Source organism: Saccopteryx leptura, chromosome 5, assembly GCF_036850995.1.
Source record: "Saccopteryx leptura isolate mSacLep1 chromosome 5, mSacLep1_pri_phased_curated, whole genome shotgun sequence".
Lineage (NCBI taxonomy): Eukaryota > Metazoa > Chordata > Mammalia > Chiroptera > Emballonuridae > Saccopteryx > Saccopteryx leptura.
In genome coordinates, this window is record NC_089507.1 from 174419300 (window position 1) to 174706077 (window position 286778).

The window sequence follows — 286778 nt, forward strand, 5'->3', positions numbered from 1 at the left end:
TTTTACACTAGTGGGTACAGAATGGTTAATCATTAACATTTACAGCACACAGAGATGGTATTTGCATGGACAAGATAAAAACGAGGGACCCTGTGGTCTAAATGCTCTGGTGCAGCAGTTGTGCTTTGAGGGATGTGGAAAAGCAAACAACTCTGGCATTTCAAAGAAAAGAGAGGCGACAGATAGGCTCACTTAAAGTAAAAGTTTACCTTTGTCAAGAATAGAGGCCTGCCTGACCCGCGGTGGTGCAGTAGATGAAGTGTTGACCTGGAATGTTGAGGTCGCTGGTTCAAAACCCCAGGGCTTGCCTGGTCAAGGCACATATGAAAAGCTTCTATGGGTTGATGCTTCCCCTCCTTCCCCACTGCCTTTCTTTAAATAAAATAAAAAATACATCCATACATGTATGCATGCATACATACATACATACATGCATATATACCTAAATCTTTAAAGACAGCTATAGGCCTAGAGTGTGACTACCTGCCATGATCCACTTTTAGTCTGGGATTCTTATGTTCAGACATCCCATGTGGTTACTTTCGGTCTCTGAGTTTGTAGGTCCTGCTACGCTGCCCTCCTCTTAACATGTCAGGTTTAGTATGTGGCCCTGTTTTCATCCACACCAGCAAAGGGTGAAAGAGTTCTTTCTAAAGTCAGCTCTCCCAACTTTGGTCTATAATGTCTGGTTAAGGGTGGAAGGAAAAGCTTTTTATGTTGTCCTTTCCTTTTGAAATTTAGGCTTTTGTGAATTTGGTTTAGATGGTGCTCATTAGTTATTGATTCTTTTCTTTCTCAGAGACTTTGTTTGTCTTGTTTTGTGTCTGATAGTCTGATTGTCACTCTAATTTGGTACAGTGTTTTTTGTTTTTGTTTTTGTTTGTTTAAGTGAGAGGAGGAAAGATAGTGGGACAGACTCCCGTATGTGCCCTGACTGGGATTCACGCGGCAATCCCTGTCTAAGACTGATGCTTGAATCAACCGAGATATTTTTAGCACCTGAGGCCAACACTGGGACCAACCAAGCTATCTTCAGTGCCCAGGGCCAATGCTCAAACTAATCAACACACTGGCTGTGGGAAGGGAAAAGGGAGAGAAGGGGGAAAGGGAAGGGAAGAGAAGCAGATGGGATGATTGCTTTTCTTGTGTGCCCTGATCGGGAATTGAACCCAGGACATCCGTACACAGGCTGACACTCTATCCACTGAGCCAATTGGCCAGGGAAAAATGGTGTTTTTTAAATCATTTTTTTATTTTTCAATTACAGCTGACATACATTATTATATTAGTTTCAGCTGCACAGCCCAGTGATTACACATTTCATAACTTGACACTATGCATAGTCATTAAAATATTATTAACTTTATTTCCTATGCTATACTTTATATCCCCATGACTATCCTGTAGCTACCAATTTGTAGTTTTTAATTCTTTCACTTTATTCATCTACCCCCAAGCCCTCTTCCCATCTGGCAAGTGTCAAAATGCTTTCTGCATCTATGTCTGCTTCTGACTTCTTGTTTATTTATCTTATATTTTAGATTCAATTGTTGATAGATATGTATATTGCCATTTTATTGTTCATATTTTTGATCTTCCTTTTCTTCTTCAAGTAAGCCCATTAAAATTTCATGTAATACTTATTTGGTGGTGATGAACTCCTTTAGCTTTCTTTTTGTCTAGGAAGCTCTTTATCTGTCTTTTGATTCTAAAAGATAGCTTAGCTTCATAGAGTAATCTTGGTTGTAGGTCCTTACTTTTCATGACTTCAAATATTTCCTGCCAGTCCATTCTGGCCTGCAAAGTTTCTGTTGAAAAGTCAGCTGACAGTCTCATGGGAGCTTCCTTGTAGGTAACTGCTTTTAAGATTCTCTCTTGGTCATTAATCTGACATTTTAATTATGATGTGTTTTGGTGTGGGCCTCTTTGGGTTCATCTTGTCTGGAACTCTGCACTTCATGAACTTTTATATCTATTTCCATCACCAAGTTAGAGATATTTTCTATTATTATTTTTTAAAATAGGTTTTCAATTTCTTGTTTTCTCCCTTCCTCATCTGGCACCCCCTGATGCAAATGTCGGTACACTTGAAATTGTCCCAGAGCTTTCTTACTTTTTTTTTTTTTTTTTTTTTGTATTCTCTTTTTTCTTGCAGTTTTGATTGGGTAGTTTTACTTCCTTGTATTCCAAATTGCTGATTTGATTCTTGGCTTCATCTACTCCAATGTAGATTCCCTGTATGTTATATTTCCTTTCAGTTAGTGTAGCCTTCATTTCTGACTAGTCTTTTTTTCTGCTCTTGAAGTTCTTCCTAAGTTCCTTGAGCATCCTTGTAACTAGTGTTTTGAATTCTACATCTAATAAATTGGTTGTCTCCATTTTATTTAGTTCTTTTTCTGGAGTGGCGTTCTTTTCTTTCATTTGGGATATGTTTCTTTGTCTCCTCATTTTGGCAGCCTCCCTGTATTTGTTTGTATGTATTAGGTGGAACTGCTCTATCTCCCAGGCTTGGTAGAGTGGCCTAAGGTAATAGGTGTTCTGTAGGGTCCAGAGGCACAGCCTGCCCAATCACCCAGGTTGGGCATTCGTGGTGCACTCCCTGTGTGGGCTGTGTACACCCTCTTTTTGTAGTTGAGCCTTGACTGTTATTGGCACGTCAGTGGGAGGGATTGAGCCCTAGGCCAATCAGCTGAAAGAACTGCTGCAATCACTGACCACCATGGAGGCTCAGCTCTGCAGAAGCCCACTCCACAGAGCAGGACTTATTTCAATGGGGCTTTGGTGCTCACTGAGTCTTCCCCGTGAGCATGTCACTTTTGGAAGTGGCTGGGTGGTAGTTCTTTGATGTGGTCTGAAGCTGTCAACTAGTTGCTCTGGCTCCGGGGAGATACAGGCCAAGGTCAGCCACCAGTATTCTGCCAGAAGCCAGCCAGCATAAGCTACAAAGTGATCTGCAGATGGCTACTAATTGCTCTGGGCTTGGAGATGTTAAGGCAAGGCAAGGTCAGATGCTGCTGGTGCCAGTCCTGGGGCCACTTAGCAAGTGGTATGGGGCCTGCTGAGGTCAGAGGCTGCTCATTTGAGACATTTTAGGAAAATCTAAAGCCTGAGCCAAGACAGGCCATTCCTATGGAAAAGCCACTGGAAATAGTTTGAGTGGGCCAGAAAGTTGGGTAGGTAGGGCAGGTCTCAGGGAATCACGAGGGTGGAGCCAACAGTATTAGCCAGGCTGATGGAGACTCATATATGACACATACTTGCTGACTCTGTGGGGGGAGGACTCAGAAAAGGAACAATAACCTCTGCCAGCACTTCTGTCTGGCCAGAGAGCTGCCACCGCCAGCACTCATCCTGATGCTGGTAATTCAGGTCTTCTCCATGTGTCCCTGGTTCCTTTCAAGCTGCTTCCCCAGTGCTGGAGCTCAGAGAGTGAGTCAGGGTAAGGCCATGTGCAGGCTTTTTATAGGAACTGTCTAGGGTTCTAGCAGCCCTCTGTCTCCATCAGCCTCCATCCCCACTGGTTTTTATAGTCAGAAGTTATGGGGACTTCTCTTCCTGGCACTGGAACCCTGGGCTGAGGGCTTGGTGTGGGGTTGGGATCCCTCGCTCCTCAGACTTCTACAGCTGAGATATCCCTCCTTATTTTTATCTACCACATGTGGCTGTGAAACCAACCTGTTCTGTGTTTCTGCCCCTACCGATCTCAATGTGGCTTCTTCTTTAATCTCCTAGTTGTAGTACTGCCATTCAGCCAGATTTCAGGTGGTTCTGAATAATGGTTGTTTTGTAGTTTCATAGTATTTTCAATGTGATTACAGGAGAATTCAAGTTATGTATTTATATAAGCCACAATCTTGACCAAAAGTCCCTCAATATAGTGTTTTTAAAACAACAATCCTAAATTGTGATTCTTGAACCAACAGAAGCAACACCAGCAACCAGGAATTTTTTAAAAGTGCGCATTTCCAGGCCTTACCTCAGCCTTGCTAAATCAGAAACTCTGGGGTAGGGCCCCATAATCGGTATGTTAGTAAGCTGTGGCAGGCAACCTCCTGAATGGTCTCTATGGCCTCCATCTCCTGGTTCTACACTAATGCCTTTGTGTAATTCTCACCCTCTGAGTCTTGTCTGGACTTCATGACTAATTTATAATGAAAAGGCTACCATAGAAGGCATAAGATGTCTCTGCCAAAGTAGTCTATAAAGACTGTGGCTTCCATTTTGGTCACTCTCTGGCTCTCCGACATCAGCAGCAGCTGTTATATAAGGTCACTCAGGTGGCCTGGGGAGAGGCTCACACAAGCTGTCAGCAACCACATGAAGGAGTGTAGATATAAACTTGGTCCTCCCACAACCAACCGCAGCCAGCCCTTCATTGAGACTGACGCTCTGGCCAACAACTGGCAGAGACCTTGACCTAGAGGCACCTGATTAAGCTGTACTTGGGTTCCTGACCAACACAAATGTGTGAGATATTAAATATTTATTTTTTAATTGTTATTTATTGATTTTAGTGAGAGAAGAAGGGGGAGAGAGAGAGAGACAGAAACATCAATCTGTTCCTGTATGTGCTCTGGCTGAGGATCAAACCCACAATCTCTGTGCCCCAGGATGATGCTCTAACCATCCAAGCTATCTGGCCAAAGCAACATTTATTATTAAACTGTTAAATTTTGCAATAGTCTGTTACATAGTAATGGGACTGATTCAAGTTGATTCTGATGAGGCTCAAGTTTGAGAACCACTGCTTTCATCTCAGGAACAGTCGGTCAGTCACAATTAAATCAGAATTTCTCATTCTTCCACTTGTCCTTCAGTAAGGGTCAAGTTAGTTGTTCATGTCACTTGCCTCTTAAGTTAGAGCCTAACTTTTCCTCATTCTAATACAGAATATATTACTTGCCAGACTGAGTCTCTCCCTTCTTTACTTTTGCTTTTCCCTTCTTTTCAAGACTAATTCATTTTCTGTTCTTATATAGTCCATTATATTTTACCCTGGAGATATTCTATGAAAATATATAAATCAATAACTCTAGTCTACCAAATTAATCTACTGTTGAAACAAGTCTTCTTTATTCTTTCTTCCTGAGATTGATAACTTCCATCTAAGAAGACATTTCTCTTCAAAATGTCCACAATCCAAGCTGCCTTTGATAAATGTCTAGTAAGTCTTACTTCTGCTACACCTTTCCTTAGTTTCTTTAGTTTATCAAGCATATTCCTTTGGAGCCAAAGCAAACTTGTATCTCCATCTATACAGCCTGCATGACCTAAAAATCCCATAGTAGAACTTTGATAAGTTTAGGTTGATAAAATTGATTGGCAAATCTGACCTAGCTGCCAAGGCTGTGGTTTTCAGCCCTGGCTACACATTGAAATCACCCTACCTAGACTGCTGAAGCCATACTTAAGTGATTCTAAGAGTTTTATGGGAAATACATCAGCTGTTCTTACTGGGGGTACTCTTTTCACAACACCTTCATGGTAGTTTCATGAATCTTATCCCACCACTAGGGATAGATATCACCTACCATCTGAGACCTCTCTTCTCTTCATCAGTGAGGTGCGTTTGGATCCAGTCACTGTTTCTAAGTCAGTAGTTGTTTATGTCTCTCTCACCTTTTTATCTCCCCTTCAAGAGCAGTTGGATGAGCATTGATCCCCTTCTCCCTACCTTCAGATTCACCTTATACTTCATATCAGCCTCACTGTTCCAGTTCCTTAAATTCCTAAGAAAGTTTACCTTCTCTTTTAGCTGAATTGGTCACTGTATCAGTCAGAGTTCTCCAGAGAAACAGTCAATAAAATATGTGTATATATATTAAGATATATATTCTAAAAAATTGGCTCATGTGATTACTAATAGGGGCTAGAAAATCCAGAATTTGTCAGGTTTGCAAATTCATTTTTGCTTGTAAGGCCCTAAACTGTTTGAGGTTTACCCAAAATTACCAAAGGCAATCTCTTTTATTTAAAGTCATATGATTGCACATGTTGATCATATCTACAATACACCTTCATAGAAACATCTGCACTGTTTGACAAAACAACTGGGCACCTTAGCCTAATGAGAATGACATAAAATTTATCCATAACAGTTGATTTTTCTTCTTTAAATCTTCCTCTGTTCCTGTTTTGAAAGCTAATCTGAAAAATATGTTCCAAAACATTCTTGTTTCTAAATTTCCCAAAGAAATCTGATTCCAGGACAGAATGTTCCAAACACAATCTCCTTCAGCAGTACTTCTGACCTTTAGCATTGCAGTGATGCTACTGAGAAGAAAATTCTTTTCATAATTAGAACAAGGGTTAGAATGACATCAGCAAGATGCCTCTCTTTAGTGCCATTCCATCTGTTAGAAATGCCTGTGGGTACTCATTTGAGCTCAGTTTCCTCTCTTGGAAGCAATGTGGCTGGACTGGTCCTTGTGATTATTATGATTATAAGATGTCCTCAATAATAACTATCAGGAAGCTTTGGGAGAGACCATGCTTATTGTCTATAGGTCCTAGAGGGTTCAGGACATGCCTGGAGCCACTCAGTGAGGTCAGAAAGAGAGAGTGAGAGATCTAGTGACCCTGCGGTTCTACTCTTATTGGGGGACAAGGGCAGTGGTGCGATTCAACTGGTTCGCACCAGCTTGGCAGAACCGATACCTAAATTTTTGTTGAATTTGGCAAACTGGTTGTTAAAATGGCACTTGTCATCAGGGTTCTCTCTAAGGTGGGTGCTTGGGCAGCTGTCCAAAGTGGAAATCACAAATTTACATTCCTTACTATTTTTTAACGTTCATCTACACAGCGGCGTATTTTAAGCCCCCGTAGTAATGTTCATTCTGTTCATAGGTGAAAAAAAAATTGCATATGAGGACACCAATCAAGAAGCAATATGGAAATATCTTAACAGTTTTATTATTTTTTGTCAGGATTATTTAATATTTTTTCATTAATATTTTAAAACTCTTTCTTATAACAATCTAGTTTCTGTGTACTTCTTATATTGTTTCATTTAAATATTAAGTGCATGAAATAATAAACTACCTTTCAGTATATCTTGTTTTTATACTTAAATTTTTCATTAGGACGGAGATTCGGTTGTTAAATTGTTTGAATCCCACCCCTGGTCAAGGGCGGTGCCTAAAGTTTTGAGGGTTCACTTTTTATTAGTTAATTTAAAACATAAGAGCAGGAATTAAAATGTGAGAAGAAAAACTTTTCTTAAAAGAACCAAACTGCCAGCTATCTAAATAAACCAAAGATTTCTCAAACAGAGCAGCTAGAGGGAGGGGACAGCCTGGCTCTTTATCTTGCCCTGTAGCTGGCAGTGTGTCTTTGGGGTGAATGGCTTGGCAATCAAAACTTACCAGGCGTTACAGAAAAGAAAAACCAATGGTCAGGGATTACCTACTATCTACCCTGTGATGCCTAGACATCAAAGTTAACTGTAAAAATTTTAATAGCCTGAGTTGCAGAAAAGACAAAGGTCAGGCTTAGCCCTGGCTAGTTTAGTTCAGCTGGTTAAAGCATCATCCCAAAACACCAAGGTTGCAGGTTTGATCCCCCGTCAGGGCACAGATGGGAAGCAACCAATGAATGCACAACTAAGTAGAACAACAAATGAATGTTTCTCTCTCTCCCTCTCTCTGCCTGTCTCTCTAAAATAAATTTAAGAAATAAAATAAAAAGCTAGGGGTAAACCACATTGTAGCCAAGAAATTACACATCTAAATAGGATTATATTAGCAAATCCTTTAATAATTCTGAAATTCATTGCATAGCCACTGACTAAACTTAAAGAGTCCATCCATGAAAATTAGTCTCTGATCTTTGAGGCCCTGAAAATCTGTTCAAATATTTGGATAATATTGTAGACTATTTTAGCATCTTAGGCCACCTAGCATGATTAGGTTTGAACCTGTCCTGAGTTGGTAGATTGCTCCATAGCTCATTGAGTCAGTCTCTTAGTCCTAATAATAGATCAGATGACTTAAAGAGTTGTGTCTCATCCCAGGAGACATTAATGCAGATGGCCTCTGAAGTTAGACATACATGGAGCAAGTGTTTGTATCAGGGACTGCATAAGAGCCAAGCATATAAAACAAAAGGAAACAATAGTTAGTGAGTAGAGCTGATGATAAACCCAGTCTGATTGCTGAGGGTGGCCAGCTGAAAAGATTTCTAGAGGTTAGGCTCAAGTCATCTCCAGGTGGAGTGAGAGCAGGCAGTGGCCACTTGATAGATTGTTCTGGTTTACAATTTGAATGTCCCTGGTGATTTTTCTGAGTGGCCAACACAACCACAGGCATAAAAAGTGGATACTTTATAAATTTTATCCAGTTTGGTGGTGTAATCTGAAAGTTATTAGAAATCTGTATTTGTTAGAGTTCTTTTCATGAGTCTTCATGAATAGAAAACATTTTTGCAGAAACATGTTTGCAAAAGATTTAGAATAAAACAATAATTGTAAATGACAAAATAACTTAAAAAGTGTCATAGTTAAAAATATCATGAGTTTATTATAAGCAATTGACAAGGAAATTAAGTGTATTTTGTGCCAAACAACATTTTAAAATAACTGAAATTATGACTGATAGGATTACATATCAGATTTTTAGAAATTTTATATAATTTCTGTTTTTTAATATAATAAATTAAAAAGTTATTAATAACCTATACCCATGCAAACACAATATATAGAAAGTTTAGCAATTTAACAATGCTTTCTATATAATTAATATAATATTTAAGCCTATATAATGTATCAAAGAGTGAGAATAAATTCTTTCAGATGATTTAGGGGTCCTCTGAAAATCCCAGAATGAGTTTGAGGGGAATTTGATATTTTGGAAGTTTTTAATAAACATTAAAAGGTTTTAAATTTTTACCTATTGATTGATTTTAAGGGAGGGGGAGAGAGTCATCAATTTGTTATTCCACTTATTTATGCATATATTTGTTGACTTGCAACCTTGGCGTATCAAGATGATACTCTAACTAACTGAGTTACTGGCCAGGGTTCTAAAGGTTTTAAAACACTAAATTAAAGAAGATAATAACACATTGTGAAAAAATATTTATTTAGCCAAAGTAACAAAAAACTTCAGACTACATAAAGCCAGTGGTGGAGTTCAAAAAATTTAACAACCGGTTCTCTGCCCTAATGACTATTTTAAGTATAAAAAAATGATATACCAAAAGGTAGTTTATTTTTTCATGCATTTAATACTTAAATAAGAACAATGAAAGAGGTACACAAAACTAGATTATGTTATAAGAAAGAGTTTTAAAATATTAATGAAAAATATTAAATAATACCTGACAAAACAATAAAACTGTTATTTAAGGTATTTCCATATTCCTTCTTGATTGGTGTCCTCACTTGCAATTCTTTTCACCTGTGGATGGAATGAGCATTACTACAGGCACTTAGAAGAGCTGTTGCACAGATGAATATTAAAAAAGGGTAAGGAATGTAAATTTGTGATTTCCACATTGGGCGGCTGCCTAGGCACCCACCTTAGAGAAAACCCTGATGACAAGTGCCATTTTAACAACTTGTTTGCCAAACTCAACAAAAATTTAGGTATTAGTTCTGCTGACCTGGTGTGAACCAGCTGAGTCTCACCTGCATGAAGCCCAGGAAATTATAATATTAATTTTTTTTAAGCAAGAGAGAGTCAAACAGGAAGGGAGAAGATGAGAAGCATCAACTTATAGTTGCAGCACCTTAGTTGTTCATTGATTGCTTCTCATACATGCCTTGACTGGGGGTTCCTGCTGAGCCCGCAGTTCCTTACTCAAGCCAGCAACCCTGTGCCAAGCTGGTGAGCTTGTTTAAGCCAGCAACCTCAGGTTTCAAATTTGGGTCCTAGGCATCCCAGATCAATGCTCTATCCACTGCGACATGACCTGGTCAGGCAGATCAGTTTTCTGTTTGGTTGGGGTTTTTTTTTTTGTTTTATTTAATTTATTTATTCATTTTAGAGAGGAGAGAGAGAGAGAGAAAGAAAGGGGGAAGGAGCAGGAAGCATCAATTCCCATATGTGCCTTGACCAGGCAAGTCCAAGGTTTTGAACCGGGAACCTCAGCATTCCAGGTCGACACTTTACCCACTGCACCACCACAGGTCAGGCTGTTTGCTTGTTTTTAAAGATTTGTTTATTGAATTTTTAGAGAGAGAGAGAAGGGAAAGGAGGGAAGCATCAATTCAATAGTTGCTTCTCATATGTGCCTTGACTGAGCAAGCCTAGGGTTTTGAACTGGCAATTTCAGCATTCCAGGTTGACACTTTATCCATGACACCACCACCCAGGAAATTATTTAATAAAGCACAGAATCTTTGCTTTCTAAGCAGTTTGCTTAAAAGGTAAAGAAAATCTTTTACAGTTTATTGAGCAGACTAATAATCTAAGAAAACTGTCCTTTCAATGAAAGGAAATACAATTTTAGTTTTATCTATGTACACTATTTATTAAAGCTTATTTTTAATTGTTTTTGTTTTTCAATTATAGTTGACATTTAGTGTCATAATACTTTCAGGTGTACAGGCATAATGGTTAGACATTTATATGACCTATGAAGTGGTCCCCCAGGTCTTATACCCACTTGACACCATACTTAACTATTCAGTGTTATCAGCTATTTTCTCTAAGCTGTACTTTTACATCGCCATGACTACTGTGTAACAAACAATTTATACTTTTTTTTTTTTTTTTTTTACAGAGACAGAGAGAGAGTCAGAGAGAGGGATAGATAGGGACAGACAGACAGGAATGGAGAGAGATGAGAAGCATCAATCATTAGTTTTTTCATTGCGACACCTTAGTTGTTCATTGATTGCTTTCTCATATGTACCTTGACCGTGGGCCTTCAGCAAACTGAGTAACCCCTTGCTTGAGCCAGCGACCTTGGGTCCAAGCTGGTGAGCTTTGCTCAAACCAGATGAGCCTGTGCTCAAGCTAGTGACCTCGGGGTCTTGAACCTGGGTCCTCCGCATCCCAGTCCGATGCTCTATCCACTGCGCCACCGCCTGGTCAGGCCAATTTGTACTTTTTAATTGTCACATTTTTCACCAATTCTTCTGAACAGCTGGCAATCATCAGGGTTTTTTAAAAAATATTTTATTTATTAATTTTTATCAGGGTGGGGAGAGCAACAAGTATCAACTCATAGTTGCTTCACTTTAGTTGTTCATTGCTTGCTTGTTGCTTCTCATATGTGCCTTGACTGGGCAAGCCCAGGGTTTTGACCTGGAGACTTTAGCGTTCTATGTTGATACTCTATCCACTGTGCCACCACAGGCCAGGCCATCAGTTTTTTCTCTGTATCTATGAGTTTGTTTCTGTTCTGTTTATTTATTTTGTTTTTGAGATTTCACATATAAATGAAATTATATGGCCTTTGTAATCCTCTGTCTGTATTTTTTCACACAGCATGATACTCTCTAGATCCTATCCATGTTGACACGAATGGTACAACTTCATTCTTTTTTATGCCCATGTATACCATTGAGTATACATATACAAGTATACCACTTTTTCTTTATCCATTCATCTTTGGATCAGAGTATTTAATTCACTTACATTTAAAGTAAATATTGATAAATATGTAGTTACTATCATTTCATTGTTTTCTGATTGTTTTTGTAGTTCTTCCCTGTTTCTTATTCTCTTGCTCTCTTCCCTTGTATGTTGATGGCTTCTGTCATGTTGTTTTTGGTTTTCTTTCTTTTTATTTTCTTGCATCTCTCTTGTAGATTTTTGGTTTATGGTTATTATGTGCTTTATATATGCTGAGCTATGTTTATCGCAGTCTATTCTGTTGATGGATGCTTTTATGTAGTTTACATATGCGTTTGTGTGTTTCTCAATTTACTGTTGTAATTACACATGCTCTTCCTACTTTTTTGCCTTTTAATTGAATTTATTGATTTTTATTTGAGAGAAAAAGTGACCTCAATTTGTTGTTCCACTTATTTATGCATTCACTGGCTGATTCTCATATGCCTTGACTGGGAATCAAACCTGCAATGATGGTATATTGGGAACAATGCTCTAACCAACTGAGCTACCTGGCCAGGGCACTGTCTTTTACTCTTTGTACTAGTTTAGTGTTGGTTAATTTACTGTTCTTATTATGTGTTTGCCTTACTCAGTGAAATTTTTATTTCTTTGCAGTATTTTCTTATCCTTAGTTTTTTTATTTATTCTTCTTAAAGAATCCTCTTTAACATTTCTTGTAATACTGGTTTGGTGGTAACGAACTTCTTCAGTTATTTCTTTTCTTGAAAGCTCTTTAACTGTCCTTTAATTCTAAATGATAGCCTTGCTGGGTAGCATAATCTTAGATGTAGGTACTTGCTGTTCATCATTTTGAATATTTGGTGCCAATCCCTTCTGGCCTGCATAGTTTCTGCTGAGGAATCACCTGATAGTCTTATTGAAGTTCCCTTGTATACAACTACTTTTCTCTTGCTAATTTTAAGATTCTCTCTTTGTCTTTAAATTTTGCCATTTTAATTATGATGTTTCTTGTTATGGGCCTCTTTGGGTTCACTTGTTTGAGACTCTCTGTGTTTTCTGGACTTGTATGTCTATCTCCTTAGGAAAGTTTTGTAACTTTTTCAAATAGATTTTCAATTTCTTACTCTCTCTCTCTCTCTCTCTTGTCTCCTTCTAGTATTGCTATGATACAAATATTGTTACAGCTGATGGTCTCAGAATTTCCTTAAATGCTCCTTATTTTTAAAATCATCTTTTTTTTCTTTTTGCTGTTCCAATTCAATGTTTTCTGCTATCTTGTCTTCAGAATCATTAATTTATTCCTCTGCTTCATCTAATTTGCTGTTGATTCTTTCTAATTCATTCTTCATTTCAGTTATTGTGTTCTTTTCTGTGTTCTTTTTCATGGATTCTATGCCCTTTTTTATGTTTCTTATCACTTTGTAGAAATTGTCACAGAGTTCGTCTATTCTTCCCCTAAGTCCATTGAGCACCCTTATAACCATTTTTTTGAACTCTATGTCTGGTAGATTGCTTGCCTTTATTTGTTTATTTATTTATTTATTTATTTTATTATTTTTTCTGGAGTTTTGTCTTGTTCCTTCATTTAGAACATGTTCCTTTGTCTTGTCATATTAGCCACTTCCCTGGGTTTGTTTCTTATGTATTGGCTAGATCTGTTATGTTTCCCAGTCTTGTTCGAGTGGCCTTATGTAAGTAAGTGTCCCATGGGGCCCAGTGATGCAGTGCTACTGTTTATCTGTTCTATGTGTTCCAGGGATGTCCCTTATGTGGTTCATGTGTGCTCTCCTGTCAGAGTTGAGCCTTGATTGCTGTTGGCACATCAGTGGTTGAGATGGACCCTCAGGCTAACTTTCTTGAGAACTGGCTGTGACTTCAGCAGACAAGCAGTTGTGTGGGACTAATCCCACAGAGCAGGAATCACTTTTGAATATTCTGGTGCTTGTCTAGGCTACCCTTTGGGTGTGTAGTTTGTGGCTTTAATTGTGTGGTGCTCTGGGGTGATCTGAAGCTAGTCACCAAGGGTGTTAGTTTGGGGGCCTTTTGGGAAGGGCTTGGGTGCAGGCCAACTTCAGTTTATATTTGGCCTAGATCCACCTGGTAGAAACTATAAAGTGAGCTACAGCTGGTAGCTGCTTCTGCTGGGCTTGGAGGAATCTGAGAGTTGTTATGCTCTAAGATAAGTATGGGTGACAGTGGGGCAAGATTTGGTGCTGCTTAGCAAGTGGTACAGGGCATGCTGAGGACAGCCACTGCTTATGTAGGGTTTCTGGACCTTTGAGAGTTTTTAAGACAGCTCCCAGCATGGGCCTAGGCTGGCCACTTGTGTGACTTAACCTCCAAAAGAGGTTCAGCAGGGCATGAAAATTAGGTGGGCAGAGTTTCAAAGAATCATCAGGGTGGCATGAGAGGGGTGTCATTCAGGTAGATGGAAAATCAGACTTGGAGCCCACCTGTGCCCGCAGGTTGTGTGTGGCCAGAGCTCAACAAAGGAACAATGGTGCCTCTTAGCACTTTGGCCTCTTCCATGTCTCACTCTGAAGCTAGGTAATTCAGTTGCTCCCAGATATGTTCCAGGCCCAGAAAAGTAGCAAAACTAGGTGGGTAACACCAGGACCAGCTACAATGACTAATGACTCCCTATCCTGGGGCTGACCAATCAGTAGAGACCAGGACCCTGAGAGGGCACACTTGGAAATGCTAATAAATATTCTCTTGATATTTCTCTTAACCCCTCCCCTAAACTTCCAACCTTAAAAACCCTCAAAACATAGGATCCAGCCTGTGCTCTCCCTCCCAGGAACATGCCCACCCCTTTCCTTTTCCATTTTCCTCCCCCACGGGTACGCATCTCCTAAACTCTAAGGGTTCCCATGAGACTTGCAACTAGGGGAGCAATAGGCAGCAGCAGCTTGTCTCAGGCTAATCCCACAGACCTGTCTCTAAGACCCCTTTTTCTTTGCTGATTTCTTTCCCATAAGGATTCTAGAGAGCCCCGCAGCCCCGTGTAGGCTCTCTTTTGCTGCTTCTTCTATTCTAGGCCCTTCCTTGTTTCACTGTCCCCAGCTTTGATAAAAATACTCTCAACATCACCTGAACTCGTGCTGTGAAATCTTTTCTGCACAAGTCAAGAACCCACACACTACAGGCCAGCCCTAGGAAGACCTGAAGTGTCAGGTCCCCTTTCCAGTAGCAGGGCAGATCTCAATGGTTGTTGCTGTATAATCTAGAAATAATTTTGATGTGGTCATAGCAAGAGGCAAGCATAGTGCCTCTGTCATCTTGACAGGAAGTACTATTAAAGCTTATTTTTTCCCTTTTCTTTTCAAGTGAGGGGAGGGGAGATGAGATAGAGAGACAGACTCCTGCATGTGCCATGACAGGGATTCACCTGGCAATCCCTGTCTGTGGCAGATGCTCTGCCCAGCTGGGACCATACTCACAACCAAGCTATTTTTAGTGCCTGAGGCAAAAGCTCCACAGAGCCATTCTCAGCACCTGGGGCCAATGAGCTAGAACCAATTTTGGCTGCAGAAGAAGAAGAGAGAGAGAGAGAGGAGGGTGGGAAGGGATAGAGAAACAGATGGTCACTCCTTCTGTGTGCCTTGACTGAGAATCAAACTTGGCACATCACACACCAGGAATGCTCTACCACTGAGCCAACTGACCAGGGACAAAATTTATTTTTAAAAACCCTTATAATGAATTTTTTCTATTTTTAGCCAGCTTGACTACACATGATAAAATTATCTTTCTCTCTCTCTCTCTTCCCAACTTTCTGTATTTATTTATATTGTCCTTTATTTTCCTCTTTTCATTTTGAAATAGCCAGTTTTACCTTAGGATAAAATTACACTTATTTCCTTTTACAAAAATACATCTTCAAACCTCCTACCTTTTCTTAACTCAAACACATCCTATTTTTCTTGCATCAAGATGTTTTTCTTATTATTTCTAGCAATTTTAATTACATATGTTAATTAGAATTCTTAACTCTTAGAAATTTTAACTTTTAGTGAAAACTAAGATGTAATTATAAACTGTTACACCAGTATTTTGCATATTGGCAAATCCATGAATACATTTATAATTTCTAGAAGAATGATTCTCATAGTACAAATTTTTAATGTTCACAAGACACATTTACTGACAGATCCAAATATCTTTAGTTTCTCTGTAATAAGAAGCTAAAGGTGAATAAACTTATGTTCAATAATTAATATTTCAATATTTTATTTTATTTGGAAATAATCTAGATATTCAGTGAATTTTCATCATTTAACTTAACTTAGCAAAATTCTAGGTTTGCAAGTCACCAAAAAAAAAATTGGGGTAACTATTTAAGTAGACCCTACCATAAAACATAATTATTGTTGAGAAATTTACTTAAAAACTTCTATCCCACTTACATTCTCTTAATTCATGTGTTCTTAACAATCATATTTAGATTGCTCATAAAAATTTCATGAGGCATTAAAACAACTAGCCATCACATTATTTTTCTTGCTGACAAATTTTCTAACAGAGAGAGCATTTGACTAATAACCAGGTAGAATAAAAGTTTTATTTCAGCATTATCTTAAATGCTGATAACTCTAAAGGTATATTTATTTTAATTAAATCAACAAACTAACTTTTATTTATCAAAGATTATTTCAGATCATATGAAACTAAAAAACATTTAGGTTAGTTTCTATTATATTTCTGAGGGTTTAAAAATATTTTATTTAATAAATGCTTATTGTTTTCTTTAAGTAAATTAAATAGAGCTTTTTAATAAACCTTTTATAAATTTTTGGATATAAAAAAAACAAATCACATATATATAATATACATTCATAAATATACATAAACACACAGACAAATGTAAGCAGAGACCCTATAGCTACTGTTCCAAAATTTCAGCTATGAATCAGGTACAATAATATAAATTCACTGATTTATAAATAACAGTTGAAACCAAATTGTGTCTCTCAGGCAGATGAACAAATTAAGGTGACTCACTTATATGGCTATAGCTTTTTACTAATATTTGTGAAGAGTTTTAAAGATTTGTATTTGTGTTTAATAAGTAATATTATTTTGTTTGTTTTAACTGAGAGAGGAAGGGAGATAGAGAGATAGAGCCACAAGCTGCTACCACAGCAGAGGGAGAGAAGGGAAAGGAATCAGACTTTGACCAGGAACCGGACTGGGACTTCCTCATGCTGGGCTGAGCTCTATCCACTGAGTCAACTGATCAGGGCCTTTAATAAGTAATCTTATGGAGGCTATGAACCAGATATTTGGCCAGAAAGCTTTCTTAGAAGTATGTGTTTTATTCTTCAGTCTGGTGATTGTATGCCATCTTGCCTGCTGGACATGGTGAGTTACATCTTCAAGGGACAGAGAAAGAATGTAAGTTTTTTCTCCTAGGAGTTTTGGGGTATGTTTGTTTATTATCAGAAGTGTAGGGTAATTACTACTTAAATTTTTTTCTGTATTTTCTTGTTTCCTACGTCCTGATATTTTACAATGTTTGCCAGCATTTCGAGATAAATGGGGGTTTTAAGGGTTGGTAAGGTTAAGTGGACTTTGACTTGTTTTTAGAACCACATTTCTGGTTCTAAAACTTTTGGTAAAGACTCAATTTATAAGATAAAAACAGTTGCTTTAATTCATTAAAAATTGAATTGTAGCCGAAATGCTGTCAAGTGACTAATCTACCCATCTGACTACATTTTCTTCCATTTGTTTTTTATTATCAGGAAGAATCCTTCCAACCTCCTTTAGAAACCAAAAGAGTCTTATGTTCTAGAGCTTCAGAGTTTCAAATAAAGAGGGGTCATTTGGTACACTATGGTCACTGAAATAACAGACCAATGGGACCAGACCAATTTTGCACAGTAGGAGGCAGGCCTCATCTGATATTTTCACTGTTAGCCTTAGCAGTGGCCACTGTGGTGAATAGACTTGGCACCAGGCAACAAATATCCAAGTGACGGAAAAGCCTTGGTACATATATTGGTGGCTCAGGTGGCCTTTGCCTTCCCTTCTCCTTCCTCCTCACCAGAAGTCTCAGTAACCCTGTCACCTTTTCCCCTGGTGGCAGGAAGACCTTATGAGGCATAATTTCTTGGTTCTGCCTGTATAGGTAAAGTCGAGGGGCTCAGGGTCTGTGGAGGAACAAGCACAGAAAACAAACAGATGACCCAGAGGAATCTTCAAGAAGTTAGAAAGCTTAGGGTCTTTAAAGATATTGGCCGATTGACACATTTCAGCCATCATGACTAACAATTCAGAGCTTATTCCAAAAAAACCACAGAGCTAATTAGTTCCCCTATCTTCTACCTGCTGCACAACATATTTTTTAAAAGTTTAAATTTCAGTTAAGGTATAGTTTCTGATCTCAGTTTCTACTTTTTTTTTTTTTTTTTTGTATTTTTCGGAAGTTGGAAACAGGGAGGCAGTCAGACAGTCTCCCGCATGCGCCTGACTGGGATCCACACGGCATGCCCACCAAGGGGCAATGCTCTGCCCATCTGGGGCATTGCTCTGTTGCAACCAGAGCCATTCTAGCACCTGAGGCAGAGGCCATAGAGCCATCCTCAGCACCCGGGCCAACTTTGCTCCAATGGAGCCTTGGCTGCGGGAGGGGAAGAGAGTGACAGAGAAGAAGGAGAGGGGGAGGGGTGGAGAAGCAGATGGGCGCTTCTCCTGTGTGCCCTGGCCAAGAATCGAACCCGGGACTCCTGCATGCCAGGCCGATGCTCTACCACTGAGCCAACCGGCCAGGGCTCAGTTTCTACTTTTTGATTTCCTCTTTTTACCTTAATCTTCTATGTTGTTACAGGAGAATTTTGAACATCACTGTGAGCCCTCTTTATAGGTGGCCACTTTTCTCTCCAGGGTGTCCCAACCTCTATGGAAGTGGGATCTGCCTCCACTAGTGTGATACACACAGGGTCTTTGGGGAAGGCCATTAGGCCTCTGGAGCATAATGGAGGCCCTGTGCGAAAGCACACAGTAATGCAAGAAACCCTCAGCAAGAAGCATCCCTCTCTCAGATGATGTTGCCCACCTGAGTTTGGTTATTAGTAGGCCAGCTGCTCCTAAAGAACAGCCCCTTGTGTTAATTGACAGAATAATCATGCTATTTGGTCCACTATGTCAATTGTTTCATACCAGTCTCAGACTATTGGTAGTAATGCTACTGATTGGAAAAAACTGGGGGTTCTCACCTGGGCTCAGATTCCTTTTTAGAATGAATGTGTGGTTCTTATTATAACTGTAAGGTGCCCTTAGCCATATCCATCCAGGAACTTTGAAAACAAAAAAGTTTGTTACTTACAGATCTTGGAAGGTACACAGGATACCTGAGGTCACACATCAAGGTCATGGGGAGAGAAAGAGAGGATACATGGCCCTGAGGTTCTGCCTTTATTGGGGCTGGAGGTGGAGTGCCTAAGGTTTTACAGGTTCAATATTTACTGATAAATTTAAAATATAAGAGCCAGAATGAAAGCCCAGGAAGAAAATAAAAATCAAGTGGACATATGGTAAGTTACCTAAATCAACCAAAGTTCTCTAAAACAAAGGACTTTGGAGAGGAAAATACCTGGGGTCTTTATCTAATCCTATAGCTGGCAGTGTGTTTATTCAAAATGGCCTTTTTCAAAGCAGAGTCCTCTGCCCTTAAGCAAAGAACTTGCTTTACAAAAAAGAAAAAAACACACAAAAAAAACACAGTTAGCAGGACTTATGCTACTATAGCAGAATAGATCTCTAGATATAGTCACCTTACATAAATCTTGAATTAACAAGTATCCACAAAGGAGAATATCTTTGTGAGAATTCTGGAACCAAGGGGTGATAATGTAGAGTACAATTATTCAATAAAAACTGAATTTAAAAGGATAAGAGAAATAGTTTGACTGTCCACATTACACCTCCTGAAAGCTGTAATAGTGTTGTGTCAAAAAGAATCTGCTTGGCCTGTTATTTCTCCAGCAGGAAAAAGAGAGACCAAGGAGTACCTCTCATTTCCCCAGCACTTCAAGGCACTACCCGAGAGGCCCATTTCTGCTCACTTCATGCAGAACACAGGTAAAGGGGCATGGCTAGACCACCTGGGGATAGCTGCCAACAAAGAACCAATATGGGGGCTCTCAGCAAACAGCATGTCTATCTCAGCCATAAACTGGCACTTCTGCCAGTGGTTTCATTGGACCAGAGTACACACCAGCAGCCTTTACTTAACTCATCAGTCCTCACTCAGCCCTACTCAACTGTGGAGGCCAGACAATGGCTTCACCCAACCAGGGTGCCCAACCAGTGTCCGTGCCCCACCAGGGAGCCTGGCAGCAGCACTGCCCAACAGATCCCCCAGCAATTTGCCCAGCCTTCAGATAGGCACTACCATCTGGCCCACCCAGAACCCCAGGCTGGGCTGATTGGTTAGGTCTTTCCTTGAGGAAGCCAGCCTGAAAAGACAGCAGAGATGAATGTGTCCTCAGAGGGACAGACACCAACATCATGATATAGGATTATGAAGAGTCCGGCAAATATGACACCACTGAAGGAAATGAACAAAGTCCCAACACCTGAACCTGAATAAACAAAGAGATATAAACTGCCTGACAAAAAATTCAAACTGATCATGTTAAAGAAGCTCAGGAAACTACAAGCAATACAGATAGACAACCAAACAAAGTAAAGAAACGGTATCTGAACAAAATCAGAAATTTTACAAAGAAATAAAAACTTTTTAAAAACTCAACAGAAATCCTAAAACTGAAGAATACAACAACTGAAATAAGAGCTCCAATATCAGAGTTGATCAAGCAAGAGAAAGAACTAGTGAAATTGAAAACAGGTACAGGGGGTCCTCAGGTTACAACACAGTTCCTTTCCTACGACAGTGACCTAACCCGAATTTTGGTATAAATTGAAGCATACCCTAGCCTAAGTCATTTACCTATGCTAACACAATTGTAAAATCATAATTTAGTGCATAAAAACACAACTAAGCCACAGAAAAAGGAAAAGGACATAAATATACTGTACTGTACCCTGTACTGTGAATTCTTCTGCCATGTTCACCCACGTAGTCTGTAAGTACAGCGCTTACAGTGTAAGCCAAAACACTCATGTCTCAATTTTTTTTTTTTTTTAGTTTTTATGGGAGTGAGTGTCACAAACTAGAAAAGTCATATGTTAAGACGTTTGTAACCAGAGGACCCCTGTAATTTGAAATTATCAATGAGAAAACCAAAAAGAAAATAGAATGTAAAAGAGTAAAGGAAATTTATGGGACTTATGGAATATCACCAAGGGAAACAATTTATACATGATGAAGTCCCAGAAGCAGAAGACAAACAGAGAGAGAGAGGAGAGAGAGAGAGGAGAGAGAGAGAGAGAGAGAGAGAGAAGGGATTTAAAAGTTATTTAATCAAATAATAGCTGAAAACTTCCCAGATTTAGGGAGGAGAATGGACATCCTCCAAGATCCCCCAAAAGGTTAACTCTGAAGATTCTGGTAGGAAGACACATTGTACTTAAATTGTCAAAAGTCAAAGATGGAGAATTTTGAGAGTTGAAGATCTCTCACTTTCTGATTTCAAAACTGACTACAAACCTACAGTAATAATAACAGTGGGACCTTGGCATAAAGACAGACATATAAACCCAATGAACAGAACAGAGAGCCCAGAAATAAATTCCTGCATATATGGCCAAATGATTTTTGACAAGGGTGATATGCAGAGGCAGATTAAGGTCGGTTGAGGCCCCGGGCACAGAAGAAAATATTGGGCCCCTTAAAAAGAAGACACAGGAAAAATAAAAATACATGTTAACCATATTTTAAAATAAATAAAAAATATTATGTACTATTAATGTTAAAATTGCACATATGAAATCAAACTTAGCGTCATTAGAAAAATGTATAAAGTTGGGATTTTGTGGGGACCCTTCAGAAGTCGGGGCCCAGGGTGCACAACTGGTGTGCCCGCCATTAAATCTGCCTCTGGTGATAAGACCATTTAATTGGGAAAGGACAGTCTTTGAACAAATGGTGTTGATAAAATTGGACCCTTATTTTACACCATATGTAAAAGTAAGACCTAACATAAAAGCTAAAACTATAAAATTCTTAGAAGAAAATATAGAGAAAAGCTCCATGACATTAAATTTAGCAATTATTTCTTGATACAGCATCAAAACCGCAGGGGAAAATAGATAAATTGGACATTTTTGTGCATCAAAGGGTTCTATCAAGTAAAAAGGCAACTTATGGAATGAGAAAAAATATTTGCAAATCATATATTTGAAAGGGGTTGCTATTCAGAAAGTATGAAGAACTACAACAGTATGAGTACAACAGTATGAGTACTACAACATGTGGGTTTCAATGAACAAAATAAACTAACAAACAAAATAGAAACAGACTCACAGATACAGAGAACAGTCTGACAGCTGTCAGAGGGAAGAGGATTTGGGGGCTGAGTAAAAGCAGTGAAGAGATTAAGCAAAGGAAATAAAACCTCATAGACACAGAGAAGAGTATGGCGATTACCGGAGGGAAAGGGGGGTGGAGGGCAGTAGAGCAGGTATTGGGAAAATAATGGTGATAGAAGAAGACTCGACCTGAGGTGGTGAATATAATACAATATAAAAGTGATATATTATAAAATTGTACACCTGAAACCCATATAATTTTATTAACAATTGTCACCCCAATAAGTTTAATACAATTTTTAAAAAATAACTACAACTCAACATCAACAAAAAAAATCCTATTTAAAAAATGGACAAGCCTGACCAGGTGGTGGCACAGTGGATAGAGCATCAGACTGGGATGCAGAGGACCCAGGTTTGAAACCCCAAGTTGGTGGCTTGAGCTTGGGCTCACCAGCTTGAGCGCAGGGTCGCTGGCTTGAGCGTGGGATCATAGACATGACCCCATGGTTGCTGGCTTGAGCCCAAGGTCGCTGGCTTGAGCAAAGGGTCACTCACTCTGCTGGAGCCCCCCAGTCAAGGCACATATGAGAAAGCAATCGAACAACTAAGATGCCTCAAAAAAGTATTGATGTTTCTCATCTCTTTCCCTTCCTGTCTGTCTGACCCTATCTGTCCCTCTCTCAGACTCTCTCCCTGGCTCAAAATAAATAAATAAATAAATAAATAAATACTAGATAAATAAATAAATAAAATTTGCATAGGCATTTCTGCAAAGAAAATATGCAAGTGGTCAATTATCACATAAATAGAAGCTCAATATCACTAATCATGAGACAAACAAAAGTCAAATTCACGGTGAGATAGAGTGTCACACTTCTTAGTAGCTACTATTTTAAAAAATTAAAGAAAAACATCCTGGGCATGATAGCTCTGTTGGTTCCGTTAGAGCATCATCCGAGATGCAAAGGTTTCAGGTTTGATCCCCAACCAGGGTATGTACAGGAACAGATTCATGTTTCTGTCTCTCTCTCCCTTCCTCTCTCTGAAATCAATCAATACATTTTTTAGAAAAAACAAAACAAAACAGAAAATAGTTGGTGCCGGTGAGGATGTAAAGAAATCGGAATGTACATGCACTGGTGGTGGAAGTGTAAAATGTTGCAGCCGCTCTGGAGAACGATTCCACTGCATTCAGTGCAGACTCAGAGGAACATCTATACACCTTGTTATAGCCACATTGTCCGCAATAGCCAACTGCCCACTGACAGATGAACGGATAAGCAAAATGTGCTCTATAAATACAGTGGAATTTTACTCAACCTTTAAAAAAAGAGGAAATTCTGGCCCTGGCCAGTTGGCTCAGTGGTAGAGTGTTGGCCTGGCATGCAGGAGTCCTGGGTTCAATTCCCGGCCAGGGCACACAGGAGAAGCACCCATCTGCTTCTCCACCCCTCCCCCTCTCCTTCCTCTCTGTCTCTCTCTTCCCCTCCTGCAGCCAAGGCTCCATTGGAGCAGAGTTTGCCCGGGCGCTGAGGATGGCTCTGTGGCCTCTGCCTCAGGCGCTAGAATGGCTCTGGTCCCAACAGAGCGTTGCCCCAGATGGGCAGAGCATTGCCCCCTGGTGGGCATGCCGGGTGGATCCCGGTTGGGTGCATGCGGGAGTCTGTCTGAATGCCTCCCCGTTTCCAACTTCAGAAAAATACAAAAATAAATAAATAAACAAATAAATAAATAAATAAAAATTAAAAAGAGGAAATTCTGACACATGCTACTACATGGATGAACCTTGAGCCAGACACAAAAAGATAAATCTTGTGTAACTGCACTTATGTGAGATACCTAGGTTAAACTCAGAGAGGGGACGGTGGCTTAGGGGCTGGGCGGGAGGGATGGGGAGTTAGTGTTTAATGGGAACAGATGGGAAGATGAAAAAATTCTGGAGATGGATGGCGGTGATGGTTTCACAATAATGTGAATGTACCTAATGCCACAGAACTGGACCCTTAAAAATGGTTACAATGATACATTTTACGTATATTTTACCACAATTTAAAAAATAAGAAATTCTCCAATTTCAACTAAATATTTTTTTCTCAGAGTGTTTCTTGCATTTTTAGCAGTAGTTGCAGACACTGAATTCTCAGCTTATGCCAGAAACGATTCCTACAGGGCACGGTCATTACTAGCCTGTGAGATCGGGATGGGCAGAGCAGGGCCTGGCACACATATTTCTGAGGGCCTTCTCACCTCCCACAGCAAGCCCTGCTCGCTTCCTGCCAGCTGTTGCTGGGCTGGGATCCTACATGCTCACTGTGAGAGCAGGGCCAGTCTGGCCTTCTGTCCTTTTTTTTTTCCATTCAGTGAGAGGAAGGGAGGCAGAGACAGACTCCAGCATTTGCCCAACTGGGATCCACCCAGCAAGCCTACTAGCGGGCAATGCTCTGCCCACCTGGTGCCTTTGTTTCGTTGCAACCAGAGCCATTTTTCAGCACCTGAGGTGGAGGCCATGGAGCCATCCTCAGTGCCTGGGACCAACTCGCTCCAATTGAGAAAGAGAGAGAGAAAGAGAGAGAGAGAGAGAGAGAAGAAAGAGGAGGGTGGGGTGAGGAAGCAGATAAACGCTTCTCCTGTGTGCCTTGACCCGGAATCAAACCTGGGACATCCACACGCCAGGCCTATGCTCTACCACTGAGCCAACCAGCTAGGGCCAGTCTGTCTTTTTCAGTGACAGCTCCTTTCAGGTCTCAAAGGCAACCATGCCTCGTGAGAGGAAGAACGTGAGCAGTATATGACTTGTGGATGGGTGTGTGTGTGCAGCAAGTGACCTGCTCTGAGCTATGGCCACCCTGGAAAGCCCTTCAGGTGCTCTTCCTAGTGGGGCACCCCCTAGGAATGCATTCATTAGCCAAAGCATCACGGAACAAGATCCACAGGGGACCCTTGACACCTTTTCTCCAGTGGTTTTCAAAGGATGGCACCCTCCCTTCAAAGGTGCTTCAGCATCACCTGAAAATTTTGTTAAACATCGGGTTCCAGGGTCCACTGCCAGAGATTCTGTGTCTACTAGACAGGCCTCAGAATCGAAGCACATGTTTGCACTCCCCGGGTGCTTCTGACGGACAGTCACCTCTGAGAACTGCTGACAGTGCTGAAGAAGGTGAGCAGAGTTCAGTGAAAGTAACTTGCAATTGAAGCCGGAGGATGTGGATTTGACGCCTGTGGGGCGCCAGGGTCTCTCTGCCATGCAGAATATATTGGACTAAATAGTCCCTGGCCGTCCCTCCAGGACCCAAACAGATGCTGAGATCCGTCTTCTCCAGGACTCTGTACCCATCTAAGCACTAGAAAAACAGGGAAGGCTCTGGGGCTGGAGCATACCTATCCCAGAGCAGAGTTCACTGCTTTGAGCTCTCCTTAAGGAGTCCTTTGGTTGCTTGAGTTTGTTTGTTTGGGGTTTTTTTTAGCCAGCATGAGTAAGCATTGCTGCAAGTTTAGCTTTCCAAAGAAATCTTGCAATCTCGTGAAACGGGGTAGTATGCAAGCTCTAAGAAAGAATGCCTGAAGATAGAGGTGCACAGAGATGAGGCGTGGAGGCCAAAGTCTACAACCTTTGAATCTGACTGTGAAGACTCAGGACATGACCTCATTTTTCTTTTTTTTTTTAAGAGCAAGAAACATTGACTTGTTGTTCCACTTATTTATACATTCATAGGTTGATTCCTATCTGTGCCCTGACTGGAAATCGAACCCATGCCAGGATAATGCTCTGATCAACTGAGCTACTGAGCTAGGGTAGGCCTTAAGCTCTTGAAACATGTGGTAGTATAGGAAGTATTCCCATGGTTGTCTTAGACTCAGACCATTTCACTGGAAAATCTAAGACAAGTGCCACAGATCACTCTGCAAATGACTCAGTGGGTTTTCCATGAGCTGTCTTTTCCTTCCATCCTGCTCTAAATTTAAGCACCCCATGATGGGCCCCCTGTGGAGGAGGGCCTCCCTCACCCTGTTCAATTCTCATGACCCGACCCCATCCCCCAACTGACAATACGCTGTTGGGTCTGACAGCTTCTCTTTGAATTCAGAGGAGTGCAAAAAGGTTGAGAACTATTATTTTATTTTTGTGAAAATAATGTCTGCACACAATGAGAAATACAGATGAGCTAAGATGAAAGGCATCAGTCACCCGTTGTTCCAAGTCACTGTCCTCATCCTCAGGAGCGTGTTGCCATGTTCCAATTCTTCCAGTGTCTTCTCTTATGACTCACTGGGTCATAGGCTTGCACCACTATAACTGTATTTGTCCATATTAAGCAATATCTGTCTGATCATTGATATGAAAGGTGATTCCGACCCACACAGGCAGAACCTCACCTCTTGTATCTGATATTTATATTTTAATACTGCTATATGTTACTTTTTAACTTGAATCACTGTGTATGGACATTGGAGAAATAGATTCTAGATCTAATTTCTTAGCCTGAGTTCACCCGGATTGTAGGGAGGCTTTAAAAAAAAACGTTAGCTTAGCCAAGAACAGCTGATATGAATGGAAAAGTAAAGAAGCTGGAAAATGGGCTGAGTCAGTATTTTTTTCCCTCAACAGGAGTGTTATCTCTGCAATGAGTTTACTCTTTGATGTCACCAAAATAAGTGTCAGTGTTGGACACTTGTGGTTGATCTCCAAGGAACACTAAATGAGGAAGTAGAAATTTGGGTAAGTCAACAGAAAGTTCTGTGGGAGACCCAAAAAGAACTCTGAATGGACTGATGTGTACTTAACAAAGTCTGTATCTTATCTCTAATATTAGAGTTGGGCTAAAGCAGGAAACATATGACTAATAAAAATCCTCAGGCAACTGGACAGCCTATTTCATAAGTGAGAATGTTTTCTAACCAGACATTCTTTTCTTTCAAAAGCTGTTATTAGGACTCTATCATTCCCCAGTTGTTTATCCATCAAATCTATTACATGATGAAACAGCATTTTAAATAGTACTATAAACACCCACATATAAGGGTGGGTGTTTTACTTCTGATAAGAAAATTTTTAAATGCAAACGCTGTTTAACCATGCTGGATCGTTTCCACACAGAGAAAAGGAAAAACGGGGAATGACTGTTTCCAAGTCGCTCACCATGTAATGCCCGGTGTGGCTCTTCATTCTCAGCTTCATCTCGCTCATTCTTGGAAAAGGAAGAAGGAGGCAGCCTTTGTACATGCCTGGATAACTGTTAAGGAAGGCGAAAAGGACACGTTTGTCAAATTGGCCAAGTTTAAAGAGAGTCTTTTATAAGGAGCATTGGCAAGTATTGCCAAACTTGTCAAAAATAAAAAGTAGAACACCATGCATGGCATGAATAAAATGTCTAAGACAGGACAACCCCAAATCCCCTGCCCAGAAAGGTTCCTGTGGCAAAGGGCCAGTGTGGGATGAAAAGGACTGGCTGGCTGGCTGGCCTGAACGTTTGGCAGTCATCAGTGGACTGCATCTACCACTGTGCCTTATTTTATTATGCAACAAACTGGCTCCCAGAGGAGGACAACAGAACCCAAGGCTGTGTTGACCTCAGCATTGGGGAAGGATAGTGGTATTCTATCAGCAGTCACACGGTACTGTGAGCGGCCACACCGCGTCGCTGCACAGTCCTCTTCATGCGGGCTTCACATAAGACCATGCCGTCAAAGAGGAAGAGGCGTGTGGGAAGGTGAGTATGGTGCCCAGGTTTCACAGCTGCAAGGTCAGAATGCAAGGACTTGAACTCAAGCTTCTCAATACTTTGAATTTGAAGCTTAGGAGATTCACTTTGGTTTTCAGTGTCTTTCAAATAACCATCATCGCTCATCCTCAAGAAGAGTTTTCTCGAGTTCTGATCCCAATATAAATTAAACCAGACGTCTAAACCCAAAGCCAAACAATGACACCCAATTCTGTGCCCGTGTGGACACCATGCCAGGGAACCTGGAAGATGGTGATAGAGCCATGGAAACTCCGCTGCTCTGTCATCTCCGCACACCCTGAGCTCCAACAGCTCAGGATAAGCAGCCCTCATTTGTCACTGGTCTGGTGATGAGGATTGTTAGAACCAAGCTTGACTCCCAAGGAGTGCTTCTCTAGTAGTCCTGGAGAAGAGTAATCACCACAGACATCATTATTGAGTGCCCGGTTCTGCCAGCATCTGTGAATACCTTCCATAAACGGTCTTATTTATTTCATAACAACCCCTTGAGGGAGACACCAAATAATTCTCATTCTATTTTTGTGGACAGAGAAGCTCACAGAAAGTACAAATGTGCCCCAGGTACTGCAAGCAGTAAGAAGGATAAGTGAGATTTGAACTCAGATACGTTCAACTGCAAGGAACTCCTCATGTGATGCTTAGCCTTCTACCATGATTTCTATCAACTACCACATATTGGCCATAAAAATATATAAAAAGTCAAGCCTCTAAAATGGCTATCATGATGACATAGTTCTTTTATAATCGACTTTGATTTCCAGTTCTGCACTCCCCCAGCCTTCTCTGTGACGGGTATCCCCAGTTCTTCCTCCTACTCTTCTGAAAAAAAAAAAAATGTTTATCTGCATCCAGGAAAACACACTCCTTGAAGAATAAAACCAAAAAAGTTCAGGAAAGGATAAAAGAAGAAATCTCATGTTTCTAAATAATAATGCAATGAGATATAGCTTGCAAGGTTGGATGCTTGAGATACTGACAAGAGCATCCACAATAAGGGACCAGAGAGGGATTTCTAAAACCAGAGGAAACTAAAACCACCTTCCCTGAAGCCAGGCTCTGAGCGAAGATCACAGTGAGCCATAGCCTAGTAACCAAAAAGTGTGACCCAGAGATGGTCACAAGCAGGAAGCAGCCCCATGTAATTGACTAGGTCTGGTGGGTCACATGTCCAGGCCTAGAATGTGCCCTAGTGTTTTACTCCCTTTTCTGCCCAATGTCAAATGATCACCTTCTTATCACAAGCCAGTGCCTCTTTCACCCTCCAGTACAATAGGAGAGGGACTCAAAAGCAAATAACATGTTTTGAAAATCATCCCTAAGACAAACATGCTGTTAGAATTGGATAGTAAAGAATAGATTGCTCATAAACAGTGCTGGAAGGCCAGCTGTGCCTCTGGAGTGAGGGACTCACGCCTTAGATCCCTACCTCACAACATACACACACTCAAACTCCAGCTGAATTACACTTCTCAATGTGAAAAGCAAGAAGTAATAGGATTAGAAGAAAATATAAGAGAATCTAGGAAAAACGGTTCAAGTTAAACATAAAAACCACAAATTCTCAACTCTTGTTAGTATTCAGGGTCTCATGAAGAAGAGCCAGAAAGGAATGAGGCAGCAACACTACTGCAAGTGGAGGACCCCAATCTCCCCAGGACTGAGGTGCCTTAGAGAGATCAGTTATCCAATTTATTAAGCAGAAACATGATATCATGTGTAAGAAACTAACAAACAGAATACAGTGTACAATTTTATTATTTAGTTTTGCAAAACTGATTAGATTTCTCTTGCCCTTTCTGAGACATAACACCACACCATCTGCTGTCTGATTCCTGACCTGCAGAAAGCTCCAGCAGGGCCAAGCATCATGTCCTTGAGCCTTCCCTGGACGCGCAACCACCTTCAGTCTTGTATGCTTGGTCTCGACTTCACTTTCTCGGGATGGGAACAGAAAGTCACTCGATGCTTTGGCTTTTCTCCAATACTCATCCAAAATATAGATACATTAAACTATCTCCAACTTAATCTGAATACTGAAAGACATCATGGGCATGATAATCCCTAATAAAGGTGAAGGAGGGGCTACCCCATACCCTAGCAATGCTCCTTCCGGAACCACCTGGGAGAAGCTCTCAAACACATGCACACAGACACCAAGGTGAGGTGCTACTGAAGGCCTGATCTTAGCAGTCAGTAAAGAATGGTGTCATTAACTATGGCCTATTAGCAAAAGGATCTAACAAATAAAGCAAAAGCAGTGACAATGGGAAGAATAAATCCACAAGTGCCAACATGAATGACATAGATATGATTTGAGGTGAAGCATCAAGTTGCAAGAAATAAGTGTGATCTTATTTATGCAAAATGCTAAAAGGATGTAATTTAATACTGTATATCATTTTGGCTGATGCCCTCTGTGGTCTTAAATGAGTCAATGCAGCCTAACCTGTGGTGGCGCAGTGGATAAAGCGTCGACCTAGAAATGCTGAGGTCGCCGGTTCGAAACCCTGGGCTTGCCTGGTCAAGGCACATATGGGAGTTGATGCTTCCAGCTCCTCCCCCCCTTCTCTCTCTCTGTCTCTCCTTTCTCTCTCTCTCTCTCTCTCTATCTCTCCCTCTCCTCTCTAAAATGAATAAATAAAAAATTTTTTTAAAAATGAGTCAATACATGTAGAGGGCCTATGATAGTGCCTTGGCCCAAAAGTGAACCATATTATATTTATATTATATATATTATATATATTTATTATATTATATTATATTATATTATATTATATTATATTATATTATATTATATTATATTATATTATATTATATTATATTATATTATATTATATTATATTATATCTACTGTCAGTATTATTAGGTTTGGGTCCAGGGCCCCTTACCAAAAGCCTCAACTAGCCGGGGGAACTTAAGGAGACTCTCCACCTGAGCAATCTTAATTAATATCTTACCTCCTTGGACCCTGGGGCATCCTGACAGTAATCCCCCATCACTTATCTGAACATTCTTTACTTCACCAGTGCCACCCTCTCTCTCCCACTGTTTACCCCAGGTAACAGAAGTGTTCCCCTGCAGCAAGAAATATAGCCAAACTCAGTCCCATCAAGATGAAGCTTTTCACCCTTTCGCTGCTGACACCTCTAGGGTCTCAGCCCGTGTGTTCGCAGATGCATAAATAAACTTCTTATAAAACCCATCAGGCCTTGTGCGTCCCTCCTTTGGTGACCCAACAAGTATCATGAGATACAACAAATAAACCACTTGCTTGTTTGAGCCAATGTTATGTGGAGTTTCTCGTATACTGAGCCAAATCTATATTTACCTAGTAAAAGTGTTGTTGTAACACTTAATACTATTTCTATTTATTTAGAATATTTTAAAGTTAAAAAAAAAACCCTAAAGTACATGGTAAAGAAAATGAGGGTGGGGCTAGGGGAAGTGAGTTTCAGGGACTGGAGAGAGAGAGAGAGAGAGAGAGAGAGAGAGAGGAGTGCAGCCTTGAGTCAGGCAAAGGGAGAGAGCTGGGCCTTTTGAACAGAAGGGGAAGACATTTTAATGGAAGAGATTTCAGTAACAACAGACACATTTATAACAGGATCGACCGTTTTCCTTGTTCTTATTTCAATCCTCAAATCCTCTTTGCCTACATATAACCCAAAGTTCAAGAAAAGCCTTTGTTTTCCTGTAAATAAACAAAGGAGAGGGAAAGCCAGCTTTGGTCACGGTCACAGGAAAGGAAAAGGTGAAGACTGGTTTTGAGAAGTGAGCCATAACGGGCTGGTGGCACAGCGCTTCCGCTCCCCGCAGGTCCCTCTCTGATCCCCGCTGGCACAGTGCTGCCCGGGGATGAGCGGGCAGGTGGGCACCAGTCCCGGTGGGCTCGGAAGGCCCCCCAGCACACAGCACTTGCACAACGGGAGGAGAATTATGCCCTGTCACTAGACATGCGTGTGTGGCCAGCCAGTCCTGACCGAGGCTGCCATATTTTGTGGTCATGTTTACAGTTTTGCTTTTCCTTTTGTCATTTTTAAATTCTATTGTAACTCTTCTTTTTCAGTTCAAATTTTCTGGAGGTTAAATGATCAAAACTCAAAGTCTCCAGGAGACTGAGCGAAGGGGAGGGACAGTGGGACTGGGGTGGACAGCAGTTTCCCCGACACTCTGCAGTTGGTTCCTTTGACCCAGCTGTTATCTCTCTGTCCCGTCCCAGGCCTGGGCTCTCTCTGCCTGGTTAATTCTTCTGACCATGTGGACTCTGGGCACAGTCTTGTTTCCCAGGACATGAAAACCCTGAGGAATCTCAGGTTATTTGGGGGCAGGCCCCTATGGGAGCTCAAGCAGGAGGTGCCGCGCCCTTAGGAAGGGGGCCGGGAGTCAAGAAGGTGAGGAACACCATGTGTCCTGGACACGAAGATGGCTTCTGCCCACCACTCCCTACCTTCAACTGCACAGAGAAGGGCTGCTGGTTTAATCCTGGCCACTGCTGTCACTCTCTGATTGTTGAAAGGAACGCTTCCAGAAGCACAGGCTGTTGTCCCTGGGGAACCACTTCAGTGAGCAGTTGCTGAGACCTTCCTGTGTGCCCATATGGGTCACTCTCTGCCAGCAGCACAGAAGGGGGCAGATGGAGCCTCCTTCCCTCAGGACAGACAGGTCAACAAGTGCCCGCGGCTCAGCTTCAGGAGCGAGTTTCTCCACAGGGAGTCGGGACAGCTTCAGGCACAGTTAACACTGCCTGGGCACTGAAAGGTGAGCAGGCCCTTGGAGAAGAGGCACCCCGATCCTAGATGGACGATGGCCAGGCAGAGGGCTGTGGCAGGTGGCTTCAGCGCTGCACAGCACTCCACACCTTCTGGGTTGACCTGGGCTCCGCAGTGCCTGTGCTCTGGTCCCCAGTGTTGTGACAGGCTAGGCCCTCAACCCCTCTTCTTTGCTTCGCTCCTCCTGATGTGCCAGTAGCTCTCAGTCTGCGAAGGGAGACCATCCCAGATGACCAGGGACCTGGCAAGAGGATAAACGCACGTGTAGGGGCCAGCTGTGTCCACGCAGCCATAGCCATGTCTGGGTGTGGCCGGCCCTGTCCTCGCCTTGGCAGCACAGTGAGGACATATGCAGTGCACAGAGGTCTAGGCCAAATCTCCTGTCAGAGCCACCCTCGGAACGCATGTGACTCTCAGGGCAGACCCATGTGGCTCAGACCCTTCAGGTGGCAAGGCGGAAGCGGCCTCTGTGTTCATTTTTTAGACACTGTTGAGGGACTTGCAACCTATCCAGGTGTGTCAGGACTGTACTTCATGCAGGTCTCCACAGCCTGTCCCCCCCAAACACCCATGATGATGTTCCTAAGACGACTGACACCCAACCCAGTCCCAAACAAGCATAATCCTTGTCGGGCTCAAAACCGCATGACTATGTTTAGGTTACAGTTTTACTGAATGTTAGCCACCGGGGAGAAGGTGCAACCCCTTTTTGTTTGCTTTGGTTAAACAACGTTATTGAAGAGTGATTGATGTCAGGTAAACAAGTGTGTTACGAGTGTGTTAGGCTTGCTCACTTGTACTTTGCCTGTTGGTGCACGAGCACGGGGCAGCACCTCGTGTGTATAGTCTGAGTAAGGCTGCAGGTGCTTGCCCTCAGGGTGGCAGATTATAGATTGTGCATTGCCTGCCTGCTTGGAAGGGGCCACTATTTGCTATGGTTTGCTGGAGAAGGGGTCCTCCCCCCCCCTCCCCCTGCCTGTTGGGCTGAAAGTCTGGAGAGAGAGAGAGGGAAGCAGTTTTCCCTGCTTGCTTGCTTGTCTGCAGTTGCAAGGCTCCAATAAATGGAATGGCTAATCATTTTATGGCTCTGCAGTTCCTTTACTGTCTGCCCGAATCCAGTGTGAACCCGCAGGGCCGCAGCCACCAGCCTTACAATATCCAAAAACTGCTGCAACCTCCAATGTCCACAGTGGAAACTGTTTGGAGGGTAGTACTCACCACGAAACCATCACCACAATCAAGGTCGTACTCATCACCTGCAAAAGTGTCCTCTGACGTCCATTACTTTGGTTAACTTACTTTTTTTCTTTCTGTCGTAAGAGCACTAGCTATCCTCTTGGCACATAGTTAAGTGCACAATCCAGGATTTTTAGCTGTAGAACCCATGTTGTACAGTAGATCTCCGAAAATTATTCATCCAGCATAACTTTATGTCCTTTGATCAACATCTTTCCATTCCGCTTCCCCCAGCCCTGGTAGCCACCACTCTCAACTTTCTTTCCCTGTGAACTTAACTATTTTGGACTCCTCAGAAGAGTGGGATCACGCAGTATCTGTCTTTTGTCTGGCTTATGTTATTTACCATAATGTCCTCCTCATCCATCTGCATGGGGGCAAATTTTGGTCTTTCTTTAAGGTTTAATAATTCTGCATAAGATACAATCTGTTTGGGCGGAGTTCTGTTGCACATCTGGCTGTTTCTCACATGTGATCATCGTAAAGAAGCCAGGAAATTTCTTGAGCAAGTAAAAGGGGGACTAAAACAAGATAATTAAACAAGGCCAAACAATATAACCAATTTACGGGCAGCTAGTGAATCATAAGACCTTATCTCCCCTAAGCGAGGACACTTGAGAACAAGTGGTTTACACCTCTCCTCTCTGACCAGAGATTAAACAGCTTAAACCACCCTGGTCAGGGAGATGGAGGACAGAGAGCCAATTAATGCCATTCGTGCAGCCAAACCCAGGGACGGATGAAGTCAGGGGAACAAATAACAAAAACCTGATTAGAGCCAGACAGACCCAAGGTAAAAAAGTAAACCAGTGAAGCTGACCAGAGAATAATCCCAGACTCCCCTTCATGCTCATTTTGATGAGTCGACATGTTGAAGGGCACACAGGGAAAGATGGTGAATGTCCTGCTGAAACCCTCCCCTGAGACTCGCCTGCAGAAATAAAGATAAGAACCCTCCAAACAAAGGCCAGCACAGGCTCTCTCTGGAGCACCCCCCTGCCCCTTCTCAGGCAGGAACTCTTTGCTTCCTTTCTCCTAAACTCTAGGGTCCCCGGGAGACTTGCAGCCAGGGAGCAGTGGGCAGCAGCTCATCCCAGGCTCACCCCTGAACCTGTCTCCAAGGCCCTCTTTTCTCTGACGTCCCAGTGAGCCAGCAGCCACCCTTGGCTCACTGCTGTCACTGTGACCTTTGCTTCCCAGTGAACCGACAGCACCTGCTTAGGCTCAATTCTGTCCTATAAGGTTTCTAGGAAGCCAAAGCAGAGCCCTGCCTAGGCTCTTTCCCATTGCTTCTTATACCCTACGTCCTGCCTTTGTGTCACTGTCCCCAGCTTTAATAAACTTGCTCTCAAAATCACCTGGACTCATGCCGTGAAATGTTTCCCGCATGAAATCAAGAACCCACACACTGCCTGAGGCAGACTCACTCCAGGACTGGTCCCCATCCTGTAACAATATCAAGTTAATAATCTGTTACAAAAAACATATCCCAACCCGATGCAGGGCTGAGTTGTTGCCTGGTGAGAGACAATGGAACTGTGAACCTCAAACCTCCTTTGAAAAGGAAATCACAGACATTTGGAGGGGAGTCAGGTGTGCTCGCCTGGTCCGTGCTGGAAGAGAGGTCTCTAGAAAGAGTGCTAGCTGGGAGCTTGCAGCAGGCACTATGAATGTGGGCAGCCAACCCATGGAAAAGGAGGACTGGGGCAGGTTCAAGAGCTCCCTCTGCTGGGCGAGAGCATCAGCTCTGAACACTTCTCTTTCATAAGCACCATCTGGTCACTGCTGCCTGGGGTCTGGAAATTCTTTTCCTTTATCACCAGGCATGAAGTTTTGACCCCTTCCCTGGTCCAGTGTGGCCCAGAAACCCTTGTCAAGCACACACCCCAATGCTCCTACAGTGGAGTGGCTTCTCCTTGTGATTGGCTGCATCCAAGCCAAGGAACTCACCCTAACTGTGCAACTTAAAGTGTGGTCCAGAAACCAGGAATGTCACCACCTCTTGGTTGATAGTTTAGAAGCAAAGTCTCCAGACCTGCCCACGTCTATGGAGTCAGAATTCTGGGAGAGGGACGTGGGTATCCACAGGCTTTCCGGAGATGATGGTCCCCTTTGAGGTCACAATAACTGCACACAGGTGCCAGAGGCCTGTTTCATGGCACAGAGCTGAGCTTGTTTGCAAAGAGTGGTTATTTAGGCCTCCCAGACCCGCTTTTGCCTTTCCAGATGGAGGCTGTGGATGTGCCTTCTCTAGAAACTGACCACACTCAGGAAATTGTGCCCGCTGGATATGCTGACTGTGGCCACAAGAGGGCACCAATGATTACCTAAAAGACCCCTCTGGGGTTCCCTGGAGCTCATTTGGTTCACTCCTCCCTCTTTCTCTTTCTCTTTCTCTTTCTCTTTCACTCCACTCCGTCTCCAGGAATAAATTCCTATAGAGACAACTATAGGGGCAGCATCAGTGAGTGGCCATTGCTCCTGTAAACACTTTTGGAAAAAGGACGTGCCTCATCCAGCCAAGCCCTCACCTTAGCTCCTGGAAGCACACTTCTAAGCTAAGCTGTGCAGAGTGACCAGTGGGCTCAGCATGAACCTCCAACATTCCCAGGGGCTCTGCCCCTCCTTGTCTTGCTAGCCTCCACCCCGCTGCTGGGTGTGGGGGTCACCTTCCATTTCTACCTCTTGCACTTGTGTCCTCATCGCAGCATCTGATTCTCGGGGACCCAGAAAAGTCTTCTGTCCGCACCGAGGCACTGAGGGAGCTCAGTGGCTGGATGCACCTGCAGAACACCCTCCTTCCATCGCTAGTCCTCCCCAACCTGCCACGTCTGGACCTTGTTCTTCTGTCCTGGACAGAGGGCAATTTTCCCAGCTTTGCATGGAGGAGGCAGGGTCACGTGTGGGAAGGGACAGGGTGTAATAGCAGAGAGGAAGGCCAGAGGAAGAATGTGTCCTGGAGCGGATAAGCTGGACAGCTGCCCAGGTAGACTCGGGTGGGACTCTGCACCGGAAGGGCCGAGGGTGGCTGGTGGCCGGCAGCCATGCTGTGCCACCATGGACCCGGGTTCTGCCCGGGGCTGCGCTCCTGCTCCTCGTGGCTTCCCAGCTCCAGCAGACTCGTGGCTGGAAGGGAAGGGGGAATGACGGGCCAACTCCCAGAGACACTTATTTCCTTGCCACTGTGGAGTATGCCTTACACGTATTCAACCTGAAGAGCGAGGACAGGAACGCCTACAGGCTGCTGCGCATCCTGAATTCCTGGAAGGAGGAGGTAGGTGACCATGTCCTCCTGTCTCGCTGGGCTTAAGCAAGGGGACATATCAGAGGTCTGATGTTCATAAAATAAAAAATACTACCTATTCAATGTCAGATTTTATAAATATTATTACATAGAAATTTTTAAAAATTAGATCATCGTCTACTCACATACATTTTTTTAATCTTTATAGCATTGTTTAATGAAGAATGGCTTCAAATATAGCGTATGAGGCTATTAAGATATCCAGTAAGAATGGGATGGAGACAGAAAATGTTTGAAAACATAGTTCAAAGAAATATTTAAAGGATATTGTCTGTGTGTTGTCTTGTGTGCATGTGCCTGTGTGTATGTGTGTCTGTGTGCATGTGTGTGTGCGTGTGCCTGTGTATGTGTGTGCCTGTATGTGCTTGTGCCTGTGTGTGAATGTGTGTATGCGTGTGCCTGTGTGTGCATGTGTGTGTGCCTGTGTGTGCATGTGCCTGTGAGTGCATGTGCCGGTGTGTGGTGGCAGGAACAACACTCTATCACCCTCTGGACCCCAGAACCAAGAACCACCATGAAGAGCAGAGGATCTTCACCCTCTGCTGATTGTAACCCTCTGTGGACAGTGGTGTGAAATGTCCCCTTGGGTTCAGACCCCTGGGCCCTGAGGCTGGACCTCAGGTCAGCTGTTCTACATCTGGAGTCATGGGCGGAGTTTAGGTGTCGGGAATGATGGACAGGCTGCAGTGGGAGGCTATGGAGCAGAACGAGTGGAATAGATGCAGAGGAGTTCAGAACACATCACAGTGCATTCTGTAATACAAGGTGTTTCTTGAAGCCATCATCTCAGTTGTGTGTGTGTGTGTGTGTGTGTATGTGTGTGTGAGTGGGTGGGTGTGCTTCACTACCATTGTATGCCATTTTTCTGGGGTTGGGCAGGTGAAGGGTATGACAATGGGGCTGTAGAGGAGTCTCCCACCCGAGATGGCGATTATCAAGCATACTCTTGCTCTTGTAGAGCCAACACCCTGCCAGGTGCTTGCCACCCATCCCTGAGAATGCTGTAGAAGCTGGATGCATGCTGGAAGGGAACGGGGTCTCAGGAGGCATTTGAAAATGAGAGGCTCCACGGTGTGACATAATAGTGTGTGCTCAGCCCGCTCCTAGCACAGGCTCCCACCAAGCCCCCTCCGGGCGTCCACCAGAATCATGTGCCCCTTTGCCCAGAATGCCCCAAGCATGGCTTTCTCCTGAGGGAGCTGTCCCAGACCCAGAGGGAAGCCCCAAACACAGTGGTGTTTGGGCCTGTCCCTACACGCCATGTGTCAATGCTAGCAACTACTCAGTGGACCACAGGAGCTTTCAATGTCTGCACACACCACAGGTAATGAGCACAATGGCTTACTCCATGAAGCTGGAGCTTCGCAGAACCAGATGTGGAAAATTCGATGACGACATTGACAACTGCCCTTTTCAAGAAAGCCCAGAGCTGAACAATGTAAGACGCATGTGAGCTTCCTTTGGGTCCCACAGCCGTGGGCCTGCATCAGGGTGCGGTGGGCAGAGGACATACCATACCTAGGGACGCAGAAGAGTGACAGAGCTGCTGGACATGCTATAGCCACTGCTTGTGCTGAAGGCAGAGCCCAGTCCGGCAGGCAAGCCCCCGTCCACCTGCAGGCCCCTGGCCAGCCTGAGATCCCGACTGTTCACTCACCCTGTTCAGCTGTCTACACCTTCAGTCACACTGGTGACAGAGTGTCCTGCGCCTAGAGTCCAGAGCTCCCGGTCCTGGCCACAGAGTCTCTTTTTCTGCTCTTAGCCCCTTCCCTTTCCTGCCTTCAGGAGGAGGAACCTGTCAGGGCAGCCAGAATCACCTTGGGCAGAGGGGACAGCTCTCAGTCCCGCTGGCACTCAGCACAGTCTGATGGCAGTTCTCTGAGTGGAGCCCACTGCCCTGTGTCCCATGCTCTGCCCTGTGCCCGCCACGCTCTGCTTCTTGCTTGGGGGACAAGGGGCAGTATCACTGGCTCTCGGACAAGCTCACCTGGGTCAGGACTCCTGAGATCAGGCCTTCTGGGAAGAGCATGCGTTGCTATACTGAGGGCCGGTCACACCGGACAGCCTGGGGGTTCCCTGAGACCACAGGCCCTGGGAGAGCAGGTGATGCAGGAGACCCTGGGCTCAGGACACAGCCAGATCAGGAACATCTGAGCCTTAGGCCGGGCTGTGCTGAGGGCAGAGCCTGCATCCCAGCTGCTCACCGTGCCAGCGCGGGTTTGGGATGGTTGCCGTCCTTAGCGCGGGAGCCACAGCTCCGCGGGGCTTCCCCACCACACTTTGTCCCTGTGCTTACTCCCTCAGACCTTCACCTGCTTCTTCACCGTCAGCACCGAGCCCTGGAGAACAGTGTTCCAACTCCTAAACAAGACCTGCCTGGAGGGTTCCACTGAGTGACGTCACACCTCTCCAACCCCCTTGGACACCAGCCACTCCCTGTAGGGGCCTTGCAGTGGCTGAGCAGCTCTGACCTCTGTTCTGTGCCCGGAAGACATTGGGATCTCACACAGGGGCATCTGGAGAGCCCTTCTCCACTATTTCATGTAGAATAGACCATTAAACCTCAGCCTTTCAGGGAGCTCTGTGTGGCATGGGTCCTAATTGTGGGTGAGGAACAGGTGGTGTTTATAAATTTTCAACACAATTTCATGGTTATCAGAACATTATTTTAAAATCTATATATTATGTTAAGTAGAGGTTTACAGAATAGCGTTGAATTAAATAATTCACTGCATCCTCTCACTCAGCTATATTGTTTATAATGTTTACACTGTTTGATATCAGCCCTGAGAAATGCGTGAGACTCTCCCAGTGTGACTGTGGAATTACCGGTTTGTGCTGTAACAGCACCAATTATTGTGTTGGCCACTCCAGCTCCACCTGTCGTTTGGATGCAGGTTCATGGACATTAGAGGTTCTTGTTGATTTATTTCTCTTATTGTCGCATTACTTGCAGCTCCATTTGTATAGATGCTTTCAGTCTTCGATGCAACCACACTCCCATTGCTACAGGAACATTCTTTTAATTTCCATTTCACTAGAAGTATATTGGCAATAATTAGCCCACAATAAAGGGATTTTATTGCAAACTCTAGATTTTTACACAAGACAGTGACATCTGCAAAGGAGATTTACCCTGCTTTGTCTTAACGTGAGAGACACCCCGGCTGGAATGTCCCACACCTCTCTAGTTCAGGAAGACCATGGTCTCCACCTCAGCACCGGGGGACCACACACTCGGTGCTGCATGTGGCTGTTACGTGTGCCAGGTGCTGAGGAGAGAGCATCGGTGACTCAGGTGGGCAGGCTGGGCAGAGCAGGGACCGAGTCGCTCAGTTCTGGAGCTGGGCCTGTGTCCAGGCACCCTCTGGCCAGAAGCTCATCCTGGGATGACAGCAGTGCTCCTACCTTCTCTCTACATTTACTATCCTGGCAACAACTCAGGGTCATTTGATTATCACCGTAATGCAAACAACTATTACGATGTGCACTTTGTTGTCATCTCAGCGGCAACACCAAGTACCACCTTAACTATTGTCCCCAAGGCTCAGGCTAAGAATGACCAATATACAGGGTTCAGATAGACTCAGAGCGAACATAATGGGAGGAGCAAGTTGTGCAGAATAACTCTCATCTAAGAGAACTTTGCAGTCAACACAGAACTTTTACTGCCTAACTGAATTTTTTCCCAAACAGCGCGCACCCCTTGGGGGAAGGCATGGTGAAGTTATCTCCTTGGCGGTGCAGCCGGCTTGGGCCGGGCACAGACTGCAGCTGGGCATGTGGCAGACCTGGCTGGCCCTCTGGTGTCCAAGGCCAGCGTGCCGGCCACTTCCCGGTGGCTCCCTGGAGAACTCAATTAAATTCATCACAGTCGTCAGCTGCTCTAAGGGATCTAGGGACCTCAGTGGCCACTCTCCAGGAAATGGGATAGGTCAAGCACCTCCCAGGGCAGTCACAGCCAGAGAGCGGGGCCCGTGCTGCAGGCAGCCACACTGAGACCTGGCTCCTCTCTTCTGGGCTGTGGCTCAGAATCCCACCTGTCCTCTCCCTCTGTCCTTCCCGGGAAATGTGGAAAAAAGGTTGTTACAAGACATCTGTGACCCCCTGAGCGGGGCCTGGGCCAGAATGGAGATTGCTTCCCCCACCCCCCTCAGAAACTGTGTGTGATCGACCATCATTCCGACCTAAACCAACACTCCTTCCTGCCTCCTGCTAAATGCTGGCTCTTGGAACAGGCTGCTGTCCCGACCCAGTAAAGCATGTAAGGCTTCTAGCTGCACACAGGACAGGTCATTTTCCAGCATGCATGAGTGACCATCCTGCCTGATCTAGATAACTCTCTGGAGCCCACTAAGGGGTCAGTCTGGGTGGCTGCCTCTTTCTTTGGCCCTTTCCTGCCCTCCAGTACAGAGGCAGATTTTCAGCCCGGGGGCCTTTCCTTGTTCTGTGCTCTAACAGTAAGGAAGGGTGCGCACCAGGCACGGGGTGGCGTGAGCCTGACGGGCTTCCGTGCTGACCACCCTCCTCGATGGACCATGGCCCCCAAGGCTCCAGCCATCTAGGCTCTCCCTGCCAGACTGCTTATCAAAGCAGACGGCACCAGATTCAAGGCAGGATGAGAAAGCTGAAGTTGAGGAGAAGCCCACATGGCCCAAGAAAGCCAAAGGGTTACTCTTCATGCCTTTACGGAAACAATTCGTCAAATGCTTTTCTAGGTGATTTGGACAGGGTCTCAAAGCATGTGGCACAGCAGTGCCTGTCATTGTTCATTGCCCACGCGTTCCGTGGGAGTTTGTGAAATGCAGCTTCCCCATCCAAAGGCACAGGCTCTGTAAATGTGCTTTTTTAATGGTCCTTGGAGATATGGCCTCCCCAGAGGCCGCTGCTGGTGGCCTCACTTACCCCTTGAGTGGAGGCGAGAATCTCCTCCTACATTGTCCTAGCTGACATAGACCAGGGAGTGTGTGAGCAAGTCCCCCAGCACAGAGGCCACATGTGTGCTGAGGGACAGGAGACACTGTCTGCGTCCATCCTGCAGACACGGGTTCTCTAACTTGGTCACAGTCATTGCACTGTTGGGGACAAGGGTTATCCCTCATAAGCCCTGAGCCAGCGATTCAGGGGCACCTTAATTGTGCCACCTTGAGCAGGCTTAGGAGGTGCAGAAAGGAGAGGACCCATGTCCTTGGGCCACCAGGCTGCCTTGCTGGGGTGAATCTAGCACCTGCCCCTCACCTCAGTCAAGATGAATGCCACACAGAGCTTCCTGAAAGGCTGAAGTTTAATGGTCTATTCTACATGAAATAGTGGAGAAGGGCTCTCCAGATGCCCCTGTGTGAGATCCCAATGTCTTCCAGACACAGAACAGAGGTCAGAGCTGCTCAGCCACTGCAAGACCCCTACAGGGAGTGGCTGGTGTCCAAGGGGGTTGGAGAGGTGTGATGTCACTCAGTGGAACCCTCCAGGCAGGTCTTGTTTAGGAGTTGGAACACTGTTCTCCAGGGCTCGGTGCTGACGGTGAAGAAGCAGGTGAAGGTCTGAGGGAGTAAGCACAGGGACAAAGTGTGGGTGGAAAAGCCCCGCGGAGCTGTGGCTCCCGCGCTAAGGACGGCAACCATCCCAAACCCGCGCTGGCACGGTGAGCAGCTGGGATGCAGGCTCTGCCCTCAGCACAGCCCGGCCTAAGGCTCAGATGTTCCTGATCTGGCTGTGTCCTGAGCCCAGGGTCTCCTGCATCACCTGCTCTCCCAGGGCCTGTGGTCTCAGGGAACCCCCAGGCTGTCCGGTGTGACCGGCCCTCAGTATGGAAACGCATGCTCCTCCCAGAAGGCCTGATCTCAGGAGTCCTGACCCAGGTGGGCTTGTCCGAGAGCCAGTGATACTGCCCCTTGTCCCCCAAGCAGGAAGCAGAGCGTGGCGGGCACAGGGCAGAGCATGGGACACAGGGCAGTGGGCTCCACTCAGAGAACTGCCATCAGACTGTGCTGAGTGCCAGCGGGACTGAGAGCTGTCCCCTCTGCCCAAGGTGATTCTGGCTGCCCTGACCGGTTCCTCCTTCTGAAGGCAGGAAAGGGAAGGGGCTAAAGAGCAGAAAAAGAGACTCTGTGGCCAGGACCGGGAGCTCTGGACCCTAGGCGCAGGACACTCTGTCACCAGTGTGACTGAAGGTGTGGACAGCTGAACAGGGTGAGTGAACAGTCGGGATCTCAGGCTGGCCAGGGGCCTGCAGGTGGACGGGGGCTTGCCTGCCGGACTGGGCTCTGCCTTCAGCACAAGCAGTGGCTATAGCATGTCCAGCAGCTCTGTCACTCTTCTGCGTCCCTAGGTATGGTATGTCCTCTGCCCACCGCACCCTGATGCAGGCCCACGGCTGTGGGACCCAAAGGAAGCTCACGTGTGTCTTACATTGTTCAGCTCTGGGCTTTCTTGAAAAGGGCAGTTGTCAATGTCGTCATCGAATTTTCCACATCTGGTTCTGCGAAGCTCCAGCTTCATGGAGTAAGCCATTGTGCTCGTTACCTGTGGTGTGTGCAGACATTGAAAGCTCCCCCGTGGTCCACTGAGTAGTTGCTAGCATTGACACATGGCGTGTAGGGACAGGCCCAAACACCACTGCGTTTGGGGCTTCCCTCTGGGTCTGGGACAGCTCCCTCAGGAGAAAGCCATGCTTGGGACATTCTGGGCCAAGGGGCACATGATTCTTGTGGGCGCCCGTAGGGGGCTTGGTTGGAGCCTGTGCTAGGAGCGGGCTGAGCACACACTATTATGTCACACCGTGGAGCCTCTCATTTTCAAATGCCTCCTGAGACCCCACTCCCTTCCAGCATGCATCCAGCTTCTACAGCATTCTCAGGGATGGGTGACAAGTACTTGGCAGGGTGTTGGCTGTACAAGAGCAAGAGTATGCTTGATAATCTCCAACTCGGGTGGGAGACTCCTCTACAGCCCCATTGTCATACCCTTCACCTGCCCAACCCCAGAAAAATGGCATACAATGGTAGTGAAGCACACCCACCCACTCATACACACACACACACACACACACAACTGAGATGATGGCTTCAAGAAACACCTTGTATTACAGAATGCACTGTGATGTGTTCTGAACTCCTCTGCATCTATTCTCCTCGTTCTGTTCCATAGCCTCCCACTGCAGCCTGTCCATGATTCCTGACACCCAAACTCTGCCCGTGACTCCAGATGTAGAACAGCTGACCTGAGGTCCAGCCTCAGGGCCCAGGGGTCTGAGCCCAAGGGGACACTTCACACCAGTGTTCACAGAGGATTACGATCAGCAGAGGGTGAAGACCCTCTGCTCTTCATGGTGGTTCTTGGTTCAGGGGTCCAGAGGGTGATAGAGTGTTTTTCCTGCCACCACACACAGGCACACCCACACACAAAGGGACATAGGCACACACAGGCACATGCACACACAGAGGGACATACACAGAGACACACGCACACACAGGCATACATGCACACACAGGCACACGCACACACAGAGGCACATGCACACACAGGCACAGGCACACACAGGCACATGCACACACAGAGGCACATGCACACACAGGCACACGCACACACAGAGGCACAGGCACACACAGGCACACGCACACACAGAGGCACATGCACACACAGGCACAGGCACACACAGGCACATGCACACACAGAGGCACATGCACACACAGGCACACGCACACACAGAGGCACATGCACACACAGGCACACGCACACACAGAGGCACAGGCACACACAGGCACAGGCACACACAGAGGCACACACACAGAGACACATGCACACACAGGCATACATGCACACACAGAGGCACACACACAGAGACACACACACACAGGCACAGGCACACACAGGCACACACACACACAGAGGCACACGCACACACAGGCACAGGCACACACAGGCACACGCACACACAGAGGCACACGCACACACAGAGGCACACACACAGAGACACACACACAGGCATACATGCACACACAGAGGGACATACACAGAGACATACGCACACACAGGCATACATGCACACACAGAGGCACACACACAGAGACACATGCACACACAGGCACAGGCACACACAGGCACACGCACACACAGAGGCACACACACAGAGACACACGCACACACAGAGACACACGCACACACAGAGGCACAGGCACACGCACACACAGAGGCACACACACAGAGACACATGCACACACAGGCATACATGCACACACAGGCATACATGCACACACAGGCACATGCACACACAGACACTCATTCACACAGGCACATGCACACAAGACAACACACAGACAATATCCTTTAAATATTTCTTTAAACTGTCTATTCAAACATTTTCTGTCTCCATCCCATTCTTACTGGATAACTTAATCGCCTCATATGCTATATTTGAAGCTATTCTTCATAAACAATATTGTAAAGATTGAAAAAATATAAGTGAGTAGACCATAATCTAATTTTAAATTTTTCTATGTAATAATGTTTCTAAAATCTGACAATGAATAGGTAGTATTTTTTTATTTTATGAACATTAGATGCTATATAAGACCTCTGATGTGTCCCCTGGCTTTTGCTCTCGCTTAAGCCCAGCGAGGCAGGAGAACGTGGTCACCTACCTCCTCCTTCCAGGAGTTCCGGATGCGCAGCAGCCTGTAGGCATTCCTGTCCTCGCTCTTCAGGTTGAATACGTGTAAGGCATACTCCACAGTGGCAAGGAAATAAGTGTCTCTGGGAGTTGGCCCGTCATTCCTCCTTCCCTTCCAGCCGTGAGTCTGCTGGAGCTGGGAAGCCACGAGGAGCAGGAGCGCAGCCCCGGGCAGAGCCCGTGTCCATGGCAGGCACAGCATGGCTGCAGGCTACCAGCCACCTTCGGCCCTTTCGGTGCAGAATCCCACACGAGCCTGCCTGGTCAGCTGTCCAGCTTATCTGCTCCAGGATACATTCTTCCTCTGGCCTTCCTCTCTGCTATTACACCCTGTCCCTTCCCACATGTGACCCTGCCTCCTCCATGCAAAACTGAAAAAACTGACCCCCATCCAGGACAGAAGAACAAGGCCCAGGCGTGGCAGGTTGAGGAGAACTAGCGATGGAAGGAGGGTGTCCTGCAGGTGCATCCAGCCACTGAGCTCCCTCAGTGCCTCTGTGCAGACAGAAGAGTCTTCTGGGTGCCCAAGAATCAGATGCTGCGATGAGGACACAAGCGCAAGAGGTAGAAATGGAAGGTGACCCCCACACCCAGCATCGGGGTGGAGGCCAGCAAGACAAGGAGGGGCGGAGCCAAAGGATGGGCTTCCCAGAGCCATCTTTGTGGGTGATAGAAGCAACCTGTATTGAGGTGCTCTGAAAAGACCCAAAACGTCTACCTGAGAGTTAGCAGCCTGTGTTGTGATGCCCCGAGGACCTTGGATAAAGGCTGGACTCTGCTGCTTTTCCTTTCACTTGGGGTCTCATGCACTGGCAGAATGGCCTCCTGCCCAATAGACGTGAAGAGTCAGTTGAATTTCCCAGCAGTGCTAGAGAGTGGGTCACCCACAGTGCCTGACATGGACAGGATGTATAAGCTGGGCAGCGACAGGTGGCTCTCAGAATTCTAAATGCCAAGGAGAAAGAGACATTCAGGGCTAATGGACAAGAACAAAGCCATGTCGGGGCTAATGGACAGGAACAAACCATGTATTCTGTACAAAGTACTCCCTGCTAAACACTCTGGTCTCAGTCTCTGCCTGTGACAGGGCTCTGGAAGTTGGGATGAAAAGTATTGTGTGTTCAACCACATATGCTCTCATGGCACTCTCATATGCTTTGCAACAAAGTATCGATTTCAGGAGTTATCTGATAGGGAATGACCTGAGTTGTTGCCAGGACAGGAAATATATAGAGAGAGAAAGCAGGAGCACTGGTCTCATTCCAAATTGAGCTCTGGCCAGAGGGTGCCTTGGAACCCTGGACACAGGCCCAGCTGCAGAACTGAGATACTCAATCCCTGCTCTGTTCAGCCTGTCCACCTGAGTCATCCAGATGTGATCTCTTCATCACCTGGAACATTTGGTAGCCACTTAACAAGGTTTCACTGTCCAATGTAGAAATCTACAGCTTGCATTAAAAAGCCCTTATTGTGGACTTTTTTTTCCCTATATACTTCTAGTCAAATGAAAAATAAAAGAATGTTCCTGTAGCAATGGGAAGGTGGCTGCATTGAAGGCTGAAAGCATCTATACCAATTGAGGTGCAAGTAATGTGACGATAAGGGAAATAATCCAACAAGAACCTCTAATGTCCATGAACCCGCATCCAAATGACACGTGGAGCTGGAGTAGCCAACAGAATAATTGGTGCTGTTACAGCGCAAACTGGTAATTCAAGTCACATTGGGAGAGTCTCACACGTCTCTCAGGACTGATATCAAGAAGCATAAACATTATAAACAATATAGTTGTGCCTGACCTGTGGTGGCGCAGTGGATAAAGTGTCAACTGGAAACGCTGAGGTTGCCGGTTCAAAACCCTGGGCTTGCCTGGTCAAGGCACATATGGGAGTTGATGCTTTCTGCTCCTCCCCCCTTCTCTCTCTCTCTCTCTCTCTTCCCTCTCTATAATGAATAAATAAAATCTTTAAATATATATATATATATATATATATATATATATATATATATAGCTGAGTTGAAAGATGCAGTAAACTTTTCTACTTAAACAGTTTTCTGTAAATCTCTCTTCTCATATGGGCATGGATTTTTAAATATGACTTGATATTCATAAAATGACAGTATTAAAAACATTACATGTTTTTGTGTCTTCTTTATTATATTTTAATAAAGTTTTGTAGCTTTTAGTGTGTTATGTCTTTCATATCCTCTGATAAGTTTTGTTCATGGATTGAAAGGATCAACATAGTTAAAATGACCATATTACCCAAAGAAATATACAGATTTAATGCAATCCCCATAAAATTATTAAGGTTAGTTTTTTAAAGAAAATAGAACCCCAAAATCAAAAATATCATGAGACTTGTATGGACCACAAAAGACCCTAAATAGCCAAAATAATTCTGAGAATAAAAGAACAAAGATTGAGTTACCACACTTCCTGACTTCAAATTGTACTACAAAGTGACAATAATTAAAAGAACATGGTATTGCCTGACCAGGCGGTGGCGCAGTGGATAGAGCGTCAGACTGGGATGCAGAGGACCCGGGTTCGAGACTCCGAGGTCGCCAGCTTGGGCGTGGGCTCATCTGGTTTGAGGAAAAGCCCACCAGCTTGAACCCAGGGTCGCTGGCTCCAGCAGGGGGTTGCTTGGTCTGCTGAAGGCCTGCGGTCAAGGCACGTATGGGAGAGCAATCAATGAACAAATAAGGTGTTGCAATGCGCAATGAAAAACTAATGATTGATGCTTCTCATCTCTCTCCGTTCCTGTCTGTCTGTCCCTGTCTATCACTCTCTCTGTCTCTGTAAAATAAATAAATAAATAAATAAATAAATAAATAAATAAATATAAAAATTTTAAAAAAAAAAGAACATGGTATTGGCATAATAGCAGATGCACAGACCATTGGAAGAAATTTGATAGCCCAGAAATACATCCATATACATATAGGCAAATAATTTTTGACAAAGGAACCAAAAACATACAATGGAGAAAAGCAAGCCTCTTTAATAAGTAGTGCTGGGAAAATTGGAATGCAACATGCAAAAGAATAAAACTAAGGTGTTGTCTGCTACCATATACAAAAACTATCTCAAAATCAAGCAGACCTAAATATGAGACCTGAGACAATAAATTACATAAAAGAAAACATAAGTGCTAAAATTTGGGACCTTAGTCTCAGAGAAGATTTTATAAATTTGACCTCAAAGCAAGGGAAATCAAAACAAAAATAAACAAATGGGACTATATCAAACTAAAAAGCTCCTGCACAGCAAAAGAAACCATCAACAAAACCAAAAGGCAACCAACAAAATGGGAGGAAATATTTGCAAACAACAGCTCCAGTAAGGGGTTAATATCCAAAAATATGGTGGCGCAGTTCATAAAGCTTCAACCTGAATACGAAGTTGCTACTTCGAATCCTTGCATTTACCTGGTCAAGGCACATAGGAGAAGGAACTACTAAAAGTTGATGCTTCTTATTTCTCCCTCCTCTTTCTCTCTCTTTTTCTCTCTAAAAATAAATTTAAAAATTGTAAGTGGTCATATTAAAAAAAAAACAAGAACTCATACAACTCAACAACACTGACAAAAAACAATTAAAGAACGGGCAGAAAACCCGAACAGACACTTCTCCTAAGAAGACATACAAATTGTCAACAGATATATATAAAAAGATGACCAACTTCACTAGCTATTAGGAAAACAGAAATCAAAACTACAATAAGATACCACCAAACCCCTGTTAGAATGGCTGTTATCCATGAGACAAGTAATCATAAATGATGGAAAGGTAGTATAGAAAAAGGAACCCTCATTCACGGCTGATGGGAATGTAAGGAACAGCCACTATGGAAAACAGTAGGGTGGTTCCTCAAAAAATTAAGACTAGATTTGCTATATGACCCAACAACTTCTCTTCTGGGTTCCTACCAGAAAAAAAATTGAAAACATTTATTCGCAAAAATATATGCACCCCTATGGTGATTGCAACATTATTCACAGTGGCCAAGACACGGAAACAATCGAAGTATCCCTCAATAGAAGACTGGATAAAGAGGATGTGGTACATCTATACAATGGAATACTACTCAGCCACAAAAAAAGATAAAATACTGTCATTTATGAAAACAGAAATGGATCTTGAGAATATCATGTTAAGGAAAATAAGTCAGATAGTAAATGTCAAAAATCATATGATTTCATTCAAATGTAGGATATAAAAGTAAAAGCAACAAATGAGCAAACAAGAAAAATAAAACCTCAAAGACACAGACAACAGATTATTATCAAAGGGAAAGGAGGGGTAGTAAGTGGGGTCAAATATATGGTGACAATAGGAGATTTGATCTTGGGTGGTAAGCACACAATACAATATACAGATGATGTATTATAGAATTGTACACTTGAAACCTATGTAATTTTATTAACCAATGTCACACAATAAAATTAAAAAAGAAAAAAATGTTACAATCATACTTGGCAATTCAACAATAAAACTATAGCTGAAAAGTTTTGAATTAATACATTTCCTGATAAAATATAATTAAATTAGTAGTAAAAATATATTGGTAAAATATCATTAAATTGATATTAATTGAATTAATTTTATAATTGAAAATTAGTTTACTGTCAAGGAAGTAGTAAAATAAATTGATCATTAATTTGTTTTGTAAGTCAATTATAAATTCAATGAGTAATAAAAACCCCAAAATAGTAAAAACATAACTAAAACATATTGTATGTAAGTTAACACCTTACCCTCAAATGCTCATCTGTTAATCATTTGTAAGCAACAGGTATAGTACACTTTAAAACTTGTCAGTAGAAACTAATGTAGTGTTGCAGGAAATTTATGCATGCCCAGCAGCCCGTGCAACATTTATACTCATAAATGCATTTATCTAAAAACCACTTCTATTAATAAATGCATTTATAAATAGAAAAAATATATATATTTAGCAAAGTAGAAAAGTGAGATTAACAATACAACAAGATTCTAAAATAAATAAAATGTGAGATAACAAACTAAGCCAAATTTTGGGTAAAAAAATGAAGTAGTCAAACATATAGCAAGAACTATCAGGAAAACAAAGAGGGAAAGAGAGAGAATGTAAAATATTTTTAATAAAAAAAGGGCAGACCAGGAAAGACACAAGATAAATATTAATGTGCGTATAAAAACCTATAAAAAGGTAAAGAGTTTTTTAGACCTGATAGCAAAGTATGATGCACAAAAAAGAAAAGCTGATAAGTTAGTGGTCATCAAAATTTAAAACTTCGGTTCTCTCAAAAAGTTAAAAGTGGAACTGTCTTATAACCCAGCAGTTCCTCCTCTGGGAATACATCCTAAGAATCCTGAAACACTAATTTAAAAGAATATATGCACCCCTGTGTTCCTTGCAGTGCTATTTACAATAGCCAAGAGCAGGAAACAGCCCATGTGTCCATCAGTAGATGAGTGGATAAAAAAGTTGTAGTACATTTACACAGTAGAGTACTACACCACCATAAAAAAAAGAAGAAAATCTTACTCTTTGTGATGGCACGGATGGCCCTGGAGATCACTATGCTCAGTGAAATAAGCCAGTCAGAGCAAGACAAGTATCATATGTGGAATCTAATGAACAAAGTGAATGAACAAGCAAAATAAAGACAGACTCATAGGTGAAAAGCAGCCCGACGTCTGTCAGAGGGGAGGCGGCTAGGGGCTGGATGAAAAGGGTAAAAGGGATAAACAAAGAAAAATGCTCATAGACACAGACAACAGTATGGTGTCTATTTTATATATATATAAAGAAAAGAACCCTTTTGCTCAGTAAAATCTCATGTGAAGAGAATTAAAAGCCAAGCTAAATGGAAAAAATATTTGCAAACCACACATCCAACACACAACTACTCTCTAGAAAATAGAAAGGACTTTGAAAACTTAACAGTAAAAAATAAATAAATAAATTCAATTAGAAAATGAACAAAGGCCACAAACATACTTCTCACCTAAGAGAATATGTAGATGACAAGTAAGGCTATAAAAATATGTTCAACATCACTAGCCAACAAGAAAACGTAAATATCTTTTTTCAGAGTACATTTTTTAAGGCTGGGGACAGTGAAACAAAGAAGGGTTCAGGATAGAAGAAGCAACAGGAAAGAGCCTAGGCAGGGCGGCTTTGGCTCCCTAGAAATGTTATACAAAACAAATGAGCCTAGATGGACTGCTTTGGCTCATCGAGACGTCAGAGAAAAGGGGACCTTGGAGACAGGTCCAGGGTTAGCCTGGGACAAGCTGATTCTCCCCATTGTTTCCTTGGTTGCAAGTCTCGTGGAGACCCTTAGAGTTTAGAAGATGGATGTGCACACCTGTGGGGGAACAAGAAGAGGGAACGGAAGGTGTGGGTGTGGGTGTGTTCCTGGGAGAGAGAACATGCCAGAAAATGCCAAGTAAAACACACAATGAGATATCACTAGACACTCATTAGAGTTACTGAGATTTAAAAAAAAAATGACAATACCAAATGTTGGCAAGAATGCAGAGAAACTGGACCACTCATACATTGTTGATGGAATGTAAAATGATATAGCTGTTTTGAAAAATAATTTGACGGTTTCTCCTAGAACTCAACATGTAGTTGCATTCTGGGGCATAGATGCCACTGAAATGAGAACAAAAGCTATATAAAAATGTTCATAGCAGCTTTATTTGTAATAGGCCCAAACAGGAATCAGCCCAGATACCCCTTAACAGGTAAATGTTTAAACACATTTTAATATACACAAACCATGGGATACCACTCAGGACTGTAAGGAAGCACACTATTGATACACACAACAACTTGGACAAATTTCCAGGGAAATACACTGAGTGAATAAGTTACATACTATATAATTCTATTTCTATTTTGGAATATGAATTCCACTGTCATTTTGGAATGACAAAATTATAGAAATCCAGGACAAATTAGTGCTTTCCAGGGGGTAAGGATGGGGAATGGAGAATGGGGGAGGGGAACAAAGGAGGTTGGTGTGGTTATAAAAAGACAAACCAAGAAATAGTTGTAATGTTGAAATCGGTAGATACATGAACCTACAAAGGCGATGTAATTGTGCAAACACAACACACACACTCATCAGTACAAATACAACTGGGAAAATCTAAATAAGACAGGTTGATGTATCAGTGTCAATATCCTGGATGTCTCATGGTTTTATAAAATTGGAGGAAAACTGGGAAAGTATACACAGGATCTTTCTGTATTATTACTTATAACCGTATGTGAATCTACAGACACTGTAGGTTTAAGCTGCTACATTTGAAATCTGTGGCAGAGGTCATCTCTGTGCCCACCACACATTGCCTTTTCCCGGGAACACTGGACCGCCATCTGCCAGACTTCTTTGTAGTTAGATTGGGACAATGTGACTGAGTTCCCACCAATGACTTGGTGAGTGGAAGTTCCACTCGTCGAGGTGGTTAAGTACAAGAGTAAGTGTACACATTCTCCCTTTTGCCTGCCTATGGAAATGGAAAGAAGGGATTTCAGGACAGGAATGGTCAGAGGGAGTCACGCTGAGATGTCCAAGGAAGTAGCATTGGGAACAAAATGCCAAGGGGAGCTGCCTGACCTGTGTTGGATTGACTTGGGTCAGAGTCAAACCTTTGTTGTGTTAACTGAGGTCTGGGGCTTATTGCTTACTGCAATATCATCTATACTACCCTAATAAAAAATCTTACCTGAATTAGAAAAATTGTCAACATTTTCAGAAAAGGAAAGTCCTAACATACACTCATGAAAAATAGAGAACCTAAATATTCTAACACCTATCAGTTGAATCAACTGTCCATGATTCTGCCTGCCTTTCCCTGAAATAACATAAAAGTACCCAAACAATGGTCCTAGCATCTTTCACCTAACCTTCAAGGAACAAATAATTTCAACCTTTAAGTGAGAGGAGAGGAGATGGAGAGACAGACTCCCGCATGCGCCCCGCCAGGGATCCACCCAGCAACCTCTGTCTGGGGCCAATGCCCAGAGCAGTAGAGCCATTGGTTGTGGGAGGAGAAGAGGGAGAGAAAGGGGAGAGGGAGGGAGAGAGAAGCAGGTGGTTGCTTCTCCTTTGCGCCCTGACTGGGAATCGAACCTATAGTTAAACTATGATTAGTTACTGACTAAGTTTTGCCCTTTTAATCTCTATCTTTTGGGTTTTTTTTTCTCTTCAGAAAGGAGGGGTAAAGGGGCCTGACTCTTCCTTTTAAAATACTAATGTTAACAATTTTTGCAATTCTTTGGCATCTTATCACATTCCTCCCAAAGTAGCCTGCTGTCCTTGCGCCTCCCATGCCCCATCCCCCACCCCCAGCAGCTGAGAAAAGACCGGGGGACATCTTGACTCTCATCCTCCCCATTCTCATTCCACCCAGGAAGAGGGTCTCCTTTGTTCGGAAGAAAAACTGACATTGGTTCTTTTCTTGTTTCTAGCACAGCAACAATCACATTCTTTATGTGCTAAGGGGGAAAAATGATGAAAAATGACACTTGTTATCAACCATTTTATAATATAATGGATCATAAGTCTAGAGGGGAGACAGCAAGAAAGAGCGAAGCCCTGTCCTGAAGCCTCCACCCTTGTCGGGCACAGGCGAGCCTCGGTTGCCTTGTGAGCCTTTTCAACCTGGGTTCGACCTGAGCAGCCACAGTCCCCCCACAGCACACACATATCTCCCCAGTCTGTGGACAACCACTCGAGCCCACAGTTTAAATTACTACTCTGGGGTTGTATATGTTTCCGACACAATAATGAGATGGGGGACTGGCCTCCTTCTGTGCCTTTGATCCTTTCTGTCACAACCTAGCATCCTAGGCAGGTGTTCTAGAATGAAATATATATTTACCGAAACCAATCAGTGTATCGATTACTTTTAAATAAATTTTCTAGAAATCGCTAATCTAAAAAAGGGAATAAACATGTTTAATTGGCATGAGAGTGAACCATGGACATCTAGCAGGACAAGTGGAATATGCAACAGTGAGAGCATTGAGCCTAAAAAGAACGACAGGCCCGCACTCAGTAAAAACAGCCTGGGATGCGGCAGAGACTCTCAGGGGAGCTTACTGCTGCTGCGGAAATGAATGAGGGAGACCGCCAGCGGGGAGAGCTGGCCCCACTGCTTGGGAGGTAGCGCTCAGGAGGAACAGTGCCTGAAAGCAGTCCTCTGAACGAAAAGCTGTTGGAGATGGTACATCTCCCATGGAAGTCAGGGCTCAAGCCTTCTGCAGCAGGGGTTTTTCTAGATCCTGGCATTTGTGTGGCTCCAAGGCCCTGTGCCCATTGGACCCAAGCTTCCCACTCAGGGAGGTTGGAACCTGCCCTGAGGCTCCCGAAGGCCCAGCAATTGGCCCGATGACACCCAGAACTCTGGGCATCCTGTGAGGCAGATATGCTCAGCACATGCACCCCTGAAACCAAGAGAGAGTCAGTAGGGTTGCCCCTCCTTTCTCTGGAACTACCTCACAGCCAAGAATTTCTGGCAAATATTCCCAGGAATGAATTCCCAGGCCCGCAGTGAGGATCAAGTGGGGGAGCAGAGGACAACAGCTGCTTGTGCAGTTATCAAATGCTCTGCATTCATATCTCGTGTTCTGCTCTGGGCCACTTACCCCTCTGCCAGGGAACATTTGGACATTTTCCTCAGCTTCCCCAGGGTGTCAAGGTCAGGGCACAGCCCTGGGGCTCAATAAACATGGGACTGAACACAAAGCAACAAGGAGGAAGAGAGCTCCAGGAGGCCTCTGCAAGCTCCTGCCACTCCCATGGGGACACAGGAAGGGGCGGGGACTGGATCCAGGGGTAGTGCTCTCAGAAGATGTACACAGAGAGGGACCCAACCATCAGGGTTCCCTGTCCTGCATGATCCTCAGCACAGCTTCACACATTACAAATTTTCAGGTTGGTTCTTGGTGTCCCCACCCCGTGAGGTCTTGGGACAGCCCTGGGATGGGAACTCTGGTCTATCCCACCCTGTGTGCCTGTCCGGTTTGGAAGAGGAACACACTCTGCTTGGAAGATTGTTTGTGACTTTTTCTCTATCTTCCTCCTCCAATTTTTTCATGATCTAAGAGGAAAAAAGAACATGATGGCAGCCCTGGCTGGATAGAGCCTCGTCCTAAAGCACATCCCCGGTCAGGGCACATACAGGGGAAGGCCGATGCTCCTTCCTCTCTCTCTAAAATGAACGGAAAGGAAAGGAAGGGAAAGGAAGGGAAGGGAAGGGAAGGGAAGGGAAGGGAAGGGAAGGGAAGGGAAGGGAAGGGAAGGGAAGGAAAGGGAAGGGAAGGGAAGGATGGCAAATTCAAACTTCTGTCATCCATGTGTCATCCATGTATCATCCAAGAAGCACCATCCTCATGGAAAAGGGTTGGAAGCCCAAATTTTCATGGGTTGCTGGTCCCTTGGGTGGCCAAAGCCACAGGTTTTAATGAGTCTTCTAACCTTGGGAGAATGAGCCAATACCGAGTAGTCTCAGAGCTTGAACGTCTACACATTCTAATTTCCTCCATCTCACATAAAACATCAGCAACCATGAGCAAATGAAGAATCAAAAATCTCATTAGTCAACTGAGCTGTCTTGGTTCTGATTCTTCATCCTGACTCAACACGTGGGACGGGTCCAGAAGGTTTGGAAGAGTTAAGCCCAAAGCAGAGCACTGCTGCCCTTGGATGTGGATAATGTCTGGCTGGCTCCAGAGCTTGCAAGAAGTATTATTGGTAAGATGCAAAAAAAAAAAACAACAAAAAAAAGAAGACCAGCCCAGAACATGTGAAAGACTCTCTCCAAGTGTGCAGCCACACTGTCAGGGCTCAGGGGAGAAAGCCTTCTGAGAGGCTGCTCACGACCAGGTGGGGCCAGCCAGCTCTGGTTACAGACCCAAGAGCAAGGGTTCTTCTAGCAGCCCAGGCTGCATACCCACCGTGGTGGGGGCTTAAGAGCAGCGGTGGGTGGAGCGGAGTGGGCTGCTGGTGCTGCATTTGCAGCATAGAGATCCCTGTCCGGAGGTGGGGAGGAGTAATATGACAAGAACCCCTTCCTCGGTGTCCAGAGCTCTGTGAACACACCGGAGAGTAGGAAGGCCGGGCCATGCCTTCCCCACTGGCTGAGGTGAGGCCTGTGCAGACTAAGTGTGTCCTGCCACCTGACCTCACCCAGGCAAGCCCCCCGGGTGTGTCCTGCCACCTGACCTCACCCAGGCAAGCCCCCTGGGTGTGTCCGGCCACCTGACCTCCCCCAGGCAAGCCCCCTGGGTGTGTCCTGCCACCTGACCTCACCCAGGCAAGCCCCCTGGGTGTGTCCGGCCACCTGACCTCCCCCAGGCAAGCCCCCTGGGTGTCCCTGGGCTCCACTATGAGGCTGTCTCCTCCAGAAACTGACACTGAGACAAAAATTCAGATGTGAGTGGTTTATTTAAAGGTGATTCCGAACACACCAGAAGGACAGTGGGGAAGGAGAAGGGGAAGCAGCATGGCACAGAGAGCAGGATCATGTGTGGGCAGCAAGGGCTCAGCCTGCTGGGCACCTCTCAAGATGGGTGCAACAAATCTCAGAGTCACCTCCTGGGAGTCAGAGGCTAGGGTACAGCCACAGGCTGAGGGCTCTCCCAGGCACTGCCTCCCCAGTACTCCAGCCTGCCCCTCACAGGTGGAGAGGAAACCCTTAGACAGAGGGTCGGTACCCTATCAGTCCTGCCAGAAAAGGAGTTTTGGGGAACGTTTAGCTGTCAGCCAAGTGGCCTCTGAGCTTTGCCATCTCTCCCATGTCTAAGTTAGAACTTGTTCCTGCATTATTGTGGACATTTCCCTGCTGACATTCTAGTGCTGTAGTTTCCACATCCAAGTTTCAAAAAGTACCTCTTTCTGGTCATGTTAACTTCCTTCATCATGTCAGCCCACCCTACACACACACACACACACACACACACACACACACACACACTGTGGTAGCTAGCCACCAAGGTGGCCTTCACTGATCCTCATCTCCCTGTATACATGCCCTTGTAGAGTTCCCTCCCACATGGGACCAGGGTTAATCTGGGTGACCAATAACACAAAAAAGAGGTGATAGAGTATGACGTCTGAAGCCAGGTCACTGGAGGCACCATGGTTTCCATCCTGGTCTCTCAGAAAACTCTCTCTGAGGGAAGTGGCCACCATGCCACGTGCACAACAGCCCCTGGGAGAGGCCCGTGTGGAGGAGAACGTATCTCTGGTCAGCAGCCAACATGAGTCTGCAGCCGTGAGAGTGAGCCACCTGGGAAGTGGGTTCTCCGCCAAATTAACCTAGTGAAAGCAGTGCAGTAAATGTCTGAGTGTAACTTCATGAGTGGTGGCACCTAGAACCACCCAGTCAGGCCACCCTCAGTACCTGACCCACAGACACCATGACAGACATGAGCGAATTGCTGAAGCCACTGAAGGCAGGTTATTAACCGATACAGTAGCCATGCAGCATTGGATAATGCACCCCACTGCGTGCACATACACACAAGGGTGGCCACTCTCCATGCACCATGACTTTTGCATTCTTTTCTGCCTCATTTCAAAACCAAAAGTAAAACACAAGCCTGACCAGGCAGTGGCTCAGTGGATAGAGCATTGGACTGGGACGCGGAGGACCCAGGTTCAAAACCCCGAAGTTGCCAGCTTGAGCGTGGGTTCATCTGGTTTGAGCAAGGCTTACAGCTTGAATCCAAGGTCTCTGGCTTATTATACAAGGGGTCACTCACTCTGCTGTAGCCCCCAGTCAAGGCACATATGAAAAAGCAATCAGTGAACAACTAAGGTGCCACGACAAAGAATTAATGCTTCTCATCTCTCTCCCTTCCAATCTGTCTGTCCCTCTCTCTGTCTTTCTCTCTGTCTCTGTCACACACATACAAAAAAAAGTAAAACACAAATATCCAAATGACCCAATTATCTCCCAGGTTGATCTGGGGTTTAAAACTGTGTCTAAGCCTAACAGCTGCGTCTTCCCAGGAGTCCTAGGCCCGAAGATCTCTGTGGAAATGCATGGGTGAATCTATGGTTGGATGCTCTCAAGGCAACCAGACCCTCAGAACCTTGCAGAAAATACCCACCAGCTTGAACCAATTGAGGGCTGGATCCTCCTTTTAGTTCTTCAGAAGGCTGTCAGTGAAAAGTAACTTGTGCTCAGACTGTGGAAATATGGAAACAAGTTCACACACTCCTGCATTCTCAGAAGAAGATTGTGGCTGCCAGGGGATGCATTAGCCCACTAACGGGGCTGCCCAACACTCTAAAAAGGCACCCCATTCTCAGCACCAGCCCCTTAAGAAAACACAAGAGAAAAAAGGCCACAAAACAAAGTCAGTGGGGCAGCTGTATTATTTAAATGTTTGTGTTTGCTTCTTTAAAATGGAAGTGAGAGTGATAGAATGTACTAGAAGATAATTAGACAGCTTTGCATTGTTTCTTCAGCACAGTGACTTCAAATTTCCAGGGTTTGGATGCAACAATAAAGATGCAAAGATACATCTAAAAGAGACAAAAAAATAATCACCTTTAAGAAAGAAATCTGAAAAAAAAAATTTAATTTCTATTTTAAGGAGTGAGGATTTGGCTTCAGGGATGCGAAGAGGTGATCCGAGCCAGCTATGCTGTAGGCCTCAGAGCCAGCCTACCCACCAGGATGGGCTCCTTCCTGAGAGTTCACTTTCCTGGATCTGAAGCCATCACGGACATGTCTCTGTGTGCTCCAGGATAACCTGGGAGCTGGCGATATCCAGAAATCCTCACTTCCAGGTCTGGTCCTCATTTAGTGAAGCCAACTTCCCTGTAGTTCACAAAGACCCCATGCTGCATGGAGGGCCCAGTTCGCTCTTCCCAAGGGAAGCAACACAGGAACAGTACAGAGTCCTGCATGCCTAGAGGAGGGGGTGGGGCCACATCTAGGACAGAGACTACCAAGAGAGCTTGCAGTGGGGAGCTGGAAGGAGACACCAGCACCCTCCCAGGGCCTGCAGAATGAGGGGGCTCACAGTGCGGAATGGATTGACTTGTTTCCCTCCTCTCTCTCCTAAAAATGTTATTCAGTTAGAATAAAAACGAAGGAGGCATACCTCCATTACATCAATGGAAATGTGAATGGCAACATCAAGTAGAACTGAAGTCGCATAAAATACAAAGACTGAGGAGAACTGAAGTCGCATAAAATACAAAGACTGAGAGATCAGTTTGAGGGAGAAGATAGGACCAACCTACCAGCAACCCAGGCAGTCCACTGAAGGACTAAGGCCAGGCTGGAGGCGTGTCCAGGCCAGATGGGCTTTCAGGATGGGCTGAGCTGGCTCACGGCAGTGGTGGGGAGGAGAGAGAATGGGCTTCCCAGAGAGTTAACTAACTGCTTAACTTCTAGATTAGTCAAGGTAGACAGGAAACAATCATGAAACAGAAGAATTAAAAACTTAATTGTCAAGATCAATCATAGAGAACATTTTAACAAAATATATTAAAAACCTTTAAAAGGTAAAAAATATTGAATGAGTAAATCAATTTGTGGGGACTTTGCCTATAAAGAAACAATAATCAGATTTACATACAAATAGAAATAAAAAAAGAAAATTCATTAAAACAATGTTCATAATATCTAAAAATTAGAAAAATTTAATCAGTTCTCAGGGATTGGCTAAATGCTATGTGAAAACATTAAATTAAATCATTTCACTATATAATGCTTTTGAATAATTACACAGTTTTAGAAATCCTTAGTTTATAATTAAATAAAACTCTAAGTTATGGGACAGTGTACAGTATAATTCCCAACTATATAAAAATACAAATATAATATAAAATATAGAAAAAACTAAGATACTAACAATACATTGAGAGTGGTAAACTTTACATAAGAATACTTATAGTTAGTTTTCAGCTATGATACTTTTGAAAACTTCCAAATTTTCTACATTAAATGAATCAAGTTAACCAATAACTACCTAAAATAATATAAAATTTTATTATAAATTAAAAAATCATATGATAAATATAAAATAACATAAATTTATTTTTCAAGGTGCCTACATATTTACTCTTTCCACCTTTCTAAACCCCAATAAATAAAAAAACAGACACACTCACATCTCTTGCAGTTTGATGAAACTGGAAAGGACCCCTTGTAAAAGCAAAGACAAGGGAGAGTCTCACATGATGAGTGAATGTGAGCAAGGGAATGGATGGCAGTCTATTGAATGATGAGCACTTGATATGCAGAATGAGAGTATAAGAGAGAATCAAGCAGGTGAACTACCTCTAACCCCTACAAACTTAGTCATCTTTGACTTTCTTCTTTCTCCATGGCCAATCCTTCAACAAATTCTGGCCAACCTTTTCACAGATATTCAGAACCGAGAACCTTCACCACCTTAATCCACATCATCTCTCATCTGATCTATTCCAATAGACTCACAGTAATTTTGCTGTCTCCACCCTTGCTAGGTTTTCTCCATTTGTCCCTCTAGGTCTATCTACACTTTCGTCCCTACCCAGCATGTCTTAAAAGACAAACAACCTTCACAGGCTGTGCCAGTGGGCATGCTCACCCCCTACCCTTTATAGACCATGTTAATGGGCATTCTGTGGTTTCCAGTTGAGTCTGGCCAAGGAAGACAGTGGCGAGAAAGTGCGAAGCATGAGGAGAATGAGCTAACGAGTTTAGTGTAGGTTGAGTATATTCCTCAAACTAAGGCCATGGCTTTTGACTGAGCCTTTTGATTGCTCCAGAGAAAAGGATATCAGAAAGCCAGTCCCAGTGTGGCCTGGGGTGACTCAGTGGATAGAGCATCAACCTGGAATGCTGAGGTCACTGATTCAAAACCCTAGGCTTTCTTGGTCAAGGCATATATGAGACCCTTATTCCTGCCTTTCCTTTCTCTCCTCTCTTTAAAATCAGTAAATAAAATCTTTAATATATATATATTTATATAAAAATATTAAAAATATATATGATATATATATGCGCTCCAGGCCCTGGTCAGTGGCTCAGTGGAGAGAGTGTCAGCCTGGCATATGGACGCCCTGGGTTTGATTTCCTGTCAGAGCACACAGGAGAAGCAACCATCTCTCCCTCTCCCCTTCTCTCTCTTTCCCTCCCACAACCAGTGGCTGTGAGGCTTGATTGATTAGAGCATGGCCCCAAGTGCTGAGGATAGCTCCATTGGAGTGCATCAGCCTCAGATACTAAAAATAGCTTGGTACTAGAGCACTGGCCCCAGATGGGGTTGCTGGGTGGATTCCTCTCGGGGCATATGTGGCAGTCTGTCTCACTATCTCTCCTCCTCTCACCTGGAAAAAAAAGCCAACCCCAGAATTGAAAACCTGGATAATTATAAGGACTATTAAAGTATCTAAAAGTTTGTAGAAATTAAGTGATGCAAAGTGAAATGAGGAGATATTTTGCATACAACAGACTGAAAAAATTTAAGACTCAAAACACCAAGTTTTGGCAATGCTGAGGAGAAATGATTACAATACTTGTACACACCACTGGTGGAAAACATGCTGGTTCAACCACTTAAGAGAGTAGACTGAAACCATGCTTGTGTGGCCTGACACATAAAAGTTGAAGTTTCATGTGCTCCACAATGTGTAGTCCCACTCCCAGTGGTGTTGCTGGAGAGTCGGAACACACTGGCTTTCACGGCTGCATTGTTGTTAAGTGAAAATTTTAAAACAGCCGAAAGTCAGAGAAAGACAAGTACCATATGATTCCACTTATATGTGGAATCTAATGAACAAAATAAACTAACAAACAAAATAGAAACAGACTCATAGATGTAGAGAACAGTCTGACAGCTGTCAGAGGGGAGAGGAGTTGAGGGACTGGGTAAAAAAAAGTGAAAGGATTTGGCAAAATATAAAAAAAAACAAAAAAAAACAAACCACAGACCACAATATGATGATTTCCAGAAGGAAGGAGAAGTAGGGGGAGGCAGAAGAGGGCAACGGGGGATAGATGGTGGTGAGAAAGAGAGACTTGACTTCAGGTGGTGAGCATTTATGTATACTAAAATTTAAATGCAGTGTGCAGACAATGTGTTATAGAGTTGTGCACTTGAAACCTGTATCGTTTATTAGCCAATGTCACCCAATAAATTCAATTAAAAAGAGATAGAAAAAATAAAATGAAACAACCAAAAGTCTCCAAAGTAGGAAAACAGGTAAATACAATGTAATATACTCATTAAAGAGCTCAAAATACACTAACAAAAACAATTTCTAGCCAATCTCTAAATGCATCAACTGGTCCAAGAAGTCATTTGTCATAAATAAATAATAGCAGATTGTACTAACACAAGTAAGTCTCAAAACATATTGTTGAGTGGGGGAAAAAAAATGAGAAAGTTCCAGAATTTATATAAATTTTTAAATCACACAAAATTAAATAAATAAATAAATTTTAATGAATGGAAACACCACTTACTAATTTTAGGAGAGTGGTTATCTTTGAGATAGGGAACAGGATGGACATGTAACATTTTACTTGTTAAAATAAATATTTAAAATTCATGTAATAAAATGATAACATAAAATTTTATGAAATATGTGTGGCAGGCACATAGGTATTTGATACATTATTCTTAGTATCTACCACAATTTTTGAAATGTTATTTAATTGAAAATAATTTTTAATAACTTATAACAAATATCCATTCTCTGAATATAGCTATCCACTTGCATTTTGGTGTCCTATTATGGTGTCTACTATATTAGAATAGAAAGATATTTTTTATTTGAGCATATCTGGGAAATTTTTATCAATCATTAATCTGACATCATTTATGCTTACTCATATCTCATGCCAGCTTTGGGCGCATATTTGTTAGGTGAAATATATACAAGGCACAGAAAGATATATGACAGATAGATAGATAGATAGATAGATAGATAGATAGATAGATAGATAGGTAGATAGACTGCAACTTTATTTATGAAAGGAAAAAATTGAAAATAACATCTATAAAACTATCACCAAGACAAATTTGAAAAGGTGAAAAATAAGTTACATCAAAATACACATAGAACACCAGAAGTTGTTTAAAAAGAGAGAGAGAGAAGGAAGACTATATTTATTTATACAAATCTGTAGTAAGGTTATTTTATAGATAGCCACACAAATGATCCTGACGGTATTCCTTGGGAAGGAACAGAATTAGGAGGCCCTCAGGGTACTCAGAAGAGTATGCCATCACCTTTATTACATATATTTTATGACTATACATTTTTAGAAAATATTTATGTATACTTAAAAAGATTAAATTTAAATCCAAAATGTCCCTGTTAATCCAATATGATGAAGGTAAGAAAATATCTTACTGAGGCTGAGAGTTGAACTGACCCATTTGTGACAGTGTGCATCTGATAATGAGGCCTGGCAATACCAGCCCCAGCTGGGATTGTTCCTCATTTGTGACATGAAGAAGCAGCAGACTGAACATGTAAGACTATAGTGGGCATGTGGGACCATTGGGCTAGGAGTCTCAGAACTGTCCCAAAACTTCCAGGCCTTCCATACAGCAGCTGGATTACTGGAACCAGCCAGGAAAAGTTCCTTCTAGCATTACCAGCTGTGAAGCAATCACTAGTCTGTGAAGGTGGTCAGGCCATGCTTTCTATTAGGTATGCACACTCTGGCAGGTGGTACACCAAGATGCTCGCCATCAATTCCTTTCCTGCCAGTATGCGCATGATGCTCTAACCATGGAGAGGGCAATCTTCACTCTCCTCTTGAATCTGGGCTGACTTTGTGACTTAATTTGACCAAAACAATTCAGTGAAAGGAACATTCTGGGACTTCCAAGCCAAGGCCTGAGGACTGGTGGCCGGCTCTGCTTCCTCCTCCTAGAAGTGCACTTACTTGGGATCACCATGTTGTGAGGAAGCCCAAATGTAGGATGATCAATTCATCCCAGTTTTCCCAGCTTTTCATTGGGTTTAACACTGAAAGTCTCACATCCTAGGGAACTTCTTCGTTCTGGCAAACCAGGGTAAGTGGTCACCCTGCAAATGTGCCCCTTGGAAAGTCTTTGAGTAGAGTGAGAAAGTTGGCAACCAGCCTCCAACTGTTTCAGTTGTCCCAGCTGAGACACCAGACATGTAAGTAGAGCAGTCATCTGGAACATTCCTGCACCAACACACAACACACAACAGAACAGAACCCAGACTAGATTGCAGAAGAATGAGAAACAATGACTTGCTGTTGTTTTAAGCCAGAGAGAGAGAGAGAGAGAGAGAGAGAGAGAGAGTGTTGGCAGGGGTGAAAGAAAGGTGGTAAACACAAAATATAATAAAAACAGTGCTCTGTGTCCAGCCCCTAGCCATCCTCAGTTCTGAATATGATCAGAACATGGATTAAAAAGGAAACTTGAAAATCAAAGCAGGGGCGGTTCTATCCGTTTTATCTGTCTGAGACACAAACCTATATCCATGGCCATCACGTCCCCCGTCTCAGCCACATACCTTTTGCATTTGTGGATCCTGTTGTAATAAGCAGTTTTCATTTTCTCCTGAAATTTTCTTGCACATTGTTCGGGCAATTTTGACTTCAAGAAGGTAGTCCAAGCTATCTGTGACCTGTCAATGAGTAATTTAAAAATTAGATATTATTTAAGAATGCATAATATTAATAGTCATCTCTGATAAATAAACATATCTAGTTATGGTCAATATACCCTGTAGCTTAGTTTCTTTGCCAAAAGTTTTAGAATGATTGAGGAGAAAAAGTTCTTACTTTGATATCTCTCAGTGTCTCTATTTCTCTATCTTTCTGTCTCTCTCTCTCTCATTATGGTATTTAATTTTAAAGTAATAACAACTATCCCCAGATAGCAAGAAAACTATTTTTTATAGAACTTTATTGGAGCATGGGAAGTCAACAGCAGAGGTTATAACATCTTTATGCCTAGTCAATAGAAAAGACATCCCAGAAAGGAAATATATTTAGAATGTGTTGCTTCTTCCATGCTTTGGCAATTTTAGCAATACCCACTTTATTATTCTATGTGCTACACCCTCCAAAATTCTGACTTCCAGAGAATCTTCCTCCTCTGTGGAGAGTCAACCATTGCCCTGTGGGGACATGGAACTGCACAATGGCAAATGTGGACTTTTATTAGTAAAAAAATAAACAAGAAGAAAACAAGTTTTACAAGACTTAAGGGAGAGAACATATGAAAAAAAATGGCCAAGTTAAACATAATAACTGACCCCAGAAGAATAAGAAATAATTCAGAAAATGGAGCAAACATTTAAGAAATTCTAGGTAAATTGCCTGGACATTGAACAAAATGGGTGTGTTAGGCAGAATTCTAAGTATTATTTCATGACTACCTTTACATTTTCAGTATGAATGGCTCAATAAACCTCCTGTCCCGACCACCTTAGAAAAGAAGAAACGACGAAAGTGTGTAGAATATATCTGGAAGGACAGAGCAAACTGCCTTTGATGGTGCCCTCAGGAATGATGAGTCAGATTGGAAATAGAAGAAATGGAGTGCTTACTTTCACTTTTTAACGCAACAACTTCCAAATATATGTACTTCTAGAGCTCTATTGTGACTGCATATCAAGTTTCTCAACCTCAACACCACTGACACCTGGGGCTGGATCACTCTCTGGGGCAGTGTGCGGAGCTTCCTGCGCAGTGGAGTGCTCAGCTACATCCCTGGCCTCCACCACCAGATGTGAATGGCCGGCCCTCCAGTTGTGATAACCAAGAGTATTTCCAGGTATTGCCAGACTCTCCTACCAAGCAAGACACATGCCCAGCTGAAAACCACTGTTTTATATTTGAGGATTTGAGGTACATTTCCAAATGATAAAAACAGACTAATTTAAATCCTACTCAGCAGCTACCAGTGGGCCAGCAGCACTGTCTGCGGCCCTCCTACATAACCACAGTACAGCCATCTTTCTTGGCAAATACTACATTGGTTCAGTGCTCTCTTCTTCTATGATATAGTCTATGTTCAAATTCTTTTAATTGCTCTAATAACATTATTTATAATATTTTTAATCCAAGAGATAAAACAGACTATACAATACACTTATTGTCATGTTTCTTAAGTCTCTTTTAATCGAGAATAGGTGTTCCTGTCTGACATGACATTGATATTTTTAAGTGATTTTATGGAATGCCCTATAATATGGATTTGCTGAATTGTTGTCCATGACCCATGACTACTTTCAGGGTATGCTTTCTGTCCAAGAATAGCATAAACAGGTGATGCTGTGTCCTTTCAGTGACATCATTTCAGGAGCACATGATGTCAATTTGTCCCAGTATTTATTGAGTGAGTCTTTCACCAGAATTCCACTATAATTAATTAAGCAATCCCCGCAGACATTTGTTCCCCAGTGCCCTCCCAACAACGGTTATAGGATTTATTGATGACATTTGATTGAATTAGTTATATCCATGGTGGTTGCAAAAGGTGATTTTCTAGTTACATCTTCTTTACATCTGTAAGCAGATGTCCCCTGTACAGGAAAGCCTTCCCTTCTCCTCCCTGGGTCTCCGCATCAGGGACCCTGCCGGTTCCCTGCGTGTTCACCGTATAATAATCACCCCTGTCATCACTCATTTTGATAATATTAGCCCAAATTTCCCCAAACTTGGCTTCCTTAAGAGCCTTTCTGGGCTCTTACTTATGCTTTATGATGTGACTACAATCAGCTTTAAGTTATTTTAATGAATATTTTCTATTTCATCCCTTAATAATAAAAAAAATAAAGTACAATTAATTTTCTTCCAAAAAAAAACAACCCTGTAAAATAAAACTAACATATTTGGATAAAGGCCTCTCTGAGCTGCTTTCTACTCTCTGGTCTCAGGGGCCAACTATGGATAATGGCCTCCCCACAACCACTGACATCAGAGACCTAAGAAGCAAAGCCCACCAACCTGCTCCTGGGACTTCAGAACCTTCACCACCTTGAAGGTGTATGGGTCTTTGCTGGCCCGGTTGTACTCTTTCATGGCGAACCACAGTGCATGCTGCACGTAGACGTAGGTTTCTGGGATGTCTTGGAATTTCCTCACCACATGCGCCGAGCCCCAGGCATGGACACCTCTGGACATAAGGACCGTAGTGGCCACCAGGAACAGTAGGCTTGGGCAGAGTCCGGCCATGGCTCCTCAGCACAGGGAGCACAGGCTGAGCCCCTCCCCCCTTCCGGGGCTGGGCTGGCCCTGGAGCCTCACTCCCAGATCCTGTGGGCCCCGCTGTGTGTGGAAAGGAGAGAGTATCTGTGAACAGTCTTTCCTGGGTTTTCTCTCTCCTTCCCCAAAGAGAAGCCAAGTGAAAAATCTGCAGTAACAATTCAGGCAATTTTCCCATCTTAGCTGTTTTCTTTCTGGAAGGATGCACACCTCTATGCACTCACACACAGGGCCCTGTGCACGCGCGCGCGCGCACACACACACACACACACACACACACACACACCCTTTCTTCCTGGCTAGACGGCCGCTGTGGCCTTGCCTGCCCCTGTATGCCCAGGGCAGGTGCCTGTCCAGACCAGTCTGTGTACCCAGGTGGCTCGAGGCCTGCAGTAGAGGCGCTGCCCCTGGGAGAGCAGGGTCTCAAAACTCATCTGTCTCCGTTTCAGGAGCACCTGTGAACATCTGTGCAGGCCTCAGACCTGTGCCCACAGCGCCCCCTCTAGTCCAGCTCGTTAAGTGATCGCCTGGGACCTATTTATTGAGTATCAGTGAGTCTCGCCATCTCTGTAGTAAGGACTGTACCTGTCTGAGTTCGTTTCACCATTGCCACTCCCCATGGGGCCTTCTACATGGAGGAAAATGCGACTCACGAAGAGTCAAGCCAACACCTCTCCTCAGCCACTGGACAGGCAGTGAGCTTGGCTTCGCTGCTTCTTTCTCTGACGTGAACCTGCAGACCCACGCTCCCCCCCCTCCACACACACACGTGTGTGTACTGGTCACAGCTTGCAATGTGCGTTTGTTTTTAAGGAGAATCTGTAGTTCTACTCTGTAGGAAAAATCAGGATGTAGTTTGTGGGACAAATAGCTAAGATGTGCTAGGTGTAGACCATGACTATGCTGCCTAACAGGCAGACTCCACTCATGCTCATTACAAGAGTGGTAAGCATGGCACGCCGACCCCGATATTCACAGGTACCGAGCGCACATGAGATGCAAGCAGTGCACAAACTCAGAAGTCTTCACTTGGCTGCACACTGGTGACTCCTTTCTCCCCAATTCTGAGCTGTGCAGGGGACCACACCACATGCCCAGCTGTCCAGGAGTTCGCAGACTCTCCTGTGTGTGTGACGGGCCTGGTGGGCCACTTGACTCCCACCTCCGCTGTGGGCCTCCTAGCCCCTAGCAGCAGGAGGCTGATGAAGCAGAGAACATGGCCAGCCCGGGGCCACCTCTGCCCTGCTTGCCTCCTATCTTCAGCATGCTAACCTGCTCTTTCTCATCGCCTTGCTTCTTGCTCAGTGGTTCACACTGATTCAATAGACATGTGATTTGAGTAGCAAATGTTGGCCTATGAGCCATTCTGCCCTGTGAGCTCTGAAATACGTGGCCTGGGGCACACTTGAAGACCACCCTGACATGACTGTCATCTCCCAATCAGCACAGCTATGTCCCGGACCCACCTCAAAACCAAGCTCTTCACCGTTTCCTGCTGGCTAACCCTTGAGCTGGTTGTCCTGCCCACAGGTGGTGTCTTTCCCTGGGACTGGAGTTCTGGCAAGCTTCTACTTCATGGGCCACTCGGGGTCACCAGCACACTCAGTTCATGCCTGTTTCTGGTCAGGATGTCAATGGGACCTGAGCTCAGGGCTGCCTCTTGTCCTCTGACTATACTCCTCAGCAGGTGGTCACATCTATGGCCCCTTTGTGAGGTAAGCTCAGTCCCTCTGATGCTGTTAAAGTGAGCAAAGTCTCTGACAGGGGTCCCTCGTCCCCTCAGTTCACAGACTCATCCAGAGCCACCAGCCTCTTCCCTAGTACATGTACTAAGGTCCTCACTCATGTTCCATGCCTCCTCTAAATTTTCGTGCTTTAGACTAAACCAGTTGGAACAAAAAGGACTTCCACAGCCATTTTTCTTAGGGTCCTATTATGTGGTTTAATGATCTTAGAGACAGAAAGAGGAACCAAACAGCCAGGCACAGAAAATCCAGGACTGAGGGGCCCTGAGGAGAAGAGGTCCTCAGTGGTGCCTGGGCCAAGGAGCTGGGGACCTACAGCTGGCAGAAGCTGTCACCAGAAATACCAATTAGAAGGCATCAGTTGGCATCAACCAGGATGGCATGTTTTCAGGGTTCATTTTTTGAAGCACATGTTGTTACTTAAGTTCCTTTTATTGCCAAACAATATTCCATTGTATATATAAGGTATTTCATTTATCCATTCATCAATTGGTGGACATTTGGGTTGATTCCACTTTTTGGCTATTATGAATAATATTGTTATGAACATTCATGTTCAAGCTTTTGTGTGGACATATGTTTGTGTTTCTCTTGAATATATACCTATAGTGGGATTTTTTACTTAAATGGTAACTCTATGTATAAATTTCTGAGGAACTACTAGATGGTGTTCCAAAGTGGCTGTACCATTTCACATTTGCATCAAGCAATGCATGTGGGCTCTAATTTCCCTACCTCCTTGACAACAGTGGTTATTACCCATATTTTTGATAGCCATCCTAGTGAGTGTGAAATGATACAAGTGGTAAGAATTTGACAAATATGACAGAAAAAATTAATTTCCATGATATCAAAGAGCAATTACAAGTAATTTTTTAATAAAAGACAAAAATCTAATAAGAAACTCAGATAAAAATCACAGATACATAAATCACAGAAAAAATATATATAAATGTCTCTAATACACATGTAAACATGTGTTTAACTTCCTTAACAATAAAGAAATTGAAATTAACCCTACAGTGAAATGTCTCTATTCTCCTACACATTGAGGGAGAAAAATAAACACAAAAAAATGCCTTCTAGATAAGGCTGTTCCATCAATATTAGCAGAATAGAAATCCAACAGTCTTTGTTCACAAGGACTTAACAATCTCTGTTAAACATTTAAAAGTTACGTATTCCTTAACAGGATGTTCTGCATCTATCATTGTATCCCACAGTAATGTGCCTACTTGCACAACTGACTGAAGAAATATTTACTACAACAAAACTTCTAATAGTAAAAAAAAAAAATAGCCCAACTATGTATCAAAGTAGGCTATTAAATGAGATATGTATCTGCTTGTCCCTGCTCCAGTAAGCCATGGGTGGCCCTGTAGCCCCCCTCTCTCCTGAGTCCGAGAACTGTGGGTTTGCCATGCGGTTCAAGTCTTTACTTGTTGTTAAGATGCAGTGGTGACTCCCAAGTTACCAGGATATTTTTAACTTTTTAAATTGAACTTTGTATTTTGAGATTACTAAGTTTATATGCAGTTTTAATTAAGATATAATACTTAGATTCTGTGTGTGCTCCATCCAGTTTCCTCCACTGGTAACATCTTCAAAACTACAGTTCAATATCAAAACCGGGATGTCCTGCCTGAGCTCATAGTCAATTCCCAATCTGGCTGGATCTTACTGAGGTGGGTCCTCATCCCACAAACCTGCCCTTGGCTTGTGGCAGGCTCACCTGCGTGCCTTCCCCTTCTACCTTCCTGGTTAGGTAGCATGTGTTCTCATGCACTGTAACAAGTGCCTGCAAGGATGCTCAGTCAGTGGGGATGCATCATGCCATCTGGTGTTTGTTTCTGTTCACTTTTGCTCTATTTTAATATATATATAACTTGGGGTGCATTTGGGTTCAGAATCATTACATTGCCAAAATGAATCATGCCTTATGACATTAAGTAGTGGCTTTATTTAGGTTTCAAAAGATATTTTGTGAGTCCTACTGTGTGGCCAACAGTGCTCTAAATATGGGAATCAGGCTGGGCTCTACAGCATGGAAGGTGGTAAGCATACCTGCTCAGGTAAGTCGTGTGGGTCCAGTGACTAAGTGTGCTTTTTACCATGCTCTCTTGGATTCTCCAGGTGAATATCATGGAGAAAAAATTTGCTTTTCTCCTCTTTTATAGAGTATATACCAGTTATTTCATTTCATTAACTCATTGCATTTTACAATATGTTCCTGACCAGCATTCTTTCTAGTTCCTGAGACCTATTTTCATCTATCTAGTCACATATTTCTTGCTCATTTGTTTTGCAGTTGTAAACATTACATTGCTAGGTGTAGGGTCCTTAACGATATGAAATCACCTGTCACTGAGTGAGAGAATTTAACCCACTCACATTTTTCTGATCACTGATCCACACACTTTTAAGGCATAACAGCAAATTAATTTTCTTTGCTTTTTATCATAAATTTAATTAGTTCCTCATTATAGTTATTTTTATTAGCTTTTTATATCATTAATACATAACTTATAAGGAACTTGAAATGGGAGACTGCTCTGGATTATTCCAGCATGTCCAGAGTGAACACAGGGTTCTTCTGCGGGAAAGAGGGAGGCAAGAGAACAAGAGAAGACGTGGCAGAAGACAGTGGTGAGAGAGGCTGGTCTGAGGATGCTGTGCTGCCGGACTTGCGGACTGCAGAGAGGACCTCAGTAGCAGGCAGGTGGCCTTGAACACATAGAAAAGATGCATGGGTCTTCCTTTGGAGTCCCCAGGAGCAGCAAAGCCAGCCAATCCAGTTAAGATCATGAATACAGGTTCTTTTAAACCAAAAGAAAGAAAGAAATATAACTTAGCATATGCTTTTTGTTTTACCACTATTTTAATCTATAAGTCTAGCCTTTATTCAAAACAACAAAAGTTTAGAAAGGCTTTTCTTATTCTGCTCACCCTCATTGTAACCAAATCTAACAGTTTTTGTGGAAATCATTATTACTTTTTATAAGTAATTTAAATGTTTGACACATCAGTGATGATTGTATTAATTTAAATACAGTTGATGCTGGCCACTTTGACAGGAACTGAGCATTTTCTTGTATATCCAGGAGATTTATATATACTCTTCACTGACTTTGTCTTTTAAACTTTTCTTTCTCAGCAGGTGAAACTCTTTCTAGCTGGAAGGTTTCCTCTCAGTGCTGAGTGAGAGTGTGGAGCTGAGAAGCAGGGGGTGGGGTGATTCAAGGAGCTGGGGTGGGGTGGGGTGGGCTGAGGGAGGCGGGCAGTGAATTGGGCTCCTTTTCGTGTGGTTACTGTCTGGTTTATTGTTCGATGTGCTGCTGAAGTTTCCTAAGTGGTGTCTGAGCTCTCCCAGAGTTGTTTTTGTTATGGATAGCTGTCTTACCATTGATCTTTGCAGGAGGATGGATTCCGGGGTCTCCTGTACTGCTTGCTATCTTGGAGACATCATGCTATAATTCTTTCTTGATAGCTAGACTTACTTAATGAACTGCAGTAAATAAGCCTTCAGTGATGGGTGGGTGCAGTTTGGGGGAAAGGAAATGTTCTGTGGTTCTATGACAGGGTTTCAATCTTTCACCAAGTCTGTGCCTCTGGACTGTGAACTTCACAAGTGTTCCAGGTTTTTGTCCTGCCCCTTAGGTAGGATGAGGTGGCTAGAGACAGAGCCCAGAGCTCCCTTCTCAGGTCAGTTCTGCTCTGACAATATGCCAGCAGGGTTGGCTCTGATCAAGAACAGAGTGCTCTGTGCATTTCAGAATGTTCCTTTGCCCTCCTCCTACCACAAGAAGCAGGAAGGGGACTTTCTGTGGTATTTACTGTGGGAATCCAGTTGAAACTTCACAATATTGTGTTAACCCCATGATTATTAAGTCCCTTGGAGTTTTTAGCTCTCAGAGTCATCTGTATTGAGATGACTCCACATTGTCTGCAACTAATCTAATTGATAAATTTCCTACCCGGCTCTGGTTCCCACAATGGTTTCTGCTTGTCCCTGCTCCAGTAAGCCATGGGTGGCCCTGTAGCCCCCCTCTCTCCTGAGTCCAAGAACTATGGGTTTGCCATGCGGTTCAAGTCTTTATTTGTTGTTAAGATGCAGTGGTGACTCCCAAGTTACTAGGATATTTTTAACTTTTTAAATTAAACATTTTTATTTTGAGATAACTAAGTTTATATGCAGTTTTAATTAAGATGTAATACTTAGATCCTGTGTGTGCTCCATCCAGTTTCCTCCACTGGTAACATCTTCAAAACTATAGTTCAATATCAAAACTGGGATGTCAACAGTAATGCAGTTAACACACAGAACCTTCCCACGAGCCCGGGTTCCTACTGCCGCTCTCAGCCACGCCACCGTGCAAGCTGCCACCCCCTCTTCCGTCCCCAGAAACCATGGCTCTGTTCTCCATTTCTATAATTTGTCATTCTAAGAGTGTTATATAAGTGGAAATACACATTATATAACCTTTTGATATAGGCTTTTTTCACTCACCAGAATTCTCTGGAGAATCCCCCATATGGTTGCCTGTATCGAGAGTTCATTTCTTTTTATTGTTCAATAGTATTACTGGTATGGATGTACCACTCCTTGAAAAACATCTGAATTTTTTTCCAGTTTTTGGCTATTATGAGTGAAGCTTCCATAACCATTTATCTTCAAGTCTTTTTGTGGATAAAGTCTTTATTTCCTGGGATTAATGCCAGGAGAGAAATGATTGAGTCATGTGGTAAATGCATATCTACTTTTTTTTGTTAATTCCAAACTGTTTTCCCAAGTGGCTCTACAATTTCACTTTCCTACAAGTGATGTCCGAATGACATAGTGTTTAGCCTCCTTACCAGCATTTGGTGGCCACTATTCTATTTTCAGCTATTCCAATAGGTATGTAGTGATATTTCATTGTGGCTTTAATTAAAATTTTCCTAATGGCTAATAATGTTGCATATCTCTGCATGTCCTTATTTGCCAACTATACATATATCCTTTTTGGTGGAATGTCTCTTCATTACTTAATCCATTTTCTAATTAGATTGTTTATTAATTATTCAGTTTGAGAGTCCTTTATATATTCTAGATATAAGTCCTTTCAGATATGGGGTACACAAATATTTTCTCACTCTATAGCTTGTTATTTTTGTCCTCTTATAACAAAATCTTTCAGAATAACAGTTTTTAAAATTTTTATTGAAATTAATAGGATGACACCAGTTAACATAATCATACAGGTTTCAGGTACATAAGCCTACAACACATCACCTGTACAGTGTATTGTGTGTTCACCCTTGAAGTCAAGTCTTCATCCATCACCATTTATGCCTTTATACTCTCCTCCACCTTCCTCCTTCCTCCTTCCAGCAATCATCTCACTGTTGTCTGTGACCATGAGTTGTTGTTTTTATTTTTGTCCCTTTTTGCTTTACCCCTCCACCTCCTTTGCCCAGCCCCCTCCCCCGGACCATAGCCTGATCTCGATGTATGAGTCTGTCTCTATTTTGCTTGTTTGTTCCTTTTGTTCATTAGATTATACCTATGAGTGGAATCACCTGGTTCTTATATTTCTCTGACTAAATTATTTCACTTAGCATGATAATCTCCATGCTGGTCTATCTATGCTGTTGCAAAAGATACAATTTCCTTCATTTTTATGGTCATGTAGCATTCCACTGTGTAAATGTACCACAGTGTTTTTATCCACTTATGGGCACTTGGGCTGTTTCCAGATCTTGGCTATTATAAATAATGCTTCAGTGAACACAAGGGTGTATATATTATTTGGAATTAGTGTTTCAGGCTTCTTAGGATATATTCTCAGAAGTGGGATCACAGGGTCAAAGTCAGTTTTGTTTTAAATTTTTTGAGATAACTCCATACTGTTTTCCATAATGGCTGCACCAGTCTACATTCCCACCAAGAGTGCATGAGGGTTCTCTTTTCTCACACCTTTGCCAGCACTTTTTGTTTGTTGATTTATTGATGATAACCATTCTGACATGTGAGGTGATACCTCACTATGCTTTTAATTTACATTTCTATGATGATTAGTGACATTGAACATGTTTTCATATGGCTATCTGTATGTCATCTTTAGAAAAGTGTCTATTCAGGTCCTTTGCCCATTCTCATAATTGGATTGTTTAGTGTTTTTAGTATTGAGCTTTATAACTTCTTTTATAATTGTTTTTGTCATATATGAATTGATCACATGGTATAAGTATATTTTGAGACTCTTTATTCTGTTCCATTTATCTATGTGCTTATTTTTATACCAGTGTCATGCTTTTTTGATTATTATAGTCTTATTGTATAGTTCAACATTAGAAATCATAATACCTCTGACTTGATTCTTCTTTCTCAAAATTTCTTTGGCTATTCAGGGTCTTTTGTGGTTCCACATAAATCTTTAGAGTATTGGTTCAAGTACCATGAAAACACTATGGGTAAGACTTTAACAAGAATTGCATTGAATCTATAGATTAGCTCGCTTTAGCAGCACATATACTACAATTGGAACAATACAGAGAAGATTAGCATCTGCACAAGGATGACACACAAATTCAACCTCTGAAAAAACCACCACAGAAGCACATGGCTTGAAAAAAGAAGTAACAGAGAAAAGAAGTCTGGATTACAACCAAACAAAAACAAATGATAGAAAAACAAAAGAAAAGAATCAAACAAGATACAAAACTATCAGAAAGCAATATATAAAATGACAATAGGAAACCCTCAAGTGTCAATAATTACACTAAATGTAAATGGATTGAACTCACCAATAAAAAGACACAGAGTAGCAGAATGGATTAAAAAAGAAAATCCAACTGTATGCTGCCTACAAGAAACACATCTAAGCTACAAGGATAAAAACAAATTCAAAGTGAAAGGTTAGAAAACAATACTCCAAGCAAATAACATCCAAAAAAAGCAGATGTAGCAATACTCATATCTAACAATGCTGACTACAAGACAGCAAAGGTAATCAGAGACAAAAAATGGTCATTTCATAATGATAAATGGGACATTGAATCAAAAATACATAACACTTCTTAATACATATGCACCAAACCAAGGAGAACCAAAACATATAAGACAGCTACTGACTGACCTAAAAATGCAATCATACTTGGAGACCTCAATACAACACTGATGGCTCTAGATTGTTCATCCAAACAGAAAATCAATAAAGATACATTGGTCTTAAACAAAACACTAGAACAATTGGATATGATAGACAGCTACAGGACATTTTATCCCAAAGTGCCAGAGTATACATTTTTCTCTAGTGTACATGGAACATTCTCAAGAATTGACCATATGTTGGGCCACAAAAATAACATCAACAAATTCAGAAATATTGAATTATATATGATCAGCATATTCTCTGATCATAAAGCCTTAAAACTAGAATTCAATGGCAAAAAAGAGGTAAACAAACCCACATAAATGTAGAAACTAAAAAACATACTTTTAAAAAATGAGTAGGTCAAAGAAGAAATAAAAGCAGAGATCAAAAGTTACATACAGACAAACGAAAATAACAATACAATATATCAGAATCTCTGGGATGCAGCAAAAGCAGTAATAAGAGGGAAGTTCATATCACTACAGGCTTATATGAACAAACAAGAGAGAGCCCAAGTAAACCACTTAAATTCACATCTTAAAGAACTAGAAAAAGAAGAACAAAGGCAACCCAAAACCAGCAGAAGAAAGGAAATAATAAAAATCAGAGCAGAAATAAACAAAATAGAGAACAGAAATGAAATTTCTGTCTGACTCATGAATGTTGCTGCATGGGTCAACAGTTCATTCCTCTTTATTTCAGGAGTAGTATTCCATTTCCATGGATGTGTCACAATGTATTGATTCATCTTCTACTTGATGGCAATTTGGGTTGTTCCTAGCATGGGCCACTATGAATATTTCAGTACACGTCTTTTTTTTTTTTAATTAAATGTGATGGGGTGGCATTGGTCAATAAGAGTACATAGGTTTCAGGTGAACATCTCTATAGCATCTAAACTGTTCATTGCATTGTTTGCCCATCACCCAAAGTCAAATCATTTTCTGACACCATATATGTGTCCCTCTTACTACCCTCCCCACTATCCCCTACCCACCATCCCCTCCCCCTGGCAACCACTTCAATGTTTTTATGTCCTTGAGTCTCAGTTTTATATCCTCCCTATGTGGGATATACATATATTTAGGACACCTTGGCTCTTGTTGTAGTTTAAGAAGTTTGCCTGACCTCACTGGCATTCAGCTATCTCTATGGTGTATATAGTCTTTCATGACTTGTAATTCCAACTAAAATAGTCTTATTGATTCTTATTATAGTAATGTCTTAAAGACTTGCTCCAAAGTGGGCAAAATTAGAAAATATCCTGCTAAAATAGCCTTCATTTTATTACAAATTATTGTGAGGAGGAAGAGTGGGGGGTTGAACCCCAGGACTTTTAACCAATTCTCTGATCTGTAGCCTAGCTCAAGGCCTTTCCTGGTAGGTAAACTTGCTGTAACACTCAGCAACTTGAAGCTAGTTTTACCACAAGTCAAGTTTCCAGTGTTGGCAATGGACACAGTCTCATTGTCCTGTTCTTTCCCTATGAGCAAGATGAGGTATAGTGACTGATTGCAGAAGAGGTTTCCAATGAGCTTTCTTGTGCACTGAAGGGCCAAGTGTAGACACTAAATTCCTGGAAGGGAGAGACAGACAATTTTCTAGAAGCAGAGCAAGCTCATCACTTGCACATGTGCACATACTTGGGTGGGCTCTCTGTGTTGGACAGCTTCAGAGGCCTGTCTGTAGTGTCTAAGGTGGAGGGCTGTTGGGGCAGGGTCCATGGTCATTACCCTCTTGCAATCTGACAATGGCCTGCAAATTCACATTCCTGTTCACATGGATGGGAGATTGCACGCTGCAGATGTGTCCTTGTCTTTAGAAAAAAGCTGGAGAGCTGCCAAAATCAAGCCCTCCATATCATCCAGTCCAAGAACCTTCTGCTCTTTGGGCAAGAGTATCACAATTTGTACTGTCCCTAACCTACTTTAAAGTTACAACAATTAAACTATGTGTCGACTCAGAAATAAAAATGACCTTACAACTAACAGTTTTAAACTTTGGTGGGACAATGTCCTTCCTGAGAAGAAAAGTTATTAACTGGGACTGGTCACCAGACAGTCAGGCACTGCCTGCCTGATTATAAACATTATGGGGAGAGGGCCTTTCTCCACTTACCCTCCACCTCCCACCCCTGAGTCTGGCCCTACAACCAAGGGTGACAACCCAGATCATATAGCTCCTGTGTTCATTTCTCATTGCCTCGCTTCCTTCTGTCCTCTGTTTTCTGTGGCTTTCTGGTAATCCTGTCCTTCCGCAGCCCAGGCTGGGCCCCCAGGTATGTGGTTGCAGTGTCAGGAGGCTGCCAGTCACTGGGCAGTGACCCTGACTAAGGGCGGAGACAATGGCATGTGTTCTAAGTTTCTGCCAAGGGGTATGGACCTTAGATGGAGATGTTTTCTGTGTAACTGGGACATGGTGTGGAGCAAAGGATGGCTCTGGCAATGAGATCACAGAAAGCACTGCACCATTTTGAATGTGCCATGTTTAGTTGTCTGTACCAGACCAAGTTCTACCAGGAAACTGGGGACACAGACCGACATGGGAGGACAAAGACCCACAGTCAGCTGATGTTTTCACCTCTCACCCAGAAGAGTATCCCTCATGCTGTCTCAGCAATCCTGCTGGGCATTCCTCCTGGGCTCAGTCCTGGGCTTCTTACTCCATCCAACCTCCTCTCCTGCTGATTTTACCATCTTGTGGAACAAAGCCAAATCTTCAATTGTAGGTACTTCAGAAACAAAATGGATTCATTATTTTATTCACCTCACCTAGTTCCTTAATATTTTATTTCCCACTGGACCTGTCAACTTCTGACAGAGATTCTTCATTCTCCCACTCTATTGTGATATTGTCATTTCCACTGTATTTGAATTATGTGCCATTTAATTTAATTTGGGGGAGTATCTTAGAATTGGCTTTCGGGGACAGAATTCTTCACCCCCATCTAAGGCTCTTTGTCTAAATTGTATTACGCTCAAAATTAATATCTCTCCTTTCTTTAATTAGCAGTTGTTTGGTATATCTTTGTCCATCAACAAATATTCATCATATCAGTATTTGTTTGTGGTAGATGTGTCTCTTACAAACATCCTATGGGTTTGATAATCTTATAAATTCCAAATGTCTCCATTTTATCAGTTTATAACATCCAACTACATTTTTGCTATCTTAATTTGTTGTTTTAATTTATTTCCTGGTTTGGGTATGGGTGACTTGTTGTTCCTTTGGATTTCCCGCTTATAGTTTGTCAGTGCTATCAATTTTTCTATTCTACTTACACTTACTGCTGAAGTTTATAAACCATGTATTTACTATGATCTTTTTTTAGTACATTAATCAGTATCTGTTCAATGAGATAAGCCTTTTAGCCAATTTGACACCTAATATAGAAAATGAGTTTTTTTCTTCCTCCATGATTGATCCTTTTTTCCCCCCTCAAATGTTAATTAATCTTTTTTTTTTCTTTTTAAGAAAACAATTTGTTATTTTTAGTAGGAGTCTAAATGTGGTTTGGTAAATTCTCTGTTATAAAAAAAACTGTAATGGTATCTATTAATTTACTAGTATTGTACATACCTCCAGCACCCATTCTCTTTAATTTTGTTTTTAAAATAGCAATGACATGTGTAAATGCTATTCTCAATAAATTTACTCTAGTTGAGTCTCCATCCTGGACCGATTTCTTAGACACATTCTGCAGCAAATGTGGTCTTTCGGGCAGTTTATGCAGATATATCAATAGTGTTAGTTTTACTCAAATCCAAAATCAAGGCTAATTTCACCATCAGACATGGCGTTTACAGAATACCTGTGGTTTTGTCCCTTACTTCTGAGACAGGGTCTGGTCCTTGAGTGTTGAGCATCACATTTGGAGTTTTATCAGCTTCACCTGGTTGGTACACCTCCAGCCAGGGTGCAGGTGACAAAATTCTTAGGAATCCGGTTATCAAGACAAATACTGGCTTGTCTGGGCCAGTGGGAGATCCTATCAGTGTGTAAACTGCTCCCTCAAAATATTTATGTAATTGGGATAAGATTTGTATGATTTAAAAGAAGGACCTCTGAAGAGTTTGAAAATAGAACACAAGAAAATTGATTACTCCAAGGATGGGTTCTTATTTTAGTGTCGTCAGGCATTGTAAGTTCACAACCAGAGCCCCACCTGGCGACAGGTAGCAGGCATCAGCTGAGCATTCACTCTCCCCAGGGCAAGGGTAAAAATGACACTCATTTTTTGTTGTTGTTTTTAATTTTTCCATTGATTTGAGAGAGAGACGGAGAGAGAGAGAGAGGGAGAGAGAGAGAGTAAGAGAAGCATTACCTTGTTATTTCACTTAGTTGTTCTATGCAGTTGTGTACTCATTGATAGCTTCTTGTGTGGGCCCTGACCAGGGGTTGAACCCATGACCTCTGGCATGCTGGGTCGACACTATATCCACTGAGCCACTTGTCCAGAGCCAAAGATGACATTTTTTAAAAGATTTTATTTATTGATTTTAGAAAAAAGAGAAAGAAAAAAAGGCAAGGTGTAGGGGGGAGGGAAGAACAGGAAACAACAATTCACAGTTGCTTCTCATATGTGCCTTGACCCAGCAAGCCCGGGGTCTAGAACCAACAACCCCAGTATTCCAAGTCAACATTTTATCCACTGTGCCACCACAGGTCAGGCCAAAGATGACATTCTTGATGCAACTTTTTCTGCACTCTCAGTGAACTCAAAGGCATTTCTGGTACCTTCCACACCCTTAAAAAAGGGGCAATGTTTATATGCGTCAAAGACAATTCTTGTCCAGCTGATATTTTTGTGTTTATCACTCATACTATTGATCCTTCTCTATTGCATACAGTGACAGGCCTATGAGGAGGCACATCCCAGAGTTTCAAGTTAACCTGGTGGGAGATGGGCACAGTGAGGGAGGGAAGCAGGTCCTAAATCTCACAGAATGCACCTGATGTCCTGGAGTATGGAGAACTTTGGGGGTTCATGTGGAAACTGTCAAATGGTAATTGTTATAAAATTACAAACCTGATCCATTTACAAATATAGGATAAACATCTGGTTTATTCAACTCCATAAAAAGAGAACCAAAAGTATTGCCTCTAGCTTAAAGGAGAATTAAAGAATAGCATTACTGGGCATGGAGAAAAAATATCAAGAGGAAAGTCCTAAGTTATGAATTTGGTTTCTATCTTAGCAATAAAACCATAGCATCTGGAATAATTTTTCTGCTAGACACAAGTCATTTGCACATTGTGTGAACAAAAAGATCCACAAGTTAACATGTAAAGGTCAGCCTTTAATCAATTATAAAGAGCACATCAGAAAAAGTATGTTCCCTCGATTATTCAATAATTATTTTTAGGTCTGTTAAGCAATGTCTAAAATGGCAGGAAAAGCTCATGTTGACTTCTCTTGGCCTTTTTCCACAGAAGAACACAGAGTAAAGAACATGGCACTGGGGAAGTGGTCAATGAAGCAGACCTGGTCACTGAACCCCAGGTCCATTTCCAGAGCTTGCCCACTATTGCCCACCACGGCCCAGCCCCACTGCACAGGGCGGAGATGGATCGGTGACCACTCCACACACTTCTGGCACTCTTGTGGCCACCATCTACCCCAGGTCTTGACTTTCTGTCCCTGATCCCTTTGGAGACATCAGAAATGCCTCTACTGAGTCTAAATGTAGTGACCACCTAGCAGGGGAAATCTCTCCTCTTAGGTGTACACAGGAAATGCCTCTGCACATCCACCCCCGCAGGCCCCAGAGAGCCATGCAGTCCTGACACTTTACCAGGTTATAGTGAGTAGAACAGGGGCAGGTTCAATGGAGAGGTGCCACGAGTAGAGACTGGAAGAACAGGGATAGGACGCATGTCTTCATAGACCAGCATCGGGCAGCACTCTCTGCACAGCCCATCTGGCTCTTTGGCAAGTCCAAACCCCTGAGCTCCCTGCTGCTGCCCATGTGGACCCCACAGTGCTCACTTTTGATCTTGGCAATCCCCCACCTCTGACCTCATTTGCCACTAGCCTGAAAGGTCTCCACCACCCAGGTCAAGACCTAAATGTATTCTTTTTTTGTATTTTTCTGAAGCTAGAAACGGGGAGAGACAGTCAGACAGACTCCCGCATGCGCCCGACCGGGATCCACCCGGCACGCCTACCAGGGGTGACACTCTGCCCACCAGGGGGCAATGCTCTGCCCCTCCAGGGCATCACTCTGCCGTGACCAGAGCCACTCTAGTGCCTGGGGCAGAGGCCAAGGAGCCCTCCCCAGCGCCCGGGCCATCTTTGCTCCAATGGAGCCTCGGCTGCGGGAGGGGAAGAGAGAGACAGAGAGGAAGGAGAGGGGGAGGGGTGGAGAAGCAGATGGGCGCTTCTCCTGTGTGCCCTGGCCAGGAATCGAACCCGGGACTTCTGCATGCCAGGCCGACGCTCTACCACTGAGCCAACCGGCCAGGGCCCTAAACAGATTCTTTATTCTTATATACAACATAGTCATGGGTGGCAGCAGCTGGAAAGACCACATTTTCCTGAAAGAATAAGATCAAGACAGAGGGCCAGGATGTGCACCTTGTTCCCATACTAGTCTTGAGCCTGAGCCTGGGTAACATTAGAGGCCACATAGCTTGTTTGTCCTGCCCCATTTCCTTGACCTTTGTGGCTTCCCATGTCCCCAGTTTTCATTCTAGATCAAGACAGGCAGTTCTTGAGGCTCAGGGCCCACGGGTAGGGTTTCAGGAGACCCTAGAACAGGCTGAAGGTCCTATATTGGAGGGTTCTCTTCCCTTCTCTTCTGCAGGGCAAGTGAGTCAGTATGTGTCTGTGATTGTGTGTGTGTGCGCATGCGCAAGCTCATGTGTGCGCATCAGAGAGAGAAAGAATAAGCACTCCTGAAACTCAGCAAAATAGACATGAAATCCTGCAAGGGGAAAGTGAGGCCTGCCTTGCATTTTACTTCATGTTTAGACAAAGAAAACTAAAGAGATTTGGAGAGACGTGTTGTAAAGAGATGAGAGTAAATAAAAATAAATCTTAACATAAGTTAAAATATACTGAAAAATAGACCCCTACCTATAAACACGTCCACAGCACGTCTCTGGGCCCATGCAGGAAGCAAGCGTGTACTGAGCACAAGCAGACAGCGCCCCCTGCACCTGCATGTCCAGGCCATGCCCAGACTGTGATGTCTGCCTGCGTTAGGATCTGATTCCTGTGGTTCCCACCCAACTATCCACAAGGAAGGACAGTTCCACGATATTGATCCAAGAACATGATCTTTTCTAAGGCATTTCCTGTTTCCTATCCCACAAACAGAAAAGTCCCACAGAGCTGTAAGTTGACCCTGGTTCTGTGAGCACCTCAAAGACTGGGTTGTGAGTCTGCTGCTCTCACATGAGGTACTCTTCATGTGTCTAAGGGACAATTTTTTATGAAGTCCACCTGGCCCACAGAAAAGAAAAAAATCTATTATTTTATTTTTTTTAATTTTATTATTATTTTAATATATTTTGTTTTTCATTTACAGTTGACATACAATATTATATTAGTTTCAGGTGTACACATAGTGTCTACATGTGTGTACCCATCTGACACTATCACCACACATAGTTATTAGAATATTATTGACTATATTCCCTACGCTGTACTTTACATCTCTATGACTACTCTGTAACAACCAATTTGTACTTCTTACTCCCATCACTTTTTTCACCCGTCCCCCCAACCCCTCCCATCTGGCAACTGTCAAAACATTTTCTACATCTATGAGTCTGTTTCTGTTCTGCTTATTTGTTTTATTTTTTATATTCAATTGTCGATAGATATATATTTATTGCCACTTTATTGTTCATATTTTTTTATCTTTTTTTCTTCTTTTTCTTAAAGAAGACCCTTTAATATTTCCTGTAATATTGGTTTGGTGGTGATGAACTCCTTTAGCTTTTCCTTGTCTGGGAAGCTCTTTATCTGTTCCTCGATTCTAAATGATAGCTTTGATGGGTAGCATAATCTTGATTGTAGGTCCTTGGTTTTCCTCACTTTGAATATTTTTTGCCACTCCCTCTGGCCTATAAAATTTTTGTTAAGAAATCAACTGACAGTCTTATGGGAGCTCCCTTGTAAGCAACTAACTGCTTTTCTCTTGATTCTTTTAAAATTCTCTCTTTGTCTTTAACCTTTTGTATTTTGATTATAATGTGTGTTGGTGTGGTCCTCTTTGGGTTCATCTTGTTTGGGACTCTCTGAACTTCCTGAACTTGTATGTATATTTCCTTCATCAGGTTAGGAAAGTTTTCTGCCATTATTTTTTCTTCTTATAGAAAATTAAATTTAACAGCGTGACATTGATCAATAAGATTACATAGGTTTAAAGTAAATGTTTCTATAGAATTTGAACTGTTGATTATGTTGTACATCCATCACCCAAAGTCAAATTATTTTCTGTTACTGTACATTTATTCCTCTTTACACCTTCCTTCCCCCATCCTCACCCTAATGCCTCCCCATAACCACTTTACTTTTATCTGTGTCTGTGAATCTCAGTTTTATACCCACCTATGTGAGAAATCATACAGTTCTTAGCTTTTTCTGATTTACTTATTTCACTCAGTATAATGTTCTCAGGTCCTTCCATGTTGTTATAAGTGGCACTATGTCATCATTTCTTATGTCTAAGTAGTATTCCATTGTATATATGTACCATATCTTCTTTATCTAATCCTCTATTGAGTGGCACTTCAGTTATTTCCATGTCTTGGCCACTGCGAATAATGCTGCAATGAACATAGGGGTGCATATGTCTTTACTTACCAATGTTTTTGAGTTTAAGGGGAAGGTATCCAGAAAAGGAATTGCTAGGTCATATGGTAGTTCTATTCTTAATTTTTTGAGGAACCACCATACTTTCTTCCATAATGGTTTTACTAACTTGCATTCCTACCAGCAGTGAATGAGGGTTCTTTTTATTCCACATCCTCTCTAACACTTGTTATTACCTGTCTTGTTGATAATAGCCAATCTAGCAGGTGTGAGGTGATATCTCATTGTAGTTTTGATTTGCATTTCTAGTGAAGATGAGCATCGTTTTATATATCTGGTGACCATTTGTATGTACTCTTGGGAGAACTGTCTATTGAGGTCCACACCCCATCTTTTTAATTGGATTGCTTGCTTGTTTTTTGCTGAGCTTTGTGAGTTCTTTATATATTCTGAATATTAACCTCTTATCAGAGCTGTTGTTTGCAAATATCATCTCCCATTTAATTAGCTGCCTATTTGTTTTGTTGTCAGTTTCTTTTATGTGCAGAAGCTTTTTAGTTTGGTATAGTCCCATTCATTTATTTTTACCTTTACTTTCCTTGCCTTGAGAGTCCATTTCTTTTACAATTGTAACAACAAACAATACCCACGAATAAACATAAAAAAGGATGTGAAGGACCAATATACTGAAAACTACAAAACATTATTGAAAGAAATTAAAAGACACACTTAAATGGAAAAATATTCTATGTTTATGGATTAGAAGAATCAACATAATTAAAATGGCCATATTACCCAAAGCATTATCCAAATTTAAGACAATCCTCATCAAAATCCCAATGTCATTTTTCAAAGAAATAGAACAAAAAATCACCAGGTTTGTATGGAAACAGAAAAAAACAACAACAAATAACCAAAGCAATCCTGAGGAAAAAAAATGAAGCTAGAAGTATCACACTACCTAACTTCAAATTAAACTACAGAGCCACAATAATCAAATAAGCATGCTAGTAGCAGAAAAAGACATACAGACCAATGGATCATAACTGAGAGTCGAGAAATAAAATCACATATATATAAACAAATAATCTTTGATATTGGGGCCACACAATGGAGAAAAGAAAGCCTCTTCAATAAATGGTGTTGAGAAATTGGAAAGCCACAAGCAAAAGTATAAAATTTGACTATCCCTTATCCCCCTGCACAAAAGTTAATTTGGAATGGATCAAAGACCTAAATATAAGATCTGAAACAATAAATTACATAGAAGAAAACATAGGTACTAAACTCATAGGCCTTGGCCATAGAAAGCCATTATTGTTTCAAATAGGTTTTCAAATTCTTACTCTCTTTCTTCTCCTTTTGGCACCCCATAATACATACGTTGTTGCGCCAGAGGCTCCTTACATTATCTTCACTTTTTTGGATTCTTTTTCTTTTTGTTGTTCTGATTGGGTGCTTTTTGCTTCCTTATTTTCCAAATCGCTGATGTAATTCTTAGCTTCATTTATGTTACTGCTGATGCCCTGTAAATTATTCTGCATTTTAGTTAGTGTATCCTTCACTTCCAACTGGTTCTTTTTTATGGTTTCTTTGTCCTCACTAAGTTCCTTGAGCAACCTTATAACCATTGTTTTTAACTCTTTCTGGTAGTTTGCTTGCCTCCGTATTATTTAGTTCTTTTTCTGGAAATTTCTCCTGCTCTTTCATTTGGGATATGTTTCCTTGTCTCCTCATTTTGACTGCTTCCTTATGGTTGTTTCCATGTAATATTAGGTAGAGCTGTTATGTCTCCCAGACTTTGTAGGCTGGCCTTGTATAGTAGGTGTCCTGTAGGACCCAGTGGCACTGCCTCCCCAGTCACTTGAGTTGTGTACTCGAAGTGCGCCACTGTGTGGTCTGGGTACACTGTCCCGTTGTAAGTCAGCTGAGATTCCTATTAGTGTCACTGGGAGGGATTGACCCCCAGGCCAATCAGCTTTGAGGACTGGCTGCAACTACAATAGAAGAACTGCTGTGCAGGAGTTGACCCTATGAAGCAGAAGTTTCTTCGGTGGGGCTTTGGTGGTCACCAAGACCACTTCTTGAGTGTATTGCTCATGGAGGTAGTAGGGTTGTAATCTGGTGTGGGCTGAACCTGTCCACCAGGTATACTGGCTCTGGAGCTTCCCAGGAGGTACAATGTCAGCCATCATCTGGGTCCTGCTTGGGGCCATTTGGCATGAGCTACAGAGATATGTATGAATGGCTGTTACTTGTGCTGGGTATGGAAGTACCCAGGAGAGGTCAAGCTATAAACTAAGGGTGGTTGCCACTAGTGCCAGGCCTGGGGCCACTTAGCAAGAGGTTCAGGGCATTCACTGCTTGTTTGAGAGTTTTTAGTAAAGTCTGAAGCATGAGGCAACAGAGGCCATTTTATGGAAAAGCCACTGGAAACTGCTTGGGTGGGTCCACAATTTGGGTGGGACTGAACAGTGTGAGCCAGGTTAATGGAGACTCAGATATGGTACCTACCTGCTGGCTCTGTGGAGGGGGAGGGTTCCCAGAAAAAGAACTATGGCTTCTGTTAATACTTTTATCTGGCAGAAAACTGCACCATCCCCAACACTTGCCCTAATGTCAGGTAGTTCAGTTCTTCAGCATATGCCCTGGTTCATTGCAAGCTGCTGGCCCAGTGCTGGAGCTCCTTGGGAGTGAGTCTCAGTAAGCCCATGCACAGGCCTTGTAAGAGGAATGCCTGGGACTCCAGCAGCTCCATCTCACTTAGTCTTAAATCCCCACTGGTTTCTACAGCCAGGAATTATGGGACTTCTCTTCCTGATACTGGAACCTTGGGCTGGGACCCTCACTCCTCAGAAAGAACCTCCCCAGCCAAGATATCCCTCCCAATTTTTATCCACCACAGGTGGGTGTGGGAGCAGTTTGTTTCATATTTCCACCCTCCTATGTGTCTCGAAGTGGCTCTTTCTTTATATCCCTAGTTATAGGACCTCCACTCAGCTAGATTTCAGGCAATTCTGAATGACGGTTTGTAAGGCAGTGGCTGTAGCCATCATGGACATGCAGGTTCCCATTGGATTCAGGCAGATGATGGTAAAGCAACAGTGGAGCTGAAGGATGGTTGGGGCAATTTGTTTATTACAGTCTCCTGACAGGGACGACAAACAGGCCCCTCAGCATTCCGGACTCCGCCAGACTCATAGGCCCCCACCAGTCTCAGTACTCCCCAGCCAAACAGGCCAGGTGGAAATCAAGACTCTCAAACCCCACCTCAGTCTCCGGTTCCACACCCTGGACTCATTCTCAGGCAGGGCTCCCAAGCCTCTCAGCTCTCCTTTCTCCCTCTGCAACAAAACAGGCTAAGGGGGAAAAAACCCTTCATCAGTAAACAATCGTCCTTCCCCATAGTGGCAGGCAGTCCGCAATTTGTAATCTGCCGCCCTGAGGGCAAGCACCCACAGCCTTCCATGGACTACACTCACATGGCCCTGCCCTGATACAAGAAAGCAAAACTAAAAAACATTAGTTTACCCAACATGGCTGTTCCCTAGCAGTTGCAATTTTGATGTGGTTGTGGGAGGACTCAAGTGCCGTGACCTACGCCACTATCTTGATGGAGATCTCGTTCCCATTATTTTAGTGTTTCTCTCTCTGGGCTCCCAGGGTCTAGCCCCAACAGGGTTCAGGGAGACCAGGCAGGTGGGAAGCAGGCCCTCCATTCCCCCCACTCTCTGTCCCCAGGACCTCACTCACAGAAACAATGACTATGCTTTTTTTTTTTTTGTATTTTTCTGAAGCTAGAAATGGGGAGAGACAGTCAGACAGACTCCCGCATGCGCCCGACCGGGATCTACCCGGCACACCCACCAGGGGGCGACGCTCTGCCCACCAGGGGGCGATGCTCTGCCCCTCCGGGGCGTCGCTGTGTTGCGACCAGAGCCACTCTAGCGCCTGGGGCAGAGGCCAAGGAGCCATCCCCAGCGCCCGGGCCATCTTTGCTCCAATGGAGCCTCGGCTGCGGGAGGGGAAGAGAGAGACAGAGAGGAAGGAGGGGGGGAGGGGGGGAGAAGCAGATGGGCGCCTCTCCTGTGTGCCCTGGCCGGGAATCGAACCCAGGACTTCTGCACGCCAGGCCGACGCTCTACCACTGAGCCAACCAGCCAGGGCCGACTATGCTTTTCAAGACAGAGCACAAGTGCTCTGCCAAGCTCAGGACCCTGGTGGCTGCACTGGCCACACTGCCAGACACCAGCCCTGCCCAGGTCCACTCAAGGCCCAGGCCCTGCTGCCCACAGGCACAGGTGCTGCCTTCTCCGCTCTTCCCTCCCCAGACCACACCTGCATGGCCTTGTCAGAGACTCTGCCACATGCCTACACCAAGGCCATGGGCAATGGGGCGCGATGAGGCTGGGGGTGGGGGTGGGCTTGGGGCTGCAGCCAGGCCCCAAGTTCAGCTGTGACCCATGCCACTGAGCTAGGCAGGCACCCGGAGAGTCAGAAAGAAGATTTTTAAATCAGGATCAGTGTATTAAGTCCACATAATGTAAAAATCTGTTTCAGATCCAAATCCTGGTCCCTTGAGAGGGGATCTGGAGGAGGAGAAGAAGGATGCGGGGCTGATGAAGGAGAGCAGACACAACTGGAGGAAAAGCAAAGCTTTGCAGGGTGAATGCCACTTGACCCCTGCCACCCCAAATGGTGTGGTGTCCCCAACCAAAGGCAGATTAAGGTCGGTTGAGGCCCTAAGCATAGAAGAAAATATTGGGCCCCTTAAAAAAGAGAGAGAGACAGGGAAAATAAAAATACATGTTAACCATATTTTTAAATAAATAAAAAATATTATGTACCATTAATGTTAAAATTGCACATATGAAACCAAACTTAGTGTCATTAGAATAAAATCTAAAGTTGGAGTTTTGCAGGACCCTTCAGAAGTCAGGGCCCAGGGAATGTGCCAGGTGCACCCGCCTTTAAATCTGCCTCTGTCCCAACTATGAAACATCAGTTGGCTAAATCAGAGGAACCAGAGACGAAATGAATGGCCTTTGAGCTTCTGGCTCATCTGTCTGGGGCAGAACTGGTGACACCGCACCGGCCATCAGGCCGTCTGGAGGAGCCGGGATCCTGCACGCTGAAGCGCAGGAGGCTCTGGACTCCTAGCCACACCACGTTTAAAACAAGACATATCTATTTTTTTAATAACTGTAATAAATGCATATAAAATTTACCTTCTTAACTATTTTTAAATGTACAATTCAGTAGTATTAAGTATATTCACTTTGTTGGGCAATTAATCTTCAGGACTATTTTATTTTGCAAATCTGAGACTTTATCCAACCAATACTTCCCCACTAGATGCACCGATTTTTAATGATTCTTTTCTTTTTTTTCTTTTTTTTGTGACAGAGACAAAGTCAGAGAGAGGGACAGATAGGGACAGAGAGACAGGAAGGGAGAGAGATGAGAAACATAAATTCTTCATTGCAGCACCTTAGTTGTTCATTGATTGCTTTTTTTATGTGCCTTGATTGGGGGGGGGGGGCTATAGCAGACTGAGTGACCCTTTGCTCAAGCCAGCAACCCTGGGCTCAAGCTGGTGAGCCTTGCTCAAACTAGATGAGACCGCACTCGAGCTGGCGACCATGGGGTTTTGAACCTGGGTCCTCCGAGTCCCAGTACAACGCTCTATCCACTGCACTACTGCCTGGTCAGGCTTAATGATTATTTTCTTAAAGATAATTTTATCTCCTGCCGCCATGCTTGTTTGCCTGCTTCCTTCTTCCCAGTACCCTCTCCACATAGACACATGTAAACACTTACCACAGACACACGTGAACAATGAAACTTACTCTTAAGACTTTACTGCCTTCACCTCTCTCTATAACCATTGTTAACATTTACATAAGAAAAAACACAAGTTCCCACAATTCACAGATACTCCACAGGGGAGGACTGCTTCTGCCAGGTGATCTATTCACTCAGGATCTTGGCGGAGGTGGGGGAAGAACCCCAGGCCAAAATAGGCTTCCAAAAGGAACGTTTTGAGTTAGCACCCACTGGATTCACATTTCTGTAAGGGGTTGTTGCCCAATCAAAAAGTGATTCCTGCCTGACCAGGTGGTAGTGCAGTGGATAGAGCGTTGGACTGGGACACGGAGGACCCCAGTTTGAAACCCTGAGGTTGCCAGCTCAAGTGCGGGCTCATCTGGTTTGAGCAAGGCTCACCAGCTTGAGTCCAAGGTCGCTGGTTTAAGCAAGGTGTCACTCGGTCTGCTGTAGCCCCACCCCCCATCCCCCCACCCTGTCAAGGCACATATGAGAAAGCAATCAGTGAACAACTATCCAGTCAAGGTGCCCCAACAAGAAATCAATGCTTCTTATCTCTCTCCCTTCTTGTCTGTCTGTCCCTATCTATCCTTCTCTCTCTCTGTCTCTTTCTGTCTCTGTCACACACACAAAAAAGTGATCCTCTTCAGACTTGCAGCGGGGTACAGAATGAGACCTCATCCCATTCTTCGTACTCGGTGACAAACTTATTCATGGGGGCGGGCTGGCTAAAGGCGAGGGACCCCACTGAAGCCAGGAAGAACATGCCCTTCTTTCATTACCACCTGGTATGAAATTAGAAAACAGAAAGGCAAGCAGAGAGGCGTGCGTGAGAAAAGCATGTTGCTAACAGCTCTTTTCACAGAGGAAGGCAGAGACAGTGGGGCGTGCTCCAGAGTGCCCTAAGTATCTGCACACTGCATCTTCATCACGGTGAAATCGCCATTCCAGGGGAGTGCTCCGACCAAAAAGCTGCACGTTACTTTCTGGAAAAGACCACCACCATAAAAAAAATCAGTCGTGTGGCAAAAGAAAAAAAAAGCTGTCCTGTTTCTAGGTATCAGCTTAGGAATATGCTGGAAGATGGTCCTCACCCATCGAGAAATGCCCCCAGGAATCTGCTAGCTGGATGCTGCAGATCTTTAGAGCAATCATCAATAGCTGATGACCCGGAGGAGTCTCTGTTTTCAGACCAACTACTGATAGACAGCAAACAATAACCATCATTGTATCTTGATGGGAGGTCAGATGTAAATTTCATTGTATTTTTAATTCTTTTAAATGTTTTCTACAAGTTAAGTAAAGCAATACTATGTCAGATATAAACTAATGTTTGTTATATTAATAATTAAATAGTGTGTTTTGTTCTAATAACAAATAAGTCCAGAATAAGAGTAACTTAGAAGATTCTAGGGCCTAACATAACTTTTATTTCAAAGAGCCTTTCTCTCCCTTTCAAAATACTGTTGAAATAAAATATACTATCTATGTGTGATAGATGGATGAATGGGCAGACAAAAGGGTGGGTAGGTAGATGAATGGACATATGAGTCAAGAGACACATGAATGGGTAAACAAATGAATGAATACATGGGTACATATAGATAGATGACCAGATAGATGATAGATAGATAGATATATAGATAGATAGATAGATAGATAGATAGATAGATAGATAGATAGATAGATGATAGATAGATAATAGATAAAATAGACGGAGACAGGAAGATGGCAGTCCTGGAAAAACAGCCAAGGACATCTTCAATAATTGACTGGAAACATGGAGATACATCCAGGAGCCATGAGGCAAACGCAGTCAGAGAGAAGGAAGGTTGGTCTCTGCTGAGATTAGACATATACAAAGTAAGACAATGGAGGCCTCCTTCCCCTACAGGCCTACAAAAAATACCAAACCAAGGTGGCTTTATATGCAACTTACATCAAATCTTGGGAACCAAAATCTCCCTTAGTTCTTAAATTGATCCAAGACACAGAAAAAAAGTGGAAAGCCCCCATTCTTTTTGTAACAGACTAGAAAAACCCTGAAACCAAAGCTGTCAGTCAGGCCACTGGTCCCAAGGCAGGCAGCATCAGGATCACCAGGCAACTTCAAGAATGCCGTTAGATAGCCTTACTGCTTAAATGTTTGACATCGTAATAGAACAAAAATCCTTTTAAAAGATACTAGCACGCTCCAGACAGTTGCATATTTGACTGGTCATGTCCAGCTCTGGTCATGTCCAGCTCTGACGCTGTGCTTCCCAGGCTTTCTCAGTGATAGGAAGTGTATGGGGGCAGCTAGCTGCAGCTGGAAATTTGGCTTCAGTAGGTGTGGGATGAGGTGACACAACTGGCAGGCATATGTGCGTGTGCATGTGGGGTGTTGTCCTCCTCCTCCTGTGATTCTTAACGTTAGGGAAGCTTGAGAGTACTTAATATATTTTAAAGGAAAAGTCCTAAATAAAGAAGTTGTGTGCTGACTCCCATTGCATTCTAACAGACGAGTGCAGACACCATCCATCACACTCATTCTTTCCAGACTGGGGCCGGCAGAAGGGCTGCAACAAAGAAGATAGGAAGGAGGGGCTGCCTGCTGTTGATGTGGTGGTTGCAAGGAATACAACATCATGTTCACAAGCACCTCTGTGGAGTGGCCTTCAAGGACAGGCACACCCTCCCCACCCCAGCACTCAGAGAGAGCCAGAGATTCACGATGAAAGAACTAGGAATGCCAGGTGTGCCCTTCAACACCACGCTCAGCAAAGCTGTCAGAGGAATAAAAATGTTTCATGCCATATCTCTGTGTGGTTATCCAGAAAATGTAAGAACGTGAAGAGCCACCCAATAAGCTTATACATGGGTTAACCATGTGCCTGTCACCATTTTCAAAAACCTACATTCAGCCAATGAGGATAAGAACTAACAAAGTTATAAAACCACAGAAATAAGGCAGGTACACCATAGTCCAGACATAAAATAATGACCCAATACTAAGCAATATTTAGTTTACTACACTAATGGGTCAAAAAAGAAAAATTATTTGATATACTTGGTAGAGGCTGAAAGAATAATTGATAAAAGAAAATATTCTTAATTTAAAAAACAAAACTTCATAAAGAGGGAATTGGAGGAACTTCAGAAATCAGCATTTGATATAATATTTAATAACCGAATAGAAATACCGAAAACATTCTCATTAAAGTGGGAATTAAAACAACTACTTGCTATTATTACTCTTCAGTATTATTGCAAATACTTAGAGAGATTTCAGTGTTGATAAGTGTGTGCTTAAAAACATGCACCTTAAAACCTTAGATATAATAAGTGGGTTTCCTGAAGAAAATTCTCTTTAATTCTCAATATTTTCTACAAACAGGTAAAAAGCAACAACTTACAATATATTTCCTATGAGCCCAGTAGAAAACATAAATTTAAACCAACCACACTTCTACTAATAGTAAAAGATTAAAAAAACATTAAAGATCAGGTAGCATTAAGACATGCTTGCTGCTTAAATGTTTGTCTTGATGGGTATCTACTATCAACTGGAAATGATCAAACTTGTTCAGTCTGCGCACCCAGAGGCAGCTCTACACATGATGTGAATGAATTTTGTTAATGGGCCCTTGCAATCTCCTGTACTGAAGGGCAGAGCAATCATCTGGGAACTTGTCAAGAATGCAAATTCTTGGATCCCATTCCAGACCAAGGAATCAGAAAGTCTACAGGTGGGATGCAGCCAACTGAGTTTATCAAGGCTTTTAGGTAATTCTAATGCCCACTGTAGTGAACCACTGGTATAAAGAAAGGGCAAAGACACACCTCTTGGACAAAACCACAGAAAGCCTGGGGCCTTCAACAGTCTCAGACTACACTCAGGGCTTTCCCCCATCTAAAATCAAAAACACAGGCTTGAGGCCAAAGGCCCCCGGGCCAAGTCAGCCCTTTCGTGGGTGTCTTTAGACCTTCATGGAAACTATGGCTGAGCCTGGCAAGAATCAACTATAAACTTGGGTTGGGGACACTGTGTGGCCTAGTCACTGCTTGATCTCTAGCACGGGGAATAGCACCTGGTGCAGGTTAGCTTTGATGAGCAGATAAATGAACAAAAGGATTTCCTTTTGTGTCTTTACAAGGATGAGCAACTGCTGAGCCAGAAACAGCTGAGTCGTGCACCCAGGCCCGGAAAGGCAGGCTCTCAGTGAATACACATTTCCTGAACCAACCATCTGCAGTGGGTGGAGCCCGTGCAAACAAGAGTGACCTTGACAGCATGCCTCCCCTAGGATGGGGGGGGAGAGACTCAGAGAAGTCCACCACATTCTGCTGCCCTACGTGCTCTAGTCTGAGAGCCACAGGGCTGACCACCTCGGAGGTTAAACATTGGTAGTGATCCAGGCCTCAAAGAGAGAGTCTGGGCACCCCAAGTTCCCTGTAAGAGTAGCCAAGACCATCACAGACCCTTGGTTTGCTACTTACCTTTTCCAGTTTGGAGTTTTCTTGAACGACACAGTTTTCATGACTACTTGCAAACTTCCTGCAGTTGCTTCGGGCAATTTCAACATCAATGAAGTATTCCAGACGGTCCGTAACCTGCCAGTCAGCAATTGAAGCAGTTATTCAATTTCATTCAAAAAGTTATATTTTACTTTTAAAATGTTTTGCCAACACTAAAAAAAAAATGCTCTCCCTTCCATCCTGTCTCCCTGTTACAAAGCCTTTCTCCCTTGAAGCCCACTGCTGGTCCTCAGGGGAAAGGCTCCATTCTCATATGGAGCCTCCTGGAAGGTAAGGCCTTTAAATTTTCTTTTCTATCCCAAAGTCCAAGGCATGCTGCATGTTCGGTGAAGGGTTGGGGGAGAAAACTGAAGTCACCAGAACATCAGCTCCTCTAGGCCCAAGAATTTACACATTCACATGGGCCAGATGGGAGGACAGCCCCTCAGCCACATTGGACCCCCTCACCCGCCCCCAATTCTCTTCCCGTGTGCACACAGCTCTCAGATTCTGTTATCTGGTTCAATCTCCTGTCCCTTGAGGCTTTCCCACTCAAGGCCCCACCCACCACCTCAGCAAACAGTCCTTAAGGCACCATGCCAAAGGAGTTTGGCTTTCTGGTCTCTGTTGAGTGTCTAGCAAGGAGAGCAGCAGTGTTTGTAGCAAGACATCAGTGTTTACCAAATTCATCAATGACTGAGTTTGGTGAAGGTGAAAGCTATTCATGGCGTTCGCACAGCTGTGCTTTCATTGGTTTTAAAACCTCACAGAGGGAGCTGGAAAGGGCACCTGCTTCTTGGCCCCAGCTTCCCTTGGACTCCCCTTTTGCTCACATTTCCTCATTGCCATCTCTAAGCCTTGATAAAGTTTATTAAATTGTGGCTGTGTTCCAAAGAATTAACACGGGGAAACTGGCCTGTGGGGAAGATGCTGGTTAGAGGACGTCAAGAAGTGAGCAGCAGAGCGGCCCCTTGGGTTTGGAAATTAAGTTTGTATTTAGAGGACCTCAAAAATACCATGGAGGTGAATCGATGCCCAGTAGGACCTCCTGCTGGTTGTGACACCTGCTGACCCTCACCAGTGCTCACTCTCTGTCATGCAGTGTCCCCGGGGCTTTGCACACATGGCTGCTAACCCACACACCAAACCTCTGGCGTAAGGCTTCACTCCCATTTGTTTCAGGGAAGAAAACTGAGGCACAGAGGAACTAAATAACTATCTATTAGCCATCAGCCAACCTTGGCTCAAACAAGGTGTCCTGGCACAAGAACGCGCAGCCCTGACCACCATGTTCTCTCCTCTCTTGTTTCTGCCCACTCAGCTCGTCCAGTCAGAGGAAGGCAGAGGACTGCTGTGTGGTGATTCCTGGGAAATGTAACCTGAACTGTGGGACAGCTGGGGCCATCTGGTGACGTGAACACCTTGGTTGAACCTACATAACCTCATTCTAAATATGTCAACAATAATAACAGTTTTAAAACTCAAAACTAATAACATGGTTCCTGAGAATTCACTGACTTCATGTTTTTCTGGCTTTCCAGTGCTCATAAAATAAAGTAGAAGTCTTGCCCGTGGCCTATAAGGACAGTACAGTGGTCCCTGTTTACTTCCTTGCCAGTCAGATTGCCATCTGAGCTGCCAAATGAACTGTGCCCTCTCCCATCCCCATGTACCCCAAATCTTCCCTGCTCCCCTCCCGTAGCAGATGCTGTGAGTAGTGCCCCATGTTCCATGCTGTTCCCATGTACTACTACTTTCTGGGGCTCCCTGCTAAGGGCTTCCTGCCACCAACAGGAGCCAGGGTCTCCCAGAGCAGCTCTTGGCCAAAGTCAGATAAGACGTGGTGGGTAAATAACTCAGCACCTCACCTGCAGGATGGCCCAACTTCGAAGTGGTCTCTGCACCCTCTCCCCAAGGAGTCCCCAAGGAGATGAGCCCCACTGCCCAAGGTGGTAACCTGCTCAATAATTCACCTGCACTGGCTGCCTCCCTGCCCCTCACATTTCCCTCTCTGACCTCCGGGCGCTTCCTGAGATGGCCTCCCAAGTCACAGCACTTGAATTCTAGGACTAGAGTCTGCTTCTGGGAAATCAATCTAAAACCCTTCCCACCAACCTCCTTCACCTGTTTCACTGATAATTGTCCTCTGGCTACACCCCCTAGAGAAGTGATACTCAGCCATGTCTCCATGTGGGGATCACCTGGAGGGTTTTAACACCTACTGAGACCTGAGTCCCCCCTGGAGACCCTCATTTAATTGATGAGGGTGCAGTAGGATATCCACAAACTCCTTAGGTGAGAAACGCTTGCCTGAAGAAGCCTTCCCCTGACACCCAGACCCTGTCTGTGTTCCATGCCCCGGAACAAATATCACAAATCTCATTCCTGGTTTAGTTGTTTTGTTTTGTTTTTTCTATCTGGACTGCTGGTTCCCTAAGGGCTATTATGATTTCGGTCTGTCTCTCTGCCCTATCAATAGTGGCTAGCATAGAAGTGGTTTCCAAGAAACCTGATAAAAAGTGTTTGCTACTTGGATACCAAAGGAAAACACAAACTATAAAGAGGGCTTGGGAAGTTCAAGACTTTGGATCTATTGTCCTGTCTCACATGAGTGGACTGTTGTGTCCCTATCAATAAAATGCACTGCACCATCAGTATAGGACTGCAGATGTGGTCCTCCTGGCTCTCGTGTTCCCAAGAGATGGGATCATAAGTACCAACATGTAACGTGGCCCGGCTGCTGCCAACAGAGACAGACTGGAGAGAGTGTAAAAACTGAAGAGAAGAAGCTCTGCCAACAGTGACCTATTTGCTGGTTCTCTTTATAACTCATTCTTATAAGTTTCATGGTGCAATGAGAAGTCACACCACCAACCAACCCCTGAGGCTGAACTTCAACACCAAGAGCCTTTTCTCAATATGGCAGCCAAGGTCACACTAGACTCCAAGTCAGCAATACCTCCTAGTGTTGGACAACTTGTGGTTCTGTGAGGACAGACACATTTCTATAAACAGAATAACATAATGTTTCTGTTTCCATTAAATAAATGTTAGATTAAAAGCACTACAAAATAGGGAAGGAGGCACATTATTAGCTTATACATGAGACATTGTGCCATGCATCTCTCTAGACTATTCCACATCATGTGGATGGATTGAAATGGTGCTCATAACATCATTATTACAAAATTTTCATGGTGCTCAATTTGTTTCCCAGTAACCTTAGCAAATACAAAGCAAGAACATTTGATTTGCAGTTTGGGTTTAAATGAATATATATAAAGTACTCAGAATGACAGTCCAAGCATATACAGAAAACGCACTGTTAGAGAAACACGGAAGTGTGCATGTGCTTGAGAACTCACACATTTAGGATTTTTATATATCAATGTATTTCTCACATGTCCAACCTTTAAGACAGACTTCAGTCTGTACCACCTTATGCAAATATGCATATTGAGAGGAAGCAGCTTTACCTGCAACTGGACTTGCACTATCTTGACCACCTGGAAGATGTACTTATCCTCACTCTTTTTGTTGTACTCTTGCATGGCAAACCACAGACACTGCTTCACGTTGGCATTGGAGGCATTGATAACTTTTAATTCCCTTAACACCTTGACCTTATTCTTGTCTGGGTCTGTGCTGGCTACCAGGGCCACCAGAAGGGTGAGCAGTATCTGGCAGGACCCCCAGAGTCTTGTCATGGTCCCTCCTTCCAGGGGCACAGGTGAGTCTCTCTCCTCTCAGGGCCGGAGCTGCAGGTGAGATGGGGTGGTTGCTTCTGCTGCTATAGATCCAAAGAGCTTTCCACAATAGCATCAACCCAGCTAGATTTAAGACAGAGCCATTAGGGTTACTTGTAAGGTTTCCTGTTCTCCAAGGAAAACCACCTGAAGAAGCCATGAGGAGTCTCTGCTCCCAGGCATCCACCCTCCTTATCCTGGGTGCGGTCTGGGGTTCCAGGGAGAGCGCTTAGCTCAGATGTGTGGACAACCTACCCCGTGCACTTCACCTCCCACTCCCGTTTCTGTGTCTGACCTACAAGATGTGACTGTTAAAATGTTGCTGCCCTAAGGGTTCCTGGCTCTGGCCCTCTGCCCTCGGTGGGCTTTCCAACCTGTCCCACTGCAGGCTGCCGCTTCCTCCTTGTGGAGGCAGGCTCTGACCCAGACGTCAGCCGATGGCTTTCCTGAGTCTCTGGCAGTGTCAGCTCACCTCCTCCCTCCTGATCTCTGGTCTCTCTCCACCTTCAAGTCCTTGCCCTGGCAGGGAGGTCACACTTTGTGATGTAATCGAGCACCTGTGACCCTGCCTCAGGGAGGGTTCCTCTAACCTGCTGGCCACTGATGAGCAGGCAAGCCCCTCAAAGGTTTCCTGATCACCTGTGCAGTGACTCTGGCTTCCTATATGCTTGGTCTCTGGACTCCCTCTGGCCCAATAGCACCTCTCTCCTCTGTCCTGCCTGGGAGCTCACACAGCCCACCCTGGGCTCTCAGAAATTCTGTTTCTCTATGAAAATCCCAAATCCGTGTCCAGCAAATTACTTGGGAGGTTGGGTGCCAAGATGAGTGGGCTCCTGACCACGAGGACGGGCAGTGTGCAGAAAATGATAGCGAGTAATCTGCGCGGGCAGAAGAGCACTGCGCACTGCACACTCACCATGCTGTGCTCGCCCCTCTGCCTCTGGGGGGCGCTTACTCGTTCTCATACTCAGCTGTTACACACAGTGCTGCAGTGGACAAAACTTCCCAAATAGTTTTGCAACTTACACAGGTATTTCTTTACAAGAAAAGACTAGATGGAGGACTGATGCCAAAACTTGACACAAATTTGAATTTAGTATTCAGTGCCAAATTGATAGCTACTTACTAGCAGTGTATTCATTATTTTCAACTCTTGCTGTAAGTTAAAAGCATGTGAGAGCTTTAAGAAGTAAGTGCATTCCCACTAATACAAACACCATCTCTGGAAGAGGGTCCAAAAGTCAGCATTTTTTGAAGTTAGCTGGGGTTCCAAGGCACAGCCACGTTTGAGAACCTGTGTACTGTGTCTGTGTTTCGTGGATGTTAGTGTACACTTGAACCACCTGGAATCTTTTGAAAATACAGATTCTGATTCATTGGGTCGGGTCTGCGGTGGGCATGAGATTCTGCATTTCTTTTTTCTTTTTAATAATTAAAATCATTGAAAGTTATTTTAATTGGGGTATTCCTTTTATAACCTATAGTTTAAAATAAAAATTTACTTTAAAATTGATTTATAATTTACAAAAAAGTTGCAAAGATACTATTTCAACTTCCTTTACTGTTAACATCTTACATAGAACTATGAAACTTTTCCTTATTGTTTTCTTATTTTAAACAGAACTATTCACTTACAGACTTTACTTAATTTCACTCTTCTTTACTCACGTCCTTCTTTTTTCTTTCTTTTTTTTTGGGGGGGGGGCTCAGATGGCTTAATTTTATTCAAATTCCTGTGGGCTCCAAATTATCATCTTGATTTATGGTTCTCAGCTGTGGAGCCAGCCTCCCTTCACATTGGCCAGTTTTTTTCTTTACTTTTTTTTTTTTTAATAAATAAATTTTTATTTTAATGGGGTGACATCAATAAATCAGGGTACATATATTCAAAGAAAACATGTCCAGGTTATCTTGTCATTCAGTTCTGTTGCATACCCATCACCCAAAGAGAGATTGTCCTCCGTCACCTTCTATCTAGTTTTCTTTGTACCTCTCCCCCTCCCCCTCTCCCTCCTTCCCTCCCCCCGCCCCCGGTAACTACCACACTCTTGTCCATGTCTCTTAGTCTCATTTTTATGTCCCACCAATGTATGGAATCCTGCAGTTCTTGTTTTTTTCTGATTTACTTATTTCACTCCGTATAATGTTATCAAGATCCCACCATTCTGCTGTAAGTGATCCGATGTCATCATTTCTTCTGGCTGAATAGTATACCATGGTATATATGTGCCACATCTTCTTTATCTAGTCTTCTATTTTTTTTTACAGTGATTAAAGCCTTTAAGCAAACTCTTGGCCAATACAGCAAGAATCCATAAAAGAGTAGTGTCCTTAACATGTTCACCAAGGATTTGGCATGGTGTTGGGGCCAACTTGGACTTGGTGAACATGTTAAGGATTCACGTCCTTCTTTTATTCTAGGATCCAATCTGGAATACCACTACATGGCATTTAGCAACTTTTAAAAAATTTTTATTTGGAAAATTAAATTTAAGGGAGTGACATTGATTAATAAGAGTACATGGGATTCAGGTAAATACTTCTATAGAATTTAAACTGATTGTGCTGAGTACCCATCAATCAAAGTCAAATCATTTTCCATCAGTGTATATTTGTCTCTCATTACTCTCCTCCCCCACCCCTCCCCCCACACCTCCCCTAGTAACCACTTAACTTTTATCTAAGAACATGAGTCTCATTTCTTTTATTAATTTTAATTTATTGTGTTAACATGAATTCAAGTGTCCCACTCAATATAACACCCTCACCTCCACCCCCTCATCCCCATTGCCCCCTGCTCCCCACTTCCCTTTGGGATTTGCTGTCCTGTTATCTGTATCTATGTGTTATGTATATATAATTTCACCAATCCCTTCACCTTCTCTGATCTCATACCCTCATCCTCTTTCCCTCTGACAGCTGTCCCTCTGCTCCCATGACCCTGCCTCTGCCTCTATTCCATTCCTTAGTTCACTTTGTTCTTTAGATTCCACATATAAGTGAGATCATATGATATTTGTCTTTCTCTGCCTGGCTTATTTCACTTAGCATAATAATCTCCAAATCCATCCATGCCATCGTAAAAAGTAAGATTTCTTCTTTTTCACAGCCATGTACTATTCCATTGTGTATATGTACCACTGCTTTTTAATCCACTCGTCCACTGACGGATACTTGGGCTGTTTCCAGATCTTTGTTATTGTGAACAATACTGCCATATAAACATGAGGGTGCATTTCTTTTTTTCAAACAGTGCTATGGTGTTCTTGGGGTATATTCCTAACAGTGGTATAGCTGGGTCAAAAGGCAGTTTCATTTTTAATTTTTTTTAGGAATCTCCATACTGTTTTCCACAGTGGCTGCGCCAGTCTGCATTCCCGCCAGTAGTGCAGGAGGGTTCCCTTTTCTCCACACCCTCGCCAGCACTTATTTTGTGTTGATTTGTTAGTGAGCGCTACTCTGACAGGTGTGAGGTGATATCTCATTGTGGTTTTTATTTGTATTTCTCTAATGATTACTGATGTTGAACCTTTTTTCATATGCCTATTGGTCATCTGTATGTCCTCTTTGGAGAAGTGTCTATTCAGTTCTTTTGCCCATTTTTTAATTGGCTGGTTTACCTTTCTGGTATTGAGTTTTAGAAATTCTTTATAAATTTTTGTTATTAACCCCTTATCAGATGTATAGGTGAATATGTTCTCTCATTGTATGGTTTGTTTTTTAATTTTGTTTATGGTGATTTTTGCTGTGCAAAAGGTTTTCAGTTTGTTATAGTCCCATTTGTTTATTTTGTCCTTTATTTCACTTGACCATGGAAGTAAATTGGCAAAAATATTGCTACGAGAGATATCAAAGAGTTTACTGCCTATGTTTTCTTCTAAGATCTCTATAGTTTCACAACTTACATTTAAGTCTTTTATCCATTTTGGGTTTATTTTTGTAATGGTGTAAGTGGGTGTTCTAGTTTCATTTTTTGCATGTATCTGTGCAATTTTCCCAGCACCATTTAGTAAAAAGACTGTCTTTACTCCACTGTGTGATCTTACCTCCTTTGTCAAATATCAATTGACCATAATAGTGTGCGTTTATTTCTGGAGACTTGTTCTGTTCCATTATCTGTATGCATGTTCTTATGTCAGTACCAAGCTGTTTTGATTACTATGGCCTTGTAGTACAACTTGATATCAGGAAGTGTGATACCTCCCACTTTATTCTATGTTTTCAAGATTGCTGAGGCTATTCATATTCTTTTTTTGGTTTCATATAAATATTTAGAATATTTTTTCTATATCTTTGAAGTGTGCCATTGGTAATTTAATAGGAATTGCATTGAATCTATAAATTATTTTGGGTAATATAGACATTTTAATGATGTTTATTCTTCCTATCCATGAACACAGTATATGCTTCCACTTGTTTGTATCTTTCTTGAATTTTCTTTTTCAGTGTCTTATAATTTTCTGAGTACAAGTCTTTTACCTCCTGGTTAAATTTACTCCTGGGTAATTTTGTTGTTGTTGTTGCAATAGTGAAGGGGATTGTTTTCTTAATTTCATTTTCAGATAGTTTATTGTTGGTGTATAAAAATGCCACTTATTTCTGAATACTAATTTAATATCCTGCTACCTTGCTGAATTCATTTATTATGTCTAGTAGTTTTTTGACTGAGACTTTAGGGTTTTCTATGTACAATATTATATCATCAGCAAATAATGATAGTTTTACTTCTTCTTTTCCAATTTGTATGCCTTTTGTTTCTTCTTCTTGTCTGATTGCTGTGGCTAGGACTTCCAGAACTATATTGAATAAGAGTGGTGAAAGGGGGCACCCCTGCCTTGTTCCTGATCTCAAGGGGATTGCTTTTAATTTTTGCCAATTGAATATGATGTTAGTTGTGGGTTTGTCATAGATGGCCTTTATCATGTTGAGGTATGTCCCTGTATTCCCACTTTGCTGAGAGTTCTGATCATAAATGGGTGCTGGATTTTATCAAGTGCTTTTTCTGCATCTATTCATATAATCATGGGATTTTTCTCCTTCCTTTTGTTTATGTGATGAATCACATTGATTGATTTGCAAATATTGTACCAGCCTTGCCTCCCTGGAATAAATCCCACTTGATCATGATGTATGACTTTTTTAATGTACTGCTGGATCCAGTTTGTGAATATTTTGTTGAAAATTTTAGCATCTGTGTTTATCAGGGATATAGGTCTGTAGTTTTCTTTCTTTGTAGTGTCTTTGCCTGGTTTTGGAATGAGGACCATGCTTGCTTCATAAAAGGAGCTTGGAAGTCTTCCCTCCTCTTGAATTTTTTGATAGCTTGAGAAGGCTAGATGTTAGTTCTTCTTTGGATATTTGGTAAAATTTGCCTGTGAAGCCATCGTTCAAGGACTTTTATTTGCTGAGAATTTTTTGATAACTGTTTCTATTTCATTTGTTGTAATCGGTCTGTTTAGGTGTTCTGATTCTTCTAGATTGAGTCTTAGAAGGTTGTATGTTTCTAGGATTTCATCCATTTCATCTAGGTTGTCCAATATTTTTTGACATATAGATCTTCATAGTATTTTCTTACAATCCTTTGTATTTCTGCGATGTCAGTTGTTACTTCTCCCTTTTAACTTCTAATTTTATTTATTTGAGTCCTCTCTCTTTTTTCTTTTTTTTTTCTCTCTTTTTTCTCTCCCTTTTTTTCTTGATCATTCTAGGTAAAGATTCATCAATCATGTTTACCTTTTCAAAGAACCAGCGGTTGGTTTCACTGATTTTCTATATATTTTTTTTTAGCCTCTATGTCATTTGTTTCTACTCTGATCTTTATTATTTCCTTCCTTCTACTTCCTTTGGACTTTATTTGTTGTTCTTTTTTCTAGTTCTTTTAGATGCAGGGTTAAGTTGTTTATTTGAGCTTTTTCTTGCTTCTTAAGGTATGCCTGTAATGCTATGAACTTCTCTCTCAAGACTACTTTTTCTGTGTTCCATAAATTTTGAGTTGTTGTATGTTAATTTTCACTTGTTTCAAGAAAATTTTTTATTCTTCCTTGATCTCATTGTTAACCCATGTGTTATTTAATAACATGCTATTTAGTATCCAAGTATTTGAAAGTTTTTCAGTTTTTCTATTGTAGTTGATTTCTATTGTAGTTTCATGCCATTGGGATCAAAGAAGATGCTTGATTTGATATTAATCTTCTTAAATTTATTGAGATTTCTTTTGTGTCCTAACATGTGATCTATTCTAAAGAATATATTATGAGCACTTGAAAAGAATGTATATTCTTCTGCTTTGGGGTGAAAAGTTCTGAAGATGTCTATTAAATCCAGTTGGTCAAGTGCAGGCATGGCCAACAGTTTTTGCTCCCGGGGCCAGATTAGAAAGAAAACTTTTTTTATGGGCTGGACAAAATATTAAAAATAAAAAATGTTAAATACAAAAACGATTTATTTAAGTAAACAAAGTTTTATTATGTAATTTGTTTATGAATAATGTAAATAATTTAGTACAACAAATTAACAAAAAAACCAATGCGACATGTTGAGGCGCTTTGCATCGCCTATTATTTTTTTAATATCTGGCTCTATACTTGTAATAGCTATTCTTAACACAGCCTCCAAATGTAAATCATTCAATCTTGGTCTGTTGTACTTTTATTTAGATTCATTAAAGAAAAAGTTTGTTCACAAATACAAGTTGAGCTGAAGATTACTGAAGATATTGTAGTTTATGTATAACAAGTTAAAAGTACCACTTATTTCATTTCCACAGTGCGTCATGTGGAGAATATTAAAAATTTAATTGTGGGCTGCATAAATCATTATGCAGGCTGTATCTGGCCCATGGTCTGTATGTTGGCCATGCCTGGTTTAGTGTGTCATTTAAGGCCGCTGTTTCTTTGTTGATTTTCTGTCTGGAGGATCTCTCCATTGATGTTAGTGGGGTATTAAAATTCCCTACTATTATACTATTGCTGTTGATCTCACCCTATGTCCATCAAAATCTACTTTATAGATTTAGGTGCTCCTATATTAAGTGCCTAAATATTTACAATAGTTATATTGTAACTATCCTGTTGGATTGCTCCCTTTATCATTATGTAGTGACCTTCTTTATCCCTTATATAGCCTTTGTTTTAAACTCTATTTTGTCAGATATATAAGCATTGCTACCCCAGCTTTCTTTTCATTTCCATTTGCATGAAATACTTTTTTCCATCCCTTCACTTTCAGTCTATGTGTATCTTTTGTTCTGAGGAGGGTCTCTTGTAGACAACATATATAAGGGTCCTGTTTTCTTATCCATGCAGCTACCCTCTGTCTTTTGATTGGAGCATTTAAGCCATTTACATTTAATGTTATTATTGACATGTACTTATTATTGCCATCTTATTCTTTAAATCTACAATCCTCTTTTTCCAGATTTTTTTCCCCTTTGCACTTTTTACAGCAGGCCCCTTAACATTTCTTGCAGTACTGGTTTGGTTGTAATGAATTCCTTGAGGTTTTTTCTTTTTTGTCTTGGAAGCTTTTTATTTCTCCTTCAATTTTAAATGATAGCCTTGCTGGATAAAGAAGTCTTGGTTTGAGGTTCTTTTTTAGCATCACTTTGAATATATCTTGCTAGTCCCTTCTGGCCTCAAGTGTTTCTGTTGAGAAGTCAGATATCATCCTTATGGGGGCTCCTCTGAGGGTAATTAACTACTTTTCTCTTGCAGGTTTTAGTATTTTTTTCTTCGTCTCTTAACTTTAGGACTTTAATTATAATATGTCTTGGGTTCCTCTTTAATGGGACTGTCTATGCTTCTTGAACTTGTGTGACTTTTTCCTTCATCAATTTAGGGAAGTTTTCAGTTACGACTTCTTCAAACAGGTTCTCTATCCCTTGTTCATTCTCTTCTCCATCAGGAACCCCTATGATGTGGATGTTGTATCTCTTCATGTCACAGAGCTCTCTTAGAGTTTCTTCATTCCTTTGAGCCTCTTTTCTTTTTGCTGCTCTGCTTCCATGCTTTTGTTTATCTTGTCTTCTAAATCACTGATTCAATCTTCTGCTTCATCCAACCTGCTGTGAATTTCTTCTAGTGCAGTTTTCATTTCTGATATTGTGTTTGTCATTTCTGACTGGTTATTTTTTATGATTTCAATGTTCTTTTTGATGCTTGCTATCTCTTTATTTAGGTGCTTATAATGTCCACCCATTGTTGCTCTAAGCTCTTTGAGCATCCTAAAAATCATTATTTCAAACTCTGCATCAGGTAGTAAGGTTACTTCCATCTCATTCAGTTCTTTTTCTGGGGGTTTCTCTTGTTGATTTATTTGGGTCACATTTTTCTGTCTGCCAATTTTGTCTGTGTATTAGGTAGTGCTGTCTGACTTTGAAAATTTTGTGGTGTCTTTATGAAGAAAATGGGCTCAGTGGTACTGACCTCCAGGTCACCTGTTTTTCTTGTTCTAGGAATGCTTCTTGAGGGTACTATTTTCCCTCTATTGTATGTGAGTATTAAATGCAGTTGGTCCTTTCATGGGTACTGTAATCCCTTCAGGCTAGCTGGCTCTAAGGATCAATCTTGACCATATGTATTACACACTGTGCCATGTTTGTCCTATTGGGCATATTTATTCTCCACGGTGTCTGGTGCCTGCTAGACTCCACCTTTGAGCATGCTGCTTGTATAGGTAGCTGAGTCTAGGGTTGGTGCTGCCTGCCACCCACCACCACTTGTGTTGGCTCTAGATCTTCTTGGGTTGGTGTCAGTTGTTGTTTGTAACCTGCTGTGGGCTACCTGTCAGCAGCTACTGCACTTTTTGCTGTTTGTGTCTTCATTTTCTGTGCCTGGGTAGTATGGGAGGGGCCTACCTTTGTATATCGATCAGCTTATTCCTGCTTAGAGATGACAGCAGCTCCATAAAAGCCCCAAGTTCTGTAAGATTTATCTTCTCTTTTCAGCTGCTCCTCCTTCTCTTGCAGCTTCCTGGTCTTCCCACAAAGTCTTCTGTAGGAAGACTGTAGTGTGGGCTCAGACTGTCCTTACCCAACCAACCCCTGTACAAGTTGCACATTGATCTTTTCATACTTTCCATCCAGCACCATCTCCCTGTCCTGCCCCCTGTTGTGTAATACTCCCTTCAGCTGTTTCCAATCTGAGGTTAACCGGCCTATCTCGTAATTCATTTCAGTTATTGTATTTTTCAGTCCTAGAACTATTTTTTTTTCTTTTTGATAGCTTCAACTTTTTCGCCAATATTATTCATCTTTGAATTCATTGAACCTATTCATCTTGGTGTGTTAAAGTCCATCTCTGATAACCACACACCTAGATAGATTTTCAGGTTTGTTTCTATCATTTATCTTCATTCTGCATCATCATGCCTTGCCTTTTCCCCAATTATTTTTGACTGTGTGCTGGAATTCTGTATTTTAAAAATATAGAACTAATTTGAGGTTTTGCATGATTTGGATAATATTTTAGATTTACTTAACAGCTATACACAGAATGTAAGCCACAGGATAGGTCTATGTAAAATATAAGCAATCTCAGAGATAATAGGTGTCATCATTTAAAGAGCACAGATTCTGAAAATGGGGTGCAGTGAGGAGATTGGAATTGAAAGAAGAGGAAACGGTAGAGTCTGGAGAGCTGGGAATAGATGGGGCATATACTGAGGGGTAGCATGTGAGTGCAGGCAGTTGGAGACAAGGAGGAGGATCTTATACTGACTGAAGTGATGGTTTAAGACATTGATTTGTTGACTTTGACCCACTTATGGTATTCCTTGGCTGACAATGTGACCTCACAAGCGATGACAGGTGTTGGGCAAACAAGTTTATAACAGGTTTGCTCACTTATATTTTGCCTAATTGTTACATTGGCGGCAGTGCCGTGTGTGTGTGTGTGTGTGTGTGTGTGTGTGTGTGTGTGTTCCCAAGAGAAGGGGTTATTTTTCCTTCAGCCTATTTTGCTGGAGAGGGCAGAGGGGGTGGGGGAAGAGTGCTGAGGGGCTTGGGAGCTCTGAGATTTTCTCGGGCCTGGTTAGCTGGGGACTGCTGAGGCTGGTGGGGGGCTGTGAGTCCAGGTGAGTCCAGAGTGAGAAAGGGAAGTGATCTTCCCTGCCTGTTTTCCCATCCGCCTTTAGGAGACTTTAATAAACAAAATAGTCCACCATTTTCTGGCTCCACTGTTCCTTTACCATCTGTCCAAATCCAATGGAACCTGCATAGCCGTGGCGGTGGCCACCGGCCCTACAACAGGGAACCAGATAAACAGCAACAGTTTCTCTGGCAGGTGGTTTTTCTCTGAGAATAGTATTTGGAAAGCATTACAAAAAGGAAGTAACAAGTAGTTAGTTTCAAGTGTTTCTGGGCCTTTTTTCTTTGCTAAAACAATGAATCTTTATGTTCAGAAACCAAAGAGTTAAAAGGGAAATTGATATGATGGGGACTGGACTTAGTTGGCCTTGAGCTCAATTTCAGAAAACCACAGTAAGGAAACAGGAGACTTGTTGCTGTCCTTATCAGGTGTCCCGATAAGGAAATGGAAAACGGGGCTGGTGGTGAGGATACATAGGGATAATCTCAAAATGTGCCACATCCAACCTACAGGGAGCATGTTCTTCCATTTCTCCTCCACCTCTTTCTCTCTGCCTTTGAATTTTCCCCCAAACACCCCAGTGCTGAGATTTGGGGTAAGCCCCAATTTCTGGAGGGGAGGTGTTTAGGCGAATGTATTCCAATATTTCAAACCAGTTAATTCCATAAAATAGTCTGGGTTTTGTGAAAATCAAGAATTTCTAAAATAAGCATCAATTTTTACATTGTGTACTTGTTCTGTAACTTTCAAATATATTTTTACTCCCTACTGATTGGGAGCTACTAGTGACTGGGCTTACTCCAGAGAGGTCTGGAGTAAGGACACAATGACATTTAGGACACAATGACACTGGTTATGACAGACCTTAGTGAGTGGTGCATCATTCAAAACTTGCTAATGTGGGTTCAATGAGAGTGGTATCAGGAGCAAAATGTCCCAATCCTACCAAAAACCCATGGGCATTAACTCAGTGCCAGGGGCCATTTTTTTAACACCAAATTCTGTGACAGCAGAAATATAAGGAAAGACATAGGCCATGAACAAAATATACTAACTGCAACTTACACAGTTTCTCAATATTAGAGTTCCTTAGAGAATCATTACACAGACGTGGCCACAAGTGCCAGTCACCTGGGGCTTTATATATGTCTTCTGTCAGGTCACAAAGGTTCTTTTATAGTAGAAACGGAGATGTGGTCTGTTGTCTAGGAAATTTGTAAAATAAAACCAGTGGGGTTTGCATATGAATCAAAGTAGGAAACAACTGAAATGTAGCAAACAAGAGCAGGACACTGGGCTTTTCTGATGTAAAATGGATGTCAGACAGGAAGGTGACTCTACCTGTGAGAAATGCGGACTTAGCACTCAGGAAGTCAGGATATCCTTGACCCATGAACAACGGCTCAACTTCTAGAAACCTGAGTGCTATCATAGGTAAGGGTGGGCAGTATGCTGGCTTTGCCGACCACACAACTGCCCTTGTAAGTTCATAGAGGCCCCTATCAAAGTATGGGCAGATGTTAGAAACTCTACACACAGATGGGTCAAAAAGCCAAAGTTCACCCACACGATCTTTGTGCTGTCTGCAGGGAAAGCATCACCTGCTGTCTCGGGAAATCCTGCACCATCAGCCCTTGTGACCACTTCATGGGAAAGGATGTCCAGGAAGGAGCAGGATTTTCAGTTAGGGACCAATTAAATCAGTGTCCAGAACCCAGGAGGGATGAGGAAAGTTCCATCAGCCCTTCCATTCTGAAGTGTTCCTTCAGATGGCATTGCTACCATGTCTCTGTCCCCAGCATGCCCCACATCCTCCCATGCCCTCTAGCTCTCTCTCTCCAGGGCTACTCCCCATATGGACTCAGGAGGACAGAGTTGCTCATGAGAAGAAGTGTCAGCAGCCACAGTGCCTATCCCAGGGGAAGTGACTAGTGTTGATTTGATACACTGGGCCCAGATGAAGAAAAACAGGTATCAAGAAAAATGTGGGGATGTAGTGACTGGAGCGGCTACATTATGAGCTTTTTCAAAGAACATGAGAAGATATCCTTGTCAATTAAGCAGCTCCCTGAGTAAATGCAATAATGAGTGTTCATGGAGGACAGAGACTGCAGTCAACATCAGTCACCCACCTCCCATCCCTGTGCTTGGGTGTGACTCATGACAAAGGGCCACCGCAATGTGGAGACTGGCCAGGGATGGGAAAACTGTCTGCATTCCTACAAGTGAAATGGAAGAGGGCACGGAGAGACTGAAGAATAAATAGATGGATGGATGGATGGATGGATGGATGGATGGATGGACAAATGGACAAGTGAATAGATGAAGAAAGATACAAACAAATCAGTGGGGCTCTACAAGAACCAGTAAGGGCAGACACACAAGAACTGGGGTGTTTCATTTACCCAAAACTTTGCACCTGCAGCCAGAGTAAGAGCAATAACAATAAATTCTCTACCATGTGTCCCTGGCAGAGTATTCCTGAAAAATAAACAATACAGAAGAATGCAAAACTGGCAGGGACCCCGAAGTGCTCTGAGATGCCTTTATTCCCCTGGTGCTTCACAGGCCTAACTATAGACTAGGTGTCACTCTCTGGAGAAAAGAGATCTTCTGCTGTGAGAAGCCAGGAACTCCGGCTTCGCCTACTCCTGCACGCAGGTGCTGTTCAGGACGGTGAACTCAGAAAGCCATGGCTGGACATCCACAACAAAAGTGCAGTCCACCTGAAAAACGTAATTGCAAAACATAAAATCAGCACAATGTAACACATGAGAGCACTTAATAGGAGCTCAATAAGAAGCATTTAAAATGACAGGCATGGCATAGTGGATAGAGCATCGGCCTGGGACGCAGAGGACCCAGGTTCAAAACCCCAAGGTCACCAGCTTGAGCGAGGGGTCACTGGCTTGATCCCCATGGCCGCTGACTTGAAATTCAAGGTTGCTGGCTTGAGCAAGGGGTCACCAACTTGGCTGAAGCTCTGGGCAAGGCACATATGAGAAAGCACTCAGTGAACAACTAAGGTGCCTCAACAAAAAATTGATGCTTCTCATCTCTCCCCCTTACCTGTCTGTTTGTCCCTCTCTCTGTCTCTCTCTCTCTTATCTGTCACTAAATAAAATAAAATGACACAAGGGAAGAAAAACAGAAACAGTGGCCTGGGTAGGACTTAGGAAGCTCAAGACTCTACCAGGATGATAGGCAGGCGTTACCTGAGCCCGCCTACCTGAGCCCAGGGCCTCCTGAGAGGGTTCCTGGTGGGCCAGCACTTGACTCTTAGGGGTCCCCCAGGACACATGATGCTGCATGAATGGCCTGTGCTCCTTAAGTTCTAGGGATCCAGCACACTGCCCAGATCATAGTTCAGGTGGATGCTTACCCACTCAGCAGAAGCTGCTAACCCACCCAAGGGCACGCTGCCCCCAAGGCCGGGGTAGTTGGGGGAGACCAGCCCCACTGACAGCATCACCCTGACTGAGGTTCATCCCCAAGAGCCAAGTCCCAGGAATCAGATGTCATCTCACAGGATCGTGAACGAGAGTTTGGGCTGATGGAGCATGTCCTGAAGCCCAGGAGACCGGAGGGAGAGGTGGGATGACAAGACTAACTGAACAGTCCTGGGTCTGGGAGAATAGCAGCAAAGAATGAGGGAGGCCCACACGGAGAACAGCATTTGCCTGAACCCCAAGGTCTCAGGAAACTTCAAGGCTAGGACATGAGTGGAGGGTTCCATCGAGGGAGGAAGGTCAGGTGAGGGGCATCAGGTTGTCTGGTGAATCATCCAGGCTGGGGGCACAGGACTCAGCTCACTGCTGTGCTGAGAGCAGCTCTGTCTGTTTAGAATGATCGCCTCCCTCCTCCATGGGGGATCCCTAGGATCTGGTGGGAGAGGGGCTAGGACACTCATTCTGCCCCAGGAGTGTGCCTAAGACCTGGTGGGAGAGGCTGCCCCAGGAGACTTTCCTAAGCCTCCTCTCATAGGCCTTCCTCTGTATTATCTTTCATTCCCAGAAGGTCTCGATTCTTTGGGTTGTTTTTATTCTCAAACCTTTTTCTTGCCCAGGCCTTCTTGCAAGGGGCAGTTGTCAATGTCTTCATCGTGTTTTTTGCAAACTGTGCGGCCCATCTTCACGTCCATTAAGTAAATCCAGGTAAACCGCTGTCAAGAAGAAATTGTAGAGACTGCTATGAAATACTTTAAGTAATGAGTAAAATACAGACAACCAGCTAGAAAAGTGGGCAAAAGATGTGAATGTGCAGATGCATGAGTATACACAGAGGTGTGCTTTCTCATATTTTTCAAATTTATTTATTATATCATCTGTTCCTTGATAGTCTCCATTTCTCTCACAAAAGGACATGCATATGTGCACCCAAAGCATGTACTAGATTTTCCCCTGCTACACTCCTCCTGACGGCCACTGCTGGGACATCGCTTTAGCATGCCATGAACATGGGGGAGGGGCACATTCCCAGGGTGCAAAGGCCCACAGTAACGAGCCTGCACATGCTGCAGCCACAGCTAACACATGACCTGGAATTGTTCAGAAAGTTGATTCTTTTGGGGCTCAGGAATTCCTGCAGCTGACATGACACCCACTCATGCCTGGACAGACACCAACAACACACTCAGACATACCGACCCTCATGCCTGCCCAAGACCCCTGAACAGTCATCATACCCTGAACTAAGTCTGCGTTCAGGGTCTGGGGCAGGGGTAGTAGTGTTGGTGTCCAAGGGGCTTGTGTGGCCTCTCCAGGTACAGGGCTGAGGTGCAGCAAAATGATGAGGCAGACATCAGGAAATTGGAAAGACTGGGGAAGCCGCTGCCTGTGCAGTGAGGTCCACCCTACTGCCCGTCTGTTACAGAGTGTGGTCTATGGTGGGATCCTGCACTTCACCTGCCAGCATGGCAGCTGACTCAGGGCTGTTCGTGGGGAACCAGAATCTGGGTACGGACAGAATGATTCAAGGACAACACTTTATTCAATTCAAGGGAAGCAGGAAATCGTGAGAATAAATATCAATGGGAAGGTTTGCATAAACAGATGCTAATGACACCTACATTTATTTGAGTCTCAACCTCTTCCTTGACCTCCCGTAGCTGGTTCAGGAATACTAAATGTCATAGGTTCTGCCTAGATTGTTCCATGTCTCCCCCTCCACCGTATTTCATTGTCTTTTTGGTGATAGAGTCACTGCCCACCCACAAGCTCAAAGGCAAATACCTTGGGTCTGCCCTTGACCCCACTGTTTCTCACACACCCCACATCAGCACCCCATGCCCACCTTTAAGCAGACCCAGAACCAGCACTTCTGCCTCCTGGTGACAAGGACACCATCCCTGCCTTATGGGCCCAGCTTGCCCACAGGCTGTAGAGACCACTGAACCCACAGCATCCAGAGAGATGTTGCTAAAGCTTCTGAGTGACTTTCTCCCATGAGTCCCCATACCCTGAGAATAATATTCTAACTCCGCACTTGTCTCTGAATACATCCCAGCTGCCCTACCCCACACACACACCATTTCTTCTCTGTGACACAGGTCCAAAGACTATTAGGCTGTTTTCCAAGACACCCGTGGCTTTCCGCCCTTCTTGTCCCCCAACCTCCACCATGTGACTGGGTCCTTCCAGGAGTGCCCATCAGAGAGGCCCTCTCTGGCCCCCCACACACCTGGTCTTCACACAGCCCTGGGTCCCTGCACTGACCACTCTTGTCCCGACCTTCCGTTCTTTCACTCGTAAACCTGAGGCCTGTTTGTCTCTGGTCACCAGCATAGCAGTCCCATAGGACACGCTTCTGTCTGTCTTCTCTGCCACCTCCCACCCAGGCCTGGACCCATGGTGGTTGCGAGGTCAAGGCCCACTGGCTACAAGCCGGAAACATCTCGGCACCTTGCCTGCTGATTGGCACAGTGAGACTCCCAGGAGCCGGCAGAGACCTGCCATTGGGCGCCTGCATGGTGCCTCTCCTTCCTGGGCTTTTGGGCCTGGCTGTCACACCCTCGATCTTTCCCACTGCCAGCTCTGCTGTGCTTCTTCCACAGCCTTTCTCCTGCTCATCCTGCAGCTGAGTCTCTGACAGCAGCACTTCCCTTTCTGCTTTCTCCCTTCTCTGCCCTGCTTTTCAAGGCCTCAGCCATCAAGGAAACAAAGCAGAACTTGAAGCACTTGTAATGATACCTTGCATTTTTAAAAATACAGAAAACAAAACAAAATATCCTTTCCTCTCTTTTTCAGACCAACACTCGCCCCTCCCAGGCCTGGTTTCAGCGCCAACGTGAAGTCTCGGGGAGCCGGACACGCCACTTACCTTGCGCTGGCTTCTCCCCACCCACAGCAGCTTGTAAGCGTACTCGTCCTCCTGGACTTCATTGAATTGAAATACGGCGAACTCCACACATATGGCAAAGGCATTGGTGCTCTTACTGACGTCCACAAATTCAAAAATGCAGACAAGAGGCCCCAGTGCAATGAGCCCCAGAAGCAGAGGCACCTTCGGGAGCATGCTGTCTGGTGTCGGCCCCGAACCAGCAGCACACGAGGGCTGGGCGGCAGCGGCCCTGGGCCCACCTCCAGAGTGCCGCGGCCCACACAGCCCTGCCCCCGGAAACTGAGCTGCTGACCAGCGACCTATCCAGCTCCTCCTCTCCACTCCCAGCCTTCTCACCACCAAGCAGAAAGCAGAACATTTTTTCAAACACTTGTCACATTAGCCTTGAACCCAGGGACATGCACGCCACATGATCTGTCCCCTCTGCAGTTCCAGGGTGTCTTCCCCTGCCCCAGCGCAGGCCGGCTAGGGCCTGGGGCGAGGGGGTGGGGTCTGAAGCCCACCTTGCTCACCCTCAGAGTACTGCAGCCAGCAATGGCAGAGTCGAGTCGCAGGAGCTTTTAGGAATAGTGATGGGCCCTGAGTCCTGAGGATTTTCTCTAAAATTAGGTCATCCTTTGACCTTGGCTGCATCCCACAACCTCAGGGAGCATCAGAGAGTCAATGAGGAGTCAGTATCAGGGTTGGGACACAACCTTCTACACAACCTCTGGCACCTGCTGACCTAATTGCCATGAGGGCCGGCCATGCTTGGCAGTGCAAAGAGGGACTTCTATCATCCTGGGGTGGTTTTATACCCTGGAAGGGCCACCCTACTGTGAGCATGGTCACAGATATGAAACAGAGGTATCACAGTAGGCCATGTCCTGGAAAAACTGTCTGCATTCCTATGAGTGAAATAGAAGAGGCATGTAATGCTGGTGGCCAAGGCCAGGCAGGGCCACACTGGATTCGGGAAGATAGTAGAAGAACTGCAGAGCCGGAAAGCGGCGGGCCATTCTCATTTATTAGATTCTCGCAATGGCAGACGAGCAAACAGGCAGGTGAAAACAACTTCTCACGGCAGCAGGAGAATGAACAGCAGAATAGCCCCTCACTGTGGTGGGCAAGCAGTCCGCCCTGAGGGAAAGCACCTGTAGCCTTATGTAGGCTACACACATGTGGCTCTACCATGTGCTCACACAATAATCATGCAAAGTGCGAGCGAGTAATCCTAGCACAGCTGTTTGCTCAACAACCCACCCTTTTAGGGTTGCTCACCTCACAATCTATGTGACAGGTATCTTCTGCAATGGTCCCTGTGTAAGGATTGAGGTACGTTACATAGACAGAAACAGCACAGACTAGAGCAACCGAGTTACAAAGGCACAAACAATACCAAAAATGACAATAATTACAAAGGTTCCTTTCACAATGACCTCTCCCAAAGCACCCAAGGAATAATACACTTCCACCCTAGGCAGCAAGGCCCTGGTTGCCCAGGGAGTTAACAGGAGGCCCACATGTAGACTCCTACCCCATGGTGCCAACAAGCCCATTCCTCGTAGGTGGGGTTCCTGTACAGTCCAGGGCCATGTCCACTGAAGAACAGTGTTCTCAGTGCATCTTCGCAACTGGATGGGAGCAGCTGCACAGTGCAGGAGGGCCTCCACAGGCACCAGGGCCCCATCAGGGTCTCTCATACTGTCCACAAGCAGCATTTTCATCCAGCAAGGGTGCCAGACCACCCCTCTTGTCGAAGTTTTTGCTTCAAGAGTCCATTATACTGCTCAATGATCTGTCCGTGATAGCACAGCTGTCTGTACAAATCATCCAGGGTGAAGGTCCATTACAGGCAACTAGCCATACAGCTCTTTACTAACGGACCTCAGCACCTTTCCATAAGCACTCTGTCTATTGCCACAAGCTCCATCCAAACCCCTCAGCACACTCACAGGGCCTGGTGGGGTCAAACATATTCAAGTCCTGTGCCACATTGACAGTTCTCTTAGCTTCTGCAAAAACACATATTATCTTCTAAGGACAAAACCTGGTGCATATTAGAAGGGGATCAGTGGATTGTCAGTTTCACATGGGCCTCTGGTCCTCACCTGTCCCCATTAGATAGGTCCCTAGGCCATCCCCCTATTCAAACTGAAACAATGAGTCTTGGGGATTCTCCTCTTCCTCAGCTGTTTCCATCATATAATCTTGCAACCATGCAACCTGAACACCAGCTATTTTCATGGCAGCTGCCAGGGCTGCCTGCTTCCCCTGCTTTCTCAGCAGCTGGAACCTCTGTTCTGTTTTAAGCTGCTGTCAGAGCTCTAACAGGACTCTATTAGACCTCCCATCTAATTTATCTTTATTTTCCCCAACTATAATCAAATCTACCCTCATTGATATTTGGGTAACCTTTATAGGCCCATTTCTCTAGTTTGTCTGGGGAGGGGAGGGACAAAATGGGCAGCAGCCTTCACAGCTTTATGGTTCTGTGCTACCTTCACCTCCCCCAAATCTGCCACCATCTGTGTAACAATATTGATGTCCACCCCTCATAGGAGCTCAAGATATTCACTAGTGACCTGTTGGGAAAACAGCTGTGTTTTGCTCACTTGTTTTCCGGCTGCAAGCACTTTGCATGATTAGTGCATGAGCACATGGCAGAAAGCCATGTGTGTGTCTCTACAAAAAGCTATGGGTGCTTTCCCTTGGTGGCAATTCTCCCAGATCACTCTCCCACACCACCATGACATGCAGTTCCCAGATTCCCTCAGCCACCGCTGTGAGGAGTGATGTTTCTGATCCCTTACCCTCTACTGTGAAAAGCAGTTTTCCTTTCTTTATTCACTCATCTCTCTCTGAAAGCCTCCAATAAATGGGTAATGGCCTGATGTTTTCTGGCTTCACAGTTCCTCTGCTGTCAGCCCAAATTCAATGTGAACCTGCCTGGCCTCGGCCACTGGCATTACATCAGGTGCTGTGAGAAGATTTGGATCAGATGAGTATGGAGCCATCAACACCCTCAAAGAGTGGGATAGCGGACTAGCCATTGTCCTCCAGCATATGGTATCCTGTGGCGATCCTGTTTGGGGCTGTGAACTGGGTATTTTTTACAGCCCAGAGAGAAGAAACTGAAAGCTCTGTGTGAGAGTTTTTGCAAGGTCAAAAGCTCCAAGATGAGCTGCAGACAGAGTGCCAACAACAGCATGAGTTGGAATGGTTGCTGGAGAAAGAATTGAAAATTCAAGAACTCCAGTTCTATGATGACAGCTTGAACTAGAACTATTACTGGAGAAAGAGGCTAACTGCTTTTGAGAGCTTTAGTTTGAAATGCAAGCCAAACACCAACAGTCCCTGGAATTGGAGCAGTCGCTTGAGAAGAAATTGCAGATTCGAGAGCTGCAGTTTGCCCTAGAAGCCAAACACTGCAGTGGCAGTTGTTAAAGAAACAACTACGGGTTCAAGAGCTTAATTTTCAGCTTCAGGCCAAGAGCTGGCAGCCAGAGGAGCTGAAGCAGTCACTAAAGAAGGAGCTGCATTTGTGTTGGTGGAATGGTTCTGAGCCAGTAGTAGCAAGTGTTTCCAATTCTTCCTCCTCCTCTGAGGAGGAGGATTGGGTTGAAACTGCCATCTAGGACTCAGAGCCCAGACAGTGGTCACCCAGAAAGCAAAAATCCAGCAGCCTCAGGCTCAGGCACAACTCCCTCCACAAGTAGTTGAGCATTCTATGGTCTGGCCCTATGCCCAGACAGAATTGATGGAATTAGAAGAGAAATTTAGGCAGAAACCCACTGCATCCCTGGCAGCTTGGTTCCTGTGGTTGTGGAACATGTGAGGAGATGGCATCGTGCTCTCCAGAACAGAGATGGAGAAATTATCTGCCGATAGTACACACTCCTCTTTGAGGTAGCATCTTCAGAACTGCTATGACAACTCAGGAAACCATAACCCATTAGAATGGGTGATGGCTGCCATTCATACAGTCTGGCAGAATGCTGGAGACATGCCAGGAGCAGAGAGTCAGTGACAATCATATACTGAGCTGAAGGACATCCTCCGGAAACTAGGTATAAAGAATGCTGCTTTCAACCTGAGGTCCCATGGGCCAGATGAGGAAGTATTTACTGCAAGGACGAGGGACCTTATTCTCTTTTTGAGTCACCAGTGGCTATCTTGAGCCCCTAAGTGGGGCAGCCCATCAATACTGTTAGAGACTCGGGGCGGGGGGGATGGAGGCAGCATGGAAACATAAGGCTGTGTGGGCTATTTCCCATGCTGCTCTGCGCCCCCCTCCCCCCACCAACTAACAAGAGAAACAGGCCTGTAAATGTTACCCAAACACAGATGTGGGTAGATTTGATTTTGGCCGGGGCAGATAAAGATAAATTAGCTGGCAGGTCTAATAGAGCCCTGTTAGAGTTTTGGCAGCAGCCTAAGTGAAAGAAGCTAGATACATAATAGCACATAACACATAGTTTTACTTGTATAAAGTTCAAAACAGCAAAAAAAATTACCTCTTATTAGAAATGAAGATAATTTACCTTTAAGGTGGTTTTAATTGGCAGGGAACATGAGGGGGCTTCTGGATATTAATGATGTTCTGAACCTTGGTCTGGGAACTGGTTACACGTGTGTATTCAGTCAACTTATAAAAAATCTGTACACTTATGATTTATGTATTTTCTGTCCATATTTACATACTTTTATATATATTGCATTAAAACATTTATAAAGCATTAAAAATAGGATAGGTTTGTCAAACAAGGGTGTTGGCACCCATTTAATGCCAATAGGAATCCCCAATTTTGAGTGTAGTAAAGAAGTACTTTTTATTCAGTACAAAACAGCTCAATTGAGACACAGCACAGCTGTGAGGCAGCCCACAGGCCAGGCCCCTCTCTGGTTAGTGTTTCAGCTCAGAAAGGGAAACAGACTCTCTAGTCTTGGGTGGGAAGGAAAAGTGGGGAGCTTTCCAGAGAAGGGGTGGCTTGTATAGACAGAAGTCCCTGACCCAGGTTTCTGATTGGTCTGTCCTCATGGAAAGGACAACTCCAAATTCTTGAGGTTTGCTTGGTCCAAAGGGCTCTTTAACTGATTGGTCAGAATGGAACTGTTCTGATTGGTTGGTGAAGATGTGATGACAATATGGCTGCACAACTCTGACTCCATGGGGAAAACCTCAGTCCCACTGGTTGAAATAAGACTCCAGAAACTCCTCTCCAAAGGCTGGCTCAGATGGCAGGGACACAGTGCAGGCAGGAAGTCCAGTGCAGAGGCAGGTAGCTCAGTGCAGGCTTCTCCCTGAAGTGCAGTTTGTATGGGACTCCCCTTTGTAGAAATGGCCGCTAGGCCCTGGTTTTTCAATTTGAGCCCCGTTAGCCACCAGCAGCCTTTTTTTTAACAGTTATCTTCTTTCTTGGGGTCCACAGGTTATATCATTTGTTTTCTATTGCTGCTGTAATACACTTCCACAAATTTAGTGGCTTAAAACAACTCAAAGTTATTATCTGGAGGTTAAAAGTCCAAAATAACTTTCACTGGTAAAATCAAGGTGTCCACAGTGCTACATCCCTTCTGTGGGCGCTAGAAGTCACTCAACTTCTTTGCCTTTTCAGTTTTTCTAGAGACCACCTGTGTTCCTTAGCTTGTGGCCCTTGCCTTCATCAATGCCAATGGTGCACTGTTCTTCAGATCGCTTTGTGCTTCTGTTATCTCATCATCTTCCACTGCCTTCTGTCCCTGCCTCCTTCTTATAAGGACCTTTTGATTACATTGTCCCACCCAGATTATCCGAGAAAATTTTCTCATCCCAAGATGCTTAACTTAATCATAGCTGCAAAGACCCTTTGCCATAGACGGTAACACATTTACAGGTTCTGGGGAATAGGACATGGATATCTTATGAAAGCCATTATTTATGAGTTCTCAGAACACCACAAAGACTTGTGGACCAAGGAAAAATTCAAAACATATTTAGATGAACTAGGAAACAATATGATGACTGCTAAGAACCAAATTAGTGGTCTTGTCTGACTGAGAAGAAGAAAAGAAATAACATCTCACTGATTTGATACGTAAGAAAAAGGAATTTCAAACAACCTGCATTTGGTGAAGCTTAGGCTTTTGCAGTAAGATTTATTCAGGGTTGAAGTAGAAGGTTGCTCACAGGTGTCCCATGTCTCATTTCCCTCTGTCTCACCAAGAAAAAGGTCCAGCCTTGTCTTCATGAAGCCTAGTTTAAAGGCCAAAGTCCAGATGCTCTGAACCATGGTTTAACCCATGCCAAAGCTCAGTCCAGCCCAGGTGCTGCTCAAAGACTTTTTGGGAAATCATCCAGCTGCCAACCCACACAGCATGGCTGCGGATGGAGCTGGTGCATTTCTCTCAGAAAGAACACGAAGAGAAAGGCAAAAAGGGTCAGATTTCTGTAAGCCTGTGTTTATATTTTTGGACTGGGAAGGGAAAGAAAACTTGGGCCTGTATATTGGTTTTTCAAGTCTTATGCCAGGTTAATGAAGAAGACACACATCTGGACCTATTGCAATGGGATCTGGAATTTCAAGAGAAAGTTGAAAATCATACATGCTTCCAGAAGAAAAGTATGAGTTTTTTAACAAAGGGAACAGAGCCAAATAATATCAATTTTTGTCCCAGTAGACCCCGAGCTCTACATCGATCTGGCGTCCCCAATTTGACTTCCCTGTGCAATGGGACACTCCTGCTTAGCAGCAGGGCTGGGGGTTTCTCTGAGACTACTCTTGAGGCAACTGTGAGGAATTCTACTTATTGGTACTGAGACCAATTGCCACTGGAGGAAAGATGCAACTGACACACAAGTTGGTTGCAAGAATCACACAGGCAGGTTATTACTCACAATTCCAATGGCGTGCTTGGCTATAGCTTAATGGGGCCCCGTAAGCATGCTCCTCTCAGCTTTCCTTGGTCAGAGCGGCTTGGAGACAGTCCACGTTCAACATTAGAGTTCAACATTGGCTTAAGTACCCTTTTCTGGCATACGGCTTCTAACAGGTGTTAATCTACGGGATTATCACATCAAGCCACTTTTAGGGAGTTCCTGGTGGGGAGCTCTTTTTATCTATGTGTACAGTAATTTCACACACACACTGACTGGGCCCTGACACAGGGTATGGCCTTGCTTATTACATCCCTACACACTAGATTAGTTCTCACCCAGAGGGTGTAGCCTTATTCACTTGCCTTCTTGGCTTTTAATATTATATCCTAACATTTCTACATATCTTCTATATTATTCTATATTCCTATATATTTAATTACTATAACATTATATTACTGTAACAATTTTCATCAGCATCAATTCAAAAAGCAAGATATTGATGAAATGAGCACATGTTGATAGGATTGCAGCCAAGCAGCTTCTAACAGGCATGATACAACCCATGGTTTTAGAAAAAGAAAGGCATGCAGATAACCAAGATTCCAAAAAACACCACCCACACCCTGGTTCAGAGGGAAACACTCCAAAATTTTTCTGAGCTAAAGCACAATCAGACCGAAACAGCCATTTTCAGAAGAGAGAAATCAAAGGGGAGACAGTGTTGAGCAATAAGTTTTAAAAAATGTATTAAATCTAGTTGAGATATTTTAATGTATTAAGAACTCTTGAAAAAAATAAATATTCTAAAAATGAAAACTAAGCAAAAGTTTGGAATCAAAATTTTCAACCATTTTATCACAATTCTGGTTTTACAGGGAGTACATTAGAGTGAAAGGAAAAATAAAATCATCTCGCAATGCCCTTCCCACCCTAAAGAGTATACCTTCTGGGAGAGAAGGAGTGAACAAATTATAGTCTTGTTCAGCCGCAGATGTGATTATCACTTTCTTTTATTTTAATAATAGAAAAATATAGTTTTATTGGGGGAGTAATACTCTGTGCTAGATTGGTGAAAATGGTTGCAGTTCTTTAATCTTACCTATATCCACGCTCTTAACATAGGTGACTGCAATCCCTCCCATAGAGAGAGGAAATTTATTTCCCCACAAAAGGAATGTGGCACTGTCTGTGGGCCAATTTGTGATTTCCACATTGGACAGCTGCCCAGGCGCCCACCTTAGAGAGAACCCTGATTACAAGTGCCATTTTAACAACCAGTTTGGCAAAAAATTGGATATTGGATATTGGTTCTGCCAAACCAGTGTGAACCAGCTGAATCCCACCACTGATTTTGGGACTGTGTATCAGTGATGTTATCTTATAAGCAAAAAACAAACAAACAAACAAAAAACAGAGCTATACAGCCCATGACCTCAGTTACTCTTTAAATTAGGAAAAACAGAGCTATACACCTTATACTTACCAGGCTACATTCTTCTACTCTCTTAAGCAAAGTATATAGTACTTCTATATTCTTTTCTAGAACTTGTTTTACAGGCAGGCCTGCTATAAACATTCTTCCTTAATCTTTATAGGTTGCTTTGTGACAGTCAGCCAGTGAAGTTATAGATCTTAAAAGGCTAATTTTATAATTTTAACTAAAAGCTAAATTCTAGCATATCTCATCTTTTATGATTTGGTATTGGTTTCAAGGGAAAAGTGGGGATGTTATGTAGTTGCAATAAAGGCTTCAGCTGGTCCCCAGAGCTCTGCAATGGGATGGCCTCGCAAAGATGTCACCCTCAGGACGGTGGCTGGGTTTTTGTTCCCCCTGAATCAATCTTTACGGGATTCAGCAAAGTAAAGACAACCAAGAACAGATGCTCCTGTCTGAAATTTCTTTCTGCAGTTGTTCACAGACAGCTTGCAGTTCTCAGTAGTGATCAAGATTGCCCAATAACAGCACCCAGAACCTTAACATGAGGAAGAGCAAAGAACAGCCCTTTAGAGGGCCAAAATGCCCCTTAAGTGCTTATTGCACATTTAATAATTTTTCTCTGAGGTGAGAAAGGGGAAAGTGAAAAACAAATTGTGATTAGCTATTGTTTCAGGTTACACCAAGATCTGAGCACTCTGTTCTCCAAATGATAAATTTTATGTAATTGCAATAAATGGGAATTTCAGTGCAAAACCTATGCAAGCTAGCTGCTGAGTGCTGCTAATAAGAACAGAAGACTTGACTGGCTCGCCCACCCCATGTGAGGTGATAGGCACACGTGATTCACCCATGCAGCTGTGGCCCTCAGAGAGGCTCTGAAGGATACACCCAGAGCTTGGGAGCTTCCCCCAGTTCTGCTCTCTGCTGGGTTTACGTTCTCCCCCAGATGCAACCAGGTCCAGGTCACATGGAACCTGGGGCTGCTGCATTGAGGAATCTCATAGATTCTGGAACTGGGTCTGCGGAACATCACCTGCCCAGAGCCAGTGGGGCATCACACATGCAGCACAGGAAGTCACAAGTAAAAGAGCACGTCTTTTTAGCAGAGAGCGGTAATCTCTAAAGGAATATACTGATGGGTAGAAGATTATGCCACCCCAAAATGTGCCCTTTGACATAAGAATTATTTTGAAATGAAGACAATATAAAAGAAGTAACTACAAAAAAAGTTCTCTGCCTTCCTTCTCTTTGCCTAAAATCAGAGCATAAATTTGTCAGAGTGTCCCCACTCCCCTCTCTATCAAGAAGGACAGAAGACACCTCTAAACACTAGTCAGCCCAGAGACACCACCAGAAGAATCTACAGCCTTAAAACTAGTCCTTATCTTTCATTAGTTTCTCCCTATATTTGCCTCTCACAATTTGCCACCCCAGAAGCTCAAAGTCGTTTTCATTTGTCTTGTCACTTCTCTACAAATACACCATTCTTTTGTTAAGATACTATAAAAGCTCAAGTTCTAACTACCCTTTTAAATGTCACATCACTGGGTGCTCCCAGCTGTATGTAGGAGGCACATGCTAATAAACTTTCATTTGTTTTTCTATTATTAATCTGTCTTCTATTGGTCTACCCTGCAAGAGCTGGATTCCAGTGAACCTGGGATGGGCAGAGAATTTGTTTCCCTCCCCTACAATACCGTAATGCATATAAGCATTTTGTTATCAGCACACATTTAGGCTGCCCGGTGTGTTTGCCATTTTCAAAGATCAGTAAACATAATTATTGACATAGCTGCTGTCTTTGCTTTGGCTTCCTGGAGGTGAGGACTTAAGTGGATGTGGATTATTTGGGAGGTGATGCCAGCGAGCACAGGCTTGGGTGGGGGCAGTAGTGGGGAAGGTGGGGTGACACAGGACAAGACCGGCAGTGCAGGTGTGTTAATGAGAGGGTGACTCAGAGGGCGCCTGAGCCTGCATGTGAGATTGCACAGGGACCTGGGCCTGGATCCCAAGGACACTGGATAAGAAAAACACAAAAAGGACACCACCCACTGCCCCTCCCCAGGATCGCAGGGACACCACATAGCCAGGAAAAAAAAATTTTTTTTAAATAAATAAACAAAAACACCAGAGAAGCCCACTGCAAGACTGCAACCACCCGCCCACGCTCGGGAAAATGTCTCATCGCTCTTCTCACTGCTTGCTGCTCACGCCCTGACAAAACAATTCCACAAGCCAGCTTTATTTCAAAAAGCCTGCCTTTTCACAAATCCCACTTGGTCCCCAGCTTATAAAGGCAGCCAGGGAAAGCCAACTGCCAAGCCAGTTCAGAGGACTTTCCTTTCCTCCGTGCTGCCTCCCTTGAGGTCCAGCGTAAGCTTGGTAAAATCTGCCCGGAAACTTCTCTGAGGCTCCCTCTTGATTTCTGTCTTGGGGAACCCAGGAACTGTAGTGCCTAATGCCTATAACAAGTCCTGCCTGGGAACCCTGGGAAATTTCAGAATACCTGTCTCCGAACCAGCCACCAAGAGGCGTGAGGAAGCTGCAATATTTATACACCAATTTCCCAGGTGCTCCAGGGTATTAATTCCCTGGTGCTGATGGCCCATCTTGCACAAGAGGGCGGAGCAACTTCTAATGGGCACGGCAGGAAGCTTGACTGTGGGGAGAGGGAACTTGACTTCTGTTAGTGTGGGCAGCTGCTCCAATAAGGAGCCTCCACCTGTCTTCCAAGCTGTCAAGCAAGACTTTATCATATTTGTTCCCAGATCAGTATAAATGCACTGGAGGTGCTTAGGAGGGGTTTGCAAGGGATGGGTAGATTTTGTGGGAGGGACATTCTCATGAAACTGTTGGCAGAGCATAAAGCAAGAAAGTAATAGAAGTGATGCTGTGAGCACTTCTTATTTGTTTGTTTGTTTGTTTGTTTTTAACTTTTATTTTTATTTTTTTGCTAGACTTGGGAAGCCACTGAAGACTTAGGAGCAAGCTGCAGTCATGGGAAAGCTGGCTGTTGTGTTCAGGAGAGGCCAGAGTGAAGACTTCATGAGGAGCTAGAGCAGGGGTCCTCAAACTTTTTACACAGGGGTCCAGTTCACTGTCCCTAAGACTGTTGGAGGGCTGGACTATAAAAAAAACTATGAACAAATCCCTATGCACACTGTACATATCTTATTTTAAAGAAAAAAGAACAAAATGGGAACAAATGCAATATTTAAAATAAAGAACAAGTAAATTTAAATCAACAAACTGACCAGTATTTCAATGGGAACTATGGGCCTGCTTTTGGCTAATGAGATGGTCAATGTACTCCTCTCACTAACCACCAATGAAAGAGGTGCCTCTTCCGGAAGTGGGGCGGGGGCCGGATAAATGGCCTCAGGGGGCCGAATGCGGCCTGCGGGCCATAGTTTGGGGATCCCTGAGCTAGAGTATTACCTGAGTCCACATGGAAGCAATGAAGAGCAGGCTTGGAGGTGGCCATGGGTAGGCAGTTTGAAGGAAAAGGATTTCATTCATTTATTCATTCTTTCATTTATCCATGCAGTTATGCATTCTTTTATACAATCTATTTTTAAGTAATGACTTGGTGCCAGGTCCTGAGGATGCAGCCATAAGTTAAACAAAGTCCTGATATGGGGCGCTTCTATGCTAGAGATCTTTGGGAAGTATTCTGAAGAATGACCCGATGAGACCTGGAGACTGACTGGGCATGAAAGATGAGCAGGAGGAGAGAACCACAGCTTAATCTTTGCACATGTGTGTGTGTGAACACTGCTAGCCATTCATTCAACATCAGGAACTGTACTAGGTGTCAAGGATGAGGCTAATAATGATAAAAATAACAACCATAATAGTAGCTCCCATTTCCTGAACACTATTCTTCTAAGCTCTTTGTCTGAAGTATCTCATTTAATTAACAGAACAGCTGATAAATAGAAACTATTTTATACCCACTTTTCAGATAAGAAGAATGAAGTACATTAAATGTAAGTTGCCCACAGTCACCTAACTGATAAATGATGAAGCCAGCCATAAGCTTACACTGTCCTGGGGGGCTTAACGTCAGGTACCAGAGGCCATCAGGAAAGGCCAGAAGAGGAGGACAGTGGATAACCTTGCATGCTCTTATGGAATTATGCTTAATGGAGTAGACTCCTTAGCAACCTGGGCAGAGGGGAGGACCAATTTGTCAGAAGAATCTTCCTGGAAGTGACCCCGGAGCAGCTCCAGGAAGGTGAGTACATGTTAACAAAGTGAAGAAAAGGGTAGCATATTCACCAGAGGGGAGGCCCCAAGACTTAGCAAAGGCAGCAATGTGGAGACCCTGGCAGGAGGCCACATCTCCAGGGAAGGGGAACAAAGGAGACCCCTGACTGAGAGCTCAGTCTTTCCTCCGTGGCTCAGCCATTCCAGTTTGTTCCTAAATCCGCAAAAGGAAACCTACCCAAATCAAATTCCCAAAGGACATTTAAGCTACCTTCAAGGGTTTGGAGACCAGCCTTTCTGGGAGGAGTCCCGATAAATCTGACTCCCTCACTCTCACCATAAAATAATGATATGCTAGTGCTCTCCTGAGCGGCCACCTGGCTGATACCCCATGTCGATCTGCTCTGAGCCCACGGAGAGTTCTGTCGGCTGGACGTACAGTGTTTATGGAACATGAGGATGAAGACACTTGAACTACGGGAAACCACCAGGAGGTGATAGCAGGGCAAGAACATTCATCGACTGCAACCACAGAACTTACAAAATCACTGGAGTTGGCATGTGTCTGAAGTTTTTGAAATGAGCCAGTAAAATTTGTTCACCGTGTCCATTGACCTGAGAATCCAGTTTGGTGGTCAGATTACATATTCCAGCAGAGTGACTTCAAGCTGTGGCCACAGGCACATTAGGAAAATCCATGTCAATCTCAAGCTAACTGTTCTGCCCAAGGTGGAGCAGGAAGCCTTTCTGACAGCTGGCAATCCTCATCCCTTTTGCTTTCAATCTCAGCGTTTGGACCAACTGTCAGTGGGACATGAAGAAGCTGCTTCTGGGAAGATAAGACATTTTATAAGATAAATACACTAGAGAAGTGCACTCAGACATGTGTGTCTCTTAGCCAATACTCGCTGGTCCACGTCACCATGCAGGGGCCACGGCAAGAGTGGGACAAACAAGAAATGAGGACCGGGCGGGCCTTGGTGGCTGTCTTTGGGGCTTTCAAAAGACAGAATGTGGGAACACAAGTGGCAGTACCAGAAGACTGAAGACAGTGAGACACCCCAGATTGGATGAGTTTTAGTTCACAGTGGGGTTTTCAAAGACATTTGCAGTAACCAGGCGAAAATATAGAATCAGACCTCAAATCCAGGCCACGAATCAAGGCAAATGCACAGGGTTGCCTCTCTGAAAGCATTGAACATGACCAAATTCTTAGCAGCTTTGCGTACAGAAAGGGGGACCTTAATTCTAGTCATAGGCCAAGGGCTGGGCTTGTTAATGTAACATCTGATGTCAGTATTAGTGAATGCTGAAATGGAATTTTTGATTGAGAAAGATTGCAAAGTGAGATGCCAGAGAAAAATGAAAAGTTTCTCATAGAAAGTGAAGACACCTAAACAGTTCATTAATGTTGAGAAAATAAAACAGACAGGAGTTGGAGAGCAAAGGGAACTTTTAAGCAAGGTGGTCTCATGTCTGACACCCACCAAAGCTATAAAGGAGTGACTGACTCACTGTTTTCTAGACAGCCAAGCAAAACGGGAAGGTAATTTTCAGAGAGAGGGATAGAGGTGTGGGAGACAGTTGCCAAGAAGGTCCACAGCTCAGCCCAAACAAAGCATAGGGTTCCCAGGCTGTGCAGGGGCGATCACCAGCTAACAGAGAGAAGCGTGCTCCTATGAAAGGCAGAATCATGCCAGCAAAGATGTCTTAGTTCCACCCCTGAAACCTATGAATAGGCTGCCCTCAAGAGAAAATAAGACATTGTAGATGTGATTAAGTTAAGGATCTTGTGATGGAAATATCATCCTGAATTGGCTGGGTCAGCCATATGTAACTACCATGTCCTCATGAAGGGGAGGGAAAGACAGGGGAGGACATGGCTGGGAAACCAGAGGTGGAGGGTCAGAGAGGGAGATGATAGGGAACCAGAGGTGGGGGGTCAGAGAGGGAGATGATAGGGAACCAGAGGTGGGGGGTCAGAGAGGGAGACGATAGGGAACCAGAGGTGGGGGGTCAGAGAGGGAGATGATAGGGAACCAGAGGTGGGGGGTCAGAGAGAGATGATAGGAAACCAGAGGTGGGGGGTCAGAGAGGGAGATGATAGGGAACCAAAGGTGGGGGGTCAGAGAGGGAGATGATAGGGAACCAGAGGTGGAGGGTCAGAGAGAGATGATAGGGAACCAGAGGTGGGGGGTCAGAGAGGGAGATGATAGGGAACCAGAGGTGGGGGGTCAGAGAGGGAGATGATAGGGAACAAGAGGTGGGGGTCAGAGAGGGAGATGATAGGGAACCAGAGGTGGGGGGTCAGAGAGAGATGATAGGGAACCAGAGGTGGGGGGTCAGAGAGGGAGATGATAGGGAACCAGAGGTGGGGGGTCAGAGAGGGAGATGATAGGGAACCAGAGGTGGGGGGTCAGAGAGGGAGATGATAGGGAACCAGAGGTGGAGGGTCAGAGAGGGAGATGATAGGGAACCAGAGGTGGGGGGTCAGAGAGGGAGATGATAGGGAACAAGAGGTGGGGGTCAGAGAGGGAGATGATAGGGAACCAGAGGTGGGGGGTCAGAGAGGGAGATGATAGGGAACCAGAGGTGGGGGGTCAGAGAGGGAGATGATAGGGAACCAGAGGTGGAGGGTCAGAGAGGGAGATGATAGGGAACCAGAGGTGGGGGGTCAGAGAGGGAGATGATAGGGAACCAGAGGTGGGGGGTCAGAGAGGGAGATGATAGGGAACCAGAGGTGGGGGGTCAGAGAGGGAGATGATAGGGAACCAGAGGTGGGGGGTCAGAGAGGGAGATGATAGGGAACCAGAGGTGGGGGGTCAGAGAGAGATGCTCGGTGTGGGAAAGCTTGTCTCCCCAGAACTGGTAAACAGCCTGCACAAGATGGAGTCAGTGTGGACAGGCCCGCTCTGTCAGATCCAGCCATGCGTGACTAAGGGAAAGAGGCTGAGACGGTATGCATGCATGCCCACCTTATATAACTGATAATGTTACGCCCACTTTTTGTAATCAGGGCTTGGTGCCACTTTTGTGTGATTTACTACAAAACTCCTGCGCACTGTGTCAGGCTGCTGCTGTACTCTGTCTGGTTGCCAGAGGCGCCCAATAAAGCATGCACAGTGTCTGCAGCTCCGTGTGTCTTCCAGCTCCCTACCCCTTGCTCCCCACTGTCCCTAGCTCTGAATGCAGACCCAGCACTGGGGAATCAGAGCGGGGGTCAGAGAGGGCGATGCTGGGTAGAACATGAATGGGAGAGCCAGAGAGAGATTGTTTGGTGCTACATTGCCGTCCTTGTAGATGTGAGAGGGGAGCAGTGCCCCGCAGTGCAGCAGCCTGAAGGGGCACTTCCCCAAGTCCGCAGGAGGCGGCCACCCTGCCCACACCTTAATTTTAGGACTTCTGATCTCCAGACTGTGAGATAATAAATCTGTGCTGTGTTAAGCCTCCCTTGGTGGTAAATTTTTCAGCAGTCAGAAAAGTAACATAGCTGCCAGGAGTTCTGAGAGGAGGGTTAGGTAGCAGTGGAGGCTTGGAGAGACAGGAAGGGCCTGCAGAGCGTCTGCTTTCAAGTTCCACCAAATTTGTGGATCACTGAACCTGGAGCCAGGAGGAAATTTCCAGGCCCTCTGCCCTCTACTTCCCCTAGTTGCAGCACCAGAAATGTCCTCAAACCCTTGGTTGTGAGATGTGGGAGGTGTAGTAGCCAGAGTAGATCGATGAGAAAAACAAAAGAAGCAACCACTCCCTCCCATGGGCAGGCCTCGAGGAGGTTTGAAGCTCTGACAATGTGCAGAGGTTACTGACCACATAGAGTATCTAAATTAATGGGTTGTGGCTGCCTGTATAGCTGAGAGGTCGCAGGGACAAACAGCAGGGCTAAGCCCATCCAAAGGGACCGTGGAAAGTGAAAATAAAGCCATGGCGTGACTACATCTGCAAGCAGCTCCTGCTCCCATCCTCTGTTTCTCCAAGGGGGCTCATGCACCTCCCAAAGTTAAGAATTATTATCACAGCCTGACCAGGCAGTGGTGCAGTGGATAGAACATCGGACTGGGACACAGAGGACCCAAGTTCGAAACCCCAAGGTCGCCAGCTTGAGTGCGGGCTCATCTGGTTTGAGCACAGGTCACCAGCTTGAACCCAAAGTCACTGGCTTGAGCAAAGAAGGGGTCACTCAGTTTGTTGTAGCCGCCCCTCCCCCCATCAAGGCACATATGAGAAAGCAATCAATAAACAACTAAGGTACTACAATGAAGAATTGATGCTTATCTCTCTCCCTTTCTGTCTGTCTGTCCCTTTCTGTCCCTCTCTCTGTCTCTGTCACACACACACACACACACACACACACACACACACACACACACACACAGAATTCTTACCACAGAGAAGAGATCAAGGTTTGGGCTTCAGGGAAAACTTGTATCCTAGTCAGCCAGAGAAGTTGGGAGGGATGACAAGAAAAATCAGAGGGAAGGTCAACAGCACAGGAAAGATGTGTTCACCCAACTCACTGTTCATGCCCCACTGCCCTGGGATCCGGTGTCCCCTGTGTCTCTATCGCTTCCTGTCACACCAGGCCTCCCACAGCCCTAGCCAAGGGGAGCTCAGTGAATAAGGCCCCTGGCCTGGCTTCTACCCAGGTAATGCTGGGGCGGCAGGAGGAGCGGGGAGGGAGGGATGTTGCTGAGAGAGCAGCCCCAAAAGAGAAGAGACGGGTGTTTGCATGAGTGTTCCTGAGTCTGTGACACAGGAACGGATGCAAAAGGATGAGAGGAAGAACGAGTAAGGTTGCCAACTATTGCTACATCTCCTCCGCTAGGCAGGTTCAGCTGCAAGTGCAGCGGGGGAGGAGAGCTGTGGGTGTCCACTGCAGACTCGCTTAAATTTGACCAGGCCAGTCACCTGCTCCCTGGCTGGACGTGGAGAGGGCTCTTTCTAGTCCTCCCCAGCTGAGAGGCAATGGCCAGACCCTGGCAGGGCCCACAGCTTCTACTGGTCATTCTGGTGGTCTTGGAGGCCCCCACCTACCAAGTAAGGAGAAAAACCTTTATAAGTGTTCGAGAAGTGTCTCCATCAGAAATCTATGTGATAGCCACCATGCAGTTCGTGACTGATGAGTTCAATAAGAAAAGTGATGATAAGTACAGCTTCCGGATTGTGCGAGTCATGAAGGTCAAGAAGCAGGTTGGTGGGCTCCTCTCCCCCTCTCTTCACTGTGCCTCTCTGCCAGTGGACCACTGACACTCTGGGACAGATCCACTCATGTGAGACACAACCTCATTTAGTGTGAAGTGGGTGTGTGAGGAGAAACAAATTCATTGGAGAGGCTGAAGTTAAGTTGCTTAAATGGTGCCCAATACCAGGAGTCAGTACACTGAGGTCAGTACACTGCTGCTCCTGCAAGCCATTTCTTTGGCTCCCAGCCACATGGTGTGTGTCACGTCATGGGAGGCTACTGTCCTGCTGCAGTTGCAGAGTAGAGTACTCGCAACTGAGGCCACATGTCGCTCAAAGCCTAAATGTTCATGATCTGGCCCTTTATAGACAAAGTTTACAGACTCTGAACGAGGGTAATTGGCATAATTTGGGTTCTCCAATAAATGGCTCTGCCCACAGACTTGTTTCTAGTCAATTCTCCTCAAATGACAAAAGGAGGCATGGGAGTCATCCCTCTGTCCAGGATGGGGTTCTTGATCCTTGGCACCACAGGACAGAGTTCCCACCCACAGAAGCTCTTGAGAAGAAGGAGATATCCTTTTGTTTTCTTGCCGCTCACTTCCCACAGGTTACTGACCATATGGAGTATCACGTGAACTTGGAGATGCGGCGGACCACCTGTCAAAGGCTGGAGACCAAAAACTGCACCTTCCAGGAAGGCGAGCTTTACAAGGTACTGGGTGCAAGCACATTAACTCAGAAAGAACTCCTTTTGAATGGTGTTTCCTGTGGTTCTAGGATGATGTGGGGTAGAAGTATTGTGGATATTCTTAAGCTTGCCTAAAAAGAATGCAGAGTCAGACACCTGTTTTCTCAAAACAGAAAAACGGAGGTGAGAGTGAGCACTGCTCTTTTGTTGCCAGAAAAATAATGGGGATGTGAAGGGTTCAGAGGAGGGACCTAAGTGGCTGAGCTGCAGCGGAACATTCTGAGGTTGAGGGAAGTAGTTAATTATTAATCATGTTTTTGCAGCCCTGGGACCTCACTGGCGCCCCTGGATGAGTAATGAATATCAGCCTGACATTAACACACAGTCACTGGGCCAGGCCTCCATCCCTCTCATCCCGCAGTATTGGGACAAAAGGGGGAGGAGATAAGAGAGAAGTTCAGCGTTGTTTAACTGTGGTAGGAGCAGGTGGAGGTAGGGAAGTCAAACCTGTATGTACGGGGTCTGCGGAGGGGCCACCTCCCCCAACAGTGGCTGAGTCTGCTTCATTCCTGCCCAGGTCTGTCACACTCGAGAGAGGCTGGGGACCATCCTAGCTGCCATATGCAGTCAGGATGAGCCCACATTCACAGGAGCCTTAGGGATCTCAAAGCCTACAGGCCCTGCAAATCACTTCTCTTGACACAATTGAGTTACAAGCAGATGAGCATCCGCCCAAACTGCCTGGGAAGGTCCGATTCGTACCCAGCCTCTCAGTGTCACCTTAATGGCTTCCCCATTTGCTTACAGCAAGTCCTGGCTCAGAAATTGTGGAGTGACCCTGCTTTTAATGGCCTGGGTGTTCTCAATATAGAAACATGTTATCAAAAGCTCCCTCCACACTTTCTTCACAAAAAAATTCTTCAAAATAGACTTTTTGGGTTCTTCTTGAAGAAGATCATGAAACCTATGAAAAAACTACTTTGAGAATAACAGTAAAGTAAAATTAGAGCATCTTATTGATGTGATATTTAATTGGTGGAATTAATATTCCAGTTTCTATCTCAGCAGAAATGTAAATATGTAGTTAATCCTCCTACTACCACCCTGTTTCCCACCCTAGACTTCCCAATGAAGAGCCGAAAAACAAAATGACACTAAAAAATGATAATATACAAAATTTATTTATTGATTTTTTATTATGTGGAAAAAAGAAAGTGAAAAATAAAGAGGAAATATTGAGAGAGAATAGGGGCAAGGGAAGAAGAGAGAGGGTGTGGTGAGTGAGTGCGTGTATAGACAAACCAAAGGTGGGAAAAAGGATGGATGGATGGATGGATGGATGGATGGATGGATGGATGGATGGATGGATGGAAAGATGGAGCCAGTACAGGTCAAGTAAGAAAAGGTGTGCAGTCATTAATACACGAGTTGAAGAGGAAAAAGAATCAGTGAGTATGTGCAGAGTGGACTCTTTTTTTTCTAGTCTCCAATTTTAACTACAAATAGAAGGGCATTTTCTGGGATGATCTCAGCTACAATACTGTCAAGTGATTAAAATCAAAATAAAAGTCAAGCCATGTATGAATTGGATTTCTCCACCTACAAGTATTATATTCTTTCCCCTTTAAAATTTTCACCTTGCTTGTTATCCTTTTTAAATATTGTTTTTCTTTTTGTTTTGTTTTTAGCAAATTGAGTGCTTTTACTCAGTGTTCGTTGTTCCCTGGTTTGAAAAGTACAAAATTCTGAAAAAAAATTGCACCGATGGGTAGGTAACCTGGAGCACACACCTGTGGTCACTATATGGAAAAGTATCCTGCTACAGGCAATGATTCTTAGTATGAAAAATAAATGTTTATCTGCCTGTTCTCTTAATATTCTTAATGTGTATAATTTCACTTTTTCCCAAAAAAATCTTTAGTTCATATAAATATAATCTGGAGATCCTTTGGGCTAGGACAGTTTGGGGGTCCAAATGAGGTGACATGAATAATTAATTATTGGCCTTTTAGCCTAAATAACCTGAACAATAGCAGAACTTGAACCTCATCCTCACATCAAGTAGGATTCTTTAGATTTTAAAACAAAATGGAAAATGAGGAAAGAAGGAGGAGGAGGAGGAAAGAAGCTTTAAGTTCCGTAATTGAACAGCCAGTAGATTTTGGCAAGTATGCCCTATGATGGCATCTCTGAGGAGCTCAGTAAAGAGTATCCCCTTCCTTGTTTAAAGTGCAAAGCACGAAGAACTACAGTGGGAGATGTGCCCTATTTTTTTATTATTCGTTTTAGAGATGAGAGGGAGAGACAGAGGAGAGACAGAAGGGAGGGAGGAGCAGGAAGAGTCAACTCCCATATGTGCCTTGACCAGGCAAGCCCAGGGTTTCGAACCGGCGACCTCAGCATTTCCAGGTCGACGCTTTATCCACTGTGCCACCACAGGTCAGGCTGTGCCCTATTTTTATAGGCAAGAACACTTTCTAACACTCTAGAATTAGACTAATGCCCCCAGCATCAGCAACAATCTCTTCACAAGAGATTCTGCTCCTGGAGTTGCCAAGGAAAATGTATGCGCCCAGCAGGAAGGAGCAGGACCTGGGCTACACTGCCTAGTTTTTCTTCCCAAATAGACAAGACAGACCAGGAGAGAAATGATTGAAGACAGAGCAGCTAGCAGTGCTATACTGAGGGGCTCTTCTTCCATGGATGGCATGTTAGCAGTGGAGAAACAGCATCACCCAGCCGACAGCATGATTCAGGATTTTAAACAAAGTCACCAGGCTCATTTCTCCACTCTACTTCCTCCCTTTCCTGATTTTGTTGTGTCCTTTCACTGCAATCAATCACAGCCATGAATATGACTCTATGCCGAGTCCTGGAAATCCTTCTAGTGAATCACTCTTCCTAGGCGTTTTGTCTTGGGGACCGTGGACACTCAAAAAGATATGTGTCAGTCACAGAGTTGTATGTGTATGGGGAAAAAACAGAGCTCCCCCAAGCTCAAGCCAGAGTCAGAATAATGTGCCTAAATAATGAAAGGCCTCAGAGATATGGGCTGAAGTAGAAAAAAATTATGAGATTTCCCCCAAAGACTTAACAACCATCTGCTCAAATTAAACCAGCCTCCTGATGACCACTGAGTATGTACATGAGTGAGTGTGCGAATGCATATTTGGGTTTCTATGAAAGTGTATGTGTGCTGTGTGAGTGTGTGAGTTGGTACATGTGTGTGTACATGTATGAATGAGTGTGGGTATAAATATGCATTTGTGTACGCTTCTGTGCGAGTGTGGGAGTGTGGATGTGTGTGAGTGTGTGTGTAGTGAGACCCTGCCGAGGGCGATGCAGACCAGAGTCCGTAACAGAAAATGTCCGCACGGCCACCTAAGGTTTCATCAAGGATCTTTGCACAAACTCAATTAGGCCTGCAGACAGGAGTTGTTCCAAAGTTGGTAATGGTCCATCCAGGGCACAGTGTACACCCAAAATTCACAAATGAAGCTCTGTGGAAAGAGAAAGACACAATTAGCTTTCAGGGAAATACTTTCAAAGGCAGACAAAGGCTCCTGTTTCCTGGAGTTTAGGAACACTAAACACCAGGGAGTATAGAACCAACACTCAGGCTGCACACCGACCACGTGGGTGGGGAGAGCCTGCTCACAGTCATCTGCTGGGGGGACAGGGGGGGCTAGGCCTAGAATAAAAATGTCACCATGAGCACCCCTTGTGCAGCTACTTGGGACCTGGAACAGGCACGGCCAAAGAGCCCTCGTCAATCCCAGTCCTCCTGCTCCTCACCCAGGCGCAGGGGAACCCTCACATTTGCCAGCAGGTGGTGCCACCAGGAAAAGGGTGGGCAGACTCTGAAAGACAAAAAGGCAGCTGGACAATTTTCAGGGACCTGGAGAATACAGGCCGAGACCAGGAGAAAGTCCCCAAGGAAAGAATATGCTGCTTCCCGTGAGGCCAGGAGTGAGCCAGGAGGCCTGAGGCCTGTTACCAAGCCTGTGCCCACCCCAGGGTGTGGGGACTGCCCAGTGAGACAGCCTTCCTCCTGCCCTCAGCACCTCTGATAGTGTCGGCATTCCGGGGCTGTGCTCCCACTCTGCCCCACCCCACACAGCTGGAAAAGCTACCGATGTTCAGTTTTTGTTAACTTTTAAATTTTTTATCATTCTCCCTTTTGATTAGGAATTCCTTCTCAGATGACTGCCACCACACACCTTTTTTAACTCCTTTTCACTTTGAATGGGGCATGAATGACTTTTTGCGCTGTTCTTCTTGCACTTGGTCCGGCTCATCTTCAAGGTGACCAGATACTCCACTCCCGTTGTCAGCTACCAGAAAACAATAGCAATGTTAGTTTTGACTCAAAGCATCCAGTTTCTGGCTCTCCCCTGAAAGGCAGGGATGGAGCGTGAAGCCCAGGAGCCACAGTCCCCATGTCTGGTGCATCCACCAACACATGGCTCCCTCTTCTCCCTCCAGCTTGAGGATACCCAGTGGCACCAAGGCCTCTAGTCTGTGCCCCGCACCTGCCCAACCCGTCCCCTTGCTCTGCACTGGCTCCTCTGCTGCAACCACAGATGGATCTCACCTGTCCCCCTTGCTTACTCAGACAAGGGAGGTAACACACAGATCTTGGCTGCCTGGCAGCACCCCCAGGTCTGTACACATGGTCCTCAGAAGCACAGAGCCAGCCGCACATCTTCCAGTCCCTTCAGCCTCCCTCCCTGCTCTTCTCCCAGCCAACCTGATGGGGGGCAGTCAGCAACACAGCTCCAAACATAAGCTTAGAAATTGAACTGATTTGGAGCGTGCGACCTTGAGTAAGTGCCTAGCAGCCTTGTTTTCCTCACAGAGCATAGATAATAATTATGCCTGTTCAAGGAGTTGTTACAAGGTTAAGAGAAGCATGCATTTCACTGAATGCACAAAATGCACTTCAAAGTAACTAAATGATCATGAATTATCAAATGTTTTGGCAAGTGTTGGAAACATTACTCTGGAGCAGCAGTGAAGTAGGTATAGTGTCAGAACTGAAAACAGAAGAAAAGTATCCAAGCTCAGCCAACTCTATCACCCTCGACAAGTCCTTCCACCTGTCTCAGTCTCAGTTTCTGCATCTAGAAAGTGGGAGAAATAGTGCCAATTGGCAAACCATGGAGAACACACACCAGAGCCATTCCCTGCTGTTGTGATTAGTCTTCTTGTACTCGAGTTCAAATGCGAGAGACATGAGGGCAAAAGACTGGAAAAGCCTTTGGTGGCAGGTAAGTCCACACCCAGAAGTGAAACTAACAAATGCTTTGTGTTGGAAAATGGACTGGATTTCCCAATAACTATGTGGACTAGAGAGTTCTGCCTGGTGAAGAGAGAAGCTCCTAGAAGTTTTTAATGCCTTGTCCAAATGCAGTGGCCAAACCACATAAAAAAGCTTATGCTCTCCGGAGAGGTGACAGAGGAAGAGTGTGCACACTGCCCCAGGGCAGAGAGTGTTGGGGACTGGAAGCCAACAGGGTCTTTGCGGTTTAGATTTTTGGGGGACAGAGGTGTGGGGAACTGGCAGTAAGCTGACAGTCTGCCCAACTCCCCACCTCACTTGTTCTGTGAAGTTGCTAAAGGCTATTTTGCTATGGTGCTGGATTGTTTATACTCATCCTATACCCCATATTCCTCAGAAAGACTGGAAGCAAGTTTCTTTTATCCTTTGTCTTGTGAAGTTCAGATGTTCTGTATGGTGGGGGTTTTCTGCACTTGGGAGAATTCTTGGGTTGCCTTGGAAATGTGATCAGAGATCTCTTTGATTTGCTAATGACCTCACTTTGCCCTATAAATAAAGCAGGAAGCTGGTGTGAAAGGCTCTCTGTTCTTGCCATCAGCATTGCAGGTGATCCCATCTATTTTTTTCTCTAAGCCTATTTTCTTAATTCCACGCAGTTCCCACTCAGGACCTGGAATTTCTAGCTGTGCTGGCTCGCGGCAAGAGAGTGCCCATAGGAAAACTCAAGGTGTGCAGTGTGGCTGGGGGAAGAGGCCTGAGGGCAGTACCACCACCCTGGGCCCTACATCCAACATCCAATGGAATAACTTTAGGATGCAAGGCTCCTGAGCTCTTTTTCAAGGAACAGTTTCATCCAGGCTTTAGCATCTCATAGGGCTAGTGCCAAGCACTGTCACATTGACCTCCAGCACATTCTGTACATATAAGGAAACAAAAACACTGACCATAAGTTTAACTAACATTCCAGTAAATGTAATATATTATTATTCATTATTAGACTTGACTGTTAAATAGCACTAAGAATAATCGTAGTAGTATAAATGTTTTTATAAGTGCTGCTTCACTCTTATCCTGCCTACATTACAGGCAAGGAAACTGAGGCCTGCAAAGTATGGATGGCATTTGACCAAGATCCCACGATTAGGCCCTGGCCGGTTGGCTCAGCGGTAGAGCGTCGGCCTAGCGTGCGGAGGACCCGGGTTCGATTCCCGGCCAGGGCACATAGGAGAAGCGCCCATTAATTCTCCACCCCTCCGCCGCACTTTCCTCTCTGTCTCTCTCTTCCCCTCCCGCAGCCAAGGCTCCATTGGAGCAAAGATGGCCCGGGCGCTGGGGATGGCTCTGTGGCCTCTGCCTCAGGTGCTAGAGTGGCTCTGGTCGCAACATGGCGACGCCCAGGATGGGCAGAGCATCGCCCCCTGGTGGGCAGAGCGTCGCCCCCTGGTGGGCGTGCCGGGTGGATCCCGGACGGGCGCATGCGGGAGTCTGTCTGACTGTCTCTCCCCGTTTCCAGCTTCAGAAAAATGAAAAAAAAAAGATCCCACGATTAGGGTGATCTGCATGTCAAACTCAGAAGGTGCCCATCTCCTGTATCCCTCTGGGAGGCAGTAAGACAAACACAATCATGCAGTAACAGGTGTGGGGATGCCCAGGATCCATGCCTCAGATCACCCAGCTACCAAGGGGTGTATTCTCTCTGTCAACTCATCAGTTTGAATGACATGAGAAGTTTGCTCACAAACAAGTCTTTCAGAGGTAACTGTTAATGACAATGGATTGATGCCACAAGACAGGCCTCCTAGGATAGCCGGATTTACCCATGGAAAGACCAGAGAACAAACCAACTTCCACAAGAACTTTGGTCAATGGCTGCCCCCTTGTGGCCAAGTCGCCTCAATGTTCTTGGCCTTGAGTTACCATTTTGTGGCAAGTGTGGTTTACTGAGAAAGAGCACGCTGCGGCCTACATGTTGTGACATGAAGCTCATTTGTGTCCCATTAACATTGCCCACCCCTTCTTCACTACCTGGTCTGGATGTTTTCTGTTTCCTGTTTCTACTGCCCTTCTCCAATCAAAGACCTTTTCTTCTAGTCCAACAATTTTCAACCCCTGTGCTGTGAGAATTTTAAAAATGTGCAATACCTGACTTTTAGTCAGGGGAACTGAGCTCTTTTCCTTTAGATTGTCAAATTAAAAAATGACAACAGCCAACACAACAATAACTTTCTAGTGTGAATGAATCAAAATTATACTTATTTTTTTGTCAGATCGACAAAAATATAATTTTTTTGGTGTGCCACGAAATTTTAGTAATTCATGTGCACCATGAAATAAAAAAGGTTGAAAATTGCTGTTCTGGTAAGTTATTTTTTCTTAATCCAGTTAACTGAACTAAGATGCATTATTATCTCTGCCCTAATTTACATAGTTTACTGACAAGGAGACAATTCAGAGATGTGTAAATTAAATGTCAGAGGTCAGAGAGTGAGAGAAAAGAGACAGAACTGTTCATCTGTAATGGCAGAGGGTCAGCTCACATTCCCCCAATGTCTGTTGGAATTTCAGATTAACTTTCAGGGGGCTATGTCTACCGATTATCTTAGCCAGGCACCACCGAACTCCGGGAGCCTGCACTTCTTGTTTACACGTGAACTTTCCAGACGGCTGCCCATAGCCTCACCACAGGAGTGGACGTTCTTTGTGTGGACTCTGCCCCTGTCCCAGAGCTACCCTGCGTCACTTTCTCCACCACTCTGCCTATTGCTGACATTAATTCTTTCAGAAGGTTGGCATCTTTCTCCCCCTATCTCCCACTTGACTTTTGAAAATGCTTGAGCATATATGACAATGGGCATATATGTTTTTTCCACCAAGCCATTTGCTCATAGGTTGAACTTCATGGCCCAAGACTGGTCTTTTTTTGCTAGCATTTTTGGACTTTCATCCATGGAAGCTAAAATTTTTCTTTTTAACATTACTATCTGACCTTGAGGGGAGGCTGAACAAACAAAAATGGTTTTAAAATAACTGTTCCTGGCCCTGGCCAGTTGGCTCAGTGTTAGTGTTGGCCTGGCGTGCTGAAGTCCCAGGTTCGATTCCCGGCCAGGGCACACAGGAGAGGTGCCCATCTGCTTCTCCACCCCTCCCCCTCTCCTTCCTCTCTGTCTCTCTCTTCCCCTCCCGCAGCCGAGGCTCCATTGGAGCAAAGATGGCTCGGGTGCTGGGGATGGCTCCTTGGCCTCTGCCCCAGGTGCTAGAGTGGCTCTGGTCATGACAGAGCATTGCCCCCTGGTGGGCATGCCGGGTGGATCCCAGTCGGGCGCATGCGGGAGTCTGTCTGACTGCCTCCCTGTTTCCAGCTTCAGAAAAATACAAAAAAAAAAAAAAAAAAACCTGTTCCTTTTTCTATCATCCTTCAGTTGATATCAGAAAATTGTATACACAAAACAAACAATAAAAGAGATGATCTTATTGAAGCCTAGCCATTACTCCCCCTGGTCTCCTCCTGCCACAGCGTGCGTGCACACACTCTCTCTCTCTCTCTCTCTCTCTCTCTCTCTCTCTCTCTCTCTCTCTCACACACACACACACACACACACACACACACACACATCCAAAAAAGCCCTCTGCATAATTCCAGTAGCATGCAGCTAGAAAGTTGAGACTTAGATTTTATAACCCTGGACATTAAAATATTATTGTTGGCAGGAACCTACAGAGAACATTTATATTTTGGCAAATGAGGTTGTTAAAGAAAATAAAAACATTCTGGTCAAGATGATGGCACAAGTAAATGTGGTACTTAAGATCTCCCACAACCACATTAAAATTACAATGAAGTTACAGAATAAATGTTATTCAAAATGCTTGAAATCTGCCAAAAAGGGAATCCTAAAAGTAGGACAAGTAGCAGCCATCTGCAGGTCACTCTGTGCCCTAGGAGGGGCACAGATGGTGGCTGACCTTACATGTCCTGGGAGACTCCAGAGACAGTGCACCTGGTAGACAGCTTCAGACGATGCTGGATTACAATCCAAAGACCTCCATGAATGACACACTCAAGGGGTAGACTCAGCAGATGCCACGCTTCACTGGAGAAAGCCCTGCTCTGTAGCATAGACCATTGCACAGCAGCTTCTCCACTGTAGTCATAGCCAGTCCTTGTAGGCTACTGGCTGGGGATCAATCCCTCCCAGTCACATGCCAACAGCAATCAAGGCTCAACTACAACAGGACAGTGCACACAGCCCACAAAGGGAGCATATTTAGAGCACCCAGCTCAGGTGACCAGGGAGGCTATGCCACTGGGTCCTACAGGATACCAACTACACAAGACTACACTACCATGTCTGAGATATGTGGCAGCTCTAACTAATACATAGAAACAAACACAGGGAATCAGCCAAAATGAGGAGACAAAGAAGCAGGTTCCAAATCAAATAAAAGAACAAAACTCCAGAAAAAATAACTTACTGGAACAGAGGCAAGCAAGCCTACCAGGTAGAGTTCAAAACATTGGTTATAAGGATGCTCAAAGAATTTAGTGAGAACTCCAACAGTATAGTGAGAACTCCAACAAAAAAGATAGGAAGACCATTAAAAAAAAAAAACAGTCAGAAATGAAGGATACATGAAATGAAATGAATAATTTACAGTGAATCAATAATAGAGCAGATGAAGCAGAATATTAAATCAGCAACTTGGAAGATAGGAAGTAGAAAACTCCCCATCAGAAGAGCAAAAACAAAAAAAAATCCAAAAAATGAGTATCATGTAAGGAGCCTCTACGACAACTTCAAGCACACCAAAATTAGTACCATAGGGGTGCCAGGAGGAGAAGAGAGAAAGCAAGAATTTGAAAACCTATTTGAATGATGGAAAACTTCTCTAACCTGGTGAAGAAAATGGACATGCAAGCCCAAGAAGCATAAAGAGTCCTAAAGCAGATGAATCCAAAGAGGCCCACACCATGACACATCATAATAAAAATGTCAGAGGTTAAAGACAAAGAATCTTAAAAGCAACAAGAGTAAAGCAGTTAGTTACCTATAAGGGAACTCTCATAAGATTACTCCCATCAGCTGATTTCTCAACAGAAGCTTTGCAGGCCAGAAGGGATTGGCAGGAAATATTCAAAGAAAAAGCAAGGAACTACAACCAATATTACTCTACCCAACAAAGCTGTAATTTGAAATTGAAGATAAAGAGCTTCCCAGACAAGAAAAAGCTAATGGAGTTCATCATCACCAAACCAATATTACAAGAAATGCTATAGGGTCTTCTTCAAGAAGAAAAGCCAAAAAAATGATCAAAAATATAAATAATAAATTGGCATTAAATACATATCTATTAACAATTACTTAAACTACAAATAGATTAAATGCTTCAATCAAAAGACATACATACGGTGACTGACTGGATAACAGAACAAGACCCTTTCGTATGCTGAATGTATGTAAGGGACTAGCTTCAGATCAAAAGACACACACAGACAGAAAGTAAACAGATGGGAAAAGATACTTTATAAAAATGGAAACAAAACAAAACAAAAAAACAGAGTAACAATACTTACATCAAACAAAATAAACTTTAAAAAAAAGGCTATAACAAAAGATAAAGAAGGACCCAGCAGCTCTACTTCTGGGTATTTATCCAAAGGAACCCAAAACACTAAGTCAAAAAGACATATACATTCATATACTTATTACAGCATTATTTAAAATAGATAAGATATGGAAGCAACTTAAGTCTCCATTAATAGATAAATAGATAAAAAAAGAAGTGGTGCATGTATACAATGTACATGATTCAGTCATAAAAAGGAATTAAATATTGCCATCTGAAACAACATGGATGGACCTAGAGGGTGTTGTGCTTAGTGAAATAAGTTAGACTCAGAAAGACAAATTTCAGATGATTTCAGTTATACATGGAATATAAACAACAAAATAACCAAACAAGCAGAACAGAAACAGACTCAGATACAGAGATCATTGTGATGATTGCCAGATGAGAGAGGGATGGGGCAATGGGTGAAGGGATTAAGAAGTACAAATTGGTAGTTACAGAATAGTCAGCACAGGGAATGTAGTCAATAGTATTGTAAAAACTATGTATAGTGTCAGATAAGTACTAGATTTATCAGGGAGATCACTTTGTAAAGTTATATAAATGTCTAATTACAAGATTCTATACCTGAAACTAATATAATATTGTATATTAACTATAATTTAAAAGAAAAGGAAACAAAATCATCCCCATTTCCTTTCACTCTGGTAGAACCTCATTTCAGAATGAAAGCAATTCTTCCCAGGGGAAAACAGTTGAGGATCTCAGGGAACATTTTTGCTTTAGACTAAGAGTAACAGATTTGAGTTCACTCTAGTCCTTAGACTACCATAGCATTTTGGAAGCATGGCTAAGTCAACTCTGTGGTCTGAACCACTCTAAAGCTTGCCCACTCCAAGTGATAACATCCCGCTCCACATGGTGAAAGTATTGCCTGGTTCTCCCTGGGAGCCACATCACATCTCCACATGTCCAAATGAGCAAGAATGGGGTCACTGCCCATATCCAGAGAAACTGAGGCACAAACCTGCACATAACTTTGAAGTAGCTTGTCTACTCGAAATAAGTAGGTGTCATTGCTCCCATTGTTGTAGTTTTCAGTGAAGAACTTAAGCATTGAATTCATGTTTCTCTTGCTTGTGGGCTTCTCCAGAAAGCCGCCCCACCTTTGAAAGCAACCCAATTTAGCCGCCAGGACCAGAACAGCCAGCAACAGCAGAGGGTTTCTCCAGCAGTTCACTCCCATCTCTGCAGCATCAGAAACCTCCTATCCACTTCCAGGGTGGGAGGTGACAGATTCAGTCTCACTCCTGTTTCTTGACAGGGCTTGCCAACGTTGCTTTGCTGGAGACTGCTGCCTGCGTTCAAACAGAGGCTGAGATTTCAACCCCTTCCTTTCAAGGCCCTGCCCACAATTTGACTGAAGGACCAGCCAAAGAAATCTCGCTCTCAGGTCAGGTCATTTTCCACACCCATTCAGTTCTTTGGTGATTCAGACAGGTGTCATATCTAAACACTTGCCAAAATGAGCAAGACCCTCTCCCTGCCTTTATACCTACAAAAGAAGAAAGCCCCCAAAAGAGACCTTTGCTCTGCAGAGACCTGGTATGTTGGACAGAGGAGCACCAGTTATGGGAAAAGAGAAAGGTTTACAGAAAACATGATATTGGAACTGTGATGTAAGGAACCAGGGGTATGGATCAAGGGCAGGTACATTCTATTTACCTACCTTGGGCTTTACTATCTTACCTAGCCTTCAACTATTTCCTATGCTTCTCTAGAGGTTCTCTTCACTCACCTGCCACCTACTGACCAGATTTCTGCCTGCTGGACCTCACTGTGCCTGCAGGCCCTGGCACCAGCCCTAGCTTTCTTAGTATGACCCTAGCAGAGCTTTGTGAGGTAATCCTAACCTCCCTGAGAGGGAAGAATACACTGTAAGCCTTACCCATTCAGAAGTTAATCATGCAGTTTTGATGGTTGCCATGTGGGAGGGAGGTTGGGGAGATGGAAGAAAAAGGAGGAAGGATTAAATTATAAAAATTGTCAGTTATAAAATAGTTACGAGGATGTAAGTACAGCATTGGGAATATAATCAATAATACTGAAATAACTATGTATGGTGTCAGGTTAGCACTATACTTATTGGGTTGATCACTTTATAAGTTATATAAATGTCAAATAACTATGTTGTACACCTGAATCTAATATAATATTGTATATCAACTGTAATTTAAAATTTAAAAAAAAATTTTTTTAAAGGAAGTTGATCACACAGACCCCTGAAGGGTTGAATGTTGCCTGTTTAAGGAGAAATTCCTCCTGTACTTTCTTTGGGTCTCTGGTTTGGCCTAAGAATTAAACTAACATAAAGCAGAGTAACAGGAGAAAAATACACATTTTATTGAATTTTTACATGTACATGGGATACCTCACAAGAAAATGGCAACTCAAAGAAGTGATCAGAGCAGGAAGTTTGTCTACACAAAGAAACAAATTTGTAAAGAGCCAACAAGGCAAAGACGTTTGGGCTAAGTGTAGTAAAAGAAATCACAGGTTTGTTTATACAGCCTCCGTGGCCATAAATTTCCCATCTGAAATGGTGATAAAGATGTTTCCCTTCCTTCTGGTACTGGGAGGGCACTTTTCACAGGGAGACTTATCTCCTGCTTTCAAAAGAGTAGGGTGTCCTTTCTGCTTCTGCTATTTTCTCTAACTTCTTCAGTTTAGGATACTCAATATGCCAAGGTGCTATATTTTGGGATAACATATCCTGAACCCCATCGTCTACACTGTAAAAGCCTGCAGGAGGTCCCTATCTTTAAAGCACTCATTAAGTTGGAACACTAAATGGGGTTTTGCTTCAGAAAAAGAACATTAACGAGATAATTGACACAATGTGAATAGAGTCGGCAGATTAGTTAATAGTATTGTATAAATATCAACTTCCTAGTTTTCACCATTGCACTATAATTATGTAAAATGTTAACATTTGAAGTGAAAGGCATATGAAAACATTTATGCTATTTTTCAAACCTGTTTATATGTCTGAAATTATTTCAAAACAAAGATTAAAAGGTTAAAAAAATAAATAAGACACTGATCTGTGAGAAGCAGTATGCGACAGTAGGGAAAGCATGGGCCTTGCAGTCCAATTGTCCAGGTTCCGATCTTTTGTTGGGTAACTCTGAGATAGTTAGAAATCTCCCCAAGAGCCTCAATTTCTTCATCTATAATGAGAATAAAAATAAACTACTAATCTTGGACTGTGGCAGAAACTAAAAAAATATAGGCAAAGAATCTGTTCCCGCGTCAGGTGCCAAGAACATCTTTTGCACGATTCTTCTGCAACTTAGAACTTACACACTAAAGCCTGTGTTCTGTCTGGCCCCACCTTTTCCAGAATCCAGGCCGCCCTCAATGTGAAAATCCTGCTGGGAGCAGTCATAACATCCATCCTTCCCGACATGCAAGCCTGTCTTGTAGGACTTGTCCAGCCAATGGGGGTGACAGCTTTGAAATCTGTCTTGCCTGAGCTACAGGAGTCTCATCATAAAGTGAATAGACAAGGATTCTGAGCAATATGCGAGAATGCATAGGCCTGCACAAGCTCAGCCTGCCCTGGAAACCTGAGAAATGCCTGTCAGACTGTGGACATGAGGAAGGAAAAGTAACATTCAGTGGGCCATGTTAGAAAACCCATGAACATAGTGCATCAAACATAAATCTGCTTAGGAAATGTGAGCCTTGGCTATGTCCATAAAGTGGGAGAAAAGTGGGTCCCTGGTAATTTCTTTGAAATAAAGGCAAAATAGAGAATCTGGAAATAAGACCAAAAATGAGGTTTTATCATATCATTCCTGATATCTTTTGGCTGGTAGCAGCATGAACTCCAGTCTCTGCCTCTGTCTTTGCATGGCCTTCCCAACCCAACCCCCATGTCTACTTGTCTCAAATCTTTCTATCTTTTCTCTCATAAGAACCTGAGTCATTAGATTTAAGCCTAGTTCACATTCACAGGCACTAGGGGTTAGGACTTGGGTATATATTTTTGGGAAATACAAGTCAACTCAGTAAATGTCCATGGAATAAGAAGAAAATAGAAAGCACAGTGCATCCATGTGTATTCACTTTCTATAGTTACTATGACAAATTACAAAATCTTGGCAACTTAAAACAACAGAAATTTATTTTCTCATAGTTGTGGAAGCTAGACATCCAAAGTCACTTTCACTGGACCAAGATCGGGGTGGCAGCATGGCTGCACTCCTTCCAGAGGGTCTCTGGGAGAATCTGCTTCTTGCCTCTTCCAGCTTCCCTGTCTGCTGACATTTCTTGGCTTATGGCCACATCACTCCAATCTCTGTTTCTGTAAAAAAAAATTTCTGTTGTTTTAAGTTGCCAAGATTTTGTAATTTGTCATAGTAACTATAGAAAGTGAAAACACATGGATGCACTGTGCTTTCTATTTTCTTCTTATTCCATGGACATTTACCGAGTTGACTTGTATTTCCCAAAAATATATACCCAAGTCCTAACCCCTAGTGCCTGTGAATGTGAACTAGGCTTAAAACTATGGCCTCCTCCTCTTCTGTCTGCATCAAACCTCACTCTGGCTTACTGTTATAAAGCTGCATGGATGACATTTAGAACTTACTTGGGAATTTCAGGATGATCTGCCCATCTCAACATCTTGAACTTAATCACGTCTGCAAAATCCTTCTCTGCCATATACTTTGTGGAGAGTCATTATTTAGTCTACCATACTAAGGATTGGGGGGAAATAAGAAGGCCAATTCTTTCTAAGGACTAAGAAGAAAGCAGAGGGGTTGATCTAGTCCATGTAATAAGGAAATAGGGCACCTGGTTATAGTCATGGGAGATGATGGAAACAAATGGGACATGGTAATAGCCATGCACTGAGGGGAAAGAGGGGAACCGATTATTTACATGGAGTGAGGGGAGAATGGGGCCCTGGTCCTGTCCCTAGAAAAGGGGAAGAGGGGGGTGGTGAATGGACACATCCAGGAGAGTAAGAGAAAATAGGAGGCTTCATTAGTTCTAGGCTGAAGGAGAAACATAGGTGTCCTGGTCATGTCTGTGGGAAAAGAAAAATAGGGGTCCAGTTACATCCAGCAATAAGAATAAAATGGACATGTTCATGCACTAAGGGGAAAATATATAGGAGTCCTGGTCATGTCCATGGAATAAGTAAAAAATAAGGAGCTTGTAATATCCAGGAATCAAAGGGGAAATATAGGACAGATTGTTTTCATAGAGTAAGGGGGACATAAGGATTTGGGTCATGTCCACATAGTAAGTAGAAAATAGGAGGCTGGTCATGTCCATGGAGTGAGGAGACAATCAGATTCTAGCACTGTTCATGGTGTCAGGAGGAATGAGGAGCTTGGCTGAGACCATGGAATAAAGAGGAAATAACTGGCCTGGTTATACCCGTGGAATAAGCTGCAAGTGAAGCCAGACATTTAATGCCCATAAAATAAGGGGACCTAAGGATTCAGAGAGTACGGTAAAAATAAGGGGTCTGGCTATGTCCATAAATTAAGAGAAAAATATGAAGCCTGATACAATCAATGGACAAGAAAAAGATTGGGCCTGATCATTTCCATGGAACGAGGAGAAAACAGGGAGCTGGTGTCCAGATAGCAAGAGAACAGTAGGAGACCTGGTGATGTCCATAGAATAAGAGAAAAACAGAGTGTCCTTGTCACGACCATAGAATTAAAGGAAAATAATCTCATTATATCCCTGAAAGAGGAGTAAAACAGAGGCCATGGCTATGTCCGTGCAATAAGCAGAAACGGGGCCCTGGCTCTACCCATGGAACCTGAGAAAAGCCCTAACTGTGTACATGAATGAGGGGAGATAGGGACTGTCTGTGTCCATACACAGAAGAAAAACATTAAGTAATGATGTCCATAGACTAGGGGAAAGTGTAAGGCTTGATTGTTTGTGTGGAATAAAGGGAAAATAGAAGCCCTGGATGTCCAGGAATAAGAAGAAAATTGGAGACATGAACATGTTTATGGAATAGGGGAAACATATGTCCTGGTTAAATCCAGGAAATAAGATAAAAATAGGGGACCTCATTACATCCACTTAATAAGGGTTAACAGGAAGCCCGGTCATGTCCATGGAATTTGGGGAAAGTTGGGTCTCTGGACATTTCCATCAAAAAGGGGGGAAATAGACACTTGGTTATGTCCATGAAACAACAGGGAGCTAGACACCCTGACTCTATCCAAGGCTTGGTCATGTCTACAGAAAAAGAGGAAATAGAGAAACTATTTATTTATATGAAATCATAGGGAAATATGTTGCCTGGTTACGGCCATGGACTGGAAGGAAAATAGGGAGACTAATTATTTCCATGTAGTAAAGGTAAATTAGTTGGCCTGGTTATGTCCATGGGAAAAGTGCAAAAGAGGAGCCATGTTTCTTTCAATAAAGCAAGGGGGATATAGGAACCCCGGTTAAAGCATGAAATTATAGGAAATATGGGACCTGTGCACATTCATGGAGTAAGGAACAGCAGGAGGGAGAGAATGAAGAAGGGCAGAGGAAACTTTGGGTAATAGGTGCATTTACTATGTAGTGATGATTTTGCAGTCAAAATTCCTCAAATTGTGCATTTTAAATCTGTGCAGTTTATTTTATGTGAATTATACTTCAGTAAAGCAGGATGGATGGGTGGATGGATGGATGGATGGATGGATGGATGGATGGATGGATGGACGGACGGATGAATGGAGAGGCAGGTGGATGGATAGACAGATGAAGGGTTTGAAAGAATAAGCACCATGCTTCCTACAGAACAGACACTGGCATAGGTTCCCTTTCCTGCCATCACTGTACTCTTTTTCATGACTTGTACCCGCGCCATTGAGAGAGAAAAGGCTTCCCTTGGCCAGAGCCCCAAGTGGCAAATCTGAGAAAGTGAGGCTTGCACTGTGGGCCCTCCTACTTGGCTATGCCCACTCCACCTTCTCATCTGCAGCCACACCACCCAAGGGAGTATAGTCAGCCTTGCTAGGAATGTTTTTCTTAAGAAAAAGAAAATATCTTTTCCAAGAGTCCAGCAAACTCGGCCTGACTCACAAGTTCAACTTGGTAGTTGGGCCACTGCTAAACCAGTCACAGTAGCGAGTGGATGGAATTTGTCTCCGGTCAACTCGTGTCTGTGTGGTATGTGGGTGAGGTCGTGGGAGCCACAGGGGGACCCTCTATGAGTTGCACACCTTCCTGGTTTTGCATGTGGCCAGCCAGTCAGACTGCTCCTCAGGAGAGAACATGCAGAACACAAAGGGAGAATGTGTTATCACTGCAGGTTCTGCCTGTGTGGGCTGAGGGGACTGGAGACCAGGAGTTTCCTGGCTGTGGCTTTTAATACACACTTTCCTTCTACTTTGTCATTGCTGCCCTTCTCTTGTCCCAGATGGACTTCTCAGGCTCCAGCTTGACCACAGCTTTTTTGGGCCTGCACAGATCACCCACTGGTCTGCTCAAAACCATGTTACAGTCTGATTAAAAACCCAAAGTGGGATGCCCTTGCTCACCAAAGTAGAAAGAGGCCTGGAAGTCATCGGCAGGTTGGGACACATGCCCTAGAATGCCAGGCAAATTTTAGGACAGGTAGCTGGGTAGAGCTTCCCTTGCCCAGCCAGTCTGAGCCCAGAATCCAGGACAGTCAGTCCTGGTCTTGTGTGGGACTTGGGACTGCTGGGAGAATGGGGAGCTGAACAGCAGCTGCTTGGCCATTGCTTCACCTTCCAGGTTTCAGTTTCTTCATCTGTAGAATCAGTATAATAGTAAATAACTCAGAGGACCGTGGAGACTAAATTAGACAAGGTACAGAAGTGCCCTGCACAGTGCCTGGTGCAAAGGGCTCACCGGTGTCAGCGATTTCAGTAAGAAGGGTAACCCTTCCAGCAGCTCTGGATGTGAAGCAGATGCAACTCCCTGGGGTTTCAGGCTATTTTCTGTGAACTCCCCACACTCACCCTTCCTCTACTTCCACTGCCATTGACAGCATCACATCAGGGCTGAGAGAAGAATCACACTGTGACCCTCTTCGTGAGCTGTTGCGAACCAGCCAAGACAAGTCTATGTCAGGGTCCCGAGCGGGAAAAGGTATGAAATTGAATTAAAGATAGAGAGAGACTTAAAGATATATACATACAGATGGGTTCGGGAGGATGCCACAGTGAACAGTCCCTACTGTCCTGAGAGGCAACAATGGCTCCCCCAGAAAGACATCCATCTTTTTTCATGATAAAAATATGGTTTATTAGCAACTCAATTAACTTTCCAAGGCAACTCAAGGACAACCCCCATCATACCATTCAATCTAACTTTATACCAATAAGAAACTAGCTTCCAGTCTCTTCCGGAGAACATGGGTGGGCAGAAAGCACAGCTCTTTGTTAACTTAACTAGGCAGGTGAGGTGGGGGGTTGGGCCCAACACCTCTGTCCCCAAGATATTCAAATTGCAAAATACCCTGTTGGCTTATTTGGTCTCCAACCATAATGTGCCTACAGCTGCTATTGCCCATTTTCTTCTCACTCTGGGAGAACAAATAAGCCCTTGCAAACAATAGGACTGATCTCAGTTGTGTTCTCTCCACTTTTTTTTTTCTTTTGTAGCACTGTTTGATAAGCTCTTCCTTGTCCCTTAATTAGTCTTGCTGCAGACTGGCTGATGACCTGAATGTAACCAAGGCAGAAAGCAAGTTTATCTGAGACCCTGCTTCCAGGAAGGAGCAATCTGCAGTCCGGGAACCTGACTGAGTGCACTCCCACGGGAGGTGCAGGGGAACATTGCCCGGGCCAGGAGCAGCAGCCCCTCCGCTCCTGGGCTGCAGCAAAGGAACATGGCCGACCTTGGCTGGAAATGCCTGCTGGTCCCAGGGAACAAGCCAGCAGCAGGCACAGAATGTCAACAGTGATGAGGTGATGCTACAGATGGCTTCACTGGCATAGCACCAAAGCCCTAGTGAACATTTTCTCTTTCCAGACTAAGGAACCTGAGTAACAAACTATAGAAATGATCTCTGAAAGTATAGTCTTTATAAGAAACCTGAGGCCCTGGCCGGTTGGCTCAGCGGTAGAGCGTCGGCCTAGCGTGCGGAGGACCTGGGTTCGATTCCCGGCCAGGGCACACAGGAGAAGCGCCCATTTGCTTCTCCACCCCTCCGCCGCGCTTTCCTCTCTGTCTCTCTCTTCCCCTCCTGCAGCCAAGGCTCCATTGGAGCAAAGATGGCCCGGGCGCTGGGCATGGCTCTGTGGCCTCCGCCTCAGGCACTAGAGTGGCTCTGGTTGCAATATGGCGACACCCAGGATGGGCAGAGCATCGCCCCCTAGTGGGCAGAGCGTCGCCCCTGGTGGGCGTGCCGGGTGGATCCCGGTCGGGCACATGCGGGAGTCTGTCTGACTGTCTCTCCCTGTTTCCAACTTAAGAAAAATGAAAAAAAAAAAAAAAAAGAAACCTGAGAAATCACAAGGCTCGAAAAGTCAGAGATATCACAAGAGGCCAAACACTCGCACTATCTGGGTAGGACTCCCAACTGGGGATCAGCAATGGGTAAGGACGCTGAGGGTAAAGGGGTGTGTTGACAGGCCATTGTCTTCATGCAACCTTTAGTCTCCTTTCAGCAGCTGCTTTACATAACTCAGTACAGGTTTCCCTCACTATCCGAAACATTCCTGTGAAACATTTTATAAGTCCAAATGGGGTAAAGAGGAAATTACCATTAATTTATATGGAAGAATTTTGGAGAGTTCCCAGACCACAAAATAACCTACCAAATCATACTAAATAACACATCAAGCCTAAAATAACACTGACATGAAGTAAAAGCAAGCATGGTATAATAAATACACTTTATACACCCATCGATCTACTCAAATGATGGACTTTCCACTTTTATCCACTACTGGATGCTGCCTAAAAGAGACCACTTTGCCCAAACAGAATAGTAACATTAGCGGCTTTTAAGATTTGTTCTCTCTGTGGTGTAAGTAGTAAAAATGGTGGACGTGGGCAAGTTCAATACACATGCAATATATTTCATTCACCATGACTGTAATGTTCAATGATGTCCAGTTTTACATTGAGCATTAACACCCTTGCAAACTCTCTGAGGCTTTTCTGATAGCTTAGGACACCTCTTGCTTACAGATACACAGCATAAATCGAAATACAGTGCAGATGCTCATAGACACAGTTCAGAGCTTGAAACAAAGATGCTGAGTGCAGTTCTTTGGGAAGGAGGTTGGCAAGGTCACTTACCACTCCCGCTGCTTGGGATGCGCACGGCCTCTACAATGGCTTGCTAGACAAGCACGAAAACTTTTCACATTTTTCCCAGAAGTGAACATCCTGTTTGGATTTCTTTCTGTTAGTGAAAAGGGTAATAATATAGGCCTTTTGTTAAAACAAAGCAGCTATAACTGAACTTTGGAAAAGCCAGAAACCTTATTTGGCTTGCCAGTTCTTAAATGGGCTTTGCATAGCCAACAGTTCTTATTTAGAAAGCAAATAAGAAGCACGGGGCTTCTGCAGGTGGCAGCTCTCCTGCTCCTACTATTTCCCCTTCTTTCTGTGAGCAGATACTCGCCAGAAGCAATGAGCAGCAAAAGGTGGAGGACCAAGACTTTGTTCTGACCTTCAAGTCTTTAAGACCTCTGCTCGTTTTTCTGTTGGTTGTTTGTTCCCACCGAAGGATTTCTTTATCTTTAATCATACTATATTTGGGGGTATATGTGCTGCAAATATCTTTTTTCTGGTTCGTGGTTTTGTCTTTTCATCTGAGTGATGCTATGTGGGTAAAAACAAATTCTTAATTTTTTTAATGTTTATTTTTATTTTTTGAAGACCTAGTTAGCTTTATTAAGCAATTCATAAATCTCATTAATTGGGCAGCATCCCATCTAGAAACTAGAAGTGTGCTCCCCTATAAATTCTTAATCTTAACAGAGTGAATGTATACCATATTTTTTGCTCCATAAGACATTCTTTTTTCCCCTAGAAGCAGAGGGGAAAATGCCCGTGCATCTTATGGAATGAAAAATGCGTTATTTTCTTATAATTTGCAGATTTGATGTTTGATTTAGGTAATCAAAGTCATAAAGCCTCTTTCCTGTATTTTCATTAAAAAAATCTCTAAAAGCTTTAAAGTATAACATTTCACATTTATGTCCATAATGATCTAGATTTTTGTGCATGGTGTGTTTGTTAATGTATTGTCCAAAATTTTTGTATCCGTGTTCTCTGATTGAGACATTTCCAGGATTGTGCTTTCTCATACTGGTCATGTCTATCTAGCTTGTGTTTCCAGGTTATACCAGCCTCATACAGTGATCTGAGGAGCATCTCAGACAGTGTCCCCTCAGTAAAGAGAGGCACACTTGCAAAAGGAGGGTTTAATTGACAGGAGTACATACAATGCTGTAGGTGCAAGGGAACCAGTGGGCACTGGGCCTTAATCTGCAGCTAGAGGCTCCCATGTTACACTCCTGCACCTGAAGGTTGAGGGGAGCCACCTAGGAGTCAGGGAGCCTCAATCAGCCCACTTGTGAAGAGAACAAGAAACAAATACCATGGTGTCAGTCACCTTATGCCCTCCACCTCACTCTTGGCACCTTGTTAGCCAAATGCAACAGTAAGTCAGAGGGAACAGCAGCCCCACTGACGAAGTCCACACAGGTCAGTGTTCTGGGGCAGCACAGAGAACGGTATGAGGGGGCTAGCAGGCAAATGAGTGACCTGGAACAGGGAGATTTCCCTTTGTCTTAATCCTCCAGAAGAGTTGTCAGTGCTTTACTTTTTGGTCCATTTATTTTAGGAATTGAGAAAGATTCTATGATCTGACTTCCATTTCATTTTCCTTATCCAGAAACCCATTCCAATGTACAGTGAATTCTTGTCATTCCAGGTTGTTACATTCTAAAAAGTTGCCACAACACTGAATTAGCAAATATTGAACCAGTGCTCTTAACTGAAATACAGGTTTGGTTCTTGTGATTCTTGTCACATTTTGTCAACCAGTCAGTATACAACTTCTATACATGTTTCTGTTTAAAGACACCTTATTTGACATATATCATTGATTCATTAACATTGAACTCACAGCCAACAGCACTGTAATCATGCCTGAAGCTCATCTCTGTAAGGTGCATCCCGCCATCTTGCATTTAGGAACCATAGACAGCATTTCAGTATTATTACACTTGGAGGCCATTTTAAACAGTGAAATAACCACCAACAACAAAAACATGGCACTAAACAGACTACAGAAATGATATTAGGACCCTTATTTACACTGGGAGAGCCAAAAAACAAAACAAACAAACAAAAATCAGGCCCTGGCCGGTTGGCTCAGTGGTAGAGCGTCTGCCTGGCGTGTAGAGGTTCCGGGTTCGATTCCTGGCCAGGGCACACAGGAGAAGCGCCCATCTACTTCTCCACCCTCCCCCTCTCCTTCCTCTCTGTCTCTCTCTTCCCCTCCCGCAGCGAGGCTCCATTGGAGCAAAGATGGCCCAGGCGCTGGGGATGGCTCCTTGGCCTCTGCCCCAGGCGCTAGAGTGGCTCTGGTCGTAACAGAGTGACGCCCCAGAGGGGCAGAGCATGGCCCCCTGGTGGGCAGAGCGTCGCCCCCTGGTGGGCGTGCCGGGTGGATCCTGGTCGGGCGCATGTGGGAGTCTGTCTGGCTGTCTCTCCCCATTTCCAGCTTCAGAAAAATACAAAAAAAAAAAAAACAAAAATCAGAGTGTTATGTTGTGCAGCCTGAGCTGGGAAGCTGTATGCCAGGTCACAGCAGCTTTCACCATTCTGAACATATCCATAAACAACAACAAAGGTGCCACAAGCATTGCTTTGGGAGTTACAAATAAATTTTAGCAAATAAGCAAATTCACAGTACAGAATCCATGAATAATGAACATCAGCTATATTTTCAGCTTTTCTACAAAAAAATACCGCACTACAATGCAGAGTAGATTTACAAAAACTCAGTTCTTTCAGACTGAATATGAAGAGATGTTAGCAACATACCCTAAAATGAGCCTGTATTAAAATGACCAACTGATGGGCAACCCATTGTGCTTTTGGGGACAGACCTGAACGTTCTGGTGATAACCAAATATGATGAAACCCAAATAAACCATGTGGGAATGGGTCCTGTAAAATTTGGTATTTTGAACCAAATGGTGCATAGACTACATTAACAGTGGAGTCATTACAAAGGCTTGTAGCAATATAAAAAAGGTTTATGTTTTCTAAACAAACAAAATACAAACATATACATACCCTAATAATAATACCTGAGTATTTGTAGGTTTGATGGGTAAAGATTTGATAGCAACACATACATAAAAAATGACAAGTCTTGGTAGTTAGAAATATGAGTAAAAAAATTTTTCCTAAAATGTCTTTTAATGTAACATTAAATAATAATGTGCAAGGAAATAAAAAGCCAGTCCAGAAAATAAACAATTTTCCTTTTAAGTCACATGTGTGCATTTCAGAACCATAACTTTATGTATAGAGAAGAAAGGTCTTAGAATATATTATATAAATAAAGTTATGTCACCTTTTTATGCCCATTTTCTATATATAAAAGCACTGACTCAATTTCAAAATGTATTTATGAAATTTTATATAAAGTAATAAAAGAATAACACGAACACATTAATATTATTTTCTCATAAGTATTTATTTTAACTTTATAATTTCTATGTTTCTCCTAATAGATATTTGTGTATATTTAATTTTACATTTTATAGTTCTTTGGTTTAAATTTTATAGAATAATTTCTTAAGAAAATGCTAGATAATATGTATTAACAAAATTACCTTTGGGAAGATTTGTAGCAATTTTGACATGGTGTGAAATGTCTCAAACATATATAAGTATATAAATTAATGCTGTTTTAAAAAGTTATTTTTTAAGTATTTGTAATACAACTAATCTAATTATTCCTCTGAAGTTCTCCATTCAAATATTCCTGGGTTTTGCAAGTCCATGAGGGAAATGAAAAGAGCCACAATAAATAGAATAAATTCCTTACTTAAAGTTGCACAAAGTACAGAAGCCTAACTTTATCAACATGAATGCAGAATACTCATTTTCATGAATTCATTACTTTGACATTTCTGGATGAAAAGCCTTCTGGAATGTCTTTCTTCTCTTCGTGCCTTCTAATGGGGAGCACACTGCACAAGGTTTGACCTTACCCGGATGTCTCTGAGAAACTTGTAGCAGGCAGAAGTGAGTCTGAGATATCATTGGAGGAGGACTTTGAAGATGGGTCAAGGCTCTTCAGCCAGCCTGAAGGCTTCACAGCTTTGTTAGTGTGGCCAGAGTGGACGAGGGGAGCAGCTGGTTCCCTCGAACTTAACTGTGAGACCCTGTCTAAGAACCACCCAGCTGCGCCCAGTCAGCCCCCAGAACCCCAAAGTATAATATCATAATAAATGATTGCTGTTTTATGCCACTAAATTGAAATGGGAAAAAGAAACCTAAGTATATAGTTATTTATAGATAAAAATGCTGATTTATAAATTGGTAATGAACACCAGGGCTGTCCATGGGGACCAGAACACACTTAGGGGTCCTCAGAGCATACTCTCCCTATCTTAGTTTGTGTCCTCACAGAAGCACATCTTGAGACAAGGATTCCAGTGAAAGCAATTTATTGGAGGTGACACAGGCCATCACCAGTATGAGTGTCAGGATACAGAAGGAAGGAAGCCAAAAAGTTTATAGATAAGCCAGTTTCTACCATTGGCAAGTGAGCTCATTCCCACTGAGACCTCTGGGAGACTGCAGAACATTGTTCAGAGTTGTCCCACCAAAGGGGTGTTTACCCACTAACTTCCCAATGGGGGCTGCTCCCAGTAGGCACAGAGGCATTAATTTCCCAATTAATGAAGTCAATTAACCACCCACTGCTCCTCCCTTACTTCTCTAGCTAGTATCCAAGCAGAGAAGACTGGAAGTCCAAAGAAAACTGTCAGGAGAATTGCAGTTGGGATCAGAAGGTGTGGAGATAGGTGACACAAAGTGCACTTAGTAACTGGCAGCTGCTGCTGCACATAACAGGTGCTCATTCAGTGTACTGGGCACCTACACTGGCCAGAGGACAAGTCCAGGCAATCCTGGAGGCACACTGCATTGGCACCCATCACATTCTCTCTTGGTTCCAAACCCCACATCAGACATTGCCCATGCCACACTTCCTTCTGTGATGCATGCAGATAGATGGCCACACCTTGTTTTCCACGTAGGTCATTTTCTGACCCTGATCCTCTTAGAGCTGAGTGTTCTTTTTTTTTTTTTTTGTATTTTTCTGAAGCTGGAAACGGGGAGAGACAGTCAGACAGACTCCCACATGCGCCCGACTGGGATCCACCCGGCACGCCCACCAGGGGGTGACGCTCTGCCCACCAGGGGGCGATGCTCTGCCCCTCCGGGGCTTCGCTCTGCCGCGACCAGAGCCACTCTAGCGCCTGGGGCAGAGGCCAAGGAGCCATCCCCAGCGCCCGGGCCATCTTTGCTCCAATGGAGCCTTGGCTGCGGGAGGGGAAGAGAGAGACAGAGAGGAAGAAGGGGGGGGGTGGAGAAGCAAATGGGCACTTCTCCTATGTGCCCTGGCTGGGAATCGAACCCAGGTCCCCCGCACGCCAGGCCGACGCTCTACCGCTGAGCCAACCGGCCAGGGCCGAGCTGAGTGTTCTTAAATGGCTTCAGCCTTGTTTCTGTATATTACCTAGTTGGACACTCAGTATTTCAGCCTAGCTGCTTCTATGTTCACTCAGTCTGAGTGTCTGTGTCCACCCTAATCTGCTCATAAGGAAAGGCCAGACGATTCTCTTCGGTTCTGTCTTATTCAGGGTGCAGGCTCTTACTTTTCCTGCCCCATTTCTCTGAAACTATCTAAAGAGATATGTCCAGGGTTGCTGAAAAAAAAAAGGGATAAGCTAGCATTGCCCCCCAGAAACTTATGCAATGATAGAAATGTTCCAGATCTGTGCAGTCCAATATAGTAGCCATCAGTTATATGTGAGCTATTGAGCACTTGAAATGTGAATAGTATGGCCACCATCCTAGTCAGCATGGGTGTAGGACTGGGTCCTTTGGATCTATTCTGGATCAGCTTCTACTTAAGGGTCCCACTCCCTCCCTGGTTCACACCAGAGCAGGTCTCCTTTCCCCTCCTGCTTCAAGGATTCCTCTTCTGTTCCTCCAGTCGGTTTTCTACCAGGTTTGTCTCTCTGCCCTGACACCTCTGCTCACCTAGCCTCTGGGGAAAGAAAACATTCACTCTGCAAATTAATGTTTGAAGTTTTTCTCCCACTTGAGTGTAACCTGGGGGAGAGTGGGAGTGCCTGTAGGTTTCCTTTGAGAAAAAAAGAGAATAGGGGAAATACCCAGAAACATAAAAAAAAATTCTAACACATACCCCTGCAACCCTTAAGTCACAAGGTCTGGTTTAGAGGATGCAGTTCATTTCACCTCCTTTGCAACTGAATAGATTTTAGAATCTAAAATTGTAGGCCTTAGAATAGTCATAGAGAGTTCTTCTTAAAATGTATGCTTCCTGGACCCCAACTCTAGAACATCCTGATAAAAAAAAAAACCTAGTGACTTATGAATCAGTTTTTTTTGTGGTTTTTTTTTGGTATTTTTCTGAAGTGAGAAGCACCTGATGGGGATCCACCGGCATGCTCACCAGGGGGCGATGCTCCCATACAACCTGAGCCATTCTAGTGCCTGAGGTGGAGGCCATGGCGCTATCCTCAGTACTGGGCCAACTTTGCTCCAGGGTGCGGGAGGGGAAGAGAGAGACAGAGAGAAAGGAGAGGGGGAAGGGTGGAGCAGCAGATGGGCGCTTAGCCTGTGCCCTGGCTAGGAATAAAACTCGGGACTTCCACACATGGGGCTGATGCTCTACTGCTGAATCTGCCAGGGCAGGTAATCAGTATTTCTTGACTATCCTTTAGAGCAGGGGTCCCCAAACTTTTTACACAGGGGGCCAGTTCATTATCCCTCAGACTGTTGGAGGGCTGTACTATAAAAAAAACTATGAACAAATCCCTATGCACACTGCACATATCTTATTTTAAAGTAAAAAAACAAAACGGGAACAAATACAATATTTAAAATAAAGAACAAGTAAATTTAAATCAACAAACTGACCAGTATTTCAATGGGAACTATGCTCCTCTCACTGACCACCAATGAAAGAGGTGCCCCTTCCAGAAGTGCAGCGGGGGCCGGATAAATGGCCTCAGGGGGCCGCATGCGGCCCGCAGGCCGTAGTTTGGGGACCCCTGCTTTAGAGTTTCCACATTGAGCCAGGTTTGGGAACTCTTAGGTTTCATTTCTTTAACCCTGCCAGTAAGTCTCCTTTCAGGGCTTACAGCAAATGACTAATCACAAAGGAATGTCTGATGTCACAAGCCAAAAAGTCCTGGCAAACTTCCATAAAAGACCCTCCTTGGTCCAGCAGCCAATGGGCTAATGCCCCACGACCCTTCCCACTCCTCCTCCCCCAAAACCCTTAAAACCCAGTCCCAGGCTGTCCCTGGCGTAGGACTCCTCTTGTGAGTCAGCCCAGCAGGGTTCCTTTCTTCCTTTCTATAAAGCCTGTTACTCTGGTCTTTTTGGACTCCCATGAATTCCAACAGGAACTGCTTTAATCAACATACTGAACCTGACCAGGCGGTGACGCAGTGGTTAGAGCAGTAGCCTAGGATGCAGAAGACCCAGGTTCGAAACCCTGAGGTCATCGGCTGGCTTGAGTGCAGGCTCATCTGCCTTGAGTGCGGGCTCACCAGCTTAAGCACAGAGTCACTGGTTTGAGCATGGGATCATAGACATGACCCCATGGTCACTGGCTTGAGCCCAAGGTTGCTGGATTGAGCAAAGGGTCAGTGGCTCAGCTGCTGCCCTCCAACTCAAGGCACATTTGAGAAAGCAATCAATGAAAAACTATCAATAAGATGCCACAAATAAAACTGATGCTTCTCATCTCTCTCTCTCTTCTGTCTGTCCCTATCTGTCCCTCTCTCTGTTTCTTTCTTGCTAAAAAAAAAAAAAAAAAAAAAAAAATCAATATACTAATGATGCACTTCAAGGCTTTTGAGTTGGCCAGGCTCCATTCAATCACCCTAGAGCTGTTCTGCTTTTCAAGTGCTTAGTTCATTTCTTTTCCAGTTTTCTTCTTTACTCCTGCTTTTACTGCCACCTCCAATTTCCTGCCCCCAAAGCACACCAGTTAGAATAATGCATGTAGTAATAATAAATAAAGTCTGCATGAAGATCTGAAATTTCCTTCTAGCTCTAGAGTCCTGCAATACATAAATTCGATGACATTTGCTTTAGTTATTTTTCTTTCTAGGATTTTTGGCCTTATTGCCATGCTCTCTAAAAGCAGATTACACTTTCTTAGATGTATTTTTTGTTTCAGTGGCCATGGTGTACTTATTAATAGTTCGAAATTGTCACAAGTTCTCATTTGGCAGTGATCATTATGTTTGCTTCACTACCTCTGCTTTAGCATTGCCAAATGTAAATGGTCTGGACTAGACTTTGTGTTAAAAAAATAACTCCCTTTGAAATAGTCCTGGAAATCTCTGGCAGATGATAAAATCTAGCTATGGACACTTCTCCTAGGAGATTAGAATTCTTCCTGGTAGGTGTGTTCAAGGAGACCCATGGCCTATGGACAATGTTATATGAAGGATAAGAGAGGTCAATGGCTCACTTCATTGAGAAGAATCCAGTCAGTAAAACGAATGAAATAAGCATATATTGCATATATTAAGGTGATCAACTTTTTTACAATGAAAAGGACAAAAATAAATTGAAGAAAACAATATCGTAAATAAAAGAAACATTTTATTTATTGCAAAAATAATACACTATAATATGATAAATGCATAATAAAAACATTTGTAATATTTTACACTGTAACTATGCTTACATGCCTGATTAATTTTTAATAATAACTGTAAGAAAAAAGTAATCATTTAGATACAAATACATCACATCACACGCAATGGATTGACTCTGCATCGATCAAATATGGATATTTACAGATTAGTCTTCCAATATCAAAAAAGAGGACGAAACTTACAAAAGAAGAACTGTCCTCCCTAAAGGAGGACGATTGGCCACCTTACATATATGCAATTCAGTTACAACCAAGGAAGAGAGGACCAATGGAAGGTTGCAATATGGGGAAACTAAAAAATAACCCTGAACTTATATTGGGGGAAATGATACATTTTTAAATGTCTTGTTCTGGAGATAAAAATGGACCTTTCTGCCAGCTGTTGCTGGTGGGTGGGTGAGTGGGTGAATGGGCATTACACAATTAATGAAGTTATTTTCTGTGGTTCCTTTAAATTCCCTTTTGTGGAATTTGCCTATAGTTTGTGTATTCTATTCTGTTTTCCCATCTGCTCATCCATTCCATTGCCACAGTCGTGCTGAGCAGGAATTCCTGAACCAACACAATGCTCAGTGTTTGAGGTGAGCTAATGGAAGCCAGGGGTCATTTTACATTTCCCGCATATTTAAAGGACTACAGTTCACCTTGGCCTAGGGCCTCCCGCCGGCGCCAGTTCAGCGAGATCCAAACCCGCTCTCACCCCGCTCTGCACTCTTCTGGGATCTGCCCTTGACGCTTAGGGCATCCCCCACTACCCGGGCAAAGCCCGGGACTACAAATCCCGGCAAAACATGCGCCTTGCGCCTGCGCCCCCCGCCTGTAGGGTGGGCCCCGGACTACAAATACTGGCAATCCATGCACACCGCGCCTGCGTTCCCCGCGGGTGCGAGGACTGACCGAAGGCGCGGAAAGCGCGTCCCAGACGGCTGAGAAGGCTGTGGTGGCGGCATCAGGCGACATGGACAACGCAGGCAAGGAGCGTGAGGCAGTGCAGCTGATGGCGGAGGCCGAGAAGCGAGTCAAGGCTTCCCACTCCTTCCTCCGAGGGCTGTTTGGGTGAGCGTTAGACCTCGCGTGCCCCGGGGGTCTCCGCCGGCCGGTCCCGCCGGTCGCTGCCCGCGCGCCCGGCAGAGAGCCCTAGGGTTGCAGACCTCCACAGTGCGATTTCCGAGCCCCTAGGGAGCTCCAGCGCCTGCAGCCCCAGCGCGCCCTCCGGGGACGCGCGAGGCCCCCAGGACCCCCGCCCTCTCGTCCCGAGCGCACGGCTGTTCCTGCGTCGGTGCCCGGTCCCACGGCGAGGCCGCGGCAACGTAGGTGCGTGGGCCCTCAGCGCAGTGGCGAGGCCGACGGTGGGGCCCATGGAGGGTCCGAGCTGGGAGACCTGTGTCTGGTGAGCGGAGGCGGCCAGCAGCTGCGTGGCGGGCCCGGGCCCGGGCCGCGCCCCTGGGGCCCGCGCGCCTCTGCCCCGCCGCGCCGGGTGTCGGTGTAATACACCCTCGGGCAGGAACGGGTACGTTCCCAGCGTGGTCTCTGTCGCCAGGACTGATGCAGGAGCCAGGCCTCCTGTGGAGGCGGAAAACGCGGCTCCTGCTGGAACCAGCGTCCTCGGGCATCCTTTTCATTTACTGGGCTTCGTGCTCTTCCAGGGAAGGTCTTGACCTCGGACGTTCCAGAAAGCAAAGCTTATTCTTGGAAGAATTGTGGCAGTTGGATAGGTGGATGATTCAGCTCTTTAGGATTTGAGAGGCAGAAATTTTGTGGCTTTTTTTCCCCCCTTTTGAAAGTGAAAGGACCTCTGCTGACACCAAGAGCGTATTTTTATTTTTGGGAAGGACAGGTGGCCCATACTTAACTGTTTGTTGTTACACACGCTTTTATTTCTGTGCAAATTCAGTTTGGAATCTGCTTATTTCGCCAGCTCCATTCTTTTGGGAATAATACTTGGCCATCGTTGACACGTCTCTTGGGGAATTGCTGAAATGCAGGTTTCTCAAGATGCACAGTGGTGGGGGGTGCAAAGGATACAGAAAGCTGAGGGTCGTGTCCCCAAGGGTCTTAAAGACAGCGTTTGCCCAGACTAGTTCTAAACTTCTTCAGTGACATGTAGTTTGACATGACAACAATGAATTCTAAGTTTGTTCCTCATTAAAAGTTACCACAATACAGAAGAACACTGCCTAAAACTTGTTACTAACACCAAACAACAGATCCTTTCTCTGATTCAGAAAGCATTTAAAATTTATTTAATGTCATAGCACCTCATGCCAGGAAATGATTTATTGTCACAGCCCATTTCAAGTCAGGATGTCCTTCCCTGGAAGAGAATTTGTAAGTAGCAGAAGAAAAGAGCATTACAACACTTGATGCTTGTTTCAAGGAGAACACATTTTATTTTCTTGAAGTGTTGCATTATTGTTTTTGTAAAACTAGGTCAAATCTTGTCATTAATCCTAAAAGGATTTTGAAAGCTTTTTCGTTTTGAAACATCTTTTTTTTTTTTTTTTTCCAAGCTTGTTGATCACCTACTGTGTTGACAGGCCATATAAGAAGACTTGACCCTTCACACTTAGTTTGTAGGTCTGTCTGACTGGATACAGCAGGTCACTATATTATCTTAGCTTTGGGACCTAGGGCTGTTGACTTAGCCTCTCTGTGCTGCAGTTTCTTCTCTGTAACAGTGGGTAATAATAGTATATCTCATATTTAGTGTGTGTGTGTGGGGGGTTCAATGGGTTTATCTTTGTAAAACATTTAGAATGGTTGGGAATAATTAGGATATTTATTAAAATGGTTAGCCCCAGTTATTTATCAAGGAAGAGGAGAACCAGACAGACTCAAGTGACTTTGTCGGTATTTCAGAGCCAAAAACCTTTGGGGCTAGATCATTGCTCTTTTAATGAAATAAAATTTTGAAAGAGCTTTGTATCATACAAGTGTTACTTTTACTATGGAGAATTGTGTTATTTTTAGTGATTCTTAGTTCTAGGAATGCTTAGGGAAGAAGAGAATTCTCAAGAGTTCTGTGAGCTTTAATAGTGTATAATTATTTGAAGCCAAAAACCAGGCCTAGTTTGTCTCCCAGTTACAATGAAAAGACATTCTGTATCAGTTTTAGGTGTTTAGAATCTTACGTTATATTTGACATCACTTGCACATGTCAATGTCCTTCTGGGCTGGAATATATGTTACTCCACCCTGCTTCTCTTCCCTTAGCTATAGAATTTTCCTAGGTAATTGTTATCCTTTATTTAAACCACAGTGTAGTCCTCCTCCATGTCAGACTGCTGAATTAACAAAACAATACTGATATGAGTATTGTATCATTTCAGCCCATATATTTAAGTGCTGACTAGCTGGGGTTTTTTTTGTGTTTTGTTTTGTTTTTGGTGTGTGTGACAGATAGGTTCAGAGAGAGGGACAGATAGGGAGGGAGAGAGATGAGAAGCATCAATTTGTTGTGGCTTCTTAGTCTCCTTAGTTCATTGATTGCTTTCTCATATGTGCCTTGACCAGGAGCTACAGCAAAGCAAGTTACCCTTTGCTCAAGTGAGTGACCTTGGGCTCAAGCTAGCGACCATGGGTTCATGTCTATGATCCTACATCCCTGCACTCAAGTCATATGAGCCCGAACTCAAGCTGGAGGTCTTGGGGTTTTGAACCTGGGTCCTTCGTGCCCCAGTCCGATGCTAACCACTGCTTAACTGTCTGGTCAGGCGATCATCTGGTGCTTTAAAGAGAACAGATGTTGTTGTTTTGAGGGTGTAGCAGTCATTAACATGTGCTCTGCATTTTGCAGATATTTTACATCATGGACTCGGTCTTTACTGAAGATTAAAACCTATTGGGAGTTTATCTTCACTCTGTTTATCTACCACTTACAGTGGTTCTGTGGCAATACTGTATCCTCACAGCTATTCTATGGCTCTTCCTTTGTTATGGCTTTCAGTAAAATTAGATGAAAATATCTTTCATGAAAGGTACATGAAAAAAAGTTATCTCCTGGTCAAATTGGAGGCATTTGTAAACACAACCCTCACCTCCTCCTCCTACAACCACATCAAAATTACAGGTAAGCTACAGAACAACCATAAATCAGAACCACCTGAAATCTAGCTGAATGGAAGTCCTACAACTAGGGAATTAAAGAAGAGGCCACATCTTTAAGGAGACGTGGAAAGGGCTGGTCCCACACCCATGTGTGGCTGATAAAAATCAAGATGGACATCTTGGCTGGGAGTTTTCCCCTGAGGAGTGAGGGGTCATGGCCCCACACCGGGTCCCCCAGTCCAGGATTCCAGTGCTGGAAAGAGAAGTCCCCATGACTTCCGGCTATAAAAACCAAAAGGGATTGTGGCTGCTAAAGTCCCAGGCAGTTCCTCTTAAAGGGCCAATGCTCAGACTTACTAGGACTCACTCCCTGTGAGCTCCAGCACTGGGGGCAGCAGCTTAAAAGGCACCAGAGACATATGGGGAGGAACTGAATTATCCAGCATTAGGCTGAGACTAGGTGTGACAGCTTTCTCCCAGATAGAAGTGCTGGCAGAGGCGATTGTTACTTTTCTGAGCCCTCCCCTCACATAGCCAGTGGGCACCAATACACTGTTTGCCCCACCCTGCTGATTCTCTGAGGCCCCACACTGCCCAACATTCAGGCCCACCCAAGCTGTTTCCCGTGGCTTTTCCATAGAAATAGCCTGTCTTGGATCATGCTTAAAATCTCTCAAACAAGCAATATTTGGCCTCGGCAAGCCTCATACCTCTTGCTAAGTGGCCCTGGGTGTGGCAGTAGTAGCAGCTGGCCTTACTTCACAGCTTAGTCTCACCTGGGCACTTCCTAGCCCACCACAAATAGCAGCTAGCTGCACATCTCTTTATAGCTCATGCTGGGTGGCCCCGGGCAGAACATAGGTGGTGGTTGACCTTGGCCTGCGTCTTCCAGAACCAGTGTACCCAGTGGACAGCTTTAGACCATGTCAAAGCACTGCCATCCAACCACTTCCACAAACAGCACATTCAACAGGCAGATTCAACTGGTACCAGAACACCATTGAAGTAAGTCCTGCCCTGTAGGGTGGGCCCCTGCTTAGCGGATCACCACCGTGGTTGGAGGTTGGTGGTCAGTTGTCAGAGCCAGTTCTTGCAGCTCATGACCTGTGGGTAATTCCCTACCATTGACCTGCTAACAGCAACCAAGGCTTAGCTACAAGAGGAGGGTGTAACAGCCCACATGGCAGGTGGCATAATTCAAGTGCCCAGCCTGGGTGATTGGGGAGGCTGTGCCATTGGACCCACAGGACACCTACTACATTAGGCCACTCCACCAAGCCAGCTGTACTTAGTACATAGAAACAAACAGGGAGGCTGCCAAAACAAGGAGACAAACCAGTCCCAAATGAAAGAACAGAACAAAACTCCAGAAAAAGAACTAAACAAAATGGAGACAACCAAGCTACTAGATCCAGAGTTTAAAACACTGGTTATAAGGTTGTTCAATGAACTTAGAACTGCAACAGCATAAAAAAGGACTAGTCAGAAATGAAGGCTACACTAACTGAAATGAAGAATGATGACACATCATAATTAAAATGTCAGAGGTTAAAGAAGAATCTTAAAAGCAGGAGAAAAAATAGTTGCCTACAAGGGAGTTCCCATAAGACTGTCAGCTGATTTCTCTACAGAAACTTTGCAGGCCAGAGGGATTGGCAAGAAATATCAATATTTAAAGTGATGAGAAGCAAGTACCTAGAACCAAGATTACAGCGAAGCTATCATTTAGATTCAAAGGACAGATAAAGAGCTTCCCAGACAAGAAAAAGCTGAAGGAGTTCATTACCACCAAACCAGCATTACATGAAATACTAAAGGGTCTTCCTTAAGAACTAGAAGAAAAAAAGATTTAAAAATATGAAAAATAAAATGACAATAAATACATCTCTATCAACAATTGGATTAAAAAACAAAATAAATCAACAAGCAGAACGGATCATACTCATAGATAGACCTTTTTGACAGTTACCAGATGAGAGGGGGGTTTGGGGGAATGAGTGAAAAAGGTGAAGGGATTAACAAGTAACAAATCATGATGTATAGCAGCCATAGGGGATATAGTTAATAATATTCTCATAATTATGTGTGGTGTCAGATACATTAGATATTTATTGGGATGATCACTTAGTAAGTTATGTAATGTCTAATCACTGGACTGTACACCTGAAACTAATATAATATATGTCACCTGTGATTGAAAATAAAATATGATTTTTAAAATATGCATTCTATAGTCCCAAGAAAAAGTCATTCATATATTTTGTGTGTACAGTACAAGTTCCGTGCTGTCTTAGAAATTTCAGTGTTTGTTCCTCGCCATCCCCCACAGGAAGAGATGCCTAGGAGATGCAACCATCACAAGAAACCACTGTTAGTGATGTTCTGTGTTCTTCTCGACTGTCAGTTAGACAGTGATGTGTTTTTGTAGTTGTGAAATTAAATTAAACATATTCTTTCTGAATGGGTAATATAGTATAGCAAAACTACCAGCAAAAGTGTAGTGTTTCCAAGTGTTTCCAGAGGTGAGCTATTGAGTTTGGTACTTTTTTCAAATTCCAATTTAGAATCTCAATCAAGGGCTTAGTGTGATCTCTAAATAAACTGCTTAGTATGGCCTGGGTTTGACTGGAAGATCCTTTTGCATGTCTGAAGCCTCCCTTAAGATCCTCTCCATTCTGTTACCAGGAGACCAGATTGGGGATAGCCTGCACAATCACATCAAAGAGAATGGCTGCTTATGAATGACAGTGGGAAGATGTTCTGGATGGTTAATGCTTTCTTCTCTTGTTTTTGAGTGTTCTCCAATCTCAAAGCTTATGAAAGAGACATAAATCTGGCAGTGTCAAAGTAAATTTAATGAAATAATCCTGTTGGGTTACCTTGAAATAATTATGTCTATAATTTATCTATTTGTGAAAATAGGGAGTATACCTTTTTAAATAATCTTTTTATTGATTGATTTTAGAGAGAGAGAGAAACACCTACTTATTCTATTTATTTAAATGTATCAATTGGTTGATTCTTTATGTGCCCTGATTTGGGATCCAACCTGCAGCCTTGGCATAGCAGGATAATACTCGAAACAACTGAGCTACCCGCCAAGGGTGGGAATAGTTCTTAATCATTGTAGACCATTAAGTATCAGTATTCTTTTACACAGCTTTATTTTGACAAAGATTTTGCTTAAGGTTTTCTAAAATAAGGTGGGGATTTGTTATGCCATTTGTAAAGCATTTAGATCTTCCTCAGTTAAAATAGATATTCAGATGCAGATGGAACTTTTTTAAAAAAAGTAATTAGCTCCAATTTAGAGACAAGTGGTATATTTCTGATGTACTAATGGAAAAAATAGAATAACCTATATATTGGATAGTTATTTATATATTATACAATATATGTTCTGTATGAACTATCATAATAAATGTAGCTACAATTCTCTCATTTACTAATTTGGTGACCCTGGCCAAGTAAATCATATCTGGAGCTTTTGTTTTTTCAGCTTTCAAGTGGGCAGACGAAAATAACTTACTTTTCAGAATTGTAAGGATTGAATGAGCTATCCGAGTGCTTATTAAGCTGTACAGAGCTATATTACTATTACAGTGGTACCTTGAGATACGAGCAGACCAACATACGGTTGTGTTTTTTTTAAGATACGAGCTGCGACTTGGTTTGTATTTTTGTTTGAGATCCGAGTGAAATCCCGAGATATAAGTCATGATTCAGGGAGCTGCTGCTAGTTGGCGTGTTGGCGCATGGGTCCAGTATCGGCAGTACAACACCAGCATCTCATTCTTTCTCGCATGTTACCCACAGAATCAAGCCAAAGCTCGTGCGCTGTACTCGTTCTTGCATCATTTTTGCATTTTTTACTGACTTTTTTTGTGTGCTATCATGGGGCTAAAGAAAGTGAGTGTAAAGAACAGTGGTGAGAAGAAGAAGAGAATGATATCGATAGAAGTAAAGGAAGAAATAATAGAAAAACATGAGCATGGTGTACGAGTGATTGAACTGGCAAGGCTGTATGACTGCAATACATCTACAGTTTGTACCATCCTTAAACAAAAGGATGCTATCAAAAGCGCAAATCCAGCGAAAGGAACTACAATTCTGTCCCAATTAAGGACAAATATCCATGAAAAAATGGAGAATCTTCTGCTGGTGTGGGTGAAAGAGAAAGAACTGGCAGGAGATGCAGTAACAGAGACTGTAATATGCGAAAAGGCACGTATTATTTACAGTGAATTGAAGAAGAAAGAACCGTCAACCTCAAAAGAGGCAGCAGAAGATACGTTTAAGGCAAGTCACGGCTGGTTTGAAAATTTCAAGAAGAGATCTGACATCCACTCGGTGGTGAGGCATGGTGAAGCTGCAAGTGCTGACGTTAAGGCAGCTGAGGAGTACATCGCTCGTTTTGCTGTCCTTATTGCAAAGGAAGGCTACATCCCCCAACAAGTGTTCAACTGTGATGAAACAGGATTGTTTTGGGGAAAAAAATGCCCCGGAGGACTTTCATCACGCAGAGAAGAAGCTGCTGGGCCATAAACCCTTGAAGGTCTGTCTGACCCTTGCATTGTGTGCAAATGCTAGCGGTGACTGTAAAGTAAAGCCACTGCTAGTGTATCATTCCAAAAATCCTTGAGCCTTTAAGACTCACAAGATTTTTAAAGAAAAACTGCAGGTTATATGACACGCCAATACTAGGGCATGGGTTACACGGCAGTTTTTTATTGAATGGGTAAATCTCCTGTTTGGCCCTGCAGTGAAGAAATATCTTCAAGAAAATAAACTCTTGATGTAAGCATTACTAATCCTTGATAATGCTCCAGCCCACCCACCTGGTCTTGAAGATGACATTCTCAATGAGTTAAAATTTGTGAAAGTCCTCTACCTCCCGCCCAACACGACTTCAGTCTTGCAACCTATGGATCAGCAGGTCATTTCCAACTTTAAAAAGCTTTACACAAAGCACTTGTTCCGCCGCTGCTTTGAGGTGACTGAGAATATAATTCTAACCCTTCGAGAGTTTTGGAAAGATCACTACAACATCATGATATGTTTACGCATTATTGACTTGGCATGGCAAGAGGTTACAAGAAGAACCTTGAACTCGGCATGGAAAAAGTTATGGCCTGATGTTGCAGACAGGAACTTTGAAGGATTCGAACCAGGGACCGAGACCGTGGTAAAAGTGTTGGAGGAGATTGTGTCCCTCGGAAAGTCAGTGGGTCTGGAGGTAGATGAGGGTGATGTAAATGAGCTTGTCGAAGAACATGAGGAGGAACTCTCAACTGAGTTGAAGGAGCTATAGATGATGCAACATATGGAGCTTCTGCAAGAGATTAGTAGTGAGGAGGAGGTCGAGTTGGAGGAAGTGATTTCTACAAGTGAAATTAAAGACATGCTGGCAATGTGGGAGAAGCTTTCGAGTTTCATTGAAAAGAAACACCCAGAAAAAGTTTCAACTGGTCGTGCTTCAGCACTTTTTAATGACACTTGTTTGTCACATTTCCGTAACATTTTAAAAGGCAGGCAAAAGCATACCTCTTTGGGTAGATTTTTATTCAGAAGTCCTGCAAGTGAAAGTGCCGAAAGTGCAGCCAAAAAGGCAAAAAAGGTGATGATTAAATGAAAAATACGTAATGTTAAGCTTAGGTTAAGTTTAAAGTAAAGAAAATGCAGTTTTAGTTTACATTTAGTGTTAAGAAAGTGCAGTTTCAGTTTATGTGTCTACAGTGCCTGCATCCCTTCCTCCCTCCCTCCTCCTCTGCCATTCACCTCTGTTAGCTGCACTCGTCTGTCTCCAAGGTAAGAATACAGTACTAAATAACACTTTTTTCTTTTATTTCATATATTTTGTTAAGCATTGGTAAAGTATACATGTGTGTTTCTTAATTAAAAATGTCTTTTTTCATAATTTAGGATGGTTTGGGGATGTTTCACAGAGCTGGAATGGATTAAATCTATTTCAGTTATTTTAAGTGGGAGAAATTTGTTTGATATACGAGTTGACTGATGAGCTCGGTTACAGAATGAATTAAACTCATATCTCAGGGTACCACTGTAATTGTAATTATTTGGTTTTCAAATTATGATGTCAAGTTATAGTTTGTATATCAAATAATAAACTATTACCAAATTGGCCTTTTTCTGTTTGTATTTTTTGCAGTGTTCACCATTTAGTCTCTCATTCTTGTGAGCCCTGTGAGGTGTGTAGAAAAGGGGACGACCCTATGGTGGTGTGTGGCTCTAGAATGTGAGCTCCTGGGAGTCTGTCTTATTGCTGTGGTGTGCTTATCATGGTGAGGAAGGGAGCATCCCTGCAGGAGTCACTCAAACATGGTATCTTTCCACAATGCCAGGTTAATTAGGGGAGACCTCCCCAGTAAGTCAGTAAAGACACACAGGTTACACACAGAGTGGGAGCTTATGTGATAGAAGTGAATAGAGCGAGTATCTGGCAGGAAGTTCCAGTCACTGGCAGTGTCTGCAGGTGGAGAGGCAGGTGTCAGTTTCAAGCCAGGCAGCTGTAGTGGCAGCACTTGTTTGGTAGAGTGGAAGTCTGGCAGGGCTCTGTACCTGACCCATGGTACAGCCAAGCTTGAACGTTCGGTGATCAGAGCTCTGAATTCTTATAACCCATAAGGGGTAGAGGTCCTACTCACATCAGTGTCCAGATGGAGTCCTTATTCAAGTGTCCAAACTTATGGTTTGGGGTATTCTGGGCCCCTCTTAAGGGCATTCCCATTGTACTCCATTATCTCAATCTTGACATAGCACTTGGCATTACTGTCATGGCTGACAGTGACTCCATAATGGGCTGTCAAAGGCGTCCACCAAGTTGGCTCTGCTTTGCTGTGTACGATCACCCAGCACTTGGCATGCAGTAGGCACTTAGTGAATAGTGATGGAGAAAATGAATGTGTTAATGTTAATACAAATGCTGATTATTTTTCTTTTGTCTAGTTTTCAAGAACAAAGGCAGCAGTCTGAAGGGGGGAGTTCATGTCACTTCTATGTTTTATTTAAACATCTGTTTAGTATAAATGTGTTAGCTACATATATTTGGAAGAAAAATGCAAGGAATACCAAAAGATTTCAATTTATAAGTAAAATTTTCCTCAAATATTTCTCCTAAATTACTCCCTAGAAATAACTGTAATTTTCTTTTTAATTCTTCTGTTGGTTAGCACTATAATTCTAAATAATTTTAGGATACTTCTATATTCTGACTTATTAATTTGACATAGTATCAGTTCTAAATAAATGATGAATTTGGCATAGCTTCCATGACTGCATTTTCTCCTTTACTTCCTGATTTTACTTAGTCAATTCTCAATTTCTAAATACTACTCTTTATATATAAATAACATTTAAACGTACTTTAAAATTTGTTTAAATATTTTCCTATATCTCTGGGTTATAGAGTAGTAATGAATATATTGTCCAAACTGGGATATTTTTGAGGTGCCAAGAGATATAAACCAAGACTGTTTATACAAGCATTCTAGTTATAGGGGACTTTATAATTTATTTATTTAATTTATTATTTATTTTTATTAAGTGAGAAGTGGGGAAGCAGAGACAGACTCCCGCATGCACCCAACCAGGATCCACCTAGCAAGCCCCCTACTGGGTGATGCTCTAGCCCATCTGGGGCCACTGCTCCAACTGAGCTATTTTAGCTGAGGCGAGGCCATGTAGCCATACTCGGCACCCAGGTCAACTTGCTCAAACTGTTTGAGCAGTGGCTATGGGAGGGAAGAGAGAAAGAGAGAGAAAGGGGTGGGGTGGAGAAGCAGATGGTCGCTTCTCCTGTGTGCCCTGACCAGGAGTCAAACCCAAGACTTTCACATGCCTGGCCAACACTACTGTTAAGACACCCGACCAGTGCCTATAATTTATTTTTACTTTGTGTTTAATTAGTTGATAAAATTGGTAAAGCTTTTCTACCTTCAAATATTTTTCACTGACTGATTCCTAATTAGATTTCACAGCAAGGAAACTTTGTGAAAGAATTTCAGAACATTAGCTATTTCTGTATTTAAATGGAGCTTATGATATGAATGGTATTTCATTAAAATATAACAAATTAATAGATCAACACCTTCTTGCACTCAAATATATATTTTTAATGGTAAGGACATACCTATCAATTTTTCTTTTAATGGATATTTTCACTAGAGATTGAATGAAAAGTTATATTTTGAAGACCTTTTCAGTATCTGCAGAGATAAACATGATTGTTCTCCTTTGTTGTTAATATGTTAATTCATGGATTTCCTCATACTGACCTGTCTTTGTATTCCCTGAATAATTCCTCTATGTATTTCTTTTAACAGACTAATGGATTTTTGTTTGTTTTTACTTTTTAGCAAAAGAGACAGAGAGGGACAGATAGGGACAAACAGAAGGGAGAGAGATGAAAAGCATCAATTCTTCGTTGTGGCACCTTAGTTGTTCATTGGTTGCTTTCTCATATGTGTCTTGACTGGAGGGCTCCAGCTGAGCCAGTGACCCCTTACTCAAGCCAGCAACCGTGGGCTTCAAGCCAGTGACCTTTGGGCTCAAACCAGCGACTATGGGGTCATGTCTATGATCCCACGCTCAAGCCAGTGAGCCCATGCTCATGCTGAATGAGCTGATGCTCAAGCTGATGAGCCCACGCTCGTGCTGGATGAGTCCGCGCTCAAACTAGCGACCTCGGGGTTTTCAACCTGAGTTCTGTGCATCCCAGGCCAACATTCTATCCACTGTGCCACCACTTGGTCAGGTTAATGGATTGTTTTTAAATATTTTATTTCAAGTCTTTTATTTACAATTTATTTGTATATAGACTATCTGATTGAACTATATATTATTGATGTTACAAGTGCCTTAAAAAAGGAATTTGGGTCCTGGCTGGCTAGCTCAGGTAGAGCATCAGCTTAGCATGTGGAAGTCCCAGGTTCGATTCCCGGCTAGGGCACACAGTAGAAGTGCCCATTTGCTTCTCCATCCTTCCCCCTCTACTTTCTCTCTGTCTCTTCCCCTTGCGCAGCCAAGGCTCCATTGAAGCAAAGTTGGCCCCGGTGCCGAAGATGGCTCCATGGCCTCTGCCTCAGGTGCTAGAATGGCTCCAGTTGCAGCGGAGCAATGCCCCAGATGGGCAGACCATCGCCCCCTGGTGGGCATGCCGGGTGGATACCGGTTGGGCGCTAGCAGGAGCAGGAGTCTGTCTCTCTGCTTCCCCACTTCTCACTTCAGAAAAAGACAAAAAAAAAAAAAGAAAAGAAATTTGGAAGGTTTTTTTTTTTCCTGTGCTCTGGCCTTTGAAGGTTTAAATATGTAAACCAAACTTAATTTTAGAAAATTATAAAGAATAAAAAGCGTTTATTGAGCAAAAAGAGCTGCAGCCTAGGAGACACATATCCAAGAAGCAACCTGAATTCTGCCCCATGAAGACATAGGGAAGGAGGCCTTTTAAAGCAAAAGTTCCTGCCCAAGTTCCCAATTTTATCTAAATGAGGTTTCGAAAGTGTGCAGTACTGATTGGTGGATATAGATGATACAATTTGAGCATTTCCGATTGGACAGGGGAGGTCCATTGTTTTGAAAGAGAAAACCAGGGTTTCCCTGTAGTGATTGATTCAGATGGTATAAACAGCAGAGGAATTGTACCAAAGATTGAAAGCTTGATTGGTGGCTTTTCCTAAAATTCAGTGCTCTCACTCTGTCAGCCTCCTACTAGAGGCTGTTTATGAACTTGAGCCCAGTTAATTACAGTCCTTTTCCACAGATTATTTCTTTTTGGGGTTCACAAGTAGAATCCTCCTACAGTGAAATTATCTTGGGTTTTTGGTGTGTAGGGTTTTTTTTATACACCCCCCTGAAATTGTAATGTTTAAACTTTTGATCTCTACTGAGGTCAGTTTTGGTAAAATTATTTTTCTAGGAAATTATTTTAAGTTTTAAATTTTATTTTCAGAGTTGTCTTTTATGACTTTTTAAAATGTTCTTTATTTCAGTAATTTCCCTCTTGTCACTTCTTTCTCTTGTGTGTGTGCTTTTCTGCTTTTTTCTTGATTCTTTTGATTCTTTCTGTCTAAACAACTAATATTTTGTCTTAGGAGTTTTATTAGAATCCTGTTTTTTGCTTTACTAATTTCTGCTTTTACCTGTATTGCTTTCCTTTATTCTTCCCCCACCCTGGCTTTGGAGGGTAGGGTAGGTAGTGGCCTTTAATTCGTGATTTCCATTATTTTATTTATATGGATTCAAATATTTATGGTTGAGTTTTTGTTAAAACTGTATTAATGTTTTAGTTGTATCCCATAGATCCTAACATATAGCGTTTTGTGTTTGTTTCCCTATACAATATTGTTTCTGGGTTTATTTCATTGTAACCAGAGAACTTACTGAGGTTCTTTTTGCCACCAGATATATGATTGGTGTTTATTAATGGTCCATGTGCAATTGAGAAGAAGGTAGATTTTCTCTTATCAGAGTGTATGACTTGATAGCCATCCCTAACATCTAGTTACTGATTATGCTGTGTAGATCTTTCATGTGTTTATTATTATTATATATTTTGTGTGTGTGTGTTTTTCTGAAGTGAGAAATGGGGTGGCAGAGAGACCCCCGCATGCACCTGACCGGGATCCACCCAGCATGCCTACTAGGGGTGATGCTCTGCCCATTTGGGCTGTTGCTCGGTTGCAACTGGAGCCATTCTAGCACCTGAGGCAGAGGCCACAGAGCCATGCTCAGCACCCGGGCCAACTTTGCTTCAATGGAGCCTTGGCTACAGGAGGGGAAGATAGAGATGGAGAGAAAGGAAAGAGGGAAGGGTGGAGAAGCAAATGGGCGCTTCTCCTGTATGCCCTGGCCGGGAATTGAACCTGGAACTTCCACACGCCCGGCCGTCTCTTTACTGCTGAGCCAACCGGCCAGGGCCTCTGTGTTTATTTTTGATCCACTTGACCTGCTTTGGACTAAAAGAGTATATGGTTGTCTCCTTTTATAGCTGTAATTTTGTCTGTCGTCTTGCATCTTTTGTAGTTTCTGCATTATAAAGGTGGCTACTATGTTTTGGTACATATATAGTTATTCACAACTAATATAATTTTATTATTGAGTGTATTTTCATCATTTTGAAGTCAATTTCTATATCTCATTTGATCATTTTGAGCCCAAATACTACCTGGTGTGATATCAGGGTAGTAATCCCTGCTTTCTTATTGTGTTTGCCTTCTTTAGAACTGTATTTCATAAGAGGAGTATGCATTCTGCCTCTTGGCATGTGACCTGTGCTGCCTGGCTCTGGGAGGACTACACTTCCGCTCCCATTGGCCAGTGACTGACTTTGACTGAGGGAGTGAGAAGGATGAACAGATGCGTGCTCCATCTGAGCAAAAGCTGTAGGGGCCATCCCACGCTTCCGCCATGGGTTTTTTCCTCTGTGTCTTAAGAGTACATTGCAGATAGGGGCTGCTTTTCAAGACAGAGAAAGATGACCATGGAGAAGGAGCTATCAGCTTCACAACCAGCCTGAAACAGTAGGTAATGTGAGCAAGAGAGAAGCCTGTGGGAGATTTTGAGGTTGTCTAACAAAAACTGGTTGGCATATAGGGTATATACTTTTGACCATCTCTTTATCTTTTGTCTTTGTCACAATAGCTTTATTTAGTTGTAGTTCTCCCATTTGAGCAAAGAGTTGGATTTTGTTTTGTGAACTTCAGCGCACTTACATTATTGGTATGACTGGTATATGGTTGGTTTTTAATTGTCATCCTACTTTATGATATTTATTACATATGGTTTCATTTGTAATTTTTCTTTATGCAATCTCTGCTTATTTTTTTTTTTTACATTTTAAAATTCATTTTAGAGAGGGGAGTGAGGGAGGAAGGAGAGGAGAGAGAGAAGCAGGGAGGAGCAGAACACATTAACTTCCGTATGTGCCTTGACCAGGCAAACCCAGCATTTTGAACCAGTGACCTCAGTGTTCTAGGTCGATGCTTTATCCACTGCGCCACCACAGGTCAGGCTCTCTTTGCTTTTTATTTAGGATATTTTTATACTATTTACTTTTATACTATGAATCTTTTTCAATATGCTTAGCTTCGTTCCTTACTTAGGCATTTAGTATTTTTGTCTGCTCTGGAAAACATTCGTTACCTGTGTGTCAGTCTGTGAGTATTTTCTTTTCTTTTCTTTTTTTTTTTTTTTTTTACAGAGACAGAGAGAGAGTCAGAGAGAGGGATTGACAGGGACAGACAGACAGGAATGGAGAGATGAGAAGCATCAATCATTAGTTTTTCGTTGCACATTGCGACACTTTAGTTGTTCATTGATTGCTTTCTCATATGTGCCTTGACCGCGGGCCATCAGCAGACAGAGTAACTCCTTGCTCGAGCCAGCAACCTTGGGTCCAAGCTGGTGATCTTTTGCTCAAACCAGATGAGCCCGTGCTCAAGCTGGCGACCTCGGGGTCTCGAACCTGGGTCCTCTGCATCCCAGTCTGACGCTCTATCCGCTGCGCCACCGCCTGGTCAGGCTAGTATTTTCTGTTTCCCCTTTTCTCCAGGGGAAGTCTGTGTGTGTGTGTGGGAGTTCAGTTATTTGTACTTTATCAGAACAAATGTTTCCGTGTTATTTTTCTACCCATTTCCCTGCTTGTTTTAGTCTTAGAGCTCCAATAGAACATATTCAATACTGCTACTGCCAGTCTTCACTGATGTTTCCTAGTCAGGCATTTGGTGTACAAATGCAAATTAGCATTCTTCCCTGATGCAGCTATCTACTTCCTACATCATGTGAAAAAAGTTGGACTGTTTATACATATATTAAACCCAGAAATAAATAATCTTGAAATGGTTACATTTATCTAGGCAGTCTCCGAGTTTCTAGAAGCTGTGGTTACAGAAATGAAGTATCAGGTGAAAATCAATTGCTTATGAAAGATAAACTATATCAGAATAAATAGTTCCATATGGCTGTGATGCTGTGATTGCAGAAAACCCTGTGTGATCCTCAGTGATAAGGGTGAGAGAAGCATATCCTATGTTATTTATGCCCCTTTCAAGCATACCTGAGCTTATGCTAATAAGGTGAGTCCCTAGATGGCTACAGTATCAGGGCTAATTGTCAGAGGAACCGACCATGTGGTATGAGGGTTGGAACTTTCAGTCCTACCACCCCCCTTCAGGAATGGGAGAGTGGCTGAGAATTAATCCCTAGTGGCCAGTGACTTAATTAATCATGCTGTGTAATGAAACTCCAGAAAAAGCCCTAAATGGCAGGGTTCAGAGAGCTTCTGGGTTGGTCCCTGGAGGTGCTGAGAGGTGGCACACTCGGAGAGGAAAATAGAAGCTCCATGAACTGTCTTCCCCCATACCTTGTCCTGTGTGCTTTCGTCATATCCTTTATAATAAACTACTGGTGGTAAATATAATGTTTCCTTGTGTTCTATGAGTTATTCTAGCAAATTATTCAATTTAACAGTCATGGGAGCCCCTGATTTGTACGTGTTGGAGATGTGAGTGCCCCGGGAAACTAGTTAGTACTTAGGACTGGTGGCTGAAGTAGGGCAGTCTTGTGGAATTGAGCCCTTAACCTGTGGGGTCAGCACTGACTCTAGGTAGTTAATCTCAGAATTGTCAGTGGTAGGACACCGACTAGTAGCCACAGAGTGGGAGTACTGCTTGGTGTGGAGAGCCTGCACACTTGTTAGAGGGACATATGGGGAAACTTTCTAAACAATGGATAGTGTCTTCCCTTGAGACACCCAGTCATCAGCACTGTCACCGAGGCTTGTGTGCAGGCCGTCGGTCCCTCCCCAGAGAGGAGCCCAGTGGCTGAGGAGATGCTGCTGGGGAGGACTGAGAAGAGGGAGACCCCTCCTGGGTGGTGTTTTCCCGGCGGGTCCTGAGCACGACTGAAAAGGACCCCTGTTTTCAGCCCTTTGATACAGTTGACATCTGTTGGTGTAATCTGAGGTTGGCCTGATTTTTGTCTCTAGTTCTGCTTTCACATCATCACAGTGTTGTCACTGTCACTTCTTATGACATTTCTAACCTAACAGCTGGTGATTTTAGAAGCAGCTTTATTACTACCTCAGCAGTTGTCACATTTTCTTTTGGATACATCTCATGATGTGTATTCCTTTTGTGCCCATGATTCCACTTTGATGTCTTCATCCTCCCGTCCACGGTTTAAAAGTGCGTGTACTGTAATTGTCGGTGTTTCACAGTGCTCCACAATAGTCGTTAATCTGGGTGGTAATGGCAAGCTGGCAAATAAAATAACCAGTTCTTTTATGAGCCAGTTGGGTTTCTTTGAGAAAAGCAGAGCAGTACAATTTGGGACAAGCAGGCTAAGGAAAACCATAAGCCAGTGTGCAGAACAGAGGAGAGGGGCTTGCTTTTATTAGGCTTTAGGAGGCAGTGGGGAGAGCTGTTTTGAACAAAAGTTCACTGGAGAAGAACAAAAGTTTAAAGTTTTGGTCGTTTATCATTGGCTACAAGTAGCGGTTAGTGTATTATTTCTGGGGCAGGGAGGGATCTTCCTCCTTTGTCTTAAAAAATAGGAGATGAAATTCCATGTGGCGAATGTCCTCCCTTGTCAAAGTAATTCTTTTTCTTGCTGGTTATTCAGGCTGTAACAAGTGGTAGGTGGGTAAGATATGCCCCTTTCAGGGCTTCTCAACTTCATTTTAAATGAGGTGTCCTTTATTTAGTTTCAAAAGGAAAAACCAAGACTTTAGATTATTTGAGAATTAATTGGTTTCTAAAGGATAACACCTGAGCTCTCTGAAATAATGGGCTATAATTTTTCAGAGCTGATTCTCCAGCCTTCCTCCCCGTCCCCAGTCATCTAAATGGGAATGAAAAGGATGGCATTGTGAAGAGAGGCAGGGACTCACAGGCTGGACTCACAGACACAGTTCCCCTGTGCACTGGTGTCTGGTGAGACATGTGCTCTGACCAAGCTTCCTGGTGGGACATGGACCGGGGCCGGACACTGGCCCTTTCTAACCTGAAGTTGCATATTCTTCCTTTAGCATTTTGATAGCCTCAAGGGCAGAAACTCTTTCCTTAGTGTTTTTTCTGGTACACACTGATCTCGGTAAGTGATTCCTGATTAAGCAGGTCCACAGGAGGAGGGAGGTCAGCCTTGCCCAGGAGCTGGAGTTTCGCTGGGGCTGCTCGGTGGTGGGGCTGGTGCTGGTGGTTCTTATGCAGGCTGGTCACTGGTTTCTTCATGGTGGTAGGAGTGTTTTCCTCTTCAAAGTCAAGATACCATAATACCAAAAAATAGTCTATTTGGCTCAATCTAGTTTTCTTAATGTCAATTTAGTGTCACGTACATATATTGTATCACTTGATAATGTTGATTCCTTCACAGAAAGTTGTTTCTGTGTTCAAGAATCTTCTCCCTCACTCTGTGGTCTCTGGATAGCAATCAGTTGAATTATTGAATGTGAACTCTGAATATTTGTCCTTAAAACTTACAAAAAATAACTTTCATCTATATAAAGGAATAGGCATTTGGAATAATTTCAAAAGTACATTTTTTTAATTAGCTTTTAAACTTAAGTTCTATGTATGACAACTGAGTTTTTCTAGTGCTTTTATTTTATTTTATTTTTGTGACAGAGACAGAGAGAGGGACAGACATGAAGGGAGAGAGAAGAGAAGCATCAATTATTAGTTGAGGCACCTTAGTTGTTCATTGATTACTTTCTCATATGTTCCTTGACTGGGGGCTACAGCAGACCAATCACTCCTTGCTCAAGCCAGAGACCTTGGGCTCAAGCTGGTGACCTTGGGATTTTGAACCTGGGTCCTCTGCGTCCCAGTCCAACGCTCTATCCACTGTGCCACCACCTGGTCCAGCTATATTGCTTTTAAAATAAACACTTCTGTTTTAGGAGAAGTAAGGGTCTCGAGGCTGGCAGGGTTCACTTGATATTTTTATAGTAATCACTAGACTTGAATTCAGGCATCAGCTCCACCGACTGACTGGCTGAATGATCTTAGGCAGGCCATTGACGTCCAGACACAGTTTCCTGTGCAGTGGACATAGCGTCTCTCATGATTGTTGTAATAATAAAGATGACATAACACTTGGGAATATTCAGCATAAAACCTGACATGATGTAGGCATTCTGTCTCTGAAAATAACATGATAAAGTACATTTTAACTAAGCTAGTTTTATTTGGAAACCTTTAAGAAGAATGATTGTACTATAATTACAGTTAAAGATTCCTGTTATACTTTAGAAAAACAAGACACGAGAAAGTGACAAGTCTTTGTTAGCTCCAAGAAGCTATGGCTAAGATTGAAAACTCTGTTAGGGATTTTCCACTGTGGAGATTAGCTAATTGGGTTTTTAAAAATGTATGTATAGATTTGAATTGGAGGAAAAGGAACATGAAGTGTGAGTGAGAGCAGGCTTTGCTTATTGTGACACTTTCACTTTGGGTATGGCTTGTTGCCATCCTGTCCTGTGCTGTGTGACATATCCCCCAAAGGTTTTTTTTGTTTGTTTGTTTTATGTGTATGTGTGTGTGTGTATGTATGTGGATGTAATTTTGCATACTATAAAGATCACTCATTTAAAGTGTAGAATTCAGTCATTTATAGTATGTTCACAGAATGTGTAACCATTACAACAGTCAATTTTAGAACATATTGATAACCTAAAAAGAAGCTCTGTCACCCCACACCCCCATTTTTTCCCAACACTCCTACTCTAGACAACCAGTAACCCATCTCTAGATTTGCCTGTTCTGTACCTTTTATATAAATGAGATCATACAGTGTGAGCTCCTCTGCGACTAGCTTCTTTCAGTTGATATATAATGCTTTCGAGGTTCATCCACATTATATCATTTATCAGGACTTCATTCCATTTCTAATGACATTTCATGTTATATGTATACCACATTTTATTTATTCATCTAGCAGTTGATGGACATTTGGGTTGTTTGCACTTTTTGACTTGGAGTAATGCCGCTGTGAACATTTGCATACAAGTTTTTGTGTGCACATTATGTTTTCATTTCTTTTGAGTTTATATTTAGTAGTAGAACTTCTGGATCATATCCTAACTCTGTGTCTGACCTTTTGAATGACTGCCAAACTGTTTTCCAAGTGGCTGCACCATTTTGTATTTATACCAACAATCCATGAGGTTTCTAATTTCTCCACATCCTAACACTTGTTATTACCTGTGTTTTGATTCTAGCCGTCCTAGTGGAAATGAAGTGGTATCATTTGATTTGCATTTCCCTGATGGCTAATGTTGAGCATGTTCTCATGTGGTTATTGGCTATTTGTATCTTTGGAGAAATGTCTGTTTAGATCCTTGACTTAATTTTTAATTGGGTTATTAGTCTTTTTATTATTGAGTTGTACTAGTTCTTTATATATTCTAGACACAAGTACCTTATTAGACATGATGTACAAATATCCCTAAAGGATTTTATGCCTTCAATACATGAATCTGATTATAATAACCCTGATTGAGTACATAGTTCTGGGTCAGGTCCTACAATGGCAACTATATATGGATAATTTCTTTTGATCCTCATAACAACCCAAAGGTATACATAATATCATACTCAGTTTATACATGTGAAAATAGAGGCCCAAAGACCTAAAGAACTAGCCTTGAGTCAAACAGTTAGTAGTTACTATTGCCTGGGCCCACCAGCCCTACTGCATGCGATTGACACTGAGCTGCATGCCTCTAAGTGGAGTTCAAAGCCTGGCATATGCGGATACCCTCACTCATGTTCATATCATGCCCACTCTTGTCATCCTTGACCTCTCCTGTCTCTTAGTCTTTATGTCCATACTTCACTCTCAGTTACTCATTATGTGTACAGCACAGTTACAGGCTGCTCTATCATGGTTTTCCTTTGGTTATTCTGTGTTTATAATATAGACAGACAAGAGAGAGAAACATCTTTAATAGAAGGGCCTTCGCTTAGTGAAAACAAGGTTGATTTTAAAAACTGGTGGAAGTTACAGAGAATTATTTTGGCTTTTATGCAAGGAGAAATTTCTAAGCAGCTAAAACTGTTCCTTAGAGCAGGGGTCCCCAAACTTTTTACACAGGGGTCCAGTTCACTGTCCCTCAGACCGTTGGAGGGCCGCCACATATAGTGCTCCTCTCATTGACCACCAATGAAAGAGGTGCCCCTTCTGGAAGTGCGGCGGGGGCCGGATAAATGGCCTCAGGGGGCCGCATGGGTCCGTGGGCCGGGCTGTAGTTTGGGGATGACTGCCTTAGAGGAATCAGCTGCCTGGTGGAAAAACTTTCCAAAACTGTAGGTTCTAAAAGCAGCAATGGAATTTCCTCCTCTCAGGATGCTGTAAACTTCATTTCCACACTGGGTATGTGGCTGGATCCCAAAGCCCCTTCCATACTGGGGGAAGAAGGGCTTGTTCCCTGCCATAGCTGACAGCTGATATAGCCACAGAACAGTGTGGTGTTTTCTTATATGCTCCGGCTTCAGGTTCTGTTATTTTAAGTCTGAATAAACATAGTGCTAAATTCTTAGACATTAACATGGTAAAGATGTCTTGATCCTTCCAATTTTAGTCTCCTTTGAAAAATGTACTTCTGATTTCTCAGATTGATATCAACTTTAGTTTTCATGCATAGAGAGGACTCTGGTTAAGGGTGAAGATCTGGGGCAGCCAGATCAGTGTTTGAGCCTCAGTTCTGTGGCATCCTTGCTATGTGACCTTGGGCTAGTCACTTTATGTTTGTATGCCTTAGTTTCTGGAACAGGGGAATAAGTGTATCCGCTTTAAGTAGCTGTTAAGGTTCTATACTGCTTGTCTAGCACATAGTACGTGTTCATTAAATAATTATAATTTGAGGATTAGGGATGTGTATGGTTGTCATAGAAAAACTTAATCTAATTTTTAAATTTTTCTTAGAGGAAACACAAGAATAGAAGAGGCTTGTGAAATGTATACCAGAGCTGCAAATATGTTCAAGATGGCTAAAAATTGGAGTGGTATGTATACAGTTTTTGTTTGTTTGCTTTTCAGGCAGATAACTTTAAAATCATTTTGAAGGAATAAATGAATGCTGTCCCCATAGAAGGAGACTGTTGGCACTAAGCAAGATGTCAGTGCCGATTATCTGGTGTGGCCAGCATGAACTGGGTGGGATTAAAGGACCTTGATTTAGTGAAGAAAGTTGAAACCCTGAGATAAAATGTAAACATAAGGACTAGATCTGTTTAGTTTCTATAAACCACTTCATACAGTAAGAATAGTTTTGATTCTCACTAATGTGTGCAAGTCAATCTATTGGCATGAAGATTGGAAGTTGTGGTAGACTCAGTGAAAACAGGCAGGAGACATAAAATGCCTGCTTTTCTTTACATAAACAGCAGTAGAGACAGAGAACTTCTGTTTCTTACTCTATTGCTCTGTGATTACTGTTTGCGGTTCTATTGAGAAATGTGACGATGGGAGTGTTATTTGTATAAACCAAAACAGACTTGCTGTGATTTTTTTAAAGTGATGCTTTCTACCTACTGAAATTACACATGATAGAATCAACAGAATTATTGTTTTCATTGGTCTGAGTGGGGATGTGTCTTTCTGACACTGATTTGAGAAACAAATTTATCATCACCTCTAGAAAAGGGGGCTTGTCATAGTAGAGTATTTCTGTAGTGAAATGGAAGTGGCCTTCAGCCAGCACAGGGACATGACCTCTGACCCTGGCTCGTACCTGCTGCATGATCTACAGTGGGGTCCCTTCCCTCTACAGGGCCGTTTCCCCGGCTTCCCCTGCCCCGGCTTGTTGAGATGTGATTGATACAAGGCGATGTGCTGGTTTGCCCATTTGCTTTTAAGGCCAAGCTCTTTAAAATTACTTCAGTGAAGAAAATGCTGTGAATCTGAAAGCTCCTTTGTGGCTCTAAAATTTTTTTATAGGTTTAGTTTTAGGTAAAAAGGTTATGTTAAATGTTTTATATGTTTTCAAATGCACTTATGCCTAAATTATAATGTACTGAAAAAGAGGGAAGGAGAAAAGAGTATTATTTCAGCATTTATATCTTTTGTTGTGTTTACATCCTATAATCAGAGGTGAAAAGTGATCTTATCTAAAAAGACCACTTTTTTATTTTATCTGATGATCATCTATTCTAACCCTGAGGTGATCTCATTGCAGGGAGGCGGTTAGCATTAATATATGTAACGAGGCTTTGTATTTATCCTTCCCCCATCATCTCTTGCCTACTCTGACATCTCAGCTTCTACATTTTCCCAAGCCTGTTTTAATGAACCACCAAAGTTAATTGTGTTCAAATGTAAGTCTGCTATATGTCATTGCAAAGAAGAGCTAAAGTCCCTAACAGTGGCCTTCTGGCACCAACCAGATTCTCAGTTCCTGTCTCTGACCTCATCTCAGACCCACTCCCCTCCTTCGCCTGGCTCCCTCCTCAGAGCCCCTCTGGCACTCTCTTCCCCGAAATAGGGTGCAGCTGATTCTGTTCCTCTACCTCCTCCAGATGTTGTCTTCTCAGTGAGGTCTTCCTTGGCCACCCCTTTTAAAGATAGCAATCATCTTCGTTTTTCCTGGAAACCCCTTTCCCTTTTCTCCAATGTCCTTATCACCGTGTAGCAAAAATAAGTGGAAATGTTTACTAATTTATATGGTGCATGTGTATTTATTACGTGCTGTCCCCTCATTAGAATGTAAACCATAGAAGGCCAGGACGTTTCTGTTCTGTCTCTGCTATACCTGCAGGGCCTGGACTGGTGCCTGCAGCACGGTGGATGCTCGGGATATTTGTGTAGTCAGTGAATAAATATTAGATTCTGTGAAATCATTTCTGTCTTGCAGTGATCATAACACCACTGCAACTCTAGTTTTAAAAGTTCTTTTATAAATAGTAAGCTAATTTGTTTGATGCTGAGTTTTTGAGAGATCATCCTGGCAGGTATTAGACCAGTTCTACAAGGGAAGGAAATTAGCTTGAGAGGTTATATGACTTTAGTTTAATACATGCTCCTTTAAAGACACTTTTAAGTTTGGAAGAATGGAGCTGCATTTGTCAGCAGTGATTGGAATGAGCACTTAGTGAAAAAGTAAGCAGGCAACTAGTTTTGGAAGGTGAGAGCATAAAATGATGAAATCAAACATTGGGGAAATGGAGCTAGCACTAGAGAGCCTGGTTGTTAGGTGTTACACTCAGCGAGGAAAGTATGGACCGTGATTGGTCAACATAGGTAAACTGTAAAATGAAATTACTGGTGGAAGAGGAAAGATATAGGCTGTGAAGGAAATGGTGACATTAGACTTGATAAACCACTGGTTTTGATTATAGGATAGATCTGTATGTAATGATGGTGAGGATGAACACGTGTAAATAGTGCCAGTCTATTCTAAGCTATTACCCCACTCTTCTGAGGCACAGCCAATCGAAGCTTCCATTTAGCTGATACATTCCTTAGAAGTTATCTGCTTTCCCAGGATCTTCAGGGGCCTTCCCACTACCCTTGCGGTGGCATTGGCCCCTCCTCTGGGAGCCCCAGCCTCATGACTCATCAACAAAAGCATTAAAGCCTGGTGGGCAGGGGTTCTTTGTCCCATGCTGGTGGTTAACTATTTTCAGAACTGCCTGGGCACTCTTTCTGTCTGACACAGAGCAAGAGTTAAACCTGGGTAGGCTGTGCTGCCCTTTCGCCCCTGGGGTGTAGTCTGGAAACTCCAGTGGGATTGCGTGGTTAACTCTGGAAGAGGGGTACATGGGACAGCAGGAAATGAGTGTTTAATCTCTTGGGTACTTAGGCATCTGACATGAATTTCTGTATGTTTTTGAAATGTGTTTTTTTTTTTAATAGCAAAAGGCATTGTGATAGTAGTAGATTCTTTCCCTCCCATTGCTGTATTGACTTCCGTACTCCAAACCTTACTGAGTTGTGTCTCCATACGCCTTTGTGCTCCCCAGCCCCTGCTGCCCATTTTTGGGAGACACTGCCGTAGTGCTCTCCCTGAACTGAGAACCTCACGATGAAGTAGATTCCTCGTTGGCCAGGTTCCTCGTGTTAGCATGTCCAGTCCTCCTGAGCTGGCCTGTGGGTGTCGTCGGCCTGCCCGCCCGCCGGCCCTGCACTTCCACCATCTTCCTGTGGACAGCATGGCTGTCGTGCCCTAGTTCCTGCCCTTCCTTGCCTTCAAGCATTTGTCCGTTGTTTGTGTGACTTCTCTGCCAGGCATTTCTTTCTTCATTCTTTTTTGCCACTCCAGAATTCATAGTCCCTGACCAAAACCTTTTCTGAGACAATGTAGTCCTAAGTCTTTCACGTTGCCCCGTGCCTTGGTGGAGAGCTGGGCAGCACCCGTAACCAAACCCAGCTGTGAATTCTGCAGGGACGTGTACGGACTTGCAGGCTATGTGGGGTACGGACAGATTAAACCTCTTAGAAATTTTAGTCAGATTTTGTCATAAACTTAAGAAAAAACTTTGAATTTAAAAATTGTAGGCCTAATTATCACTCACGGAGAAACTTATTTTGTCTATGAAGACTTCATTAGCAGTTTCTTCACTAATCACAACCAAGTCCAGAGAATGCTGTAAGATAAAAAGAGGACTGAATAAAACCCTTGAGCTCAGTGCTTTACCTTTCTGTAAGCATCAGTAGCTTGAGTCTGCCAGTCAGTGTTCAGTCCACGCGAGGAACAGAATCGAACAGCTGGGAGGAGGCTGTTGCTGAGGATGGAGACTCAGTGCCCAGGGGCCACTTGGGGGTCCTCTGTGGCCGAGAAGAGCTTTGATCACTGCGTGGCTTGTTTCTGGCTATTTTTATATATCTCTAAGCGGCACTTGATCACATTGTCTGGTGCTTCCGACTGGAATGCTTCTTTTCGGTGGAATGGGACTTTCTGGGAGTGGGTGCAGCACTTAGAACAGAGCCCTTCCATGGGAGACTTGTTCCTCTCTGTGTAATTGTCATGCTTTATCTTCCTCAGCTGCAGGAAACGCGTTTTGTCAGGCAGCCAAGCTCCATATGCAGCTTCAGAGCAAACACGATTCTGCTACCAGCTTTGTGGATGCTGGGAATGCTTACAAAAAGGCAGACCCTCAAGGTAAGGCACAGCTCTGTCTAGGACAGCGAGTTTCAGCCGGGTTGCCGTGGCACACTGGTGCGCCACAAGAGGTTTTACAGCGTGCAGTACCTGACTATTTAGTCAGGGGCACAGACCTCTTTTCCCTTAGATTGTCAAATAAAAAAATGACAACAGCCAACACAATAGGGTAAATGAATCTGAATCATACCTATTTTATTTTGTCAGATCAGCAAAAAATATATTTTTGGTGTGCCACAGAATTTTAGTAATTAGTTCCTGTGTGCCATGAGATGAAAAGGGTTGAAAATCGCTGGTCTAGGATGGTAGGGCCCATGTTGGTGACCTATACTGCTGAACCTTTTGAGCCCTGGGAAAAATAAATTTTTGTATTTTGGAATAATAGAGATTTTGGTAGCTTTAGGAATTTTTCTTTAATCATTTGGAGCTTTATTGAGGGAGAAGATGTATTAAATTTATCCTGGCTTTTTAGTTGCTTTACACAATTTTATTGGAATAATATTTGTGTTGCATTTTGGAGAACTTTTTGGAAATAAGCTTTAATTTTACCTAAGACATCCTAATTTCCTAACTTTACGAATATGTGTATTGCTTATAAAGGAAACTCTCATGTTCTCTCACTCCTAAATACTTCTTATGTTTGAAAATCCAGTTAAGGGGAGATTGTAATATCTGATGGTTAAAATAAACTTACTCATACAGTATTCATTTGACTTTTTAGAGTGTTTTCAGAGAATTTGTTTTGAGGGAAAGAATGAAGTTGGATACTTAAAGTGGTATAACTTGCCAGTGTTGTTTCTCTTTTAGTTAGAGGAGTGCACACTTAGCAGTTAAAGCGTCGGTGCCTCCGCCCCGTGTGTGCACTGCTAGCTGTGGAGCTTCTCCTTTTTCTCTAACAGTCCACTTTAACACAGAGATTCCAAAGTCTGTGACTGTATCCTACAGAAATAAGATAAGTACAAAGGCTTCTGTCTAGAGACTGATCACAGTGCCATTTCCAGAATGAAGCACTGAACACAGCTGAAGCGAGCAGCAAGGTGAGGTGGTTGGATGCCGGTGTTGTGGAGTGCGCTGCCGTCGCTGCACACGGCCCGGCTCCAGAGAGTCTCACACGGGGAGGCAGTGCTCAGGTCCGTGATGCTGTCCGTGCATGCACAGGTGCATCTAGAGACACTGCAGGGCAGAGCGCGCCAGGGACTGAGAGTGGGTCTGAGTGGGCTGATGCATAGCTTACTTTCTCTTTATGGTTGTCTGTATTTCTAAAGGTGTGACACTGAATCTACATTCTTACGTAGTTTAGGAAGAAGGTGCTTTTACTTTTGTTGGTCTGCTCTCTGAGACGTTAGGCCTTTGCTCTGCTGCGTCTTTTCCAGGAGCCGTCCTGTGCAGCTGTCAGCATGCCAGCATGATAAACACCACCATTTTGTGAAACGATGTGTTGGCTCGTTGCTTTAGAAAATTAGTATACTTTATTAACACTGTCATTTATAATATTCTTTCTTCCTTTTGTGTATCTGATAGTACAGTAAAAGTTAGCATCTTTAATATTATACAGAATGTTGATATCACTCAAGAATTGTCTGAACAGAGATTGCAAAGTGCTTTTGGTTTTGGCCACAAAAAGAGCAGTCTCTTGAAGTCATTGTCTTGTAAAGTACTGTCTTCCAAAATTAGTATATATAGATGTCTCTGAAGACTGTATTTGCATTTATGTTTTAGCAGATAGAGCTGCTCAGTGTAGATGACACCCCATTTGTTTATTTATCAAGCAGTCTCTCCTGGATGCAGCCCCCACTCTGAGGCTGAGAGCCGCTGAGCACTCGCGCTGCAGCTCCAGTTCCCTCGATGCACTGCAGCTGCTGGCAGGCAGCTCGCCGAGGTCTGGGTCCTGTGTGACTCATGTTTGCTTCTCGCTAGCTCTCCCCTGCCTCCGCTCTAAACGGGACCTCCTTAATGTTCTAGTAGCAGCCAGGAAGATAGGCTCACTTGAACTCTCTGTGACTGAATGGATTTTTCATTGTTTTTCTTAAATGCCTACGCTTCAGAGGCTATCAACTGCTTAAATGCAGCCATCGACATTTACACAGACATGGTAAGACATTGCCTTGCTTGAGCAGCTGTGGGGTGGACTCCTTGAAATGTCTGAGAGTCGTATTTTTTTTTTCTCGTTTCTAAATGGAGTGGCATTAAACTAGGTAAAACACGAATGTGACTCTGTGTTTTGTTTTCTCCCAGGGAAGGTTTACAATCGCAGCCAAACACCACATTACCATTGCTGAGATTTATGAGACTGAGCTTGTAGACATCGAGAAGGTAAGCCATGGAATGATTGAGTTCCCCGTGAACTTGGTGTGAAGCAGGTAGTTGACTCCAGGGGCAATTTCCTCTTCCAGTGGAACTGAGTGAAATAGAGTGAGCAGTCCCTACGTGGCTGTGCGTGGAAGGCTTAGGGGCCTGGGGCTGAGGAGTGAAGGGCTGCTTTCCTGGAGGCGGGTCTGAGACAGGGGCTGGCTGTGGACCGCTTGCTGTTTCCGTTCGGGCGATCCGTGTCAAGAGAAACTTCCCTGTTGCTGCGGCCTGTGTGGCCCTGTGAGGGAAGTGGAAGTGCTGTAAGCATTGCACACCTTTATCTTCAGGTCTTGACCCTGCGGAAGAAGGTAGGTGAACACCTACTTGGCCACACGTCCGCTTCACTCAAGTCTGGCTTTCTAGCGGTGGTTTACACAGGCATACCTTGGGGATATGGCGAGTTCAGTTCCAGACCAATGCCATAAAGCGAATGTCACAATAAAGGGAGCCGCACGTGTTTTGGTTTCCCAGAGTATATGAAAGCTATGTTTACACTGTACAGCACGTCCTAGTGTAGCACATTTGTTCAATGTGGTTCCATTATAACTTTGATGAGATAATATAGGAACTTAACTCTTATGTATAGCCACTGGCTTCTGGTAAGATTGGTGTTGTGTCATTTCACTTAAGGTGGTAGAACCTACCAACAGTATTAAGTGAGGACTTCCTGAAGTTTAGTAAGTGTACAGTGTCGTTATGTCTATTCAAACAGTGTACATATGTTTAAAAAGCTATTGCTAAAATGTACCACCGTGTGAGCCTTCATGGTCTCCTGTCTGTTTGCTGGTGGGGAGGTTGCTTTGGAGTTGACGAGCATTCATCAATGGAAGGCAGGAGAGCGAGGCATACCTCTAGTAGAAGAAAAGGAAGGAGGAAACACTTACTGGGTATCTGTTGTTTCCCAGGCTTTGTCCCTGGTGGCATGCCATGAATTTTACAACCTTTCAGCTCTGTGACAGTAAGGCGTCTGTGGCTATGGAAGGTAGGACTCAATATGGTTACACTGCCGGGACCACTCAGGTGGAACCAGGGGAGCCAAGGCAAAGCCGGCCCCGCACTGCCCTGTCCCCTGCGGTCTGCTCAGCGGGGGTCTCCAGAGGGCTGGAGTGTACTTTGGTGAGAGGAAAACACATTCGCCAGAAGTTATTGGCTGCCTCAACTCAGACTGGGAGCAAATGTTTGTAAAACAGTTCCCCTGAGTACTGTGGAAAACAAGTGTGAGTCAGAAAGAGAAGCAGTAGGGGGATCGTCACTAGCTGTCGGACTAGTGAACCCTGAGTGTGCTGAGACTCCGGTCGCATCCTGTCTCAGTGTCTTGGCACCCCGTGCCTGCTGCGGCACTGGACAGCTGTCAGTCCTCCTGGCCTGTGATTTACTTCTTGCCTTGGCTCTTGGAACGTGTCTCCCACCTGGTTCTCTGAGCACGTCGTCCTGCCTGCTTACCTGGTTCCTTCCCTTCTCCTCACCCTGTAGTGTGAAGTGCCCCTGAGTGGGGTCGCTGTCTTCTCTGTCTGCACGTGCTCCCTTGGGACCTCTGGACTCACTCAGCATCACTGCTTTAAGTATCATCTGTACCCCAGTGACTTGCCTAGACCTCTTTCTGAGCTTTAGCTTCCGATGTCCCTATGTCTGCCAACCTTCCTACTTGAGTCTCAAACCAAGCATGTTTGAAACGGATTTCGGATCTTGCCCTCCCTCCCACCTGATGTTCCCTCCCCACCACAGGCATATTTGCCTTTTCTCCTTCTCCATGTCCAACCTGTGAGCCATGTCTGCAGGTGCTGTCCTCAGAACTCCCAAGTCTCAGCACTTCTCACTCCCTCTGTACAGGTGGGCTCCGTCCTGGGGAGATGGGCGTTTGTGTGTCACCTGCCAGCGGAGGCTGCTGTGTCAGCAGCGTGTCCACAGGGGTCAGAGGAGCGCTGCAGGCAGAGCCTGAAGTGCTGAGCGTGGGCCCTGCTGCCCGGGAGTGGCCTCGGGCAGCCGCTTCACCACACGGTCTCCTTAAAGCTTAGGGTGGATAAAATGAGTTATGGCCTACTCTTGTTTTCTTTCTTTTTTAAAAATTAAAGATTTGCCTTGGCATCTTCTGAAACTCCCATTACTCACTACTCACAGTGTTTTTGCCATTCTGCAAGTTGGCCAGTAGGTGCGTCTTTTTTCATTGATGTGTTCTTTTTAAAAGCAATTTAAGAATATTACTCAACTTACACACAAGTTTAGCTTGTCATGGTCACTGGTATTTGGCATCCTGTGTTTACAAACATCCTTGCCTTTGAGTCTCTGGTTGGACTCACCAGATTTCGGTTGGTGGGGTGTGAAGTTTAAGTTTGAAAAAAATCAAGGTGTTTTTTTTTGTTTTATTTTTTTTTGAAGACAGACAAGGGAGAAAGAGAGAAGCATCAACTCATAGTTGCAGCACTTTTAGTTGTTCATTGATTGCTTCTCATATGTGCCTTAACCTGGGGCTCCAGCCAAGCCAGTGATCCCTTGCTCAAGCCAGCGACCTTTGGGCTGATGGGATCATGTGTATGATCCCAAACTCAAACCGGTGACCCTATGCGTAAGCTGGTGAGCCTACACTCAAGCCAGTGACTTTGAGGTTTCAAACCTGGCACTTGAGTGTCCCAGGTCGATGCTCTATCCACTGCGCCACCACCAGTCAGGCAAAAATTGATTGCTTTATATTTGATTTGTTACAAATGAATTTTTCCCCTTTTAATACTAGCCTCTGTATGTCCTCTAATTCAGTCACAGATTTTAGCTAGTGAACAGTGAAGAATGAAGTTTCATAAACTCACCTTACTTCTTTGACTTCATGAAGTAAAACACTGAACCAGATAATAAATGGGTTATTTTTAAATGATCCACAGGAATTATGACTTATTTCTGTTTTAAGTTCCTGGAGAACATGATTTAACACTGTTTGTTACAATGAAGTATTTTGTGTAGTATGTCAGGTTCCTGTTAGGCCCTGTCTGGGGCGGGGGGGGGGGGGGGGGCGGTCTATGTTCAAAAGGAGTTGCTCCAATGTTAGGCTAGTAAGGGCTATTTCACCCACAGAGTGGACTCTAACGTGTACCTGGAAACTGTGTTTGCTTCCGTGATGACGGATGCAGCCCCAGGGCCTGGTCTTTCGTTTCAGGGCCTGTGTGTCCTCCAGCATGGTTGACATGCTACTTACATAGCAGGATAATCAGCTGGGGTTTTCTGGGTTTATTGTTACATGTACTGTTGATATTGGTGGCCATGTCTACTTTTCATATTACTGCCTTGGAACTATAAGAGACAGTGGGCCGATGTCTAGTGTGTGTCTGTTTGTGCCTGCTAAGTTTCACTATGGGCTGAAATTCTGAGCTAGGTGGAGCGTCCAAATAGCCTTTGGTCAGCCTCTTTCCCTGAACCTCTCAGCCAGTGACACAGGCTTTCCTTTCAACTGCAGTCTGCCATAACTTCGGAAAACCATGTTTTTTGATTATTGGTTTCATTAGCATTATTAAAAACTAAATTTTAAAATGTTTTACTGTGATAAATCTAGCTGTAGTTACATTTTGATGAACCAATATCATTATTTAATAAGTATTTGCTTACACCAAATTGTTGACATTTTGCCTTTTTTTTAACCTCCAAAACAAGTTACACAACCCACCTCTCTTCATTGAGTTCTGGTGCTGTAAGAACTGGAAAGGAAGTAGCTACATTTCCTCCTTACGAAGAGGTTGTGTAACTGATACTCTTTGCAGAAATATTTGGTCATGTTTCTCATATGTTACCCTATTTATTACAATGAAAAGTAGTGTTTAAATACTTGACAGAATGAGGATAGTTCAAAGATTATTTTTGATTAATCATAAATTCAATGAAAAATTTTCTTGGGCATTCCGAACTAATCAAGATATTTGCAACAGTTTAATAGGAGACCTTCATCTGAAATGCAGTTTGCATTCTTTCACTTAGCTTCTGTTTATTGAGCACCTACTCTATGATAGGTAATATGCTTGGCTTAGGGACATGATAGTGAGCAAAACCATCATGAGACCTACCTTCATAGAGCTTATGAGCTTATGTTTTAGTGGGAGATGTACATTCATCATATCATACAATCCCACATGTGTGTGAATTTAACAGCTCTGATCTCTGACATATATTCTACCAGACATTTTCTGGATGTGTCTATATATTTTGTTAAAAAAAAAAAGGATTAAGGATTATAATGTATCTGTTCTTTCATAGTTTAAATATTTCATGAAGAATTTCCATATTGAATTTTCTGTCCATTACTTTTATTTATAGCACAGTAGCCCATTATATTTAACTACCTGAGTTGTTTCCAGTTTTTCTCCTATTATAAATAATACTGAGAAAATTTGTATGTGTGTGGGGGGGAGTATGTATTAGTTTGGGTAGGCTAAGTGGCTGAAGCAAATAGATCCAAAACGCAATCGTGAACACAGAAGTGTCTTATTATTTACACCAACTTGTCTCATTGTATTAAAACCTGCAGTCCAGACAAGGCCAGTGTTGGCTCATTCTTGGTTATCACCATTGCCACCTGCAGGGAAAGGGGCCTTACACTCTATGGGCCAGGTCTGCTTGCTTCCAGTCAGTGCCCTGTGTCCATAACCACACCAAAGTGGTTTCCTACCAGTCTCCTAGCCTGTTATATTTTAATTGTGCTTTTCCTGTCCCTGGGCCTCTCAGCTCATTAGGGCTGCCTTGAAGCCATTGAACTGATAGGCAGTACCTGTAATCTGATTTTCGCATAGGTTTATTTTAGATTTACCAGAAAAACCTTCGAAATTTAAAACGGGGGTCTATAAACCTACCAGCTGTTTATGTGTGTCTCTAAGCTTAGAATGGTTTTTACATTTTTTAATCATTGAGGGGAGAAGCATTTATGACACACAAAAATTAAATGAAACTGAAATTTCATTGTTCATGAATAAAGTTTACTTACATATTTATTTTTTAAATTTATTTATTGATTTTTTAGAGAGGGGAAGAGAGAAACATTGATTTGTTGGTCCACTTATACTTAAGCATTCATTGGTCGGCTCTCATATGTGCCCTGAAGATCAGACCTACAACTTTGGCATATGGGGAGGGCCTCCAGCCAGTTGAGCTACCCAGCCGGGCCCCATGAATAAGTTTGCTGGCGGATTGCCACACTGGGTAGTTATGCATCATCTTTGGCTGCTTTTTTGCTACCACAGGAGAGATAAGTAGTGAGAACAGATTATATAGTTCACAAAGCCTAAAATATTTATTATCTGGCTTGTTGCAGAAAAGGTTTCCAGACCCATACATTAAAAACATTGTTCAGACTTACCTCTTGCCGTTAAAGTATTGGCCTGGCCAATCTTTGCGACCCTATCTCTGGATTTTGTTTCCCTTCATAATTGTCTACAAACCAGCTAATTCCTTCTGAGTTTTATTTGTTTATTTATTTTTATTTTTTATAATAAAACCTTACTGAAAATAGCAGTATACTCTGTCATCTGGCTGTTTCCATAGCCCTTATTTCCATCGAGTTTCCAGCTCCAGTGGTTTGCCTTCTGAGTTGTCACATGCTCGTTGTCACTAACTTATGCCACAGCAGGACTAGTTTCTAGCTTTCTGGCCTGCAACCTCTGTGTCTTCTCCACTTGACTGTTAATTCAGCACCACACAGTTTAGTTTGAAAATAACACCTTTATTCTAGATGACACTTATGTTATTAGTGAGGATAGCTTGTGCTGCTTTAGCAAGCCATAAATCTAAATTTAATAGGGAGTCACAGATCTAAAAAATCACAGTCCAGTGTAGCTGTTCTGGGTTTGGCAGCGGTGGGGTATGGGGGGTTGGAGTCCATTCTGCCCTTTGTAATGATTTAGGAACCAGACTGACAAAAGTTACTCCATCTTTAGCTTGTGGCTTGCATTGCCGCTCTAGACTTGGCCATTGCCATTCTAGCTCATGAGAAAGGGGGAAAGCCTGGAGAAGGATGCAGAGTCAGATGTGTGGACCAAGCCTGGAAGTAGTTGACAGCGTGTGCCATTCTAGCTCATGAGAAAGGGGGAAAGCCTGGAGAAGGATGCCAAGTCAGATGTATGGACCAAGCCTGGAAGTAGTAGACAGCGTGTCTGTTTATATTTCAGTGGAAAGAGGAGGTCTCATGGCTACCCTAACTGCAGTACAGGCTGGCAAAAGGATGTAGCTGGGTATTTGCCCTGGGGGAAAGGTAGGAGAGAATTTGATGGACAGGGGGCTATCTGCCACTAGGCTTTCAGAGATGCATACATTTGTGTGTTCCCTAAATCAAGTAGGCCAAGTCATGAAAAGTTTACTGTTGGGATAGGCTTATTTATAAGAAAAACATCTATGCGAATGTAGTTTTTTAAATACAACTCTGAACAGGTAGTTTGAATAATGCATGTGTGTGTTTTCAGGCTATAGGCTTATTTATAAGAAAAACATCTATGCGAATGTAGTTTTTTAAATACAACTCTGAACAGGTAGTTTGAATAATGCATGTGTGTGTTTTCAGGCTATCGCACATTATGAACAATCAGCTGATTATTACAAAGGAGAAGAATCCAACAGGCAAGTATTATTTTTCTTAATATAATTAACTGGGTTTTTGTCAAGTGTGATAAGAGACGAATCTTCACTATATTCTGTGAGTTTATTGTACTGTACCAAAGGAAGGTGCTCTGGTGTATGTTTATTTCTCTGGGTCTTGGTTTCAGCTCCGCTAACAAGTGTCTACTGAAGGTGGCAGCCTATGCGGCCCAGCTCGAGCAGTACCAGAAAGCCATCGAGATCTACGAGCAGGTGAGGCTCCTGCTGTCTGGTCAACTGCCAGTAGAACTTACTTTGACTCACTTCTTTGTTAATTAGACTTTTTAATTTAGCTTTTCTTTTTATTGAGATATAATTTACACATTATGTATTTTAAGGAGTACCATGTTTGCAGTGTTTAGTTTATTCACAAAGGGGTCTATAACTTTTTTTCTTTTTTGTATTTTTCTGAAGTGAGAAGCAGGGAGTCTCCTGCATGTGCCCAACTGGGATCCACCCGGCATATCCACTAGGGGGCGATGCTCTGCCCATCTGGGGCGTTGCTCCATTGCAAACTGAGCCATTCTAGCACCTGAGGCAGAGGCCATGGAGCCATCCTCAGCGCCCAGGCCAACTTTGCTCCAGTGGAGCCTTGGCTGCAGGAGGGGAAGAGAGAGATAGAGAAAAAGGAGAGGGGAAAGGGTGGAGAAGCAGATGGGTGCTTCTCCTGTGAGCCCTGGCCAGGAATCAAACCCAGGACTGGGACTTCTACATGCCACTGAGCCAACCGGCCAGGGCCCCAAAATATTTTTATCATCCCAGAAAGAAACCCCATTCTCTCCTCTTAGTTCATGGAAACCACTGGTGTCTGTCTAAATGTATTTTCTGCTTCTAGGCCTTTAATTAAAGTACATTGAATTACACACTATGTGGCCTTTTGTGACTGGTTTCTTTCAATTAGAGTAATTTTTTTATGGTTCACTTATGTTATAACATGTATTGGTACTTCATTTTCATAGCTGAGTAGTATTCCACCGTTTATTCATTTATCAATTGATGGACATTTGGGTTTTTTTTTTCATTTTGGGGCTATATGAATGATACTGCTATGAACATTTGTGCTTAAGTTTTTGTTCGGGTTGTGTTTGTAATTCTTTGGTCTATACCTAGGATTGGGATTGCTGGTCATGTGGCAAGTTACTTGAGCTGCCAAATTGTTGTCTACAGTTGCCACACCATTTCCCCATCCCGTCAGCAAACATGCAGGGGTTCCAGCTAATCCATACCCTCACCAGTGCATTTGTTTGTTTGTTTAATTTGTTTATTTGTTTGTTCTTTTGTTTATTAATAACCACCCTAATCAGTGTGAAGCTGTAGCTTGTATTTTTATTTTCTTTTTCCTAATGATCAGTAATGTTGAATATCTTTTCATGTGCTTATTGGCCATTCATATATCTGCATTGGAAAGATGTCTGTTCAGTTCCTTTGCCCATCTTTGAAACAGGTTATATATGTTTTGGTATTGAGTTTTAGAAGTACTATATATTCTGGATATTAATCCCTTATCAGATAAGTGATTTACATATATATTCTCCTGTTCTGTGTGTTGCCCCTTTACTCTTTTTATAGTGTTCTTTGATGCACAAAATTTTAAACTTTTATTGAGTCCAGTTTTTCTATTTTTTTCTTTCTTGCCTCTGTTTTTCATGTCGTATCCAAGAAATTGCCAAACCCAAGGTCATAAACTTTTCCTTTATATTTTGTTCTAGGAGTTTCAGTGTTAGCTCGTCGGTCTTTGATCCATTTTGAGTTAATGATGTCAGTTAAAGACTTGACTACATTCTTTTTTGCATGTAGGTTTTCAGTATTCCCACCACTATTTGTTGAATACACTGTCTTTTTGCCATTTAAGTGGTCTTGGTACCCTGTTGAAAATTATTTGAACAATATGCAAAGATTTATTTCTGGCTCTCTGTTCTAATTCATCATACTGCTTGATTATTTTTTGTAGTAAATTTTATAATCGGGAAGTATGAGTCTTCCAACCTTTTTTAAAAAATTGCTTTGGCTATTTCAGGTTCTTTGCATTTACATATGAATTTTGGGATCTTGTCAGTCTCTGCCAAGAAACCAGCTGAGATTTTGATAGGGATTACATCAAATCTGTATACCAATTTGGGAAGTACTGTCATCTTAACATTAAGTCTTACAGTCTGTGAACACAGGGTGCCTTTCCATTTATTTAGAGCTTTAATTTTGTTCAATATTTTGTAGTTTTCCATGTACAAGTGTTGCACTTCTTTGGTTAAATATACTCCTAAATATTTTATTCTTTTTGATGCTATTACAAATGGAATTGTTTTATTAATTTCCTTTTCAGATTGTTAATTGCTAGTTTTATATACTGTAACCTTGCTGAACTTGTTTATTGGTTCCAGTGTTTGTTTTGTGGATTCCTTAGGATTTTTTGCATACAAAATCATGTCATCTACCAATAGCGATGGTTTTACTACTTCTCCAGTCTGAATGCCCTTTACTTCATTTCTTGTCATTTGCTTGGCTAGCACCTCCAGCACAACGTTAAATAGAAGTAGCAAGGGCACATATCTCTGTCTTGTTCCCGTCTTAGGAGGAAAGCTTTCAGTCTTTCACCATTAAGTATGATGTTAGCTGTGGCTTTTTAAATAGATGCCCTTTATTATTTTGAGGAAGTTCCCTTTCTTCCTAGTTTAACACTTTTTATCATCAAAGGGTATTGGATTTTTTCAAGTTCTTTTTCTGGGTCTATCAGAGGATCATATGGTTTTTGTACCTGAATTCTACTAAGATGCTATATTTCATTGTTGAACCAACAACATATTTCATATGTTGAACCAACCTTACATTTCTGAGACAAATCTGTTGGTCATTGCAAAGTTTAGGGGTCTCTAAGAACAGCTCAGGTTTGATAATTCTCTAGGACTCATAGACTTCAGTGAAAGCTACTATACTCACAGTTATGGTTTATTATAAAAAGGATACAGATTAAACTCGGCTAAAATAAGAGGTTCCATGGGGCAGAGTCCAGGAGAGTTGCAAGTGTGGATCTTCCTGTTATCCTCCCTCAGTAGAAGTGTATGGACAGCACTTACATCACTTAACAATATTGTCAACAGTGGAAGCTCACCTGAATGCAGTGTCTAGGGTTTTGAGGGTGCTCAGTAACATAGATGTGGCTGACCACCCATGTAGTTGACCATATTCTCTAGTCCTTCCAGTTTCTCCATAGCTGAGTTGAACCACATGGCACAAGGCCCCAAGTAAACTAAACACTTACCAGGCAGGACAATCCAAGGGCTTAGAAATTAACTCCCAGGAGTCATGGGCAAAGGCCAGACCTAACTTTAGACAAAATTAATCCTTAATTGTATACTCATGTAACCTTTTTGTAAATTGCCGGAATAAGTTTGCTAGTACTGTGTTGAGGATTTTGAATTTATATTCATAAAGGATATTGATCTTTAATTTTGTTTTCTTGTGATGTGTTTGTCTGGTTTGGTAGCAAGGTAATACTGGCCTCTTAGAATAAACTGGGAAGTATTCCCATTTTTTACTTATTTTGGAAGAGTCTGTGAAAGATTAGTGTTCATTCCTTAAACACTTTGCAGAATTCAATGATTTTTTTCTGTTGTTTTTCTGTTTTCAAATTCATTGATTTCCATGGTTACCTTTATTATTTCTATCCTCCCACTTTTTTGGATTTATTTAGATTTTTTTGTAGCAAGTTAAAATGGGAGCTTAGCTTACTGATTTTCCTTTTTGTGTGCATGCAATTTTAGTTATATCAGTTTCCCTCTTAGCACTGCTTTGGCTGTTTCACAATTCTGTTATATTGTTTCTTTTTTCTTTTTTTTTTTTGTATTTTTCCAAAGTTGGAAACTGGGAGGCAGCCAGACAGACTCCCACATGCGCTCGACCGGGATCCACCTGGCATGCCCACCAGGGGGCGATGCTCTACCCATCTGGGGTGCCGCTCTGCTGCAACCAGAGCCATTCCAGCGCCTGAGGCAGAGGCCACAGAGCCATCCTCAGCGCCCGGGCCAACTCCGCTCCAACAGAGCCCCGGTTGCGGGAGGGGAAGAGAGAGACAGAGAGGAAAGAGAGGGGGAGGGGTGGAAAAGCAGATGGGTGCTTCTCCTGTGTGCCCTGGCCGGGAATCGAACCCGGGACTCCTGCACGCCAGGCCAACGCTCTACCACTGAGCCAACCGGCCAGGGCCTGTTTCATTTTTTAAGATTCATTTCATTGGATTTATTGATTTCCATGGATTAGTTAGAAGTGTTTTAATTTTCAAGTGTTTGGTGATATTTCTGTTGTTGACTTCTAGTTTGATTCCATTGTTGCTATAGAACACACACTGATTTTAATTTTTATAAATTTGTTGAGATTGGTCTTATAGCCCAGAGTAGGGTGTTTCTTGCATATGCTCCATAGTTCTGCTGTTCCTGGGTGGAATCTTCTATGATTATTGGTTATATTCTCTTGGTTGATAGCATTGTTGAGTTCTGTATACCTGCCAGTTTTCTTTCTAGGTCTGTCCATTGTTTAGGTTGGAATGTTGAAGTCTCCAACTATAGCTGTGGATTTGTCTAACTCTCCTTTCATTTCTGTCAGTCTTTGCTTCACATATTTTGCAGCTCTGTTTCTTGCTACATATGTGTTTAGAATTGCTATGTCTCCTTGGTGGATTGATACTTTTATCATTATACAGGGTGGGGCAAAGTAGGTTTACAGTTGCTCATATGGAAAATAATACAATAATCATCTGATCAGGCATTGATGCAGTGGATGGAGCATCAGACTGGGATGCAGAAGACTCAGGTTCAAAACCTTGAGGTTACCAGCTTGAGCATGGGCTTACCAGCTTGAGCATGGTATAGACATGACCCCATGGTTGCTGGCTTGAGCCCAGAGGTCACTGGCTTGAAGCCCAAGGTTGCTAGCTTGAGCAAGGGGTACCTTGCTCTGCTGTAGCCCCCCAGTCAAGGCACATATGAGAAAGCAATCAATAAAGAACTAAGGTGCCACAATGAAAATTGATGTTTCTCATCTCTCCCTTCCTGCCTGTCTGTCCCTATCTATCCCTTTCTCTGTCTCTCTATCTCCATCACAAAAAAAATAAAAAGAAAATAATACAATAATTAATAAAGAATAATACAAGAGCCTGACTTGTGGTAGCACAGTGGATAGAGTGTCGATCTGGGACACAGAGGTTCCAGGTTTGAAACCCCGAGGTCACCAGCTTTAGCGTGGGATCTTAGACATGACACATGGTTGCTGAGTTGAGCCCAAAGGTCACTGGCTTGAAGCCCAAGGTCGCTGGCTTGAGCAAGGGGTCACTGGCTCAGCTCGAGCCCCCTGGTCAAGGCACATATGAGAAGCAATCAATGAACAACTAAAGTACAGCAACTATGAGTTGATGCTTCTCATCTCTCCCTTCCTGTCTCTCTCTCACACGCTAAAAAATAATAATAATATAAGAGTAAATTCTGTGTTTTGCGTACTCACAACTATAAATCAACTTTTGCCCCACCCTGTATAATGTTCTTTTCTGTTAGTTTTCTATGCTCTGAAGTCTACTTTATTTGATATTGATAGAGCCTCTCTGCTTTCATTTTATTTATGTTTATATATATCATTTTGTATCTTTTCTTTCAACCTGCCTGTATCATCATAATTGAAATGAGTTTCTCATGGACAGCATATCATTAAGTCATGCTTTTTAATTCACTTTGCCAATTGCCATATTTAGACCACATTTATTGTAATTATTGCTATATTAGGGCTTAAGTTTGCCATTTTATATTTTGTTTTCTAGTTATGCTGTTTATTTCTCTGTTTTCTATTTTTCTGCCTTACAATGGGTGACTTATCTGTAGTGTTTTTTAGCATATCTCTTTGAATGGCTTTTTAGTGATTGTTCTAGCTATTATATTTATATAATTTATCATAGGCTAATGGTGTCTTCACTTGGTCAATTCCAGTGAAATACAGACATCTTACCTTACTTTCTGCCTCTACTCTCTCCATTCAGTATAGAATTGTCTTAAATATATATTTTTTTACATACTTTTAGAACCACCACAGTGAGTGCTTCAACCATCAAACATAATTTAGAAAACTCAAGAAAAGCTCATTGTATTCACTTACATTTTGTTTGCTGTATATTTTCTTCCTTTCTGATGTTTTGAGATTTCTTCTTTTATTGTTTCCTTTCTATTTAATGAATGTCCTTTTCCCATTCTTTTAGGGTAGGTCTGTTGGGCACATATTCTTTTTTTCTTTCTTCATTTGGGAATACAGTATTTGATTTCCTTTTCATTCCTGAAGCATATTTTCCCTGGTTGTACAATTTTGGGTTAATTGTTTGTTTAATACTTGAAAAAGTGCTGCTTACGGCCTCTGGTTTCTGATGAGAAGTCGGCTGTCATTCACGTTGCTTTTCCTCTACAAGTAAGCGGTTGTTCTTCTCTGGATGCTTTCAATTTTTTTTCTTTGTCTCCAGTTTCCAAAAGTTTATGTGCTTTGCTTTTATGGTCTTTGAGTTTCATAAAACTACTTGAATCTGTTGGCTTTTGTTTCTTGCCCGATTTCGGGAGTTCTTAGCCATTATTTCTTCAAGTAAATTTTTAGCTGCTTTCTTTTTCTCCTCCCCTTCCAGGACTTGGAGGATCCCAACATTAGACCTCATTTTGTAGTCACATAGGTTCCTGATGCTTTGTTCAGACTAAGTAATTTTTTTTTTAGATGAGAGGAGGGGAGATAGTGAGGGATACTGCCACATGCGCCCCAGCCAGGATCCACCTGGCAACTGTGTCTAGGGCAGCAGCTCTCAACGTGTGGGTCGTGACCCTGGTGGGGGTCGAACGACCAAAACACAGGGGTCGCCTAAAGCCATCAGAAAATACATATTTCTGATCTGATGGCTTTAGCTGCTGAGAAGCCGCGCTACCGTCTGCAGCAGTGCTATTTATCTTGAACGCATGCCGTTATGGACTTGCGTTCCAAACTGAATGCCTGCGGTCATGCACAGATGTGATTGCATCATCCGTCTGGGGCCTAAGGGGTGGGGGAAGGGGGGGGAACGCTCCACAGTCCATAGCAGGGCGGCTGCTCGTGCATAGCAGCGCATTACAAGTGTCCGGTGCTTGCTGACGTCATCAGTGGGTGGGTGCAGCAAGTGCCGGAGGACAGAAGCCTAGGAGGCGGAGAGGCAATGAGAATACATAATGCATATCAGGTATTTACATTCCGAATCATAACTGTAGCAAAATTACAGTTATGAAGTAGCCACCAAAATTATTTTTTGGTTTGGGGTCACCACAACATGAGGAACTATATTGCGGGGTCACGGCATTAGAAAGGTTGAGAACCACTGGTCTAGGGCAATGCTCGAGTACTGAGCTAGTTTTAGTGCTTGAGGCTGACGTGCTGCAACCAAACAAGCTATCATCAGCACCGGGCTGATGCTCGATCCAATTGAGCCACTGGCTGAGGGAGGGGAAGGAGAGAAAAGGGAGAGGGAAACAGCTGATTTCTTCTCATGTGTGCCCTGCCTGACTGGGAATCAAACCCCAGACGTCCCTACACCAGGCCGATGCTCTATCCATTGAGCCAAGCTGAGCCAGGGCCAGAATTAAGTAATTTTTAATGTCCTCTGTTCTTTCATCAGTTTCTTAATTGTTTCATCTGTCCCATTTACTCTACTTGTTGGGCCCATCCACTTTTTGTATGGGTTTTGTATTTTTCGATTCTGAGATTTTCATTTGGTTATGTTTTCTGTGGACTTTTTTGTTTGTTGGTGCTCTCTGGTTTTCTTTTCTTTCGAGTGTTTTTGTATTCATATTTGAAGCAATTTTATGAAGTCTCTTTCAAAACCTTTGTTAATGATGATAACATTTCTGCCATCTCAGAGCTGCCATCTGTTTTCATTTGGCTTGATATACTTTCCTTTTGTGGTTTGGTGGGTGAGTTTCAGTTAAAAACTGGACATTTTCACATTGTGTTGTGAAACTAGGTGTTACTTAGACCTCAGCAGCTGGTTTTCAGTGACGCTGCTCTGCCTGGGGGAGGGGAGTGTCACCTCATTACTGCTGGGTGCAAGGAGAAGGGCAGGCTCCCCCTTGGCCTCCATTGACATTGGGAGGAGGCCCTGTTTTGTTCCAGCTCCTGCTTGCCCTCCAGCACCCCATGCTGGGGGCGCCCTTGTTTCTGCCAGGTCACAGTGAAGGTCTCAACCCTCCACCAGGCCTCTTCCGAAACCATGTCTGCTGGGAGATGAGAACACCCGGTTCCTCTGGCTGGAGGTGGGGTCCAGGCGCCCGTGTGGTATCCACTGCCTCAGCAACGGGTGGAGGGTGGGCTCACTACTGACTGGTGGGAACGAAGGCCTGACTCCCTTCTTGGCCTTTTCTGAAGGCCCCTAGGCAGGAACGTTGGGCTCTTCTTTGCAGTCTAACAAAGATGGGCATCTTGGTTTTCTCTTTAGCCTTTGATGCTGTGAGTAGTAGTAGGGCCACAGTTTTCTGGTGGTGTTTGGCAGGAGTGGAGCAGTTATTATCTAAACATTTCTGTCTTGCGAGGCTGCCCCTTTTTCCTAGTCCTTTGGCTTGAGACAGCAGACTTTTGTTCTTGTTGTTGTTGTTTCTGTAGCCAGTGGCTTTTATAGGTTGCTGACTTTTTTATAAAATGTCAGGGATATATGAAAGAAATGGAAAATCAGGGAATTCATTGTCATTTTTTCCTTGTGTCTCAATGTCTCTACCAGACTACTGTTTTCACCTTTCAGTCTGACATTTGTTTTATATAAAATGACTGGGGCTTTCAGTGTACTTAGGGGAGGGATAGAGGAAAGAAGGTTTATTTCATCTTCCTGCAAGTGGAAGTCTTCTGAGCTATTTTGAACAGGTCAGCACTAATAAGTATTTTTTTTAAGATTTTATTTGATTTTAGAGGAAAGAAAGAGAAAGGCGAGGGGTGGGGGGTGGAACAGGAAGCATCAACTTGTCATTGCTTCGTATATGTGCCTTGACTGGGCAAGCCCAGGTTTTTGAACTGGTGACCTCAGCATTCCAGGTCGATGCTTTATCCACTGCACTACCACAGGGCAGGCACTTTATGTATTAAATATTGTTTCTTCTACTAAAATTTTCTAGTTTATGATATGGGATTAAAAGAATGTATTTCATAGCTAAACTAACATAAGATACAGAAGTATTTTCTAAAAGTAGTAGATAAGAATTAATTTGCCTAAATGTGAGAACCCAAACCTTAAAAAAAAAATATATATATATATATATATACACACACACATATATGTATATATACATATATATGTGTGTGTGTGTGTATGTGTGTATAAAATATACAGCCATGGACCACAGTGTGGTGGTAGCCAGACGGAAAGGGGGGATAGAAGTCGCCAAAGGGGGATAAATGGGAAGGAAAGAGACTTGACTTTGGGTGGTGGGCGCATGAGGAAGAGTGCAGATTGTGTTTTATTGAGTTGTACACTTAAAACCTGTATGGTTTTAGTAACCATTATCACCCCAATACATTCAATTTTAAAAAAAGAAACCAGGCCCTGACCAGATAGGTCGGTTGGTTAGAGCATCGTCCCAAACCTCAAAGGTTGCCTGTACAATTCCCAGTGAGGGCACATACAGGGACAGATTCACGTTCCTTTCTCTCTCTCCTACCTCTCTCACTGAAATCAATAAATAAAAATTAAAAAAAAAATCCAAACCTTTTAAATTTGTCTGCTTTCTGTGCCTAGGTGGGGACAAACACCATGGATAATCCTCTGTTGAAATACAGTGCAAAGGATTACTTCTTCAAAGCAGCCCTCTGTCACTTCATAGTGGATGAGTTGAATGCCAAGGTAAGGAGTTAGTCCTTCAGTACTAGTTTTCTGACACATTACAACTGAGAGCAGGCCTCACTCAGGCACTCTTGTTCTTGCCATCTCTTTTTTTAGGTGATGCTCATTAATTGCAAGACTAAACTGAGTAATTAAAAATGATAATAATATAGGTCCTGGCCGGTTGGCTCAGTGGTAGAGCGTAAGCTCCGCATGTGGATGTCCTGGGTTCAATTCTTGGTCAGGGCACACAGGAGAAGCCAAGCGCCCATCTGCTTCTCTACCCCTCTCCCTCTTGCTTTTCTCTGTCTCTCTTTTCCTCCTCTCCTGCAGCCATGGTTCCATTAGAGCAAGTTGGCCCCGGATGCTGAGGATGGCTTTATGGCTTCCGCCTCAGGTGCTAGAATGGCTCCAGTTGCAACAGAGCAAGGGCCTCAGATGGGCAGAGCATCACCCCCTAGTGGGCATGCCGGGTAGATCCCTGTCAGGGCACATACTGGAGTCTGTCTCTGCCGCTCCTCCTCTCACTAAATTTATAATAAAATAAAATAAAAGTAAAACAATCATTTAAAAAAAGATAACATGGTACTGCCTAAACTATTCCGTAGCCACATTTCTTTCAGTCGTTTTGCCTTAAGGAAATTAGGGAGCTAACGGGGAAGCAATAAAAGTAGAATGAGGATGGGGAGAAAGTGAAAAGCCAAGTGAAAGCTGAGAGACTAGAGGCAGAGAGTTTGGTAACCTTGATGTTTTCACTTGGAGTTGGAAGAGCAGAATTAAAACCAGAAAGAGGAAAGTCAATATTCCCTCCAGCCTCAAACAGTGGTCTGCTGAGTTTTTGGCAATCAGGACAGTGTTGAGCACTGACTGCACTTAATGGATGCACACAGACGTGAGGTCGCCAGTTTGAAACCCTGGGCTTACCTGGCCAAGGCACATATGGGAATTGATGCTTCCTGCTCATCCCCCCTTCTCTCTCTCTCTCTCTCTCACTCTCTTCTCTCTAAAATGAATAAAAAATTTTAAAAAATGGATTCACACAGACACCAGTCTATGAGTTTTCCAGAATTAGATTTAGTTCATGTCTTCTCTGCAGCAACCTAATTGAGAATTACTGGTTTAGAAACTTCCTCTTAACAGAAATTGAAAATTGAAATAGGATTCCTGTGTTGACTTTGATGTTGAGTTTAATACCATATTTCTTATACACTTAAATAGAATGTTAGATGATTCTTACTAAAATTAATAGACTGGTCAAAGCTTTGTTTCCCAAAGCTTTGTTTTGTGAGTCAGACATTAACCAGTGGTTTTTCTCTCTCAGCTTGCTCTCGAGAAGTACGAAGAAATGTTTCCAGCGTTTACTGATTCGAGAGAATGTAAATTATTGAAAGTGAGTAATATTAGAACTTTGAAGAAGAAAGCCTTTGCTGCTGGTGGCACTGGGTGTGAAGGGAATTGTTAATGCTGGGAAGTCTGCTGAAAAGCCTCCTGCCCCTGGGAGCCGGGTGGGATTCCTCTCAGCCAGGGCACGGCACTGGTCTGGGCGGGTGGCTCCGAATGTTAGCACGGAGACTGGGCCCGAGATCGGGGGACTTCTCTATCTGTGCTTGGCTAGTTCTCCCGTTTTGCAAAGTATCTGGCATATCAGTTAATGTGATAGTAAGGCTGTTTCTGTATTTAAAGTATCTCTAGTCATAGATGGAACTTTTTAGCCTACCAAACTAATTTTACATGTTTATCTTACTAGAAACTTCTAGAAGCTCATGAAGAACAGAACAGTGAAGCGTACACTGAGGCAGTAAGTTATATCTTTGTGATATAATACATTCTTTGAAGGTTTAAGTTACAGAAACTTTTTATTGTCTAAATGCCGAACATTTGAACATTATTCCAGTATACCTATGTTGTATTTTCTAAAGGTCATGTTTTATATATTCTGCAAACCTAGACAGTTTTACAGTTTCATTAGCAATGGTGAATTTAGCTGTGAGGCAAATTCAAGGAAAAATATCACATACTTTTATAATTTGTTATTTGAATATTTTCCTTTGAAAATAATCTGCTCCCTAAGTATAAACTAAAATCAGTTAAATAACATTTAAAATATAAAAAATATAGCAGTGAGACTTTGCTATATTCCAGACTAAAAGAAGTGGAAGCTTTCTTTCATTATATTCATCACTCTTCTGATTTCCTATCCTTTGCCATCATATGTTTAGAATAGAGCTATCTGCCATTAACATATTCGTCATAGCTTGGAAGCAGTAGTGGAAAGGAATGTCTTCCCATTAAACGTTTGCTACAAAACCATTTTCATCCTATTGAAATGTTATTCTTTAGTAATGTGTTGAAATGAATTTAAAAAGTTCAGCTTCCATATATTTTCTTTGCAAATACATTTTTTTCTTGTTGAGTGACTATTGGAACACTATTAATTTTCCACGTTCCCTTCTAAACCTTATACACAGTCTAATTTCCTTTGTTTTATTAAATGTGCTTTTCCCATTTTAAAAGCTGCTGGAAATTTTTGTCATCACAGAGCAATGTAAAAGTCAAAGAAACTTATAAATAGCTCCATCAAAATAGGCAGAGAATAATGAGAAATTACAGTTGTTTGTTTTTTCTTTTTGTTTTTGTTTTTTGTTTTTTTAGCAATAGAGAGATAGAGACAATGGGAGGGGAGAGAGATGAGAAGCATCAACTCGTAGTTGTGGCACCTTAGTTGTTCATTGGTAGCTTTTTATGTGTGCCTTTACCAGGGGCTCAAGCTGAGCCGGTGACCCCGTGCTCAAGCTGGGGACCTTGGGGTTTCAAAGCTGGGTCCTTAGCATCCCAGGTCAACACTATCTACTGCACCACCTCATGGTCAGTCAGAAATTAAACAATTTTTAATGACGAAAGTTATTGAACTGGAATGAATAATTTTAAATGAAGAAAGTTGGTGGGTTATCACTATCTATGTTTAAACAGCTCTTATTTTGTTTTTTGGGGTTTTTTTCTTTTTCTCTTTTTTTTTTCTGTCTTATTATTTTGTTTTGATTGTATTTCCATTGACTAATTCCTGCTCCTCTGTCCTTAAACTAGGTGAAGGAGTTTGACTCCATATCACGCTTGGATCAGTGGCTTACTACCATGTTGCTTCGTATCAAAAAGTCCATCCAAGGGGATGGTGAAGGAGATGGAGACCTCAAGTGAACCATTTATAAGTCTTTGTGGCATGCAGCTAACTCCTCTTCTGTTTTGTCTTAGGGCCATGTGATCTTTATGGGATGCCCATTTAATGGCTTGATTTTGTTGTGCATAAGCCATTGCTGTGAGTGTTTTGTTCAGTGTATCTGTTTGTGTCACTCTCCGTTGGCTGGACAGGAAGCTCCTGTGCACTCTGTGGGTGTAGTGGGCTATTTCATGCTTCAGCGTCCCCAGAGTTTTCTGAGAACTACTTCAGAATTTTGTTCTTGTCATATGATACTTGCAGAACCCATGTTTAATTTGGCACATATTTTTCTGCCCTTTTTCTTGGACTTGAGTATCCAACCCAGTTGTTCTAATCAACGCTTTGCATATTCCCTGTAAATTTGCATCTGGATGTATTCTCTAAGTGTATGTGTTTAGTTTAGGGTGGTTGTTAGGAATAAGTTTATGACTTTATGAGAAATTCTTTTGTTATCTTGTGATTTTTTTTGATGATGCTAAATGACCAGTTTCTTTGCTTTTGATATTCTTCCCTACGCTAATGTGCATGTGGAGATTCAGAACAGCGGGTCTGCCTGCATCACTTACACTGTGAGGAAAGGGAGCTTCCCAAAGTGCCCGCTTCTGTGTGGATGAATGTCAGGGTGGATTTGACTGCTGTGTGTGCACACACACACAGCTATGGAAAGTCTGTGAAAACTGAGTTTGTCTTTTTCCTAGATGTAGCTTCCACTTTTAGTTGGGGGGAAAACTCCTTGCTTTGTGTTCACATGAAAGTGTTTTAACTGGCACTTCCTTTCTCTTGACTTCCACGTTCGCACTGTCTCCCAGCAGAGGTGGAACCCTTTCAGCCACGGTTACGTCCCTTCTCAGTAGGGCCAGAGAGTTGAAGTTAAGGCTTAGGGAAGTGTGTCAGTGGTTTCCTCCATTTATTGGACATGATGGGTTAGGTGGGGCAAATATGGCACAGAGGTTTACTGTGTCCTCCCACTAGCTTCTGAGGGGACCTAGCTTTCCTCTGCGCTGATGAAATTGATTTAGCTTTTTATTTGAACTTTGAAATCTATCCTTTTATTTTGTGTAACATTATATGTGCTCTATTGATTCCTACCCTTTATGTTACATATTGACATTGTACTTTAGACAAGATCTTGTTTATTGAATTTCCTCTGTGCATATTAGGCTTAAATGATTTGTGATTGACCTGTACTTGTTGCCAGGTATAGCCTGTGTTTCTGTTGTTGATTGTGCTATCGTCATTAATAACAGTAATGAAATTTCCCATGTCATGTTGGATAGTAACTGGTATTTAAGTGTTTTCATTTTTGCATGCCTTCAGCTGGGATTGGGAGGCTTTGTGGGACAGAAGAGGGTGTGCCGGACTGAGGTCTCAGTGCGCAGGGCGGTTTCGGGACAGTGAGGAGGTTAGTCCCGGATGAAGGAGAGAGCAGAGAAGGAAGTGGAGAGGGCCAGCTGAGGCCCGATTGTGGAGGCTCTTTCTCAGGTGGCTGCGAGGATTCCCTGGCTGTTCTTGTGGAGTGATGTGCGCAAGGTGGCCGGATGGAGAGGAGGGTTAGGGGTGTCATAGTATCACTGAGGGTTGGGGGAACGGGCCAGAGAACACGGACACTCTGGTGCTGGGCCCTGGCATGTGATGAGGATTCTTTTTTCCTTCACAAGTTTGGGGTTCTTAAAGGGAAGCTGCTATCACATACAGTACTATTTGGAACAGAGCTTTTTTGGTACTTTATTTTCTGCTGGAATCGTATGCAAATAAAGACAGAAAAGTGGGTTTTTTTTACTTTACCTAATCAGTTCCATAACCATCCAAATGTACTTTTGTAAAAAGTTATTTTCCAAATGTGCTTTTGTGTAAGTGAGGCGGGGGGAGCACCTCGGTAGCCAGTGTGCTCTGCCGTCGGCCCGTCGGGGGAGCACGCAGCCTCCCCACCGGCCGCACCTCATCGCTAGAGGTTTGTTTCCACTGTGAAAGAGCCTTCTGGTCTGACCTCTTAAAGACCAGATGCTTTCTTTTAAGGCAATTCCATATAACTTTTACCATGATCCCCTCACAAACCCCTGCCTGAGAAAGATGGTTTTTAAAAATAATACTGGCAGCATTTTGTTATGTCAGGCAGAGACTTGCTTGGCTGTTTGGAAATAAACATTGGGTTCAGTGCCTGAGTTAAGAAATTTTAAAATATTTCACATGAAAGAGTAAAAATAACTGGAGTGACTAGAACAGACCTGCTGAAGGTGAAAGGAAAACAAGAAGGCGAAAGGCCCATTAACAGTACCCACATTTCCTTCCTTGAAATATTCCATGTCACACGTAGGGCAGTACCATAACAGGCCTAAGGTAGATTCTCAGGATTTATAGAACGTTATTTATGAACAAATTGTAATGACTGTTTATGTGACAGTTCTTGTATTTTAGCAAATCTGGGGTTAGTTCCTAGTCTAAGTCAGTTAAAATTTCTTATGGGAAAGCTTTGCTTTTTGTGGCAACATTTTTATAGCTTGTGTGAGTTCCTTTTTTATTTAATGATTTGAAAACAGTATTTTTGCACAGTTGTGACTGTGATGGTGTCACTATAACCAAAGTGTGTGCATTTATTGTTTCCTCTGATACTGTACATTTAAAATATCCAAATGCAGACCTCTGTGGCTTTCTTTGGAGGGTTTGGCAGTACAGCATGCTGCCTGTGCCCCACCCCGTGGTGCAGGCTCCTGCCTGGGCCGTTCTGGGTCGGTCCCTGTGCTGTTCTCATGCTCTTGGGTGGAGGACTGATTGTATTATGGAAACTAACCATAAATCTTCCTTAGCAGAAAAGAATATGTATGTTTTATGTGAACCTGTACAGTAAATAAAGTGGGAATTATCAGTACTATTTGACATGTCTGTACTTAAATTTACACAGATTACAAGTAGCTTCCTTTCCTTGAAGTTGTTCCTGTTAAGGCAGTGAGCATTAATATTCTCTAGGCTTTTTGAATATCCATTGAAACATGAGTTGGACTATGTTAAGCTCTCTGTTACTTAGTGGAAATTCAGGGCACTGTGATAGTTTTGCAAGCTGAGGGTTTAGGAAAGAAGCCCTGGTTACATACAGTCTGTTGATACAATCTGCTAAGTTTGCACAGTGACTCTGTAAGCCTTGCATTCTCATCCCTTTCTGCTGCCTCATCACAGAATGTTGCTTGCCTCCTTTGGGCTACAGTCACTTGCAAAGTTGAGGTAGGACTGGTTCATAGAAAACTGTTAGGTGTGTGTGTTGGGGGTGGAGGGCAGTGAGGGGACCTAGAAGCCACTCAACTCTGTTGGTGTGTGGACATTTAACTTTGCAGATGTCCATACAGGGTCAGCACGTGCCTCTTGGCAACTTGGGCCACAAATCCTATGGAGGAAGAGGGTGCCGTGGGCAGGGGGGGTCAGCTCCTCCTGTCAGAGCAGTGTTTAGGTCTGTGAGCATGTCCACAACAGAAAGATCATTCAGATCAAATTTTGAGAAAAGAATGGTAGAACAGGCCACCACAGCCAAGGAATCCAAATTGATCATTTCAGGATAAGTTTATCTCAGAATCACCTATTTCCTAACAAATGATGATGATGGTAAGATCCCTGTAGAGACTGCAAAGGTCTGTGGTAGTTTCTGGGGCGTGGCTGAGTGACATGCTGGGGGCCCTCTGACTGTGTTGGTAGCTTGCTCAGTCATAGCTTGCCCCCATCTGGGTACAAGTGAACAAATGGTCCTTCGCACAAGTGCCCTCCCCCCACTGAAATAATCTAGTTACTTCAAGTTTCACACTGTCAAGTTTAATTAAAGGGACAATTACTTACTTGGTCTCAAAAATTGTCCAAGTTACAAGATATAAAATTTAACAGGTTAGGATTAAATTATAACTCATACTCAAATTTGTCGGTTTAGATTAGCATCTATAGCAAAACCATATTTCTTTTAAAATTAGCTTTAATAAAGGTCTTGTCCCACCACATGACCCCCTTTTCCCTTTTGGCCAAACCCAAGGTGGAGGGACCCACATGGGGTTGTGAGGCACCACATCACCTCCTGGCTGGTCCTCTTGCCCTAGGGGCGGCAGTGCCAGCACCAAGGCATCAGCCTAAGCACGGGTTCAGGACTGGCTGTGAGGCTGTCGCTTGCCTTCACTCAGGGAGGCTGTGCCTGAACTAAGAAAAGTAGGGAGACACACCCATCAAGCCCTCAGTGATGAGTCTGCCACAGGGTTTTCAGAGTTCGGTTTAGACGCACCTTGACCCTCCCATGAAGCAGACAGAGATTTAAATAGGTACATTGGAGAAGTCTCCATGACACAAACTTGAACGTGACATTGAAGAAGCCAGTCCAGATACACACTCCACAGCACCAGCTGCACAGGTTACTTCTACAGAAGCAGAGGTTAGTGTTACTTATCACTAGGCTTACTTATCTTCACTTCTAGAGAATCAATGTGCAGTCCACATAGTTATAACTGAAGAGATTATTCCTAGGACTATAACTTTGATTTTAAAATTCAGTATCCATGGCCTGACCAGATGGTGGTGCAGTGGATCAAGCATCGGCCTGGGATGTAAAGGACCCAGGTTCAAAACCCCAGGGTAGCTGGTGCAGGCTCATCCGGGTTGAGCACGGGGTTGCTGGCTTGAGTGTGGGATCACAGATATGACCTCATGGTTGCTGGCTTAAAGCCTAGGGTCACTGGCTTGAGTAAGGGGTCACTGGTTCAGCTGGAGCCCCCACGGTCAAGGCACAATGAATAACTAAGATGCCCCACACAAGGAAGAATTGATGCTTCTCATCTCTCCCTTCCTGTCTGTCTGACCCTATCCCTCCCTCTCTCTCTTAAAAAAATTAAAATCCATTATCCAGGAAATTACACTTCTTTCAGTCTAGACTCTAGAGCCTAAATTTTAATAATGGAAAAAAACGTTAAGACTTGCAAAGCTATTTTACAAAGCAAATGTTTATTAACACAAACAACTTTTTGTAGAATTTCTAAAGAAACAAATCCAAGACAAAAAATTCTTCTAGTAGTAACAAAATAATCTATTATTTAAATTCCTTCTCATTAAGATGACTTTACACTATGGAACAGTACATCAGTTGGGCAGGTTCATTCTCTTACCAATAAAATGGTTGTGTGACAGTCACTATTTCTTGTTGTTCTGTAACACAACTAGGATATGTTGTCGTAATTGGATTTGAAGTAGTTCAGTACTGCTGTCTTTATAAGCAGGTGTGAAACATGTTATCAGCACCTAAAACACCTTGTAGTGGCTTTAGTATGTAATATCTTACAGACTAGAACAAAATAAGCACATAAGAAGTCTTCCCTCATTAGTTTCTGGCAGGGTGCAGCTATGTATTTTCTTCATCTTGGAACTTACAGATAAGTTCCTTCTCTTAGAAAGGAAACTTTCCACAACAAGTTAATAAATTAAAATGTAGAAAAAATGGTAAAAGAATTCTCCTTTAAGGTTGTCTTTAAATTAATAGGTTTACAGTTATGTCAGTAACAACTACATACAGAAGCCACCGGAAGCAAGAATTAAGCTTAGCTAACACAGCAGAACTGTATTTCATTGCAAATTCATTAATTCCAGCATGAGACAGCCAAAGGAGCATTTAAGATCCTGGCTTCACAATCTCCTCTTAAGGCATAATCAGCGATGTGCCGAGGCTCTCGGTCCCTCTGCTCTATTCTCATATGCTCCCAAGGAAGCAAATGTGACATTTACTTGCCTTTTCCTAGCTCTTGATTTGGCAATGAGAAAGTCTGGGTTTCTGAATATTACAGAAATTAAGTCAGAAAAGCCAGGCAGAAATACTAATACTATGTGCCCTAAGATTTGCCACAATCACCTCATTGCTACTTGTCAGTAAAATGACTACACAATGTTTCCAGTGTTCTAAAGCCTCTTGCTTAATTTTTCACATCTCTTTGCAAAAGAAACCCAAAAAAACCCAAAAAACTACACTGGTTGCTACTAAAATCTTTGGTAGGACAGTTTTTACTTTATCACATTTTTAGGAGTGAAACTGAGCAGCCACACTTCATTTCAAAAACTATTTTATGACATTTCCTAGCTGCATATGTGCTGTGAGTAGAGGTTATACCAAGCTGTTTTGCAAGTGTTCAACGTGTCACTTCCTTTCTAGTGTGGCAGTGGGGAGTTGAGGGGAATGAATGCAGTAGTTCATTTCTTCAGTCCCATTCAAGGGTCCCTAGAGCAAATCTGACTTGCTTCACTTTCAGCTTGATAGAAAAGTATCTTAAAAGTTTCAGAGAAATAATCCCACATGGAAGTATAAGGCAGGCTGAGAGACCAGGGAGACCATTTAAAGCAAATTCATGGCTGGATCAGTGCGGTGTCATCTATTAACAGTTGTCTAAACTTCATAAACATCAAGATAATCAAGCATTAGAATGATTAGTGCATACAGCAGCCTACACCAGAATTAACGTTATGTTAATTGCCTCGTGTTGATAAAGTATACCTGAGTTCATGCAGATCAGGATTTTTAAGGGAAAGCTTTAAAAATGCTTTGACAAAAACGTGCAAGTTATCAGAAATTTAGCAAAGTCAGAAGCCATTCTTGCCCATTTCTTTGCCTACAGACAGTTCTTTTCTTAGCTCGTGACCTCATCTTACATATAGCTGTCACACAAGATACAGGATGGGACCTGCTTGGCAGGTAACATCAAGCTCTTATTCCATGCTGGTCAAAGACTGAAGCTGTGTAGGCATCAGATCTGTCTGTGGAGTCAGCTCACTGAGCTCACCGATGGTGGTGGCCAGCAGCGCATCCTGGGGCACCACAGAACTGTCCGACTTGCAGGCTGTGTCTGCAGAACTGTTCTCAGGCACAGCAGATATGCTGCCTTGGACTGTTGCCAGGTTGTGAAAGTGGTTATTTTCTGCAAAAGACAGCAATTTATCTGAAAGTTTGGATGATGCATATTCTTCTTCAGGCTGTTCAGTCTTATGCCCCTCATCGTTCTTGGGTAAACCATCTACAATAACAAGGAAAGACTTCCATGGTGTGTTCTTATCATGCACCTACAAATCAAACAAAACATCAGTACATGTGTCTGAACAAATATCTGTAAATCTTCCAATCCATTTAACTTATTAAAAACATTTTTTTTTAGCAAGAGAGAGAGGGGGATAGAAAAGACAAAAGGGAGATGAGAAGCATCAACTTATACTTGTGCCACCTTAGTTGTTTTTTGATTGCTTTCTCATCTGTGTCTTGACCTGGGGGCTCCAGCAGAGCCATTGACCCCCTTGCGCAAGCCAGCAACCTTGGGCTCAAGCCAGTGACCATGGGGTCATGTCTATGATCCCATGCTCAAGGCAGCGACCCCACATTCCAGCTGGTGAGCTTGTGCTCAGCCCTCAAGCCTGCGACCTTGGGGCTTTGAACCTGGGTCCTCAGTGTCCCAGGCCGACACAATCCACTGCGCCACCACCTGGTCAGGCTAAATTCATCTTTAAATCAACAGTCTCTTCCACTTACCGTATTTCCCCACATAAGATGCTCCCATGTATAAGATGAATCTTATTTTGGGGGCCCAAATTTAAAAAAAAAATGTTTTACATAAAATTGTTGAATTCAGGTTTTATTCATCATAAAATTCATATAACTATGCATCACTGTCAAAACTCCCATCCATTAGCTTGTCCTCATCTGCATCTGATGACAAATCACTGTCTTCATATATTGCCTCATCCTCAGTTCCATCGATGGCATTTGAAATGCCACGTTTCTTAAATGACTTGGCAATGATCTCAATCTTGATATTATCCCAGGATCTTTTCACCCAGGTACAAACTTCTCCTATAGTCAGTTTCTTCACTCTTCCTGCTGGTGTCAAATTGTCCCTAGACAACTTCATCCACTGGTTCCATTCATCTATCATGGCAGCTTTGAAGGGTTTGTTAATGCTGACATCAGTGTTAGAGCTGGGATGTCAAGCCTCCAGGAATGATGGCAAGTTTTGTTTTTTGCTCTGCAGTAATCTTCTTTGTTTTTTTGTTATGTGTGCCCTGAACTAATCAAGCACCAATAAGGTAGGTTTGCATAATAGCCCACCTGGTCTCCTCCAAACTTTCTCAAACCAGATCTTCATCCCATCCTAATCCATCCAACTCTTGCAATGAACGTGGACAACCACTCCTCGAGGAATATCTTCTTTTGGCATTGTTTTGTGTTTGAAAATCAGCATGGGAGGCAGCTTGGTTCTGTCGGCACAACAAGCTAGAACAACTGTATAATGGCTCTTTTCATGTCCACTTGTCTTCACAGTTACAGTTTTCACCCCCTTCTTATCAATAGTTCTGTTACTTGGGACATCAAATTGAAGGGGGACTTTGTCCATATTTGGAATCTGTCCCAACTCACACTGATGTGTCTTCTGACATTGAATGACAAAACCATGAAATTCAAGGACCTTCTGCTCATAGCTTTCAGGCATCTTTTGGTTAAGTCTGGTGCATGTACACATGCTTAGTCCATTCTGTTTCATGAACCTGAAGCACCAATTGTGTCCTCCTTTGAAATCAGTAACTTCTTTTTCATCAGCAATTCTTCTTGCCTCATGCTGAACCATCTTTGTGGACACAGGAATTCTAACTGCCCTTTGCTCTTCAATCCATAGCTTCAGTTCCCTCTCTACATCAGGCCATTTTGCTGACTTGCCTCTCATGGCGTTCTTCTGCTGTGGTGTTTTCAGTAGGGTTTCTTCTTCCCGTAGCCAGTCTTGGATTGATTTCTCAGTTGGAGGAGGACCAAACTTACGTTCAGCAGCATGATTTCCATCCACTTTTGCAAACTGGGTCACTTTTAACTTGAATTCAGCACTGTACAAAAATCTTATCTGAGTCATTTCTGAGCAGAACGTGGCAAAACGTAACCTACCATATTCTACCGCTAACAAGTGTGAAACAATGAGCGCCAAGACAACAAGCATGAAAAAGCGGGAAATGCAAGTAAAAAAAAAATCTACAATGAGCACAAAAACAAGCACGAAAAAGCGGGAAATGGGAAGTAAAAAAATCTACAACCACTGTATAAGACGCATCCAGTTTTTAGACCCCAAATTTTTCAGAAAGGGTGCATCTTATACATGGGGAAATATGGTGATTTATACTGCAGCCAATGCCTTTTACTACTTGTCAATGTCTTTCTACCATTATTGTCACTGTCAGAAGTGTCTATCGTGGATGTGCCTTCCTCGTTCTTCACTTCAATCACACTGTGAATGTGCTCACTGCAGAGAAAAACTGAGGAAGAAGTGAAGTACCTGCCATCTATCTTCTATAATCACATATACAATAAGAGGCATTTCTGACTGCCTAGAGCAGGGGCAGTCAACCTTTTTATACCTACCGCCCACTCTTGTATCTTGGTTAGTAGTAAAATTTTCCAACCGCCCACCTTCCACAGTAATGGTGATTTATAAAGTAGGGAAGTAACTTTACTTTATAAAATTTATAAAGCAGAGTTACAGCAAGTTAAAGCATATAATAATAATTACTTACCAAGTACTTTGTTGGATTTTTGCTAAGTTTGGCAGAATAAATCTTTATAAAACAACTTACTATAGTTAAATCCATCTTTTTATTTATACTTTGGTTGCTTCACTACCGCCCACCATGAAAGCTGGAAAGCCCACTAGTGGGCGGTAGGAACCAAGTTGACTGCCACTGGTCTAGAGTCATACATACAGAGAGACCAGCAATTTGTCATTGTTAGGCCAAACTGTCGCTTACTGAGGTATGCCGCCGGAGAGTGGACTTGTCAGTGAACGCCCGTCCACACGCATTGCACATGAACGGCTTCTCTCCTGTGTGGATCCGGTGGTGGCGCTGGAGAGCGTTGAGCTGGGTGAACTGCTTACCACACTGGTCGCAACAGTAGGGACGTTCCCCTGTGACAGGAAGAGAAGAAAACTGGTGATCTGTTTAGCATGGTGTATTTAATTCTGAGGACAGTGCTGTCTGTAAAACGCTGGAACGTGTCAGCACTCAACCATAAGGAAGATCAGCTGAGGGTCAGTTAACAGGTACAAATCTACTACCTCTACCCAGGGTTCCCTGATCCAAAAGTAGTGTTCCCACGAAACCTTTTGGAAGCCACATGGCATAAAGTGAAAAGTATCCCCATTTTCTGAAAGTTCATGTTATGTTTTTTTTCAGCTAGTGAAAACAGGTACTGATGTACGTCTTTTGTAAAAGCAAAGTGGCCTAACACGAATTTTTGGAAAGCAGGAATACCTTAGAATATCAGAAGTTTATGGCCTATACCAAAAAGGGGCCAAAATCCATACTTCTAGTTTATAGTACAACTATAGAAATTTCATCTATTTCCTTAGTAATGGAATATAAAATTCCCAAATCCTACAATTGAATTTGCATGCATGTGTATACACACAAATATGTACAGATTATTCCTAATTCTAATCTGAAAATGTTCAAATGTTCACACATCCATACCTTTTCAGTTTCTCAGAGCCAGAAACTAGAGACTGAAAAAATTTTAAATGCTATTATGGCACACAAAGTTTGGTGACAGGTTTTTCCTAAAGCTAAATTACAATTTTTCTACTTAGTCAAAAACCTCTGGGCTTTCTTGGTACACTGAACTCTCTCCGGTGACATTCCAGCATACCTGTGTGGACTTTAATATGCTGGTAGAGCGAATTCCGCTGGGCAAAGCTCCTGAAACAAACTTCGCATTTAAAGGGTTTCGATCCAGTGTGGATTCTATTGTGATGTTTTAAATACTCCTTAGAAGCAAAGCTCTTGCCACATGTCTCACACATAAAAGGTCTCTCACCTACACGGAAAGATGAAACACAGTGAGAATGACACAGGCCCTAGAACACACGGACAGTAGGGCTACACTCTAACCCAGGGGTCCCCAAACTTTTTACACAGGGGGCCAGTTCACTGTCCCTCAGACCGTTGGAGGGCCGGACTATAAAAAAACTATGAACAGCCCTGGCCGGTTGGCTCAGCGGTAGAGCGTCGGCCTAGCGTGCAGAGGACCCGGGTTCGATTCCCGGCCAGGGCACACAGGAGAAGCGCCCATTTGCTTCTCCACCCCTCCGCTGCGCTTTCCTCTCTGTCTCTCTCTTCCCCTCCCGCAGCCAAGGCTCCATTGGAGCAAAGATGGCCCGGGCGCTGGGGATGGCTCTGTGGCCTCTGCCTCAGGCGCTAGAGTGGCTCTGGTCGCAACATGGCGACCCCCAGGATGGGCAGAGCATCGCCCCCTGGTGGGCAGAGCGTGCCCCATGGTGGGCGTGCCGGGTGGATCCCGGTCGGGCGCATGCGGGAGTCTGTCTGACTGTCTCTCCCTGTTTCCAGCTTCAGAAAAATGAAAAAAAAACAACAACAAAAAAAAACTATGAACAAATCCCTATGCACACTACACATATTTTAAAGTAAAAAAACAAAATGGAAATGAATACAATATTTAAAATAGAGAACAAGTAAATTTAAATCAACAAACTGACCAGTATTTCAATGGGAACTATGCTCCTCTCACTGACCACCAATGAAAGAGGTGCCCCTTCCGGGTGTGCGGTGGGGGGCCGCATGTGGCCCGGGGCCGTAGTTTGGGGACCCCTGCTCTAACCTATAGACACTCCCAAAGGACGGGCGGCTGGTTACACTTCTAGTTCAAACTGTCACAAAACATCTCTTCATTGGAAGATGCTCGTGACCAGCTGAAGGCTAGTGTAAAATATCCTTGGAAATCCCAAGAAACAAGCCAGTAGACTGGAAACAGATCATTCAGCCAGCTCACATTTTAGAAATTTAGTAATTTCCAACAAGTAATTACACAACTTGTTTGGAAAAATTGTTTGATATTTTTCCATAGAAACACTTCTTTAGGATCTTTTCAGAATAAAAGTTTCTCTTGAAAAGGAGAGGGAGTTTAGATTCGCTATATATGCAAAACTATTCTAGAGTAGCAATGCCAAAGCAATTTGAATTGGATTACAAGACAAGCAAATCATGTTTAACTACCACTTCAGTTGTGTAGTTTGAATCCTATAATCCTAAAAATCAGACTCATCTGATTATTAAGTATACCTCTGATTTCACAAACATCAAAATAAAAATATTGGATTTAATAAAATCTGAATATATTAGTATTTTCATCAGATGATTCATTCTAATTTAATCCATCAGTGTGACATCACCTCTACCCCCAAGCATCCATTAGACAACAATTCTGCTGCTCATTTACTGTCGAATAATTCACATCATTAAATGCCTCATCTCTGTCTCACCTGCATCTGAACTTGAGGGTCATATGACAGTATTTAGAAGTGAAAATTTAAAAATACAAGCAAGTCACTGGGTCAGCAATGAGAACTACAGTATACAACAGAGTCTGTACATTTCTTTGTCAAAAACTATAGGGTTTTCTTAACCACAGGATTACTGGGCTGAATCGGAACAAAGTCAACTTAACTTAAATTTCTCCATCACATAAAATAATATCACAAAATTCTGGAAAATGGAAATAAGATAATTCTACCACCTTAATACATCCTATAACTATTTTCTAATCTTCTGTGTAGTGTTCAATATAGTTGGGATTAACTGTATGCTTCATTGTGCACTTTTCAAGTCCATATCCAAGGACAGGTGTTTTTCATCATGTTCAGAGCTCTCACCCCCAATGGGCAGGGTGTGAGTCAGGAAAGGGTAGATTTTCCAGTTTACTGAACCACTGGTTGGACAATCAGGTTCTTTCTAATGCTTTATTATTAGAAATTGGAAGAAGAATGAAAATAGAACTTTGCCCATACTCTGAACAATTTCTTTAGGACAGATTCCTGAAAATGGAATTTGGGGCTAAAGCAATAGGAACTGTTTCATACCTTTGTGATGCATATGACTCACAGGCCAGTTCCTACTGCCTCGTTTGCAAAAGCATCCCCACAAGCACAGTTTATTCCTTTCTGGTCACTTTTCTACATGGGAAAGATCATGGCTTTAACCTGCACCACTTTGGTAGATGCCAACTTCTAAATTAATAAATTGCAGTTTCCTTCTATAGCTAGGAAAGACATTAATCACAACAGCAGGAGTATTTACCTGTGTGACACCTTTTATGATAAATCAGCATGTGGTTCTGAGTGAATCTTGCACCACATTCATCACAGACAAAAGGTTTTTCCCCTGTATGAATTCTGAAAGTACAACATTCAGATGATAACTTAGGATGTATTTCAAACCTCACCGTGCAATACAATTTCCACTCTAGCCTGCAGAGAGTTTGTTCTATGAGACCTAATGAGAATGACTGGAGTGAAAGATGAAGAGGCCCACAACCTTCATCCCCAAATCCCCATCTGCACAAAGCCAAAAACTGAGTGTTTCCCTGGAAGACACTGAATGTCCACCCACACCTGCCTTAGGGTGTATGTTGTACAGCCCATTCAGGCAGAGACCATGTCTCTGCATATTTTTAAAAACACTATAGTTTCCTTATTCCGAATTATCAACCAGACACCCTAGGAACTATTGCTATGAAGAACCACATGACCAAAAAATTAACTATCATTTCCTAATGTGTATGACAAAACCAGTTTAGAAAGAACTGTTCTCAGAATGCTGAAGAAACCTGGTTTCTGAAAATGCATAAGCAATTTAATTCACAACTAGTATGAAGTAGCTATCAACCACGATTTACTGAGCACTTCCTAATACGCCAAGTTTTTAAACTTGTTAGAATAAAAAGATGAACACCATGCTAACATCCCCAAGCCTAGCCCAAGTTCGAGGGCAGCTCTAGAATAGGGTAGAAAATTGCGTGTCTGGATTTGAAGCATAAATACTGAGCACCATAAAGAAACTTATTTAAAAACAGTATCACCCACATACAGTGCAAAAAATTAACAAACAAAACACTGTCCTAATTGTGGAGTTTAGACTAACCAACGGCAGTTTCCAAGCCAGGAGAACATGACCAGAGAGGGGCCCTAAAACTCTAAAATGTCACCTCAGTGAGGTCATGAATGGCACTGTGGGACCTAGATGGTCATAAGCCCAAGTTCTAAATCAAATCAGGAAAAGAAAAAGGCTCTCAGCCTCAGGGGTGGTGACGAGTGAAGGCACCAGAGGCTCCTGGGAACTGGGAGGCTCCTGGCCTCCAATACATGCCAGACAAGACCTGCAGGGCCTTGCAACCTCAGGCTGCAGCCCGGTCAGCAGCTGTCTGCCATCCAGGCTTCCATGCTGTGACCAGAGACGGGAGGCGCGGGAGGTCCTCCACAGCCTGAGGCCTACAGGAACACTACAGGATTTCTATGACCTAGAATGAGACCATCTCATAGCATCTCTACCCAGAGAGAAGTGAAAGATATCCAAAACAGGCCCCCAACTGTTAAAGGGAACAAGTTACGAAGCGAACTGTCACCATAGTCCAAATCCTAGAACTACCTAATTTCTGACACCCATTTCAAAAACAGTAAACAAGCCACATTCGGGAAAAAACATTTTTCTGAGAGGGTCTCTGCTATTCCCACAGTCGGCTAGAGCCAGGTGCACACACCTCATGTGGGTCTTCAGTGCTGAAGGCTGGGAGAACTTGGCCTCACACTCGGTGCAGCCGTAGGGCTTATGGCCCGTGTGTGTCCGCTCGTGGAGCCGCAGGGCTGTCTTGGAGCTCAGGCCCTTGCCACACTGCTGGCACTGGTGCCGCTCGCCACCCCCCTCGTGGACCTGTACCACGTGCCGCTTGACATCCTTCTTCCTCTTGAACTTCTTCCCGCAGAGCTCACATGGGAAGTGGCGCTCACTGCTGTGCACGTGGCGCTGGTGGCTCTTCAGGTTGCAGCGGTTGGCGAAAGTCTGGCCGCAGGTATCACAGCGGTGAACCACCTCCGCGGCCACTCCATGGTGGTGCCTGATGTGCTTCAGGAAGCTCTTCTCATACAGAAAGTCCTTCTCGCAGATAGTGCACTTAAAGTTGCTCTTCCTCTTCTCTTCCTCCTCCACCTCCGCCCCCACCTCCTCCTCCCCCTGCACAGCCTTCTGCAGCAGCTGCCCAACCTCCAAACCAGCGCTGGAATCCTCATGTTTTGTCACTGGCTCCATCTCTGTTCCCACAGGGCTGGGGTCTTGGGGACACCTGTAGTCCCCCACATCCTCCTCAGCACTTTTCTGCTGCTCCAGGAGTCTTGTGTATTTCTTTTTAGGAATTTCCACAAATACTTTTCTGCCAGCCAGCCTTCCACTAGCTCTTCTTATTTTAGGGTAGGAAGGTTTAACTATGTCTTTCTTCTTGTCTGGTTTCTCCCTGGACTTCCTAGGGGGCATATCTGGCAACGTGCCATTGCTGATTCTCTGCACTGAGAGACTTGAGTCCATAAGGCCGTTGGCAAGAGGACTGTCCACAGCCACACTTGCCCCAGTGTCAGGGGTAACACTGCCTCGGGAGCCACTGCTCCCTTCCACCTCCTGAGACTCAGAGAAATTCTGTAACTCCAAAAGTACCGACTCTAACATCTGCTTCTTTAGTTGAAAACAAGTTTCTGATAAGTCCAAACATTTAAGCTTTTCAGCCATTTCTAGCATTCGCTGCACCCTATCTTCTTCTACCTGGACCTTTGCAGTATATACAAACTCAAGAAATGAAGCAAAATCAACAACCTGCACTTCATTTAAGTAGACGTTAGTCCTAGTACCATCTACAGTCTTCTCATTAAGGAACACTTCCTTAAAAAATTTGCTGGTGGCTGCCAACACCGCTTTATGGGCCATGAATTCTTCACGGACACCCTGGTACTCCACACTGACAGTCACGTCACACAGGTGACCCAGCAGGCGAAGCTGATGCATTTCGTGCAGAAGGTTAACTGGTGAGGATTTGGATTCCAGCAGAACTGCACCACTTTCCATGTTTCTTCTTTCCAAAAACAGCTGTGAAAACAAAAACAATAATTATTTTATGCATGAGCAACTACTGAAGTAAAATAATTATAAATTATGAGGATTATTTCCATTCTTTAGAGACTATAAACTTATTAACCACCTAAACCTAGCTTTTCTCATGTAAAGAAGATTGAAGTTACACTTATCACCAGTTTTATAAAGTGAAGTCCTGGTATACCTTCATTAGATAACATCTGCATGAAAAATTAGCACATTATTAAGATCTCCCCCAAGAATAAACAAATGATTAAAACTATAATTAACTATATTAAAGCAATAAATTTGCTTCATTTTCTAATCTGCTTATATACACAGACCCAAAACCAACAGTTTATGGTAACAACAATGTCTAGTTCTTTAACCAAACAAACCAAAACACATGGCTGTCACTATCTGGGAACAAACCTTAGAAAATCATGTCTGCCTTTGAAAACAACCAAATAATAAAAAAATAAACCACTTTCTTGGGGAAACTTCATGAAAATGTAGTCCACAATCCATGGCCAATTCCAACATCCCTAAAACACCTCAAAAGTTACATTACCATTACTCTCACGAAGTAAAGCAAGCCCCACCACTTCTATTAGCTGTATTACCTCCAGCAAGTAACTTCTCTGAACCTTAGTTTGCTCCTTTGTAGAAGGCTGGCAGGCTATTGTGAGGCTTCTGTGAGTGCAAACGTGTCAAATGCTTACAGCCACACCTGAGACTTGTTGGCTAGTTGTGACTGGCCTCCCAGGCACCAGGCCTTGGGGCTATAATCCCTATGTCACAGATAAGAAAGGAAGTAGCAAGGTAACAGGAAGTGGTTGGGCTGGGCCTTGAGCCTGGGTCTGGTGGGACTCTGGACTCGCACTGAAACTGCTCAGCACACCCCACACCTCACCTTTCCCAAATGCAAAGAGCCGCTTTCATTCCCTATATGTGTCCATTACTGTGGGTGCTGTGGATTGCACCCCCACAACCCCGAGGTCTCCTCTGCTTGCTTTCCTTAGTACCCCATACCATCTTGGGTCATTTCTTCTGCTTTGCTGGTTCTCCTCTCACCTCAGTCCACTGAATATGTGCTTTCTCCTTAGGGTTCACCCCCAAGCTTCTACTCTTGAATCTCTTTCCTCTTCCAAGTTCACTTTCGTTCCTAAATAAGCCTCTAACGTGCCCACCTTCCTTCTAGCCTCCTTCAGTGGGATCTTAGGTATCACCTCAGACTCCGTATGTCTACAACAGAACTTTCATTTCCCTGGAAACCAGTCTCACCTGTTCCTCCTTTTGCAGCCCCATCAAAGATACCTGAGGCTACAATTGGCTCCCTTCAATCACCAGCACCACACCCCAAACATGTCTCTGAGATTTAACTGTAAAAACATCTACACTCTACAGGAAGGACCTGAGCAGTGTCACCTGAAGGTAACTCCACAGTAGTCTGGAAATACTGCCCAAACCTAAGTCAAGGCTACATGCGGGGTATTTGGAGGATGGAACACTATGACATGTTGGAAGAAATGGTAGAGGATGGGTCTCTCAGCTGATGCCGTACTCACCAGCAGCCCTGCACTTCCCCCAAACTTCTGCCGACCGGCCTTGAGCAGATGTGCGAACTCACAGGGCGGCCTGACAGTGACTTCGAAGTCAAAGTGGTTTCTGAGCACGATTTCCCATCTTGCCCGAGCAGAGAAGAGACAACAGAAACACTTCGGCTTGGGTGACAGCGGCATCTCCCCATTGTCAAGGCAGCCCCTCCGTCCCAGAGCATGGCTCTACCGTCGGGCTCCGCGGTCCGCCCCTCCATCCTAGGGAGGTTGCAGCCTGAGCCCGAGTGGGCACCGCGTCAGGCAGCCCCCGCCCCCACAGCGAGCTCGCTGCCCGCGCACGGCGGGCCCTGAGCGCCCCCGACCGCACACTCCCCAAGGACACGGCCCAGTTGCTGGCGGACGCGAGTACCTGCTACGCCGCGCGCATCCACGGCGCCCGCACGATCAGGCCTGAGCCTCCGCCCGGCCGCGCCCGCCCCCGGCTCCTGCAGCCCTGAGGTACCCTGCTCCTCCGGAAAGGGCCCGCGCGGACAGACGAGAGGCAGCGTCTGGGAGGACACTGGGCAGGCCCACGGGCCGAGTACTCACCTCGCAGCCACCGCCACCGCCACCGCCACCGCCACCGCCACCGCCGCCGCCGCGCGTCTGCTGGACCAGGCCCGCCGGGTTGGCCGTCTGCTGGGCGGGGCGCGGTACCGGCGCGGGCGCCGCCGATTGGCCGCCGTCGGGCCTGCCCGGCCCCCGCCCGGCCCCGCCCCTTCGTGGGGTTGCTGTAGGGTCTACGCGCGCACGTCCGACTGCGGAGGCCTTTCGGCCAGTTACGTGATCTGACGTACACTGAGGTCTTGCGTCCTGCCGGTCGTGAAAGATTGCGTCACAGGCCGCGAGCTATAGTTTGCGCCTGCGCAAAAGGTAGCTGCCCGGCACTGCGGCTGACGCGCTACGCGGGCGTGGTAGGCAGCCCCAGAATGTCACGTGAGCGGTCGGGTCTGCGGTCAGGTTCGGGTCAGCCTGGTTGCCTGCCAGCGGCATCAGCATCCTGCGTGCTGCTATTACCCGGGCCCGGACTCGTCTCTCAGAGTGGGATCAACGACGGGGGCCAGGGTACCCCAGAAAGAGACCCGGCAGAGGAGGGAGGCGCCCCGCGGGCGTCTTCCGGCTGGCGGGCATCGGACAAAGCGCTTCCACACTCAGCAGGGCGCCTGTTACTCTTTATTGCATGATAATTGTTCTAGGAGTCCCCAGCCAGGGTCATGGCTTGATTGATGGGTCATTATGGAACTTCCCCCAAAGACCCTTTAGCTCTGTGGCAAACAGTTTTTCTTTAGTAGTCTTTGAATCCTTCAGCTCAAAATCTTGCTGCATCCGCCTTGTATGTATGTATGTATATATAATTTTACATTAAAAAATATTTTTTTTAATATATTGATTTGAGAGAGAGAGAAGGGAACAGAGAGAAACATCGATCTGCTGCTCCACCCACCCATGCATTCACTGGTTGACTCCTACATGTGCCCTGCTGACGGGATGGGACTGCAACCTTGGCATCTCACCTTGGCCTATCCTGGGCAAACTCATTATTCAACAGAGCCAAATATCAACAGTACAACGATTGAAATTTCTTTTGAGAGCCAAATTATTTAAACTTAAACTATATAGGTAGGTACATTCCTTATTGAGGTAGTGCCCACACGTGGTATATTGTGGAAGAGCCACACTCAAGGGGCCAAAGTGCTGCATGTGGATCGTCAGCTGTGGTTTGCCCACCACTGCTAACCAACTGAGCTACCCGGCCAGGGCCCATTCTTATGCAGTCCTAATAAAAACCCCACTCACTGTTCCACACACCACTGGAATCAAGCTTCCAGTTTTAGTAATTCAGACCTTGGCATCCTGCTCCTAACCATTGCTAAATAAAGTTTTGCGAGGTCATGTTCTCACTGTGGCTTCGTCTTACCCACAGGTTGTATCGGTTTAATGTTTGGGAGTGTAAAACAGATTACAACTAACAGGCATACTACTTCCTGTGGGAAATAAGGGAAGTAATTTTTCCTCTTTTTTCTTTGAGCGTGTATTTTAGGAGTTATTGTAAATGCAGTCACGCGTGGAATAACAGCCATTTATCAACAACTGACCACATCTACAAAGGTGGTATGCCATGTAGCCTTGGAGTGTAGCAGTTCTCCCATCTAGGATTGTGTAAGTTCGCTCTCTGATGTTTGAAGAACCACAAAGAAATAAGTCGCCAAGCTAGCATTTCTCACGCTGTATCTGGTCTTTAAGTGGCACATGACTGTACTTATCCTCTTTGAAAAGTATGTACGTAAATCCTTTTGAATACTAACTAGGTCTTGCCTCAGTTTTGGGGGAGCCATCTCCTTGAAATAGAAACATAATGGAGACAGTGTTCTATCTCCTTATTTTCTTGAGAGGGTAGGAGCCTAACTTCAGCAGGTGTCTTACTCCAAATTACAGAACTAAATTGTCATGATACCTGAGAAGTTTGATTTTCCTCTAGGTAAAGCCAAACAGCTAACCTAAATGGTCATCCCAATTACACATCCCCTCCATGCAATCTCCCCCAAACTGGTCCCAAGTCTTGGGTTAATTATACTGAAAATAAGAACAAAATCTGTTTAGTGCTTACAATGGGTGAGCCACTACGTTTTGCATATTACTGATATTAATCACTTCTCACCAAAATTCTATGTGTAGTATTACCCTCGTTTTACAGACGAAGAAAGTCAAGCACAGCAATTTATCCTAGATTACAAAGAGAGCAAGCAGAGGCAGGACTTGAATCTCCACACCTTGAACTCTGTCCAGACCACACAGCTCCCCAGCTACAGCAGAACAAAGGAGATGCCTCCTTCAAATCAGGTAGAATATCAAAAGGGAACTAGAGAGGGTGTGATTAAATCACATCCTAATAGTTTCATGTCCTTGGTTTACATGAATCCAAAAGTGAACACTGAGAATGTGGTTTATAAGATGGGGGTGGGGGGGTCGGTAATGGCAGATTCTTGCAAAAGCCCAAGGATCCAGACTTGCTTAACAGCCATCTCTAATCTCTACACTCTCCTGGCCACACAGGCCTGGGTGCAGGTCTGGCAGTGACCACAGCCCCTCAGCAAAGGCCATTTGCACATGTTATTCTGATCTTCCATCTTCCTACATTATCACCTCAGTCTTCAGTCAGTCCTCTCCTCCAGAGGAAAGCCAATCCCAGCTTCCTGAGCAGGACAGAGCTTCAATAGGACAAGCTCACAGATATTTCCAGCTTTGCCCTCAAAAGCTGCATGACTTGGAGAAATGCTTACCATATTATAATGAGTAAAGGCTACATTATTTTACATAGGGAATTATCTAAATTAATAAACAAATAGCCCTGGCCAGGTAGCTCAGTTGGTTAGAGCCGCCCCCCCCCCACCCCCCCATACGCCAAGTTGTGGTTCTGATCCCTGGTCAGGGCACATACAGGGAGTCAACCAGTGAGTGTATAGAAAAGTGGAAGAAGAAATCCATGTTTCTCTCTTCCTCTCCCTTCCCACCGCTACCGTCCTTTCTCAATAAGTAAAAATTAAAAAGCATATATATATATACAAACTAATCTGAAAAAACTATAACATTGTAACCTGCACTAAAGGTGTGAGCAAAAGAAACTTGCGCAGCTTCAACGCCCAGCACACCACGACCCCACGTTGTCGCCCGGAGGAGGGCTACGCCCCTCCCGGCTCCCAAGAGCCCCGCACAGGGGCGAGGATGGCGCGGCTGCACAATTATAGTAATTTTGTGTGCCACTCGAGGAAGGGTGGGTCGCAGGGTGCTGACGTAAGCCGCCATCTGTGGATCCCAAGTGCAGAAGTACTGCCAGGTAGTCGGTGTGCCTGGGCGGGAGAGTCTTCGGCCTCCTGACCTAGGGACGTTTCTGGTGTTCCGGTGCAGCCCTGTTCCCTCAGTCCCACGAGGTTCCCTGATGGCCATGCAGCCCCACCCTCTGTCAGTCCCCTAGGCGGAGGCACTGAAGGCCAGAGGCCACCGCGGAAAACACAGGGCCCGCACACCTTCCCGAAGGCGTTAGGGGTAGTGGGTAGCCGCCGCGCATGAGCAGAAGATAGAACCCGCGGGGGACCGAGGCCTGCTGCAGTGCGAGCTCTAGTGGAGGAATGATGTCGCCACCTAGTGGGTAGTTTACCTATTATGTGGATTCCAAGGCTCTAAAACAGGGGTCTGGAACCTTTTTAGCTGAGAGAGCCATGAACGCTACATATTTTAAAATGTAATTCCGTGATGGCCATACATCGACCCCTGTACCTTAGGCATTATCCAATAAAAATTTGTTGTTGTCCCGGAGGACAGCTGTGATTGGCTCCAGCCACCCACAACCATGAACATGAGCGGTAGGAAATGAATGGATTGTAATACATGCGAATGTTTTATATTTTTAACATTACTTTTTAATTAAAGATTTGTCTGCACGTCAGATGCAGTCATCAAAAGAGACATATCTGGCTCGCGAGCCATTAGAGTCCTGAACCCTGCTTTAAAACACTACAAATTAGGTTGCACTGCAGTAGATCAAATTAAGCATATTTAGGGAAGTTTAGAAGTTAAGACCTTATTTTAGCACATGTCTTCACCCGCGTTAAATTTGCGCAAATTAGCAGAACTTTAAGTTATTGATTATGAGGAGCAGCACCTCCTTAAATTTTGCACCCAAGTTGGCTCATTGTTTCACTCAGACTCAGCTCTGTGTCTAAAGGACAAAGCAACTTTCTGTCGTTTTCAGTTTGCTCTTTATAAAGGAGAGACGCAGGAAAATGGCCTGAGAATGGACAGAGACTATCTGAATTAGGAAAGATTGTGGGGGAGACAGAGCTGGTATTTAAGATCAACCAAAGCAGCATCTCTGGTCTTCCCCAAAGACACCGGGGCTATGTGCTCTAAAAGTAGCTCCTACCTGACTCTTCTTTCTAATCTGAGAATAAACTCATCTTCCGGTGATTTGAGGGAGCATAGGATCTCTGGTTCTGCTGCTCTGTTAGGGCTCAGCTGCAGGATCAGATGCCTAAAGAAACCCCTTCCCATCTTGCACTTGATGCTTTAAGGGTTAAATTGTACTGATGATTGATATACTGATGATTCCTTACTTCACTTGTCCATCCTCTTTCCCATGTGTTTCAGCTTCTCTCATAAGAAAAGTCATCTATTTCCATATCCATTAGCCTTGAACTCAGCCATATGACTTGATTGGGTCAATGGTATGCACCGAAGTTCCAAGCCTTGGCTTTAAAAGGGAAGACTTGTTCCTGCTTGCGCTGTTGCACCTCTGCCATTGCCATGAGACCACCCCTAGGAAAGCCACTAATCGCAGGAGAAAGATGAGAGCATGTGAAGCAGATTTACCAGTGAAAGTAAGCCAGCTCAGCCCAGGTGGAAGAACACTCAGGCAAATTCAAAGATCAGCCAAGCCTCAGCTCTACATCACATAAACTAAATAAAGGCTTCTGCTGCATGCTGCTGAGGTTCGGGGAATGTTTGTTACCCAGCACTGTTGAAGCCATAGTTAACTCACACAGAACCCTGCAGAAACCTGTGAAGCCCTCTTCCCTCTGAACCTACATGTTGATCCCTCACTTCAGACAATAAGTTACTAGCATTCAGAACTTGCTTTAAGGACATGTGTATTTTCAAAGACTGGCACAATGTGTGGACATCATCATCTTAGCCAAATTCACAGATCTTTATTCTGCTGTAACCTGTATTTTACTTTAGCAAAGACAAAAGATGTTTTAAAATACTGCTATGCTGCTGAAAAATTAAGTGTACCCTTAATACAGGGTAGGGTGAAGAACCACTTGGTGGGGGGGAGGGGAGGCCAGGCAGCCAGCCCCGCTAGGTCTGGGTCAGACCCTACGCCCACACGTCTCTGCTCCCCACCTGGCCAGGTGTGCAGACGGCAGGCAGGGTTCCGCAGGAGGCTCAGCCCTGGCTACGCCCCAGACACCCAGAAGCCCCGCTTGGTCTGGGCCAGACCCTATGCCCACACGTCTCTGCCCCCCACCTGGCCAGGTGTGCAGACGGCAGGCAGGGTTCCGCAGGAGGCTCAGCCCTGGCTGCGCCCCAGACACCCAGAAGCCCCGCTTGGTCTGGGCCAGACCCTATGCCCACACGTCTCTGCCCCCCACCTGGCCAGGTGTGCAGATGGCAGGCAGGGTTCCGCAGGAGGCTCAGCCCTGGCTGCGCCCCAGACACCCAGAAGCCAGGATGGAAAGAGCACCCAGCCCTCTCCTCCTGGACACATCCAGACAGAGCACCGGGCAGCCTCAGAGCCCGGGGCCCAGCTCTGCTCTCACCTCTCATCATCCTTGAGATTACAGGACATTCAGGCAAAGGTTTTTAAAAAGGTGGGAGCAAACACCTGAATTTTAAGTTTTCTCATCCTTCCCAGCAATGAAACTGTCAAACAGATGCTGTGGATATGTTTATATTTTTTGCAGCCTGTGAAACAATGAAAGCGAACACAGATTTATAAATCTGGTTTAGAAAACTAATTATAAAGCAAATGTAGATGAAGTAGTTACTGTTTTTCTTTTTGCAACTTTTTATAAACTTTTAATTATTCTAACACTAAGGTTTATTAAAAATTAATTGTGCTGCGGAGTGATGTTAGTCCCCACGTGGGTTTTTATTCTGGCCCAAATCCACAAACCTTATGGGGCAGAGGGGGAGAGGGGAAGAGTCTCACTGTCTCCTGACCAGGGTTACTTCCCGGCCCCTGAGGCAGGTCAGCTCTGTGCTGACACTGCAGCCGGGAGGCTGGGACAGAGCAAGGGCTGTTGGTTTCTTTCTGTGGCTTTGGTTTTGGTTTGATGAAGGCCACAGCCGCAGAACAAAAGGGTGGGCAGGAAGCAGAAGGAAGTCTTGGGTGGTCTGAGGAAGAAGTGATGAGGCCCTGACTGGGTAGAGGTGGGAGGCACAGGAGCTGGGCCTGGGCAGATGAGGAGGTAAGGGCAGAATGACTTCGAAGATTCTGGTGGAAGTGAAATGGGGGACAGTGAGCAAAGCTGAGGGTGGTGCTGGTGGACCATTTTAACCCAGATTTGATATTAAGGAAATGCCAGAAATCAAGAAGCTTCTGAACTTGGTCAGTTCCAAGAACAGCAGGTGCACACCCAACCTGCTCACCTGTTAACCATGGTCCATGTAGTAGACTCTGTCTGAAATACAGCACATAAACATCTGTCGGGTGTAATACTACCCCTCGCCCCGTGCAGATGAAGAAACTGAAGCTTGCAGGTGCTGAGCAGCAGCTAGCACTTGAGCCCTGTCGGTGCCTTTGCAATGCCCATTTTTTAACCTTCACACTCTCTGACAGATCATGTCTCCCAGTGAGAGAATGGATATTACAATAAATCAGTAGTCCTCCAGCCTTACTGAACCCGAACCCTTTGCAAACACCCAGATGATAGTCCCAAGTGGCCCTGGGGACAGGGACCAGGCTTTGAGAATCACCGTCTGGCGCTCTTTCCTGGCTGGCAGCTTCTGACATCTTGAGAGACAAGCTTTTCCTAGGCTACCTTGTCCAGCGCCCAAGGTTGTGATCTTCATTGTATTTCAAGAAATGCCACAAGCCAGTGTGCAAGGCCCCCACAGAGCTTGCCAGTGTTTACTGCACCAGCATGGGTGAGACGGGGCCCAGCTCTCCCTGCCGGAGGTGGAGGAGGCCGCTCTGAAGTGGGACAGGAGTGCCATCTCCAGGCAGAAGGCCCTGGGTGAGTTTTTCAGCTCATTGCTTTCCCACTCATTCCACGTGAGCACTGTCTACCGCCACCCTACACAGCGCCCAGAAATGGATGACCAGGATCCTCATTCTGCTCTGTGGGACAGTGAAGTTCGAGGGCCATCCACAATGCCACTCCCACCCAGGCCTTCATTTTGAAACTGCTACCTGGGCCCTGGCTGGTTGGTTCAGTGGACAGAGCATCAGTCCAGCATAGGGACATCCAGGTTCTATTCCGGTCAGGGCACACATGAGAAGCAACCATCTGCTTCTCTTCCCCTCCCTCTCCCTCTCCTCTCTCTCTTCCCCTCTTGCAGCCAGTGGTTTGGCTGGTTTGTGTTGGCCCCAGGCATTGAGAATAGCTCACTTGAATTGAGCATTGGTCCCAGAAGGGGATTGCCAGGTGGATCCCAGTGGGGGTGCATGCAGGAGTCTGTCCATCTCCCTTCCTCTCACTTAAAAAAAGAAAAACCACTACCTGGTCCGACCACACAAGGATAGGAGGTTGGGCAGGGTTGCTCCCAGTTGAGGGGATGATGGGCAACAGACGCCCTTCCTGTGGGCTCTGATGTAGAGGGTGGAGCTGGGGCAGCCCTGTGCTGTACTGAAGTCCACACTGTGCCACTAGCCTGTCTGCTGATGTTTAGTTCCCTTTACTAACCTACAATAGACCCAAGTTCGGAAATTCTGAAAAATAAAAACAATAGAAATGTTACTGGCTCTGTGTGTTGGGACTGGGTGTGATTGGACGGGTGTTTGGGGGGAGGGGCTCCTGTGGTGGGATGGGAGAGACCGCGTTGCCTGGCTGAGCCCATATGCACAGAAACTCACACACAAACATGTACACACACTTGTACACTGCAAACCATCCTCAGAGAGTCTACTCCTAGTTGTCCTGTTAGAAGGCAGAATGTTCTGGGAACAGGGTCACCCTACACACTTCATGCTAGTCAGTGGCCATCTGGTTCACCTTACTTGGAGCTGGGAGATGACAGCTACATAGCAGTTGTAAACCCCCGAGGACGGTGGCAGAGCAGAGCAGCAAAACATCTAGGTGACCGGACCAGATGTCTTCGTACCTAGATCTAAACTCATCTACACTTAGGGTAGGCAGCTTTTTCCAGAGTACTGTCAAGCCTCATTTCAAAGAGGAAGCAGGTAAGGCTCCTGGTGGACATGGGGAGGCAAGGAACAGGTCTTTCAAGCCTTGCCTCAGAGGATCCCTGCCGTCAGAGAAATTCTCCCCTTAGGACATGGGAGCGGGGTGCATGCATTTCATGTCCTGTGTTCAGAGGTTTTTCGTAGACTCCAGGCCATCTGCTCAGCTCAACAGACCCTGTTGAAGCCCCATCTTTCTGTGCTAGAAGTGAGGGAGATGGCACCTCACCCCTCTTCCTTGTTGGGGACAGAACAGGGGCCTTGAAGCAGGGGAAATCCTGTCTCCCGGGAAATCTCTGCCCAAAATGCCCCAACCCCATCTCATAAGGCAGTGGACATTTGCTCCCCAAGTCCCCATCCTGGCAAGCACTGGGGAGTTTGGGGTTTCTTTGCAATTGTCAGTATGAGGTGTGGTACCCCCTGCCATCACTTATGTGGCTGCTATGCATGCTGAGGCGGCTGGGTGTGGGGAGGGCACTAGTGCCCTTTGCCCTTGATTAATTCCATTACAATAACTTGTGAGTTTATGCATCATTTCCATCCTTCCTTTCTTTCATATACATTTTTGTGATTTGCCTGTTTCTTTCTTTGCGCTACTCTTTTTCCCTCTTACTGATTTTCCTTAATGAGTTGTGTTCTTTATGTAGCAAGCAGTAAGGCCTGTCCTTTGCGGCACATACCCTTCTCCAGTTTGTCACTGGTGATTGTGTTTTGCTGAAGTAAAACAACCCCTGAACCACAGTGGCTTCAATGATATGGAAGTGTACTGCTTGGTCCCGAGAGAAGCCAGAGGGGGTCACCCAAGGCTGGTGAGAGGTTCCAGGAGGTTGACAGGACCCCGGGGCCTGCTTTCCCTTCCTCCATCCTGTTCCCGTGGCTGAATTGCGCCTCATGGCCACCTAGAGTTGCTAGAACATCAACTCTCACACTTTCTAAAGAACTGGATGAAATTTGGGAGGGAAAAAAGGAGGGAGGAGGAAAAATGGCTGGCTGCCCGTCTTTCAGGGAGTGTTCCGTGAAGTGTCTCACAACTCACTTGGCTCGTGGAGTCAGGGGGCCACCTGCCTAGGTGGTCTAAGGAAGGCTGACCTTTCATCTGAATGCTTTCTGACCGCAAACCCTTGTTCTGAAGGAGGGGAGAATGGATGGATACTGGGTGGCCAGTGGAGGCCGACCTTAGTGCCCTTCAGACTGTGCCACCTTAGTCCCCAAACTTATTGCTCCATGGGGACAACTGCTACTGTCTTGAAGCTTCTCAGGCCAGTATGGTTCAGACTCCAGGGAGTTCATGTCAAGGTGAGGGCCCGATGTGACTTATGCCCTCTATTCAGACCTGAGGTAATGAAGGCGGCATTGCACCTTTTGAGATTTGAAGACCAGCAGCATCTCCTTCCCAATCCATCTCAGCTAATCCCCGCGCCCACCCTACTCCTTCCCGAGGGATAGTGCTTCAGCGTCTCTGACAATTCTACATCTTGGCTTGGAACCTCCCTCTTACGCCTTGTTTTACCAGAATCTTCACTGAATTGTCTAGTTTTATTATGCACATATCTGTGACTGGTTGAACCACTCTTTATGTGGCTTTGAAACAATGTATTCACCACTTCATTCCTTGCCTCTGATTCAAGTATGAACCCCTGAGGGCAAGGAACCCACCTGTGCCTACTCTGCTTCCTCGGTGCCAGGGCAGAGCCGTTCCCTTACAAAACACCATGTACCTGTCGCAAACCTTTTTTCTCACCAGAGTGTGGCACAGGCCCTGAACCTATGAAGGTTTAAAGATAGGATTCTCTTCTATCATTTAAGTCTAGGGGTAGGAAAACTGGGGCCATTTTGGTGATTTCACATGGTCACCAGGAACCCAGGCTCCTTTCAACTGAACACAAACCTACCTCCAGAGTATAACCAAGCTGTCCTCGTGGCCAAAGACTGAGCCAAAGCCAGTGGCCCAGCCATCCCAGCTGCCTTCCAGGTAGCAGGACAGGAAGAAGGGTCTTTGGAAGCAAGATTCCCTCGCAAGCCCAGCCCTTCTACGTTACTGTGACTTGGTCATGTCAAACCTAGCTATAAAGCGAGGTGGGTGGGTGCTGTCTCACTAAACCTGGAGATTAATTGGAGCAGGGGACAGTATGACGAGGAGGCTGTCATCAGGGTCACCGCACATATCAGTATCACTGTCCTTTTCCAGTTCTCCCTTCCAAACCCTAACCCACTACCCTACCCAAACCTAGCACATTTACCAAAGAAAATTTAAGTGGAGAAGCCTCCAGGCCACGGGATCTCATCTATTGGCCAAAGATGATGGCACTTTCTAGTTTTCTATTTTTTTACACTGGAGCAGGGGTCCCCAAACTTTTTACACAGGGGGCCAGTTCACTGTCCCTCAGACCATTGGAGGGCTCCCACATACAGTGCTCCTCTCACTGACCACCAATGAGAGAGTTGCCCCTTCTGGAAGTGCGGCGGGAACTGGATAAATGGCCTTAGGGGGCCAAAGTGCGGCCCGCGGGCCGTAGTTTGGAGACGCCTGCACTGGAGAAATGTAATTCAGAGTTGGTCTTCACGTCAATATAACTATCTAATTCTGATGCCTCCCCCACCCCAATCTCAGTACTTCTTCATAAAAGTAGTTCTTCATGTTCCCTTTATAAGCGGGTAATTAATATAGCTTCATTTACAAGCAGTTATCAGCTCTTTATAATGTCACCTGTTCTTATTCATCCAACTATCGGCTAAGCTTCTAAGGTAGGGTCCCAGCTACCACCATTAGGTAATTCACACATACTCTAAGGTGAACTACACATTAAGACACCTAGGGTACTTTTGAAAACTTCCAGTACCCAGATCTACCCTCAGACATTCCTGCATAGTTGGTTTGGGACGTGTGGCCTGAGCACAGGTAATTTCAAAGCGTCCCAAGGAATTAGTGGGGGGTGGCCGTGAAGCCCAGCCCTGTACCTGTACACCTGTGTGCACACCTATCCATGGGCAGGTGCTTGGCCCTGGCTCTCACACTCTGGAGGTGCCTTCTACTAAGCCTACTGTCTTTAACCACCTTCTTAAAACCCAGACATATCAGGCAAGAGAAAAGGACAAAACATCTTGTATTATTGTTTTATTTTCCAGAATTTCCAGAACCAGGGTCTCTACTAGACAAGAATAGAAAAATAGAAAATTTTACTACTATGAAAAGGCAACTATGACAAATAAGTATACTCAGAAAGGGGCTCCTTGAACTCGAGCAAATGCAGAGTCCCTCCTGGAGACTGTAGCCGACAGCAACAGAAAGGAATTCGTGTCCCGCATTCTGAGCTCTGCGCCTCCCTCCAGAGCTGGGGCTGAAGCAGAGGCTCTCCTGCTCTACTAGCTGGCCCAGTCCTGGAACCGGAAGCAGTCACTTGCTATCTTCCACACCGTGTTGCTGGGCGAGGCCTGGGCAGTCAGGAGGAAGTTCTGGTTGAAGTCCCGCTGTTTGTTGCCTTCAAACTTCACTGTTCCACCGATCACAACAAGGACTGTGGTCTGGCTTGGGGTAGCTTCATCAAGGACAGGCTGGCAGTCAACCACATTGACCTGGAACTCACTGGAAGGCAACATTTCAAAAAACTCACTCAAGGACTCTTGTCCTGATACAGCGTTTCCGTTCCACACCAGGGTGGCTGTGCCCATGTAGAGGCGAGACAGCAGGCGCCTCCGCTTATCCATGGTGGTGTAGTAGACATTGACAAACTCCTCAGCAGCCCTGCACGCCTGATCCACATAGGTCTTGAAGTCCACTGTTGCCATCTCTGGCTCTGGGGAAGGAGCGGCTCCTCCGCCCAGGTGCTTCCTGCACCTGAGGGAGCTGGCGCTGTGGGGCAGGAAGGACGAAGAGAACCCACATCAATGCCAAGCTGTATTCTCTCCTGACCACTGAACAGTCGTCCTTTTCTATTGGTGGCAAAACAATTACATACTTTAGAGAGATGTCTCTAGGCTCAACTTGCTGCTTACACCTAATCTTACTAAACCTCATTTGGATCATTTTAAAGTGGGAATATTACCACTTGTGGCATAGTTGTAATATTAATTAAATAATACAGTGTATACTAAGTGCTTAGTCAGAAAACCCTGATAACCTACATAGCTACATATTACCCCAAATTTTAAAAATCTCATTTTATAAAACAGTACACTTGACAGAAGCCACTGTACCCTGAAAGTGTGGGACAGGTGTGACTGACCCTAGAGAAGAGAAGAAAGTTTATCCTCACAACAGTGGGCCATGCTGAAGGGAACATTGGCCCCAAAAAGGTCAATCAGATGGCATATACCTCACCAGCGGGTGACAGTCTGTCATTAGTTCACTTCAAAGAGTCTAGAAAATTAAAAAAAAAAAAGGTTTCTTAAGAGAGTAAGAAAACAAATGCCACAGGACAGAACCAAATGACAGCCATAAGCCTCAGGATGAGCTATAAGAAGCAAACTTGGTGGCTGACTGGGAATGAGAATGCAGAACAGGTGGCACCTGCAGCACAAACACCGACCAGGACCAGGTAAGTCCTGTGAGCTGCAACCGGAAGTTAGAATGGAAGAAATTTTATGGAGGGGTGGGGGGAGGGGGCAGCAAAAAAGAACTTCAACTGTACCTGAGATGCCACATTTCTTTCAAATAAAAGTCCAAAAGTATAAAGAAATAGTTGTTTCTTTTCAGGGTATGGTACAACTGTTAGTTCTCTGTTCTTTTTTGCATGATTAAAATAGAACCCAACAGAAGCCATTACTAAAATAGCGGACATGTTTAGACTTCAAATGTGATAGTGAACAATTTTTCATTTTGCAGACTGTAACTTTTTAAATGAAATACACTAACGATTCCCCAGGATTGGGAAGGAGTGAGAGCTGAGAAGGCGGCTCCATTTCCTGTAAAGGCCTGAGGAGCTCGAGCAGGGCCAGGTGCGGACCCTGGCGCTCCCACTCCCCGCAGACCTGCCCTTACTTCAGCCAACTGCTGAGCTGGTGTCTAAGAGCGTCCACGCATTACCTCATTTAACGGTCACCACAAATGGGCGAGAGGCATTAGCACAGGGTGGGCAAAGCAGGCTTCCAGTCGTTCGTATGGGAAATTAATAAATAATGCAAGAATAAACTGTTTCTGTATTCACAATTATAAACCCACTTTTGCCACACCCTATATAATAACAATTTTATTAATGAGAATACTAAAACTTAGATTTGAATCAGGGTCTTGACAGTAGGCACAGTCCTAATTTATTACCTGTAAGAACGTGCGTGGCCCTTGTAAATGTTGACAAGATTACGCTGTCCTTTTACTTGCTTACTTTCTAAGCCCCCGCACTTCTGAAACCGTCTGGAAGCGCACAATTCCCCGACCGCGCGTGTGAACATTTCCTTCCAGAGGCCCACCTGCTCATCACCAAGGTATTCCTCCCCCCGCTCGGGCCAACCCAGACGCGCCCTCTCCCCGCTCCCGTTCCAAGCAGATTACTACCGACCCCGCCCCGACGCTTAACCAACGACCGCCTCCACCCGCGCGGCCAGCCGCCCACGGAGCTCGCGGCCGGCCCGCCTCCACCGGGTCAGGAAGGAGGGTGAAAGAAGCGTAGGAAGAGGCCACGGAGCTCCCGCCTCCCGCCCGGGGAGCTGGACTCGGCAGGAAGCAAGAAGCACGTAAGGCTCGCGCTCCCCGGCCATCTTCAGACCCGCAACCTGATCGGCGCACGGACACTTCACCGTCCGGCGAATTTACTGCCCAGCTCTTCGCACAGGCCGAGGCCTGACACGGCTGCAGCGCTGCCACCCGGACAAGCACAAAACCTGGCTCGATCCTGACAATAGAGGGAGGGCGCGGGGACACACGGGGAGTTGTGTCGTGAGGCCATCGGACCGTCCCGCGGGGACTACCTACCTGCGCCCGCGCAGGCCGGGCTCAGCGTGGGCGGCAACCTCGGCCAGCCCCGGTCAGCGTGGGTCGGGGCGTCCTTGTCCGGCGTCCCCCGTCCGGCGCCCCGCGCGTACCACGAATCCACAGCGAGCCGGCCCTGTGGGTCGCGGGGTGCCGAGGCCCCGCGCCCCCGCCTTCACCCCTCTTCTTCCCGGGACTCCTCGCTTAGGCAGCTGGACCTCGGAGCCAAAGACTTGATACTGCCTTGCGCGGGTTCCCCCGTAAGGCCCGCCGGGCTCCGCGCAAACGGTAGCGTCCCCGACACCGCCCACTCTCACACCAGGTGAAAAACAGCTGTGCCAGCCAGTGAGACCGTGGCTCAGAGTCTGGCTCCGCCTATGTGTGGCTTATAGGCGCTGGCGACTTCTGGGAGAGGCGGTTTCCCAGAAGACACTGCAAACCCGTTCTCAAGTTTTCATTGGTCTAACTGGAGCTCGGGGGCGGGTCAGCGTCCCCAACTGGTTAGGTGGGATCTTTGATTGGGTGAAATCTCCAAGTTTCGACCCTGGAGCTCCTTGGCGGGTCAGCTCCCCAGTCGGAGGAGTTCATTTAGTAAAAATGGGTGTGGGCAGTGTGCGGGCTCACCGCGGTTCCCGCTCCAGGACTCTGTTGGGGTGATTCTAGTTTAAGACTAGTGCAGCTTCATTTGATGCAATCACGCGAAACCAGCCGGGACAGCGACCCAACTTAAAGCTTTCAATCGGAAATAGCATATGGGGAGCCAGGGTGTCCCGCGAGGGCTTCGCACCACTGGGACAGTGAGTGAAGCGTCAGAGCCTCTATTGAACTCTACCTCATCAAATACCTGCGCTGATCCTAAAGGATACATAGAGAAAAACCAATTTATGTTAAGTGGGAAATGAAGCCAAAAGTGAGAGAAAAGTTTAGGGTGTGGTTAAGGCTTGAAATTGACAGAAGTATGCCAAATAGAGAAACTTACCTTCCTGTGTCCTGTGGATTGAGAGACTAGAAAGACCGCCTCCCTTCAACTCTGGCTGGAAACTTCTTTCTGTTCTCCAGCATCGGAACTAGCTGTATTTCAGTTAATCTGTGATTTTTTTGTTTTCACTGAATTTTTGTTGAAGACAACAGACTCAATAGAAGGGAACTAATCAGTGTGGGACTTGGGAAATATAGTTTACACCATTAAACGTTTGGGGTCTTCATACACAAGATTCTCAGGTCCATCCACTGGTCTGAGAGACTGAATAATTCCTTGCAAATCTGTGGCAGACCTCTGGACATGTGAGGTTTTCTGCTGTTGCTTATTTTTAGAGTGTGCATGCATTCCACTCATACCTTGTTAGCTACCTTATGGTGTACCTTTGCTTGCATTCCTAAAGAATCCTTGCTCTTAGATTTCAGGATAAATTTAGAAACTAGATTGGCTTTCTAATATAGCCCCCCCCCCCCACTTAAATCACACAGGCAGAAAAATTTGGATAATGAAAAATTAAGTTGTAGGCTGAGAGTGTAAACTAGCATCTATAGAGCAGTATTCACACCAAAATGTCTTTATAAAGCCTCAGACAGCTTGACCAGGTGGTGGCGCAGTGGATAGAGCATCATGGAGGACCCAGGTTTGAAACCCCAAGGTCGCCAGCTTGAGCGCAGGCTTATCTGGTTTGAGCAAGGCTCACCAGTTTCAGCTCAGGGTTGCTGGCTTGAGCAAGGAGTCACTCTGTCTGCTGTAGCCCCCCAGTCAAGGCACATATGAAAAAGCAATCAATGAACAAGTAAGGTGCTGCAACAAAGAATTGATGCTTCTCATCTCTCTCCCTTCCTGTCTGTCTGTTTCTATCTGTCTCTCTCTGTTCTGTCAAAAAAAAAAAAAAAAAAAAGAAAGAAAGAAAGAAAGAAAGAAAGAAAAGCCTGAGACAATAAAATTAGAATGTAGTGTACAAAAATTCAAATCAATTGACTCAATGGACAGCATCAATGGAATAAATAAGAGTTGACTTACTACATGCCCACCAGGTTGGATGTCTACTACTTTACTTTTGCTCATGTGTATATGTATCTTTATTATATGCGGCTTAAGTGTCTGTTTGTCACCGATAGCTTATTGGTTGTTTGCGTAACTGTACTAGCCAATGGGGTGAAGTTGCCATGGCATTCAAATAGTCCCGCCTTCTGGCATGCCACCTCACAAATTGAGGTTAAAGATTGGAGCAATTATTATGCTGTTAAGAAATCTTAACACCAGAAGGGATCTTTGCAATGGTACAAGACTAGAGGTTCTCCAATTGAAAAATAATGTCATAATAGCTAAGTCTTTGACTGGCTCCTCTAAAGGTGAAATACATGTCATTCCAAGAATTGATTTGGCTCCATCTCAAACAGGGTTGCCGTTTCAATTGAGACGTAGACAATTTCCTGTAAAACTTGCCTTTGCTATGACCATCAATAAGTCTCAGGGCCAAACGCTTAAGCATGTTGGCATTTTTTTACCTGAGCCTGCATTTGGACACAGTCAACTTTATGTTGCCTGTTCAAGAGTTCGTGAAAGAACGGACGTAAAATTAAAAATAATTGATGGTCCTCTGCAAGGTGAGCTTAAAATGATGGAAAGATCTACACAAGAAATGTTGTGTACAAAGAGATCTTTGTCATGTGAATTAACATTTTATTATTTAAATCACCTTTATTTATTGAGCTAGCGGTGGCTCTTAAGAAATGTACCACCAGTGGTTTCCTTCATTGCACTCTACTTTAAGCAATTAAGCAAGTAGAAGGGGGAAACCCCATGGGGCAGTAAGCAAAGGGGCGTCCTCGCTGCCTGCCCTGGGTAATTCAGTTTGAATTAGCAGACACCTTTGCACAAATCATTTTAATTACAATTTATAATATCTAGAACAGTGGTCATTTCGTATGACCGCTGGGCTTTCTAGTATGTTATATGTGTGTGGTTGTGTGAGTATGTTTGTGTATGTGGTATATATATACACAGTGGAATACTACTTGGCCATAAGGAACGACGACATAGTATAATTTATGACAACATAGATGGACCTTGATAACATTATACTGAGTGAAATACATAAATCAGAAAAAGCTAAAACCTGTATGATTCCACACATAGGTGGGACACAAAATTGAGACTCATGAACATAGCTAAGAGTGCAGTGGTTACCATGGGAAGGGAGATGTGGGGAAAAGGGGAAGAGGATCAGGGGAAGAGGGACAAATATAAGGTGACAGAGGATAATTTGACTTTGGGTGTTCAGTGTACAATGTAACCAACTATTCAAATGATGTGGAGAGGTTTACCCAAAATCTATGTACTCTGGTTGATCAATGTCACTCTGTTAAATTTAATTTTCTAAATAATAAATAAATAAATTTGCTCATGTTTTCTTTTTTGTTTTGTTAAATAGTCCTTGCCACCAATCCAATGCAGGAGTCCACAATTCAGTGTGGGTAAAAGGAGAGACTTTTTTCAGGTGAACAGTTTGCAAACTGGGTAAACAGCCTCAGATGGAAAGTAAAAGGTGGGCTCCCCCACCCACTCCCTAAGGAGAAGCCCACTTTTACAGAGGAAGTTCCTGCCCTGGTCCCTGATTGGCCCATTTCTATGCAAATGATGAATCCAAATTTACACATTTTGAATGGTCTACATAACATGGTCCTGATTGGCTGGAATCATACATCTTTGGTCATTATGGAGATGCTCTAATTGCATCGCGGCAAATGAGGATATAGCTGTACACTTACAATTGAACAAGGTAGGTCTCATCCCATTGGTTCCAGAAACTTCTTTATAAGGGTTGGCTCAATGGCAGGAAGTCTTGGCAGCCTCATCTGTTGTGTTTCCCTAAGATGCAGCATGTGTGAGAGGCCTCTGTCAGCAATGGCTGCCAGATTCTAGCTATGAATTTGAGCACAATTAACGAGGATAATACCTTCCTGGCAGATATATTTCTTCTGGGAGTCTACAATTTTATTCTTATAACTTTGGTGGAGGTATCATTATTCCCGATTTTACAGATGCGGAGGCTGAGAGAAAAATGATCAGCCTGGAGTCATAGACCCACTTAAAACCTAGAAAAACTGCCTGACCAGACGGTGGCGCAGTGGATAGAGCATTGGACTGGGATGCAGAGGACCCAGGTTCGTGACCTCGAGGTCGCCAGCTTGGACCCAAGGTCGATGGCTCGAGCAAGGGGTTACTCGGTCTGCTGAAGGCCCATGGTCAAGGCACATATGAGAGAGTAATCAATGAGCAGCTAAGGTGTCGCAACAAAAAACTGATGATTGATGCTTCTCATCTCTCTCCGTTCCTGTCTGTCTGTCCCAGTCTATCCCTCTCTGACTCTCTCTCTGTCCCAGTAAAAAAAAAAAAAAAAAACCTAGAAAAACTGTTAGGAGAACATTTGTGCTGCTCCAACTTCTTGTAAAAACATAGGGCTTTGGAGCCAGGAGAGCAAGAGGATAAGAGGGCAAGAACCTTTCAGGCTCTGTCTCCATCATGTAATATTGTGCCTGAGGACTAAAAAAAATACTGTTCGAATGAACAGGTCTGGGTTCACATAATTGCTCCACCATGTTCTACTTGTGATGATTCCCCTCTAACACTCACTCTTCTCCTCTTCGAAGCAAGCCTGGTTTTTATTCCCACTATGGATCTTGATATTCGGAGGTCAGAGACAGTCTTGACTCTGAGAGGCACAACACAGGCACTGTGTCCTAAGCACAGTTGTGGAATGGTGGGAGACCATTGGAGTTCAAATCTTTGAGTCTGGAGAAGGATATTATAGAGGATTTGGGGAAAGATGCTTTTTCTGTTTCTCCTTCTAAACACATGATGTGTGGATGGTGCTACTGCAGCCATTTGTCCCCTGAGGGTAATGTCCTGTACAGTGAGGCAGCCAGAAGAGACAAGGAGAAATCAAATTTTTGATGACTGTGTTGGGAATAAAATCAGCCCTGAATTTTGGACTTCTCAGTTATAAAAACCAATAAATTATTTTTTAAAATATGAGCTGCCTCATTTATAGAATGGGGACAGTAATAATATCAATCTTTTGGGTTGATGTGAAGAGCTAACGAAACAATATGTGGTAAGTGTTTAGCATAGGAGGGAGCATAGCATAAGCATTCAGAAAATGTTAATATGCTTTGACATTTTATATGGACAGCACATTCCTTATTTTCCAACAATTCCTCCAATGACTGGCTTTTAAATTTGGGACAAGCATACTGACAAATTGGTAGGATTTGTCACCAAGTCACCTGGGCACCTTCTGGCAGCTGAGCCTGGCTTGAGCAGCAGCGGAGCACGTGGCTCCATTTGCCGTATGAAGTCCGTCCAGGGAAGAAAGCCACATGTGATCACATAGAGTCTCCGGCAGCTCTGAAGACAGGAGATTTTTGGATGTTTAAGTATGCAGACACAGGACTGATCTTTTCCTCATTTTCAACAGAGTTTGCTGATGCAGGATCTAACATTTGTTTGTCATGAGTGGCTGTGTGACTTGGAGCCAGGCAATCTACAATGATGGCCGGGCAGTTGTGCCTCTAATACATCCCCACCAAAATATGTGTTGTTTTTATTTTCCTGACTTAATAGAATTATGTGAGCTACAGCTGGATCAGAGTGAGCTGGGTCTAAGATACACACATTCACCGCCCCCCCCCCACTCACTCGTGAGCTATTGAGAGTGGTAGCCTTGATTCCTCCTGCTTTCTCATGCCTTATTGTGATGGATTATATTTTATAAAACTAGTCACAAAAATATTTCAGTCCCACATCCTCATTTAGAACCTTGCCTTGCATCCCATCAAGGCCCCCTCCGTCAGCTCAAGGAGGCCTACGTGACCATGTGAAGCAGCCCTTGACAGACAGAGTCCAGAAGAAACAGTGCTATGTAACTTCCAAGACACAGCCTTCACTGTGTTTACTCACGTCCTCGGAACCCAGTCATACTGCCATGCTGTGTGTGCCCCAGGCCACATGGATAGGCCCACGGGGAGAAGAACCAGCTGAGTTATCCTGAAAGCCCACAGTTGTGCGAGTGGGCTGCCTTGGGAAAACAGGTGCTGCAGCCCTGGGTCGGGCTGCTCGGGCTGATGTGGCACAGAGCAGAATGAGCCTCCCCACCACGCCCTGCCCACACTGCAGACTTGTCAGTGAAATAAATGAAGGTTACCCTGTTCAGTCATTAAGGTCTATGGTGGGCTGTTACGGAGCAAGCCAGCCAGAACTCTTTCCCTTACTCTTTTTGGAGTTCTGCCTAGCCCAGGCCTGCCCAGGGGCTCCAGGAGGGACCCTTCAGCCAATAATACCTCCATTAGAGCTATATGACTTCTGTAAAACTGGGTTTGCTACTCCTACTAAAGAAACCCTGGAGAGAGTCCCTGCCCCCCAAAAGTGTCACCAAGGAACCAGATACTGAGTCCAGTGAGCACAGTGCCCTCCACCAGCACGACACATTTGACCCTATGAATTTCCTCACCCCTTTTTTTGTGAGTTTCTGCACTCTGCTGGTAGATATCTTAATCCTTTCATTGATATAGCCAGGCGGCTGTGAGTTTACTTTCTCTTAAAGATGACATTCATATATCTTTGCCAATTAAGGTTTTCTGAGTTAACTTCCAGAGGATCATCTTATTTCTTTGCTTCTAAGCAGGTTCCGTGAATTAATGTTTATGAAGTACCAGTGTATGGAGACTTAGTTGGGATTCTCCAAGAAGGGAAATCTAGAGCAGGGATTCAATGCAAGTTGATTTGGTAAGTGCAGGAGCACTGGTCTAGGAGTGGGAAATTGAGACAGGGAGGTGGATGTCATACTGTGATTTATCATAAGAAATATAGATTTGATCTTTATCCCCTTCCTGGCATAAATCTCCTAAAACACTAGGAATTTTCAAAGTGATGAGAGGGATAAAAGTATCTTTGATTATATGACTTTGGGAAGAACCTAAGGGTAGATCAGGCTGCCAGGAGCCTCAACCATGGATGAGAGGGTTGGAACTTTGAGTTCTACCCTTGCATCTCCCAGATAAGGAGGAAAGCTGGAGATTGAGTTTAATTAACAGTGGCCAGCAATTTAACCAGTCATGCCTAAGTAATGAAGCCTCCATAAAATCCAAAAAGACAGGGTTTGAAGGGCTTCTGGGTTGGTGAACACACGGAGATTTGAGGAGAGTGGTATACAAGGAGAAAGTGTGGAAGCCTCACATCCTTTCCCCATATACTGTCCTATGCGTCTCTTCCACCTGACTGTTCTTGAGTTGTTTCCTTTATAACAAACCATTAATCTAGTAAGTAAAATGTGTCTCTGAGTTCTAAGCTGTCCTAGAAAATTAGTCCAATGCAAGGAGGGATCATGAGAACCTCTGGTTTATAGTCAGTGGGTCAGAAGCACAGGTATAACCTGAACTTGTGACTGTCATTTGAGGTGGAGACAATCCTGTGGGATAGACTCCTTACCCTCTGGGATCTGATGCCATCTCCAAGTAGATAGTGGCACAATTTAGTGACATTGTAGGGCACCCAGCTGATGTCTGAGAATTGCTTTGTGTGGGGCAAAAGCCCACCAACTGAAACTGGTTGGTTAGCTTAAAGGAAAGCTAATCCTTCCCAACCTGAAAATATAAGCATGAGCTTCGCAAAGCTCTCTCTCCCTTCCTGCTGGAAAAAAGGCTTTCCCCACTCACTTATTTGTTCAGGGGTCTCCAAGCAGCAGCCATGCTATTTGGGCTGGCAGCTGTAGAGTCAGTCCCCAGGAAAGAGGGACTGACTGAGCTTTGACATGGGCTAAACCATGGCGCAGAGTATCTGGACTCTAGTCTTTATATGGGGCTTAATGAAAATAAGACTGGACTTTTTCTTTGGTGAGACAGAGGGAAATGTGACATTGAATACCTATAAAAACAACCTTCTTGCAACTCTAAATAAATTTTACTGCAGAAGCCTAAGCTTCTCCAGCAGTCCAGCACCGCCCTCCTATTTAGAGCATTCTACATAAGCTGCTAGATCAGCTCTCTCATACATGGGCTTGTTCCTACATGTCTATAGTGTGGTTCTCAAACTGTCTGTAGTGTGTAACCACAGGCAAACGCATTACACAAAGGGCTTGCTTAAGCTGTATATTCCAACATCTATCTCGGACATTCTTTTTCTTTCTTTCTTTTTTTTTTTCAATAATTTTATTTTTTTTTTAATGGGGCGACATCAATAAATCAGGATACATATATTCAAAGATAACAAGTCCAGGTTATCTTGTCGTTCAATTATGTTGCATACCCATCACCCAAAGTCAGATTGTCCTCTGTTACCTAGTTTTCTATGTGCCCCTCCCCCTCACCCTTTCCCTTTCCCTTTACCCCCTCCCCCCGTAACCACCACACTCTAATCAATGTCTCTTAGTTTCACTTTTATGTCCCACCTACGTATGTAATAATGCAGTTCCTGGTTTTTTCTGATTTACTTATTTCACTTCGTATAATGTTATCAAGATCCCACCATTTTGCTGTAAATGATCCGATGTCATCATTTCTTATGGCTGAGTAGTATTCCATAGTGTATATGTGCCACATCTTCTTTATCCAGTCATCTATTGACGGGCTTTTTGGTTTTTCCATGTCCTGGCCACTGTGAACAATGCTGCAATGAACATGGGGCTGCATGTGTCTTTACGTATCAATGTTTCTGAGTTTTGGGGGTATATACCCAGTAGAGGGATTGCTGGGTCATAAGGTAGTTCTATTTTCAGTTTTTGAGGAACCACCATACTTTCTTCCATAATGGTTGTACTACTTTACATTCCCACCAACAGTGTATGAGGGTTCCTTTTTCTCCACAGCCTCTCCAACATTTGCTATTACCTGTCTTGTTAATAATAGCTAATCTAACAGGTGTGAAGTGGTATCTCATTACAGTTTTGATTTGCATTTCTCTAATAACTAATGAAGATGAGCATCTTTTCATATATCTGTTGGCCATTTGTATTTCTTCCTGGGAGAAGTGTCTGTTCATGTCCTCTTCCCATTTTTTTATTGGATTGTTTGTTTGTTTGTTTGTTGTTGAGTTTTATGAGTTCTTTGTATATTTTGGATATTAGGCCCTTATCTGAGCTGTTGTTTGAAAATATCATTTCCCATTTAGTTGGCTTTCTGTTTATTTTGTTATCAGTTTCTCTTGCTGAGAAAAAACTTCTTAGTCTGATGTAGTCCCATTCATTAATTTTTGCCTTCACTTCTCTTGCCTTTGGAGTCAAATTCATAAAATGCTCTTTAAAACTCAGGTGTATAAGTTGAGTACCTATGTCTTCTTCTATGTACTTAATTGTTTCAGGTCTTATGTTTAGATCTTTGATCCATTTTGAGTTAATTTTAGTACAGGGGGACAAACTGTAGTCCAGTTTCATTCTTTTGCATGTGGCTTTCCAGTTTTCCCAGCACCATTTATTGAAGAGGCTTTCTTTTCTCCATTGTGTATTGTTGGCCCCTTTATCAAAAATTATTTGACTATATATATGTGGTTTTATTTCTGGACTTTCTATTCTGTTCCATTGGTCTGTCTATTTTTCTGCCAATACCATGCTGTTTTGATTGTCGTGGCCCTATAATAGAGTTTGAAGTCAGGTATTGTAATGCCTCCAGCTTCATTCTTTTTCTTTAGGATTGCTTTGGCTATTCGGGGTTTTTTATAGTTCCATATAAATCTGATGATTTTTTGCTCTATTTCTTTAAAAAATGTCATTGGAATTTTGATGGGAATTGCATTAAATTTGTATATTGCTTTGGGTAATATGGCCATCTTGATTATATTTATTCTTCCTAACCAAGAACAAGGTATATTCTTCCATCTCATTATATCTTTTTCAATTTCCCTTAACAATGGTTTATAGTTTTCATTATATAAGTCCTTTACATTCTTTGTTATGTTTATTCCTAAGTATTTTATTTTTTTTGTTGCAATCGTGAAGGGGATTATTCTTTTGAGTTCGTTCTCAATTGTTTCATTGTTGGCATATAGAAAGGCTATTGACTTCTGTATGTTAATTTTGTATCCTGCGACCTTACTGTATTGGCTTATTGTTTCTAGTAGTCTTTTTGTGGATTCTTTGGGGTTTTCGATGTATAGGATCATATCATCTGCAAAAAGTGATACCTTTACTTCTTCTTTTCCGATATGGATGCCTTTTATTTCTTTGTCTTGTCTGATTGCTCTGGCTAGAACCTCTAGTACCACATTAAATAAGAGTTAAGAGAGTGGACAACCCTGTCTTGTTCCTGATTTAAGGGGGAAAGCCTTCAGTTTAGTGCCATTTAATATGATGTTAGCTGATGGTTTATCATATATGGCCTTTATCATGTTGAGATATTTTCCTTCTATACCCATTTTGTTGAGAGTCTTAAACATAAAATTGTGTTGTATTTTATCAAAAGCCTTTTCTGCGTCTATTGATAAGATCATGTGGTTTTTGTTCTTTGTTTTGTTGATATGGTGTATTACATTAATCGTTTTACGTATGTTGAACCATCCTTGAGATTCTGGGATGAATCCCACTTGATCATGATGTATTATTTTTTTAATATGTTGTTGTATTCGATTTGCTAGTATTTTGTTTAGTATTTTAGCATCTGTATTCATTAGAGATATTGGTCTGTAGTTTTCTTTTTTTGTGCCATCCTTGCCTGGTTTGGGTATGAGGGTTATGTTGACCTCATAAAATGTGTTTGGAAGTATTGCTTCTTCTTCAATTTTTTGGAAGACTTTGAGTAGAATAGGAACCAAGTCTTCTTTGAATGTTTGATAAAATTCACTGCTATAGCCATCAGGGCCTGGACTTTTATTTTTGGGGAGGTTTTTAATGTTTTTTTCTATTTCTTCTCTACTAATAGGTCTGTTTAGGCTTTCTGCTTCTTCTTGACTCAGTCTAGGAAGGTTGTATTGTTCTAGGAATTTATCCATTTCTTCTAGGTTGTTGAATTTAGTGGCATAAAGTTTTTCATAGTATTCTACAATAATTCTTTGTATATCTATGGTGTCCGTGGTGATTTCTCCTCTTTCATTTTGGATTTTGTTTATATGAGTTCTTTCTCTTTTTTCCTTGGTAAGTCTTGCCAAGGGTTTGTCAATTTTGTTGATCTTTTCAAAGAACCAGCTCCTTGTTCTATTAATTTTTTCTATAGTTTTTCTGTTCTCTATTTCATTTATTGCTGCTCTGATTTTTATTATTTCCTTTCTTCGGCTGGTTTTGGGTTGTCTTTGTTCTTCTTTTTCTAGTTCCTTAAGGTGGGAAGTTAAGTGGTTCACTTGGGCTCTCTTGTTTGTTCATATATGCCTGAAGTGATATGATCTTCCCTCTTATCACTGCTTTTACGGCATCCCATAGATTCTGATATGTCGTATTGTCATTTTCATTTGTCTGTATATATCTTTTGATCTCTGCACTTATTTCTTCTTTGACCCATTCATTTTTTAAAAGTATGTTGTTTAGTTTCCACATTTTTGTGGGATTTTTTTCCTTTTTTTTTGCAGTTGAATTCTAGTTTCAAGGCTTTATGATCAGAATATGCTTGGTACAACTTCAATTTTTCTGAATTTGCTGATGTTGTTTTTGTGGCCCAACATATGGTCAATTCTTGAGAATGATCCATGTACACTGGAGAAAAATGTATACTCAGTCACTTTGGGATGAAATGTCCTGTAGATGTCTATCATATCCAGGTGCTCTAGTGTTTTGTTTAAGGCCACTATATCTTTGTTGATTCTCTGTTTGGATGACCGATCTAGAGCCGTCAGCGGTGTATTGAGGTCTCCAAGTATGATTGTATTTTTGTCAGTTTTTGTTTTAAGATCAGTAAGTAGCTGTCTTATATATTTTGGTGCTCCTTGGTTTGGTGCATATATATTAAGAATTGTTATGTCTTCTTGATTCAGTGTCCCCTTAGCCATTATGAAATGGCCATGTTTGTCTCTGAGTACTTTTGCTGTCTAATACTCAGCATTATCAGATATGGGTATTGCTACGCCTGCTTTTTTTTGGATGTTATTTGCTTGGAGTATTGTTTTCCAGCCTTTCACTTTGAATTTGTTTTTATCCTTGTTACTTAGATGAGTTTCCTGTAGGCAGCATACAGTTGGATTTTCTTTTTTAATCCATTCTGCTACTCTGTGCCTTTTTATTGGTGAGTTTAATCCTTTTACATTTAGTGTAATTATTGACACTTGTGGGTTCCCTATTGCCATTTTATATATTGCTTTCTGTTAGGTTTGTGTCTTGTCTAATCCTTCTCTTTCGCTTTTCTATCTTTTGTTTTTATTTGGTTGTATTCCATACATCTTTCCTCTGTTGCTATCTTTTTATCTCATGTGCTTCTGTGGTGGTTTTTTCAATGGTGGTTACCTTTAAGTAATGAAAAGGGTTCCTACCCTGTTCATTGTAGCGCACTATTTTGTGAGTACTTTTGCACTCCATCGTCCTTTGCTACTGTTAATCTCCATCCTCTCTCCCCCCCTTTCTTTTAGTTGTTGTCACAGTTTAAATTTGGTTTTATTGTGTTCTTCTTGGAGCTTTTACTTGTGGCTTTGTTTGTTTTTTTTTGTTCTTTGTATCTGATTGGAGAACCCCCTTTAGTAATTCCTGGAGTGGGGGTTTTCTGATGATAAATTCCCTCATCTTTTCTGTATCTGTGAATGTTTTTATCTCTCCTTCATATTTGAAGGATAGCTTTGATGGGCATAGTATTCGTGGCTGAAAGTTCCTCTCTTTCAGGACTTTATATATTGGGGTCTACTCTCTTCTAGCTTGTAGAGTTTCTGCTGAGAAATCTGATGATAATCTAATGGGCCTTCCTTTATATGTTGTATTCTTCTTTTCCCTGGCTGCCTTGAGAATTTTTTCTTTGCTGTTGGTTTGTGCCAATTTCATTATGATGTGCCTTGGAGTAGGTTTGTTAGGGTTAAGAAAACTCGGAGTTCTGTTTGCTTCTTGAATTTGAGGCTTTAGTTCTTTCCACAGGCTTGAGAAGTTCTCTTCTATTATTTGTTTGAGTATGTTCTCCATTCCATTTTCTCTCTCTTTTCCCTCTGATATACCTATTATTCTTATGTTATTCTTTTTGATGGTTCAGATAATTCTTGTAGGGCTATCTCATTTTTTTTAATTTTCGAGTCTCTTTCTTCTTCTTTCTGTTGTCTCTCAAGTTGCTTGTCTTCTATCTCACTAATCCTCTCTTCTATCTGGCCTGTTCTATTAGCTAAGCTTGTTATCTCATTTTTCAGCTCGTGAATTGAGTTTTTCATCTCTGTTTGATTTGTTTTTATAGTTTCAATTTCCTTGGAAATATATTCTTTGTGTTCATTGAGTTGTTTTCTGAGCTCCCTACATTGCCTTTCTATGTTTTCTTGTATATCTCGGACAATTTTTAGGATTTCTATCTTGAATTCTCTGTCATTTAGCTCCAAGGTTTCCAAAATATTAAATTTTTTCTCCATAGATTTTTCCTCATCTAGCTGTGTTACCTCTCTTTCTTTTGTATCCATGATTATTGATTTTCTCTTCCTTAATGGCATCTGAGGGTGGTTTTGTTGATAGTATTAATGAGATTTAATAAATAAAAAGTTAAAAAAATAAAAAATCATAAAGAAAAATAAAATAAAATAAAAATTAAAAAAAAAGGAAATTATTCCCCCCCTCCTTTTTTCCTCTCCTCTCCTCTCCCCTCTTTCTGGAGAAAATCTTGTGGTGAACTGTGAATTATATTGTATTAAATAGAACAAACAATGCCTGTAATGGAGGGCCTGAATTGGGGAAAAGTAATAAAGGGGCAAAAAAAAAAAAAAAGAAAGAAAAAAGAAGGGGGTATGGACCCACAAAAAGCAAATAAGGAAAAAAATTGGGTCAAGAATAATATGATTTGCTTTTAGGTGTTGGTTGACTAAGAGTTATGATGAGAGAAATAAGAGGGAAACAGGAAAATGGGGGGACAAATTAAAAAATTACTATTGTATTTAGTGGAACAAGAACTAGATAAAATGGAGAGCCAGGGATGGGAGCACTGCTAGTGAGTTAAAAAGGTGAAGTAAAACCCCCTAAAATGCCACAAACATAAGTTTGAGTCCCAGATAAGATAATTTGTTTGTTATTGAGGTTTGAATGAGAGGAGACGTAAAGGAGAAAGGAAGAAACTAATATAGAGGGAGAAAAGAAAGAGAGAGAGAGAGAAAAAAGAGGGAACCACTAAAAGAAGAAAAAAGAAAATAGGAGAGAGAGAGAGAGAGTTAAGAGTTTTGGAGTGCAACCCTCATAGAGAGAAAGGAAGAGGAAAGAAAAGATAATGGGAGATGTAACACTTATGGGTAGTGTAGTTCAAGGAGAGGAGAGAGTAAGACCGGCAGAGAGTTAATCGACCAAAATGGAGGAGGAAAAAAAAATTATCAAGAATGAAGATAAGAGAAACGAATAAATATAATAAAATGGGATAGGTTATAAAGTCTGCAGATTAGTCTTGATTTTGAGAGGTTATCTTCTTGCTTTTTCTTTTCTCTCCCTCTTCCTGGTCGGTGACTCTGTACCCCGGGTTCTGCCTTTTTGGCATGCTCAGGTAGAGGTTTGCAGTTGATAAGTCTCTATGGCGATGTCATGTATTGTGCTTTAGTATCGTTGGCAGTCAAGGCTCATTAGCATTTATAGACTCCGCCAGTGAGAGAGTCCGTGTTTTTGGAGCCTTTCTCCTAGTCTTTCCTTCCTCAATTAGTAGCCTAATAATCCAGCTATGGGGTTGCTGCTGCCTCTGCCTAGATAGTAAGAGGCTCAAAGAGCTGGCAACTCCCCACTCTATTCCCACTCAGCTCAGGGCTCTGGGTAAGGCTCAGTCAGTCAGAGCTGCTAGCATAATCAGGCGGGGCTTCTGCCCACTCAAAGACCTCTGGCTCTGCCACTCTGTCTGGTAACACAGGCGGGCGCCCACTCCTGGGGTGCTTGGAGGAAACTCTTGCTCACTATCTGCGTGCGCAGACCAGGATATCAGGCTGGCAGTCTCACACTCTGAGTGAAACCCCCACCCGCATGGAAAAGTTCCAGCGTTGGAATTGGCTCTCGCTTCGTCCCCGTGCGCGGCTTTTTCAAGGTGCTAGGGTGGCCTGAGATTCTGCTTTTGGCCCACACAAAGGCCCCTGACTCTGCTCCTCTGTGGGATAACACGGACGCACACTGCCAGGGCACTCGGAGGAATCTCTCGCTCACTATCTGCGCACGCAGACCAGGATATCAGGCCGGCAGTCTCACCCTCTGAGTGAAACCCCCACCTGCATGGAAAAGTTCCAGCATTGGAATTAGTTCTCGCTCGCTCCCCGTGTGCGGCTTTCCCAGGGCGCTGGGGCAGTCCGGAGATTCCGCTTTCGGCCCACACAAAGACCTCTGACTCTGCCTCTCTGTGGGACAACCCGGGTGCCCACTCCCGGGGTTTTGGAAGGAATCTCTCGCCCACTATCTGCGCACGCCAACCAGGAGATCAGGGAAAATGGCTGCCCCACTTGTCTTTCTTTGTCTGGGTTTGGCGCGAGTGTTAGCTTGTATTGCCCGGGTTGCCACAGGAACAGTTTTTCCTCGGCTTGGATCTCCGTGCCACAGCCTGGTTCAGCTGTTTGTGCCACAGCCTGGATCTATTCACCCCCTTTGCCCACCTCAGTTTCTATATTCTCAGTTCCCAGTGAAAGCCGCCCTGTTTAGGTTAGTGAGGAAGGCGGAGCATTTCTTACTCCCTATTTCCTTCGGGGTTTGGTTATATATTTAGCTAATTTTTCGCTCGACCATACCTTCGGATGTATTGCGAAACATCTGGAGGCTCCAAGGATAGGTTTTTCTGTTTCTGGTTGAAGATCTTGTTGAATTTTGGGAGAGATTTATCGGCATTGCTTCCTACCCCGCCATTACTCTCTCTGACATTCTTTTTCAATCAGCCTGGGCAGGACCTAAGAATATGCACTTTTAATAAGTCTGCTCTCACCCCCATTATTTAAACTAAGAAATAGGTTTTAACCTCACCAGGCAGTGGCATAATGGATAGAGCATCGGCCTTGGACACAGAGGAATCAGGCTCAAAAACCTGAGGTCAAAAACTTGACTGTGGGCTCATAAGCTTGAGTGCAGGCTTACCAGCTTGAGCATGGGGTCACTGGCTTGAATGTGGGATCATAGACATGACCCCATGTATCTGCCTTGAGCCCAAAGTTTTCTGGCTTGAAGCCCAAGGTTGCAGGTTTGAAGCCCAAGGTCACTGGCTTGAGCAAGGGGTCTCTGGCTCTGCTATAGCTCCCTGGTCAAGGCATGTATGAGAAAACAATCAATGAACAACTAAGGTGCCACATGAAGAATTGATGTTTCTCATCTCTCTCTCCCTTCCTGTCTGTCTGTACTCCCTTGCTAAAAAAAGAAAAAAAAAAGAAACAGGTTTTATATGACACTGACTTATTTCAGCTTTCTGTTGGCATTCTGTACCCTCTTTGTTCTTCTTCCGAGAGCATCTCTGAGGAGATGATGTGAACCCTTTCATCTCTGTGGGAGACAAGTTCAGGTCAGGCTCTGAGTACAGTAACCCCGTGTCATAATATTTGATAAAAGGGAAAAGTAAAGAAAAGATAAAAACAGAGGAAGAAGCAAGGCCAAGTATGGGTAACTTGTGTGTGAGTGGTCATCGAGGACATTGTGGACCACGACAAGATTCATCACAGGGAGGTTTTATTGTGCCCTTGAACTGAGTGTGCCAGACTATTGAGAATGGAGTATAGACTGAGTTCCACAAATTGTCTTTGATAGAGGAATTCTCCCAACTTTGATCCTAGGTGGTGGTGACAAAGAATGAGTCCGAGATATATCATGGAACCAAGAACAGCATCTCACTTTTACTGGGGTATCATGTCAGCTCTCAAGGACCTAATCTTTCCTGAAGATAGCAAATAAGTACATAGGTGTACATGGTAAGGCACACCCAGAGGAAGCGCCCTGTCCCATTTAATCTCACTCTTCATACTGTTGGGAGTCCATCGTTGACTTCAGCAGCAGTGAAGCTCAGTGGGGTCTGGTTGGCTTCACATGTGATGAGATTCCACAGAGGAAGAAAACTGGAAAGATGGGTCTGGGCCCCGAGGAGGGGGTGAGAACTGAGTGGGAACCTGCTGGGGCACCCCCAAAGCATGGGAAAGGTGCTGAGTGGGAAGGGGGACGCCTCGGTGGGACCATGGTGCTTGATAACGGGAGGCTCCGCAAGGGCAGCTCAGCTTGGGAGCGGCACGGGGCTTGATGCTGGGGCAGCCCACGGGGCAGGGGAGGAGGGCAGTTCAACCTGTGAGTCCTGACGAACCACAGGTCAACCAGACTGAGGTGGCTCTGTGGACACTGCATTCCTGACCCTAAATAACACGGTGGCCTTTGAAACCCTGAGCTTTGGAAACAGAAGCAAAGGCTGGGAGCTAGGGGGCCTCGTTGGGCCCAGGACAGTATATCCAGGGGCCCCAGGGGCTTAGGGAAGTAAGGACAGGAGATGACTTTCCTCCGGGAGCTCAGATACTAAGCCTACGTTGGGGCTCACCGCCTCCTTGGAGAAGAGTAGAGGTGCCCCGAGGGGAAGGACCCAGTGGTGATTGATGGCAGTGACGACACTGCTACAGCTCTTCCCTCGCTCAGCACAACTCCGACCAACATAGGCCAAATCCCCTTTCCAAAGTTCCGATTATGTTCTTGTCCTTGTTCCTTAAAGCCAGTGCTTGTTGCTTAGAAACAAACTCTGTAATTTGGAAATCAGATCAGATAATATCCTATTTTCAAGAACTGTAAAATGATTGCAAACATATCATTATGCACCGATAGGCTTCCTAACTGGCAGCTCCAGAGATCGCAGAGATTTTTTTTTGGGGGGGGGAGGGGCAACAAACTGATGCTGTAGATGGAAACCTGTTTTACAAGATTCTGAGATAAAATCTGTTTCTACCATCTTAAGGGGTCGCTACTCCACCTGTGTATGGCTTTGTACATAGTTTACAGAAATCTTCGCAACTGTTCTATGACGTGGGTTTTATGATTATTCCACTTTACAGTTAAAAAGCAACAACCCGGGCTGAGAGGGTGAGGTATTAGCCTGAGGGCTGTGTGAGTCTGCTCAGGTTGCCATAACAGAGTAGCGTGGGCCGGATGACTTCAAGTTCGAGGTCAAGGTGTAGGCAGTGTCGGTTTCATTCTGAGGCCGCTCTCCTTGGCTCGTAGATGACTCTCTTCTCTCTCTTTCGTTACTCGGTCTTCACTCTGTGTGTGCCCGAGTTCTAATCTTTTGTGTTTTTTTTTAATTTGTTTTTGTTTTTACTCCTCATTTTTTTTGGAGATATAATTGACATATAAAGTTGTTTAAGATGTACAGCATTTGATTTGATACACTTAAACATTACAACACAACCACCATACATAGCACCGGCTAACACAGCCATTTTATCACATCATTACCATTTTTTTTGTGTGTGTGGTGAGAACATTTAAGATCTACTCTCTTAGCAATTTTCAAGTATATAATACAGTATTATTAACTATTGTCACCATGCTGCCTCGTAGGGCCCCAAAACTTACTTGTCTTATACCTGGAAGTTTGTGCCCTTCAGTAAGCATCTCCTCATTTAGCTTTCTTAGACTCCACATATAAGTGAGATCATACAGTACTTGTCCTTCTGTGCCTGGCTTATTTCACTTAGCATAATGCTCTCAGCGTCCATCTGTCTTGTGGCAAATGGCAAAATTTACTTCTTTTTTATGATTGAATATCAGTTTATGTATATATGTTATATATTATATATATATCAGACCTTATTTATCCATTAATTCTTTAATGAACACTTATTAGGTTGTTTTCCTCTTAGCTATTGGTGAATAATGCTGCAATAAACATGGGACTGCAGATATCTCTCTCTTTTTTCTTTTTTTGTATTTTTCTGAAGTGAGAAGCAGGGAGACAGAGAGAAAGAAAGACTCCCACATGTACCTGACAGGACATACATCATGCCCACTAGGGGGCAATGCTCTGCCCATCTGGGACATGGCTCTGTTGCAACCAGAGCCATTCTAATGCTTGAGATGGAGATCATGGAACCATCCTCAGTGCCCTGGGCATTGCTCCAGTGGAGCCTTGGCTGTAGGAGGGTAAGAGAGAGATAGAGAGAAAGGAGAGGAGAAAGGGTGGAGAAGCAGATGGGTGCTTCTCCTCTGTGCCCTGGCCAGGAATTGAATCCAGGACATCCACATGCTGGGCTGATGCTCTATCACTGAGTCAGCTGGCTAAGGCTGCAGATATCTCTTTGATGTCCTGTGTTTATTTCCTTTGGGTATACATCAAGAAGTAGAATTGCTTCATGTCATATGGCAGTTGTATTTTAAAATTTTTAAGGGACCTCCATACTTTTTTTCATAATGGCCGCACCATTTACATCCCCAGAACGTACAAGTGTTTCCTTTTCTCCACATCCTCATCAAGACTTATTGTCTCTATTCTTTTTAATGACAGCCATTCGGACAGGTGTGGAGTGATAGCTCACTGTGGTTGTGATTTGCGTTTTTCTGATGATTAGTGATGTTGAGCATTTTTCATATACTTCTTGGCCATATGTACGCCTTCTTTGGAAAAATGGCTGCTCACTTTCTCTGCCCAGTAGTCTGGGCTGGCCGCTGGCATGGTTCCTGGGCTCTGGGTGGGTAGCAGAGTGGAGGAGGGGCTGGGGGGATGGTGCCAGTAAACTGGAAGAGCTGTGAGGCAAACACTGGTCAACTCTGTGGAAGGAGTGCTGGCTGTGAGCTGCTTCAGTGGTAGAATCTGCTGGGCTTGTCTGCAGGGCAGATCACTGTGAATCACAGTGGCTCCCTCTGTGTGGCTCTGACTTGTATCCCCTGCTTTCCCCCCTTTTCCAAGTCTTCTCTATACATTTCAGCTTTGCTGGTCTGGGTGGGCTGAAACTGATGTGGACCATTAGCCTGGTGTCCCCTCGTCCTTTCCTGGAGAGAGTCTCTTTCTAGTTGGGGAGTGCCCTCCTGGTGGGAGCATGCCAGCCTGGGAATGGGGTGACATGGGCACATGTAACTGTCCCTCTCTTCTCCTGTGCCTATTCTCAGGGGGCTTACTGTTCTGATGATGTGTTTAAGTTTTTTAAGTGGACTCTGGAGCTCTCCCAGAGCTGTTTTATTTATTTATTTATTTATTTATTTATTTATTTATTTATTTATTCTTGGATAGTTCTAATTGTGGGTCTTTGTGGAGGGATGGAGGTTGGGGTCTCCTGTGTCACCATTTAGTGACACCACCAACTGCTCCTAATTTCCTCTTCTAATCTGATTGGATTGGGGACTAACTAGTGCCCTCATGTTAACTTAATTGTTCTTTAAAAGCTCTAACTCCAAATAAGGTCCTATTCTGAAGTTCTTGGGGTTAGGATTTTGAGGAGACATAATTCAGCGCATAAAATGTGCCTTGTAAGTCCATCTAGCTTTGTGGGAGCAGGACTCCAGTGGAAAGGCATCTACATCTCTCCTGGCCTAAATGGTGCGTGTCAACTTGGCAAAGCTGGAGCTGCTTCCCAGACCTACCTCTGCACAGTTCCAGGTCAGCATCCCAGAAGGAGGAGCAGGCCTGAGATCCTCAAAGCAGATGTGAGGCAAGGTGGGCTCTTGAGGGTGGTGGCCCTGGGAGGCGATCAAAGACAGGTGCAGGGGATCCACTGTCCTAGCCTGGTCTGGCCATCCTCTGCTCTGTGCCAGTGCATCCTCCTGATGTCCACCTGCTGATCAGCAGCCATCCAGGTTTGACTGACATGTCACCCAGAGGAGGCCTGCTGGGACCACATCTCCCATGACCTCCCTGGTCCCTGTCATGAGTGCCCCCCCCACAGCCTCATTAAGACTCCTCTAGACCCCCGTGACCTCCCTACAGCCTCCCCATGGCCTCCCTTAGCCATAGACACACAAAGGGACAGGTGGTTGTCTTTGCTGGTCTTCTCATGCTGCTTCTGTGACACCTCATCCCCCAGGCCTAATCTTTTCTAGTCCTGTGAAGGTCTAACCCTTCCACTGACTCCCTTCTTCCCCTAGAGCTGAGGGCTCTGCTCCCATGATGAGTCTGCCTACACAGTGGCCATGCATATTCAGAGTCAAGGGGATACCACTCATTTCACAATAAGATACAGGGACTGGATAGGGGGAGGACCCAGCACAAGCCAAGAAGGATTAGGAAAAGAGATTGGTTCGTTTGGAAAAAAGTCTGCTCTCTTCCAGGCCTGAGGTAATATAATCAAAATTTAACAAAGGCCCCTCTCGGTAGCACAGGTTTGTTCCTGGGTTCACCCGTCAGTTTGTGCACATTCTCTCCTTGCAGCAGACATGTGGGCCCAGTAGCCGCGGGCCCCAAGCACAGGCCTCAAAGCGGAGCCTGGATGTGGCAGCGCTGCCCAAGCACCCCTGGGAGCAGAGTCTGTGCTGGACACCAGAGCCCAGGGTGACTGCACTGTAGTGTGGAACTCTGCCCCCTGGTGGCCACCTATGCACACCAGGCCCGGACTTCCACAGTGAGATGGACCTATGCCCCCGACTTGTGGATGAGACATTGGGCACCTGGAGACAGTCCTTTGTTTTTGCTCCAATAAATCTTCCCACTACACCTCATTCTCCTACGCCTGGGTCTCTGAATGCTTTTCTCCGCGGAAGAGCACTATTTGCACCAGCAACAGATTGAGCCTCTGTGTGTCATGCCACCTTCTATTAATCCACTCTGTTGTGACGGCATTTGCGACTGTCTATACTAGTGCTGCTGTGAGCAGCCTGGGGGCTGGCTACCGGGAGCCCACCCTGGACTAGCAGGATCAGGGTCCGCCTGCTAACCTGATCCCTCATCCATGCCAAGCCTCATTGTAGGCACTCTGCCTGGGAACCCAGGAACCTCCTTGTATACAGGTCCGAGCCGAGCCTCCCCAGGTGTCAGATCTCATTTAGATTTAGGTCCCCAATCAGTCCAATGGCTCTGAGCTACAGGTGTCCGCCCTTTGATGGGATCATGCACATGGAGGCAAGAGCTATCTGAGTTGGGGGCAGCAGCACATTCCTGCAGAGGGAGGGATGGAAGGACCAGAGAGACCGAGCAGTCCTGCGGGAGAGTGAGAAGATCAGGGTGGGGAGGCAGGTGGTTGTCAGCTGGTATTTTAGTGAGAGAGGCAAGTGGGGAGGGCTGGGGAACAGCTGCGGGGAGTTCGGATCTGTGCTGCCACTAAGCCCAGAGACCCCACGAGGGCCTCACCTTTACATAACCCACCTGTGTAGCCACTCCCCGCATAGTTACAACTTCCTCAAAGTTCCCGAGTCCCTTCCCAGGCAATCCTGCTTGACCCCAGCCTCAGGCAACGAAGCTGCTCCCTCAGGTGGGGCAGATTTGCCTCTTCGGAACTTCATAGGAATGGAATCGTTCCTGTACGTGGCCCCCTGTATCTGGTTTCTTTCTTTTCTCTTTTTTTTATCAATAGAAGTCCCTTTATTTTATATTTCCCAAAGGATAGCAATGTGACAAGGGTCTGGCCTTTTTTTCTAAGAGGGAAATGAGCAAAATAATAAAAGTAGCAAAAGCTCAGGGTTCTATGGGAAGTACACTGAGTTTCTGCAGCCTCTGGTATCTGGCAGCCCGCCTCTCCCACTCCTCATCTAAGACACGACAGTGGCCAGGAATCATTGTGCCAAGGCGGGGCCTCGAGGGCAAGCCTCAGGATGGCAGAGGCCTGGATCAACACTGTCTCTGCAGGAAACGCAGGCCCACCTTCTTATGAGGAACCAGGATAATGCGGGCCACACTCTTCACCTCCCCTGTCTCAGGGGCCAGGACCACCTCATAGTGCTGGATCAGCCTGGCCAGCAACAGCTGCATCTCTAGCTCTGCAATCCTGTAGCCCAGGCAACCCCGGACCCCATAACCAAAGGGCACGGAGCCAAATGGGTGCTGGGCCCCGAGGGTATCAGTCTGACCCTTCCTTAGCCAGCGATGGGGCTGGAAGCTCTCCGGCTCAGGAAAAATGCTGGGGTCCTGGGAAACCACATAGTGGCAGAACACAAATTGGGTATTCTTGGGGAAGAGGAAACCACTAACTTCAACTTCTTTTTCCGTGATTACCCGGGAATTTATGGGGACTACAGGGTAGAGACGCAGGGTCTCCTTAAGCACAGCCTTGAGTAGGGGCATGTGGGCAAAGTCCTTGTGCTGGGGTGTATCTGGTTTCTTTTGTTCAGCCTAATGTCAGTCTTTGAGATTCAACCATGGTGTCAGGTGTGTGAATGGTTGTCTGTAGGGAAAACAGCTGCCTTAGTCTTGCTTACTTGTACTTTGCATGATTAGTGCATGAGCACGTGGCAGAGCCATATGTGTGTGTGTATATTCCATGTAAGCCGACAGGTGCTTGCCCTCAGGACAGATTGCGAATTGCCTGCCGCCCCTGTGAGGAGCCATTTTGCTGTTCATTCGCCTGCTGCTGTGAGAAGTGATTTTCCCGTTTGTCCACCATTGTGAGAATCTATAAAAGAAGAGTGGTTCACCACTTTCCGGCTCTGCAGTTCCTCTGCTGTCTGCCCGTATCCAGTGTGAACCTGCCTGGCCTCAGCCACTGGCATTACATTGCTCCTTTTTATTGCTGAGTAGTGCCCACTTGTAAAGCCAGAAGCCACAGCCAGGGCCACTATCACAGCAGCCCGGCCCTTGCAGGTTCGCATTGGATTCGGACAGTCGGTAAAGAAACCATGGAGCCAAAAACTGGTGGGCCATAGCCTTTAATCCTAGCTTGCACCCGGCGGGCAAGTAAAAATACACACTGGGCTCCAAAACCCAGTCACACTCAGTGCTCACAAAGCCACTGACTTATCCGAGTTTCCTAGAATCAAAGGTTTCTAGCTCACCAGCCTTATTTTCCTCAGTTCCCCATCTCCTTCCTTATCCCAGATACAAACTCTGTACAAACTGGCATCTCACTCAGCACTCCACCATCTTGGCTGCTTTTCCTGGCCTCCTCCACGTGGCCGCCTTCCGCTGCTGGCTCTACTTTCTCTGCTCTCTCATGCTAATCTCAGGAACCAAGAGCCAAACTCCCGCTCCGTTCCCATTTTATAGTGTAGAAATCCAAACCCTTAATCCAATATACATAATAGGGAAGTCTCTTATACAAAGTCACTTCTCTGAGGCATGATAGGATTGTACCACCTTACACCAAAAAGGGTAGGAAAGGCTTAATCCCAAAACCAAGCCCCAGGCTACAAGGATTCTGCCTGCCTTTAGCCCACCCCAACACACATTAATACCACCTGGGCAACGGCCTCTTTAACAAAGTGAGCATAATACATTTTATCTGCCCAACACCACTGTATGGAGGGAAGGACGACAGCAGTCTGCTCATCACTCGCCTGCTGACCTAGGCTTTTCCAGTTTAGAATTATTACAAACAAAGCTTCTAGGAAGCGTCTGTTTTGAAGTCTTTTTTTTTTTCAGTGAAAGGAGGCACGACAGAGAGACAGACTCATGTACGCACCCTGACCAGGATCTACCTGGAAAGCCCAATAGGGGTGATGCTATGCCCATCTGGGGTGTTGCTACGTTGCTTAGGAACCTGAGACAAAGGCCATGGAGCCATCCTCAGCACCTGGGGCCAACTTGCTCCAATTGAGTCATGGCTGCAGGAGAGTAAAAGAGAAAGAAAGAGAAAGAGAGAGAAGCAAGAGGGGAAGGTGTGGAGAAGCAGATGGGTGCTTCTCCTGTGTGCCCTGACCAGGAATTGAATCCAGGACTTCCACACACTGGGCCAACACTTTACCACTGAGCCAACAAGCCAGGACCATGTCTAGAAGTCTTTTTGTGGCATTGTCTTTTCGTTTCCTTTGAAATACATATATCTGGGAGACTTGCTGTCTGTAGTTAAGGGTATATTTTACTTTGTGAGAAGTGCCAAAGAGTTTCCAAAGTGGTTGCATTTTTCATTCTCACTAGCAGGTATGAGAGCTCTTCCTGAGAAGTGAGAACACAGGGACCTCTAGTCACTTGAGCTGTAAAATAGTAAAGTAGCCTCTTGCCAGCACCGTGGTTATCAAGCGCTTGCTGCTTGCTATGAAGTGGGGTTCTCAATCCTGGACGCATATTACAACCACCTGGAAAACTTTTCAACTTGCCATATTCAAGCCTTGTCTCAATCAATTAAGTTCAGAATTTCCAGGATGGTTCCCAAATATAAGCATTTTCTGTTATCCAGCTATGTTGAGAACAATCGTTGCAGGAAAGATTTGTGAACACTCAGCAGAGACATTCTCCAGAGGAGGGTGGGGCCTGGTGCACACAGAAGTGCACTGCTGTCCTCTAACAGTGATTTTCAACCTTTTTTGAGCTGCGGCACATTTTTTACATTTACAAAATCCTGGGGCACACCACCTACCAAAATGACACAAAATGACACTCTAACATAGTACATATTATACATATACTTAATAACATAGTTTCTAAATGTATTTATACTCACACCTGACCCTGTCTCATGGCACACTGGTTGAAAAACACTGCTCTAAGAGACAGGAAACTGTCCCCAAGTACCTGCTACTTGCAGAAGTGCCTGACATTAAGCTTTTTGTCAGGAAATGGATCGCTGAGGCATCCATTCCAAAGTATTCCACCTCAAATAAACATAATATTAGCTGTATAAGGAAGGAGGCCCCATCACTATCACTATGCTAGGACCACACAACGCCCCTCCTTCTCATCTCAGATGGCCACATATCCCAGCTGCCTACCTGACCTGTTTCCTCTGCCTCAACCAATGGCATCTCTTACTGAGCAGTGTGGTAGGCAAAAGTCAGAGAGGAGGTCCCTCTTTTCCCCATCCTGAGTGAAAGTCTTAAGAGAACGACAAACCTGGGTCCTCTGTCCCCCGACAGCTCCTCAGTCTTACCTGATGGCTTAGCCTCACCTTCCAAGAGCTGGTATGCAGCACTCAGCTCCACATCGCTCCCTTCTTTCCATGCTCTGCACCAGCAGAGCCTGTCTTTTTTTTTTTTTTGTATTTTTCTGAAGCTGGAAACGGGGAGAGACAGTCCGACAGACTCCCGCATGCGCCCTGACCGGGATCCACCCGGCACGCCCACCAGGGGCGAAGCTCTGCCCCTCCGGGGCGTCACTCTGCCACGACCAGAGCCACTCCAGCGCCTGGGGCAGAGGCCAAGGAGCCATCCCCAGCGCCTGGGCCATCTTTGCTCCAATGGAGCCTCGGCTGCAGGAGGGGAAGAGAGAGACAGAGAGGAAGGAGAGGGGGAGGGGTGGAGAAGCAGATGGGCGCTTCTCCTGTGTGCCCTGGCCGGGAATCGAACCCGGGACTTCTGTACGCCAGGCCAACACTCTACCAGTGAGCCAACCAGTCAGGACCCAGAGCCTGTCTTGAGGTCGCACATTCCACCCAAGCATTGCTAACAGCCCGACTTACATGTCCTGCTCAGATCCCTGAATTTTAGCTCTAACTACCCACCAGCCTGCTCAGTGCCTCCTCTTGGAGATAGTAGAGTATATCAAATCAGCAGTAAAAACTAAATGCCTGACTTTCACTCCATTCCCACAAACCCCTCCCTACAAACCTTCTCCTGCATTTCACTAACATTTCAGTCCAATCTCTTGGTTATTCAGCCAAAACTTCCATGGAGGGAGAATCATGCCCTCTAAAGATGACCATGTCCTAATTGATGGGACCTGTGAAGATCTTACCTCATATGGCAAAAGGGATCTTGCAGGTGTGTTAAGTTCAGGGCCTTCAGATGCAGAGGGTATACTGGATTATCCAGATGGACTTGATGCAGCCACAAGGTCCTTAGTGGAGAAGGCAGAAGAGTCAGAGTTGGAGAAGCAGATGCGATGATGGAAGCAGAGATTGGAGAGACGCAGCCATGGGCCAAGGAATGCAGGTGGCCTCTCAAAGATGGAAAAGGTGAGTACAGATGCTCTCCGAGAGCCTCCAGAAGGACCACAACCCTGCTGACAACTTAATTTTAGCTCAGAAGGACCTGTGTGAGACTTCTAAGTGGCAGAATTGTAAGATAATAAATTTGTGTTATATTAAGCTACAAGTTTATGGTAGTTTGTTATGTAGCAACAGGAAACTAATATGACCTTGAAGGTTTATCTCCTTTCTGTCACTCATACTGGTACCTACCAATCAGTAAAGTCTGCCTCCAAAATATTTGCAGAATTTGATCACCTCTTAATCTGCCCTTCCTCATTCCTGTCCTAGTCAAGCCTCTATTGCAGCGGTTCTCAACCTGTGGGTTGTGACCCCGGTGGAGGGTCGAACGACCAAAACACAGGGGTCGCCTATTTTCCGATGGCTTTAGGCAACCCCTGTATTTTGGTCGTTCGACTCCCCGCCGGGGTCGCGACCCACAGGTTGAGAACCGCTGCTCTATTGTCTCTTGGCTGGACTGGTGCAGTAGTCTCCCAAAGTAAAGATGGCTAGTGGTCATCCAATATCCATGTTCCTCCTTTTCAGGAATAGAACTGATTTTCTTTATTTGAATAAAATGAAGATCTGCATTCCTCTGCCTCTCACTGAGTTCTGGATAGATGGACTTGTGTAGAAGTGTCATACACAGCTATTGGAAAATAATTAAAATTAGGTTTACTCACCTGTTTTTCGGCTGTGTAGCCACAATGCTTAATGTGACCAAGGGCACAGGACCTTGAGCTCTGCCTTAATGTAAGCACCTTATGTAACCAAGGACATAGATTTTGGCTCGGTGTCACTATTGTCTGATTAGCCATAGAAGCCTGAGTGCAGGGACTGCTGCTGTGCCCGCCTGCTGTTGCCACTGACAAACTGCTGTGGCTGCTGCGCTCTCCCTGTCACACATGTCCTATTTGCCTACACCTCCGTGTCTTCTTCAGCTCCCAGCCTCTGGCACCCTTCCGTCCCTTGCCTCTGAACTTGGACCCAACAACAACTTCCAGGAAATTTGTTTAAGTGACTAGAGCGTTCCTTATCCTTTCCTCACACTCCTGCTGGCTGGAATAGAGAGGCACAGGCTAGAGCCAGAGCCCAGTGTTGGACCATAAAGCAATAATTTAGGATGGCAGGGAAGAAAGAAGGAACTTTAGAGTTGAAATACCTGCCTCGATCAGCTTATGTTTGGACTTGACTTATGTTAGAGAGAGAAATGTCTGTATTGTTGAAGTCTGTTATTTGGGGGTTTTGTGTTGAACCCTGTAATACCAGTGGCCAAGGCCAGGCAGGTTCACATTGGATTCGGGAAGATGGTAGCCATTTCCATTTATTGAAGTCTCACAAAAGCGGGCAAGCAAACAGGCAGGGGAGATCTTCTCCTCATGGCACAGGCAAGAGATCAGGGAAATGGCCCCTCACAATGATGGGCAAGCGATCTGCCAAATGGCCCGCTGCAGTGGAGGGCAAGCAATACGTGTCAGAGGAAAGCACCCGTAGCCTTACACAGACTGTACATACACATGGCTCTCGGCCATTTGCTCACACACTAATCATGCAAAGTGCAAGTGAGCAAGCCTAACATAGATTTTCCCCCTACAATCCCAATGAGCACCCATGTCCTATGTAATCTTCCTGTTTGTGCCCTTGTCCTTGTCTTCACTACTCCCAACGTAGTAACCAGAATGGTTCCTTAAAATCTAAGTCAGTCCCTCCTCTGCTCAAAACCTTCGAATGGCTTCTCTCTGACACTGTCCAAAAGCTAACATGGTCCCCACATGATAGATGTGCCTCTCCCTAACGTCGCCTCCCCCAAACCTCTCCTCTTCCCACCCTCATCCATTAGTACCCACTGCAGCCACATGCCCTCTTCACTGTTTAGAAAGCCTACCTCCTTTGCCTTGCCTTGTTCTCCACTCAGCCGGAATGCCTCTGCCCAGACACAGACAAGGTCAGGCTTCCTCTTGGAAACTGATGGTCATTGTTGCCAATTTGACACCAACAGAGATCCTCAGTTTGGGATGCAGTGAGGGGAGAGATTTTACTCAGTGTGAACTGCTCAACTGGGAAACAGTGTGGCTGTGGGATGGGACAGCCTGGACGAGGTGGTCAGGGAAAGCAGCCTCGGGGTTCAGTCACCAGTGTTGCAGCTCTGGCTACATCAAGGAATTCGTCAATGGAAACTGATGGAATGTTCCACCAAGATAGAGGTGAAGCTGGCTTATAAAAGAAGAGCTCCTGCCCATGGTCCCTGTTGGGTACATTTCATGCAAATGAGGACTCTGAATCTTCACAGTTTGGTTGGCTCAAAAAGCAGTCCTGATTGGTCAGAATGGGACTGACATGATTGGTTGGTAAAGATACAAATAAGGGGATAGCTGCACAACTTTGGGCAAGGGAAATCTCAGTCTTCTCAGTTGACATGCAATTCTAGGAACTCTCTTAGAAGATTCTCAGCAGGAGCACAGTGCAGGAGGCGTGGCAGCCCAGGCAGTAACTTTTCACAAAAATGCAGCATGTGTGAGGGACCTTTGTAATCACTGGCTGCTAGACTATGATCATGATTCTGAATCCAAGTAACCATGAGGAGTACCTTCTGTTAGATATATTTTTCTCAGGGTCAACACTCTTTTCATCCTGATCTCTGCTCAAATGTCACCTCACCAGAGAGACTTCCCTGATACCCCTACTTAAAACAGCTCCCACCTCCTTATCCCACTCTGTCCAGTGCCTTGTGTTCCTCCATGACTGTCCCCTAAAGCTCTGTATTTGTTGTCTTCTGCATTATTTCACTTTCCTCCAAGATAAGGAGAGCTCTTTTAGGGCTGGGCTTCTCACTGCTCTGTTTACAGCCACACCCTCATTACTGAGAATGGTGCTGGCATGCAATGACAGGTGCTTGGTCAATGTTTATTGACTCCATTCATGAACAAATAAGGTGTTCCTAACCAGGGAGTCCTAGCTTTTTCAGGGTGTAGGAGACAAAAACTTGGTACAGGAAACCCTTGGTTTTCAAGAAAATCGACACAATAAATATTTGAAAAAACAGGATGCTTGGAGCAGATCATTGTGGGGTCTGGGATCTTGTTTTCAACTTGATATTGGGGATGGGGGAGTGGTGGATTTTAGAAACAATGACAGAGCAAGCCTAGAGTTTCAAACTGGTGACCTCAGTGCTCCAGGTCAACACTTTATCCACTGTGCCACCACAGGTCAGGCTAGGTCCAGTTCTTAGTGAGAAAGGATATTGCAGAACAGCAGAGTGATAATTAAGTTTTTTTTCCCCCTGAAGAAATAGTTAGTTCTTCTGGGTTGTTACTTTAAATCAGTGATTTTCAAGGGGGCAATATTACCCCTTAAAAGACATTGATCAGTCTCTGAGACATCTTCAACTGTCGTAACTGTGGGAGAGGTGCTATAGGTATCTCTATAGCATTCAGAGATTCAGAGATGCTGCTAAATCTACTATAATCACACAGTCCCCCACAACCAAAAATTAACTAGCTCCAAATATCAATAGTGCTGAGGCAGAGAAATCTGGCTTATATGTATTTTGCTTAAATTAATAGCATAAAAGGAGGACGAAAATGCCCAGACAACTTGATGAAGGAAGTAGGATTTATTTAGCTGGCGGAGCAGTGTGATCCCCAAAAGAGGCAACCAAGCATGTGCTCCTGGAAGTTAGATTTCTTACATCTTATATACCTTTTACAGAATACAGGTTTTCATGCAAGGGGCTCGTGATCCCTTTGTCTAGAGGTATACATCACTCTCATGACTTCAGGATGGAGGGTGAGTTTATGTGGGTTGTGTTGGGTAAGGATAAGTGTTGGAATTTTTAATTAAGGTATTTAAACATTGTCTCTTAAAGGCTTTTAAGAAAAGAAAAGGGGAAGACGTTTTCAGATAAGTTCTATCTTCTTTGCTCTGTGTAGCAAGTGACCCCAGTCACCCTTTCAGAGAACTATAGGAAGTAGTTAATCTATGAATGGCTGACTCAGTTGCCCCTGCAGGCTCCCTTCCCTTGCATTCTTCTTGTTTCTTCCTTCTCAGGAAAGTGGGGGCTTGCCTCTCCTTCCTCAATATTCTGCTGGAAATGGATACATAATTCTGCGAGACTCTTCAAGTGCAGAGGAAGTTAAAAGTAGGACTATTTTGCTTTCAGCATAGTGAATACTTAGTATTTACAAGTGTTTCCATCAATAGATTAATAATCAAACCAATACTTACTGAATATTCAATGTATGTCTGCAAACAAGGTGGTTATATTCTTATTTCTTCCTCTCCTACCTCCAATATCCTGTGTACCCTTTTCCCCACCCCAGTCACCAGACTTTTGCAGGCTCACTGTACAATGGAACCTTTTCTAGTGAGAATAAATGAATGAACAAATGAGTGAATGTGTATGGCCAGTGTCCACTGCCATTGTGGCCATGCAGATTCTCACTGGATTTGAGCAGTTGGTAAAGAAAGAGTGGAGCCAAAAAATGGTGGACCATTCCTTTATTAAAGTCTTATACTGGTGAATGAGCAAACAGGCAGAGCTCTCATCCACAGCTCCCAAAGTCCTGATGCATTCTGGGTTCCACAACCCAGAAAATATTCTCTGGCTCCTCCTGGAATCAAAGGCCCCCACCAGCCTCAGCGGAGCTCTCAAAGACCCTCAGCTCTGGTTCCACATCTGCACTCCTTCATCTCTTCCTCCAAAACCCAGGCTGGGGAAAAAATCCCTTCTCCAGAAAACATTAGCAATACAATGGCCCCTCCCAAGCAGGAAGGCAATCCGCAATTTTCAATCTGCCACCCTGAGGGATTGAGCACCTCACCTTTCACAGACTGCATACACATGGCGCTGCCCAGGTCAATGCAAAGTATAAGTGAGCAAACCTGAAACACACATTTACAAAGTTATTTGCCCAACAGTGAATGAATAAATGAAATACACACACTTAGGAAAGGAGATAACATGAAACTCATAGAAGATCTTAGGGCAGTGGTTCTCAAAGTGTGTGCCAGGGTGCACTGGTACACCCTAGAACAGTGGTCCCCAACCTTTTTTGGGCCACGGACCAGTTTAATGTCAGAAAATATTTTCACGGACCAGCCTTTAGGGTGGGATGGATAAATGTATCGTGTGACCGAGACAAGCGTCAAGAGTGAGTCTTAGACAGATATAACAGAGGGAATCTGGTCATTTTTAAAAAGTAAAACATTGTTCAGACTTAAATATAAATAAAACAGAAATAAAGTAAGTTATTTATTCTTTCTCTGCGGACCTGTACCAAATGGCCCATGGACCGGTACTGGTCTGCGGCCCGGGGATTGGGGACCACTACCCTAGAAGATTTCCAGGTGTGCCCTATGGTATTCCAGAGAAATATGTGCCTGTTGGGGGCCAAAGTTTAGATTTTTAGGGGACAGAGGTGTGGGGAATTGGCTGTAAGCTGACAGTCTGCCCAACCCCCCACCTCACTTGCCTGATTAGGTTGCAAAAGGCTGTTAAGCTGTGGTGCTGGATTGTTTACACTACCCCCCATGCTCCCCGGGAAGACTGGAGGCAAGTTTCTTCCATCCTTTGTTTGGTGTACAGTTAGGATGATATATGTATGGTGGGGGTTTTCTGCACTTGGTAAAATTCTTGGTTTGCCTTGGAAACATGATCAAAGATCTCATTGATTTGCTAATGGCCCACTTTGCCCTACAATTAAAGCAAAATGCGGTTTTTGGGTGCACTATGTTCTTACCAGCAGCAATTACAGGGCCCTCCTCACCCCATATTTTCTTAATTTTGCATATTTTCTTAATTTCACACCTTTCCCACTTAGGACCTGGAACTACTAGCTGCGCTGGTTCACGGCATGTGCCCAGATATAAAAATAAATATAGTTACTCTATTATACCATTTCATTACGGAAATACTACTCTTTTTGTTAATACATCATTATTATATTTATTATTAACACATCATTATATTATTTTTAGATAAATACACCCAAATAAAATGGATAGATTTCTCAAAAAGAAGTGTGATATTGAAGAATCCAATTCTGGAAGTGAGCACAAATTAAGTATAAATAAAATAGGACTTTAAGGCTCACAGGCAGAATTTAATTTATTCCATCACTTAACACTGAACAATATGATTGGACTAGAACCTCATTCATGGAAGCTTCAAGTGATTTTGGTTTAACATTAACAGAAGAAGAAGAACTGGCAGCTATATCCACTGATCATGGATTGATGATTAAACATAAAAAATTGTCTCTTGAAGCTTTTTGGATTTCTATAAAAGAAGAATATGTGGCAATACCTAAAAAAGCTTTGAACATTTTACTACAATTTTCAACATACTATTTATGTGAATTACGATTTTCTATCCTCAACACAATTAAGAGTAAAATGAGAGGAATTCTTCAATGTATTGACGAGGACATGAAAGTTTGCCTTTCAAATATGTGCCCAAACATTGAAGAAATCACTAGGATACATCAGGCTCATGTTTCTCATAAACACAAAAATGAAAAAACTTAACACATTAGTGTTAATCCAAATTCGGAGGGACCCAAAATATGGAAGACAGGAACAAGGTCCATCGTTTATACATCAAAGCTTTATTGTCTAGCTTGGCCAAGCGGCGGGAACTCCGACAGAAATCTGATGGAGAACGCGCTGGCCTTTTGTTCTACTTAGTTTTTATAGTTTTGTAAGTGGGAAGTACAGAAGCAAAAATTGCAATTAGGAGCCCCTTACTGCTATTGGTTATAGTCATATGTCCTTTAACATGATAGGACCACGTTCAATTTGCAAACCATACATCATTTTGGAGAAAACAAAATTTACAAGTCAACACAATGGTAGAAAGATGTCTCTTTACATATTAAAGGCTTTCCTATATTATCTAGTGTTTATCTGCTATCTCTCTGTCCAGAGTCACACACGCATTTACATAGGAGAGGTAGTTTCGATGGGGACAAATGCCTGCAAATGGCTCATTGCTATAAGAAAAGGTTTATTTTGGCTTTTCTCTTCCTGCATCTGGCTAGCCATTCACCCCTTTCCCCACAGGTGTGGTGGAATGTCTGGGAATCCATGTTTTCCTCCCCTTGCATTTACAATACAATGCCAAGGGCCATCCTGGTTATGCCAATCACACAGTACAGAGACTATTCTCACAATTTCTCTGCACACCTTAACCCAAATTAATAAAATGTTCTCCAAGCCTCATAAAATATTAATATTAATTCTGTAGCCTTTGGTACTTTACAACACCTGCGGGTGAAATGGCTCAGTGGCTCCTCAATTAGCACCAGGACCTCCCAAATGTACTAAAACTTATGAAGAATGTATCTATGTATATTAAAAGATAACTTTTTGTTGTTTTTAATTTTTTTAACCCTCTTTTCTATGAATTCTAAAAAGCATAACTCAAAAAAATGTAACATAAAAATGTTTTTTAATGTCAGAATAAATTTAATTTTGTTGTATTTATTTCATTTAATTACCATAAAAGCATGCTTGGACTTTATATTTTTTCTTTAATATTTGACTTAATTATTATAACATATTTCTCAGAAACTTGTATATAGCGTGCCTACAATTATTTGTAGGATTTTAAATGCGCCCCGACTTCAAAAAGTTTGAGAACCACTGTCTTAGGGCAATGTGGCTGTTCTTGGGCAAGGGAGCTTGGCAGACAGAGGCAGGCTCAGCAGTGAAATCCTTGGCAGCCGGCCCTGGGGCTGCTGGGGGATGAAGGGGCACCTGGCGGACACATAGCACTACACTCCTTGTTGGCTCATTTAATTGCTGCTCCAGTCTCTAACTTTCTGGGGAAAATCCAAATGTAAGTTTTTCCCAGACTTCAATCTCTCTTGTTGGACTTCATTTCAAAAGATGAAAAACCACAAGTGATGGTTTGAACACTGTGGCTACTTTGATTCTGATGAACCAGGACTTAACATTAAAGAAAATCAAGATTTACAAAACAAAGCCTGGCTAGGGGGTAGGGACAGGAGGAAAGCTAGGAGCACGTTCCTGTAGCTTGATTTAGCCCGGGTGATCACCATCACTCAGCACCTTGTGCATAACCTGTCGGGTACCTTTTAGGAAGCCACCTCCTGGGCTTTATGACCATCTCCTCCCCTCTGTCTTCTAGATTGTAATGCACCCTGTTGGGCAGATAAAATGTATTATGCTCACTTTGTTAAAGATTACGCTGCCCACGAGGAGGCCGTCGCCCAGGTGATATTAATGTGTGTTGGGGTGGGCTAAAGGCAGGCAGAATCCTTGTAGCCTGGGGCTTGGTTTTGGGATTAAGCCTTTCCTACCCTTTTTGATGTGGGGTGGTACAATCCAATCATGCCTCAGAGAAGTGACTTTGTAGTAGAGACTTCCCTATTTTGTATATTGGATTAAAGGTTGTGAAGCTACACTATAAAATAGGGGTAGAACGGGAGCTTGCCCTCTTGGTTCCTGGGATGATTAGCATGAGAGAGTAGAGCCAGCAGCGGAAGGAGGCCACGTGGAGGAGGCCAGGAAAAGCAGCCAAGATGGCGGAGTGCTGAGTGAGAGGCCAGTTTGTGTAGAGTTTGTATTTGGGATAAGGAAGGAGATGGGGAACTGAGGAGAATAAGGCTGGTGAGCTAGAAACCTTTGATTCTAGGAAACTCGGATAAGTCAGTGGCTTTGTGAGCACTGCATGTGATTGGGTTTTGGAGCCCAGTGTGTATTTTTATTTGCCCGCCGGGTGCAAGCTAGGATTAAAGACTATGGCCCACCAGTTTTTGGCTCCATTGTTTCTTTACCGACTGTCCGAATCCAAGGCGAACCTGCATGGGCCAGAAGGCTGCTGTGATAGTGGCCCTGGCCCTGGCTTCTGGCTTTACAGGCTCCGCTGTTTCTTTACCGACTGTCCGAATCCAATGCGAACCTGCATGGGCCAGGCTGCTGTGATGGTGGCCCTGGCCGTGGCTTCTGGCTTTACACACCCCATAGTACCGTAGACATCAGAAGTATCTGAAATTTGTTGATTAAGAGTAAGTCCATGCAGTTAGCCTTGCCTAAACTTAATGAAAACCAGAATCCCTCCAGAGCTGGGCCCCGACCTCCACACAGCTCAGTGTGGGCACAGCTTGCAGATTGAGGCAGCCTGTGGTCTTTGGGCCCATTTACGTCACCGTCACCCTCTCTCCTTGAGGGAGTGAGTGTGCAGCTGGCAAGTGCCTGGGCAGAATAACTAAACAGACAGGCACAGTGCCTGTGAGAGCTGCTCCACCAAAAGCAGGGAGAGAGGGTTCTGGTTTTATATTCTTCTTGTTGTTAGCTTAACATTCTAGAAGAATAGAGCAGATGGAAAAAAGAAAAAGGGTTGAGGTGGAATTAATTCAAATACATCCCGTTTGCAGAACAAGCCCATCAAGTGTATGTCCCTTGGTTTCAGTACCAGTGCGATTTGTTCTCCTGTCTTCTCAGGAGGGCTTGGGCCGGTTTGAGCCAGTTTTCGTGTTGGGATTGGAACACAAGCAGAAATATTGTAGGAAAACGATAAGAGTTCTTCCAAAATTATCTCTCCTGTGGAAGCAGAAGGACAGATATGCAGTTTGCTTAGGGTGCTTTTCAAAGGTGCTCGAGTTCTTCGCAAGCAGGAGCCTCATCCCTGAAAGCCTGGTTTTGATCCTAAACTTCCTTGGGGCCTGAGCAATCGTGAGTGAGCATAGACAGGTCTGGGAACCAGGAGGGCATTTGCAAAATATTTTCAGAAGTTCAGTTGAGAGAGTGGCACCTGAGTTCCTAGCAAGTAGCAAAGGAGGGTCACTTGAACTAGTTATAAAATAAACACAGTGCCTTTGCTTTAGGACAAATAATGCCCACAGCACAGGTTGACATCTGGGAAGTGCAAAAAGGATGAAGGAGCAAGAACACCCAACCACCAACCATGATTCTTCCCCCCCTTCTCTCTCTCTCTCTCTCTCTTTCTCCTCCATTCCTCCCTTCCTACCTCACTCAGTTCCTCCTTTCTGTTAAGTAAAACAACTTGTAAACCTGTAAGAATTTTTATGAGTTTATTTGAGCCAAACTGTTAACAATTGCCGGGAAGCAAAGTCTCAACAGATTAAGAAAGTGCTCCGAAAAATAGTAGTTTCACCACTTATTTATTTTATACATTAGAATCAAAGGGGAAGACATAAGGAGGTTACATGTAATTGATTGGTGATAGATTAGGGAGGCGGGAGAATGGGGGAATCTCTGGGATTGGATAAAGGTGAAAATGTGTACACCAAAACCTTTCTTACATAGGGAGGCACAAGACAGGTTAAGGTCATTAACATGATAATAATAACAATAGTGAAAGGGTTTGTTGGTTCCTGCTGTGGTAGGATGCTTGCCCTGAGGGGGCAGAAAAAAGATTACCCCTACATTTCAAAGGCATGTTATCAGGTACATTATTGTAGATGCAAAAGGCAATAGATAGGCTTCAAAGCATTGACCTTGTTCAGAGAGAGAGAAAATACTGTAACTCCCTAGGACCCACTACCCACCATAAACTGCTTTTAGTTAAAAAGTTTCAATTTCAGACCATCCTGTGTGTTTACTTTAGGCCCCAGAGTCTGTAGGAACACCATACAGCTTGTCATGTGGCCCCCTTTCTTTCTTTCTTTCTTTCTTTCTTTCTTCCTCCCTCCCTCCCTCCCTCCCTTCCTTCCTTCCTCCCTTCCTTCCTTCCTTCCTTCCTTCCTTCCTTCCTTCCTTCCTTCCTTCCTTCCTTCCTTCCTTCCTTCCTTCCTTCCTTCCTTCCTCTCTTTCTTTCTTTCTTTCTTTCTTTCTTTCTTTCTTTCTTTCTTTCTTTCTTTCTTTCTTTCTTTCTTTCTTTCTTCTTTCTTTCTTTCCTTCCTCCCTCCCTTCCTCTTTCCTTTCCTTTCCTTTCCTTTCCTTTCCTTTCCTTTCCTTTCCTTTCCTTTCCTTTCCTTTCCTTTCCTTTCCTTTCCTTTCCTTTCCTTTCCTTTCCTTTCCTTTCCTTTCCTTTCCTTTCCTTTCCTTTCCTTTCCTTTCCTTCCATTGGTAATTTATTTTCTAAACACTTTTGAGGGGAGTGAGCACAAGAAAGCCTTGGGCAAGTAGCACAGACATAGTGCCTGGGTTTCTCCATCTGTGTGTCACAGGGCATTTTGAGACCCAACACTGCCCATGAGAAACCTTTCACCACCTGTAGAGGCCCATCCCGGAGTTTAGGGCCAAGGTCAGCTTCTGGCATGCCCCCTGATCTGTTGCACAGGCCCCACGCTCAGAAGGGTAGCGTACTTTGGTTAAGGCTTGAGGTTGCCATCATAGAATTCTTAATATTTTGAACAAAGGTCTCTGCATTTTCAGTCTACATTGGGCCCAGCAGATTGTATAACCAGTTCTGCCTGGGGCTTTTTTTTAAACTTTATTTTTTAAACTTTTTTTTATTGAATTTATTGGGGTGACATTAATAACATTTTATAGGTTTTAGGTGTGCAATTATATAATATATCATCTGCATATTGTACCACGTGTTCACCACCACAAGTCAAGTTTCCCTCCATCACCATTTATCCTCCCAATACCCTGTCCTACCTCCCCACCGCCTTTCCCTCCGGTAATCACCATGCCGATTTCTGTCTGTGAGGTGTTAGCTTTTGTGTCTGTGAGGTGTTATTTTTTGTTTTGATTTTGATTAATTTCTTCACCTTTTTTCACTTGCCCCCAACCCCTCTCCCCTCTAACAGCTGTCAGTCTGTTCTCTATCTATGAATTTATTTCTATTTTGTTTGTTATTGTATTTTGTTCATTAGATTCCATATATGAGTGAAATAATATGTACTTTTCTCTGATGAGCTTATTTCACTTAGCATAATAATCTCCACGTCCATCCATGCTGTCACAAAAGATAAGATTTCCTTCTTTTTTTTAATGGCCAAATAGCATTCTGTTGTGTAAATGCACCACAGTTCTTTTATCCACTCATCTGCTGATGGGCACTTGGGCTGTTTCCAGCTCCTGGCTATTCTAAATAATGCTGCAGTGAACACAGGGGTGCATATGTTCTTTCTAATTAGTGTTGCAGGTTTCCTCGGTCATAAAACAGTTCCTGGCTTATAAAACGGTTCCATTTTAAATTTTTTGAGGAACTCCATACTGCTTTCCACAGTGGCTGCACCAGTCTGCATTCCCACCAGCAGTGCAGGAGGGTTCCCTTTTCTCCACATCCTCGCCAATACTTGACATTTGTGGATTTATTGGAGACAGACATTCTGAAAGGTGTGAGGTGATACCTCATGGTGGTTTTAATTTGCATTTCTCTGATGATTAGTGACGTTGAGCATCTTTTCATATATCTATTTGCCATCTGTATGTCCTTTTTGGAGAAGTGTCAATTCAGGTTCTTTACCCATTGTTTAATTGGTTTGGTTGCTTTTTATTGTTTGTTTGTTTGTTTTGTGTGTGTTGAGTTCTTTATATATTTTGGATATTAATCCCTTATCAGATATATCATTGGCAAACATGTTCTCCCCTTCAGAAGGTAGTGTTTTCATTGTGTTGAAGGTTTCTTTGCTGTGCAAAAAATTTTTAGTTTGATGTAGTCACACTTATTTTTTTTCTTTGAGTGCCCTGCCCAAGGCAATATAATAGAAAAAATATTGCTATGAGAAATGTCCAAGATTTTACTGCCTATGTTTTCTAGGATTTTTATGGTTTCAAGTCTAATATTTAAGTCTTTATTTCATTTTTAGTTTATTTTGTGTATGGTATAAGAAAGTGGTCTAGTTTCATTGCTTTGCATACATCTGTTTAATTTTCCCCAAACCATTTACTGAATAAATTATCTTTACTCAGTGTATGTTTTTACCTACTTTGTCAAATATCAAATGACCATAATGATGTGGGTTGATTTCTGTGCTCTCTACTCTGTTCCATTGATCTATATGTTTGTTTTTATGCCTATTACATGCTGTTTTGATTACTATGGCTTTGCAATATAGTTGGATATCACATAGCATGATTTCTCCAACATTGTTCCTCTTTCTTAAGATTGCTGTGGCTATTTGAGGTCTCTTTTGGTTCCATATAAATTCTTAGAATATTTGTTCTAGTTCTGTGAAATACATCATTGTTATCTTGGTAGAAATTTTGTTGAATCTTTAGATTGCGTTAGGTAGTATGGACATTTTAATGATGTTAATTCTACCTATCTTTGAACATGGTATACACTTCCACTTATTTATTTTATCTTCAATTTCTTTTTTCAGTGTCCTAATTTTCCTAGTACAGGTAGGTCTTTTACATTCTTGGTTAGGTTTATTCATAAGTATTTTATTTTATTATTTTTTTCTGTTGCAATTGTAAATGGGATTGTTTTCTTAGTTTCTTATTCTGATAGTTCATTATTGGCATATAAAAATGTGACTGATTTCTGTATATTTATTTTGTATTCTTCTAATTTATTGATTTCATTTATCAGTTCTAGTAGTTTTTTTTTTTATGGAATCTTTAGGGTTTTATATATATAGTATCATGTCATCTAGAAATAATGGGTTTTACTTCTTGCTTTCCCATTTGGATGCTTGTTATTTTTCTTGTTTGATTGCTGTGGCTAGTATTTTCAGTACTATGTTGAATTAGAGTGGTAAAAGTAGACATCCCTGTCTTGTTTCTAATCTTAATGGAAATGCTTTTAGTAGTTGCCCATTGAATATGATGTTGGCCATGGGTTTATCATAAATGACCTTTACTATGCTGAGGTATGTTCCCTCTATTCCCAATTTGCTGAGAGTTGTTTTAATATTTTTAAATCATAAATGGGTGCTGGATTTTATTAAATGCTTTTTCTGTATCATTATATTAATATGATCATGTGGTTTTTATCCTTCATTTTGTTTATGTGGCCTATCACATTTATTGATTTGCAGATATTACATCAACCTTGCATCTCTAGAATAAATCCCCACTTGATCATGGTTTATGATTTTTTTATGTATTGCTGGATCTGGTTTTGTTGAAGATTTTAGTATTTATGTTCATAAGGGATATTGGTCTAA

At 43.6% G+C, this 286778-nt stretch overlaps 10 protein-coding genes and 2 pseudogenes across 14 annotated transcripts; 4 read left to right on the top strand and 8 right to left on the bottom strand.

Annotated features, from left to right (window-relative positions):
* The first annotated feature begins 27638 nt into the window (after positions 1-27638).
* LOC136406612 (cystatin-9-like) lies at positions 27639-39580 on the top strand. Its single transcript, XM_066386590.1, has 5 exons — positions 27639-27670; positions 35560-35779; positions 36635-36979; positions 38334-38447; positions 39314-39580. Exons 1-5 carry the CDS (start codon positions 27639-27641, stop codon positions 39404-39406), a joined length of 804 nt encoding a protein of 267 aa, XP_066242687.1. The 3' UTR covers positions 39407-39580.
* Positions 39581-42285: 2705 nt separating this feature from the next.
* Positions 42286-46126, bottom strand: LOC136405973 (cystatin-9-like). The gene is made up of 4 exons (XM_066385715.1): positions 46059-46126; positions 45649-45953; positions 43418-43531; positions 42286-42549 (listed from the first exon to the last, which is right to left on the bottom strand). The coding sequence occupies exons 2-4, from the start codon at positions 45877-45879 to the stop codon at positions 42457-42459; spliced, it is 438 nt and encodes a 145-aa protein (XP_066241812.1). The 5' UTR covers positions 45880-45953; positions 46059-46126; the 3' UTR covers positions 42286-42456.
* A 13014-nt stretch (positions 46127-59140) lies between these two features.
* LOC136406613 (cystatin-13-like) lies at positions 59141-67871 on the bottom strand. The gene is made up of 3 exons (XM_066386591.1): positions 67644-67871; positions 65201-65314; positions 59141-59224 (listed from the first exon to the last, which is right to left on the bottom strand). The coding sequence occupies exons 1-3, from the start codon at positions 67869-67871 to the stop codon at positions 59141-59143; spliced, it is 426 nt and encodes a 141-aa protein (XP_066242688.1).
* An 8269-nt stretch (positions 67872-76140) lies between these two features.
* Positions 76141-76220, top strand: LOC136407317 (U6 spliceosomal RNA; annotated as a pseudogene).
* A 16054-nt stretch (positions 76221-92274) lies between these two features.
* LOC136406614 (cystatin-8-like) lies at positions 92275-99576 on the bottom strand. Its single transcript, XM_066386592.1, has 3 exons — positions 99346-99576; positions 95852-95965; positions 92275-92358 (listed from the first exon to the last, which is right to left on the bottom strand). The coding sequence occupies exons 1-3, from the start codon at positions 99574-99576 to the stop codon at positions 92275-92277; spliced, it is 429 nt and encodes a 142-aa protein (XP_066242689.1).
* A 12665-nt stretch (positions 99577-112241) lies between these two features.
* Positions 112242-116252, bottom strand: LOC136406210 (probable cystatin-15). The gene is made up of 3 exons (XM_066386116.1): positions 116019-116252; positions 113752-113862; positions 112242-112426 (listed from the first exon to the last, which is right to left on the bottom strand). The coding sequence occupies exons 1-3, from the start codon at positions 116211-116213 to the stop codon at positions 112346-112348; spliced, it is 387 nt and encodes a 128-aa protein (XP_066242213.1). The 5' UTR covers positions 116214-116252; the 3' UTR covers positions 112242-112345.
* A 17234-nt stretch (positions 116253-133486) lies between these two features.
* On the top strand, positions 133487-136920 carry CST11 (cystatin 11). The gene is made up of 4 exons (XM_066385314.1): positions 133487-133711; positions 134313-134417; positions 136082-136675; positions 136863-136920. The coding sequence occupies exons 1-3, from the start codon at positions 133487-133489 to the stop codon at positions 136163-136165; spliced, it is 414 nt and encodes a 137-aa protein (XP_066241411.1). The 3' UTR covers positions 136166-136675; positions 136863-136920.
* CSTL1 (cystatin like 1) lies at positions 136879-146583 on the bottom strand. The gene is made up of 3 exons (XM_066385312.1): positions 146270-146583; positions 138614-138727; positions 136879-137893 (listed from the first exon to the last, which is right to left on the bottom strand). Exons 1-3 carry the CDS (start codon positions 146486-146488, stop codon positions 137810-137812), a joined length of 417 nt encoding a protein of 138 aa, XP_066241409.1. The 5' UTR covers positions 146489-146583; the 3' UTR covers positions 136879-137809.
* Positions 146584-154245: 7662 nt separating this feature from the next.
* On the bottom strand, positions 154246-154331 carry LOC136407247 (small nucleolar RNA U3; annotated as a pseudogene).
* Positions 154332-165047: 10716 nt separating this feature from the next.
* On the top strand, positions 165048-214668 carry NAPB (NSF attachment protein beta). 3 transcript variants are annotated; one of them, XM_066386959.1, is made up of 11 exons: positions 165048-165192; positions 187208-187287; positions 191265-191381; positions 193427-193473; positions 193617-193694; positions 200257-200312; positions 200459-200543; positions 210085-210189; positions 211490-211558; positions 211916-211966; positions 213253-214668. In XM_066386959.1, exons 2-11 carry the CDS (start codon positions 187239-187241, stop codon positions 213361-213363), a joined length of 768 nt encoding a protein of 255 aa, XP_066243056.1. In that variant the 5' UTR covers positions 165048-165192; positions 187208-187238; the 3' UTR covers positions 213364-214668. The 3 variants fall into 3 exon arrangements, with proteins under 3 accessions (XP_066243056.1, XP_066243057.1, XP_066243058.1); XM_066386961.1 differs by having other exon boundaries at positions 165062-165277; XM_066386960.1 differs by lacking the exon at positions 193427-193473.
* A 3989-nt stretch (positions 214669-218657) lies between these two features.
* On the bottom strand, positions 218658-231627 carry GZF1 (GDNF inducible zinc finger protein 1). 2 transcript variants are annotated; one of them, XM_066386963.1, is made up of 7 exons: positions 231460-231627; positions 230881-230998; positions 227958-229327; positions 226499-226593; positions 224055-224222; positions 223157-223314; positions 218658-220441 (listed from the first exon to the last, which is right to left on the bottom strand). In XM_066386963.1, exons 3-7 carry the CDS (start codon positions 229304-229306, stop codon positions 220091-220093), a joined length of 2121 nt encoding a protein of 706 aa, XP_066243060.1. In that variant the 5' UTR covers positions 229307-229327; positions 230881-230998; positions 231460-231627; the 3' UTR covers positions 218658-220090. The 2 variants fall into 2 exon arrangements, with proteins under 2 accessions (XP_066243060.1, XP_066243059.1); XM_066386962.1 differs by lacking the exon at positions 230881-230998 and having other exon boundaries at positions 231460-231492.
* Positions 231628-242912: 11285 nt separating this feature from the next.
* On the bottom strand, positions 242913-246220 carry NXT1 (nuclear transport factor 2 like export factor 1). 2 transcript variants are annotated; one of them, XM_066386966.1, is made up of 3 exons: positions 245721-246220; positions 244036-244169; positions 242913-243662 (listed from the first exon to the last, which is right to left on the bottom strand). In XM_066386966.1, exon 3 carries the CDS (start codon positions 243596-243598, stop codon positions 243176-243178), a length of 423 nt encoding a protein of 140 aa, XP_066243063.1. In that variant the 5' UTR covers positions 243599-243662; positions 244036-244169; positions 245721-246220; the 3' UTR covers positions 242913-243175. The 2 variants fall into 2 exon arrangements, with proteins under 2 accessions (XP_066243063.1, XP_066243062.1); XM_066386965.1 differs by lacking the exon at positions 244036-244169 and having other exon boundaries at positions 245721-246210.
* Between the last annotated feature and the right edge of the window lie 40558 nt (positions 246221-286778).

What these genes read in the sequence shown, in the direction of transcription:
- GZF1 (XM_066386963.1), bottom strand. Translation starts at nt 229,306, where the DNA reads ATGGAAAGTGGTGCAGTTCTGCTGGAATCCAAATCCTCACCAGTTAAC. An exon ending in TCATAAAAGGTGTCACACAG is followed by an intron (nt 224,223 to 226,498) that starts GTAAATACTCCT and finishes CTTTCCGTGTAG; the next exon opens with GTGAGAGACCTTTTATGTGT. An exon ending in CTCTCCGGCGGCATACCTCA is followed by an intron (nt 220,442 to 223,156) that starts GTAAGCGACAGT and finishes TTTGATTTGTAG; the next exon opens with GTGCATGATAAGAACACACC.
- LOC136406210 (XM_066386116.1), bottom strand. Translation starts at nt 116,213, where the DNA reads ATGCTCCCGAAGGTGCCTCTGCTTCTGGGGCTCATTGCACTGGGGCCT. An exon ending in TGGGGAGAAGCCAGCGCAAG is followed by an intron (nt 113,863 to 116,018) that starts GTAAGTGGCGTG and finishes TCTTCTTGACAG; the next exon opens with CGGTTTACCTGGATTTACTT. An exon ending in AAGGCCTGGGCAAGAAAAAG is followed by an intron (nt 112,427 to 113,751) that starts GTTTGAGAATAA and finishes TACGTTTTTCAG; the next exon opens with GTGGACTGCACTTTTGTTGT.
- CST11 (XM_066385314.1), top strand. Translation starts at nt 133,487, where the DNA reads ATGGCCAGACCCTGGCAGGGCCCACAGCTTCTACTGGTCATTCTGGTG. An exon ending in TCATGAAGGTCAAGAAGCAG is followed by an intron (nt 133,712 to 134,312) that starts GTTGGTGGGCTC and finishes CACTTCCCACAG; the next exon opens with GTTACTGACCATATGGAGTA. An exon ending in AGGAAGGCGAGCTTTACAAG is followed by an intron (nt 134,418 to 136,081) that starts GTACTGGGTGCA and finishes TTTTGTTTTTAG; the next exon opens with CAAATTGAGTGCTTTTACTC.
- NXT1 (XM_066386966.1), bottom strand. Translation starts at nt 243,598, where the DNA reads ATGGCAACAGTGGACTTCAAGACCTATGTGGATCAGGCGTGCAGGGCT.
- LOC136406613 (XM_066386591.1), bottom strand. Translation starts at nt 67,871, where the DNA reads ATGGCCGGACTCTGCCCAAGCCTACTGTTCCTGGTGGCCACTACGGTC. An exon ending in TTCTGAAGTCCCAGGAGCAG is followed by an intron (nt 65,315 to 67,643) that starts GTTGGTGGGCTT and finishes ACTCATTGACAG; the next exon opens with GTCACAGATAGCTTGGACTA. An exon ending in AGGATCCACAAATGCAAAAG is followed by an intron (nt 59,225 to 65,200) that starts GTATGTGGCTGA and finishes TGTCTCTTTTAG; the next exon opens with ATGTATCTTTGCATCTTTAT.
- LOC136406614 (XM_066386592.1), bottom strand. Translation starts at nt 99,576, where the DNA reads ATGACAAGACTCTGGGGGTCCTGCCAGATACTGCTCACCCTTCTGGTG. An exon ending in TAGTGCAAGTCCAGTTGCAG is followed by an intron (nt 95,966 to 99,345) that starts GTAAAGCTGCTT and finishes GCTGACTGGCAG; the next exon opens with GTTACGGACCGTCTGGAATA. An exon ending in AAAACTCCAAACTGGAAAAG is followed by an intron (nt 92,359 to 95,851) that starts GTAAGTAGCAAA and finishes GGTCTTTTCCAG; the next exon opens with AAAGTAACGTGCAGCTTTTT.
- LOC136406612 (XM_066386590.1), top strand. Translation starts at nt 27,639, where the DNA reads ATGCCGTCAAAGAGGAAGAGGCGTGTGGGAAG. An exon ending in AGGAAGAGGCGTGTGGGAAG is followed by an intron (nt 27,671 to 35,559) that starts GTGAGTATGGTG and finishes TCCCTGGTCCAG; the next exon opens with TGTGGCCCAGAAACCCTTGT. An exon ending in CAGAATTCTGGGAGAGGGAC is followed by an intron (nt 35,780 to 36,634) that starts GTGGGTATCCAC and finishes GTGTAATAGCAG; the next exon opens with AGAGGAAGGCCAGAGGAAGA.
- NAPB (XM_066386961.1), top strand. Translation starts at nt 165,180, where the DNA reads ATGGACAACGCAGGCAAGGAGCGTGAGGCAGTGCAGCTGATGGCGGAG. An exon ending in CAAAAAGGCAGACCCTCAAG is followed by an intron (nt 191,382 to 193,426) that starts GTAAGGCACAGC and finishes CCTACGCTTCAG; the next exon opens with AGGCTATCAACTGCTTAAAT. An exon ending in TGGATGAGTTGAATGCCAAG is followed by an intron (nt 210,190 to 211,489) that starts GTAAGGAGTTAG and finishes TTTCTCTCTCAG; the next exon opens with CTTGCTCTCGAGAAGTACGA.
- CSTL1 (XM_066385312.1), bottom strand. Translation starts at nt 146,488, where the DNA reads ATGGGAGTGAACTGCTGGAGAAACCCTCTGCTGTTGCTGGCTGTTCTG. An exon ending in TACTTCAAAGTTATGTGCAG is followed by an intron (nt 138,728 to 146,269) that starts GTTTGTGCCTCA and finishes GTTTTCTGGTAG; the next exon opens with CTGACAACGGGAGTGGAGTA. An exon ending in GTGAAAAGGAGTTAAAAAAG is followed by an intron (nt 137,894 to 138,613) that starts GTGTGTGGTGGC and finishes CTCTTTCCACAG; the next exon opens with AGCTTCATTTGTGAATTTTG.
- LOC136405973 (XM_066385715.1), bottom strand. Translation starts at nt 45,879, where the DNA reads ATGCTGTGCCTGCCATGGACACGGGCTCTGCCCGGGGCTGCGCTCCTG. An exon ending in GGAACTCCTGGAAGGAGGAG is followed by an intron (nt 43,532 to 45,648) that starts GTAGGTGACCAC and finishes CACACACCACAG; the next exon opens with GTAACGAGCACAATGGCTTA. An exon ending in AAAGCCCAGAGCTGAACAAT is followed by an intron (nt 42,550 to 43,417) that starts GTAAGACACACG and finishes TTACTCCCTCAG; the next exon opens with ACCTTCACCTGCTTCTTCAC.